This window comes from Lycorma delicatula, chromosome 1, assembly GCF_047948215.1.
Source record: "Lycorma delicatula isolate Av1 chromosome 1, ASM4794821v1, whole genome shotgun sequence".
NCBI classification, from domain to species: Eukaryota; Metazoa; Arthropoda; class Insecta; order Hemiptera; family Fulgoridae; genus Lycorma; species Lycorma delicatula.
In genome coordinates this window covers 250,471,698-250,760,055 of record NC_134455.1, presented here as the reverse complement: position 1 = coordinate 250,760,055, position 288,358 = coordinate 250,471,698, and the positions used below count along the sequence as shown (strand labels likewise).

Here is a 288,358-nt window from a genome sequence, read left to right as displayed (position 1 = left end):
ATACTTTAATGTTATGGAAAGATTAATTTCTGAATTTGCAGTTTTTACAGGTATGTTATGAGTGGTAGCGTCTCGGCCTTTGTCTGAAGGTTCCGGGTTCGAATCCCGGTCAGGTATGGCATTTTTACAACTTGCCATTTCATTTCATCCTCTGAAGCAAGCAAAAAAGTAAAAAAAACAAAAAAGAGATTATAATTCAAAATGTTTTTTTTTAAATTTCATTTAAAATAACTATTAATTAGTTGGGACGCTGTAATATATAGAAAAAAATTAATATGTGTACGTTTAACATTTTTATTATTGATTATTTTCTGAAGTTATATTCTTTATTTTTTAGTGTAAGTATATTTTAATTGAAATTATTTCCACCTGTGTTTCAAAAAAATGTTGTTTCTTGTATTATTGAGGATGTAAAGGTTGTAAATGGTCCAGTACACGTGACGTCATAAAATAAACATAAAATTCTGAAAATAAGTAATTGTGTTTTTTTTTTTGTTAAAGTTACTTAAAATAAACGCACAAATAGAAAGGGATTTATTTCTGAATTTTTCTTGGTATTTCTTCAATGTAAATTTGTTTCAGTCGATTAGTTACATAAACGATGTGATGAAATTATTTCTTTTGAGAAAACTGTGTGTAAGTGTAAGAAAGAAGTGACCGTTATGTTTTGTGTATGTAGATGTTTTGGAATGCCATTATGGTGACATTGCACTTTTTTACAATTCATCACGCGTGAATTTCATAGGATAATAATCTTGAGAGAATTTCTGATCGTCTGCTTTAATGATAAAGTGAAGATTCAGTTTTCTGTGATTCTTTAAAATTACTATTGGTAGTATCTCTATACGAATATATCCAATTAAGTAATTTTATAGAGATAAGTTAAATACCGACTGAATTGTTTGTGATATTATTCCTGTTTACTATTGTCAGTTTACTGTGCGAAGGGAATTAAAAGTTAGATGCGTTCAAGAAAAATTTAAACCAAGTATTTTCATATTAATATTTTTTTTGTAATTGTTTTACTGTTTCTCTAATTTTAGAGTAGTTAATGGCTACAATTTTTTCGAAAACTATCACAAAATGTCCAAATTTTCAACTTTTTAAATTAAAAATCGCAATTTAAAAAGTGCATAGAGTATTAACTTTTTAAGAATTTTATGAGTGTAAAGTCCCATTTTTTAAAAAGTAAGAATTCATTAATTGTGGAAAATTTGAAGGGAAAGTAGGAGTAAAATATATATATATTTTTTTTTGTTGAAAAAATCCAAAAAGGCCCTTTTTTATTTTACGAAAAATGTTTAGAAACCTTTTAAATTTACCTTTGCGATAAAATTTTCAAAGATTTATTTTTGTGAAATAATTTTTTAAGAAAACTTGTATTCACAAATTTTTAAAAAAAAAACCTCTTTTTAAAACTAAGGTTTTTAAGAAAAAAATAAATCGTATAACATTGAAAGCTTATTCCGTGTTTATGTATTGTGTTAGTCTAATGATAAAATTCTGGATTTACAGCTCAGAATTTCAATAAAAGTACCAGCAGTTTAAAAAATTAATACTGTTACTTGATTCATTAAAAATACATGCTCTTGATGAATCTCTTTTGCATTTTTTTGGCAGAGAAATTAAATCCGATACATACTTATAAATAATAGTTTTGAACCCTAAAAACAGTTTTTTCACTGAATTTTTTTTTATACATCCTTTAGTAAATTTAACATACATAAAATTGTATGTTCTGCAAATATTTTTATTAAATTTTCTATAAATGATACGTACATATGGTATCAATTTATTGCAATTAAAATATAGCCTATATTAACTGCCTAAAGTACACAAAATATTAAATATATATATTTTGTATAAAGTTGCAATAAAACTGGAAAAGGGGTCCCATGGTGCTTTCAAGTAAAATAAGTTAAAATTTAATCGTAATATTAAGAATTTTTTATTATGCTTGCCAAACGTGTTACATTAGCGTTTAAAAATATTACGTTTCCAGAAATTTCGTTATGCTGATTTTCTATTTTTTTTTGTGATTTAATTGGAAATTACTCATTTTACAACAAAAATTAAAGCTGGTGAAATTTATTTTTTCCTTTACTGCGATTATTCAGTATGAAATGAGAGTTTTTAATGTCTAAAATTTTATATTTTTGAGCAAAAAACTTTACTGGCCCAAAAAATTAGGTAGAAATTTAAAAAAAATTGATCACGAGATGTGGAATTTCCTCAATCATGTAAATAATTTTATGGAAGAAAGTGAAAAATACGAACACATCGGTAAAGCGAAGAAAACAAAGCTTCAACTTTTACAACCATTGCGCCATCTCTCGTTTAAAACAACTCTTTACTAGATGTTTGTATAATTATTTGTTTTTTTTTTTTTTTTAATTTGCTAGGTTCTTTTTTAGTAGATGAGATAATAATTTTCCGCAGGTAATTTTCTTTCCTCTTCGTGTGGCTCCAAATTAAGGTGCGTCGGTACAATCTTTCATTTTGGCCTACCAATTCCCATGGTAATTCAGAAATTTAACTGCTAAAAAAATCTCTGAATAATTTGAATCTACATTTTTAACACGTCATCATTTTTCACAAGTTTTGAAATATTGTAATCTAGGCCATAACATTTGTAGACTGCTTATTTTTACAGAAGAAACTGATGCATTATAAAATTGTATTTTTTAGGGGTGTAGGGTTTCCCTCGTAGTTATTCTGAACTCTTCAGTACTCCTTCGTGTTAAAATGAAGTAACATGTAAATAAAAAACAGTCTTATTGTAACAAAACCGTTCCTCTAAACCAGTGGTTCTCAACCTTTTTTCTGCTGCGGCACATTTTAAACGATTTCGAAATTTGGCGGCACATAAAGAAAAAAATAAAAATTATTGTCTTATTACAACACACTGAATAAATATAGTTTATGACAAATTGTTAAATATGCAAATTAAACTAATACATACTACAAAATAACTAAACTTTATTACGTGATTAAATTAAAAGCTAATAATTAAAATATTTTTAATGCGAAATTTGAGCTTGATGTTTTTTGATAATTTCATTTATATTTGGTCGTAAAAATGACAATGCTACTCTCACATCGTCTTCTACATTTAACAATCTTTATCTTTTTTTAGTTTTAATGTTGGCTAATGCTGAAAATCCGAATTCACACAAATAAGATGTGGAAAATTGTAATAAAATGTATAAAGCTTTTTTGGCTATGATTGGATACTCGCATCTGATGTTAATCCAAAATGAATTAATTGATTCTTCTGAATGTTTTAAAATTAAATCTCGATTACTGGAAAGCAAAATAAGTTCTTCCTCTTCATTCAAAGTTAAGTCAAATACAGAAGTGTCCGTAATGAGAAATGGATTACGAACCCAATCAAATTTCTTAATATCTAATTTTGGGAAATAATGAACAATTCTCTCCTCTAACGCTGTCAAATGATCAAGAACAATTACTTTAATTGTTTTATAACTGTCTTTAGGGACTGACTCAAACTTTTCTAAATTGCCTTCGTGAGCTTTATTTTTCCATAAAGTTATTTGTTTTTTGAGTCCCACCAGCTTATCGGTTGAGTTTAAGATATTTTCATTAGGCCCTTGCATACTTGAATTGATGTTGTTAAATAACAAAAATGTCTGATAAGTAAGCCAGTTTAGTGCACCATATTTTATCTTCCAACAGTTTTACAAATTCATGATTTTTATTTTGTTCAAAAAAAATTTTCATTTCATCTTTTAATTTCAGAACACGAGATAAAACTTTTCCTCTGGACAACCATCTTACTTCTGTATGGAGTAATAAAGATTCGTACTTGGCTTCCATTGCTTGGCATAATTCTTTAAATAATCTACTTTTTAATGGTCTAGATTTGATATAATTAACTATTTTTACACATTGTTCCAGAACTATTTTTAAATCTGATGGCAAAAATTTTGTTACAAGTGTTTCTCGATGCAAAAAACAATGGGTAACTAATATATTTTCATTTAATTCTTTAACATGTGCAACAAATCCTTTTATATGTCCAGTCATAGCTGGAGCACCATCTATGCAAATTCCAATACATGTCTTCAAAGAAACTTTAATTTCTTCTAAATATGAATTGATTACATTAAAAATATGTTTACCAGTTGTAAAATCAGATAACTCTCGACAACATAAAAATTGATTAATAATATCATTTTCGTGAATAAACCTAACAAATGCAATTAATTGAGAATTTCCTGTAATATCGGTTGTTTCATCTATTTGTATAGCAAAATTCGAATTTGCAAGAGTTTTTGCAGTATTCTGCTCAATATTTTCAGACAAGTCTTTTATCCTGCGATGTATTGTATCATTTCAAAGGGGTATTTTGAAAATTTCAATATCAGCAGATCCACCAATCATTGTTTTAACAATTTTACGACACGCAGGTAATATAATTTCTTCTGCCAAATTATGAGGCTTTAATTTTACTGCAATCAATTCAGCGATTTCATAAGAAGCGACTTGAGCCTTTTCAGACACACATAATTGTTTTTAAAAATTTCTTCCTTGCTTAAGTTTTGATGATAAATAACTTTCAAAGTAGCTTTTCTCTTTTGTTGAAAGCGAAGGATGGTTAGTCACCAAGTGACGTTGAAGTTTGCTAGGAACCATAGCACTGTTTGATAATTTAAAACCACATATTACACACTCGGGAACAACTATGTCATTTTCCATTGACGAGGTAAATCCAAATTTTAAAAAATCATCATTATATTTCCGAGGGACAACGTACTTTTTTGAGAAAGGTGTATATTTACTTGTTTCGGGGGTTGGTTCATTAACTTGGTCGTGAACGTCATCATTATCTCTATTTTCATCATTACACTTTTTTCTTTTTATCCATTTGCCCATTTTTAGAAGGGTCTGAAAAAATAAAAAAAAATATTGTCGAAAAATGAAAAAAAAATGGTTCAAATATAACATTTGAATTTATAATTATCAAAATTATGCAATAACTTGTAATTTATGAATATGGAAAATTTAACCTTTCTGAAATTGTATAACTTTCACTCAAATACAATTTTCCGTAAATAAAAATTAAATTTTATGTGAATAAATGCGGACACTGTATGCGTGCAGCAATTCAGCACATAAGCTCGGGATTTTTTGAGAGATGTGTACACAGAGAACGTATTCAATCACAGTAGTATTTCGTAGAGTGCGATAAAAACAAAAAGGAAACGTTGTAAATCAATGGATATGTGTACTGCAAAGTTAATAAGTTTACAAATTTATAATTTGAAACTATATGCAAATTAATTAATAATAAACCGAATAATCACGTTTGCTAATTTTAACGAAATAAAAGGTGCAGTAACTACTATGCAACACCTTGTAAATTCCAACTATCACTAAAACAACACGTTTATACGCAGAAATGACAAGCGTGCGCCAACTGAAGACAATTCCTATTGCTATGCATGCCACTTCATCACAATTCGGCACTAAGAAAAAACGCCTTGCAAAGTAAATAATAAAATAATTTTTTTTTGTGGATTTAAATATATATTCATGTTAAATATATTTTTATTTTTTTTAAATAATTTTTTAATATTAACATTATTATATATTTACAAAATTTGGCGGCACACTTTTAAAATTTGGCGGCACACAAAAGTGCCGCGGCACAGGGGTTGAGAATCACTGGTCTAAACCACTAAACTACGCAACCCGACCTGAGTGAGCAAAAATACTAAATCAATAGGCTTGAAAAGATTCAAACCCGTAACTCCTTAGACCCAATCCCTCCACCCATAATTACTCTAGTACTAAATTTTAAATATTGTGATTCGTTCAACCTTTGGAAAAAAAAAATCATTCAACAGAAGAAAAAGTTCAAGCTCTCTTGCTCCCTCGGCTCTCTCTTCCTGACCTCCCACCAGCCTGTTAAATTAATAAAAATTAAATGAGATATCTGAATCTCTTTTCTTTTTCGAAATCTGCTAGGGAAAATTAAAAAAAAATCATGTAAAAGTGATTCACGTCTTTTGCTACTAGAACATCTCATCTCATTACTCCCCAAATTAAAAAATACCTTGACGTATAACTAATATTCTTGCTGAAAATTAATAAAATCACTAATAATATTAAATTGCTAATTATTCTTGCCGAGGTTTTCCCGAAAATTGTGCTATTAAAAGATTAAATTACACAATGATTTACAACACTTGTACAAACAGGTCTTATATTCCCAGCATCTCTAAATTAACAGAAAGTAAAGTATTGATATTCGAAGATTTTTGCAGAATCTTTCTTCCTTAGAAAAAAAAATACAGTAGATAATCAGGCCCAAAGATTTCATGTCATCCCCTCTCACTTAAAAGAAAATGAAATATTGCGATATCAGAATTATTATTTTTTTAAAAATATGTTCTTGCATTAGGGGGAAAACGGGATCTTAGAGGTTTTAACACTTACCTCATAAAAGATTTTAACAGACTTCTTCTTTATATTCCATCTTTTATAGAAGGACGACTACCACCAACCTGGCAATCACTACTTCATTAACTGCGGTTATTAAGTAATTGTGTGGTTGAACAATAAACTATGCACTTTGACGGCCTCCTAGCCTCTTTCAAGTAACAAAAATTAAAATATGGTATTTGGAATGTTTTTTTCCAGAAAAAAAATATACGTTAACAAGAAGATGAAGCTTTCATGCCCCTTATCGATTCTAGCCCCTAGCACCGTCAATTAATTCTTGAATTATTGTTATTCCTACAGTCTTTCATTTCAGAATATGTTTTATCGGAAAAGAAATTAAAATACTCCACGGTCTTCAACAGTTTCAGACTCACTTGCTCCCAACTAACAGCTCACCTGTAACCACCAGCTCCTTAATGTACAAAAATGATTATTGTGATATCCAAGCCGTTCTTTTCCAAAGTGTGTTCTTTCAAAAAATATTCTTAAACTGTATAGAAGAAGAGCTTTAGTTAGGTCTTTTAGTTTCTCAAAGGTCTCATGTTCCTAGCCCTTTCATATAATAATTGAAATTAGTGATATTCAAACTGGTTTCTTATCTTTTACATGTATCATACCTTTTTAGAGCACGTTAAAAAATAGATTGAAGAAAGGTAGTCCTTCCTGTTCTCTTAAGTGTTCATGCGTTAGCCCCCTTGAATAACAAATATTGCAATATTAGGATAACGTGTTCTTTCTTTTATAAAAATGTATTATTATGAACACATAAAAACAAAATATTTTCTTGTCCAAGAAATCCACCCCTCCTTACTTCCAAGGAATCTAGCTGCTTGTAATTCAGAATTGAAAACTTCGGACTATTCAATCGTTTATTTTTCGAAGTTCCATGTATCTAGGCGGATAGTAAAAGCTTTATGATATCGAAAGTCTAAACGGTGTTGACTGCTCATGTACTCGTTAAGTTCCTTCATTAACAAAAGAAGTAATTTTTTGCTATTCAAACATTACTTACAACATACGCCGTTTTTCAAGGACATAAACGCTCAGTGATATTGAAGCGGTCAGGAATCCTTCGCCAACCGGAGACTTCAGTTAATTAGGATGAGGATTAATTATTTTCCGCCTTCAAATTATGAAAAAAAAATTTTATTATTCTGTTTCTTCTTTTCCAAGATTTCTATTTTATAAAAAACCTAATCGTGTAAATCATGTGTAGGCCCTCCTTGCTCCCGTTTCCCACCCGATACTCTTCATTAATAAAGAATAATGGACCTTGAAATTAACATTTATTTAATAGTAATAAAAATCTACTCGTAAAGTAAATCTTTTATGTATGAATTCCCATCATGTAGGTGTATTATAAAAAACCTGATATAAAGAACCTATTAAGACTAGTATTGCACTATTTCTATTCGTTAATTTTTTCTTATCAAATGATACTGCAGATGTTTTAGGCACGGTAAGCTAATCGTAAGTCGTGATTGAAATATCGTTCTACATAAAATATTATTAGGAATGGCATTCGCCGTGTTAACTAATTTCACATGGTCCGTCCTGCACATAATAAAAAATTCAAAATTATATATTTTTTTGTCTTTTGGCTTTCTAAATATTTCTGGAAACAACAAATTCTGTTTCTATTTGCACTTTTGTACTAAGATCGTTAGTTACTTGCTTTTATGGTTCTAAGACAACACCCGGATGAATCCAAATTCTCCTACAAGGAATTACTTTAAGAAAATATCTGATGTGGACACCACATGACTTCCTTGTACACCTATTAAATTACATATACACACTTTTTGCTGCACTTCATTTAAACTTATTTGATTTGATAGTGAGATACGATCCTCAAGTTCTTTTATAAAGTGGACAGTTACAAAATTGCTAAAATATTAGTTATTAACTTCAAATGTTTATACAATTATTAATTCAACAATCTTATCTGAAATATTAGGATAGAGCAAAAGTTCCGGTTTATTACTGTTTAAATAAATGTAAGTCTGAAATAAATTGCCCTAAAAATTTCCTAAGCATTTTATATTAGTTTATATAATAATTTTGTGTTTCACGTCGCTGAAGTAGATGTGGTGTAAGTGAGAAAATGTCGGATCCGTAACTATGCACACACATCGGTTCGAATCAAACTTCATATAAATATATATTTTTAATTTTTTTTTTTAATTTAAGTACATTGATTTATTAATAATTATTAACCTGTGATTATAAAAATTTTTGAATTAAAATGAAAAGTATATAATATTTTATTTTACTAATAACTTTTTTTAAATATTATTTTCTGTATTGTTATTATTGAATTATTATTTATTGTTAATTTTTTTTTATAATCAGAGGTTAAAATTATTAATAAATCAATATATTTAAATAAAAAAAAAAAAAAAAAAAATATGTGTATGAAGTCGGATTTGAACCGATGTGCCTTTCCCTTGTAAGATCCAAATATTTCATTAATTAAACATTTATTTGGCTGTAACTCTGGAACCAATGAAAATAAGTACTACTTAGGATATATCGTTGAAAAGCTCTCAACGAGGGCTTATTATTGCAGTTAAGAAAAAGCCCAAAATCATTTTGAAAATGTTTCAAAATTTAAACCACGTTTTATTTAGAGGTCTGACTACACATTTTTGGCCCAGTCGATGGCAATCAGAAGGGGAAGTGCTGAACTAGATGTTACAACAGTCCTAAATCAAAAATTTCAACATTCTACCGCTAATCGTTTTTGAGTTATGCGAGATACATACGTATGTACGTACAGACGTCACGCCGAAATTGGTCAAAATGGATTTCAGAGATGGTCAAAATGGATATTTTCATTGAAATTTGGAAACCGAAAATTTAAAAAAAAAAAAAAAGAAACAGAGATAAGACAATGTGCAAACTAATAATTTTCTTGGTTAGGTTATTGTAATCTCCCCTCTGGCGAAAAATATTCATTCGCGTTTCTAATTACGAATAATAATTATTCCGCTATATTATAATCGTTTTCCATTATGTTTTCGTATTATCTTGTAAAAGTGATAACAAACATTTCAGTTTTTAAAAACAGTTATTCCTGATTGAAATAGTTGTTTCTAGAAAAAAATTTGCGATACCTGGAAAACCATCAGTCAAAAAAACGGCAAAATTTGTGGAGGATAATAAACGATTAGGTGCTGAACAAGGTAATGGGCATATTTTTAGAATTCTTTTGCTTGTTCCATACGTTTTAAACTCGTTAAGAAAATGTTAGATATTTTTTTTTTAAACTTAATTTCAGTAAAGAAGTGAAAGTCTCTAAGTTGATAAAAAGATGATTGGGGAGTAGAATAAGACCACCTTCCTCGACCTTTTACGATTATTTAGTTTTAGTTCATGTCGTTTTACTCAGTGTAATGGGTATACCCCACCAAGTAAAATTATGTTGACTCATGTGCAAAAGTACGTAAGTGATGCTGTTCTGTTCAATGAACAGCTCGGCAAACTGTTTGTAAGACATGTTGCAAGTCTCTATCCGGATTTGTCGGTCCAAGTTTGGTAGACATTCTCTGCATTAATATAGGAATTATATTGAATAATTACTCTCAGTACATGTTGAGAAAAATGAGCTCTCAAAAAAAAAGCTACAGGCTAACCGTCCAATTAGAAAAAAATAAATTGGTTTAGTTACTGTTTAAACCCCAAATTATCATTGAAAAAAATTACATTTTTATTAAATAATTTATAATAAATGTAAATATATAAATGATTAGTCCCAATTTTTTTCGTTGAAAAATATAATTTTTGTCGTTTTTGTTAGTATATTATGATTCTTTTCCAACAAAACCCTACAATGACTGGCGTTGCTGCAAGGTGGGCGATAAATATAATTAATTTATGATCTCAATTTCAGTCAAAAGTATATTCGTAAATTATCTTACAGCCCTAATTAATTTTTATAAATTTTAAATAATTATTAACTTTTTTTTAAAGGTATACCTGTACCGGTGTTATTATTAATTTAAAGGCTTCTCTAAATTTCCTTTAGCTAGCTGCCTGTTGTGCGAATTCGCATGTTGGAACGTTTGTCGACAGTGCACTTAGTCCATATTTGTCTATACCTAGTCGCCTTTAGATTTGACTTTCATTTTTTAAAGCTGCTTAGTTATTATTCATAACCTGAAGTAAATTACCTTGTTAGCCTAAGTATATTTGATCGTCTTCAGTTGTAATTTAGTAATAATTTATTTATTTAATCGTTCAGCAATTTAGTGTGTAGTTGACGTAGTCGCTGTTCAGTAACGGTTACATTACAAATAAACTAACAAAATACCTATATATTATGTGAGATAATCTCATAAAAAAAGAAGTATAACAGATCTAATGGTATTACACAGTGGGTAATAGCTACTCATTCAGCTATATTCATATTTGAATCTTGTTTTTTTTAAACTGTTTTTATCAGTGTTTGCTATTGCTGATGTACAATTGCGGGTTTGTAATTCGAGAGGCAAGAGTCGTATTATATTTAGTTAATGATATGTTTTGAAGGAAGTAGTATTCATTCGTATTTTAAAATGAAAACCAACGAAACAACAGTGAATTAATGAATTGTTCTAAATCATTTCATCATTTTAAGAAACCCTTTTTAAGTCTGGTTTTGATATGTGTTCATCGATTATTTATTGTTGAAAATTGTATAGGTTATATTTAAATTTGGGTAATTATGTTTTAAAAAAGTATCTTTTGAAGGAATTAGTATGACAAGTATCAGGAATTTACGAAGTAGGAGTTAGGTGATGTTTGGCGACGGTGAAACATTCCATTTAGTGATTGTATAATTTTTGTTCTTTCCTTAATAAATAAAGTATCTTTTAAATTGTTTTGAATTTTAAGCGTTTACTGAGTGGTTCCGAATTTTAAATGTGCATTGTCAGTTATATTGTAAGTGGTGTTCTGTAATTTAAAATTTTTTGCACATTTTGCCCGTATTGATTTTCAGTCGAAAGACTGGGATATCCCAATCTTTCATACAGTTCTGATTCGTGCAAAGCACTCGAGGTACAAGATAGACCGCAGATAGAGGTTACGTCAATTTTTTTTTTGTCTTCAGTCATTTGACTGGTTTGATGTAGCTCTCCAAGATTCCCTATCTAGTGCTAGTCGTTTCATTTCAGTATACCCTCTATATCCTACATCCCTAACAATTTGTTTTACATATTCCAAACGTGGCCTGCCTACACAATTTTTCCCTTCTACCTGTCCTTCCAATATTAAAGCGACTATTCCAGGATGCCTTAGTATGTGGCCTATAAGTCTGTTTCTTCTTTTAACTATATTTTTCCAAATGCTTCTTTCTTCATCTATTTGCCGCAATACCTCTTCATTTGTCACTTTATCCACCCATCTGATTTTTAACATTCTCCTATAGCACCACATTTCAAAAGCTTCTAATCTTTTCTTCTCAGATACAACGATTGTCCAAGTTTCACTTCCATATAAAGCGACACTCCAAACGTACACTTTCAAAAATCTTTTCCTGACATTTAAATTAATTTTTGATGTAAACAAATTATATTTCTTACTGAAGGCTCGTTTAGCTTGTGCTATTCGGCATTTTATATCGCTCCTGCTTCGTCCATCTTTAGTAATTCTACTTCCCAAATAACAAAATTCTTCTACCTCCATAATCTTTTCTCCTCTTATTTTCACATTCAGTGGTCCATCTTTGATATTTCTACTACATTTCATTACTTTTGTTTTGTTCTTGTTTATTTTCATACGATAGTTCTTGCGTAGGACTTCATCTATGCCGTTCATTGTTTCTTCTAAATCCTTTTTACTCTCGGCTAGAATTACTATATCATCAGCAAATCGTAGCATCTTTATCTTTTCACCTTGTACTGTTACTCCGAATCTAAATTGTTCTTTAATGTCATTAACTGCTAGTTCCATGTAAAGATTAAAAAGTAACGGAGATAGGGAACATCCTTGTCGGACTCCCTTTCTTATTACGGCTTCTTTCTTATGTTCTTCAATTGTTACTGTTGCTGTTTGGTTCCTGTACATGTTAGCAATTGTTCTTCTATCTCTGTATTTGAACCCTAATTTTGTTAAAATGCTGAACATTTTATTCCAGTCTACGTTATCGAATGCCTTTTCTAGGTCTATAAACACCAAGTATGTTGGTTTGTTTTACTTTAATCTTCCTTCTACTATTAATCTGAGGCCTAAAATTGCTTCCCTTGTCCCTATACTTTTCCTGAAACCAAATTGGTCTTCTCCTAACACTAACTCCACTCTCCTCTCAATTCTTCTGTATAGAATTCTTGTTAAGATTTTTGATGCATGACTAGTTAAACTAATTGTTCTGTATTCTTCACATTTATCTGCCCCTGCTTTCTTTGGTATCATTACTATAACACTTTTTTTGAAGTCTGACGGAAATTCCCCTTTTTCATAAATATTACACACCAGTTAGTATAATCTATCAATCGCATATGGCGATGATTAATATTATATAGGTATATGTTAGTAGTTATACTATGGTATAACTACTAACATATACCTACATATAAAAAAATAATTCAAACTGTGTATGCCTTACCTCTTGAAAAGATTACCAAAAGTGAAATTTCACAGTTTTTCATGTTCTTTCTCATAGAAAGAAGGGAGATAGGTAAATAAATCACAATATAAATGACGTGTGTAGTCAATTATATTTTCTATACTCTGTCCGTTGCCTTATCGTACTGATGTGCTACATCGCAGCACAGTAAAGACGCCAGGAAGATCGCTTCCCTCCTTACTTTCTTTATTAGCTTGACACGGGATGATTATTATTCTTGAAAATTAAAATATGCTATACATTATTCTTGGTAATGAGAGGGCAAATTCTGCTGCGAAAGATGCGTGGAATTCTCGTCGTGAGGAAGTGGTCCTCCGCCGGTTACGGTTGGGGCATACGAGGATCACACACGAATATCTAATGTCAGGAGACCCACCCCTGTGCACACGATGCAACTGCCGCATGACTGTGCACCACATTCTCGTGGACTGCGTATGTTATGCGGCGTTGCGTCGTCAGTTTAATATACCCAGCAGCATTCGTGATGTCTTGGGCAATGATGATGGCAGGGTTTCGGAGCGAATGTTTCTCTTTTTTCATGGTATTGGGTTACTGCAAAGGATTTAATATACTTATATATGTTTTTCTGTAAGGAGAATTTTTTAATAATTTTAACATTTATTTTCGATTTGATTTTTTAGTTCTATGTGTTTGATTTTACTATCCGGGGTGGGGATTTTTGCACAACCCATCAGAGTTAGGTAAGTTTTTATACTTTCTTTATTCTATTATTTTATCTTTATTATTTTATCAACTTTGCCTGTGATATTAGTTTTTGGCTTTATTTTGCCTTCTTGGCTTGTTTTAGTAAATTTTTATTATATGATTAATATTACGTTTACACCTTGTATAGCTTATTATTTTGAAGTTATATTACCCTTTTAATAATAACTACCGGGCGATGATAACACCCAAGCGCTTTTCGCCCACAAACAACCAAAAAAGAAAAAAAGATATATACATTGGAATGATATGTTTCGCTTGTCAGGTCGCCTACAGCCATTATTTGGTTGTGGCACCTGACAGACATCAATGAATGAAGAAAAATTTTAGATTGCCGATTAATATTTGCTACGTGGCAACATTATAATATCTCTGGTTTCGTTGTGTTTTGTTATAGGTACACATCTTACTTCCGTTCAAAAATCGCCAGTTGTTAAATCCTTTGACTTAAAAATAATAAACGATACGTGTTTAATGATTTAATCTTTGAATGCGGATGAGAATTTAATTTTCTAAATCGGAGAACCCCGGTTAATATCTCGCATTTTATTTTAAAAGCTTCTTCTGTCGAAGATTGATGGGGAAAGGTAACCGTCAAAGAATGCGGAGATTGATAATCTTGTTTAAAAGAGGCTACTTTCGATATTAATAGCTCTGAATTGCTATTCTATTAAAATTGTATTTACGGTTTATTTAGGTTGTTGTGGGCATAATTCCTCTAATGGTGCGGTAATTTGAATTAGTAGACTAATTTTACATCAGAATCTTCTTTTATTTTTTAGGTTTCTATAATTTTGATTTTATAGTTTTGTCTGGAACCTTTTGTAACGTTTTCATATTATTCTAAAACGTCGTGAAGTGTGGGTAAATAATCCTTTCCCTGAAAGTTTATGGGTATAACTTAGATTAATCCAGGTATTTTGAAACGCCTATCCTATTATTCAGAATCTCTGCTTCTAAGAGACCAAACATATTGATTTTGTCTTGTTACATACGTCATATAACTATTCACAAAAAGGTGTACATAAATTCCTTCTTTGTAAAAAACCATTCCTCTTATTATTTAACGGAACGTCTTAAAAGAGCCCCTACTGTGGTGACTTACGTTTTGGCTCTAAGTGTTGCAGACATTTGTAATAAAATGAGCCCCGTTTAAGAAATTATGAACTATTAAATTATGGCTTATTTGTTGACTTTTAAATTTAAATCAACAATGGCTTGTTTTGATGTTAGTATTTAATGATTTACTTATTTTGCCTAACAATGAACTATTTCGGATAATTTGATCGAGGCTAGAACCGAGTGGCTGTTCCCTTAGCAGTTTCTAGTATCGTGTGAAGTTTAGTAAACTTTCATTTCTTAAGCAAATAAATGTACGTATTGTGACAACTTAAGTACATTAATTCTGTCAGTTTTATATTACCCAGAATATGTGAAGAGCTCTGTATCTCGATTGGTGCCGCTTTAACGAGAACCAGTGGCGGCTCGCGTATAGGCACTGTGGAACTGCAGCACCCCTATTTACACTTGATATTATTGATAACATTTAATATAACGAATCCTTTTTTCTTTAATTCTTTCTTTATACTTGTACAATATATAATCCTTAAGCTTAATGTCAGCAGCCATCCCCAGTTTATGGAAAAGATACAAAAATTTTTGTTTGGAACTGTGCGCTCACAGTTTCAACGGCGTGATGTTTGGCTGTTGTGCGCATGCGCACATAGGAAGCTGCACGCGAGGCTGCGAGAAAGAGAGAGCACTGCCGTTCCCGCAGTGTCGACTCTGGCGTGCTGGTGGAAAATATTTTTTTTTACTCCGCGTGTGTATTGGACGTTCCTTGTTGGTTCCCTTTTTTATTTTAGTCGGTGGAAGGATTATAAAAGTGGTTAAGTGATTTTTTCCGTAGTGATCAGAAGATTGCGGAAAGCACGGGTTTTTTGATTGCCAGATCTGTCCAAAACCACGCTGGAAGGACGAAAGAGAAGGTAATTAGTAAAAACCAATTATGTATTTGTTTCTGTGTACATAGAAATTGAAATTAAACATCGTTGGACTACAGTGTTTTTGTGGACATTTTATTAAGTAATCTAATAACTTTAAAAAGTACTCTCTGTATTGACATTTTATTATTTATTCGGTTAAATCGAATACGGGTTTTAAGTACAATGTGCTTAAAAACCGTGTACCACATTCTTGAATGTGATAAAGTGTAGAATTAGATTATTATACTGCTTTCAGATATTCTATTTGATTCATTTTTTCAGTCCTTTTATTTTACAGAAAACTTTAACCGTGGCCTTGAAAAGGCCCAGAAAAAACTTTCTAGAGCAGTACCCTCACTAATATTAGCTACGAGTCGCCACTAACTAGAATTAATTGCTTTTGTATAATATTTCTTCGCTTTCATTTGAATAATACTTGCACCTTTGAATTAAGAAGAGCGTGGCTGAAGTTGCAACTGCATCACTTAGCTCGGGTATTGCATACAAAAAGAGCAATGAAAGCACTGACCTGCAGTAGAAGTATGCTTTATTTATTTATTATTTTTTTATTCCGGACGTGATATTTTTCCTATGTATCCGATTCATTGTGTCAATTCTATTTTCTAGAACGGCCGAGCGGCATAAGAAGTGTTCGTTGAAATAACGTATCCGTATTCTGAAACTAAGACGTGAAAGAGAATGTGGGAATGTGGAGGTAAATCGTGGCATTTAGCTAATAACCGACGCTTTATATACTTGATTTTTTTTTTACTGTTAATTACATGTAATTTGTGAATGTCAGTAGTTGCTACTTATTATTATTGTTATTATTATCATTATAAATGCTTACAAATTCAAATCTTATGAAACTAAGCGATATAATAAGATTTCTGAACATTTTCGTTATTAGTGGGATAACCGAATGATAATTTATTGTGGAATAGAATTGACTTGTCATAAAGTAAAACCTGCAGTTATATTTCATTTGAAGGTTGTAGACAATTTATATTTTCTGCTGTAAATAAAATTCTCTCCATCTTAATTGGCCTACATTTTTCAAGGTCGATTACGCTTTGACCGTGGCCGTGTTCATTTTACCCTTCGCTGATTTGTTCGCAATATTAATTACGAGTTATTATTTAATTTGCCATTAAAAAATATCGGAGTGTATGAGCTTTAAAACCGACACACACACACACACACAAATTAACCGCGCACGCACGCGGTTCATTTGTGTGTGTGTTACATTGTACATGTGATAATTGGTCTGTGTCTATTGCTTTAAAATTGCACCAGATTTTCAGTTTTTTCTATTAAAAATATAATTTTTATTTAAATTCGGTAAATTTAATGTCATTCTTTTGCAGTTAAGTTGCTATTATGAAGTGATCAGTTTATTTTGGTGTACCAAAATTGATCAAGAAGGGGCATCCTTAAATTCTACAATTTTTAATTTTAGTGACCGCATTGGATTAGATCTGGTCGATACGTGTTTAATTTCCTGTTGAATCTTACAAGTCAGATAATGTGGTTTTTGTTATACTGCTGGTTCTCCCACCTGCAATATTCAATTTCTGTAAAATAATTTTTATGAAAATTTCTGCTGAGGAGCCATGCGTCTACTATATCATGCCGTGCCATCTGTATTAGTGATTTATTATTTAAATAGCATTAAATAACTGGGGTGCTACGTCATTGCCATAACATGTTGTTTTATCTTGCACTTACCAGTACCGCCTTTGGAAGTTACAACTGGTCGCAGGAAGTCATCTGCACATCGCCTTGAACATTTATGCCCCACTGAAATACTAGAACTGAGGCCTTGTGTTAGTAAACAATCATTATTTATATCTTGCCCGTTGTGGTTGGTGTATGATGTTTTATTTACCTATGGATTTTTACATAGCATAGCGGTTGCATAGATATTGGTGGTTTTCAGTTTTTGCATTAGGCTATCTGTTTTTGTTTTAAAACTCTTTAATAATAAAATATATTCTTGTTTTTGCTTGATATCGTCACATAAGCTCGAAACTTTTGCATGGGATATGGGAATGGAATTGGAATTTTGTAGTGTATGAAAAATGCCTGACCGGGATTCAAATCCAGCACCTCTGAATAAAACCGAATTGTTACCAATCTGCCATGGAGATTGCAAACTAAGATCAGCAGTTCGACAGGAGACCGGCAGTTATAACTAATCAAAAATTTAGAACTAATATTATTGTGAAATAAAATGGCAAAAATCATCTTTGTATACTACAGTTTATCTTTTTAAAAAGCATAATGTGGATCTTTCTCTGCCACATAAATTTCATAACGTTTCTTTTTTGCAAGACTTCTTTTTACTTAACTTTTAAATTTTCATTGATTGTTGATTTTGTTATTACAATTTTACATTTAACCTTTTCATTACATTAAACAAGTTTTTACCAGGATCAGGTTCAAACCTTTCAAACAAAAGTACTTTCACTTTACTTAATTTTATCTAATAAATTGTTCGTCACTTCATACACTCTTAAATACCAGTGCCTTGGTGCTCAAAAAAGATTTATGGTATGTGAAGCCAAATAAATAACATTGAGATATTTAATGCAATTTGAATTGTCAGTACTTTTCAAACAGTTGAGATCAACTTAACACTGGATAGGATTAAAAACATTGTATCTCTTACCAGATATAAATACTTTTGGGTGTTCATAATCATTACCTCTCATAAATGGTGTGTTATGTTTACATTACATGTGTCTTCTGATTTAATAAAAACCATTTTTGGTTTCTCATCAGAAGATGCTAAATAAAAATATTCTGCATAACAGCTTTCATACCTGTTAAGCTTTGAGAATTACTTCTGTCTGTGTTCAATTTTTGTTAGATAATGGTATACCAATTGGCAACTTTTTTTTTTTTTTTAGTTCTTTAAAACCATCAACTCATTTTCTAACATGTATGCCTATAAAACCTCTTCACAGGTGAGTTGGACTTCACAGTAGTTCTTAGAGTGCATATTTATTTGCCAAAACTGTCAATGCATTATCTGATAGCTTTTTGCATTTGATACAATTCATCTTGAATTAGAAAAAAGAATTATAACTTTTCTAGCCGTCGGTTATAAAAATTACACATTTTTAAAGAAGAATGCAATTTTAAACAGAAAAATTTATTTTTTTCTATAAAGTAATGCTCTTAAGATAATGCAACATGAAAAAACTAGACAGTTCTAATTCTAGCCACAAAAGTAGTGTTCTTTTTATTTTTATAAGTATAGTTAAACTGTTTTTAGAATTAATTATACTGCAGAATATTTTCAAGATGACTTGAAAATTTTGGTGCTGATCAGTCACTAACCTTTTGGAAAAGTTAAGAGAATGAAAAACAAAATTGACTTTATAATTGGTGTTATTTACTGCCATCTGTGAAAGATTAATCCATTTTCTCCTTCAGCACAAGAACAGTTGACTCACTCACCTGACTTATTCACATCAGTTTACACCTCTTCACTTGGAGATTATATAACCTCACTTTAGACATTTTCTCACATGTGTTGAAACATGGTGTTGCAATAAATACAATAGTTGATTTTTGCAGAATTTTTATTTCCAATCTTATTTATGATGAATCTTTCCTTCCCAAAACTTTTAATAATCCTTTCTATCTTGCAGTTTAATCTTTCTTTTATCTTCTAAATTGTTTCTTTGCTGACCATTGTATTCCTCATTTATTGTGGTAATGTTTTCTTTATCTTTAAACTTTTATCTCATTTTACCAGTTTCCCCTTGTTTCTGTTACTTAATTTGGTCTCTTATCTGTTTTTGTAGTTCAATTTTAATGTGAAAGTAAAATTATTTGGTTCAATAAGAAATAAAATTTACAGAAATTTAGAAATTACAGAATGTTTTTTCTGTTGTTCATGATTTTTATAAGTAAAAAAAAATAATATAGTTAATTTAATCTTATAAAATTTTAAACAACTTTTGCGTAAAATATTTTCCTGATGGTTTAATGAATAGGATAAGTATTGATTTAAAACATTGGCTTCCATCTTATTTTCCTCAATATTTCTATTAAAAGAGTAAAAAAAATGTTTATTATGAAATAATAGAAATGTATCATATGATTTCGAATAGCAGAATTCTCTGAATTAGTCTAACTAAATTAAAAGTAGGCATAAACCTAATCTTCACCCGTCAACCATTTACTTATCTCATTACCTATAATGTGTTTATTGAATTGAATTTTTGATAATGTGTGTTATAATTATAAAAATCAGCTAATTCTCTGTTTTGAATTGACATTGTCTTTTGACCAGTTGGAGTAATAAATGCCATGTCTGTTAAATTTTACTGTGTTGGAGAAATTATTGGTTCAAGTGTCGTCGGGCAATATATTTTTCATGTGTTAAAAAAATTCATTATTATCTCTCATATTAACTTTTATAGGATATTATATCAGCCTTTTGTTACTGAATGATTAATGTGTAATTTACATAACATGTGAAAATGTATTTTAATTACCTCTATAACAGCCAGTAGGCTGATATAATGAATAGTAAAGTTCTACTAGTAAACTGTGAGGTGGTTATTACTTCGTGACTGTAAGTGATTCATTGATTACGGCGCTATTTACTTTCAATTAACTGGCTGTATTACATCATCAGGTTTCATAAACACAAAATAATATTTTTAAAAGTTTTCTTCAGATTGTATTTCATTTTTTGAATGTTTTCTTCAAATTGTGGTGGATCAAATTATTCTTCAAGCAGAATAATTTAATTTTTTATTTATGAAAATTTATAATGTTAATTTTTATAAAAATCAAAACAGTTTCTGTAAGAAACTGTTGTAATAGATAAAACATTGATTATTCATGTGATTTTTATCAGTTCTAATTTCTTATTTTCTTTGAAGAATTTGCATTGATTGAATTTGTGTGTGTAATATTTGTGTTTTATTAATTTATTGAGCAGTATATTTTTACTATTGTTAATAATGGTTAATTTGACCAAATGTTTGGAAGGATAGAAAGGACATACAAAGAGCAGCCAATATTTTTTTTTTTTGCCTTTGACATCAATCTAAAGAAATCTTTAAAATTCATTCATTTGATATTGTTTTATTAATAAGAATGATCCTGCTCTATGGATTATGAGTATACATGCAGGCAACAGGGTGTGTCCCAGGTTTAAGTGAACAACTGCCAGTATGAAGATGGTTAGTTTCATATAAGGGGCAGTAAGTAAGTAGTTACAGATAGGCAGTGTCAGTATCTCGGATACTGTCACCAGATCCCACAGAATCCCATGGGATCTGTCTGTGGTATACTGTCATAGGTGGGGAAACAGTTTAGTGGGTGGGATATCTGGAAAGAGACTTGACAAAAAAATAATTTCTAAAAGGTTTCGTGGCGCTTTCAGTAGCTGTTGAAGATGCCCACTAATTGATGTCTGATATGGCCTGAAAAATAAGCTCTTAGTTTGCCAAGCGTTTACTATTTGCACTATAGTAAGCAATGGACAATTGCATCTGTGTGTTGTGAGGACATGTATTTCGCCATTCCTTTGATTATTCAGTCTTTATAATTACTTCCTCTTGGTTAAAGTATTCCCTCATTTGAATTTTTAGGTATAATATTAGAAGTGGTCGACTAGATAATTTAAAATAAGAAATTGGTAGGTTTGGTAGGTTAAAGGTACATACAAGAAGAATTAGTGAAGTGAGATGAAAAAACAAGTATTTTGGTCAGTTATTAACACAGAATCAAAAAGAGGAGTACAAGAATCTTGAGAAGCCATGAGTAGCAGTATAATGCAAAGAATAAGTTACTACAAGCAGTGCAGTGAATGGATTTTTTGGACATGATAGATTTTTAAAGTTCAAGTGTACAAGAATGATACAGATTTGTTTGGCAACTTCTTCCATAGTTAATGAGGAGGTAAAAAAATGTAATTTAATCTAAAAAAAAAAATTTAGATTTAATCAGAATATGTAAGGGAAATGATAATTTGACTGGGATGCTGTAGCAGTAGAGTACAAAAAGGAAAAGTAATTTGAGAGTGGAAGTTTGGTGAAAAATATTAAAAGAGGACTAAACTTTCAAAATTTTGCTCTAAGTGTAAGTTTAGTGATTGTGAACACTTTTCAAAAATCATAGAAAAAGCACACATGAGGAGACCAGTAAATACAGGAAGATCATCTGATAAATTATATGATGATTGGGGACAGTTTTCCAAAACCAAATTACAAATTGCGAAATGCTTAGGTACAGTGATAAGTTTTGATTGCAGTTTTGATGAATTAACCAAAAGAAATTATAGAGTAAATCGTTTTAAGAGATATTCTAGAGTAGACAGTGGTGGTAGTTAATTTTGTAATAAAAATTTGTAATTTGTTTTGATTTTAAAATACGTAGAGGAAGACAAAAGATTAGAACATATTTAACAAATAAATTGAACCTACTGAGGTTTTGAAACTAGCACTTAATAGGAAGGAATGAATAGCATCAAGTCAGCATCTGACAACAAAATAGTTTTATTTTGACATGTTAGTTAAAAACTATATGAGTATTCAGAAAACATTTTATTAAAATAATATTTAATATTATTTAATTAATTGGCAAAATGATACCTTTTCTTCTACTTTTATTTTGTAATAAATGTTATCATTTTTCCCAATCTGTTGCATTAAGCTTTCAGCATCTTTTTTCAAATTGATCATAAATTTTTTAATAATGCATGGTGGTTAGAGGTATTTTGCCTTAAGTAACTGTTTGTTGTTTTGTTCAGTTTGAGTGTGTGATAGTTGTTAATATAAATATATTTTTTCAATTAATCTCAAACTCGGGGAAGAAAAGTTTGATCATATTGCATGAAAAAAGAATTTTTTTTAAAGAGAACTTTTCAGTATTTAGATATTGTTTGCAATCATTTTCATTTTCTTCTAGCAGTGGTTTTCATTGAATTATAATTGATGGTTACATCCAGTTATTTTTGTGTAAAAAATTGACTGTACTTTTCTCTTTATGAAATAGCTCACTGAACTCCTATTCTTTGATTGTGATGGTGGGATCTGATTGAAAATTTGATGGATTGCAGAACTCCATTATTTGTTTATATATCCATATAAAGTTGGTACAATGCTGTGTCTTAAAAAAAAAACAACAATATAATATTATACATAAAAACTGTTGTAAATTAAATATTGAAAACTGTGGGCAGTAGTTCTTTTTCCTTGTCATGTTCTCAGAGTTTATCCACAACTTGAATTTTAATGAGACTGAATGCAATGCAGACTGAATTTTAATTTTTTTTTTGGCTTTATGGATTCTATCATGGTGGCATTTTCAATTAGTTGTCAGTGCTTCAAAATTCATTTCTATAGTGAATGCTTTTAGGATGTGAAAACATTTTCCAAAGATTCATCGCTTAAAACTGTAGATTAGCTAGGCTGGTTTTGTTTATCATAATTTTTCAATATATTGAAAAATTGAATGTAATTTTTTTTAAATTTATCTGGATATGCATATTTTCCTATTTTCACTCTTCATGTAAGGTAAATATTCATCAACCAATCAAGCTATTTTAAATATATTCTTTATTTCCTCTACATTTTGTGCATAATTTCATGTACAAATCATTTTATTGAAAATTCAAGTGATTTATTATAATTTAAGGGTAAGAGTTCTGTCTGAGCAGGTAAACAAGTATACCATTTGTGTTATCTCAATTATAAATTTTGAATTAAAAGTTTAGGGAGAGCAAACCATTTTGTAAGTTTTACTTACAAAATGTTTCAGTGGACTAAAAAAATCTTAACATTAATAAACTACTTTATTTTATTCAATCAAATGTTTTGTGATTTATTCAAGTAAACTTTCTTTATTACATTTAAAAATGAATTTAAAATTAGAATTACATAACTTTAATCAAATGAAATCATGAATTAACTTTTGACTATTACAATTGACTACAATTAATCTACATAGAAACAAAATAAATCAGTGTTATTGTTTTCATAAACATTATGACTTCAATAATTTGATGACTATTACATAATATGATATGGAAATGAATGTTATGAAAATAAAGGTAATGTCAATAGAAAACAATAAGCTGATGAATGCCTATACAGAAGAAAGAAGACTTTAACAAGAATAAAAATTCAGGTACAGTCGCCACCAAGTAACGGTGAGCTTGGAACGGTGATGATTGCTACCCAACGAAAAAACATGTTCATTGCTTTTAGTAATCCCCTGTACTAGATAATTGTTTATTTTTAACTAATGAGTCCAAGTTAACATTGCGTTTGTAATAAAGCCCATTTCATCTCCCGTGTGAATTATAATTAAGCATTTACCTTTATTTATTGGTAAATGAAGTCCTGTATTGTTGTTGTCAGCCTGTGATTTTGCTGCTGAATGAGATGATAAAACATAGGATTCATCTAAGTATATGATCGCCCAGTTGTATTTTCTAAAATCACTGATTGTCTGCAAATATGAAATCCTTTTCTGCCTAATGTCATATTTTTCAACTAAAATTTTCCTTTTGTTTACTGTTTTGCGCCACGTAAAAGCTAATCCTTTGAGAATTTTTTTTAAATTAGTTTCATTATCATTAAAATTAATTTTAATTTTCAGTTCTTTACAGAGTTTGTGAACTGTTGGCAGCCCCTATCTTTGAGGTGAAATTCATTCACAGTTTGCCATACCACACCTTTATCAAAATCATCTAATACAGTAACTGGTTTAGAATGTATCATTTTCTTTTTTGGGGTGATGAATAAACATTCTGGCTCCTCAGATCAAATAAGTTTTATTTTTTTGTTTTCATAGGCTTTGAACCTGAGTCTTGGGAAAGTTACAGGCAGCTGCAGTTCTCTCATCACACTTTTGTATAGCAATTAAATGCTTGTCATTTTTTTAATTTTCTTACAGTGAAACATTCGTTCTTCATGAAATTATACACTTTTTATACCTTTCACAACAGACTTAAATTCAACCATAACTATTTGCACGTGAATGAACTACTTTAAAAAGTTTGAACTATAAACCATGATAAAAACCTCTTAGAATAATTTGTATCTTGCATTAACTGACTATGAAACAAAATACATGATACATGTCGAAAGGACCATACCAAAAGGCAGAACCACAGAACTGGACTTTATACACATGGAAATGCAAAAGAGAAATAAAAAATAAAATAAAATATTTTGTATTTGAAAGATGATGTCAGTTTCTTAATATTGTAAATATATAAAAATATGCTTTGTAAACAACAGTTGTGTCATGTTTATGCTACTAAACATAACATTAGTTAATCATCTATTAACATTAGTTAAGAGATGATTAATCATGGTGTGCCAATGTTTCAGAAAACAATAGTATAGCAGTGACATGTGGGTTGATCATTCAAGCTTGCTGTTACATAGCAGCTATTGTACTTAAATGGAGTGTTAACAGTAGATTATAAAAAGCAAAAACATGAATAGCAATGGGAAGTATTTAATTTAAAAAAAATTAATCTTTAGTAAGATTGAGTTCGACTTAAAGTAGTGTCAGGACTCATGGAATAACAAGTCCTGAAATCCAGAGAAATGTATTCATAAATATATTTATGTTGTATGAGTAAATGTAGTCAGGTCTTGTAGTCTTATAAGTCATAGTCTTATTAAAATTTTGCTATGCTAATTACTGAGTGTTATTTGTTAATTTTTCTTTCTTTGTTTGAAATACACCTTTGTTATATTTATTAAATGATAAAGAAAATAATAGCCAAGGAACATATTACAGCACAAGAAAGATAAAATCATTGTACAGTATACAATAGCGTCATGTTCTTTGTAATTATTTTCATTTAGTTTACTTTCATTAGTCAGTATTATTAATATTTTCTATGTGGAATATTATCCTATATTTTAGTCACCATTTTTTTTAAATTTTGCTTTAAAAACTGACATTACAGATTTAGCATTGGTTGAAAGAGCGGATGGAATTTGTAGTGAGCATCCTCCTTATTTGATAGATGCCATTGATTGTGTTTGAAGTGATAAAAGAATGTATTTTAAGAAACTAGCATCAAAAGTTGGAATAACAATAATAAGTTGCCACAGTATTCTCGATAGTGATCTAAAAATTCAGTGTGTTTGTCATCATGTTCAAAAAATCTTGTTAGCTCATAGATTCATGCTGTCAAGAAATGTAGCTGAAATAATATAGGCAGATAATTTTAATCATTTTGAAGTACTAGTAAATTCTGGATATAATTTTGGTATCAAATATGAAGCAAAATAATAAATATCAGGCCGAGTGAAATATCATGTCACTTATTCTAACAGTTGATATTTTTTATTTATTTATAATTCTTTAGCAATATTTTCAATATAAAATTTACACCAATTTATGAAATCTTCCAAAACTAGAGGGTTTAATTTTTGTTTATTAAAATCATCCACCAACCAATCTAAATTATTCTTGTATTTTGCAATTTTAAGGATTATTCATGATCTTCTGACTTGGTAACAGTTGATTTTTTATTTATTTTACAAATTAAAATTGAATCTAGAAAGGAATGCAGTTATCTGATGTCATTGCCAATGTATAGAAAAAGCTGAAATCAGTTTCTAATAGTGGATTGTAGTGGTGTTATATTGAACATTTGTAAAATGTTAACATTTTATCTAAAATTTATTCAAAAAATTTTTTGACGTTTTTTTTACTGTATGCCATGAGATGTACTATAAGCCATGAGATTAATTCTGTATTAACCTATGAAGTATGCTAATATCCCATGCCAACAATAACTTTTCAATGGATATGTCACAGTTTCCTTCATCTTGTATAATGTAATTTATGAATGTTTGTTTTTTATTTCACTTCACTATCAGTATAGTAAATTTTGAATGGGATAGTGCTATCTCCGTTTGTTAGGCATTAATAACAGTTACCAACAGTAAATAAATGCCAGCAACAGTATACACCCATATACTGTATTTGGTTTACCCAAACCAATTAATTTTACTGGAGTGATCTATGGGAATCAGTTTTTTAAGTGGTTTCATTTATTGGAATTTTATCATTACTTTAGAATTTTTAATTTCCAGAAAACTAATTACTTTGAAATGCAGTTTATTACTATTTCAGTTTGTTTATTTTATATTGAAAATGTAGTAATATTTTTATCAGTTCGATATATGGATGTTGAAGCCAAGTATATATATATATATATATATATATATATATATATATGTAAGTATATATATATATATATATGTAAGTATATATATATATATATATACTTACATATATATGTAAGTATTGAAGCAAAGCAAAGTAGGATTAATTTGTTGATTTTGTGAAATAATACTTTTTCATTGAAGATTCAGCTCTAGTATGGTTTGATTTATATGTAACTGATAATTCAATATATAAGAAATAGAATTCTCAGCTCTACGCTTCAAAATATACTAATATCACTTACCAGGCTCACGTAAAACTCAGCTGCTATTGTGGGTTATTAGGAAACAAGAATTTTAACTTACCCAGAAATCTTTACTTTAGTTAGGTAATGTAGAATTAGTGATTTTTTTACATTACCTGAATGTTTGTGGGTTTATGACGGTAAAATAATTATTGTTATTTTGCCTCAGATACACCACAAATGAGACTGGTATATCACACCACAGGCATTTGTTCCTGGAAAATTAGAGCTCCATAAAAAAATGAATCCTATTCTATTAAAGTTTCTTTTCCACAAAGGTTTTTATAGAAGTTTCACTTTCTCCGTAAAAGAATGTAATAGGTTTTTTTATATAGTATAAATTAGATTAGTTAGGCAAAGTTTTATGTTTAGGATGTAGAACTACAGTTGAAAAATCAGAATGTACAAGTGTTTAAAATTTCTTTTAGGTCATTTAATTCGTGATTAAATTGACTTACAAAATGCTTTTTTTCTCTTGAATCTATTTTTAAAATTTTACTTTTTATTTATATTGCTTGTGATTTTTTTTGATTTGAACGTTTTAATGTTTTTTATAAAGTGAAGAGACATTTTATAAATAATATATAAAAATTTTAATTTTTTATTAGTTTTCAAATCTTACTTTAAATTTTTTTCTCGGAGATCAAGTGATTTGATCACATGTATGCTAGAGATAAAAGTTAGTAATGCTGACTTAAGTGTGTTTGTTATGTCTTGATTTATACTACTTCTAAAAAAAGTAAATGAGTTAAAATAAGTTATTGCTCTTATATCTAATCAAATTAATTTTTTTTTTTACTCCTGTTAAGTATGTATTGTACAATCGCATTAGAAATTGTAGGTATTTAGGTTGTAATAAACTGTTCACCTAGTCGTAATAGTATTTATCAAGTAAATTTCCTTGAGTTAGAATGACATGTTTATTACCTAGGATTGTGCAATCACTATTAGCCAGGAAAAATTGTTTTTTTTTTAATTTTTATTATTTCATTTTGTAAATACAATATTAAAGATTTGTGTGATTTATCTTCAGTATCACAAGACTTTGTGTATGCGGTTTGTCACACATTGCAAATTTTGTTTCCTTAAATGAGACTTTTCCTTTGAAGCAGTATTCTTTTTAATTGTTAAAAGTTTTAATAAATCTTGCCTGGATTTATGTAAATTTCATAGGGAAGTGAAAGAAGAATAAGTGAAAAAGTCTTTGATTTGCAATTTTATCTTTTCAAATTTTTCTTTACTCATTTATTGTTGAAAATCACCTTTTTGCAGTTGATGTAGTTAGTATTTTCAGAAGCATGTATTTATTTAGATGAAAAAGTTTTGCTTCATTCCAAGTTTCATGAATTTCAAGGACTTTTGCATCTGGTTTCTAATTTTTTACTAGCTCAGATCAAAAATGTTCTGTTTGGAAAACAAATCAAAGCACATCTTGTTGGTAGTGTAATGAAAGATCATCACATATACATTTTCTCTAAATGTTTTAGAGTACAATTTGTCAATTGTATGGATTATATCCCTCACATGAAAAATTTGTTTTAATAAAGATTTTTCATCTCTATAATTTTCTATAAAAAAAGGTGATTACCTTTCAAGTGATGAGAGACATTTGAAGTGTACCAAAAAAACATAGGCTGGTTGCTTGACCAATTAAACAAAATTGAAAATTACCCACTTGTTTCCTACATGTTTCAAAACCTTAAAAACTATTTAAAAAAAAATTTTTTTTTAAGCAGTTTACCTGTGATGGCCATTTTTGTTACAGTGTGCACACCTATTTTTTATGGTAAGGGTTTATGGAAAAACTATTGGTCCTGGAAGGATGAAACAAAAAGCCAATTATTCATATTTTTCAAGGTAAAAGATTGGGGCAGTGATTTATTTACCTATCTCCCTTCTTTCTATGAGAAAGCACATGAAAAACTGTGAAATTTCACTTTTAGTAATCTTTTCAAGAGGTGAGGCATACACAGTTTGAATTATTTTTTTATATGTAGGTATATGTTAGTAGTTATACTACTAACATATACCTATATAATATTAATCATCACCATATGCGATTTATAGATTATACAAACTGGTGTGTAATATTTATGAAAAAGGGAAATTTCCGTCAGACTTCAAAAAAAGTGTTATAGTCATGATACCAAAGAAAGCAGGGGCAAATAAATGTGAAGAATACAGAACAATTAGTTCATGCATCAAAAATCTTAACTAGAACTCTATACAGAAGAATTGAGAGGAGAGTGGAAGAAGTGTTAGGAGAAGACCAATTTGGTTTCAGGAAAAGTTTAGGGACAAGGGAAGCAATTTTAGGCCTCAGATTAATAGTAGAAGGAAGATTAAAGAAAAACATACTTGGCGTTTATAGACCTAGAAAAGGCATTCGATAACGTAGACTGGAATAAAATGTTCAGCATTTTAACAAAATTAGGGTTCAAATACAGAGATAGAAGAACAATTGCTAACATGTACAGGAACCAAACAGCAACAGTAACAATTGAAGAACATAAGAAAGAAGCCGTAATAAGAAAGGGAGTCCGTCAAGGATGTTCCCTATCTCCGTTACTTTTTAATCTTTACATGGCACTAGCAGTTAATGATGTTAAAGAACAATTTAGATTCGGAGTAACAGTACAAGGTGAAAAGATAAAGATGCTACGATTTGCTGATGATATAGTAATTCTAGCCGAGAGTAAAAAGGATTTAGAAGAAACAATGAACAGCATAGATGAAGTCCTACGCAAGAACTATCGCATGAAAATAAACAAGAACAAAACAAAAGTAATGAAATGTAGTAGAAATAACAAAGATGGACCACTGAATGTGAAAATAGGAGGAGAAAAGATTATGGAGGTAGAAGAATTTTGTTATTTGGGAAGTAGAATTACTAAAGATGGACGAAGCAGGAGCGATATAAAATGCCGAATAGCACAAGCTAAACGAGCCTTCAGTAAGAAATATAATTTGTTTACATCAAAAATTAATTTAAATGTCAGGAAAAGATTTTTGAAAGTATATGTTTGGAGTGTCGCTTTATATGGAAGTGAAACTTGGACAATCGTTGTATCTGAGAAGAAAAGATTAGAAGCTTTTGAAATGTGGTGCTATAGGAGAATGTTAAAAATCAGATGGGTGGATAAAGTGACAAATGAAGAGGTATTACGGCAAATAGATGAAGAAAGAAGCATTTGAAAAAATATAGTTAAAAGAAGAGACAGACTTATACGCCACATACTAAGGCATCCTGGAATAGTCACTTTAATATTGGAAGGACAGGAAGAAGGAAAAAATTGTGTAGGCAGGCCATGTTTGGAATATGTAAAACAAATTGTTAGGGATGTAGGATGTAGAGGGTATACTGAAATGAAGTGACTAGCACTAGATAGGGAATCTTGGAGAGCTGCATCAAACCAGTCAAATGACTGAAGACAAAAAAAAAAAAAAACATAACCATATAATATTTATATATGGTGACATACCTCTAAATTTTTATGAATTTTTGAAAACTACTTTTTTTTTATAATTCACATTTGGTTTCAAATAACTCTGATGGAGCTGGTGATGAAATTCTCAAATTTGCACAACTTACAGTGTTTTTGTAGATGTTAAATAAAAAAGCTTCTTGTGTATTGTACTAATAAAAATGTTATAACCCCTCAAAAATCATGAAAACCGTGTTAAAAGCGATACCATTTTGCCTCACTAAATAAGTGCTCCAAGATGGTTTCCTCACTTCTTTGAACATTTTTTTATATTTAGCCCCTATGTTATTGAGTTTGATGTTTTCAATATTTTTAAATTATTAATAATAGGTCGTAATTTAACCAGTATCAGTAACCTAGTACGATTTTGATTCAAAAATGCTTGTAAAACTTACTCAAACTGAGATTTCAGCGAGTAGTTTACATCTTTTTTCTAGAAGTCATTTTTATTTTTATATTGGTATATTTTTGTAAACACTATCGAAGAAAAAGTAAATTGCAGCAAAATTTTAACTATTCTTCAATGAAATAGCCTGTTTTTGTAGCAATAAAAGTTTATTATTTATTGTGATCAACCAACAGCTGTGATATTTCTACTGATAATTCTCTTGAAATTGTGTGAGAATGACCCATCACTAGTTAGTTCAAGTGATGTCAACTTTCTCAGGACTTTTCAGATTGGTACCCACACTTTGTCTTATGAAATGAGAGTTTTGAAATGATGTACGTGGTCCAGCTGGGTGGAAAAAATGAACCTGTATAACATTTTAAAGGCTAATATCTACCACTTCTCTCTCCTACCCACCACTGATCGTTGATTGTTATACATGCAAGCAATAGAGTATTTTTCCTTAACTGAAAGTCATATAGTACTTGACACAGGATGGCCTTCATAGTCCTTGGAGTCTGAAGTAAAGTAACACCTTACAATGCCTTCTGACACAGGAACATACTTGTGGTACAAACTCTTTCAGAAGTCAAAACAGTTTTTAGAGTTTCTGAAATCTTAGCTATCTCATCTGATTTAACTAAAAAGTACTTGTTGTTTTTCAGCTTGTGATTACAAAATGAATACATCTCATCAAAATGTAGTATCTGACTGTTTAATGGCCTTTGCCACTTCTTGTTTTGTTGTTACTTCCACACTATTACAGGAGTTTTTCCCATGGGATGATCCAAAGAAGTGCCATTCATCTTCATGGTCGAAGTCTTTTTTGTGACTGCACAAATTAGCAAAATTCTTCTTATTTTTGTACTGACTTACTGACTTGAAGCACCATCAGTAAAATAGATGAGTTTTTTAATGCTAATGTACTTCTTTGATGTGGTCTGTTGAAAGCAATAAAATGTTTCTGTATTTTCCTTCAAGTGATCACTTAATTACAGACACTTTTGTGTTGCAATACATCATTTTCCTTGAAATAGAACACAAAAGGGTGAACTGTGGCTTGGCTGTTGACCCATTGGAAGCTTTGTATCTTATGTTGAACAAGAAATTAAAAGCTTTCTGCAAAGTCTGCCAACACCAAACATTCTTCTTCACCTAATTCTGACTTTTTCTTCTTGAAAACTGAGCTTGAAATTTTGACATGAAATTGTGAGTTTTCAGCTTTTCCAATTTTTCCACTAATGATTTGAAAAACTCCCCTTTGGTCTGAAGAACAGTGATAATTTCTGCTCTATCAGCTGTTACTCACTGTTTGTACATTATTGTATCTGGGAACACATCATACTCTTCAGAAAAGTTGAGCATGTCAAACATTGCCTGCTTACCTGGACATTTGGTGCACATATTCATCAAACAGCTGTAGTTATCCTTGTCACAAACAAAGATGTCTACTAAGACCTTATAATCATTAAGTTTGGGATTATCAATCATGAGTTTGATAATCTGGTGGTGACGGCAAACACAAACTGTTTGAGTCCCGGATGCACCAGCCAAGTTACACCATTTTGGACAGAGTTTGCAGAACTTTGATATTCCAATCTTTTTCTCAGGGTTTTCACTTTTAAAGGAGATATACAATTCATTTAAGTTTTATCAGAACAAGGCGCTTTTGCTTATGCACTTTAGACACCAACATGTGTGCTAACACAATCTCTTTTACCAGGACACAGCCTGCTATTATTGTCATCTTCATAAAATGACATGACTTTTTTAATTGTGTCATTACTAATCTCTGCTTTATGTGTTCTACCTAATTCCAGTAGAATGCCTTCCTCATTAACTAATTCTCTAGTATTTCTCACTAAATGCTCAGATACACTGAACTCTAATCTGGTCCAAGATTGGGGAAGTAAACTGATAATTTTAATCTTAACTTCTTAGAAGCAAGAACACATTTTTCTTTTAGTTTTAAAATAGATCATCATATTCATGTGAAGAAGATTGAGCTGGATTATCATTTTCAGAAAATTATGAGTCAAAACACAGTTCAAGATTCTTTTTTAATTTTTCAGATACCTTATTTATTTTAAATTTTATTGCTGATGGACTTTGATAAGTGCTTAATTTTTTCAATTTTGATGGAGGTGATACACCCAAAATGCTACAAGCAGCATCTAATTGTTCAATATTGTGATGTGGGACAATGTATTGCTCTTGATCTTTGCATTCATACTGTTCTTTGTTCTGCTAAGAAACAATACTTTTGAAACAGATAACGCAGAGATACTTTACAGGAACTAAATTTAAATTTTGAAAAATTTGTTCTTTAAGAGCTTGCTCTAATGTTATTTGTCTTAAGTTTTTCTTAACTGTTCTTTTATGAGTTCTCAAAGGGTCACAACAGAACTGTCCATACAGGTGACTGAATTTTGACAAAAACCTTTTTTTTATGATATTTACAAACATCTGAATTAACGCATCTGAATTAATGCATAAAAAGAAAGTTGTGGTTTCATCACTAAATTCACAAATTTTAGTGAGTTCTTTTGGCAATGTACCGTACTCTGTTTTATGACACTCTTCATTCATATAAATTCCCATGAAACATTGTTCTTCCATTGTTTTATGTAAAATTACTTGAAAATAATGTAACTGCTTTTTAAATTTGCAAATATAATATTATTAAGTAAAACTTATTTATTTAATAAACATTCCAAACACAGAATGAAATTTGAGACACTCAATAAAGATGTGAACAGGTCACTGACTAACGTCAGACTGACCAGTCTGTAACTGCAAAGCTAAATGATGCAACAAGTATAAATGAGCATGTTACAACATGAATTTTCCTGATGACTGGAAATGACTTCAAGCGCCTGTTATAACATGAAAATTACAGTTGAGTGGTTCAAACCAGTCTGTTTCAACTATAGTAATAAGTATAAAAATATTAAAGTGCCAAGAAGACAAGAAACTCCCTTGGAGCACTTATTTAGTGAGTCAAAATGGTATCGCTTTTAACAGGTTTTTCATGTTTGAGAGGTTATAACTTTTTTATTAGTACAATACACAAGAAGCTTTTTTATTTGTCACAAACATCTACAAAAACACTGTAAGTTGTGCAAATTTGAGATTTTCATCATCAGCCCCATCAGAGTTATTTGAAGCCAAAATTTGAATTTTAAAAAAAATTTAGTTTTCAAAAATTCTTAAAAATTTAGTACATCACCATTTTTATTATTTATGTACTAACATATACCTACATATAAAAAAATAATTTAAACTGTGTATGCCATCCCTGCCTCTTGAAAAAAGTTACAAAAATTGAATTTCACAGTTTTTCATGTTTAACATTATTGGTAATTTTCAATGTTATTGGTAAAGTTTAATTGACAGCTAGTGCAATACAGTAGTTAACTTTTGCAATATATATATATATATATATATGTGTATATATGTATGTCCTTGCATGGACTTTGTTAGTGCCCCCTCCCATATTATCGTGCCATTTTGTTTATGTCTACACGTTACCCATATCAATCCCCCCCTAACTTGTATACTCATATGATCACATCTGTAATCTCTTCATCATAAATGAGGACAAGACAAAGGAAAGCCTCTGTAATAATTGGTTTATAGTATCAAACAGTGTAATAGCAAACACAGTTTGCATTTGTGTGCATGAATATGTGCTCGCCCTTGTTTGTAAGTGTGCCTGCTTGTCCCAACACAATATGGACAGTCAAGTTTAGGCAAATGAGGGAGGGAAAATGTTCTATAGAGAATGAACTGAATCAGCTTGTTTTTTGAATAATACATTAAAAAATTTCACTCACTTTTATGTGCTTTGTCTAATGTCTGCAAGCAGTATATAAATTGAATAGTAAAATTTTCTAAAAATTTTTTTTAGAAATATCATGTCCAAGTGATACAGTCATTTAGAAAAAAAACAAAAAACAAATTAGGTTCTATTATGAAATGCATCTGAAATAATTTTTTGTATCTTTCTTTACCCATTTCAGTAGTGGCCTGACCCCTCGAACCCATCTCTGGCTTTGTAGCTGCTATATGTTATAGTAAATCAATCATTATCTGTTCACACTATAGATTACTACTGTCATCTGGTAACTGCTTTGCTAACAGAAAATGTTATTCCTACTCATCATAACCTTGACTGCATATTTCTTATTTTGTATATTCCTAAGTATTTATAGTTTTGTTGTATTTACATCTATTTTAGTATGTGAATCACTGCTTTTCTTTTGGTGAAAATCAGTTATAGTTAATTATAATTTTAAAAATCTTATTTTAAATCTTGGGAGAACTGATATATTTTTCATGGCATATGAAAATATTTATTTTTAATTGTGTTTTGCCTTTTGTTTGTTTCAGATTAATTTTGTTGCTACACAGGTGATCGCTTTACTATTAGCTCCATTGTTCAGAAATCTTCTTCACCCTTCCAAAACTAAGCCAGCTGTAAGACATGCATTTGGGCTTATCATTGGCTTACAGATTGGCTACTTTGCCTTTGGAAGGTAGGTTGTCTTATTTTATTAACATCATAATCCATAGATTATGGGAAATTAAGTAAAGATCTTTTATAAGTAGAGTAGAAATAATTTTAAATGAAATTCTTTCTTTTCCCTTATACTCACCTTGTAAGGAGTCAAGCAGCTTTCCAAAAAAGTTTTGACTGGGATCTTATAAATTTCAGTTTTTTGGGCAGATACTGATAGTTGTAGATTCCTTGTAATTTAATTTGGATGTATCTTTGATTTCCTTCTGGATCGGAAGATAACATGTTACAAGAAAGAATTTGTGTAAAATGGTTTGATAATTTTTTTCATCTAAACACCTTCCTGCATGTTTCTCTTGTTTTCAGACTAAAAATAGCACACATTTTTCTGTTTGGAAGTTAAATATTATTTTTAACAAAATTTAAAAAAGAAGGAGATTCTCAATTTGACTATATTTTTTTTAATGTATGTTTTGCAATATGTTAGTAAACCGATTTTGGTAAACTTTTTAAAATTAAAGAGTGTACTTTCAGAGTGGTCTCACAGATTTGAACCAAATCTGTTTATAATCTTAGGAAAAATAACAAAATATCAAGTAGCTCGACGCCATTAGCCAAGTGCAGTTCATTTGACGAATTTTTGTATATTAAACTGACATGATGTGCACTACTCTCTAAACTTTCATTCTGTAAGAATAGACTGTTCTACTCTTTCATTTATTAGAGTCTACATTCTCGTTGAGAAGTCTCTACGTTAATATTCATGGCATTTCTTTCTCTGTTTTTCCTTAAACGATCATTCCTTTTTTGGCAACTTTCCTTTAAATATCGTTGCCTCATTTGAGCAGCATGTTTAGTTGGTCTATCTATATTTTAATTATATAATAACATATATAGTATTTATATATATATATATAATAAATCTATATTGCATTTTATATTGCAATAGAAATATTGCATTTCTTTCTCTATTTACATTTCTTAAACAATCATTCCTTTTTCCTTGTCTACTTTCCTATAAACTACATATAAATATTAAACCTACATATAATATTTATATAAAATGATGAAAAAGTTATATATATATATATATATATATATATATATATATATATATATATATATATATATATATATATATATATATAGAGGAACTAGATTCGACTAAAAATTGTGAAATAAAATAATTACAGAAAATGAAAATAAAAACCAATTTCAAAAAATATTACTAAAAAGTTACAAATAATTATATATTCGTATTTATTAACTAAAGTATTTACAACAAATAACTATTTTTGAAGTTGGTGCTAGTCAAAAGTTAAACAAAAAAAAAAAACTTTTCATCTATATAATACAAATCTTACTTCAAACAATTCAAAATTTGTAATAGAGGTTTTATTGCAATAAAATGAGATCTACAAAAATAGAATACAAAAATAAAAAGTGACATAAAAATATTATTTATATGTCACATTATTTATATGTCATATTATTTATATGAAATATTATACTTTTTTTGTGAATCTTAATAATTTTTTCTTCTAGAAAGTATGAGTATATTAACCCTATTTCTTGATCTTCTCAGTATAGGTTTTTTAGATCAATTTTTGTAGTAAGCTCCAAATAAGGAGTTACTTCCAGATCTGACAAGTGACTCTGATTTATACTTTGTTGTTTTTATTATTGTTATTGTAAAAGGATTAAAAACAATGGAAGTAGATTGTTTGGCGATTAACAGTAAAAAAAGCTAACATAATTTCAACTCAACCTTATCTATGTAATGATTACTCTTCTTGTTGCTATAAAAGTATTTTATGATAACAGCTGTTGGTAAATTATCTTTAAACTTGGTATCACTTCTCTCTTAGAAAGAGGATAGAAATCTTCTTTCTCTACCTTCTGTGTTTCCAGGTGGTTAATAATTCATTTAAGTAGAACAACATTTAAGTAGTCGAATGCAGAATGGGCAGAATACCTCACATCTGAAACATGGCTCATCATCACTCAGCTTGATGATCCAATATTTTTTCTAATATCTAGTATTTTAAAAATGTTTAAAAACATTTTACAAATTTATAATAATCTGAAGTGATAATTTACTGAAAACAACATAAGAGTAGTGTGTAAATGCACCACAGTAAACTGACAATTACGATTACTCAGTAATTGTTGAATAATGATAATATTTGATAACTAGAATTTTAAATTTATTAAAAATCTTTTTGTGAGATGTTTTTATCGTGAAAAATTAAATGATTATCTCCTCCCTTAAATTCTGTTCATGAGCGAGGGTACTTCTACTTTGTTGCTTTAAAGATTCATTCTATTTATCTTGAGAAAAAATTTTATTTTATCCAATCCTGTTCTAGTTTTTGATTGAGCTAGTGGTGCAAAGTTTTAATTGTTTGTATTTTTTCAAGCTGATAATTTAGCTTTTGATTGGGATTGTCAGAAATGACAACAGGTGTTTGTACCTTTTACTTTTTATTCTATCAATGATGCTAGAAATACTCATTTTGTAATGTTTCACAAGTATAATTTTTGCAATTTTTATTTACTTATTTATATTGGATTTATTTACTTTTTCCTACTACCTAGTGTTTTCACCAGTACCTAGTGAAGACACTAGGTACTAGGGAAAAAGTATATTATAATCTTTTATTGTTTAACAATAGCTATCTAATTTTAGATTTTAAATAAAATGTTGAATATAAAATTTGAAATTGAAAATAAAATGTTTTATAAAAGTGATTTATAGTACTTTTTCCAATTTATAACATCAACGTTATACTTAATTGATAAATGCCATATCAGTTTTGCGTATTAAGAAGAGCTGAAAAGTGCATCATGTTTTCACTTCATTATTAATCATTAACTTCCATAAAATGTAGTTAATAAAGTAATTTATTGAAAAATAAAATTTTAGTAGAGGAAAAATTCTGGCAAGTATATGTAATTTCATTTTTTAATGCTGTTTGTTGTGTCCCATAACTGCTGTAACTATCCTAATATAAGTTTTAGGTCACTTCAGTATAAGACTAAAACAGCTATTATAGCTGTTTGCTAAAATAGCATTCTGTGATAGGCTTTCTAGAGAAAGTGAAGAACGAAGTTGTTTTGTGTTGCTCTTCCACTACTTGAATGTACCTGATAAATGTCACGGTTCTACTTTTCAAGAGGATTTGAAAAGTACAACATGTTCTTCCTTCATTGTAAATCATTGACTTCCATAAAATGTAGTTAACAACTACACATGTTCCAACTATTAGTTGGTGTTTTTACTATTTTGTAAAAAAAAAATTGAAGGTACAATTACAGGTCCTGTTATTTATGTCTTGTATGTTACTCTGCTGGTTGGATATTAAGTTTTTTGTTTTGTTTTTTAAGGCAAGCATTCCATCTTGGAGGGCTTCCAGCTCTTTGTTATATTGTTATGCGGACTCAGGATCCCCATTCTGTACAAAGGTAAATGATTTTTTATAAAATTATCTTTAAAAAACTTATGTATTATCTTTTTCTTTAGAATCCCTCCTTGTTAGTAATTATTTTTCTATAGTTTCACTGATACAATATAAAAAAATTCCTTTCGGCACACCAGATGGTGGAGGTAGATTTTACCGATGCTAAATAGGGGATAAGAAAGATTTCCTCCTTAAAGTTAAGAAAAACTTCAAATTTACTCAATACGACAATGGTTGCATGTGAAAAAAAGTTTCATATGTTTAGCATACCAGCCCCATCGTCTTACAATTCCAGCAACATTTTGGTCATCCCTTTCCATAAGGGTTGGTCATGTCAAAAACTGTTCAGTTTTAGGTAATGTTTAGAGGACTAATGACCACTTCAAACAGATTCGATACTGTGCCTATTAAGGGGAGGTATGCTTTTTTTTTGTCTTCGAACCCATTTTTCCACTCCCTGGACCAATGGTTGGTGATATCAAAAAACTTTACTTAGATAATGTTTTAGGCCCTTATCCAAAGAATAGTAGGAACGAATTCAATATTTTACTTAATAAGAAAGTTATTTGTTTTTTTAAAAAGCCTCCCATTTACAGCCTCATGGTCCAAATTTGTGCATTAACGAACTTGACAGAGATTGTGGGTCATTGTATTTTATGTATCAGTTTGAAAGTGATTGATTTAAAATTACGGCAGTTATTGTGTCCACAAGAAAGTGAAATATACACGTAAACTTTTGAACTGACTGGTTTTTGGGGTCTGGGGGATGTGAAGTGCAAAGATATGTTGAAATTTTCCAGAAGTCGAATCATGGTACCAATTCCAATAGATAGTTTTTTTTATGAAATCTACCTAAAATGCTTTAATTAAATTCATGTTATCTTATCTTTTCAGTTTCACAATTTATATTTTTGTTCTTTACTAAGAAAGATGTAATAAGGATAAAATCAAAACCTAAAACCGACAACGATTTTTAACGTCTATATGCCTACAAGCGCCCATGATGATGATGATAAGGTAGAGTGTGTATACGAAGAGATTGATGAAGCAATTAAACACGTAAAAGGAGATGAAAATTTAATAATAGTTGGAGATTGGAATGCGAACATTGGAAAAGGCAAGGAAGGAAATGTAGTGGGTGAATACGGGCTGGGCAAAAGGAATGAAAGAGGGGACCGACTTATAGAGTTTTGCACGAAGTATAATTTAGTAATTGCCAACACCCAATTTAAAAATCATAATAGAAGAATATACACTTGGAAAAAGCCAGGCGATACTGCAAGGTATCAGATAGATTATATCATGGTTAAGCAAAGATTTAGAAATCAACTCGTTGACTGCAAAACTTACCCTGGAGCAGACATTGATAGCGACCATAATTTGGTGATAATGAAATGTAGATTGGGATTTAAAAACCTGAAGAAAAGGTGTCAGATGAACTGGTGGAATTTAGAGAAGCTGGAGGAAGAGGAGGTAAAGAAGATTTTTGAGGAGGACATCGCAAGAGATCTGAGTAAAAAAGAAAAGGTAGAAAATGTAGAAGAAGAATGGGAGAATGTTAAAAAGGAAATTCTTAAATCAGCAAACTTAGGCGGAATAAAGAGAACTGGTAGAAAACCTTGGGTTTCAGACGATATACTGCAGCTGATGGATGAACGTAGAAAATATAAGAATGCTAGTGATGAAGAAAGTAAAAGGAACTATCGGCAATTAAGAAATGCTATAAACAGGAAGTGGAAACTGGCGAAAGAAGAGTGGATTAAAGAAAAGTGTTCAGAAGTTAAAAGAGAAATGAAAATTGGTAAAATAGACGGAGCATACAGGAAAGTTAAGGAAAATTTTGGGGTACATAAATTAAAATCTAATAATGTGTTAAACAAAGATGGTACACCAATATATAATACGAAAGGTAAAGTTGATAGATGGGTGGAATATATTGAAGAGTTATACGGAGTAAATGAATTAGAAAATGGAGGAAGAAGAGGAAGTTGAGGAGGATGAAATTGGGAGAAACTACTGAGATCTGAATTTAAGAGAGCATTAAAAGATTTAAATGGGAGAAAGGCTCCTGGAATAGACGGAATACCTGTAGAATTACTGTGCAGTGCAGGTGAGGAAGCAATTGATAGATTATACAAACTGGTGTGTAATATTTATGAAAAAGGGGAATTTCCGTCAGACTTAAAAAAAAGTGTTATAGTCATGATACCAAAGAAAGCAGAGGCAGATAAATGTGAAGAATATAGAACAATTAGTTTAACTAGTCATGCATCAAAAACCTTAACTAGAATTCTATACAGAAGAATTAGAAGAAGTGTTAGGAGAAGACCAATTTGGTTTCAGGAAAAGTTTAGGGACAAGGGAAGCAATTTTAGGACTCAAATTAATAGTAGAAGGAAGATTAAAGAAAAACAAACCAACATACTTGGCGTTTATAGACCTAGAAAAGGCATTCGATAACGTAGACTGGAATATTTAAAAACATTAGGGTTCAAATACAGAGATAGAAGAACAATTGCTAACATGTACAGGAACCAAACAGCAACAGTAACAATTGAAGAACATAAGAAAGAAGCCGTAATAAGAAAGGGAGTCCGACAAGGATGTTCCCTATCTTCGTTACTTTTTAATCTTTACATGGAACTAGCGGTTAATGATGTTAAAGAACAATTTAGATTCGGAGTAACAGTACAAGGTGAAAAGATAAAGATGTTACGATTTGCTGATGATGTAGTAATTCTGGCCGAGAGTAAAAATGATTTAGAAGAAACAATGAACGGCATGGATGAAGTCCTACGGAAGAACTATCGCATGAAAATAAACAAGAACAAAACAAAAGTAATGAAATGTAGTAGAAATAACAAAGATGGACCACTGAATGTGAAAATAGGAGGAGAAAAGATTATGGAGGTAGAAGAATTGTTATTTGGGAAGTAGAATTACTAAAGATGGACGAAGCAGGAGCGATATAAAATGCTGAATAGCACATGCTAAACGAGCCTTCAGTAAGAAATATAATTTGTTTACATCAAAAATTAATTTAAATGTCAGGAAAAGATTTTTGAAAGTGTATGTTTGGAGTGTCGCTTTATATGGAAGTGAAACTGGACAATCGGAATATCTGAGAAGAAAAGATTAGAAGCTTTTGAAATGTGGTGCTATAGGAGAATGTTAAAAATCAGATGGGTGGATAAAGTGACAAATGAATTGGTATTGCGGCAAATAGAAGAAGAAAGAAGCATTTGGAAAAATATAGTTAAAAGAAGAGACAGACTTATAGGCCACATACTAAGGCATCCTAGAATAGTCGCTTTAATATTGGAAGGACAGGTAGAAGGGAAAAATTGTGTAGGCAGGCCACGTTTGGAATATGTAAAACAAATTGTTAGGGATGTAGGATGTAGAGGGTATACTGAAATGAAACGACTAGCACTAGATAGGGAATCTTGGAGAGCTGCATCAAACCAGTCAAATGACTGAAGTAAGAAAAAAAAGTAAGAAAGATGTTAAAAGTTGATTCATGGATGAGTCATTTGCTATCAATACAATTTTAATCTTACAGCTCTCAATTTGAAATTCATTACACATTGTTTGCTTATATTTTTCATTCCATTTGGAGGAAGTTTACTATAAATGATGGAAGAATTTTATAAAATAGCATTGATCTATCTAGTTAGGCTGAAAATTATTAACATATCTGTAATATTTCATAAAAAATCTATGATTATGAAGAAACAAAAATGATGTAAATCTATATATATATATATAAATATATATATATAAAAATGTTAAGTTCGTTTGTGTACGCTTCAAAAACTCAAAATGTTCTGCCCCGATTGAGCTCAAATTTTAGCACGATATATAACCCTCATCAGAGATTGTTTTCATCTATTTTTTATATATCTATCTATCTATTTTTAAATTGGAAATGTAAACAAAGGAAAACCAATCAGATCAATGCAATAGGCCGCTGTCAAACACAACGACCAAATTTCTTTAACGTTTACGCCATTGCGTAAAGTTGCGTTATTTTCCAAGAATTCAAAGTTAGGGTTGGGTCATGTTGTTTGTTACAGGCATGGTAAATTTATTACTATGTTTCGTATTGGGCTCTTGTCATAGTTGTATCTGTTTGATTGTTTGTTTGAGACCTGGCGCCGGCCAGACTGTCTGCTTCTGTCATCTTAATAGTGACCGCGTGTTCATTTCTCGTATATTTATTGCTGCCTTCTCACACCCATTTTTATTTCATTCCCATACTAATGCATGCACACATCTCTTGTCTTTTACACACACACTCTCCTGTCCACTGCCTAGTTTGCTTCCCCCTACTTCTCATCACGCCACCATTTTGGCATTCTAGTTCTGACTTTCACGTTGTGCGGTTCCGCAACGCTGATCCTCCAGCCTTGGATGGATCAGCTTGCAATTGTCTCTCTCGTATAATGTTTAAATACTTTCGTCGTCTTCATACTCTCATAAACGTTGTGGTATTTCTCTGTCGAAATATTCTCAAGTTCTACTCGTCAGTGTTTCGTGATTTCACCGATCTCTATGTTTTGACTTGCCTCGTTTCTTTGTTAAGTTAATCTTCAAATTCTGTATATTACGTCAAGTCGTCTACGTTGAATGTGTTTCAATTACTACAAAACAGCCAATTCCATCGACTCCGAATCTTCTCCAGCTGCTTACTACAATTTCATCGATGCAGAATTTCTCCAAACTCATTGCTACAAATCTGAGACGCCACGTCCTGCTCAGCCTCTAAACCACTTTTCACCCCTGTATTCCTGATACACCATTGCACACAGACTACGCCTAGGGTTGCTACATGTATTCATATGTACTTGCTTTCACGAGTTCATCTCTTGCTAATATTTGTGTGTGATACAGGCAAGTGAAAATTATTCATTATTATTCATATTAAACGTTTATGTTATCCTTGTTCATGTGTAGCCCATTTTATGGGTTATTAAATGCAAACTATCGTTCTTATCAAATCTACTTTTAATTTAAACACTACTTCAGAATTATAAAACTTATGTGCGATATATTTCATATATTATTATTGATAACTATTAGTATATTTCGTGTTGTTCATCAAAAGTTCGTGTTCAAACGTCAGTTACTCAGAGCAAATTACCTTTACTTGAAATGTTTATTGCAATTAACTCTATCATTTAATCTAATTTAACTTGTTAATCGCCGAGATTAATTCTTATCTATTCATGCACTGAATTCATATTCTCTTAAATTAATCTAAACAAAATTACTCCTGATATGAAGTTATGTTTTTGGACTTCTTTGTAACTTAATATTTTCAAGAAAGCTTACTATTAGAATAAATTCTATTTATATTATTACTTATTTTAATGTGATTGATGATATTGTAATTAACTCTTTTTATACTGGAATTATTGTAATTTATTTCTCTAAGTTAATGACATTTGTTCATTGCTAATTTTTCAATATTACAGCATATGTCAGCAATGCAATAGTTTTCCAGTCCTACTATGTTTATTGATGTTTTGTTTTTCTAAGTATATAAAAATGTGTATTTGAAATATGTATATTCATGTATTTTCTCATTTAAGATTATAAATGACTGATATGCTGATTTCAGCTGATATTTCTTATATTGAATTAAGTTATGTTTATTTAATAATTCCATTTAATTTTAAGGTTATGGTTTAACTTAAGTTCATTTGTTTTCCTTCTAATTAAAGTCCAATTTCTTTTGGCAAATACGAGCTGTGTGTTCTTTTATTTTTTGTTAACTTTACCCAACACTTTGAATTATATTTAAAAGCTAAAACATCTGTATTTTATTTTTTTAAAAAACCATACAAATTTTAGCACGATATATAACCCGCATTAAAGATTGTTTTCATCTATTTTTAATAAATCTATCTATCTATTTTTAATTTGTACAGTTTTTTAATAAATAAGAGGCTAATAAATCAGATGGAAATGTAAACAAAGGAAAACCAATCAGATCAATGCAAGATGGCCGCTGTCAAACTCAACGACCAATCACAAAGAGCCCGTATGGCCGATGCCAATGTAAACAAAATCACAACTGATTAAGTAACAAATTTCTTTGAATTATATTCAACAGCTAAAACATTGTATTTTATTAAAAAAAAAAAAACACCAAAATAAAAAGAAAAGCAACCAAGAAGGACAACCGCAGTTGGTGATGATATGAATGATTTATAGCGTATGAAAATGCCATGCCTGACCGGGATTCCAACTCGGAACCACCGGATTAAAGTCCGAGACGTTACCACTCGCGCCACGGAGGCCGGCAAACATATTCGTTAGGAGCCGAATAAAAACACGACTTACCAATATGGCGTTGGGGTGTCAAACCAATTTTATACGGACTATAATTACTTTTAATACGCGAAACCCTTTGCAACGATTGAACATTAACTTAAACCTCTTCAAAAATTATTCCTTTTGAACTAAGCCACATTTTGATATCATTGTTTTTCTATAAAACTTGCTGGAATTCTTTTCGTTTAATGATAAGAAGCGATGTCGAAGACAATAACCGAATTCTCTTCCAAAGGACATAATACACCGCTAAACTATAAATAATTCAAATTCGTGTAATTTTTTTACGAATCGCGTTTTTATCAAAATCTCACCTTTTTCTCAATTGACCTGCGGGGTTTTGTTTTCTTTGGAGACCGTAATTCATTAGTAAATTCATACTCGAGAATCACGTTGTTCACTGAAGCAGCACAACTTCTACTTACGTTAGCAGTTTATTAACATCTGAAATCAACGCCGTTTGATTATTCTGTAAGCATTACTCTGCTTTTGTAAGCATTTAAAATGATGTCTTTTTTCGCACGACTTAAGGGCTTTTTTCCCAGCCCATAAATCTTTATATATAAAAATGTTAAGTTCGTTTGTGTACGCTTCAAAAACTCAAAATGTTCTGCACCGATTGAGCTCAAATTTTAGTACGATATATAACCCGCATGAAAGATTGTTTTTATCTATTTTTCGCATCAGTCACATACCCGCGACCGCGAGAAAACAGTTTTTTTAACGGTCAGTTGTGTACCAGTGACCGCGCCATCTGCCGGAAGCGAGGAGAACACTCGCCATACTAGCTAACTACAACCGCAGTCACATGTGAAACAATACCTGTTCCTAATTACATTGTTTATTAACAAAAAAAACAAAACGTATCCACTTGCATCTGATTCAGATTATTATACAATCTGAATTAAATATTCACTTTAATCGAGGTACTTTTGTGTGATCGTGTCGTGATTGAGCTGCGCCTTTTCACCAAGCTCTGAATTTATTAGAAAACGACCAACATTGGGATATATGCATTAAGGACACGTGCAACACTGCACATCCAAACCAAAATCGCGCATTATTCGCAATTATATTGACCGCTTAGCTTCCCTTCATCTCCCACAGAGTTATGGGAAAGATATCGATTGCATATGGCTGAGGATATTTTGCATAGAGTACGCCAAGAAAATACCAATATGACCATGGAATTTACAGAAGGCATTTATAACGAAGCATTGATAAATATTGAAGACAAGTGCTTAGGTATCGCAAATAAAGTTCTTAGTCAATTGGGAATGCCAGCACCCACCCGAGCTGCAATTGCTTCATTTGATGTGGATTTACGCCGTGAACAGAGTTACAACATTGGTGATCTTCAGTCATATGTCCAATCAAACATTCCCAAATTAACGCGTGAACAGAAAGGCATTTATGATCGCATAATGCAAATGATAAATGACGGAGTTGGGGGGACCTTCTTCTTGGATGCGCCAGGAGGAACTGGGAAAACATTCCTCATTAGATTGATTCTACCAACGGTTCGATCAAAAAATGACAATTATCCTGTTGCGGAATATTAATCAGCCAAAACTCTGCAACGGCATGCGACTTGCAGTTAAGAAATTGATGAATAATGTAGTGGAAGCAACGATTTTAACGGGGCCTTTCAAAGGTGAAGATGTCCTCATTCCTCGAATACCCATAATCCGGACCGATACACCATTTTAATTTAAAAGATAGCAATTCCCAATTCGATTGGCATATGCAATCACAATCAATAAAGGTCAATCTGACTTAAAAATCAATTGACTTAAGGTCAATCTTTAGAATTGTGTGGTTTAGATTTAGATGCGGATTGCTTCTCACATGGGCAACTGTGTGTTGCGTGTTCCCGAGTCGGCAAACTAGATAGCCTTTATATCTACGCAGACAGTGGAAAAACAAAAAACTATTGTATATCCACAAGTATTGCAAAATTAAACTTCTATGAAACGTATGCGTATGCTTTGTTTTGTTTCTCATTTCTCATCCATGCAACCACAATGTGCCAGCGAAGCGTGGCGGGTAGAGCTAGTAATTTATAAAGATTACTTCACTTCAACTTCAAACATAGAACAAGTAATAGCAGAAAACAGCTAACACTACTGGAACCTTCAATGGAAACTATAACCTTAATATTAACTAAAATGGAACAAAACAGTTTCACATAACTTAGAAAATATTGAATTTATTTGCATAAGCCCCTATGAATTTTTCATGATCTCCTATTTAAATTTTAGGGTACAGGTCTTATTCAAATCATTGTAATATGAATGATTATTATTACTGCATGAACACTGTATTATGTTTGATTATTATTTTTAAGCCAGTGTCATATAAGATTGTGACAATGAAAGTAATACAAAAACATGTATCACATGTACACCAAAGATGAATTTCATCAGAATACCTGCCACTAGAGGAACAGTTCAAACAATAATAGTTAATAGTGTTATATCTCTATTATTAATTCTTTATTCTGTAACAAAATACATAGAATGAATACATAGACATCTTCACCTTTGAAAGGCTCCGTTAAAATCGTTGCTTCCACTACGTTATTCATCAATTTCTTAACTGCAAGTCGCATGCCGTTGCAGAGTTTTGGCTGATTAATATTCCGCAACAGGATAATTGGCACACCTATTTTCAATTTTAATATGTGTGGTGGCATCCCTGGCAGATCAAGTGAGTTTACAAATTCCATTGGATAATTAACTACTTCATCTGCTTCCACAACGGTGTCTATCGACTTATATGTAATTTACTCACTTTGAATGCTGGATTGAATAACATTATTAAGTTGATAGATATCTTTATTCTTTGCGGCAAGGATACTCGTTCACTGAGCCAATCGTGATTTCTATGATTAATTTGAATATCAGGAAATACCTTTTCGATCAGTTCTACTTTCGATGTTACTAAATTACAAAAATTATCAGGAAATGATATTCGTCAAGACGTCTCATCGACTGACAGCTGTCCGTTTCCAATGTCCAGTAACTGTCGTGAGAATACCTCAGCTGATGGATCATTCTGCAACTGGACACGCATATTCGTAGACAACTGCAATGTATGTACGTGTCGCCATAATGTTGAATATTTCAGGCAAGCATTCATTTCGTCTGCTGGTGTCGATCAATAAATTACAGGCAATTTTCCTAAAATCTCCTGCGAGCAATATCAAAGCATTCCCGAATGGTTGAACGTTTCCACGCAAATCTCATAACAATCGATCAAGAGCTTTAAGCGATTTTTTATGTGCCATCGTGCATTCATCCCAAACAATGAGTTTACATTTTTGTAATACTTTCCCCATACAGAATGCTTTGGAAATATTGCACGTGGGAGTCTCGATGATTTGCATGTTTAATGGCAACTTCAGAGCTGAATGCGCAGTCCTTCCACCTGGTAACAATGTCACAGCTATTCCATACAAAACAAGAGCTAAGGCTATGTCATTTTTTGATCGAACCGTTGCTAGAATCAATCTAATGAGGAATGTTTTCCCAGTTCCTCCTGGTGCATCCAAGAAGAAGGTCCCCCCAACTCCGTCATTTATCATTTGCATTATGCGATCATTAATGCCTTTCTGTTCACGCGTTAATTTGGGAATGTTTGATTGGACATATGACTGAAGATCACCAATGTTGTAACTCTGTTCACGGCGTAAATCCACATCAAATGAAGCAATCGCAACTCGGGTGGGTGCTGGCATTCCCAATTGACTAAGAACTTTATTTGCAATAGCTAAGCACTTGTCTTCAATATTTATCAATGCTTCGTTGTAAATGCCTTCTGTAAATTCAGACAAAAGTGAATATTCAACCGTAACAAAGGATTTTTGGTCATTATGTAGGGATATTATTTTCTGTGTATTTGGTTATTTCGACTTTTTTTGTTTGCATAGTCTTAAGTCTATCTGGGCTGTAAGAAAGTTGGTTTTTTTAATTTATTTACTGTATGTAAGTCATCCTGCTTGGTGGCTTTTCTTTTTGTTTTGGTGTTTTTTTTTTTTTAATAAAATACAGATGTTTTAACTGTTAAATATAATTCAAAGAAATTTGTTACTTAATCAGTTGTGATTTTGTTTACATTGGCATCGGCCATACGGGCTCTTTGTGATTGGTCGTTGTGTTGACAGTGGCCATCATGCATTGATCTTATTGGTTTTCCTTTGTTTACATTTCCAAATTAAAAATAGTTAGATAGATTTATTAGAAATAGATGAAAACAATCTTTGATGCGGGTTATATATCGTGCTAAAATTTGAGCTCAATCGGTGCAGAACATTTTGAGTTTTTGAAGCCGTACACAAACGAACTTAACATTTTTATATATATAGATATGTTGTTATAGACTGTATGGATGTATGGAATTATGTACATGTAAATCCTTGATTCTGTCAGTAAGTTATTTTGGTACTTATTTATGAACTGGCAGGCTTCTTGAGTGTTTTTTTTAAACGTGTTATTTTTGTTATGTAGTTCTATTACTTAAATGTATATATATGTATATTTAAGGTACAGATAATGAGGGGCATTGCTAGCGCCCCCTTTAACAAGTATGATAACGTTACAGAGGTATAATGAGGTGATGCTACCTTTATAATTTTTATTGGAGCTCATTAAAATCCCACAGTAACTACTATAAAAATATTCAGACTTTAGAAATGGTCTGACTGAGATCAGCTGGATACTTATTGCTTAAGAATGACAACCAATTTACATAAAACTTCAACATGCATGTATAGATTTCAGTGTAACTGATATATATTAGTTTGGAGATTATTGAGCTTAAAATTTTATACATATGCGTATATATATATATATATAAACCAAAGGCAAAAGTAAAACTAAACTTTCCACCACCAGTACAAAATCTGTTTCTTACCTTATCTTTTGTTTCTCCAATTATTGTTTCGAGGGTTTCCCTCATTGTCATTTAATCCACTTCTTTTTAAAAAATTACACATTAAATTAAAACATTAAAAATCTTCATATATAATGTAAAATATTTGGTCAAAAATGAAACTAAAATAAAAATAATAGAAGTAAAAATATTTCCAGTTGCTAGCCGCACATACAGTACTGTACTAATATTATATTAATTTTATTTAATAATTTATACAAATGTGCTGCTATCTACGGCGGTTTTGATAAGAAAATTAAATTCGAAATAATTTTGCTGACATATATTCCTAATGATGATTATTATAATATTATCAATAAATTTTGGGTCCTCATTATTATTTTTCAGTTTACTTTTTAATATATAAATAATTTGATGTTGTATTTAGATGTTGCATAGATCGGATGTTATAATTTTATTACTTTTACTATTTCTATGCAGCATCTAAAAAATTTATTTTTCTGTATTTGTCCATTTCTAAGGTAAATTTTTAATTATTACGATAAGAATTAGGTTTTTTTTATTATTAAATGTTCATTAACAGGTTCATAGTCCTAAATATCACCTAAATATCATCAACGTACCGAACCCATAATTGAATTTTATGAATGTGGGTAATACCATAGACCATCCTATTTTCAAACTCCTGTAAATAAATTTTGGACATAACTATTGATAATTGAAATCCTATGGGCAAATCTTGCATGTAAAATTCATTGTTAAACTGGAAATAATTTTGTTGACATGTATTTCTATTGATGGTTATAACATTATTGATAAATTTCAGATCTTTATTATTAATTTTCAGTTTATTTCTTATTGTACATATATTTTGATCTATAGGGATATTAGGGTACATGTTGTTATGACATAACTTATAAAAAAGTTTAACTTGATTAATGTACAGAAAAAAATTGATAATGACTTTCTTATCGAAACTGCCATAGATAACAGCACATTCATATAATTTATTAAATAAACATTTTATATATTGTTAGTACAGGTACTGTATGTGTGGCTGGCCTCATGAAATAACTTATTTTAATTTTTTGACTACATATTTCTATAATATGCAACAATTTTTATGTGTAATTTTTAAAAGTTTTTATTAACTGATGATGAGGGAAACCCTCGAAAGCACTCTTGAAATGGAAAACAATTAGCATATGGTAACAAGCATTATTGAATTTTGTACTGTTGGAGGAAAACTGTGTTATAATTTCATCTTTGACATAATTGGTACAGGGGAATATGGACAAATACTATAACAAAAAAAGAATTGATTTTGCTAAGTTAATATATATATATATATATATATATATATATATATATATATATATACATATATGATTCTTTTTTTTAACAAAAGAAAAATAAATTTTTAAAAAAAAAAAAAAGATTATTTATGAGCAAGTATGACTTATCTACATGGAACTCTTTGGACAATTGAATTGGCTTATTTAAATTGGTGAATTTATTTGTATTTTTTTTTATTGTAAATTATTTATTTTATGGATTTCTTAATTCGTCGACAGACGATATTTTTTTTAAACGTAAAAATTAAATTAGTAGCAGCATGATTCACATTAATTATCAAATTCCTTCTTAAAATAAAATTTTAAGAAATATGACATCATGCGTGAAAAATGAGCAAACGTTTTCTATACAAAGACTGTTTCGTTACAGACTTGGACAATTCGGAGAAATAGTGGTGGGATAGACCTGTGACAACATCGGAAAGCGTCAGTTATATGCGGGACTTCGTCATGGTTAGATGAGTGTTGTATTAAAAAAAAACTGATCAGGAAAATCATAGACTGTGATTTGTTCACAATACAGGTATGAGAATTTAATATCAAAGGCCACTGGATAAAGACATTCATGGATTTATCAGAAGATTTCTTATCCGTCGATTTTTTTTATAACATTAAAAAATATTATTATTGAAATTATAACACGTTAAAATGACAAATTATGTTTAAAATTAATTTTGAATTGGCCAATTCATTACTATCATGAGTATTAAAAGGGTGTTTTGTTAAATTTTGATGTATACAAGTAGTTACGTAATAGCGGTTCTACGAACTTAAGTAGACTAGTTCTGGAACTTCTGAGTCAAATATGTTTATTGTTTTTTTTTTATAAGTAATGTGTATTATCAATCGCTGTTAGAAATATTTTTGATGTGTTCGAGTAATTGTCATTTTTTGTTTGTAAAACTCGAGAGAGAAGCATAATCAACATAGTCTAGTACATTGTTCTGCAAATCCCAACAATAGTAAGTTTATTTTATTTGTTTATTAAAAAGCCTTTTCTTTAAAAATTATAAAATTTTGTTTCCGTTGTATTTAAATTTGATTTTTTACATGATGCTTACATCTGTCAAGCCTAAACGTTCATTTGATCATTTTCCTACTACATGTTTCTTTTTTATTTCAACAGTGAACAGTTTTTAATATAAATATTAAATAAATTATGAAAAATACTTGATGGGATGTGTTTTGTTTTAAGTTTTTGCTTAGAGGTGATTATAGAATTGCCTATAGATTTCATGTAAAATTAATAATGTCTTATATTGAAATGAAAGGGAGACTTTATGTAGTAAGCAAATTATAAAGTAAAAGTAAAGTAAAGTTAAGGTAGTGGGGATCACATAAAGTCATACTTGCTCATAAGTAATGTTGTAATATGTGATTTACTCTGATGTTTACTTATGTCATAGGTTAATTTCTGGTGCTAAACAGTTTTTATGCCTTAAATTATCTTGTTGATTGGAATGCACATTCTCTTGCCACTGGAATTCAGCTAAGTATGACATATCTAGCTTTACCATGGTCTTAATTATTTTGCCATTTGGGGTTCCCCTGTAACCTCTTGATTGTATGTATAAGTGCACTATTTTATAGAACAGTGAAGTTGAACTTATGGTTTCACTTTGAAGTATGAATGCAGTCACATTTAGTGATGCAGTGTTATATGATTACCAGGAGTATGAGTATTTAGTTGACCCCTGTTTCTCATAGTGTCTTATCATATTGGTTATTGTTGGGAGGGACCTGTCAAGAACAAGTTTCAGAAATTACTTCTTTGTTTTGCAGTAAACTCCACCAACCACCACCATTGTTGTTGGTGGAACATGCTTCTGGGATAATTTTTACATCTGTTGACCATGCTTTCATCAACTTCCAGAATATATAATTCACCACCAATTGTAACAGACTTTTTTTGAGTAGTTCAACTTATACTTCTAGCTTGTTATTCTAATCATTTAATAGTTGGAATGGGGAGAGTTCAAATGCTGTGATCATGATTCGAACCATAAATGAATGCTGTGATTCGAACCATAAACGAAACAAACAGCCTTAACAAATTGTATGTGGGAATTTTCAAACCAATTACTAATTAGCATCTTTACATTCATATGGCAGCTATGTAAATTGTAACACTTACTGAAGTACAATTTCATTTCATGGTTATTGCATTATACTCTCTTGCCTGGCAAAACTCTGCATTCCTGGAGAAAGCTATTACCCAGTCTCCTTGGTTGTTAGCAAATGCCACAATTTTATATTGTTTTACAGTAGGCTATTTTAAAATTGTAAAGTAATAGCAAGTACAAGACTACATGATATTTCAATCTGCATTTTCAAATGTTTTTTTTTTCAATCATTTGACTGGTTTGATGCAGCTCTCAAATATTCCCTATTTAGTGCTAGTTGTTTCATTTCAAAATATCCCCTACATCCTACATCCCAACAGTTTGTTTAATGTATTCCAAATGTTGCCTGCTTGCACAATTTTTTCCTTCTAACTGTCCTGCCAATATTAAAGCGATTACTATTCCAGGATGCCTTAATATGTGGCCTAAAAGTCTGTCTTCTTTTAACTATATTTTTCCAAATGCTTCTTTCTTCATTGATTTGCTGCAACACCTCTTCATTTGTCACTTTATCTACCAATCTGATTTTTAACATTCTCCTGTAGCACCACACTTCTAATCTTTTCTTTTTAGGTACTCTAATCATTCAAGTTTCATTTCGATATAAAGCTACGCTCCAAACATATACGAGGTGTGATCAAAAAATACGGTGAATAATTTTTTATTAAAAAAAGGAATAAGGTTACATAGAATTCGATTTAATCTCCTTCAAAGTACTGTCTTTGGCTAGCAATGCACTTATCCCAACGTTGACTCCATGACTGGAGGCATTTCTGGAAGGCGTCTTTCGGAAGGGCTTTCAGGTGCTCGGTCGTGGCCCTCTCAATGTCAGCAATGGTGTCAAAACGTTTTCCTTTAAGCACAGTTTTAATTTTTGGGAAGAGCCAAAAGTCGAATGGTGCTAAATCCGGTGAGTATGGCGGCTGTGGATAGACAGGAACATTTTTTTCGGCCAAAAAATCGCGAATGAGAAGCTAGGTGTGATACTGCGCGTTGCCGTGGTGAAGAAGGAAGCCATTGGTCCATTTTTCTGGTCGTTTTCTTCGTACGTCGTTTCACAAACGTTGCAGTACACCCTTATAAAATTCAGAGTTTACAGTTGTTCCCCTTGGAAGAAACTCTGATCGCACTATGCCCTCACTATCGAAAAAAACAACGAGCGTTGGATTTTGACTGACGTGCCTTTTCAGGGCGAGGAGATGAACTGGTTTTCCATTGGGAACTCTGCATTTTGGTCTCAGGGTCATAGCCATAGACCCAACTTTCATCTCCATTACAATTTTGACCATGAAGTCCGGATCTGCATGAAGACGACCCTTCAACTCCGTGCAAATTGACACACGATTTTCCTTCTGTTCATCACTCAAAAGTCTGGGAACAAATTTTGCACTCGCTCCTCTCATTTGCAATTCATTAGTTAAATGCTTTGAACGGATCCGTACGAGATGTTAAGGTCTTCCGATAGCTCTCGAATAGTCATTCGCCTGTTTGAACGAACCATTGTTTCCACTTTTTGCACATTTTCATCTGTTTTTGAGGTTACTTTACTTCCGGCACGCTGCTCGTCTTCAACAGACTCATTTCCGTTTTTAAATCTGTCATACCACTTGTACACAGTCTTCAAAGTTACCACATTATCGCCGTACACCGATTCTAACATTTCGTGAGCTTCTTTGCACTCTTGCAACTTAAAACAAAAATTAATGTTAATGCGTAGTTCAAAATCCATGTTGCGCGACAGACGATAAACACAACCTAACTCTAGCGGTCCTGGCAGCTGACTGGCAAGCTCGAAAGTGTTACGACTTGCTCCTGCCTATCTCAGTTGATCACGCTATTGGACAAATTACAGCATATTGATGTAACGTCGGCAGTTGCCGCTATAAAAATTCATTCACCGTATTTTTTTATCACACCTCGTACATTCAAAAATGTTTTAATGATGTTTAAATTAATTTTTAATGTAAGCAAATTATATTTTTGACTGAAAGCTCATTTCACCTGAGCTATTCTGCTAATTATATCACTGAGGCTTCGTCCATCTTTAGTAATTCTACTTCCAAAGTAAAAAAATTCTTCTACCTCCATAATATTTTCTCTTACTATTTTTACATTTAGTGGTCCATCTTCGTTATTTCTACTACATTTCATTACTTTTGTTTTGTTCATTTTCATGTGGTAGTTCTTGCATAGGACTTCATCCATGCCGTTCATTGTTTCTTCTAAATCATTTTTACTCTCAGCCAGAATTACTATATCATCAGCACATCATAGCATCATTATCTTTTCACCTTATGCTGTTATTCCGGATCTAAATTGTTCTTTAACATCATTAACTGCTAGTTCTATGTAAAGATTAACAAATAACGGGGATAGGGAACATCCTTATCAGACTCCCTTTCTTATTACAGCTTCTTTCTTATGTTCTTCAATTATTACTGTTGCTATTTGGTTCCTATAAATGTTAGCAATCGTTCTCCTATCTACGTCTTTGAACCCTAATTTTTTTAAAATGCTGAAAATTTTATTCAACGTTATCGAATGCCTTTCCTAGGTCTATAAATGTCAATTATGTTGGTTTATTTGTCTTTAATCTTCCTTCTACTATTAATCTGAGGCCTAAAATTGCTTCCCTTGTCCCTATACTTTTCCTGAAACCAAATTGGTCTTCTCCTAACACTTCTTCCAGTCTCCTCTCAATTCATCTGTACAGAATTTTAGTTAAGATTTTTGATGCATGACTAGTTAAGCTAATTTTTCTGTATTCTTCACATTTATCAGCTCTCTTTTCTTTGGCATCATTATTGGTACTCTTTCATCAGTCTGATGGAACTTCCCCTTTTTCATAAATTTACACACCAGTTTGTATAATCTTTTTCTTATCTGAAAATGGTCCCTTTACACCCACCTCAAACTTTGTTAAATTCTATTCACTTTTGGCTTTATTTTAGATATTGTTTGTGATACTAGTTGTAAGTTTTATTCATCTTTTAGATTAGTTCTATTTTATTTTATTTTTTTATTAAAAAAAATTCCGAGCAATGATAGCGCACAGGCGTTTTTTGCCCCCCCCCCCAAAAAAAAACGTTTGTATACTCTATCAATTGCTTCCTCACCTCCATTGCACAGTAATTCTACAGGTATTCAGTCTATTCCAGGAGACTTTCTGCCATTCAAATCTTTTAATGCTCTCTTAAATTCAAATCTCAGTACTGTTTCTCCCCTTTCATCCTGTTCTACTTCCTCTATAACACCATTTTCTAATTCATTTCCTCTGTATAACTCTTCTATATATTACACCCACCTATCGACTTTGTCTTTCATATTATAAATCAGTGTACCATCTTTGTTTAACACATTACATTTTAATTTATGTACCCCAAAATATTCCTTAACTTTCTTGTATGCTCCATCTAATTTACCAATGTTCATTTCTCTTTCAACTTCTGAACACTTTTCTTTAATCCACTCTTCTTTCGCTAGTTTGCACTTCCTGTTTATAGCATTTCTTAATTGTCGGTAGTTCCTTTTACTTTCTTCATCACTAGTATTCTTATATTTTGTACGTTGATCCATCAGCTGCAATATATTGTCTGAAATCCAAGGTTTTCTATAATTTTTCTTTATACTGCCTAAGTTTGCTTCTGCTGATTTAAGAATTTCCTTTTTAACATTCTTCCATTCTTAGTCTTCTACATTTTCTACCTTATCTATTTTTACTCAGATCTCTTGCAATGTCCTCCTCAAAAATCTTTTTTACCTCCTCTTCCTCAAGCTTCTCTAAATTCCACCAGTTCATCTGACACCTTTTCTTCAGGTTTTTAAACCCTAGTCTATATTTCATTATCGCTAAATTATGGTCGCTATCAATGTCTGCTCCAGAGTAAGTTGGTCGCTATCAATGTCTGCTCCAGAGTAAGTTGGTCGCTATCAATGTCTGCTCCAGAGTAAGTTTTGCAGTTGATTAGTTGATTTCTAATTCTTTGCTTAACCATGATATAATCTGTCTGATACCTTGCAGTATCACCTAGCTTTTTCCATGTGTATATTCTTCTATTATGGATTTTAAACTGGGTGTTGGCAATTGCTAAACTATACTTCATGCAAAACTCTATAAGTCGGTCCCCTCTTTCATTCCTTTTGCCCAGCCCGTATTTACCCACTATATTTCCTTCCTTGCCTTTTCCAATGCTTGCATTCCAATCTCAACTACTATTAAATTTTCATCTCCTTTTATGTGTTTAATTGCTTTGTCAATTTCATTGTATACACACTACCTCATCATCATCATCATGGGCACTTGTAGGCATATAGACGTTAACAATTGTTGTCGGTTTTGGTTTCGATTTTATCTCTATTACAATGATTCTATCGCTATGCATTTTTCAATACTCTACTCTCTTCCTTATCTTCTTGTTCATTACAAAATCTACTCTTGCCTGCGCATTATATGAAGCTGAGTTAATTATTCTAAACTCACCTGACCAAAGGTCGTTTTCCATGTTTCTCCATGAGTCGATGCTTCGACTCATGGGATGTTATTTTTTAATTTTCTGGTGACCCCTTCCTTTGTAGTCCCCACCCAGAGATCCGAATGGGGAACTCCGGAATATTTAGTTTACCTCCGGAATATTTTACCAATAAAGGCGCCTCCATCATTGTTATATGAAAATTCAGAGAGCTACATTTTCTTGGAAAAAAAGCAGCTGTAGTTTTCCATTGCTTTCAGCTGCGCAGTACGCAGAGGATTGAGTGATGTTGATATGGCCGTTTAACTGACCTACACCCTTACCAACTACTGAAAGAGCTGCTGCCCTCTTTCAGGAGTAATTCCTTAGTCTGACTCTCAACAGATACCTCTCTGATATGGTTGCACTTTCGGTCCAGTTATTCTCTATCACTGAGCACTCAAGCCCCCTCACCAACAGCAAGGTCTCATAATTCATAGAGGGATTTTAAAATGGTAGTGATTGTCATAAAAACAAAATATAAAATAAGGTATGACTTCCATTGGTAATAGAAACGTAATATGACTTATAATTATCAATAAATAACAGATTAGATTATGAACAGGTAACGTGTACCAAGTAGTCCCTTTTTAATTAATAACTACTGATTGTTTTTTGTCTGTTTCATTCATTTTTAGTGCAAAAATAGTGTTAAAATAAAAAAGTGTTAATAAATGGTGTCACACACACAAACACAACCTGATAATTTTACCCACAATTGTCAAATAATTTGGGAATTGAAGAGTTGTTGTTTTCAGTTATTATTGTGAAATAGGTTATTTTGTTAGTTAATCTTAATTTATAATATTGGAAACCAAATGGACATACAAGATATTAACCATGATATGAAAGTATTTCAACACTGTAGAAAATGTCACTAACTCAATACAGCTAAAAAAAAAATAAGTTAGGCTTCATCAAAATTACTTAGGTTTCTTAGTTACATACTTAATAGTGAACAACATAATCAATAAGAAATAAAGAAATAAGTGTAGTGTTATGTAACACTACACAAATACTACTTTCTCAAAAACAACTGAAAAACAGTGACAGTTTGAGTTGATGAGTGTTGTTATAAATTTGCATGCACTTTTCAAATAAAAAAAACTTTAATTTTAGGAAAATATGAAAATCAGATGGAACCAAATCTAGACTGTATGGAAGTTGGTCCAACCTCCCATCAACAGCAGTTTTCCTTTCTGTAGTGATGATTGCTAGGTGCATTCAGATTTTTCTTCAGCATGGATGTTGAGTAATTGAAACCATCTTCGCACATTTTCTTGTTCATCACATTTCTATTCATTTCAGTCAGGTGAATATTTTTACATTAAAAAACTAATTGCAGGTCGCATCTTGCTATTTTCAAAATTGATGATGGGTTAATGAATTGCTTCTGAAAACATTATTACTATGCACTCTAAAGATTGGATATAACTGCAGTATTATACACAAGTTTAAGACATCTCCACAAGCAGGTTGTATTCCAAAGCATTAACATTTATTATAATATTTGCAAGTCATTGTTATTTTAAAAATGACTGTTGTACATTCAGAATATATGGTATTTGAAGTTCAGATTTATTCTCAGATTTTGTATTTGTAATATTTTGTATTGTTCAAGTTTTTCAAGATCTTGGTATCTGTGTATTATGTACAAAATTTTCATTTTGTTTTTTTGTGTGTGCCCTATTTCTATGAAGTAATTTGTGAAATTCGATTTTGCTGGTGTGAGTGTGCCTATATGTATTCTTTAAATTTTATTTATACTCTTTTATTCTCTAGAGTGTTACTTCCTTTTAGTACTCTGTATGATCTCATGTATTTTGTCAGCTATTTTTCACAGTACTACCACTTTTTATACTCTACCCAATTGTAACTGTATTCATTCTCAATAATCCTTTTTTTAAAACATCATTCTAAATATTTTATATTTGTTTTTATGTTGCAATAGATCAAACATGTTTCTGTGCTCTGAAGTACTGCATTCATACATCAAAAACCAAACTTCAACCCATGTCACAGGTCAATTACAGTCCTTAATGATTGATTTTTAACGACTTGACATACAAAAACAGGTCCCAACCTTTGTTCTTTAATTACATTACCAACAAAATTTATTATTTGAATTTTTTTTTGTGTACCATGTTTTAAAATCAAAAAATTTTCTATCATTAAACATGATTTTAATTTTAAAGTTTAATTGGGTCTCACTATCTTTTGCTCTTAAGTAAAGCTAATTTTAATTGAAGAATTTTTATTACTTTCATTTAAAAATTGAAATATACTGTAGACGATTTTACTGTTAATTCTCTCCTCTTTCTCCACCCACTCAACCGCGCGCGCGCGCGCACACACACACACACACACACACGCGTGCGCGCACACACACACGCACACACACACACACGCGCGCACACACACACGCGCGCGCGCGCACGCACACACACACACACACACACACACACATACACACACACACACACACACGAATACTTATTGAACAACCTGTGTAAGTAAATTTCATAGAAACATTTATAGAAAATATAATAGATTATGAGGTTTGCATAAATTGAACATTGAAAAATTTTCAATATATATTTTGGAGTGTATGTGTCAGTATTAAATCTATATTGCATAAATTAATTGATTCCCATGTGTTTTGTGTTTCAGAATGGTATTATTAGTAGCTGTTATCTACTTAAGTTGTATACATTTACATCGTCAGATGTATGATTATGGTTCACATACTCTTGATATAACAGGTAAATGCATAATAATTAGAATATATATGATCTTGTGCTTTTTTTTTTAACAACAGTTGTTTTAAAATAAATATAACTATCTTTTTTGTACATTATGTTAATGGTGGTCTGAAATCTAGTCCCAGTTAGTTAATAAAATAAACCATTTTTGCCCAAAACTATAAATGTAAACTTTTTAAAATTACATTATAAATTATAAAAAAATTTATCTGTAGACCTCTTAAGACATCATTAGTGGGCTGGCTGAAATGTGGAAAATTTAGTTTATGTAGAAGTTTTGTATTAAATTCCCTTTGAATTTTCTTTTGTACCCTATAATGTAGGAATTGATTTCTTTTTCACAAATTTTAACTCATTGAGGGTGTTGCTTTAATGAATGAATTAGTGTCAAAGATCTGAGAAATTTATTTTAAAAAGGTTGAGTTGGTGAAATATACTCTGATTATTATTCTAAAACTAAATTTTAGTAAAAAATAACATTCATTATTATTTTTTCTTTGTAAAGTAAATCCTAGAGACTTCACAGAAGCATAGTAGTAATCAAATAAAATTAAGACACAATCATGCTGATCTTACTTTATAGCTACTAGTGAAGTATTAAGTAATAGATGAAAATACATATCTTTATGAAAAGTAATATGAGGCTTTTCTTTTTTAAACTGATATGATTCAGTTTTTGTAGATATTACAATGTTTGAAAGGCCTTTTTTTGTTTTAAAAAATTTGTTTGTGTTATTTGGTATTATGAAGCAGTGAAGTATTATGTTTATTTATTTATTTTGAAATTAAAAAAAACAATTGTATTTCCATTTGGTCCTGGGTTCTAGTCCTGGTCAGCATGGTATTTTTCATACGCCATACAATTTCCAATTCATATTCCCATGCACAAGTTTCCAGCTTATATGGTGAATTAATCATCCAAAAAAAAATTTTAATTTATTCTAAATAAATTTCTATATTTATAATTAACTGATATTTTTGAACAGTTATTCAACTTAAAGAAGTTAACAAGAAATGCAAGATTATATATATATATAGCTCATTGTGTAATGTAGTATCATGACCAGTCGCAAGATAATTTGAAGTAATTGAAAAATTGTATATAGAGTAAGTTTTTGCATGTATATAGAGTAATAGATATGCAAATGTATTTCTTCTATGTTTCATACGAGTAAGCTTCTTCAGAGATAATTTTTTTCTTATGTAATTCCAGGTTACAGAGTAACAGCACTGTGACACGATGTCAACAGTACTTAGCAGAGATGCCAAAGCATCTGTATGCTATTTGGCATGTAAATGCCATTTTACCAGTAGATGTGTAGTCTTCAACAGACTCAGGCCACAATTTCGGTGTTCTTTGGTGGTTGGGTTTCAATTAATCACATATCTCAGGAATGGTTGACCTGAGGCTGTACAAGACTACAATTCATTTACATTCATGCATATCAACCTCTGAAGTAATACCTTATGTTGATTTCAGAGGCTAAATAGAAAAGAGAGGTGGGCCACAATTCCTGAGACATGTGGGTAATTGAACCCCATCTACCAAAGAAATCACTGGTATCCATGATCTAGCCACCTTTAGTAGGATTTGAACCATAGAACTCTGGTCTGAGAGCAGATTTACGATATCGAGTTTACTAACAATTAATACGAGGTCTGTTCAAGAAATACGTAGACTGTTTGAATTGCTTCAGTCGAGTTGGTTCCAGTGAAATCTGATTGGCGTCGCCATGTTTGTACAGATCAGCTGATTACAATGCAGTTTTTTGATTGCAAATATCATTATTGGTTGCTTAGCTACGCAGTTGTTTGTGAAGTGTGTTTTTTTAGTTTGGCAGATTTTAGAATGAGTGACTTGAACGAGCAAAGAGTTGCTGTGAAATTTTGTGTTAAACTCGGAAAATCTGCAAGTGAAACTTTTGATATGCTCAAGACTGCTTACTGCGGTGTTTTAAAGATGGTCGTCAGTCGATTGAAGACTATGAGCATCCTGGAGTCCTTCCACGTCAACTGATGACTCATACGTAGACAAAATCAACACCCTGGTTCAGGCAAATCGACGTCTGACCATCAGAGAACTTGCTGAAGAATGTGGGATATCAGTTGGATCATGTTAACAAGATTTTGATCGAAAAATTGAAGATGCACCATGTTGCTGCAAAATTTGTTACACGCCTGATGACGGACGACCAAAAAGCCCATCGCATCCAGGCTTGTCAAGAATTGCTTGAATGTTTAGAAGAAGATGAAAAGTTCTTGTCCAGGATCATAACAGGTGATGAATCTTGGATGTATGGTTATGACATCGAAACAAAGGTTCAACCGTCCCAGTGGGTGGGTGAAACATCTCCCAGACCAAAAAAAGCTTGCCAAGTTCATTCCAATGTGAAAGTGATGTTAACAGTTTTTTTTGATGCTCGGAGTGTAGTCCACCACGAGTACCTCCCCCAAGATTCCACAGTGAACCAGACTTACCACATTAAAGTTCTAAAACCTCTGCGGGACGCTGTCTGGTGGAAAAGGCCAGAAATGTGGAAGAGTGGTGACTGGTTTTTTCATCACGACAATGCTCCAGCCTATTCAGCCCTCAGAACTCGTGAGTTTTTGGCCAAACACTCTATCACTGTTCTTCCCCATCCACCCTACTCACCTGACCTCGCTCCTTGTGACTTCTTCTTGTTCCCCAAACTCAAAAGACCGTTGGATGGAAGAAGATTTGAGACAATTCGCAAGATTGAGGCAAATGTGATGAAGGAACTGAAGAACTTTACAAAAGAAGTGTTCCAGAACTGTTTCCAAAAGTGGAAACACTGTTAGGATAAGTATGTGCATCGGTGAGGAGAGCACTTTGAAGGGGACCCAGCCAGACAAGTAACTTCTAAATAAAGTACATTTTGTATTATGATGTTAGTCTAGTATTTTTTGGACAGACCTCATAAATATTTCCTAAACAATAAATAAAATATGCTTAAAAGCAGAATGTGGTTGTCATAATAACAAAATATAATAACTCTAAAAGTAGTAGTAGTGGACGTTGGGATAATTAGACATGTCAGCATTTAAGCATGTTGTTATACCTTGTTATCCTTCTAACCTCTAACTCTCTTTCTTTTCATGTAGTAAATTTACCTACTGTATCAAAATTTGTGACTTTTTAATTTATTTTTTAATTATTATTTTTTAGGACCTCTTATGGTAATGACACAAAAAGTTACAAGCTTGGCATTCAGTTTACATGATGGGTTAACAAGAAAAGAAGAAGAATTGACAACAAATCAAAAATATTATGCTATTAGGCAAGTATTGTTGGTTGCAACATGTTTTTTGTTACAGGCTGTTAACAGTTATTCTTTCTAACATGATGTACTTTGTTTACATCATACATTTCGTTTCAAGTTCTTAGTTCATTATTATTGGATTGTTGTTGTTTTTGATAGCATTATTTTTATTTACTACAGAAAATAAAATAAATGTTATGACAAAACTATGATATACAGAATTTATACAAATTTTCACTTGTTTTTAATTGTCCTTTATTAAAATGCTATTATCTACTTTCACTGGGCGATCTGATGTTATTGTTATCAGTACATACTAATAACAGCTGTTATATTCATTGATAAATTAAAAACATATCATTTCAGATTAAAATAATTATCAATTATTTTAATCTAGTTCAACAGATTCAAAGATGGTTGCAAATCAGTTGAATATTCCTACGGTCTTGAGTTCCACCAGTTCTGACCGGCCTTCCACTTCAAAAACCAACAAAAACATTGAGAAAGTTCATGATTTAGAGTGCTCTGATGGTAAATTTAGCATAAGGAAGATGCTGATGAACTGAATTTAAGTTTCTGTGCAGAGTTAATTTTAACTGAAGTTTTGAACATGCATCGAGTTTACATAAAATTCATTCTGAATTGTTATCAGACCAGCAGAAACATCACATAATTGCCATTTTCAAGTTGGCTTAATATCTATTAAAATTGATGAACGCTCACTGTGGCAGATTTTCTACCAGCAAATTTTGCAAACAATTGAGCAAGTTTGACAGATGGTAATGAATGATTATAGAATAACAACTCATAGAGAGCTTGAAGATGAAGTAGGAATTTTATTTGGCTCAGTGCCATCAATTTTAACTGAAGATCTTGAGATGTGGTGTGTAGCAGTAACTGTCAATAAAGAGTAACTGTCAATAAAGAGTAACTACATAACTGCTCTTAATTGATTAAGAGATGATTTATTAAAAAAAAAAAAAAACAGCTTTGGAAAAATGGCAATTGAAAAATTCAGCATGACAATACTCCAGCCCATAAATCACAATTTATCTAGAAATTCTTGGCAAAACAGGTGATTGAACAACTTCAGCAGGTTTATTATTTACCAGACATAGCTCCCTGTGATTATTGGTTCTTTTCTAAGCTTAAAATTCTATTTAAAGAAGAGAGCAAAAGATATGCGACAAGTGGACTTATGGTGATCACTAAAAATGAGTTCAAAAAAGGTTCCAATATTGGAAACATTGCTGGGAGAAGTGTGTTACATCAGAAGTATCAGTGTTTCATCAGAAGAGTTGTACTTTGAAGGGGGCAAGTCATTGAACTAAATAGGTTAAATATTTTGGTTTTTTTGAACCAAGGTCAGATATCTTGTATAGCATGTGTGAGGCCACAATAATAAAATTAGCCTTAGTTGCTGTTATAAAACAAAATAAAATGGCCATTACTTTTTTTTTTACAAAAATCACAATTCCAGTTGTGATACATTCTATAAACAACTGCTAAACAGATTTAAACAATAGTACATTAATAATTGCTTTGGTTGGATTCATTTCTTCATTGTTTTTACTTTAATTGTGTGCTAAGTGTCAAACTTTCAGTCCCATGCCTACACCATGAAAGTAAATATTAAGTTTCCAATTTACTATTCCGTTGTGTAGCTATTTTGTTCCTATTATGTCTCTATAAAAGTGCATTACGTTGTGATTGAGTAAGAACTGCTTAGTCCAAAAAACTATTAATTATTTAGCTCTTTCTAATATGCTGTTGAAAAGTATAGACATTAAACAGAATAACTAACAATTTTGATTTCCATTACTTGGGCTAATGACATTTCTAATAGCCTTTGAACAGTAACTGCAATTTTATCTGTTTCATATAAATTAAACCTATTTCAGTTATTTTTATCTATGAATGAGTTTTTAAATAAAGTGTTATTAGTTTGTAAAATCAGACTTTGTTTAAAAAAAAATTTGATGTGTTAATGACTTAAAAAAGCATAATCACTATTACAACAATGTGAATTCCATGAACTCTTTTTTAAGAAGCCAATAAAATAAATAAAATATTACTTATAAATGAACTTTTTTTTGTCTATAAGTATTTATAATAAAAAGTTATATTGTATCAAACTGAGATAACTAATGATGTTGGTGGCCACAAATATTACTGTTCAAGACGTGAGAACCTTTTTTGCTTAATGCATTTAGAAATTGTACTTGTAATTTTTGCAGTAATTTTGTTATAATTTCATTATAAACCATGTTCACACTTTTTTGTCATTTTATTTTGATTTCAAAATGCTGCAGCAAAGTTCAAGTTCTAGTATTTGCAATATATCAAGGTTAAGGCAAAAAATTTATTTATTTTATAAAAAATGGATTGGGTATCTGAATAATTATTTTTTTTTTTTTTTTTACTTTGGGAAGGTTAGATAAACTCTAGTTAAATTGCAATTTGTATTTAGAGAAAATCAAGAGTGTTTTTTAGTGGTTGCTATAGTGTGTTCACTTAAACTTAAAATGAAAAGAAGAAATTTGAAGAACTATTTGCGTTACCTTTTATGTTGTTCAAAAATAAATTAAAGAAATACAAACAATTTTTTTTTTGCAGATTATATTGATGGTTTTATAAGGAATATTTACAATATATATTTATTTAGTATATATTTACATTGTGTTACTATTCCAAACTTTGCTAAAAAGGTATACTGTGTGTATTGTAATGATATTTTTATTAATTATCATTTGTCATATCTAGTTGACTAACTGTAATATACTAGAACATTTACAACTTTTTTTTGCAGAAACTCATAATTCAGTTACTGTATGGAAGAATAGTTTAATTATGATAATATAGTTCTGTTCAGTTCAGCTGAAATTTTTTGTGGTTTACTTATTTTGCATTCTTAAATTTTGTTGTAGAAAATTACCATCAGCCTTGGAGTACTTCAGCTATGTGTTTCACTTTCACGCGTTAATGGCTGGTCCAGTTATCTTCTATAAAGATTATATTGAGTTTATTCATGGGCACAACTTTCGATGGCACACACCTCCTACAGATGTAAGTTATACCTGCTATAAAAATAACTTGCTACCAAATTGGGCATAGTTGTAATTTAAAAGATATGATTGCTAAAATTTGGTAATAAAAGCAGTTATTTAACAGTAAATAAAGTGCTTTTTAGGATCATTATTTGTCAAAATGAAAATCGTGAAAAATGTAATTCATGTTTTGTTCTGCTGAATCTATATACAACAATAATAACATTTTTATTAAGAAAACAAGTAGTGCAGGTGATGTAAACATTAATTAGACATTATTCATGATCAAAGACTATCTGATAGGTTGGCTACATTAAATAAAGAATACAGAAAGGAATGAAGGTAGACAAAAAATAAAAATAAATAAACTTAAAAAAATAATTATGTATGCATAAAATAAAATTAAAAAAGATGAATAATAAGATAACTTTAAAATTCTCTCTATCTAATTAAAAAAACAACCAGTCATATTCTTCCTTTTTGTAACAAATAAAATTAATAATTTACTCCTTAATCAATTTATTTATACATTATAGATAATAATAACAACAATACTTGCCTATTAGATTTTAAGCTTGCCCATTGAGACTTTTTTTTTTATAACTCCTGTAGGAATAACTTATCCTTACAAAAAATGATTTTTGAATTCCATAAATTGTACATTTTTATCCTTCAAATTACATAGCAAGCAACACTTAGATGCACTTGAATAAGAATAGCAGTTCAGGTTCATCGGTTTAGTTTTTGCCAACATCAGATAATTGAACAAAAATTTTCATTTACCATTGTTAAAGGTGCAATGAAAATTGATTCATGTTTCAAATTCAATTCAGCTTTGTTCTTAACTGTTTATAATTTCCTCCTTATTGAAAATATAAAGTTGTTTGGCAGACAATAAGAATAAGAGAGATTTTGTCACTTTATAAAAAAAAATCTGTCATTCTATAAATTGTGATTTTTAGATATCTAGAGGGTAGTGACTATAAGCATCTCTTAATGAATTTTAGATGGATTTTTAATGAATCGATAAAAACTAGATATAACTGTTTTTAAATATATGTTAGGTTTGGGAGCAGTACTCGGTTAAACTCAATCTTTTCATAATAAAGTTGTCTTATGTTATTATACAAGACGTGTTTATTAAGTAAAGTACTTTTTTATTTAAAAAAAAAAAAAAAAATATATATATATATATATACAAGAAATAGAACATAGAAAGATAAAGATGGTTTAATCTATCCAAAACAATCTACAAACTTTCATTAATTTATAAAGTTTCATTATTTTTTTTTTTAAATGTTTTTTGCTAACAGAAAACATGTTAAACTGTGAACCTCACAGTTGATGATTATCTGATGTAGCTTCATAATTAATTGAACCAAGACATTTATAATTATTAATTTAATGTTAATAAAGTTAAAAAATAATAAAGATACATGAGTTTTATTTATTTTTATCTCTTACATATAGTCATACTTTTACTTAAGGTAGGGTGCCATGGAAAAATTTTAATTGAAAAAGGGCGCCGCAACTCTGAAAAGTTTGGGAACCACTGAATTAAGGAATAAATAAAATATTGCACTTTAATTAAGTAAAAGTGATTTTATTGTTTTTTACTCATTACTATTTTCAGCTATATTTAAGATGTAACATCTATTTCCTTCTGTTATTTTTATCAGGTTGTAATTCCTTAAGTAAATTACATCTTAAAGCATCTAAGCATAGATTAATTTAGCATAGATTAGTAAGCATAAAGCATTTAAGCATAGATTAGTCAACAGCACTCTGTTGACTAATGTTCTCAACATACATATCTGTGTTTGCAAATAGTGTATGAATTATTAATAATTCTCTTACTATTGAACTACACATTTTTTTTTTTTAATAATTATAACTTTACCAAAATGATTGAGTCATATATAAAATAAGCATATGAATTCTTTCTTTATTTACTTTAACAGTGTAAATAATAAATTAATAGTTTTTATTATTTAATAATAAAACTAACTGCTGCAATATATTGTTCACATATTGCAGCAGTTTGTCAGAAAAGAATCAAATATAACAATACAAATACAAAGAAAAGTAGGCGTTTACCATTTATATTTTTTAGCTATTATAAATTGAATTTGTTTGTCTGAAAAAGTATAAACTCATTCTAATCTAAAATTTTATAAAGAAAACAAATTAAGAAATAAATAAGAAACAGAAATAAGTAAACAGTCAATAGAAGCAAATTAAAATAAAATAAAACTATACACAAATGTAAATAATAATAAAAAAAAAGTAGTTTCAATACACTGTAACAAAAAAAAATCAGTTATAAGTTAATAATTCCAAAACCATGACTATATCGCACTCAAAAAGGCACTGATTTTCAGAGTACAATGCCCTGCATATGAGGTGTGTTCAAAAAGTAACAAGAATTTTGAAATTTCATGGGTTGTATTAGTTTAATTCTCAGCATTTTTTGTTGTTGTATTGGTAAACATGTCTGAAAAGTATCTGTACATTTTTAGCTATATGGGATGTTTTGTCTGTTATCAGCTGTAAAAAGGATAGGTTTCGTGTTTTGGTGTGATTGGCGACTTTTTGTTTGTATAAATAATGGATCAGAGAACTTGTATTAAATTTTGCTATAAGAATGGAATAAAGTGTAGCAATGTTTTAAAAATGGTAAATATTGCTTTTGATGAGTCTGCTATGAGTAATGCAAGGGTTTACGAGTGGTATAAGTGTTTCCAAGAAGGTCGTGAAGACGTTGAAGATGACGAGCGCCCCAGATACACCAGCATATCAACAACCGTTGAAAAAACCTGGAAAAAGTGAAAGAAATGATTATGAATGATCGCCGAATCATAATTGGACAAGTTGCTGATGATGTTGGGAAGTCAGTTGGCTCATTCCATGAAAATTTTTCAGATGTTTTGGGTATGAAATGTGTGACAGCAATATTTGTTTCAAAATTGTTGAATTTCTAACAAAAACAGCGGTGAATGGAAGTTGCTCAGGAGTCGCTAAATGAAGTCAACAATGATGCAGAACTACTGAAATGTGTCATAACAGGTGATGAAACATGGGTTTATGGATGTGATATCGAAACTAAGGCTCAATCATCCCAGTGGAGGCATTCTCGATCACCAAGACCGAAAAAAGCTCGGCAAATACGGGTGAATCTGAAAGTTATGCTCACAATATTCTTCGATTTTAACGGCATAGTGCATCATGAGTTCTTGCCACAAGGTCAAATGATCAGTAAGGAGTGTTACCTATAAGTTCAACGCTGTTTAGGTAAAGCAATCTGAAAAAACGCCTGGATTTGTGACGAAACAATTCATGGCTTTTGCACCATGATAATGCGCCTGCTCATATTTCATTGCTTGTTCATCAATTTTTAGCCAAAAACAACACTGTAATGATACTCCAGTCGCCATATTCACCACACATGACCTCGTGTGATTTTTTTCTATTTCCAAAAATGAAGAGAACTTTAAAGGGCCGTCATTTTATAAGCATAGATGAGATTAAAAGCGATTAGCTGAAAGAGCTAAGCACTATTCCAAATATCGAATTTCAGAAGTGTTTCAGGGATTGGAAAAAGCACTGGCATAAGTGTATGTAATATCTAATGGAGACTATTTTGAAGGGGATAACATTAATGTAGATTACAAAATAAAATTCTTTCCAAAATCAAAAATTGTTTTTAGTTTTTGAACACATCTCATATGTTTGATTAACCACACATAAGCATCAAGTTTCAACTCATTCATCACTGTGACTCACTGCATAAGCGCATATGAAAAATACACCACTATATAACTCTTAGATAGGGTCAACATAACCCTTAGATATAAAAGACACCCAGTCATCATGATCCTCAAAGTAGGTAATACTACCTGAATAGTATTGCTAACAATAAATACCATCGATGAAAAAAACATCAACATTCCAACTTGCAGCATCATAACAAACCACGCTCCTCTCTTGTCCCACTCAAATTTTTTGACCTTAAATTGAGCATAATTGAAGAATGACTCAAATAGTCTTCATAAAATATTTACGTTCACAACTTGATATATACTACTGTAGCATATATAATGTTTAATGAAATTGGTGTAGTTATGGAGATTTTCAAGCCACAGAATATTATGCACAGGCCTATAAATAAATATCACATTAATAGCACATTAAGTTGGTATTTTCATATCCCTATTACCTCAAAATGTTAAGAAAATCATTTTTACCCAACCACTCCCACCATGCAGTCGAAAATAATATGAAATTTTCTTTTAAAAGTCTGTAAAACAGAAAATAAATGGATAATTGGATTCCACGTGAAAGAAGAAGTTGTGTAGAAACTCCATTTTTATTATCCCTTTTAGCTCTAGAGAATTTACAATTGTACATTGTGGAGGCTGTAGTTAAAGTGCTCAGAAAAACATGGAAGTGTGCAAACTATGAACGATAAAATATAGATGTATAGAGTAACATTCCTTTATTATATTGAACATGTGTTTCATAAAATATGCCTTAAGTAGAATTAAATGGTTAATATAAATTAATTTAGAACAGAAGTAGTATAAATAATACAGTTAGTTATATTAATCATTACTTATATTTGTTAACTTTAATTAAAGATTTTTTTTTTAATTATATGAAAATGTACTCTATTATCTTCAGCAAATTGTATTTTTCTTCTTCTTTTTTAGAGTCGACTAGATACTAATTATAACCAAAAGAGAGTAATAATAGAACCTTCCCCAGTCAAGGCAGTTGTGAAAAAAGTAATAACCAGTGTTCTATGTGCCGGACTGTTTGTCACATTTATTCCTTCATTTAATATTCAAAGAGTAAAAGGTATGCAGTATAGCTTAATACTTTATAGTTTATTAATAATATAATTTTTTAAGTTACTTTGCAAGTTTAAGTTTATTTGAGATCAATAATGATATCTCTAGGAATTTTTAAAAGGCAAATCATTATTGGAATAGAAAAATAAACTGTTCTATATTAAAGAATACAGTTTCTATCTCTACTTTTCTGTTACACCCAAACATTACATCTTTTGAAAGATTATTGGCAATCTTGAAGTTGAGTTACCAATTTTTAAGTATAAAATGTTAATCCTTTTTTTAAATATTGATTTTGTTTACTTTTTTACTTGATCTCTGTTAATTTTAATTATAGTGGTGTGTAAATTAATTTTGACAATTCAGAATTTTTTAAAATTTATTTTTTATTGAAATAATTTTGCCTAAATTTATGTTACTTAATTTTGGTAAGAAATATGTGCTCCTTTAGCTTTAATTACTTCACTTGAGCGGCTCATCTTGCCAAGACATCTCTTTAATATGCTCTAAAATACTTAGATTCTCTGTTAGATTTAAATCTGGGGAATTTCCAGGCCAATGGAGGATATTTACGTTGTTTTCGTGCATAAACATTCTGAATAATTTTGAATTATGATGTGGTGTATGATCATGTTGAAAAGTACTACATACAACCTTCAGCAAACATTTTCATGAAAAATACAATTTTCCTCTTGTACTTCAATTAATTCATAATTTATTGTTCCTGCCACTGGGACTCTGTTTAAAATAGTCTATTTATTGATATGCTTGATTAATTTTTGCTAAATTATTCAGTGATTGTCTTTCTCTGTTAAAATTGTTATTTCATAATATATTTTATTTTGTGTATATATATATATATATATATATATATATATATATATATATTTAAAAAAAAATTATATATGTATTTTTTTTTATTAGTATTATTTAGTGAAAGTTTTATTTATTTTCAGCATCTCAGGAAATTTTAATTATACTGTAAATTGCAATAAATAATATAAATACTCTAAAATTGGAGTACAGGCTTACCAGAATTTAACTTTCAGTAATCTTATTAATGTAAATAATTGGACAAATGTCTTTTATTATTTTATTCAATTAACTGTAAGTTTATTTCTTATTATATTCTGTAAACACAGTTTTACTTACTATAAAAATGTTACTTTATTTTCTACCCTGAAGCTTTTTCTTTATTGAATTAATACTATGCTAATGATTCAGTGCTATACATACTACTTTGAACAAATCCTTCAGCGTTTTTATTCCTTAAATTAGAACAATGCAGGTTTTAATTTCATGTCATCTTACGATTTATTGACTCGTTATAGTTGATCTTTCACTTCTATTACATGATTGCAGTAATGAAATCAGATTGATAGATTGCATAATAGTGAGAAGCTATTTTTTTAATAAAATAAGAGAGAAACACTGCAGTAAAAATACACTTGTGATTATTGTCCTTATATCCTATGCCTTAAATTTATTTTAAAATGTTTGGAAAACCAATTAAATGGCTAAATATAGTCATAAAGCTCTATATTTATATTTTGATCTTTTTATATATATATATATATATTTTTTTTTTTTTGGAACATAGTTAATCTCAAAATTTTTTATTAAACCATATTGTGTTATTTTGTTTGGTTGACTTGGAAAATTGTATAAGTATCTACCAAATACAAGTATATTATTAGATTTTATATACAGACTGAATTATGTGGTGTTTAAAATATCAGTTTTTTAAAATGAAAAATAACACTTTCAAGTAAATTTGTTTCACATTATTTGTTTGTTGAAATGTTTTTCTAAAACTCATCCTATGTATGTAAGGTGTGAAAGGTACCAGTGTGGAGAGGGTAATTTTTTCTCTGTTACTTTTTGTTGACAAACTGTGTCTGAATTAAATAAGTGCCAGTAATCTTTTTCTGTCTTGTTAGTTAGTATACTGGTTTCAAGATTGTAATAATACAGAATGTTTATATTTATTTTAGGTATATTGTACACCTACAATAATAATCTATATATATATATATATATATATATATATATATATATATATATATATACATATATATATTACTCTGTTGCAGATGATGACTTTGTGGATGGTAAAACAGCTGTTGAACAGTTGCTTTATTTAAGTGTTGCTACTGTACTAGTCAGATTCAAGTATTACCATGCTTGGGTACTTGCAGATGCTATATGTAATCTGTCAGGGCTTGGATTTAATGGATATTCTCCTGATGGAACAGCTCAATGGGATCTTGTCTCTAATGTGGACATTTTATCATTTGAGGTAAATCCTAATATATTTTTTCAAATGATATTGTCAACCTAGTTGCGAGTGTTCCCTTAATCGAGAGAAAGTTACATTTTATGTTGAGAATGGATTAAGATGATATTTAAAATAATGCTGTGAATTGGATATGAGATTAGGTGATTTTCAAGCCAAAATGCTGAATTGGCTAGCCAGTAGTACTGCTTGTTTAAAAAAAAGGAAACCCGTGAAGAAAAGCAAAATCAGGTCAGTTTTTCATTTTAAGGAAAAGGCACAATTGCTTATTAATGCTCTTATCTTATACAAGATATTTTTACTTTTCTTTTTATCCAGTAAAATTTTAATATAAATCCAATGTTAACTATGGAGATTTACCAAACATTTTGATCTCTGTTCTTGTAGGTTTATTTTATTAATTTACTAATTACAACAAATGAGAAAACAGTTTATTTCTATATATTAATCTAAACACTTCTTATTTTTCAGATGAAAAGAAATGTTTTTTAAGAATATTTTCTTGTTTCTAACTAAAAGTGTTTTAAAGAAAATAATTAGTATGTAAGCTAGAATTACTCGAAGATGCAATGCATTGTGAATACTATTACTGCAATCCTTGCAACTGAAATGGTAGTCATCTATTTTTCTTCATTACTCTCATCAAATATGAATTTCTGGTCATTAATTCCTCTTCATTGCATTATCTGTCATTGATTAGAATCTCATCCACAGCATAAAACTGTTGAACTAAGTTCTATCTGAATAAAATATATTTCTTATGACTTAATGAAACTTTCTGATTTTATCCATAGAATTTTATGTAAAAGGAGTAACTAACTTTATTCAGAACAATATAATTAACTAATATTATAACATTAGTTAATTCAAATATAGCAAATATTGTTTATAGTGACCTTCAAGGAACCGATAATTTTAGGTAATTATAACCGATAATCACAATAACTAATATTTAGGTAGCTTAGTGCAAATCAACTGATTTGGAAGTTGAGAGTTCCAGTGTTCAAGTCCTAGTAAAGTCAGTTATTTTTACGTGGATTTGAATACTAGATCGTGGTTACTGGTGGTTGGGTTTCAATTAATCAGACATCTCAGGAATGGTCGAACTGAGACTGTACAAGACTACACTTCATTTACACTCATACATATCATCCTCATTCATTCTCTGAAGTATTATCTGAACAGTAATTACTGGAGGCTAAACAGGAAAAAGAAAGGTAGCTTAGTGGTACTACTTTAACATGCCATCTACATGGGTATTATAATAAAGGAAAATAATTATGATTAAAAATAATAATAATTTATTTCTGTAATAAAATAATATAAAAAACAAAATTATGCAATAATAAATACAAATATGGTAGAGTAAAATAAGGTAGAGAAAATTTGTAAAAATTATTTTTTCTACAAAAAGTTGGTTATTATGCTTTGTTTCAAACTTTTCATGTTGTAATACAATTTCTGAAGGTCCTTTTCTAAATCAAAACAAACACTCTTTTCTTTCTTTCTTTAATAGCAGTTCCTTTAAAACTGAGAAACCAGCAAACTGTTTTCATTGCCACTAAAACTTCTGGAAGATTTAGCGGGTTGATGTCTTCATCGTTGTCACTATTGTTAGCTATGTTGTCATTCCTATGTCCCAGTCTATTTCTGCTAGTACTGAAGCCACTACATCATCATCTGTTACAGTTTCATGTGATTGGTTTTGCAGACTATTGCCCCATTCTGCTAAAGATTCATCTTCACATGTGACATCAGTAACTTCACCAGCCTATAGTAAAAATCCAGCATGTCAACAGCTATTTTTTACAGTTAGTGGAGAAACTTCATTCCATGATCTTTCTAGCATAATTATAGCAGCCAGAATAGTTATTTGAATTTTTTTTATTTTTATCCAAATCCTGTATCATTTGTAAAATTTGGTGTTTTTTGTAGTGGAATTTTACAGACTTGAATCACGCCTTGATCTAAGGGCTGTACAACTGCTGTTGTTTTTGGCGGTAAGAACACCAACTTTATACACAAAAAATTTTCAACATGTGGATGAGTCGGACAATTGTCAATGAGCAGCAGTATTTTGTCATTTTCAGTATTTTATTCATGGTCCTATTTTCATAACCAAGATGTAAAGATATCACTTATCATCCAAGCTTTTTTCTTACTTTCGTACATGACAGGAAGTGATTTCAAAATTTTAAAACATTTTCCCTATAACCAGAAGTTTTTCTTTGTCAGTTCCAGTCACATTTGTAGCAATTAATACTGTTAATCTTTCTTTTGATAATTCCCCCCCCCAAACATGTTTTGCCTTTAAACTGAATGGTTTTTCCTGGTGTCAGTTTAAAAAAAAAGACTGAATTCATCACCATTATAAAATTTTTCATCCAAATAGCCTCTTTTAATTTTGGCCAAATGGTTTCTAGCCATTTTTCTGACGCACTGGTTGGAGCTGCTATGGCCTCGCTGGTTCTCCCCGACACAATATCTTGATGCTGATGGAACCGTGTTGTATTCAAGCTGAAGTTATTTCACATGGTTTACCGAATTAAAAAAAAAAAATTGTTCGCCTTAGTTTGTAATATATTAGTCAATAGGTTTATCATCGCCCTCTGGTATTTAAACTATTTTAACAGCGCTTGGTCTACATCATTATGTTGACTAGGCTGTAACTTTTTTGATTTCATAGAATTTGTTTCAAAATCTTTCTTTATTTTTTCATGGTTTTTCCATTTCACTGATATTTTTAAATGACCTATGCTTAATTCTTGGGCAATGTTCTTATTAGTTTCACCATTCTCTAACCACCAGGTAATGTGCGCCTGTTCCTCTATCATGATGTTTTTTGTAAAGTCATAATTAAATCACTATTAAATGAATTACACAGGATTCGTAAAATAAAATACTGTACCCACATGATATGACACGCTCACAGCAAAAGATTAATATCAACTGAATGTGGTTATGCTTCAGTTTACAATAATCTGGTACAGGAAGAAGATAAGAAAAACAAGCACTATAGCACATTTGCAGGTAGAATAGAAAATGTGACTCATTTTAGCCATCAAAATATTTTTGTAGCTACAATGAAGATATACTATGTTATTGACGAGTTGCTTCTGTCTGTCATTATAAGTGATAAATTGCTGCATTGCAGTAGAAAAAATAAGTCATAATAGTCGATATGTCACTTCAACTGATATAATTATAAACAATAATACATGCTGTATTTATGTATTAACAGCATACCAAACCAACCAAGAGACAAGTTTTTGGTTACTATGTCTGATATCACTATAAATGATACTTACTGTATTAAGATTAAATTGTATTTTTTATAATCAAAAACCAATTTGAATAACCCAGGTACAGAATTACAAAGTAAATGAAATAACACTTACCTTATTTTTTCCTTTCTTTGTTCCAGTAGCACTTTTTCGGGATCCTGCATTATCATTTGTATATAAATTATATAAAATTACATATCAAATATGAGTAATGTAACATTGGCTGGCCAGGTTACATGGTATAAATCTTCTAATTATTTTATTTTTAAAGTTAATTTTAATTTCTAATTCTTAATTGATGTCATATTTAAATATATGGAATTATTTTATTTAATTGACTTAATGTTTTCAATATATGATAGTAATTTTTATTTTAATCTTTTAATTTATTTTTTTCTAAAAAAAAAAAGTACTTGTTATGTTTTGATATGTAATTTTATATAATTTATATGCAACTGATGATGTAGGATCCTGTGAAAGTGCTATTGGAATAAAGAAAAGAAAATAAGGAACGTGTCATTTCATTTACTTTGTAATTCTGTACTTTGGTTGTTCAAGTTGGTTTTTGATTAAAAAAATAACATTATATTTGTATGGAGGAATATGGGTCTTATAAGTATTGACTTCAGAAAAATGATTAAGATTAAATTATGCACTATATTAACAGCAAACAAAAATAATATGATTATAAGTCAACTAAGTCTTATCTTATTAATTTAAATTAGTAGACTGTCAACAATGTTACCTTTGGGTTAGATATATTTTGTTAATGTGTTTTGTTAGATTTGTGTTTGGTGTTAGATGAAAAACAAAAGATTTTTCGTTTTTATTTGTATTTTATAAGTGTTTATTAGTAATTTTTTCTTCTTCCTTTGGCCAAGGTTATGTTTGATCTTACAGTTTTGTTTTTGGATTGGTACTTTATTCTCTACCTAAATCTAGAAAATCTTATATTTTGCTATGTCTGAAAGTCCTTGCTAAATTCAAGTTGATTATTTTCTTTTAAAGCTGATAGCTACTTTTTTTAGTAGAACTGCTTTTCTTTTAATTACAAAAAAAAGTATTTAAAAAAATTATTTAGCAGAGAAGGTAATATGGGTGCATAATTTTAAAGTTTTCCTCTTTTAATAATACCCATGTTTTTTAAGTAAGGGCCATTTATATATAAAAATCGAAATAAGTGAAATAGAAAAAACTTTTTATATCAAAATAAATTTACATATATATACTATTTTTCAACATATTTGCCATTCACTGCAATACATTTTTGATACTGGTTTACCAGCTTCTTTATTCCGTTACTGAAGAATTCTCCCGCCTGTGATTTAAACCAATCAATTACTCTGTTTTGCAATTCCCCAACATCTTCAAACTTCTGTGATGCGAGCCATTGTTTTAAATGGAAAAAAAAGATAATAATTACTCTGTGCAAGCTCTGGACTGTAAGGCAGATGTTCAAAGATTTCCCAAAAAAATTATTGCAGTTGTTCAGTAGTTTTGTTTGCTGTGTGAGGTTGTGCGTTATTGTGAAGAAACTATATCCCATCGGTTAGCTTCCCACGTCTTTTGTTTTCAATTGAACATCTAAGTTTTGTAAGCGTTGCACAGTATATATTAGCATTAACAGTTCTTCCATATTCAAGAAATTCAATCAGCAATATCCCTTCGGCATCCGACAAAATGGTAGCCATAAGCTTTTTCATTGAACTTTCTTGCTTAAACATTTTAGCTTCAGGGATGATGAATGCCGCCATTTCATCAATTGCTGCTTTGCCTCAGTATTTAAATAAGATATCCATATTTCATCACTGGTCATAATGTGTTTCTATAAATCATCACTTTCATTTTCGTAGCATTTCAAAAATGTTTGAGCTGCAGCAAGATGTTTTTCTTGTGTGTTTGTCAACATTTTTGGTACACATCTGGAACACAACTTTCTGTAACCCACTTTTTCAGTTAAAATGTCATAAATTACTGATCATGAAACAAAAGGAAATTCAATCAATAATCGAGTAATAGTTAGCCTTCTGTTTTCAGGGATTTTTTCTTTCACATTTTCAATCAGTTCATCTCTTGTGAACATTTATTCTTCTTCCCCAAAATAAACAACACCATTGGCAAACTTTACCATCGCACATAACACTGGGTCCTTAAACGTTGACAATTTCTCTATAAATATCAGCAGCAGATTTATCTTTTGCCAGTAGGTAATGAATTAGTGATTGGACTTCACAACTTGCAGGGTTATTTATTGTAGCACTCATTTCAGCCAGAGTATACACAGCAACTAACATGAATAATGTTAACTTATTGTTGCAAACAGATTATTGTTTGCATCTAATGGTGGCAAATTAAAAACAGCCCTTACTTAAAAAACACGTCTCATATTACATTGTTTTATTTCACGAATAAAAAAAAAAATTGTAGTGTTATTTCATTACTACAATGAGATGCATTGTAAAATGTTAAAGATTAAATATATAGTAAGCAATTTTATGAACGAAAGATTAGTAATAATAAGTAGAAATTGTACTCAGGAGCTGGTTATTTGCAAAGGAAAGCTTTCTGAAGAAAGTCTGGCCTTATTTTGCATGATTTTCCTCAGCATCCACTTTTATAATTATAAAAAAATATGTGCATTGAAAAAGTGTACCTGTTATAAAATCATGAAGTGAAAGAAGTGAACATTTTCTCTAGGATTACGGTTATGGAGATTTCATATCTTCAAAAAATAATAAAGAATTAAAATATGTAAAAGCTTATTTAGATTTAATATTATCTCATATTTCTAGGCATTTGAGATTCTGTAAACATATTTTTAAAATTGTATGTTCAACATAATTTAAAAAGATTAAATTGATTTGTTAAAGGAATTTGTAGATAATCATCCAAAGTCAGAGACTGAGATATAAATTTAATGAACTTAATATGAATGCAGTTGTCAATGTATATTTATTTTTTTTAAACATCAATGATGTTATTTTCAATATTATTTTGTGAATCAAATCTTTGAAATTTCAGAAAAAATTATTTTTTTATTATAAAGATTTTATTTATAGTTTATAATGTAATAATAATTTCTATTAATAATATTAACCTAGTTCTACCAAGTAAGGTGTTTATTAATGAAGAAACTATTCACCAACTTATTTCTTTGTTGTCTATTCTGTGAATCGAAAACTAAACAAAAATTAAGTTTTAAATTTTAAATGGAACTAAATGAATAATTTTATTTCATTTTTTTTTTTGTTCAAATAAATTATTCTTTTCATTATGTTAACAAATCATTGAATCATTAAATTTATATGGTAAAACCATTAATATTTAATTTGTTATAGTCCATTTTCATAATTCCTCATCGGATCTTCACTCTGGCATCTTACTGTTCTAATTAATTTGATCAGTAACTTGCTGACCAATACTGTCAAATGCAGCTCTTAGTGAGGCCTTACCTCTCATTCCATATCATTCATCCCTTGTTCCTTCAGTAGGGGCTATGGGAATTATGTAATCTAGTGATCTGGTTTCATCTTTGATGCATGGTGATTGTTTCTGTTAGATGGAATGCAGCTACTTATTTTATTGGGGTAGTAACTCTGTCTGACTAGTATTTTCTTTCTTATTTGGGATAATTGCCCATAAAAATCATAATGTATTGACTTAGTATGTTAATATCATGTAAGTAATTTAGAATAACCCATAGGTATTCATACCAAAGGAAACTACATTCAATATTTAACTGATTAATTTATAGGAACAGGTTTATTGTGTGGGCTTTAGCAACAGGAATGTAAATGTAAATGTAAATGTAAATGTAAACTATGTATTTCTTCCTTGTAGTCTATCCTTGTGTATGTTAAAGATTATGTCATCAAAATGTATTAATTAAAAAAATATACATATTTTGGTATAATTTATTTTCTATGTATTTTATGTTAAAAACATATTTTTAAAATTAGTGTTATTTAAACCTAAGTTAGCATTATTATTTAAACCTGTTGTTTTCATATATCTCTTGCGTGTAGGATTGATACCTACGTCACTGAAATCAATAAATACATGATTTATAAATTCAGCTTATTATTTTTTTATATCATAAATAAATGAACAAGATGTTGCTTTAATGTTATTTTTGCAGATGGGTATAACTTTGAAAGATTCAATAGATCACTGGAACAAAGGAACTAATGTGTGGCTTAGAATGGTTGTTTTTGAAAGGGTACCCCGACGTTATGGTACTATATTAACTTATTCGCTGTCTGCATTTTGGCATGGTTTCTATCCAGGTTACTATTTGACATTTGCAAGTGGAGCTTTGTTTACATATGCTTCTCGAGCGGTAAGATCCCATTCCATTAATAATAGTAATTATGAATGATATGAAATAAGCATTGATAGAGGGTCTATTAAGGATTTTTATTACATTATCCATGTGATTTATTACATTTTACTTTCAATCAGAAACTTTGAATTTGTTACTTAATAATAGAAATGAGTTGTTAGGATTTTAGTTTAAGAGTCCATTTGGTTTCTAGTCATATTGTACAGTTCATTAGATACATTAGTTGATTCAGTCCATCTAAACAAGTTTACAGTTAAATCAGTAGAGTTATTTAGATAGATATTCAGTAAATTATTTCTGAATGACTTCTATATTCTGGATTTACTCCTGCAGTTAATTGACCTTAGATCAATCTAATTTTTAGATGGCTATTGAATGTAATTTTATGAAGAATAATTAAACCCATTTACTAAATGAGAATATTATACAACCAGATAATATTTTCAAAATGATATTGATTAGTAAATAATTTATAATATATAGTAGGTATAATAGCATTTAATTAAAATTTACTGCTAAGTTAAGCTGTTGCTGTTGCATTTGCTGGTAGGAAGCGATTATACTAAAACAACCATAGTCATTTTTAAATTTCTTCAGAGGAAAAAGAGGATTAGATCAGCCCAACCCTTTTTTCTTCTGAAATCATTAATCTAATCAGTCATTACTTTTTTTTTTTTTTAATTTGGACACATTGAAATATCTCTGCTGATGAATCCTTTCCTTAATTTTATAAAAAAATAACAGGTATTAATAAACATAATATATTTTCAGTACTACAAGGCCAAAATACTAATTAGGCAGTGCCTTCCTGTAGAACTTCTTAGAAAGGAATATGAAAAATTTTTCATATTCATCATATTAATTCATGAATTTTAACATCTCCCCATATTTTATTGAGTTTTCATACTATATGATCTATCCTGTTTTATGGACATGGAGAGTTGTTGGGTAACCTTTAATTGCTAAACTTTAAAAATACAAGAGATACTAGTTTCAACTTTCAAATACTAATAAAAATTTATTGTAAATTTAGATTCTTTAAATTTACCAAAGGAAGCTTAATAAAGTGGTGTACTATGCAAAGTTCCTAAAGGTTTCAAATCTGTATCCTGCTTTTGATAGAAATAAACAATAATGTATCCTTACTTAATAAAGTAGCCTGGTAAATTTATTAGAAAATGTTTTAGAATTATATCTTTTCAACAAAAATCTCACTTATATATAAAACATCTGCAAAAAACAAAACTGATATGTAAATTTCAACGTCTACAAAATTAACAGAATGAAAGGTACAGTAACATTTTTATTTGCATATTTCTTTAAAAAAAGGAAAAAAGGGAATTTTAGAAATACATTTAATGTTCGCATTTTAATGTTGTCATGGTTTGATCATATGCCTCCTCCATTAATTTTCAGCTGTTAATTTTACTTGATGTTATAGACATGTTTAAAATATCTACAGATGCCAGTGTTAGGTATGTGGCAACAAATGATATTGATGGCATGCCATCACTGCAAATACTGTGGAATGTATGTGGGCTGTGAATCCTACAGCTCAGAGTAAATAATGTAGTGCTGCTGGAGCCATACACTAAACTGTGAAAAGTCTTTTTAAGAGATTAAGTGCTTTAACTCTAAGGATATCTATAATATATAATATTTATTTTGAAGAGACAGATTTTTGAATTTTAAACCATATTCTAAGTGTTTTTGGAATATGATTAAAAATGTTTGCTGCTACTCTGAAATTTAGTAGTCTCTTGCAATATGCTACAAGAGTCACCATTCAATCATACAGTAATTTTGCAGTAGCCCAGTAGGCTACTGTAAAATTACATTTTTGTGACCTTTATATATTTATATTATTTTTTGTGACCTAGAAAAAGGTGACTATACTGATAGACCCTTAGTAGTCCGTCACTGATTGGTTTAGAAAATTAATTTCATATGTATAGTCTTACAAATTGCACTATCAAAGAATGCAAAATATAAGTAAATCATCAATAAAACAGGTATCTCATGGAATGTATAAGTAAAAATTTAAGTACTTGTGTGTCGCAAGTTACTGGTGACTGATGATCTAATTCCTTAAAAAACTGGGATATTAAGGCAGTTTTTGTTATAATAAAATAAAAAAGAGAGCACAAGTCAACAGTAAAATTATCATGTAGAACAAAGGATGATGTTTGAGTGTACACCTTTAAAAATACATACAAGTCATTGTGACTTGGACACTGTAAACACATATGTCATGAATAACTTAACATTTTGTCAATGTGTTACTGCTATAAATTTATTACTTAATTCAATTAGGATTGTTGGTGTGGTTTAATTTATGATCTGTTTTTAAGAGTTTTAAGAGTCATAAAGTCTAAAAGGAAAAAGTTGGAAAATCAAACTTCACTTTTAAATAATAATCTATATCCCACTAATATGTAACATTTTTATATTGTTTGTTCATAGCTGTGTAGATTAAAGCAATATAAATAATATTTTTGTTACATAATTTATTAATTTCTATAATAAACATTCACTTTTTTTTTAGACAATTATTTCCCTGATATATTATTTTACATTTTTGAATATCCTGTTTTACATATTTTGTTTTGATCTGATAATTATTTTTATTTATTACCTGTTGCTAATTTTTAGTTTCACTTGTTTAATTATGTACTATACAACATTTTACTATAATTAATGTAATTAGCTTTTTCCCCTCTTATTGTGCGTATTTTTGTTGCACTTATGAGCTTAACTTTTTGAATGAAACATACATCCTTTGTTTTGGAGCACCTACTCAGTAGCAGCCATTTGAGAGTTCTCACACCATGGATCTCACCCCCAGATGTCGTGTTTACTTGGTGAGAACCAAGTAAAAGCTTACTGATGAGCAGAATAAGTGTGTTACATCCTCTGCTATACAAAGTGTATATGAGCATATATCATGTACTGTATTTAATTAAATGCATTTTATTTTGTTCTAAAATACTAGAACTGTTCAAAGTATATATGAGCATGTGTTTGGTTGTCGCACACGTCCAAGACACTGTAATGTAATGTACACTGGTGTGTACACATGAATGTAAAACATTCATTTTTCCCCAGTCAAACACCAAAGTTAAATAAAACATATTTCTTACTTAAATAGTGGTAGGTGTTTTGTGATTCATTTAGCAGTAAGCCTGTTGTCTAATGAACTTTTTAACTCCACCCTGTTACTGAATTGCTTGATGAAAAATATACAGTTGAATATTATCCACTGTAATATAAAATGGGAAGAACTGAATAACATTTCATTGAATGATTATAGAAACACAATACAGGAGTTACCTTGTTACTATATTATTATGTTATATTTTATACTATTGAGTTATCATTGTTATAATATAAAAATATTTTCAAACAGTGTGAAATGAAGTATGTTACAGGCCTTCAGATTCCATGTTAGTTTGTCTTCATAATAAAAATTCAGCACTTGCATAAGTTCACTAAAAAAGAAAAAAAAATCTCCTAATGAATTGAAGCATTGTATGTTATGAATTGTTTTTAATTAAAAAAGACCATTAATTTAATGATTCACACTATCTTAAATCAATCTTACGTCTGTGACAATTGAGAAATAAGTGGCACTAGTTAAGGAATGCTTTCCGAGAATACTATTCTGGTTACACTTCATCTTTGAAAATGAGTCTAACCTTAATAACATGCATCATAATAATGGTAAAAATTCTGAGGTGATCGTATTTCATTCTCAGTTATATTTATGTTAGGTTACAGAATTTTATTTGTTACTGATACTTATCATCGTCAAAACTGAATTAAAACTCCAGATCTCTTTAAATTTTTTAAAAGTTTACTTGATTTTTCACCCATGTAAAATTGTGATAAAATTTGTAAAGATTAGCTTTTCTTAATACCCTTGCTAATCTTTGATGATTGTTTTCTGTGATATTGGTCATTTTCCATTTCCAATTTATTCAGGAGTAGTTATCTTCAAAATTGAGTAAACTAGTTTAAATTCAGTTACTAGCTGAAAAAGGAAATGTGTATAGTAATTAAATCTATATCTGAGGGCAGTATTCAAGTAAAAGTTATATATTTTTGTTGAGACCTGCACACTAAATATCTTAGCATATCTAATGCACAGTATGTATTTTGACTTTTAAAGGCCAATTCATCTACCACTGATTTCTGCGCATGCTTCTTTTCTTTATAAGTATATGAATTATATAAAAATTACTTTTACCACAATAATTTTCTCCTGTTGAAATGAATATACTACATGCATTCATCTCAGGAGATGAAAAACACTATGTTATCTAAAGATTTGAAGGAATAATCTAAGAGCTTATTTTGATTTCACAAACAGTGAGAATAAACATGCATTCTACAAATCTTATAAGTAGCATGCGGGTATGCAGGATCAGGGCTTATGTCGATAAATGGGTCAGTCTGTTTCAAATGATCCAGCTAAAATTAAAATGATCCACCGGGTTGGTCTAGTGGTGATCATCGCGTCTTCCCAAATCAGCTGATTTGGAAATCGAGAGTTCCAGCGTCCAAGTCCTAGTAAAGCCAGTTATTTTTACACGGATTTGAATACTAGATCGTGGATACCGTTGTTCTTTGGTGATTGGGTTTCAATTACCACAATTATCTCAGGAATGGTCGAACTGATAATATACAAGTCTACACTTCATTTACACTCCTACATATCATCCTCATTTATCCTCTGAACGGTAGTTACCGGAGGCTAAACAGAAAACAGGTAAATAGTAATATTTTACAACCTGTTTGCAACAGTAAATAAATTTTGTAATTTTTAGTAATAACCGTGACTGTAAAATGCATAGAAGAAGTTTCTTAGAAACTTATAATTTACCTTAATCAAAGATTTCAAGAAATGTAAAACAATTCAGCAATTTCTCAGGATTATATTACACAGATTTGAAAAACACTTCATTTAGAACCAAAAAGATTGATGTAAATGAAGAAGAATTAGTTAGTCTCCTTTTGTCTTTTGAATTTACAAACTTGAATTTATTGAAAAGTGTATTTACTGATTTTATCCCTGATTAAGAATCAAATTTTTTAAGTAAAAATGTGAATTATTTTATATTAAAAATACAGATAACTTTTTGAAATAAATAGGTTTACAATAATTTTTTTATAATTTGGTCTTGCAACCAACTATTCACTTATGTAAGTAAAGATTGAGAATATTTAAGGTCAAATTCAAAATGAGTAAAATTTAAATAATTAAGATAAAATATATTTTTTAACAAATAACCAAAATTAGTTAGCATTAAAGAGTTAATTTCCTTGAAATGTATACCATTAATGTAGATGTTAAATTGTTATGTATAAAATGTTTTTAGCTTGTATAAACATTTTAATGAAGAACTTAATTTTATTTACAGGTCCGTAGATGTTTTCGACATTATTTTCAGGAACCGCCAGCACTGAAAGCATTTTATGATTTTGTTACAATGATTGTAACACGTGTTGTAATGACATACATCACATTCAGCTTTGTGTTGCTTGAATTTTGGCCTAGTATGAGGCTGTATACGTAAGTTAATTTCAGAATTTACATTAAAGTTCTTATTAGGCATAAACTCTGTGAATAATTTAATTCTGAATTTTTATGTATAGAAATGTTTCTTGAGTAATATGAAGATGATAAATAGTACATTAATTTTTAACCCAGTTAAATGTATTTTAATTTATCTTTTTTGTCTTAAATTATATCTCAAATTATTATTTTTTTTTTGAAACCCAGAACATCAAAGACCATATAAGATCAATTTTTTATCAGCAGCTATTCCTAGAGCTAAAATCATGTCAAGAGTTTATAAATTAGAAATTTTATCTGGAGTCTGTTGTTCAATTAAAATCCTGGGAAATACCTCTGTTTTATATTATTAATGAGAATACAGCTTACCCCCATTTCAAGTACATTTGTGGTCTATGATTCCTGTTTACATGGCTAGATTACACCTGTTGAATTTCTAAATCCTTTTACAAGTTTCATGCATAAACCATTTTCTTTTCAAAAATTTGATGAACAGAATACTAAAATAATTTTTTATTTATAAAAACCTACATAGCGTACCCAGATTAGTTTTTAGGGTTTTTTTTTTGTTCGTGGATGCGGTTGTAGTTATTGCATAACCATTGATACAGAGATGGAATATGATTTCATGAATTATGAAATAATTCTTATAGTTTATGTGTCTAAATGAACAGATTAGTTGGACAGTTTTTTCATCCTACTAAACTAAGGTTTTTTACTTCCAACTAAGGTTGGAAGTTAGCTCAAGTAAGTTTGTAATATTCTACACAAATGATTTTTACTTTCTGTTAATATACTAGGTAAAATTATTTGTGTGATAGTTGACAAATTTTGAGTTGATCACGTTTCCCCCTTTGCTGCTTTAAATTCTAATTATTTTCTCTGTTAATAATGATTTTTATATAATCCAAAATACTTAATTAGCACAGTAAATGCCGCTTAATAGAATCACTGGGTAATTGAATCAGCCGAATTATTGAATCATTTTTCTAAAACTTACAATAAAGAAATATTTAGACCAACATACATACTTAATAACCACATAATGAAATATTTAAAAAACAAAAAATAATATAATAAACAATTTGTATGGAATTTAAAAATTAAAAGTAATGATTGTGATGCTTTTTATATAGGAAAAACAAACAGATCCTTTAAAACTAGATTTTTTGAACATTATAGAAATAACAAATATAATAAATTAGTTTTATCTAATATGACAAACCACGTAATAAACAATAAACATTTTATTTCTGATATTTATACAGATTTGTAAATTAGTAAAGATGACATAAAATTAAATATATTAGAAAAATATTAGATGCATAAATACAAACAAAATTTCAATTTGATTAGCCATCAGACAGTGTTTGAGGGAGACTTTCTTATTAAAATATTGCAACAGGTAGTAGCACTTGTATAAATTAATACGTAATTATCATTATCAGCGAATTTACCTTGACCAGGCCAGGATCATTGCTATAGACCGTAAATCATGAAAAAGCATTATGAGCAAAATTCGGAATCCTACAGCACCCACAGCAGCGTGTATTGGTTGCACAGCCAGCCACTCCTTCCAGTTGCCAACAAGGATTCAAAGAAGAAAATCATTATATTAGTATTTTTTCATTTTTATATTTTATTATGCAATAATGGAATTATTTCAATCATGGCTGAAGAAGAGTGATCCCATGAAAGTACTTTCACAAAAAATTAAGGTCCGATAAGTCTTATCTCAGTATTCTCTACTAGATTGGTTTATTTAATATAATTTTAAAATACAGAGGAATAATATGATTCTTAAAAATATTAATTTCAGTAAAGTAAATTATTTGTGTTCATTATGGTAATTGAAGTTATTTTCAATGTTGTTGAAATTTTATCCATTCACATTATCATAACAAATAGTTTTCATATACTGTTTATTCATATTTGCACATTAACATACTTTTATATAGTACAGTCTTTATTGATAATTTTAATCTCCTTATTGAAACATGATCAACTTGTTAGATAGTATCAGTGAAAAGCTCAGTAATAGTTACATTGTTCAGTCTACCGATGTTTGCTGTAATGTTAGTTTTCATTTAAAACATTTAATTATGTTTTTGTTAGATTGAACAGTTATTGAGATCCAGTCATCATCATTTATTATTCACTATGATAAAATAATCCCTTTCATAATTATCATATCACAAAACTTTGAGTTTTTGGCAGATGTTTCCTTTTCAATTTAGATTTCTTGAAGTTTGTCACAAGATATAGGTATAAGTCTGTAAAGTTTGAGCAAACGGATTCTTTATATTAATATAATCTTCCCTCAGTCAAAATTTTGTAGTTTTTTTTTTAGTTGAAATATGAAAATTGTTAATGAAAATATGTTTTATTTTGTAGAATGACAACTTAATCTGGCTAATCTTTTTCAACAAAACCACGCTTTTTTTATTCTTCTTAAATTTTGAAACCGTCAAGTTTCTTTATAAAAGATCTTTCAAAATTTTTGTACAGTAGGATTTTTTATGACTAATTATTAAAAAAAAAAATTTCCATAATTATTAACATTATCATTGTCGTAATGGCTACCAAAATATCATTTTTTAACAGAAATTTTCTTTATTAATGTGTTAACCACAACTCTGAAACTATGAACCACTTACACAATTATAACTTACTTCTGACTGTAATTGTATATTTTAAACTTCATACATTCAGTTTCAGAATATATTTCTACCTTCACTGTTTTAAAATATGTGAATACAATAGTACCGGCTAGAGGTCATGAAAGTCTTTATATGCCCATCTTAGTGAAAAGGACCACATTTTTCTGCTATTGAGGGACAGTACTCAGACAGTGGTTGAGTTAACAACATTCTTGTCATCTTTCATCCATTTATGCTGCAGTCACCTGTCATTATCCTACTTGTGAGAACCCTTCATTGATCTCATAGAAATATGAAACAGTATTTCCAGATGATACTCTTGCATTCCGTATGGTGACTTTAATACTGTGCAGTGGTTCATGTTCCATTTCATTTGGATAATTTATTTCTCATTCACGCATTTACTTATGTGGAAATGCATCATTCATTACCTGATTGTGAATTACATCTTCGTTAATATTTGTAAGATTTAAATATTGGCAGCATAGTCATGTGATTAATTTGGTCATGTCATTTAATGCCTGCGCTATTTGAATTTTACATGGACACATATGTATGTCTTTTTAAAGAATCCTTGAAACACTGGTGTTATATAATCCATGTGAAGCTGAATGACAATGAGTAAATTGTTTGGGCTTCATGCTATTGCAGTTCTTATATTTCTTTGTTTATTGGGGATGTATGGCTTCTTGTTCAATGCTGAATCAATATCTTCAAAAAATTCTGCTTTCTTAATTTATGGCATGGGCTAACAGTAACATATAATTTTGATTGATATTCAGGTAGTGTTAAAAGAATTCTTGTTTAATTGTAAAAATATTGATTTTATAGATTGCTTAAATTTAATATATTTTGTGTGTATGTTTGTGCATGTGTATATATATTATATGTATGTATGCATGTGCTGAGACACACAGTCACAGTTCAATGCTTTATCTTTACTAAATGTTATAAAAAAAAATCTATTGTTACCAAGTGTTACTGAATATTTCAGAATTATGAGAAAAGAATACAGTTTATAATTGTCTGTTGGTATAGCTGTTACATACCAACATCTTATGGAGATATTACTATTAATTTAATTGAACTTAGAACTTGCTAAAAATCTGTAATCACTAAGTGTATTACTACTTATTTCACCATTAATTGTAAATCATCACCTACCCTCCAGTTTATTTATAAAAGTTTATATCTTTATGTAGATTGGCAATGACTTCTGCAATTGAAAGAACATGAGAAATAATATAACAGATTTTTTTCAGTTCAATATTTACTAACCTTACTGTGACTGTGATTTATCATTATAAGTATAATCATTACAAGTATTATCATTATAAGTATTTTTCCCATATGTATATTTTTGTGATGTCTTAAACATATGGTAGTTTTGGAATTTCTATTATTTGTATTAAAATGTTATTGGGAAGTTGTAGGAATCATTTATAATATGTGAAAAATATTGTTAAATACAGAAATAACTTGCTTAACAATTTGTTCACAGGAATATGTACTTCTCATTACATCTTGCTGCTGTGTTTGCCATTATAGTCCTGCCTCATTTGACATCACACTCACCATCACACTCCAACTCAACACCTCTTAAGAATCCATTTTCTCGGTTATCACCAAATGGTGTCACTAGTGGTGTTAATGGTTGAAAGAATATTAATCTTCATTTATAGATTCATATTTCAGAACTGCAACTTCTTCCATTTAGTATTGTTTATTTTTTATACAGGTTTTTAGTATTACCTTTGTTTTTTTATAAATTATGAAAAATAGTGTATATTAATTTTTACAGAAATTTGTTGTACTTTTTATAAATATATATATATATATATATATTTTTTTTTTTAATTATTTCTTGTAACAAGAGCTCCATGAAGTAAAAGAAGTGATTTATTATCATTTAGGTTAATGTGTTGTATTTGTTAATTTTTTATTCGAAATATTAAACCATTTAAAAACTGTTTTACAAGAACATCTATTTTTGATAATATAAAAAAAGATTTAAGTTGAAAGCCTTATGTGTATGAGACTTGAATGAATCCTACATAGATATTCTTTAAAATGAAGTCTTACATCAGCCTGCACATATTTAAGTATTATATGTAAATATGGTATTATTTTATCTGTTAATTTTTATACTTTAATTTTAATACGATGTTCTATTTTATGACAAGATGTGGTTCTCATGTTATTTGATGAAGTATTATTTCAGTTCAAAACTATTAAAAAATGTTTTAAAATCGTAGTTTCGGTACTATAAAACAGTTAAATGTTTTTCTCTGTACATGAACTTTAAGTTAAAGTAAGCCTTAATGTATTATGTTTTTAATTTTTAATTATATTCGAATTGTGTCTTCCTAGCTATCTCTTGAGATATGACTTGTTATTAGCATTTAGACGCACATTTTGTTATGTTCTATGTTATGTATTTTGTAAATGATTCTTTATATACAGACATTAGTTTATTGTTTGATAGGTTTCATTTATTTTTATTGTTCTGCATTTGTTTTACATGTTGAATGATAATGAAAAAATTTTAAATGTGGTGTGAAACTTTGTTGTTAATTTTATAATGGTACAGTGTTTGATAGTATTTTAAATATTTTCTTTATATTTCATATTTTTATAATTTCAGTATTTTTTAATGATCTCGTATGTAATTTCCTGATATCCCAGATTTTTTTTTGTCTTATATTGTTTTAGTTTGTTAAAATTTATAGTAATTTTTTATAGGGAAGTGTAATTTTTTTCTTTTGTACAGATATTTATTGTTGGTCTCAAAAAATAGTTTGATCATATTAATTTGTTTATAAAACTTTTTTGTTTTTCTTTGATAGAATTTAAAAATGAGTAAAATTTAATCTTTGCTTCAGTAGCTATTTTTAAAATCAATTTTTCCTGATCAAGTTACATTGGTCGATACAGTATCAGTGATTACACTAGTAGTTCTTGCCAACATCTAAAAAAGTGAATTTATTGAGTGCTGATATGAGTAAAAAATAAACTGAAGACAGTTAAATGCTATTCTGTTTATAAATGCTTGTTTGTCTACATTTTTTTGCTAGTTAAAGATATGTCTTGCATGTGCAAGATGTATTTTTTCCCTATTTTTATGTACACTTACTACACGAATAAGTATTATATTTTTGAATTATTTATTCTCAATAAAAGCTGAATTACATGAAATTAACTGAAATTTCTGTCTAAATTTTTAAACCAAATGAAATTATTAAAATTTGTTAACATTATGCATTTCATATGTTACAAATTAAATTGTTTTTCATTGCTAGATATTGTAGGCTACTGATGTTTTTATTTAGGTATTTAATTATTTTTAGTGATTTGCTACTTACTGAATTCCAATATTTTCTAACTGTGGTGTGTATTTTTTGTTTCATTCTACAGTTTTTTGATGATATTGAGGAATAAGTGCAGAAATCTGAACAACATTATGTTTAAATATTCATCTGCATAAATTTCATGTTTTCTGAAAAGGAATTTCTTAATACAGATCTACTTGTCTCTTGTGTAATTTGATTGTTACTTAACTGTTCTACTTAACATATTTTCTTCACAATCGATCAAACACAATTTGTCTATTCATAGCTATTTGTCTGTAACTTTATGACTACATTATTTTTCTTGATTATTGGAAAGATATGATTATGAACAGTTCAGTGGTGGTTTGTGGATGTGAATTTAGGAACTACATCCTCTTTTAGCTGAGACAAAATTTAAATAAATTACTTTAATGGGCTAAAATTAAAACATCTAGTAAAAGTAAATTAATGTTTATTTAAAATTAAAATTGTTAAAATAAAAACTTAGCTGTTAAATAACCGCAGGATCTCAAAAAATCTTACTTTTTATAATAGTAGTGTTATTTTTATTACAAATGCTATTTGCATTGATGCTCTGTGATGAATATAGAAAAAAAGATTGATCTGTCTGTAACCTTTTATTGTAGTTACTTACACATAGTGCAGTTAACACTTTTCTTTTTCTGAACTGCTCTTTTTTCTTTATAGTTTTCACTACTTTTGTTATAGGTTAAAATTATGTTATAGTATAAAATTCTCTTCTTAATCTTTTATTCAGTTTTCTTCTTTTTTGGAGTACCCCTGACATGCGTTTCCTTGATCTCTATGTACCTCACTTTGTTTATAGCTTAACTTTCAATTACTTCATTACATACCTGTACCGTTGTAGTTTTCTTCATACGCTCAGATTCTTAACCTTTTTGGTCAGTTTCCTTAATAATATTTTTCTTAATGGCTCAGTATACAGCTTAGGATTCTAATCTTTTCCATACGTTTTCTTTCATTTGTTTTTCTTTATTGACCTCACTTCCAAGTAGTTGGTTTTTTGTATACTTTTTTCAAATTGGAGTAATTTACTGCATAGAACAACTAAAAGGTTTTTCCACTTGCACTTCCCTATAATCTCTTCATTAGAACTTTTCAATTTTTCTGTGTTCTATTAATTAGAAATCAGTATATATATATATATATATATATATATATATATATTAGTGTAGGATCAAAATAAACAATCTCCACTTTCTTTAATTTTTTGTTATAATGCAAAAAATTCCCATCTTCCTATTTTAACAACTAGAACTCATTTTATTTGCCTTAAACATAGTAAAAAATTTACTTTTCACCGTTGAAATATTTTTTTTTAAATCAAATTTGAAAGAGAGTTTTATAATTTGAAGTTTTTCCATGGAGATTGTTGGTTTTGATCCTGAAACTTGGAGATTGTGTGATTTGATCCTCAAACAAATGGATATTGTCAATCTTGATCCAAAAAACAAAATACAGTTCATGTTTTCTTTAAATAAAATAGATTATTTTAATTCCAAACATTAAAATTTTTACGCTTAATGAACAAAAAATTTAATAATAGTGAAGAATTATATTACAAACAAAAAATTATAACTTAAATTAAAATTTAAAATTACAATTATTAAGATAATTTAATAAGAAAATAAGATAACTCCTTATTTTTTTAAACTTGTAAATCTGCTGACTCTTCTATGTGTTGAGTAGAGTACTCACTGTTAGTTGCTACTACGTTTTCTTCAGTAACAATGTTTGGAAGTTCAGAAGGAATCATCACTTTTATCATAATAAGAAAGAAAATTAATGGTGCTTTACTCACTACCAAAGTGTTTTGCTAAAAGTTTTCGTACATCTATAAGTTTTAAATTACGTAAAATAACATTTTCATAGGAACTGATTTATCTGGATTTATGATTTCAAGTTTCCTTCATTTTTTTGAAACACTTTTTTGATGGCAAAACTTCACTTCTGTAATACTGCTGTCCTCTTATACCCAGTTCACTTTACCATTTTTCTAGTCTCTTGCAGCTGGAAAATTGGGAGTGCCAATTACTGGTTACTTTAAGATGGGTTTGTGCCTCCTTTCACCAATCATAGATAGAACAGTCACATCCAAATTTGAATACTGTAGCCGTTTATGAAAATATTTTAATACAGTCATTCGAATCAACAGTGGTGTCTTTCATTTTTACCTTCCTTACCATAATGTTAAAGACCCAGTCAGTTGGTAAATAAGAATGACTGACCAAAGGAAAAATCAATTGTACTTTTTTTATATGATTTGGTGCAACTGATAATCAACGCATGCTCATTGCATTAAGGATGTTATTTTTGTTTTGGCCAGCACAGCCATCAGTCATTAGCGTAATGATTGAGTTGAATCGGAATTTGTTTAGCAGCAGTATACAGCAGATTCTAAGATATTCGAATCTTTTGGGAATTCATCCTCTGTCCAGTAATAAGTAAAAATATTGTTTTGATTTAACTCAGTTTTAGGATGCCCCCTTACAACTGTGAAGACGTGCATATACAGCTGTTTACATAATATGCCAACCGATCAGGTACCTTAGGCAGTACCTGATTTTTTTGACAATCAAAACTAAATAATTAAACGGTCACTGTTTTCTTTTAACAAGTCGTAAAATGCCTTTGTTCTGAATTTGTGAACTATTTTATTTAATAAGAACCACTCTTTCTTCAGGGCTCTTAGAATGTTTTCTTTTATCTCTAAACACTTGGAACAAACATCAGTTCTTGGAGAACCCAAGTCCTTAATTAAATCTTTATGTAATATTAATTTCTGAAGGCGAATACTGCCAAACACTTGTACTCCTGTAATAATGAGATTCTACCCATTTTAATGAAGATAAAAATTGAACAATACTTTCTTTGTTTTGATGGTTTTTTTAAACTTTTTTTTTATCTCCACCTCTGTTCTCTTTAGGAGTTCTTTCCATTCTTAAAAAATTATTTACAATAATTTTGAGTCTGCTGCCAGTAATTCCTTGCACTTTTAAAAATGTTTTTTGACATACCGGTATCATTTGCTTTTTAGCTGTCTGAATGAAAGCTTTACTTGTAAACTGCTTACCTTGGGACTGTGAATTCTTAGGTCTTCGCCTTTTAACAGAAGAACACTTGAACAGAATTTTAAGAATGAAAGTGTCTTGGGATACCTTAGATTTAGAAGAATAGAATTCATCAAGAAATTTCTGAACATGATTTCCAAAGAGTCGTGCATTGAAAGGCATCTGTGCTATGATTACATGAAGGAAATTTTAGCAGTGTTCTTGCATTGAGTCTGTAACAGAAGAAATAAAACAGTCTTTAATATGATAAATAACATTCTAAAGTATAACTAACAAAAGTATTTCAACGTAACTTAAAAAATTACAAAAGTACATTTTTTTCCTAATCTTTTCTTTGACAAATTATTGTTATTAATATTTTTTTTGCAAAAAGAAGGCGATCCACAAAATTTAACCTGTATGATTAGTTGAATTTTTAATTCATACAAATAATTTTCAGATTAAAATTTTCAACTGGAGACCAAATAACTTGTATCTTTATAAGGAAGGGTATGTAAGGAAGGAAGGTGTATATCATAAAATAATTTGGTTTCATAACCATTAACCTTAATTTTCTGGCCTATTTTCAATTAACATAATGTTTATACATTAATAAAATTAGTGTAATTGGTACTTACTTCTTCTGCTTCATCAGATTTCTTTTCCATTTTTGTGGATGCTGGTTTCTTTTTCTTGCTGTAGTAGGTGTTATTACTTTTGGAGAAACTTCCATTGTTATTAAAAAATAAATCTTTGATATTTACTATTAAATTACCATAATCTATTACTATTAATTACCTCTTAAGGCAAACATAATCTGCAATACTAAACTAATAGAGATTATTTGTTTTGATTCACCCAATCTGAATGAGATTGTTGCTTTTGTCAATAGGATATTGTCAATTTTTATTAAAAAAGACTATTTCACTCAAAAGAGCTTGAAAAATACATTTAAACAGATATGGTAACTAAATTTCATTGAAAAGTGGAGATTGTTTTTCCTACATCTCTCATGTATATATAATTACTTACCATGTTAGTGGAATATTTCCTATTCTTTACCAGTTCTGAACATTTTTCCTATTAAGTTTACCCCCTGTAACAAAAGTTATAAGTTTACTTTTGTACTTAATATTTATTTATGCTTGTATTATATTTGCTTTAAGCTTATATACATTGAATTGGTAATATAACTAAAAGTGTGTTCTATCTAAAAGGATTAGTAAGTATATAAACCTAATAAAGCAAATAACCAAAATGTATATTAATATTAGTGTATACTAGATATATAATTTTAATAATACATATTAGAATACATTTTATATTTAGTATTTTGAAAGCTCAAAGCACATTTCTAGAAATTAAAAACTACAGATTTCTTTTATAATTCTGTAGTTTTACCCACCTGCTACCACTGATCATTTGGTGAGCATTTACAATATAGTTTGTTATGAATAGCTTGTTTGTTACAAAACTATTCTTACAATTTTATTATAAATTTTTTATCTTGTCGATTTAATTACTAGTTTATGAGTAATGATTTAAATAATGATGTTATTGGTATTAAGAAATTATTATTTTTAAGATTACAAATTAAGGTACCTGAATTTTTTTTGGTCTGGAAATAAATTTTATCAATTTTTAAAATGTTGCTACGATTCCTGTCTTAACTCACTGGTGGTTAAGCTGAAAATTAAATATTGTATGTTTGGTACAGTATGGAAAAGATGCTTACTGGCATATATGTTTTGTTTAGTATTTTCTAAGTTATGAGTTAAGTCATGATAGTTCAGTAATAATAATTGTTTGTGTTTTTGTGGGTAAACAGCTTTACTAGCTTTTATATTCATGCATTTTCTTGTTTATATATAGTGTGGTTTTAATTAATGTTAACAATAAATGTAGTTTATTTTTACATTATGAACAGTGCAGTAATGATTCAGTTTTAAAAATACATGAATTTTTCTGAAAATTAAAAGTAAATTAAAATTTGAGAAACATGCAAATTGATTAATAATTTAACAGTGTACATAAATTTTTGTTGTTTAATAGCATTATTCATTCTGTGAATGATTGAAATCAACAAAATTTAGATAATAGTGAGATTTGGTGAAACTTGAATCGAATCAGACTACAGTTCTTTTAAAAAATTACAATTAATTGGTTTTTTTTATTGAAAGTTTTATTATGATTTTATTATTTTGCGTTTTACTAACAAAATAGTTTTGATTTGTCTGTAGCAGAGTGGCTTTCTTTCTGGGGGTTGCATTTGATTGACCATACACAAAGAAAATCTTTGATGGATCATTTTTGGGTTACCGATTTTTTAAGATGTTAATAATTTTGATTTAATTCAGTTAGTTATAAACTGAAAATTTTATTACATTTTATTGTAAAAATATTATTAGAAGTTCAACTATTTGCGTTCCAGAAGCATATTATTTCTATTTAAGTGAAGTTAAATCTAGTACAACATGCAGAATAACTTGTCCATAGTAATATTAGCAGTTATTTCTACAAATAGTAATTAATCTATTTAATATTAATTAAATGATAGTGAGTGTGTGTAATTATATTGATTTTGTTTTATAATTGAGAAATTGACTTTTTTTTAATTTGTATTTTCTTAAATTCTTGATTTTTTCCAATTTCATCTCTGTTAACAATTTTTGTTATGAAAATTTTGATTAATATTTCTGAGAGAATAAGTTTTTCTTGTAGTGATTTCAAGTCAGAAAAACATTTGCCTAATTTGTATGATGTACTTTTTTATTACCAACACTTTATATTCAGCATGACTTTGTTAGTACACTGAACAAAAAAGGTTTTTCAAGATGAACCTTCCACAGCTTTTGTAATTTTTTTGAACTAATCTTTTTTTCTAATGGTTCAGTTATATATGTGTTTTATTTTAGAGCCTCATTAATAATAGCACACTTTTTTTTAGTAAATATTCATATGGAAGATAATGTTCTACCTGTGTTCTGTTCTGTTTTGGAAATCTGTTGTAATCGTATTTTGATATAAAGCATTTAAAAACATTTTTGAACTGATAATCATAAATTTAACATAACTCTAAATGATTAAACAATACTTTACATTATCTTTTTTAAAAGCATGTCATGAACTCTTTAACATTAAAAAAACTACTTTGATGCTTACAGAATGAGTTTTAAGAGTTAGATAAGTTTAAACATTAATTAGAAATGAGCTTTTATTGATGTCTGAAAGCCACATATGTAATAGAATTAAATGGTTTTATACCAGTATGGATACCACTTTTGAGCAAAAATATTAAGTGCTTGCATCTAGATTCCACTTGTGGAGAAAGATGCACATACTACTCAGGAGAAGATTAAGAATGTTATTTTTAATTTGTGTTTATTAGTCATGGCATTATATCAGATAAATTAATATGTAGTAATAACTTGTGAACATTTTATACAAGTTAATGTTTTTAAAAATTTAAGGATTACGTTGAGCATAATAGAAATGTAATCAGACTACTATAAATTAATGGGTTAGAAAATTGAAATATTCATATTTTAAATAATTTTACTTATTTTATTATTATTCATTTTTGCCTTTAAGGACAGTGTTTCAACGTGTTTCAACTTGTTAAATGATTATGCGATCCTAAGTTATTTTTTCCTTCTGTTTCTCTTCCAAAAATCTCTTTATTCTTTGACTGTTTCTCAACTTTGTTTTGTGTACTTTGTTTCTAACTTTTCCTCTTTCTCCTATCCTTTCCTTGTTTATCCCTACTTGTCTTAGGTCCTCTTCTACTTCGTGGTGTCAATTGGTTTTTTCCTGATTGAGCCGTTCACATCATCAAAGATCTTCTTGGTGAAACTGTTGTGTTCATTCGCTGTATATGCCCATAGAATGTAAGTCCGCATTTTCTGATCATGCCTGTGAATGTGTCCATTTGTTCATACAATTTTTTGTTTGGTCTCTTCATCCATACGTCATCTCTATGTACTGCTCCAAAACATTTTTGAAGTATTTTCTGTTCTATTTCTTCTGTTTCTGTGATGCTTGATACTCAAATTATGGTAGTTTTTGATGCTTACAGTGTCTCTGGTAGCACAACTGTCTTCTAGTGTCTGAGTTTCACCTAACTTGATATACTTTGCTTGTAGTGCAACCATGTAAGTCTGTATGCTTTCTGAAATTTGATTATGCCAGTGTAGTGTTTGTATAGAGACTTTGAGAAGCTCCAATTCTTCTCTTCATGGTGTCCCTGGTTCTCCAAAATCCGATGACCATCCTGACTCCATATCAGGGATCCTGACCCCCATCTAAACTAAGTCTTAAACAAGACTGAATAACAAAAATAAAGAAATGAAATCCACTACTTATCCGAAAGGTAAAGAGTTGTTCAACATGCAGTAACAAAGAATGTGAGAACAACAAACAAATGTAAAAAAAAAACCATGAATACAAAACAACAACAAAAATAGAAACAGAAAGCGGGAAACCCCAAATGGCACCACAGACTTCCTCTGTAATTCTTTCTTTTGCCAAGTAATTTAAGTTTTCTACTATGATTCATTCGGCCTGGTTTCACCAATTAATACAGAAATCTAATACCGACACGATTATATTGAGCCAAAAAATAGTCTCTGTGCACATCAACTCATTCTTGGAGCATTCATATAAAACATGATGAATGTCATTCAACTGTCCGCATTGTGGACCCATTACTGAGTCCATCAGGTCAAACCTCTACAGCCTGTTTCTAAAAGCACCATGCCTAGAAAGATATTGCATCACCTACTTGTTTGGGTTTACGCAAGTGGTGCCCTACAAACTAACAACATCTGGAAAGATACCATGTGTATAACATCTGCCCTCTGGCTCATCCCATTGGCCTGCCAAAAAGCATTGCCATGTTCAGTTTCCAAAAATTTTCAGAAAATAACTCGCCTCCTTCTTGGCAACATAACACCGTTGCTTCTCTGATGCAAGCAAATCTATTGGTTTCATGCCCACAATCACCAAGACGGCCTCTCATGAAATCATGCAGTAGCCACCTGCTACTGTTTACAATATTAGGCATTGAGCCCTCAACAATATATCCCGATAGCTTTTGAATTTTAGCCTATCCACCCAGACTGGCACCGCATATAGCAACTATAACTGCTTTATAATTGCTTTGCAGACACCCTTATACAGGATACTCATGGTCTTAAAGTTAAGACCTCAATCAGGATCGACCACACATTGAACACCAAAGTAAGCCTTTTCTGTGACATATTGAAGGTGCTTCTTAAACTACATTTGAGAAGTCTCATCTAGAAACACCCCAAGATACTTTTGAACCTGAACATACTTTATACACTGGCCTGCCATCGTAATAGGAACTCACCGACTCACTGCCAAACGGCCTTTGAGGAGTATCATCGTGGTCTTCTCCAGGCTGAACGTTATCTTATGTTGATAGGTTGACCATGTTAGAAATTGGGCCCTTTTCATTTTGTTGATTCTGTATGTTGCTTTCTTGCTTAAGTTGTAAGTGATGAATTCTCCAAGATATTTAAATTGAGGAATTAAGTTAATTTTGTGATCATTAATGGGGGATCCTATTTATCATTAATCCCTATCATTATACATAGGGATCATTAATCCCTATTTATACATAGGGGTTTCATAGCATAATTACAGTTTTCTTGAGGGGTACTTGTAATCCTACTTGTAGGGCGGTTTTTTTGGAGGCTATGAACCTGGGCAAGAACTTCTGTTTCCATGGCTGAGAGAGCCAAATAATCTGTAAACCCCAGGCAGTTTGTTCTAATTGGGGATTTTGCTCCCATTTTGATTTTAGGTGTTTACTTGATAAATTTCCAGTGGGTCATCATAGTTTAAATGTTTGTTGAAGGCTTGTGCCAGGATTTCTGTATTTTCTTGGTTATTATGGGTTACTTAACTGAATATATCTTAGAATTAATGGGAGAGTTCATATTTTTTTATGATATCTGTCGAAAGTTTTGAAGTAATCTTGTAATTGCTTTTTATTGCAATTTTTTTGACACTCAAGGATGTTTTTAAGATGTTTATGTTTTGTTCGTCTGATGTTTTTCTAATGGGTAACTTTGTTTTATTAGCTGTAAATTGGGCTCTTCTCACATTCGGGTTTCATGGTTTATCCAACTTTTCTGTTATCAATATTAATTTGTGATCAATTATTTTAGAGTTTCAGTGTTGATGAATCCTTTTCCTGTGTCCCCTGTAGTAACACTTTTAATTAGTGTGGTTGAGTCAAATTTTCTTCTGTTTTTATTTGGAAGTTCATTCTTTTTTGCTGAGGTTAATTTTACTTTAATTTTTATAATGTAATAGTCTGATCCTGAGTCAACTCTCTGAGTACTTGGACGTTGTGGATTTCATGATGAAATTTATCCATGCAGACGTGATTCAGCTGGCATTTGTCTCTTCTGAAGTCTGTATGTTTTCAGGTTTTTAATCTGTAAAGTTAATTTTTCCGGGGAGAATTTTGTTTTGTTAATGTTTGATCCAAGAGATCCCAGAATGTTTGGATTTTTTCTCTGTCCTTTAGGATGTTATTTTTCTGGTTGGTGGGAGCATGTGCGTTATAGATTGTAGGTTTTATTTACTAATTTGAAAGTTAGGGTAGTGAGTCTGGGGATTGAGATTCAAATTGATACCAGTAATGGTGTCAATAATTCTGAAATTTATTAGGAAACCCTTTCCAGATTGTGGGCAGTTTTTCATGGCTCACTTTCCTGGGTATCCTTTATAAAATTGGTATCAAGATTCTTTGGTCAAGAAGGGTTGTGGTCATTGTTCCTTATCTCTTGAAAGGCCATGGCTAAAATTTTGTGTTTGTCCATGTTGTCTAATGATTTATAATTATGCAGATTGACCAAGAAAGTTTATGTTGTATGTGGAGATGAATGAGATTTGTTTGGGTTTAATTTTTCTAAATTTTTACATGTGTAAAGGCAGTTTGGTTTCCAGACACTCCAATCCATCATAATCTTCTGAATGACAATCAACCAAATATGAATGCTGTCTTTTCTACAATCTTTGGTGGGATTTGTTGCAAATGGTGGAATTTTTCTTCTAAAGACTTTTCATGATTGACTGTATAAGTTATCACCTTAAGGTGATAACTTAAGGTGAAGATAAATCCTCAAACTAAAATTCTGAATGTTATTCAGAATTGATAATGGACACTTCTCGAACACCTAAATTTATATATTTTATTTCTTTCCCATTGGCTATCTAAATACATGTCCTGTAGTACATACTGTGAATTACTTTTACTATGTAAAAAGAAATATTGAAGGTTGATTTCGATTTAGTTCAAGTAAGAATTATCAAATTATTAAAGAATATCCAACCAGACAATTTGGAAGCTCAAATCCGAATTTTACTGAAAGATGTCAAAGATTTCTACCTTATTATACTTAATTAAAATATTTGTTTGTTTGTAATAAAACCTTTTTTTCCATTCATAAAGTGCATTATTTATAAGAAAGAGAAGAAGATACAGTGTAATAATTTCATCTATTTTATATTTTGAATCTTCTTTCTAAAGAAGTTTTATCAGTATAAAAATTTTTATACTGAAAAATTTTTATACTGAATTTTAACTTTCATAACTTTCAAGTTATGAAAGTTTTGTTTTTTGTTTTTATAAGTTTATGAAATTGTTGTTTTAATCTCAAACACCATATATCATCATTTCATCACAGGTTGGTGAGTGACCTGTTTCAGCTTTTTTCTAACATTTTGTAGCTCTGCCTTTATCATGCCTGCCAATAGATGGGATTTATCATGTTAACAATGAAATACGCTATTATAAAAGTAAGTGGAAGCAGCATTGGAGCAAGTGCATGATAAAAAAATTTCTAAGTATTTTTTTTTATATGCAAAACTCTACGAATGTTCTCATTAATTCATCATACTATCCATGCTTGTTACATCATTCAAACTCCTCAAAAAGGATATTTTCATAGCCTGTATCCTACTCTCATCCTTACTTTTATGGATCCATACTTCACTGCAATACAGAAGTGTTGGAACTACCATGACTTTATACAGTTTTAATTGGCTTTGGACACTCATCCTATTCCTGAGGTTCTTCCTAATAGAGCCACAAATCGGTCTAAACCTGTTGATCTTCATTTTAATGACATTGCTATTGTAGGATATAGGATAGCCGAAATAGTCAAAGAAATGCACTTACTCAATTATTTTATTGTTGACTACAATTATTGATCTTACAGGAGGCTCCCTTCCATATAAACCAAAAACCTTGGTTTTAGAAGCTGAGAGTTGGCAATTATACTGTTCTGCAACTTTACAAAATTGTAAAATATTGTACTGTAACTCATCCTTGCTTTCAGCTAAGGTAGCCATATCATCTGCAAATAATAAACAATAAACATATATGTCGCTAATTAAAATCCCTTTGAAGCTTGTTCCTTCCACAAGTGGATCATGTCATTAAGATAAAGATTTAACAAAACAGGTGATAATGAACACGCTGTCGGACACCTAAATCTATACATCTTACTTCTTTCCAATTGGCTATCTGAATACATGTCCTGTAATACATACTGTCAATTACTTTTACCATGTAAAAAGAAAGCCCATTACAAGTCCACATTTCCCGCAACATTTCTCTATTAACTCAACCAAAAGCTGTAAACAGATCAACAAATACAATATACGTTTCAAACTTACATTCTCTTCCTTTTTCAATAATTTGTTGGAGGGAAAAACATTATCCGTGCAAGACCTACCTCTGCAGAAACCACTCTATTCTTGCATCAATTTTACCTCGACTATTGCAGTCACTCTTGAACCTTTTATTTTAGAGTATCTTATAACTTGCACAGAGCAATGAAATCACATGATAGTTGTCTCACCCTTCTTAAAGGTATGTTGGATTATTAATTTTTTTAATATGTGATGAACACATGCGAGCATATACACACGTGCACAAGCATAAATAAATACATATGTACATATTTGTATATAAATATGAGTGTGTATTTGGATATTATTTTGAAGCTCGTTCATTCCACGAGCGGATCATGTCATTTAGATAAAGATTAACAAAACGTGATAATGGACACCTAAATTTATACATCTTTTTTAATATTAAATATTTTTGTGAAAATTAAGTTTATATGGTCTTGGCCATGATTTAATCTTTCATTATATTTGATTTCATATTTAAGACCTGTGCGTTCCATCACCATTTGTCATATTCTCACTTGAATGTTATTTATTAATCTTCATAACATGTGCTGAACGATTTTTGTGTTTTTTATAAATGTTATACATTTTTTAAATATATTTGACATTTTCTTCTGTAACAACAAGTTTACAGTTTTTTTGATGCTGTCAGTTATAGTTGAACAGCAGGAGATATGAAACTTTTAACTTCCAATTAGTGTATAAAATCTATGTAGGATGTACAGTTAACATTGTAATTTAATGGTTCAGATATTTTCTGGATAATATAAAAATCTCATTCACTTTAAATGATTGAGCTGACTTAAAATTCACATTTGTATTAGTTCAATGTTTTCTGCGTAACTCCATCCAGTTATTTAAATACACTTAAAAGAAGATAAAAAATAATTCTTGAGAAAAGGAATTAGGAAACCATGTATGATTTGATTGTAGAATACTCTAAAATCAAAGGGCAGCCATTCAGATTCAGGCTACTGTTTGTTACTAATCGTGTCCAAATTATTAACACTGATAGTGATTTTTTGTTAGTATGGCATTATCTAGTGGCTTCACAAATACTAATTTTGAAAGCTATTTTTTAAGAAAAATTGCTAGACAACTTTATTTATGAATATTCAATATAATTAACAAATTTGTATAAAATCAATATTTTTTGGCAATTCTCTCCAACCATAAATTATTATTACAACTTTTTAATCATTATTAAACCGATTTTGTATATAATTAGAGTAATAATAATAATAACCAAAGTAGAATAATAAAGAAAGCTCTTTTTGCATACCTCATTTAAAATAGGCATCATCAGCTGTGTTACTTAAAATGTATATAAAAATATATTATTCATTGGTATGAATGAACTGTACTGTCCGATTATTAAGAACTGTTTTGAGTCGCATTAATTAGAAATGTCTAAATCTATTTTCAAATGTATAATTACATTTACAGTGTTCACAAGATCATAAATTCTGGCTCTTTAGTCATCAATTTGGTTTTAAATTGATTACTGTAACTTTTTTTAATGTATTACTTTGTTATTGTTATAAATTTCCATTGTATTTAAATTATCTTCATAGATTGTAGTAGTGTTTATTTTTCAATAAATGTTCTGTCATATTGGAAGATCTTTGCTACATTTTTTACAAGTTTTGAATTGAAATGTTTATTATATATGACATATCTGTTTTAAGAAAATCTTAATATTTATTGCATGTATATAAATATATTGATAAATGAATTTTTATTTAGTTTTCATTTTGATGAATTTATTAGTTACGAATTTTTTTTAGTTATAAATCAAAATTTATGTGTTTCTATTATTAAGCTTCTTGTTTTCTGCAATTCTGTTAGTATATTTGCAAAGGAAGTATTTCTTTTTTTTAGACTTCATTTATATATAATAGGTAATTTTTTTTTATATTTTTCTTACTGCATACAAATATTAATATTTATATTATGTTAAATTATATGGATATAAAATTTTAGAAATGTAGGTGACAAAGGAGAATTCTTTAGTAATACAATTTATTATTAAATCCACTAATTTTGGTTAATATTTTTTAATTCAAATGGCAAATCTTTTTTTTATAAAAAGTCCTTAGTATTTCTTAAGTATTTTTTCAATAATTCTAATCATGTATTATGTAGTATTCTTTCATTATTGTTAATTGCAGCTATATTTTATTATGTATTGCTATTGTCAAAATTAACCTTTTTTTACATTACATTTTTATCGAGTGTGCCTTTTATTCTGTGTTTGGTCAGTAAAATTTGATGATATGATTTTAAAATTAATCAGATTCACGATTAACTAGATCTTTCTTTGGCAGAAGAATTTATTTTCATTTCCCTTTTTTGTGTTTTTAAATTATGAAGTTTTTTCTTTTTTTCATTATTATCTGTAGCTTGTGCACATAATTTCTTCAGAAAAAAAATGTTACATTACAGTTGCTCTTACTGTGTGCCTTCCTTCACTCCATGCATAAGGCTCATATGTTACCAAAGAAGGATCAAGATAGAATTATAGAATCAATAAAAAATAGACAAAGAAGGGTTGTGTGTGAGACATTTTTTTAATATATAGAAATATAGTGAATGATTTTATATATATTATATAGAGAGTTCAAAGTAAACCTAGTTTGAGTACATCAGATATTATTTTGAGAGATTAGGAATAAAGTACTTAAACTGAAATTAATAACAGGTAACAGATTTTCATTTGATTCTTAAGAACCTGTGTAGAATAATGTCTAATTTAATTATGTTCTTGGTTGAATTGCAATTTTCATAATTGTCTTGTATAATGTATATAGTTTTCATAATATTAGATCTGGTTTTTGTCTTCTGTTAGACACTTAAAAAATTCATAACCATCTAAGAACTTAGTAAATTTCTTAATGACAGCATAAAGAACATTTAAAGTGAACTTAATTAATTTTGTGATTTTTGAAGTAATTATTTATTAAAGTTTTAATTATACTTTTGTTAAATTATAATTAAAAATTAATAAGAAGTAATAAAATCATTTAAACAGTTAAGTTTAGTAATAGTTAATAAAAAAGAAACAGTCATTCTTAATTATAACAGAAAAATCACAAAAAAATGTTTTAATGCATTTTACACTAAACTTAGAGGAAAGCCCACAGATTGTTGTTAAAAACATTTAAAAAAAATTCATAGTTTTCTTTAACTTCATTATCACAACAGACAGCTGAATTTTTGTTTCAAAACTTATAATAATGTTTAATAGATAATGGAAGTAATTGAAGGAGAGGCTGTAGAACAACATATACCAATGACTAATGGACTTTCAGCAACTCTGTCTTTTTTAAGTTCTCTTTGAAATATAATAAGTTATTTTGTTATGTAAGAATAGTTATTTAGTTATATAAGTTATAGTAATAGTAAGAATTCATTTTTAAAGATATCCCTTTTCAAGTTACACCCAGCATATCTACCAGTCAACCAATTAACTTTGTCATTGCTAACTGTTTTTTACATATCCATACAGATTACTTGAAATATTGGTTTTGTTTCTTTGTTGATTGTATTATATTTACCTAGTGTTGTAAAATAAATGTTGCTTTCGTTTCTGCTCTTCCTCTCAATCATACCAGTCTGGGAAGTTGAATAAAAAAGAATGGCTTGGTACATAATTATTACTTTAGTTGCTAGATCAACTTCTTAGATTAGTTTCAAAAAAGTAAAGGCCATAATTTATGTTTATATTCTGATCTGAACATGAATGAGAATAAATAATAGTATTTTTGTAAGTCTTTGCATATTCCCACCAATGATTCTGCTTACAAGCATTACATTCTTGGGACTCTACTTTCTTCTGTCTCATATCTCAAATATGCGTATACTCTGTTGAATTATCAAAGGTACGTATTCCAAAAATTATATTTAAAATTCCTTTTTGAAACAGGCAACAGTTATTGTTAACTTTGGAAACAGTAATGCCTTCTGTAAATCAAAATGTACAGTCATAAGCATTTTCAGATATGGATTTAACATCATCATTCAAGGACTGCCCCTTTCTTTAACACGAAGATGAAGCTCTTTTTTCTTTTTTAACTGAGCATTTGTGCTTTTGTCTTTGTTTAATTGAATCTTCATATTAATTACATCATATTTTGTACATGTTTCGTTTAATTATCATAACTTTAAAATTAAGGTGAATTCAAACCTAGAATTTTAAATCCTAAAATACCAGATTAAATGAAGTTAAAAATACAGTAAAATACATTGTAATAATTCTTCTCTTTCGCTAGCTTTATTCTTAGCTCTCTGTATTTGTCACTGTGAAATATGTAAGATTTTTAATATTTGAGTTTGGAAATATATATATATTTATATATATATATATATATATATATATTACTTTTTCATCTATGTAGTGTAAAGCAGCAATAGCAAAGCTATAGCTATATAGAAGGGAAAGTATGGTGTAGTCAAATTTGAGCATATTTGATTTTCACCAAATCTTGACGAATTGACCCCTAAGAACCCCAGAAAACCGAAAAAATGGCATCAAAATTTCCATGACAAAATATGTGTACGTGTGTATGTTTGTTGGCTTGTAAATCAACTTATATCTTCCAGAACTACTGACTAATTTTCACCAAACTTGACTATAATATTTTTATAGCCAAGAGGCATTGATGTTGTTAAATTTTCAATTCAAAAGGTCAGGGGATAGGGAATATAGGGAAAATGAAATCACCTCCAGATTTTGCATAATGAAGGTTATATATTTTTTTTAATTTTGTGAATATTAATAAACAACTTCTGTAAAAAAAAAATTTTGTTAAATTTCACCTCCACCCCTAAAAGTGGTTTTAATTTTGAAGGGTTATAGAAGGCAGTACAAGAGCTGATATTCATTGCATTTTTTAAAAAAAATATTTTTGTGAACATCTATGTAAAGGTTTTTTGCTAAATTGCACCCCCACTTTAAAAAAAATAGTAATAATTTTGAAACGCTGTAGAAGGCAACACAGTGAGTCTTTTTCATTACAGTTTTTTCTATTACCATACCCTTTGGATCCACAAATTTGTTCCCCATCAAAATGAGGTCTTAACCCAGCCACCCTCTCCCCTTTCACACCCCATATTCCACTTAGTGGCCAGACCATTGCTGTAGTCATCTGCTTTGTTGTAATGTCATAGGTGAGTGCTGAAATTAAATAAATGAATAATATTTAAAGTGGCTGCTAGTACCGCCACACCCGCGTGAATGAAATACGGTATGCACGCGCACTTTAGTTAAAATCATTGATTTAAATTAACAAAAAATTTTGTATTTAAATAAAATTATAAATAAACAAAGTTGTAAATGTAAGCTGTGTGACAGGAAAGTCCTACCACTGTGTTGCCAGCTTTTTTTATTTATATTAATTTTTGTGTATAACTGTAACAAGGAAAAGATTTTGTCGGTAACATAAAATGTCTTTTTCATAAGAAAATTGAGGTTTTTCTCTATTATCAGTGACTATAAAGACTTCTAGTTTATTAATACACCTATTAAACTTAGGCTAATTAAAAATTTTTTTTTACCCCTGTGCTTTCACTACCATTACTAATATAATGATGAAACATAATACATTACAAACCCCCTTCCTCCTGAGGGTATATAATCTTTCCAGTTTTTGATGTTTTAACTGAACGTTGCAAAAATTTTTTTGTTTAGAAAAGTCTCCTTGTGCAAAATGAGTAACAGAAATTTTGTAACGTTGTTTATAAGGAAAACTTTTAAGTGTTTTTGTTAGATCATTTATTATCAAACTGAAACACATGTATTTAAAAATATAAAATCTTTGTTTTTAATAAAGATTTATTTTTTGAAAAAATTCTTTTGCATATGTTTTCAACTATTTTTCTTCATTTTGAAGTTGTGTGCTAACTGTCACTTTCTACTTCATCATTTTACAGGATTTCTGAAACAGTATAAATGAATCCTGCAAAGTACATTTGGATGGAAAATACAATTTAATTACATAATATAATGGGAAATTAGGTGAAATACTATTCCTACATATGTTTGGAAGAGTTCGAGGTTGTAAAAATTGGAGAACAATTAGTTGTTAAATTGCTTAGAGTGGTGTTGTTGCATTACTTAACTGTTATGTATTAGCCACCTCTTTTATCCATGTTTTTCCCAGAATTTTTTTATGGATTTGGTGAGTTTTGAATCAATAACCATCTACGCAAGCTGAGCATATACTTTATGTATGCAATGAATAACTGGCATCAGTAACTGATGCCAGTTTTTTCTATACAGTAAATACTCATATAGTTACTGATCGTGCTAGTTCGTCTGCATCTCACTGTTATAGCATACCATTGTGGTAATGGTTTAAATTGACTAAAAACAACTTACTTTACATAGAATTAAAATTTTAATATAAAAATAAAAGTAAATCTTTTCTAATAGTGTTAATGCATTTCATTATACTTATACTATCCTAGTGGCCAGTACTTTCTTACATTGTTGAAAATAGTTTTAAAAAAGGTAGCTTCTTTATTTCTTTATTAACACATAAATTTACAGAGGTACGAGTCAACTAAAGAAGCACATAACATTGTTTTCAATTTTGCATTTTGACATTTCTCCCAATGTTCTTAACAATTTGTGTTAGCATGTCCAATTCTAGAACAAAAAAAATGAGAGAATGGTTAACAGTAAGGTGATTAAAGCTTCTGCACCATGCTTATTATAAAATTGAATTGTCTCTGGCTGGTAAATTGTACATTGTTTAAAACTTTGATCAGATCTTTTACAGTAAACCCAACTCTTATGTCCTGAAAAGTACAAAGTCACTTTGTGTTGTGAATTGCAGAGATGATTATGAAAATGCAGTAACTAGGGAAAGCCAAATCATGAACTTAATTTAAAAGGCTAATGAAATTGGTGTTACTGAAACAGCACTGTAAAACAAATAAAACTTGATCTGCTCCAGTAAAATACAAAAAATAAACTCATAATTACTTAAAAATAGTAATTAAAAGTAATTAATATTTTATCAGTTTTCATTATCATAACACAACCAATCATTAAATCTGTAAAACTGGTAACACATAAAAGGAAAGTATCATATTCTTATCTCTTCTGGAAAAAAGAATTAAGTTTCTAAATAAAGTTACATTTTAAATTAAAATGAAATATTTTTGGTGTTGAAATGGTCTTTTTATATAATTTGTGTATTCAACAATTGTGCACTATTTTAAACTTATCATAACAAACTTGGAATGGAAATAAAAGGATAAAAACTTGGTTGGAAATAAAAAGTAGTTCTTCATAAAAATGCGTATTCAGTAGTTCTTGTTTTATAATTCATTAAAATAATAATAATGTAGGATGTAGAGGGTATACTGAAATGAAACGACTAGCACTAGATAGGGAATCTTGGAGAGCTGCATCAAACCAGTCAAATGACTGAAGACAAAAAAAAAAAATAATAATAATAGATTGAATAATTTTACTTGGTGAAAAACAGTTTAATCAGGAAGTAAAAATTGAATTCATATAATACTTATTTATTGAACTTAACTGAATTAAATAATTATTCTTTGTAAGAAGCACTCTTTTTTTCAACAAAATATAAAATTTTTACAATATTAATTCTTCACTAACTCAGTGTATACATACATATATGTATGTATATATATATATATATATATATATATATATATATATAAATTTTATGTACATCTTTGTGCCATTTTTAAATCACTCATACCATTCTCTCACAATGCTGTTTCTCATTATTTCTTTACTATTTCATACATACTTTATAATATTGCTTTCATCTCTTTATGATATTGCTTCCTTTCATTTGGGAATAAAAATCAAACCATTTATTTGTTGGCAAGAAACATTAATAGGTTCCATATTTACCAGTTTTTCAAACCTATGTACAATAAGGTTCAAAAATTGCTTACATTAAAAAAATTTTAGAGTCCATTTTCTTCAAGGTGTTTCTTTTAGCAGTTGCACACGTTTGAAAATTTCTATAAAATCATGGAAACATTCCTAGCACTCATTTTGAGAGGCCATTCTTAGCAGCTTTATCACATTTACCAACATGTTAACTTTCTTTTATCTTTTCACTTTCATTGCATTTTTTAAGCAAGGAAATAAGTGAAAATCAGCTGGTGTCAAGTTGGGAGAGTGTGGTGGGTACTCCAGAGTTTGTTATGTTGGACTGAGCCAGATTCTTTTTGATAAGCTTGGTTCAATGTGCAGTGGATCATCATACAAAAGAATCCAAATTTTTCTTTTTGATTTTTCTGTATGCTTCCTTCTTATTACATCCCATAAATGACAAAGGATATCAACATAATTTCTTTGTTAACTGTACATCCATTGAGTGAATTCATAGTGAAAATTACCCTGTGAACTCAAAAAAAGCTTTCTACATAACTTTTTGTTTACTTTTATCCAAATTAAATTTTTATGATCGTAGAGATTTTGTTGATTATCACTCTAATGACTGACTTTTGTCTTTGTTAATATAAAAACACCATGTCTCATCTCCTCTTATGATCTTGAATCAGTCATAATGACAAGGCCTACCAGTGCCATGTAAGTTTCTTTCTGCAGACAAAATTTTTGGACAGTGCGCTGAGAAATGCAATAAATGTTTAATTCATTTGGAGAATATAATGGCAGCTTTCAACTGATATCCCAACTCTATGCTATTTCCTTGACAGTTTTTCTTCTGTCATTTAAACAAATTTTCCAACTCACTAGATTCTCATCATTTGTTGAGTTAGATGGATGTCCACTATTACTGCTTTCAATTTTAACACAAGCATCACTAAAATACTTATGTCAATCATAAATCACTGCTTTCTTATGCTTGTCCAAGCAGTGTTCATGTCGCAGTGATTTTTTAAACAAAGTGAAAAATGTAATATTTCTGTGTTGTTAATTTACTAACATTTTTCACAGTATAATACAATGCAACATACACAATACTAGAGAAATAACTTTAGTGTTGTATGCAAAACAGGAAAAATGTGATGTAGCTATATAATGTCATGAGTGTTGCCAACATAAAAATAAAAAAATTCCTTATTTCAGTTTCTATTTTAAATTATGTAAGGGAATTCCAGGAATTTTTTGAACTTGTAGAATGATCACAGGTAATGTAATTAAGTAAGATTATAGATTACTGGTGGGTATTGCTAATGCACCAAATTGATATGATGGTGTTCTGACAGTCAGAAGACAGTTTTGGAAAGGACTTCTGTTCTTTTCTGTTTAGTCCAGTTTTGTTAAACTCTTTTACAAATGTAAAATTACTTCTGCAATCAATTTGCTCATTATACTTATGTAGTGATGTAACCACATGGTCTGTTAACGATTTGCAATAAATTTGGGTGCTGAATTTCACTAAATTGTTGACCGACATAAAAAGATTATTTCTTTGGCTCAGTCACTGAAATGGCTAAACTGATCATTCTGGACAAGATTTAAGTCTGATCTTGATTATTATGAGATCAAACTGCTTTTTTGAGTTTTTCCAATCAGTGATAAACTTATAAAGTCATTGGAACAATAGTTTAAAAACTAATTTTGTCAAGTGAAGTGGAAAAGTCATGATTTGTAACAGATGGAATATTGAAATTTTCACTTTTATATGTAATATAGCTTGAATTTTATTACATTCATTAGGATTCTCATACAAAATTATTTTTGTAAAACATATTGTGTACGCTTGCAGGATTTTTTGTATTCAGAATTTTATTAGTCTTCAAAAAAGAAAAAACAATGTTTTTAATTTTTGTTTTTGCTTGTATTTATCTCAGCCAATGGATTTTTTTTATGATGTTGATCTTTGTTATTATTATTATTTTTTTAAAGATAAAAGAAACAGGTTGTAGTTTTCTTGAACTTACGTATTTTGTTTGAAGGATTTCCTTGTGGAAGTGTTTTGTTCTAAGAAAATGTATTTTTACTACCCAAATTTGTATAACTATGTACTACATAGAAGTTGAAAATGTCAAAAGTTATTTTATAAATTTTATAAAATTATTGTATAATTGCTTTTTTAATTTACAGAACTGCTAACCTTATTGCTTTGCTGTTCTGTTTATTGATAACTGTAACTTTACATAATTGTAATTAAAGTCTGTTTTTATGATTTTCAATTTTGTATTGTTTAGTATTTATTAATGTGATATCTTTTATGTTTATTCATCTTCCATAGTTCTTAAAATAGTTTTAACACAGTATTTTGAGATTTGCTGCCTATTGCCTTTGTACAGTTAGATATTTTAATTATCATGTTAACCAAAATGAAAGATTATCTAATTAAGAAACCTGTAAATATTTTAGAACAGTCAAAGAAAGAAAAGAGGAATTTTTAAAAGTAATGAAAGCACACTTTAATTATAAGAAGGGCAAGTTCTTTAGAAAAAATAAAAACAGAACTTTATTGTTTGGGTTTTAAAACAACAGTTAGGTCCTGTTAATTCAATCAGGTATTAGTTCTATTAGTTGTCTAATGAATCTACTTGTAGAAAAAATTAAACTTTCTTAGTTTCAAAAATCTAATGTGAAATAGAACTACTAAATTACTAACCTGAACAAAGTCAAAAAAATTATTGTATTTTTTTTACTATCATAATTTAAATATTTCTGGCTTGCCATTTCATCTTCTATTTTATATTTATTCTGTACATTATTTAACAAAGGAAAATCTAATTAATCACTTCATACGAAAAACTTTGATGTTCAAAGTTTTGTTAACAGTCACATTTCTTTTGTATCATAGTTAAATTTTATTATTAATGCTTTCAATTCTCAATCATTAGATTTCTTATTTTATGAATTTATAATTTGAGTTATTTGTACTGTTGTTTATTATTTGTGTGCAAGTATGTGGAAAAAATGTTTGTTGACAATATAGACTTGTTTTTTTCTGTTGTAGACTGCTTCACTGCAATTATATAAAGGAAAAATGGTTTTTCTATTTTTTCTGCAAGTTAGACCTTATTTTCTTGAAAGCATCTTAGTAGGAAGCAGACACAATCATGGATAAATTATTGATGGAAAAGTTGACACGACTCAATAGTAATGATTATGTTGCATGCAATTTATCAGCTTTCTAGTCATATGCATGACTTAGTGGTGTTGCGTTTAGGAACACAAGTATCAGATTTATTAGCAATATATCAGTTAAAAAAAAAAAACACACACAGTGTAATCATTTAAACATATAAGAGTCACATATTTGAAATGTTGCCTTTATGAATAAGGAAATCAACTTTAGTGATGTGAAATGAAATCTTGAAACAGTAAACTTACAGTATTTATTGGCCTATAACATACCGCTTTAGCAGAAATTAAATTCCACCCAATTTAAAATACCAAAAATAGAAACCTATTATTTAAATATTATTGTTAATATTTTTTTGCTGGAAAGTCCATGTTTGCTGAGATTAAAAAAATGTTTGTTAAAAAAAGTGAAACTTTAATTGAGTTCTTATTTAATTGAAGTGTGTTATTATGTATTCAGTGTTAAGGTATACCTTGATTTTCCGGTAGCAAATATATTGCCTTTTTATTAATACAAGTGTAATTGTTTTGAATATATTCTTATATTAGAGTTCAAAATCAAATCAAATCTGTTATGACTAAATTTTCACCTTTTTGCTCAGTAGTTAGTGACTATCACTGCCAGGACATGTTTACTTCTGTTCATTGTGTGTTGGTTGTAACTTAGGCTATTTTTTATTATAATAATTAGTTGTGATTTCAGTTCATAATCATAGAAGTGACTCATTTATAGTTAGTTTTTTATAAAGTTTTCTGTAGGATCTAGTTCTCCATAATTATACCAGTGTGTATATATTTGGGATGGCTCTATTACTAAGAGGTAAAGTCATCTATTACCAAATTGTGTTTTTTTTTTGTTGTCACAGGATTTCTTTTGATCTAAAGTCAGTCAGTCAGTATGTTCCTTTCAAACTGACATTTGACCAAGATTGAAATTATGATACCATTCCTTAATATATTTGTTTCCTTCCAGTCATCAGCAAAACACTTCTTTATTATCTTTGGGATATCTACTTGTGTATATGCAGCCAAATTCTGGGAAAATATTTTGACATATTTTAAACTTAAAATAAATTTAATTTCTTTAATTTTTTTATTTTCTTGCTGTAAACATTTGTGTATTGCTTATGAAGTTGAATATTTTTCAAAACTAGAAAATTATAAATTATATCTTTATTCAAACTGCAGCTACAAATGTCTTCGTACATATTAATATGTATACAGCTTATTACATTGAAAATTAAATCTGACAAAAATATAAATTTATTATGCAACTGACAAAAATTATGCCATTACTTAAACTTGCTCATCAGACTAATTGCATTTGTTGAAAATCTATATGAATATGCTTTTTCCTATATTGGAGATTACCATCAGATGGTGAATAAAAAAATTAAATATGTTTAAATATATATACATTTATATATGTATTTCAAACTAAAACAAAATTATCTGATATGTATATATAAATCAAGACCTGTTCTAAAAATCACCTATGGATTAAGTCTACTGGGGTAATACATCTGTAAATCCAAACTTGAATAATTAATAATAGCAGAAAACCTGATTTATTTCTATCATTTAGACAGTGTATAAATATATATATTTAATTAAAACTTGATATTTTTTTGCTTGAAAAAAAGGCTTGGTTAATTTAATATTGTTGGAAGAAAGCTCTGGAACAAATTTGAAATGAACCTCTTCCAACCAGCATAATAACCCATAGCTAATGTGGGGGTTGTAAAAGTCTACAACACAAAATTTTTTGAACAGGACTTACAGATTTCTCAAAAGACAAAATTTCAAATGCAATCACCTGATAGTTTACCATCTCTGTCAGTCTAAGGAAATTACAGTTACAGTTCCTTTCCTCTAGGAAATCTAAAATATGATATTATGTCATTTCCATTCAGTATATGTTATCTTTATTTCAAATTCTAAGAAATCTGTTTTTACTGCATTTTATGAAGTTGAAATATATAACCACTACTTAACCTGCTATCAATCATTTTCCATTACAGAGTGCAGCTATTGATGTGATATATTTCCTTATGGCGCCATGCGTTGTAAGTCTGCTAACAGTCTCCTGTATTTAAGACCAGTCCACAAAAGAGATTGGCTGACTTTAAACCTACCATCATACAAGTCATTATGTTGTTTTTCTTATTAAAACCATTAATGGACCCAAAACAGAACTTGCAGAGCTCTGTAAGTGTAATTGTGTTAGAACACACTTACACAATCTTCACTATACTTAAAACTCAATACATTGTAATTAAAACTATACAATTTTTAAGATAAATTCTAAATTAATTTCTCTTACATTTAACAGATTAAATTTGATAAGCAAACTTGCTATATTGAATCACATTAAAATCTTTCTGCAGATATAAAAGAGGACTGTTATTTTTTTGTAATTATGTTGATAGTTTTATTCAACCATCTATGAAAGTTGTGAAAGGGTTAAACAACTTTTTTTGCAGTTTTTATGAATTACTTTAAAACTATTTTTTTTTTTTTTTTTGCTTCGGAGAAAAGATTAACAAAGGTTATTGAGTTTTGATAATCAATAGTTAAGAAATTTTACTATCTGTATAACTGAAGAACTTAGAAATCATCTCTTCTACACCTGTAATGCTGTGGAATATTTTTTTAAGATACAACTTTGTAAATAATATCAGGTAGACTGAAATAATACAATACAAATTGTTCTATTATTAAAATAGAAAAATAACCAAATTTGAGTCAGCTTTTCTATTATAATTGGTTGCTTTTGGCGCAGGTCCATTTAATCTTGGAATCAGATAGTCTGATTTAGAAGTTTTTAAAAATTTGGTGTAAAACCTTTATTTAAATATAAACTAAGATGTTCAATCATCATGTTTTAAATAAATCCAAATTTGGTTAAATGTATGTAATAATAGTAGTATTAATGCAAGTTTTTATTTATGTTAATTTCATTCTGATTTTGACTCAAATGTAAAATTACAGAGCCTAGCATGTAACATTTAAGTCAGGAGGACTTTCCCTAAAGTTAGCAATATTGCAGACATTGAGATGAAGGTGGTGTTATATATGTAATTGGTAAGTTTACAGTTAATTTGTGCCAGGTTAAATTTAAAAAGTCATTTAATGGAGGAAAATAATAAGGAAAAGGAAGGTATCATTAGGAATCCTTGACTGAATTATTTTCTTACATCAGTTGTACCATAAACCTTATGCTATAAACCTTAACCTACAATATATTACAAGGATTTAGAATATTATATAAGGATTTTATATTTTAAGCAAACTTTAAGAGTAAACATATCAAACATCTGATGTTATTTAATAATCAATGTCTTGTTTCGTAAAAATAAATATTTATATTTCTTGCAGAAGTGTGATATGTAGATCTAAGATGCTAAATAATATCCATGGTGATTTATGAACGTTACTATTATTGTTTTAATTATATATATTATTTATGAATTTTATTTAAGAAGTTTTTTTAATAATATTACTATTATGACAACTGTTGTATTTAGAGAAATTTCTTTTTATGTAGTTGTTTCTTTGTTTTTCATCTATAATTATAATTAATGTAGTTATAAAAACCGCCCCTTATTACTTCAGAATTAAATGTGATTTTTATCTTTAAAAACAATTAAGTTAAGTGTACCATTGGTATAGTAAGAAAGCATTGCTGGGAAAAACTAGAGTAGGAATTCTAGAAAATTGAAAATCGCTACAGTAATTTACCTAATAAGCTTATATTGTGGAGTTTTGAAAGTACAAGGTGTTAAGTTCCTTTTATAACATTAGCTATTTTATCTGTAGTCAAAGTTTTATAATTTATAATATTGATGAAGTAAATTTATTACATGAATTAAAATCATGTTTGATGCAGCTTTGGTGAATTATTTATAGATTCATCTAGTATGAGCATAAAAATATAAAGAGCCAAGAGAAAATATCTGGGAAAACGTTACATCACTCATGATTGAAGGGTGAAAATATTAAAACCTCACTGATCATTTATGATTTTCTATGCTTGGGATCAGACTGACTGACTGAGCAGGGAACTCCCTGCTGACTGATGCAAAAATTTACTTAAAATTACAAAAAAACAGAAGCCTATCTCTCCCCTTTTTTCTTCCATTTGTTTCAGAATAAATATCTCTTATATTGTTGTTTTCTTCATCATTAAACTTGCTTCTCTTTCTCTCAAGATTTCCTCATCTCCATCAGATTCTCTTCTAACATGTATGAGTGAGATAGAATAGTTAATTTTGGTTTGTTTACTTCCCTCCTTGGCTCCTGAATTGGCTGTTGGTCATCACTTTCTTTGCTACTTCACCCTCCCCACATTTTCTTGAAATTTCTTCACTAATCCATTGTGGCCTCTATAGTTCATCTCCTCCAATAGCTTGTGCACTTGGAGTAAAATGTTTCATCCCTTCACCTGCAGTCCTCTCGGTCTTCTCACTGCTGGCAACTCAACTTTTCTCAAAAGCTCTCTACTTGTGCTTTATTATTTTTTTTTTTGAAAACTGGATTCTTAACTTTTCTTTTATTCACTTCTTTTTGTGAGCAATATTAGTTGTTAAATTTTACTCTTATATTAGGTGCCAATACGTTTTAATCTGTTTCCAAGTCAGAACATTTATTAATGCTTATTTGCATGATTTTCTTTACAAAGTTGACAATTTGTGCACTTTGTATTGTCTTGGTACACTTTGCATTGTATTGTGTTGTTTTAATGAGTCCTTGTCACCATTTTTTCGGCGATAAAATTATTTATTTATTATTAATAGGTGATGTTATTGGCAAAATTCTACTAATTATCGTACTTCACTTCATCTCCTTTGTTTGTTACCTTTTGTTTGAATTTTTAAACAGTCCATGTATATCTCAGTTACTTGCTATTTACATATACAGGTGAATACATTCACACATGCTGTACAAATATTTATGATAGATAAATGGTAATCTTGAATCTTCTTGGTTTTATTTATTTTATAGTTGAATTTTTACATCCATCTTGGTTTTAATTCATTTTTCTGTTTGTATAATCCCTTTTTAACCTGATATTATTGTCTTTTCTAAATTTAACATTTAATTTGAGCTGTTTCTGAAAAAAAAAAAAATTTTTTAAGCTTTTCTGTAGATTTACATATAAACTACATGTAGTATTTTATTTATATTACAGTATTATGTTGGTCTTCACTTTTAAAGATTGATAATTCATCAAATTATCTCTCAAAAAAAAATCTTTCAAGGTTTTCATAGAATTCTTCTTAAATTTCAGTGCAAGAGAATTATATGAATACAAGGTCATCATGCTGAACTTTTCTAGTATTGTCACTGTTGTAAGTTGGGGATTATTTACAGTATAGTAAAATGAGTGAATTACTGTATTTTAAATAATTCCCGACTTCCTTTCTTGGTGAATCTCTTCTGGAGTAGATGTAGTAACATCCATTTAAATCCACGAGCATTTCTGCCATCCAGAATATACTTCATGCAACATTTAAAGAATCACACTGTTCTTTCATTTTTTTCTCTGTGAAGTATCTATTTTCATTTCTAAAAATTAGATTTTTTGCTACCATATGTTGATATTATTCCATTATTTGATAATCTCTAATTTGTACAATAGTAAAAAACATGTAGTTTCATACATGTTTAAAAAACATGTAATGTATACCTGTAGGGTAACTGGGAATGTTAAGGCTAATTTTGTGTGCCTTTTTTGCTCATCAATTTAAGGGAAATAGGTTGATTGAATGCTATTTGAAATCATTTATAATTTATATTGCATTTTGCTTAAACCCCAAATTATCATCTGAGGGACATGTTTAATTGGTTATATTGACAGTTTAAATGATTAGCTCTAGTTTTTATGACCAGAGAACAGATGGTTTATAAGACTATTACTGTTCTGTTTTTATATTTTTATATGTTGTTAAAAAATAAAATCTGATGTAGTGAACGTTATGCATTTTATGTTGATTGTCATGCAATTTTAGTCATTTATGTTTGCTTTCCAGCAAAATAATTTCTGTTCAGTTATGTTAGTTGTCACTATGAATATTGATTTTACAAACAGTATTACCATTCATTATATAAAAATCTGTGAATTATGTGGAATTGTCAACTGAATTTGTACAATTCTGTATTAATGTGTCTCCACCATTTACTTGTGGTGATCAGGGTTTTAAGATGGAATAATAATAAAATATTCTTTAAGGTTAAATTATTAGATTTTATCGACTTGACAAAATTACTTGTAAAATATCTTGTATTTTCTATGTGGTTTCTCCAGAATTTAAGTTATAATGAAAAAAAAATCAGCTGTGAGAATTATTTAAGTAATCTAATTTTAGTAAAATCAATTGTTAATAATAAAATATATATATTTTTTTTACAAATCTTAAGTTGCAGTTCTGAAAAAAGCATTAAATATTTAATTTATAGCACAAAGTAATCTTTTGTACAATTATTCAATTCAATATTAAATCTATTTATATGTTCCTCCATTTTGTGAATCTAGAAATATTATTTCTGTTTTTTATTAAAAATTCTTAGTTTTGTATAAAAAAAAAGTGATTGTATTTTTACTCTTAAGTGACTTTATAAATTTGAGGACTTATTTACACAATTATAATTAGGTAAAGGTTGTGCTTTGAGTAACACACACTGGCTGTATGCAAATTGAACATTGAATCAAAAATTTACATTTCTTCTAAAATGAGTTTTTTTTTAACCTTTAATCCCAAATTTCTTCCCTTTGTACCCAATTAACTAAGTTGCAAAAATGCAACTTAGTTAATTGGGTAACCTGGTATTACAGCAGGTTAAGAATAACCTGCTGTAATAGGAGTTTCTCAATTTAATCACATTTTTATTATGTATCTTTTATTTTTGTACATTCAACCTTTACACTATACCAATTGCACAAATTTTGATTATTCATTTTTATTTATAGAATAACTTCCTCTATTGAGTAAGTTATTCTAGATAACAACAGTTTAACAGAATTATAAATTGTACATGGACTTTGAAGATAATTTTTTTTTTTTGTTTGTTATATTCTGTTATTTGTTGCTGAATTGTTTTAACAAGCATGGTGCCTTAATGAAAAGATGGTGACTTGCTGGATTAAAGCAACAGATTTTACAGTTATTATATATCCTCAGTACAATCAGTTATTGGGGGTTGTCTGATTTTTGAGGCTGGCTCAACTGGAAATATGATGCTAAATTTGTTTTCTTCTTTGGTCTTTTGACGTTTCTTCAATTATTGCCGATTATCACTCTAGTGGTACGGTTTATAACAAAGAGAGTATGTTTTACTTAAAATTAAATTTGTTAAGTTTTAAGCCTAATACCACATTTGCTGCTTAAAATTTAAATATTTTAGCTTAACATTCTTAAATATCTTGCAAGGTACTAGCTTTGAAAACTTTGACTTTTTAAAAAATTTCAGTTTTTTCTACAAAAATTGTTGAATATTACTCCAATGGTAGTAATTTCAGCAAAATGTAAAGTAATACTTTCTATTTATATTTGAAATAGCTACAGTTTAAGTCCAAAACTGCTTTTGTAACTACGTTATTTTTTGAGATACAGGCTTTTTAAATTATAACTTACAGTTACTATATGAACCTGTAATTTTTGCCCCAAATATGTTTAAAACAATTTCCCAAGAAACATTCAAAGATCAAATTAAAAATTTAGTCAAAACTATCTTATCAAAGTTTATTCATTTGAGGAATGTGACAAATTAATCAACATTTTCAATTACAACTGCGTCAGAAAGGAAACAGAGTGAAATGCGCACAGTGCGGAATACTGTAATAAACCAATATTCATCTTAAGTGAGGGATGTTCTAATATAGCATAGTTCTAATAAACAGACTGCTTAAAAAAAAAAAAAACATGTATTACTCTTTCAGTGACCTGAACATAGTGCATGGAAAAAGTATGTCTGATCTCAAGGATGATATGAATAGTGACTATGTAGTATTCACAGAACTCTATAGCATTTCAAGTACATCAAGGTGATCTTTCTGAGTTCTTTTTGCATGAAAACCATCCGTGACCTCTATTTTAAAGTAAACATGGGGATCTATGGTTAACTAGTGATGTCAGATTTCTTGTCTTGCCTGTCTTCAACTAAAAATCATGACAACAAATTTTGATGCCACAATATTTAATGGACCTACCATTGCATATATACACAAGTCAAAGAGAAGTGTATCTCTGAGATTATAGTGATATAGTGTTCTTACCATGAAAGAACCAACTTAAGGACTGTTAAAGAAGAGATGTTATATGGGACATTTACAAAAAAGACAGTATGAAGGAATTATGGAAATTAAGTGTGGTAGGGAAATAGAAAAAAGATAATGAGAGAAGCCTTACTTAATAAAAACTTTGTTAGATTTCTTCAGAAATCAGGAAACAAAACAGAACTTTTTACCCTATTGTCACAGCCCACAATGTACAAGAAGACGAAGAATGGCAAATGTACTATTTCTAAAAGCAGCAACACACCCATGACAGAAACTGATCATGAAGAGACTAATAAGAGAATATGCCTTCATATACTGAATGCATTTCAAAAGAGTGCAAGTTACATCCTTATAAACACTGTTGATGCAGATGTTATTGTGATACTGGTAAGCATATCTTTCAAACTACAAACTTACAGTCCTAATTTTTAATATGGGTTGCATTTGGTAAGGGACACTTTCGATATTGTCATATCATTGCTGTTTATCAAGAGCTTGAAGAAAACAAGTTGTAAGCATTACTTACCCTTTTACTGTGCATTTATCGGTTAAGACACCATCACAATTTTCTGTTGAAGGCAAAAATATGGAAAGTATACCCATCACCTACTGAAGTGTTTCATTTTTCTACAAAATATCTGTTTCAACCAATCAAATCTAAAACAAAGGAATTCAAAATAGAGTGGTTCACCTGCATATGTCCGATGGTTCCACAGAACTTGGAAGATCCTCTCTGAGCTCCAAGCTCAGAGAGGATCTCTTTACAAAAGGACAAGTAAAGATGATGCATAGTCTATCACCCACATAGGATGCCCTCCCCCAATTCACAGATTGATGCATTTATTAATCAAGTATCTGGCTAAATAGTTCCAAGTTGAACCTACTTCAGTGAAATTCAGATGTAAACAAAACAGAGAAACTTTGCAACCGATCTGGATGTCCGTACCAGAAACAAGTAAAAGCTGCAGGGAGTTAATCAAGTGTGGCTGTAAGGCTGAACCCCTCTACTTAAAAATTGTTGTAAAAAGATTACACTTGCCTACACATCTCTTTGTCACTGCAAAGGCCACTGTGGATAAAGAAATTGTCTGTGAACTGTGAACAGTTATCTGTTATTATAAAAACAGAATTTTTGTTCTAATTATTTTGTGTGTATCAATATAATTCAAAACTTTCTCATATGGTCAAATTATCATAATGAAGATATTTTTCTTTAAGTATTAACTGTACTGGGTGTATTCAAGAAAACCCGTCTAAAAATTACAGGTTCATATAGTCATAATTTAAAAAGCTTTTATCTCACATAAAATTAAAGTTGGAAAAGTGGTTTTGAGCTCAAATTGAAGCAAATTTAATTTTGGATAAAAAGTATTACTTGTGCTTTAATTGCCACCATTGGGGAGATATTCAAAGATTTTTATAGAAAAGTAGGGAAATTTTTTATAAAATCAAAATTTAAAAGCTTGTATCTCAAAATATTAAAGCTGTAAATGTGGTGTTGGGCTGAAATTGCAGTATATTCACTTTTAAGTAAAATATATTCCTACCATTTTTATTGTAAACCCTAACATTAGTGTGTGATATTTGGTGATTTTTGAAGAAATTTTGAAAATCCAAAGGAGAAAACAAAGATGGTATTGTTTTTTCAAAATGGTGGATCTGAAAATCTGTGTCAATTAATAAAAAGCTGGTCCACATGTTAATTTTGGAACTAGTAGAGCTAGTGAATTTCAAAGCTAATGATCAGTGGCTTTGGTCTTTCTTTTCGGATTCAGTTTTAAGAAGATCCTGCATTGCCTTGGTCCGTGCCTAATGGTATTTTACCTTATTTTCTATTGCTTTGGCATCATCATCTTTACCTTCACAGTACAGTGCTTGTATTTTAATGGTACATTCATCACTTAATCATATTTTACAGGTATCATACTTTAGCATTGAGAACCCTATATTAAATTACATGCGGAAAATTCTTCTGTATGCATCCTGGGTAACCAGATGATCAGTATTATTTTCTGTGCACCACGGTAAATAATATTCTCTTCATACAAAGCAATATTGACAAATCATAACCAAAATAATGCTTTCCATCATTTACTGATCAACTATAATGACTGGTATGTAGGTATTCTGTTTATACGGTTCCTAATGAACTGTAGCCGGCTGTCACTTATTTTATTAGGCCTATTGTTGTGCTTGCCTCTGTTGTCTTATTTAGAAGTGGTTGCTCCCTTTGCTGTGTCAGAAATAATGGCATGTAATCTGCCTCTTGAATTTTGAAGGCCATGTATACTGAGAAATTCAGTTTTGCAAATTTTAATTTCTTCACCATTTATTTTAACTACATATAATGCAGAAAAATTCCTTTAAGAAAAAAAAAATCTTTTTTTAGGCTGTATTTTAATGCAGCCAAATAAGTATACATTTTGCAAATTGAAAGAACCAAGATTCCAGAACCCATTGAAAATTGCTTCTTCTTTGTCACCAATTTTAGATATGCATTTTTTTCCTGCAGGTTCATGCAGGACCAAGAATGTGCCCATTCTCCTTTTTCTGTGAAGAAGCACTAAAACACTCCTTTCCTTCATTACTTTCTAGTATTATTCAAATGCGAAGAAGGGCACCTTTTTCTCCATCGCTGCTGAGGCTTCTTTACAGGAATTATTTCTGGAATCTTGATGTGCAGTTGATTTCTCGATTATTTTCTGTCTTCCTGAAAGCAAGAACATTCCCAAATAAAAATGATGTAGTCCATAATCTAAATTACCAAAACTTAGTTGATGCAATAATAAGACAATGAGTAGGAAAAACAAACTTTATTCTCTTTGTGGCATTTTGAACTCGAAAGTTCATCACCGCATCGACAAATGAAAATAAACTTTATTATTATTAATATTCAATTTTCAAAATTAATTGCCTTATTAAGTTGTAACTAGCATTTACCCATAAAATATGAGTACAATAAAGTGGCATGAGTATGACATATCACACTTAATGCATATGAGGTTATAAAATGTTCAGTTACATTTCATTAAATGAAATTTTAAATTTTACTACTGAATAAACTCTCAGAAATGAGAAAATTGAGTCCAAGTTACTCAAATGACAGTGTTTTGTTGAAATAAATTAATTTAATGTTAATAGTTTTGCTGCTAATAATTGCTAAAACTTTAGTATAATAGTATGACTAGCCACAAATTATTCTTTATTCCACTCACCTGTTCTGTAGATGATGAATCATGGTTTGGAAGTTGATAACTTTATCTTCATTAGTATTATCAATATCTGAAGAGGAATCATCACAATTATTGTTAGACAAAGTATTTAAAGAAAATAATTTTCTCCAAGTACACAACTTGTTCTTCCTGCTCTCCACCATATTTGGAAGCAGCTTATGTTGATAAAAAACAGCTGAAATGTCTGGAGCAATAATATGATTTGAAGCATTGTGGTGCTATCTGTTAGAAGATGTACATAAAGTAACAATAAATAGCTATATAGAGAAACAAAGTAGACTTTTGCACAAAATACTCATTATCTTCAAAATTTTGGCTTATCATATTCTTGCCCTGCGCTCTTCAATTGTTTTACTGATGGTATATAATAACAGTGTAAAAAAAAGTTGCTCTAATCCAGCAGGTCACAATTCTGACTAATATTCAAAGCCACCACACTGAATGTAATGATATTGACATGAGGTCATTCTGATATTCAAAGTATTTCATATGAATTTACACAAAGTTGGAAAGAAAACTTTTAAAAGTATATATAAGAAAAAAAAAGATTCTTGATTCTCGACTCCCTTAGGCCACATATTTGGAAATATACTGTAAATTTTGTGGAATGCTTTTTCCCATACAGAGAGTATATATTTATAACTTATCTACTATTTTATCCAAAAATTAAGCCAAAATTATCATGTGCTTTTAAAATAAAATTTACTTAAAGATGTACATTAAGAAATAAATACTTTTTCAGTCGTTTGATTTTCAATTATTTGAAATTCAAATTCAGACATTTGAAGATGCTGCATAACTAATGTTGGTTAATAAATGTTTAATTTTGATTTTCTATGATATTTGGAAAAATAATATGTTTTTTAAAATTTTTTTTTCCTGGTAAAGTTTTATAATTTATCCTGAATTTATAAATAAATATATATGTCATTGAATACACTCATCCTTACTTTTTTACAAATATACTATTTAGATGATAATTTTTTTGTTGAGAAAGTGAGTGGTGGTCGTGCACTAAGTATTTTCTGTACAAATGTACGTGAAAACAAAAATAAACAAAATTTTTGTCATGAAAATTTAGATGATAACATGATTATAGAAAACTTGAAGATTTTGTTTGTTTTTTTGTCAACATGTATAAAGACCTTTGTTTTATATTATATTATGTACATAAACAAACATCGCTTATTTAAAAAAATATCTTCACTGAAAAAACTGCTTTTGATTAGAGCCATTAATATATGAATCGCACACAAATATTTTTATACATTGTTTTATTCTATAATTTGTTCAGCTGTCAGTCAATGAAAAAATTATGCCATATTTTATAATTTTACACTTGTATGATTACAAATCTTATGAATTGTATACTTTATAATCTCTCCTGTATTAAACTGAAGCAATGCAAACATTGCTCACAGTCTCATTTTGTAGATGCTTATGAATCGATGAGATGCTTGTAAATATTGCATGCTGTTTTGGTATTTCCTGCATTTACATTATAAATTACAGGCAGTTGTGTTTGATGGACAAATATGTTAAGTTTTTTTTTTTTTGTTGTCCAGTCCAGTCTAGCTAATACAGAACATGAATTTACATATTTTTGCATTCTGAAGGAACTTACCTCACCCTTTGAAGTTTTTTGTCCTGTCTCTTAATTCCTTTGGTTATTTTTATCAGGATGCAGGATTCTTATTTATAATATTTTTTTGGAAATAACTGTTTTCTATAGAAGCAGAATTTTTAGAGGCTTACCCCTATTTGAAATAAAAATAAAACTGAAAATTTAAACAAAATAATTTTTTTTAAAATATAATAAATTTATTAAAAATACTTTAAAAAGTAATAATACTCTTCAACTTTTACATTTTATTTTTGAAAGTTGGCACCAAGTTAGAAACAAGTTGAAAGTTAACTATTTCTTAAGCAATACAGATTTTGACAGCCTCCGTGGCACGAGGATCATGTCTTGGCCTTTCATTTAGTTCAGATCCCAGAAGGCATGGCATTTTCATACCTGAAAAATTGTCATTTCATCTCATACTCTGAAGCAATAGCTAACAATGGTCCGGGAGACTAAAAAAATTAAGACATTTAAAATTAAAAGAATTATTTTCTATTTATTAGCGCTTACGTTCTGGAAGTAAGTTTTAAAAAAAAGGATTTTATTTCAATCTATAAAAAATTGTTCACTTAAAAATAAAAAAAGGGAAATCAATTTTAGGAAGAGATGAAACAGCTGGCAAAAATGTATACATAGAGTATAAAGAAATGAAAAATGATTTGATTATAATTTTTTAAGACAATAATGGTAATATTGGAAGACTGTTTCTAGATCAGAGTTTGATTAAAAAGGATTATCTGAAATTAACAGATGATATTAGGGAATTAGGCAGTGATAATAAGGCCTAACCATGGCAAATTGCCTTGTTTACAAGAAATAGATTGGTTTGTAGAATATATGAGTTTGGAGAAGTACCCAGAGATTTCATAAAAAAAAAAAAAATAATAATAATTTTAACATCACCAAAGAAGTTAGATAACTGTGAGAACTGTTGCATTATCATTGTAACATCTCAAGTGTAAACAATTCTCTATAATAATAATAATAGATGAGTAGAATTCAGTTGAATGTGTATTAGAGAAAGGCAAGTTCAATTTAATTAAGAATATGGATAGAAGGGATATTCTGGTCTACTGGCTAACTTTAGAAGCTGTGGCTTGACCTTTGTCGGTCTGGTTGGTGATTGAGGATGACACCACTCACTAGACTACCGTTTTCTCTCTGGCGTGTAATACGAAATTCATGTTTCATCGCCGGTAACAATTGAATTAAGAAACTTTTTCGGTGTAGCGCATCAAAAATTCCAAAGCAGATCTCAGTCGGATTTTTTGTGACGTTCCGTTAAGACGTGCGGCACCCAACGCGCAAAAACCTTCATGAAGCCTAAATGGTCACGAACAATGCGAGCGATAATAACTCTTGAAACATCAGGAAAAAGAAGAGCTTGATCGGAAATCGTTGAGCGATGATCTTTTCTGATTTCATCATGGACGCGTTTCAAGAAGTCCTCGGTGATTAACGAGGGCCTCCCCGATTCTTCATTATGCACGTTAATTCTGTAATTTCTAAACCTTTCAGACCATTTTCGGACGTTTCTTTCATTCATTACATTATCATCGTACACAACAACCAACTGCCTATGAATTTCAGTCGGCTTAACGTTTTGATAGTTTAAAAAACGTATGAATCCACATATTTCACAGTCGGTGGTAATATCGATTTTTCTATCCATTTTATAACGTAATAACTCGCACGTAATCAAAGATACTACAACGCGATAACTTACAGACAACAGTGCACTGTGTATATTACTAGCGTGGGTATGAATGACACAGGTTCGCTAACGTTAAGGAGAAATATATCCCCAGCGGTCTTTACTTCAGCGTAAGTTTTAGATTTATTTAAAATATTAGATTACAAACTTTGATCGGGACAGAATGTTATTAAAAAAAAATGTTCTACTCTAGCATAAGATAATTTTTTCTTTTATATTACAATTAAATTTTTTGTATTAATACAGTTTTTTCAGTAAAGTGAGGTGAACTGGCGCTTACGTATATCTGTTTTTCAACCATCATTTATAAATATTATCCGTTTATAGTTTTTTGCATGTATCTTATAAACTATCGGTTATACAGTTTTTTAACCTTAACAATCTTTTTTTATTATTTTTATCCTATTCATAAAATGGCTCAAAAAATTTGATAAAAATAACTGTTTGCAAAAGATTTCGTGACAGAAATTATATTCCCATTGTAAAAATTAAGATAATATACATGTTATTTTACTTATTGTTCACAACAATTTCACACAGTTTATTTTTCCGTGTATTTAGTGATACTTTTTTTAGCTTTTTTTGTTTATAATGCAAATCCATCATAACGTTCATCACAACATAATATTTAATACATAATATCGCAGTTAAATTCATAAAAGAAATCAGTCTCCTGTAACAGCGCATTTGTTTTTAATACAAAGGCAAATTTTCCCAACTACAATAATATTCATGCTTGTATACAAAACTTAATAATCTAAAGTATTTAATGCATTGGTAATAATTTAGCAATTTTTGTCGATTTAAAGAAAAAATGAGTACTATAACCAAAACTTCGTGTGGCTATTTTAGAAAATTATGTTCTTTGTTTTTTGTACAAGAAGTGTTTCAAAGATAATTGCGGGAAACTGTTTTCGTGTCAGTTCCTCTGTGTATTGCTGCTAAAGAGGTAATTTTTGAATCTATATTTACTATTTATTGTTTTTTGCTGTTTCTTTACTTTTACTGATATTTATTTACTTTTACTGTTTGACTGTATATATGCTTGTCTATTCCGTTTGACTGTTCCTCGTTGGATTAGGAGGAACTGTCTTTCCTTTCTGTTTTAATCGATATCGGATTGTCCTTCGTTTGAATTCGGTTATTCATACTTGCTCTCTTACGCATTGTTTGATTGTATTTGGGATTTAGGATTAACGATCGCATAGTACGAGAATAAATAATGGAGAAGCCAAGCGTAAAACAAACAACGGTATAACTTCTTACAAGTTGTATATTTAATCACAGGTATTATTTTATTTTAATCCTTTCGGTAAAAAAAAAAGCATATGATAAAACTAATTTTGCCCCTGTTATAATGAATAAGGATGCATTTCTAATTATATTACTTGATACCTTAAGAGTGGCAACATCTAAAAAATTATGCTAAGTTTATAGCGTTCACAACTAAATGAAATTATTCATAACTTTTTCTTCAATCGCTTAAAATTTTCAGAATAAAAACTATTTTTATCGGACTACAAGAGGATAACTAGTTATATGGGTGGTATGTTTTATCTGTGTTCTCGTAATTCAAAAAGAGCTGAACCTGTTGTCACCAGATGGTATTAAATGATTCGTCTCAATCGCGTGAGTTACATGGTTGTATAAAATTTAAAAGGAGACAAAATGGAAGAAGATAGACACAATTTTGCACAAGATTGTCTAAAAATCAATAGTGGGTTATCAGTTTCAAATGCTCGAAAATTCACGTTTAATTTTGTATATACATGTGTATAAAAAGTTTAGCCTACCGTTTTATATGAACTGTGCATGCATAAGTAGTTTTTAAACATAAATGTGTATTCGTACATACGTATGTATATATATATATATATATATACCAGCTTTTCCGCCGTGGTGAAATTTTTTTTTAATTTTATGTTTTTTTAATCAAATAACTGGAGAGAGGTACAGCCAGCAGCCAGTCGGGTCGCACATACAGGACAATACTGTGTTAGTTGAGCCGCCGCGCCGTATACCGTCGAAGTTCAAAAAACCAGAAAATAGGTTTCAGATATTTATCTTAAGAGTATTTGCAAGCCCAAATTTAGTGAATATCTCTTTTGGTATAATTGCAAATGCGGAAAATTTGCAATTATTGTTCAAAATTCTTTTACATTTCTTACCCTTTCAAGGTGAATTTAAAAAAAAATCTAGAAATTGGTTGGTTTTTAGATATTCGCATGAAGATTACACAAATCAAAAATCAAGTTGATATCTTCATTTATTACCGAGAAATTAAAAAAATAGTCGGGTCAAAAAAATTTCAAAAACCAATTTTAACCATTTAAACTCAGAATTTCAAAAATCTAGTAATCGGTTTTTAGATATTTTGACAAGATCAGTATAACGGACCTGAGTAATGGATTCCTGCGGATTAAAAGAAAGTAGTAGAAAATATAATAATGAGAGGAATCCTGGATTACTAAAACAAACCCTTTTAGTAAAGGTAACAGATCCGTTTTTAAAAATGGTCCTTTGCAATACTGCCCACTGATACACAATAAACAAATGCTTGTACCGTGAGAAGAGTTACCGGACAAGGTTTGGAATTTCATAGGAAAATGTGAGGGCTTGGTCGATCATTCTCACCCTTTAACTAGGATCTGGTCCGGCAGGTAAAGAAGATAGGAATATAAGTACAGCGGGGAAGACCAGTTGAAATAAGTTCCACGAGGAGAGTGCGAGGTAAGAATCTGCGAGATGTGAGTCCGCGAGAAGTCAGTCAGGAGAGTATTCTGCGAGGAGGTCAGTGAAGAAGCGAATTTTTAGTTTAGGTTCGACCCGATTACGGTGACATTACAAGTAATTCCAGTACATGAAAACAAGAAATGGTTCGATAATGTACTAAATTTATTTCATGAACTGTTGGTGTAGTTTTATTTGTGAACAGCAAAGGTATTTGCAGTGAAGAACTTTATACTTGTCTTATCTATTGTACTATTGTTTTTAATACAAGACTAGTGGTTAAAAGTGTTAGGACTAGCGGTCATGTTAATGTCTTTTGTCAATGAGACTGAATTCTGATTTTCCGTTCTATTTACCTACCTGTGAATAAATTCTAACGATTACTTTAAATTTTGTTTGGTATCTATTCTTTATTTATTATTACTGAGATTTATTATTATTATTATTATTATTATCATCGTGGTTGTGATTACTATGATTATTTGTTTGTTATTGACATTTAATATTATTATTGTTACTGTTGCTATTACTGTCATTATTCTAATTATTACTGTGAGTTTTTTGTTTGTTATTATTATTACTATTATTCTGATTATTATTTGTTTGTGATTACTATACTTTTTTATTATTTGTTTTATTATTGTCGTTTACTATCTCCATTGTCATTATTATTGTTAATGATTTGTCTTGTTTTACTTATGTCTTTAAACCAATAAATTGTAATTATATAAACATTTTCATTTGTCAATGTCTTAATATCCTGGTCCAAGCCGCGAACACGCGACAATATTCACATGAATGTTACCCAAACCAAAAATCAAATTAATACTTTCATTTGTTATCGATAAATAAAAATAAAAAATTATTTCCATTTTTACTCCACTTTAACACTTTAACCCTATAAATTCGGATTTAAAAAAATTCTTTCTTAGTGTGCGCTTACCCCGTAAGATTCATGTACTTAAATTTTCATTAATTTATCATCAGTAGTTTTTGCTGAGCGTTGATTATGAATCAGTCACTTTATATATATATATATATATATATATATATATATATATACGAGGGTTATTTTTTTTTTCAAGGTCCATCAAAGTTATTTTTTTCAAGTAAACATCAAAGCGTGTTCAGTTTATAAAAATTATCAGTGTACTGTAGTATCTTCGTAGTAATACTTTAGTTAGTACAACCTTACTTTAGAGTGATCTAAAAATGTGAATTTCAAAGCAGTTTACTCCCATCTGAAAAAGATTAGTTATAACTTGTTACCCGCACTTCGTATGGGTAAAAATGTACTTTGCCCAGTTTTTTAGCGTTCCCCGACAAATACCACTACGAGGTGACCGTACTTTGTTTCTCATTATTTAATAAATTTTTTAATTACTTTTTTTATGCTTTTTGGTCAATTAACCGGAGGTCGGTGCAGCCAATCGGGTCATAGGTACAGTAACAATGCTTTGTTGGTTGAGCCGCCACACCGTACATCGTCGTACTCCTTAAAAAATCGAAATTTAAAAAAACAGAAAATAATTTTTAGATATTTTTATCCGAACAGTATTTGCAAGCTTCAATATAGTAAATATCCTGTTTAGAATAATCGGAAATGAGAAAATTTGCAATCATTGTTCAAACCTTTTTTATCTTTCTTCATCCCTTTCAAGGTCGAATTTCGAAAAATCTAGAAATTATGTTTTAGATATTTACATGAAAATGACTCACCAAAAATGAAGCTGATATCTTCATATGTTACCGAGAAATTAAAAAAAAATAGCAACTTTCATCTTATTTCTTTTTGATCCTTTAAACTCGGAATTTCAAAAAATACTGTGCACTTACACCATAAGAATGAGTATACAAATTTCATCAATCTTTCTTCAGTAGATTTTTCTGGGTGCTGATGAATCAGCCAGTCAGGACATGTTGCTTTATATATATATATATATATAGGAAAAAAACTTGGGAACTATTTACAAAATAATTTAAAATATTTTAATAAGATCAGTAATTACACAAATTAATAAGAATAGTTACTTAACAATATATTTAAACAGTAAAAATTCTGTAAATTCTTTACAGAATTCTTTTTTTTGAAGGTCATACGGCTAACCATCAGAGATAGTGTTATGCGATAGTGTAGTCATTTTATGTTCTTTCCCGTAGTTTGCGAGATAAATGGTCTGGAATATAAATATCTCAGGAATATTGTATGACCTTCAAAAAGGTGTAAATTGTATAATACAATCTTCGTATAACACTATCTCTGATGGGGTTAGCTGTATGACCTACAAAAAAAGATTCAAGGTCATATGTGTGACTACATAGTTCAATGTAAAATTTTCTGATCTTTTCATTGGTGGGGTTAAAAATAGATCATTCCATTGGAAAAAATCGTTTTGACTTTGAAATAACGGTAAATAACTTTTGTTTGGGTAATTTTTTTTTATTGTGTGTTTGTTAAATCTCCTGGGGCGATTAAAATAAAACACTCTATATATAATTTTATAAAAATATAATGAAAATAAATTAGAAAATTATTTAATAAATGTGAGCCTTAAAGTAAAGACATAATTAAAATAGATTTAAATTTTGTCAAGAAACATTTAAAAAAATTAAGAAAATTGTACCTAGGGATAAAAAAGAAAAAAGGCCAAAATTCTTGAACGTTTTTAAATTGACAATAAGTTTCTGATCCGATTAAAAATAAAATTATAAATCATTGCTAATACATCTTGATCGGCATTCAGTTAAAAAATTCCTCGAAGTTAGTTGGATATTCTAATTTAATTTTTTTTCCCGAACTAGTCTCTCGGGTAGCGGTCAGATGCTATTAATTTGATGTTACAAATCATAATCAGTAATGTTTATTTCTATTTTTGTACCTATTCTTTCAGTTAGTTTAGGTCATACTTCAGTATGACTTTCACCTACTATTGAGAACTTCTATACGGTATGTGACGATAAATAAACAAAAGGATATACGAAATACTATTCTTTTATACCGGAAGTCGAAACATTTGACTTCCTTAAGTTTCGTAGCAATTTACGAATATGTTTGATAACGAAGCTGCTGATCCGGTTGAAAGTAAATTTTAATTTTTTCCTAATGTTCAAGATTTTCTGTTCTTAGAGCAGACCCTGTTGTTAATAGTATTAGTTTAATTAGTTACCCGTGCTGTTCAAAGGATAAACTAATTATACGCATTGAAGTGGTACCGTTTCGCATAAAACTCGACTGAATGCATAGACAGATCGGATTTATTTTCGACGAATACGCATACTATCTCCCCAATCCACATTTTTTCCACGAAAGTTTAAACCGGTTCGCTGTTGTGAATGAATATAATCAAGAAATCTGAGAAGATGTGTGCTGCTTTAGGTATTCCAACAAGAAAATAATATATTTTCAGTCCAGTGTCGGGTAATGTCTACATTAAGTAAAAGTCTGGTTCGTTTAAAAACTTTCTTAAATATTTTATATTTTTGGGAATAACTATTCTATTTTAAGAATTATAATACTACTATAATATTATTGTCTCGATAAAACGACGCAATTTATGTTATATTTTAATGTAATTTTTCCTAATTATTAAGATTTTGAAATAACTTTTATACTTAAAACGTATTACTTTAACAGAAATATCTGTTTTGGCGTCATAGATATTTTTAAGATCCCGTAAATCAATCGCATTAAGCCCTGCTTTATAAACGAGTTTGATGTTAATGTGATTTTCTACCTAAACTGATAGTTAAAGACCGGTAATTTATTTAAGAGTAAACATAAGGCAAAGAAATTAAAAATCTTTGATAATAAATTTTTTTCTGAATTCTGTTTAACAGTTTGATTTTCTTTCCTAAAAAATGAAGATTTCGGTTTACAATTTGGACCATGTTTCAGACTTTTTTACGGTTCTTATTCAACTCAAGTTATCCGATAAAAAGTATTTAAATGTTTGATGGCGTTGTGTCTAAAGGCCAAAGGTCAATTTTATTCATTGCGGGTAGTAAAGAAAGGTGCAAACGTTGGCAATACTGTTTAGCTTGACGTTCGATACGAAACACGCAGCAGCCCGAGTGCCGCAGGCCCTGCACCGTCCAACAAGCTCATGAGGTAAGATGACAGAACAATCATTTGTCGTGCACTTAAACAATAGTGTCTTTGAATAACTAACAAACTTTAAAGTGAAAATTTTGTTTTATGTGAAACAAAAAAATGTATTTTCTATTAAGAGATAAACCGAAATAAAAGTTACACTGCTTAATAGTTACTATTGTTGTCATTAAAGTTATAGAACTTAATTTATACTTTACGTACCAAATTAAAATCGGGTTTCAATTAAAAAATAAGTTAATTACATTTTAGAAATATTTTGTGATTTTAATAATTTCTATATGGTCAAAAAAGTTATGAAAATTCTTTTTTAATTCGGTATTGTTTATTATTAATAAAGTAACTCGCGAAATATACAATTTTAATTTTTTTTGCCATTGCTGTAAAACATACTTCGCTTTTGTAAAAAAACCATTAGTAACAATAATAAAAACCGTTTAATAACGTTCTCTTGTATTACAGTTAAATTACAAATTATTTTATCCCTTAATTTATCACATTTCTTACTTCTAACTTGTGATAATTTAATCGATTTAAAATGTTTGATTTGAAAAGAAAGTATTTTGTTATTTGCTCAAGAATTTTTCAGTCGTATGCTCAAGAATTTGCTTGAAATTACATATAGTAATAGTTTAACAAAATTTATAACTGTCAAGTCTGATTTAGGGTGCAATAGAAAATTCTTGCACACGGGGTCCTATAATTTAAATTTTTTTGTTTATAACTGTTACTTCTTAAACAATTAACTGGTTTTAGTTAAAAAGCCTAAAACTTATTGTTTCTATATTTTAAATTTGCACTTAACACAACATAATGGTAACATTTTTCGGTACAGGGAATCGAAACAATTATTGAAGATGTTATATAGGAAATATGTTTAGTCAAAATTCTCTAATTTCTTTTTTTTATTAAACTTTAGCTTCTCTTGAACAAGTATAGCAAAAAAGTCTTCATTATAAAAAAAATTATAATTTTGCACTCATTAGTTTTCTAGTGAAATCAGGGATGTAGTGACTTGATTAAGAACAATTTTACCGCTGTAACGATTTTGTTTCCCGAGATAGACACTGATCCTTTCATAATTCTAAGCTAGAAAGCTTTGAAGGGAGGGAATTATTTTGTCGGGTGGATCTTAGTCATAGTCCAGTGAAGTTGTATGATACTTCACTTTGATCATGAAGGTCTTGTCGCTTTCGGCTGAATATTATTAGAGTTGAAAAAAAAAAAAATCTGTTCGCTGTAACAGTAGTATACAACTGGTATTAGCAAAATATTTAACTGATACGCCCGTTAAGTGTACTGTATTAATTTGGCGTTTTTTCCGTTATATAGATTTTAAATATTGTATTTCATAACTGAATCTAACCATAGTAAGACGCAAAGCATGACTGAGGCCATGCTCATTTATTTAATTCGTTTATTTATTTATTTTATTTTTCGATTTAAAAGTAATTTGTGGTATTTTTAAATTAATAATTACAGCTAATGCCTTTTGGCCCGATAAAGTACTGATAATATTTTGGAGTAAACACCGAAAAACAAATGCTGCTTCAAATAACGCTACTGATAACTATGATATCAATAGGCAATTCATAAACTTTATGCCGGGTTAATTTTTTCTTATTAAATTACTTCTGAGCGTTTATTTTTATATTATATATTATTTTTGTTATTATTATATTTGCACTGTATACTTATGAATTCTAGTCAAATATTTGCCTTATTAAATATACAATAGCTAGGACGTTTTAACGTGAAAATAAAACAATATTCGGCTAAAAGCAATTATTAAATCTTTGTCTACCTGTTTCTTATTTTTTATTTATCTACGATGCTGAAGAACACTAACTAGAATTTTATTTGATGGAATCTAATTTTCGCTTAAAATATATGCTTTTTTAAAAGTTTTTTTATTAACATGTTTTTTTTTTATACATTACACATAAATTTATACTAAACTGAAGTAGTGGTCCTTCAGTCTTAGAAAATACCGTAGTTTGCAAAATAGAGGAAAATTTAAGTTCTGTATACGTTTTAAATTGTCAGTAAGTCTTGCGGTACGGTTTAAAAAACTGTTTAAATACTCATAATATATCATTATTAGAGATCATATTTATAAATTAGCATTTATAAAATAGAGAGATTTACTAGGAAATTTTTACTAGACGATTAATTGTTATAACATCAAATGAATTATTTAGATGCAATTCTAATTTTGCTAATTATCTGAATTTGATTACCGTTGAGGCTCGGTGTTTGTCATACGTTAACTCATTTCTCATAAAAAACGAAGTTTGGGGCAGTTGTAAATTACCGTAGGTCTATTAGTTAAGAAAAAAAGATAAGTAATAAATTTTTTAAATGAAACCAGAAAATCATTTCTAAGAATTTTATATTACTATTCATTGTACGTCTAGGGAAGTGATATTCAGTAACGGGTTTTTGAAATGGTACTGTCATTTACCTACGGTACGAAAGAAATATTTATACTTCGGATGTAAATCCAAAGAAATTCAAAAGATTGGATGATTTGTAATTTAAAAACAACGTTTATTGTGAAAAACACGGAAACAGTTATTGTCGTCAAATTCCAAAAATTAAGCGAGAGCAAACGATTCCGACTAACAATACTCTAACAGTAAACGAATATCAAACAAAAAAAGTAGATTACTTATGTAAATATTGACATTAATTGTGAAGTTCATGAACTAAAAATGACGCTTCGTATACTGTGGTAAGACTAGCTGCTCGCTTAACTTTATTTACACCTAGAAATGTATGCAATTATTCTATTAAAATCGATATAAAAGTCAATATTATAAACTGAATCAACTTAAGGCACTAGTAGCTACTCTTTCAGCCCCGTTCAGGAGGGGTGGGATACTCCGGCGTCCCACCTTCAGTGATTGAACGGGGACTTCTGGGGTCCTTAGATGGCGAAAAGAAAGACCGAGACCCGGTCTGGGGTCCCGGTAGGGGACTCCGGATTGCAGGCGCTTGTTAAAAGACCGAGACCCAGCCACTGGGGGGTGCTGTCAGGAACGGCGTAGTCGGGTCTGGCATGGTCTCCCAGGGGAATAGAGGCAACTGGCACCCTCAAGGCCGTGTTATACGGGATCGAGGAACAGGCCTTGAGGGGAAGGGAGAAAAAAAACGTAGTAGTTACCATTCCTGAGTTAAAATCAAACCTTATATAGCTAAAAAATAAAACAATGAGGATTTTAGTAACATCGAATTAAAAATTAACGTCCTTTTGTGACAGGATTTTCGGCGCTCAATAAAAATTATTTTAGATATTAATTTTTGATATTATTACGGTTTTAAAAAAATATCTTTTTGTTATAAATACAAAAATATAAATATCTGTCAAATAAATTATTTACGGATATCAGATTTAAGTATTCAGATTGATTTATGATATATGAGATATAGTACATTCGGGTAAAACATTTACAAGAAATTTTTTCTTTTGTTCTTTTTTACGCATGATTAAAAACCATATTATGTTTTGACTTCAATTTAACAGAATGGTTAACAGGATAAGTAGGTTTTGAAGATGTATAGATTTAATTTGTACGCCGGTAATCGAATTCGTTTGCAGTTAACCTGTTTAATAATATCAAGTAAAGGTTTTTTCTTCAGTTCTTCTGATATATACTAATTTTCCTCGATATTTCCGCATTAATAATTTTACTGCTAATTAAAATTTTTGTTTAAAAACCTTTTATTATGGATTTCGGGGTGACACACAATCTCACAATATTCGCCAGCTATTATCGTTAAGGATAAACAAAATAAACATTTTCAACGATAGCCACCTGAAATAAATCAATTTTTTTTTAGGAAGATGTTTGGTAGGTTTATAGCAACGGTTATTGTTCTTGTCTCTTGATCATTATAGTCTTATTCGAGTTGTACACCGCTTGTTTCCTACATAGAGACCGAATTTCATGAGTGAGAATGGTTGACTGTACGTTTATATCATGTTGCGCTGGCATTCAAGTAAATTGGAATAAGAAAATACATCTACTTATCAAAATGTGCCTAGTTCCTCCCAGATCCATGCTTAGGAAAAATAAATGAATCATAAAGTTTCGTTTATTTATATCATAAATTATATCTATTACCATTTATTTCTATCTACTTTCATCGAAAGTGTTTTATCGGAAATATGAAAACCGTCTTGCTGAGTTAAAACTATGTGAAAATGATATGCTTTATGAAAACTAAAGACCAGTTTAGCTCTATCACTTATTACACCTTTAGTACAAAGAAATTATTAAATTTTAATAAAAATTATCACGTAAAAAGTTTAGAACAACCAACTGATTGTAAAGCGCTTCGATGAAAAACAAAGATGTTTATTGAATCCATAAAAAAAATTAAATTATTATTATTTTTATTTTTAAAATTTATTTTAAATTAATCAGTATTAATACAAATTAAAAATGAACACTTAAATCACAGAAAATTAGAAATCGTCATATTTGAACTAATACATCAGACAAAGTTTTATTTTAATTATCGAGTATAGCTAAGATGGTCATGAATATATTATGGAAATACTAAATCGTTTTGAATTTAAGGTTAAATTTATTTCTGAAAGAGGATTTTTACCTTTTAGTATTCATTACTTATGCATATCATAAAAAATTGTAAATAATTTTATAGATGATGAAATTACCCCGTCATATTTTCTTTCTGCAGATTTACTCTTGCAATAATCTATTTTTATACATCCCAGAAACTGTATAAAAGATAAAATATTTTTTTATCAAAATATTATTTTTTTTAAACTCTTGCTCCGGCTTGATTTTCTTCTGGCAGTTTTCCAATGACAATATATCGCTCAACAGTGGTTTTAACTCTGTATTTTCTTACATGTTTAAAATTTAAAAAAACGTTGACTAACATACTTGAAGAACAAATTTTTTAACGCCGTACATTGTAACAAAATATATATAGAGCATTCTTTGAGCCTTCCAATGCTATGTTAACGTTTTGTAAAGAATGCTAAAATAAATTCGATGTTTATGAGTATTTTAAAAAGCGAAAACTTTTCATTCTCAGAAAAAAAATTTAAAAGTTTTCATATAGTGTTGCATTTTGAATATTCTGGTAACACACATGAAATAAAAAAAGGTTTCAAGGGTCTAGCATGAAACAATAAATTCATCAGTCTCAGAACAACGTAAGAAAAAGTAATTAATTAAATAAAAATAAATAAATAAAACAGATTAAAAGAGACTGAAACTGGTAAATGAAACCAAGAATATTGGTAATTAAAAATGCACGGAAATTGAGGTTATTTTCTTACAGTAGCCGTTAAGTTTTTATTTTTTTCCTATTTTTTTTTGGATTAGAATATTTCTTCTTTCCTTCTCCTGAAATTGATGGTTTAATACATTGAGCAGGATTGATTACTGTTAAAAAATTACTTAATTTCTTGAAATATTACATTTATAAACATTTTCTAACTTTATGATTACATTCAGGGATCGAATCACAAATAAGCTCCCTAGTTTCCACAACATGCTTGAAACAATGTTAGGTTGAATAGTATACTGTTTGATCACGAGACTTCAAACTTAGGTTCTGACTGTTATACTGCATGATGAGCTGCACTAATGCACTTTTGAACAGACGGAGATAATATGTTTTGGAATAATACCCGATTTTTCAATGTCATTTTTTTTGTACACAGAAAGTAATATGTTTTGATAAACATACGATTTACAGATAGAAGTGACTATATTTAAGTAATGATACATCTATTTACTTAAATTAAAAAAAATATATATATACCTGTACTTTTGAAATACTCAACTTTTGTTGACAGTGGAAGAATAATCTTGGTGCTGTTCATCCAATTGCGATGTATGAAACGATAAGGGCTGCTGTTAAGTGCAGTATAAATGATTTTAAGAATTTGTTAAATATAATTTCTAGTCTAATATAATTTATAGTCGTTTATGTTACGATATTGCGAGTAAATAAAAAATAAAAATATTATAATGTAAAAATTATATAAAAGCGTAACTTTTTTGTAAATTGTATCAAAGATGATAAATCTTTTTTACTAATATAGAAGGGTGCAATATTTAATACTAATAGGCTATTATAAATACAGTTATTATAAGAAAGCCTTATTTATATATATGTATGTGCCTGTATAATAACATAACTTTAAACTCCCTTCCGTACTTGCTGTGAAAAATTGTAAATGTATAAAAAGGTTTGAAATTTTTAAATTTCGGTATTTACGTTCTCTGATTCGTCAACAAGAAAAACAAGTTATTTTGTCTATTTGAAAAAAAAATTAACCCCTGAATCTTGGAATCGGGCTGACCAGTATTCATGAAAAAAAAAACTGAGTAATGTTTCTTTTAATGACTAATTGTTCGGTTTCTGTCGAACAGTATATATCTACTTATCAAAATGTGCCTAGTTCCTCCCAGATCCATGCTTGGGAAAAATAAATTTAAAATAAATGAATCATACAGTTTCGTTTATTTATATCATAAATTACCATTTATTTGTATCTACTTTCATCAAAAGTGTTTTACTTTCATTTAAGTGTTTTATAAGGAAAAAGGCGAATGGATTATTTCAGCTGTGAATGACTGCTTGTACTTAAATTATGTACAAAACTACTCGACAAAGAACACTAGAGAGGCTTATTACATTGAGATTTACAATACTGCATTATTATTAATTCATTGTAGACATTGTTTAGTTTTTGTGAACTTACTGGAAAAAACAAACAAAAAATGCACAATTGAAAAAGTCTTTTTTCGTACGGTTTGGTTATCAAAAAAAGTGAATCAATATATCTGTGTTTTTACGTTGTTATTATAGTTTTAAGTAGTAAATTCCCGTTGTTTTTTAGCGATGCCAATAAAAGGGATGTCATAAAAGATGTACATTTATTCTGTATGAGTAGTTATTTTCTGTAACAAATGCAAATATGACAGATGGCCTTATAAAACTCTAGATACTTCGATCCCGGTTATATCCAGTGTTTTTCAAATTTTCATCTGTGAACCTATAGTTTCTTATAATTCTTTATCTGATTGTTAACGGATGTATGTTTCTTTATTTCTTTAGTCTTGAACGATTCACCGAACTGGTAATATGTCTCGTCTTTATCAGGATATTAAAAAGTTAACCTATCTAAAATTTTAAACAATATATCAAATCTTTACTAGTAAGAATTTATGTGGTGCACGAACTCTAAAATATTAAAATAAAAAGTTTCTCAATTCAAATAAATTGCAATCTAACCTATAAATATTTTATCTAATTTGATTATTTATACAACCGGCATTTCACGTGCAATTCATTAGCTGAGCAGTTAAAATGTACGGCATTAATTGAACAAATATGTTCTGAATATGATTGCTGATGACAGGTTCTACTAAAGCTATATAATTGAATAAAGATTTGGAACTTTTTTTTGTTTAAGATTGATAATGCTCACAAAGAGAAAGGGTGCATAATTCACCAAGATTATTTTTACTTCTTCTTTATACATCTTTCGCTGATTTAATCATCTTTCGTGATCAGTAATTTTCTAGGTACGGACTTAGAAAAGTAAAAAGTGCATACTCAATTTCTCAATAGGTGCTAGTAAAGAAAATTAAAAAAAAAAAATTGCTAGTAAAGTAATTTTAACCCACCGAGTTGGTCTAGTGGTTAACGCGTCTTCCCAAATCAGCTGATTTGGAAGTCGAGTCACAACGTTCAAGTCCTAGTAAAGCCAGTTATTTTACATGAATTTGAATACTAGATCGTGGATACCGGTGTTCTTTGGTGGTTGGGTTTCAATTAACCGCACATCTCAGGATGGTCGAACTGAGAATGTACAAGACTACACTTCATTTGCACTCATACATATCATCCTCTGAAGAATTATCTAAACGGTAGTTACCGGATGCTAAACAGGAAAAAGAAAGAAGTAAAGTAATTTTACTGCTAGTAAAGAAAAATAAATTAGGTACTGCAAGCTGAATTCAGGTATGGTCTGCAATATTTAAGTGTCATAACAAGAAACAAAAAAGTGTGTTTAGCTGAATAACTAAATTATAAAAAATGTAATTTATTACGATAAATTCTGTCATCAATCACTTGACTAGTCAATGTACTATTTCGATCTTTTTCTGTTTAGCGGTAATGCTTTAAAGTCTAAATTTTTTATATCCACTTCTCGTATTATTTGCTATACGTTTCCAAAAACTACATCAGTCCTCTCAGGTTTCATGCTCCGAATTTCCCTCTGTTTAGAAAATAACAACTGTGGATACTGAAAGTGTGAATTTAGAATACAATCTAGTTAATTTGTCTTCTACAAAACTGCCCCTTCTAATTTTTTTAAACTTTTCTAATTTTCAAAATTCTGCCCAAAATACCTTATTATATATATAATTATAATTAGTTAAGCTACAAGTAAAAATTTTTTACTCAACTACAACAAAATCTTCCCGTATATAACACCTTATATTGTCTACTTAAATAAATAAATTTCTTATTCAGATAGTAACATAAAAGTATTTACATTATGTAATTCATATCAGGAATGGTAGATTTGCTTTGTCAGGAATAGAAAAAAGAAATTGCTCCATCATTTTCCTGGAAGGACCAAGAGAAACCAGTATTAAAAAATATGAATAAAATAGAGAAGTGGTCATATTTCATACTAACGCATAAAAATAATTTTATGAAATAATAATTGTGCGACTAAGCGAAAAAATGAAAGGTTTTAAATTGCTAAATATTTGAGTTTCTATATAAGCATGAAAAAAAATCAGGTTTACATAATTACTATTACTTAAAAACTCAACAACAAAGTAATGCTGTTTTTCTTTTGAAAATACTAAATTTCAATAAAAAAAAATTACTCGGAAACTCTTTTAGATCTTTATTTAACTTATTTAAAATAGAAAATTAATTACACTGTTTCAGTCCTATTTTAAATAGAAATAGAAATATTAGCCTCCTTTGTCTTAGATCGAGGTATTTTGTTGTGACACGAGAAATTAATTTTGTAGCAGGATTCTGATACAAGTAAAAGTTGTAATTTTTATATGAATAAATGTTTCCTTTTTATCATACATGCACTTTTGTAAATGTAAACGCTTGGAAATGTCAGAATTTACGTAAGATTGGTATATACTATAAATTAATCTATAAGAAAAATATTTCCCGGCATCAAATAAAGTTCTGATGGCCTAGTTTTGTATCCTGAAAACCCTTTCTGTCTTTTTTAAATAATCTCAATATGTAATATATTTTAGACGAAATTGCATGTGGGGATAATAAATATTTAACATTGATACCGAGCTAAGCGATTAGTTACGAGGCTTCGAAGCGAAACGGCGGAGTTTGATTTTATTGTAAACAAATGATCCTACGAAAATTTATAGCTAACAAAACGCGCTAAACTTTTCAAAACCTAGCACATAATATTGTCGTAGATGGGAATATTATCGACGCGATTCTTCTACCTGAGAAAAGCAGTGAAAAGGTTTTATCCACATTTTAAATTACATAGTTATAATCCACGGAACGAATGATTTTCTAACCCCACTCAATATCATCTTCTGATGTAGATATAGTTGAATAATCTGAAAAGAGATTAAAATTAAATGGTGTAGTATTTTGAGGAATATCATTTGTAAGTTAAAAAAGAGCAAGGGACTGAGGACAATTTTCTAGAAGAGCTCATGTTTTGAAATGAAAACTATATTTTTTTTGGGTTCTAACATAGATATAATTTTAACCGTATTTCTGAAAGAAAAATAAAACTAATTTTGATATATAGTAGAAGGCCTTATATATTTCACCCCTGGTTCCACATATTCGCTTTGATTTTCTAGTTACTAGCAGAGTAAAATAAAATCATATCATCCGCCGTAACTGTTGACATCGCTTAGCGTCTGGCACTGAAGAAAAATTTGATTTAAGTACGAGTACTATCGTATTTCCGAAAAAATTTCAAAACTTTTCCAAAAAACTTTCCAAAATTTTCTTTAGGGATTTTTACTCTGCGTACAAAGTTATCCGATTGTTTAATGTCTTATTAGTTATGGTTGAAATTCAAACGTCTCAGGTTTACGTTCTGGTGTTCCAGTTTAGATTAATTTTAAATACTGCTAAGGAATAAGTTTGCAATTTTTTTTACACAGTAACGAATTTTTTTATTTGCATTTTGTTTACGTAGTAACGTCATTCAAACGTTATAGCTTTACATTAAAGAATTAAGATGAAGTGAAATTATTTACTTTTATTTAAAATCATTATTTTTTATTTAAGAAAGAATACATTTCATTTATATAAATAAATGTTAAGTAAAAAAAAAAAAGTGAAATTTTACTGTTACGATTCTGTTAGCGTGAAAACTACCTTAGGAACAGGAAAATATTTCAACATGAGCATTGATGTGCTATTTATACGTTTATAGCCTGTTCTGGATTTTCATTAATGGGCTTTATCTGTAGATTTGAATCATTTAGTTAACAACTAAATTGTTTTGTAACTGTTGTCCGGAACAGAAAATCTGTTGATTCCCACTTAGTTAAATTTCTTTTTCACCATTTTTAATCCATTATAATTCTTTTTTTTATTGTATGTGATTATAAACATTTAAGCTGGAAAATAATTTGAATACTAATTCCTTTGTTTCAAGCTTCATTTCATAAAATCATATTGTTTAGAGGTTTTTCATAATTTTAAATTATAATTTTTGATGTAGGTTATGTGTTACGAATACAAACGTTTTTCTGTCAATGAAAACAACTAATAAAACTTAATTTATGAATTGCTAAAATAGTTTCATTTAGGAAAAAAATAAACTGAGAAATATAGCCTAAAAATAAATATTTGAAAAATACGTTCGATGCAGAGAGAAACTTACTGTCAAATTCTTTTTTAAAAGTTTTAATCTATGTTTCTCGTATTATTTAAAGAAATGTAATATATAATTCTTGATTTTTTTATTTTTATTATTTACATTCAGAGGTACAATACATTTAGTTACCTCTATATTAGTAACCCACTTGCTTCAGATTTCTTACATATTTTGTAAAAATATCTCTGATAAAATATTACCTAAGGAGATCATATTGGTAAACCTTCTTCCTGTAATAAAATTCATTATTAAATGTACAATAATTATGGTTTAGATGAGTTCCAGTAATGATATTATTTGATTTATTATAGAAATGTTTACTTAATTTTTATGTAATATTTTTTTTTGTATTTAAAGCTTCTTTTACAGAAATGTTTACATACATATTGTTTGTATCATATGAAACACATATTGTTGTTATCTAATTTCATTTCTTTTCATTTTTTTTATAACTTCAAAACTAATTTTTATGTTGTTTTTTAAGAAATTTGACAGAAATGTGGAAATTTAATAAAAAGGTATATTAATGTAACTGATAAGTAGTCTAATGAGAAAATTTCTCTATAGATTTTTACAAGACCTGAAAATTTAGTACTAAAATTCATATACATTAATGTTTTAAATTTGAAAATACATGTTATGATTATACTCTTATATCGATCTTAAATGAAAACTGACTGGAATCACATCTTATTGCTCAACCTCACTTGACAAGCCATAACAAAATGTAATTTAGGAAAACCTGACGAGAAATATACATAATCCACTGAAAAAGGAATAAAAATTTATAACTTTGGAACCTATTGTTATGCAAACAAAATAAACAGAGATCAGATATTTTTGTGAATTCTAATTTCATTTCAGGACTTTTGGCTGTCTTACTCTCTAATGTAGTTTGGCAGTTAGCTAGATACTTTCATTCACCATACAGTTCTGGGAATAAGCTGGAATGTTATTAAGGAAGCCTAAGCATTTTCTCAGGAAACTGTTTCCTTTTTGGAGGACAAATAATTTGTGTTGCAGTACATATTTAAATGGGTTGGTACAAATCAGCTATATACTGCATTCATCCTGAGTAGAAATGGCAAGTTCTTCTGAAGGGTTGCATATAGGATGGATGTATGCTGCCTGAAGGGGGAGATCTTGAATTTCCTCTAGGCTGGAAATTTTAGTTTCATGCTGTGGTAACATGTGAGTAAATTGCTCTTTCTCACTACCCAATACATTTTATCCTTGATCCTTCTCATCCATTTTGAGATTTGTGATTGTTAGAGAGTTAGTTACACCACTAGTTCCCTGTTTGTGAACTGAAAAATAAGACCGATGGATTACTGTGAAGAATATTATGGTAGTTGTTAAATTACTGCATTTACACTTCATTGATTAAAGTACTTGTCAGGTAAACGTGGTTCTCATAACCCTTAAAATAAAAGTTTAGATTTTAAAATTAAAACTAATTAATGTAATCCAAAATTGATGTCAAAATAATTTTTGATTTTCCCTTTTTTATATTCTTGAAGACAAGATGAAATAATAATGAATTTAAAAAATATTTCATGATAAGAATTTAAAAAAGCTAATCGTAATTTTTTTTTAATAAATATAAAATAAATTTACATGTAAGTGTTTTCTTCTTTATTTTGCAGGATGTTGTCTTTTTTTAAATATTGTCTTGAAATATGAAATAAAATCTATATACTATATATATATATATATATATATATATATATTTATGTGTGGATTTAACAGCTTGTGTCACTTATTATAGAATATTTTACATCTAATGGGTACTGTACACATGTAAAAGAGTAAAGAAGCATGTGTTTTTGATAGAAATAATAACTATTGTTTATGACCTCTTGTTGTACAAATAAGAATCTTCCTTTTTTCATAACAAACAGCGTTAGAACTAAATCAAAATTAAACATTTAAATTACATTAATGAAATAAAATTTAAAACCAGAAAAATAAACTGCTGAAGTACCTTATATTCATTAATTATAATATAATAATAATTTATTTCTAATGACTTTCTTGAACTATGACCAAGCCAAGAATAAAAGACCTGCTTCAAAGGTAGTTAAGTTTCAGATCCGTGTCTCTAAAAAGTCAAATCATTTACTTTCAGTAAATCATCAGAATGTTATTGTTACAGAATTAAATCAAATTATGGAATTACTATTTTCCATCATGTCACATTTCTTAAAAAAATCCCCCAAAAAATATTGACTAAACATTAGAAGTGGTGAGTATATGGTAGTTAAGAAAAATAATAAATCTATAAAATGTAGTTGTAAGAATTTTCCAAACACTCTTTCTTTGTAGATTTGAGCCTGGTAGTAAACTGAAAAGTAAATAAATTTTAGACTAACTAAATTACTACAAATTTCCTAGCTGTGATGATATAACTATCTCTATTTATTGTTTAATTCTACTTTCTGTATATATATATATATATATTTCCCAATTAATTTTGCCTTAAAAAATAATCATGATCTAAAATTTCCTGATGTTCTAAAATAGAATAATGACATTCCTGTTCTTAAAAAGTTTGTTCCTTATTTTCTCTATATTCCTTGATGGAACTCTGTTCTTGAATGTAGTTTTTGAGAGTTTCCTTAGTTTCCCTAGTACTTCTGTTAGTTTCAACTGCTTTAGTTATGTCATCAACAGACATCATTATACTACTGAGCTCAAACTTTTGTATTCATAGATCTTTGTTTAAAAGCAAATAGATTTAAAACTTATCTCATTTTTTTAATTAAAAATGTTATTTGTACAACTGTGTCATAAAACACATATTTTGTTAAAAAAAATTGCCTCTGGTAGAATTTTGAAAAAAAATTGGTGGTTGCATATTATGGCATCAAGAGTTAGTCAATTTAATGGTTAAAGGAACTGTAGAAAAATGGAGAGCAGAAGTTAGATTTCAGAAAATATATAATACGTATGATATATAATACGTAAGATAATACAGAACAGATAAGATGTATGAACAGATAATACAGATAACATGTATGGTGTTGCAGATAAGCTGAGTTTACAGTTTATGGTAAAGTGAAGCCCAAATCTCTTCATTTACAAGTATCAAGCTACCACATGTATTTTTTTATAATCTCCAATTAATGACTATTATTCCTAATTACCATCATTATTAATATTTTTATGTTTATTAATTTCAAAGTACATTGAAACAGCCGATGAAATTATAAATTCTAACAATCAAAATACTGCATGTTTTTCAAAACTATTTGTATCGATGGGAGATAAATAATATTTATATTACTAATCATTACATGGAAAAACTAAAAAAAATTAATCATCATTATTCGATAATGTGAGATATAGTTATCGATAAATCTATACTTTTTCCTTCTTGAGTGGAGGCAATTTATATAATTTTTCATTTTTTCTTGACAGAAAGGAGTTTGTTAATTTATAATGTTTATTGTGGTTTTTCTTCATGCAGTGTTGAATGTAAATCACCTAAGGTATAACATGCACAAGACATAACTACTTTCTCTAAGAGTAATGTTGTACACTACACAAATGTCTACTTTGTAGAAAATAATAATGACATATTTTGATGAGGTTGGCATACTGGTATGAATGAATACATAAATATATTCTATTCAGTAAAATAGCCAACTGGAAAAAACTTTACTTTCCCTAGTAAGCCTTGCATAGAATGCATTTTATTCTTGATAATAGCTAGGCATTTTCAGAAATTCTTGTCCTTGATGCTAGTTTTTTTTTGTGTTTGTTCTCCTGCTCCTCTGGGCCGGCTCAACAATCAAGTATTACTCAGTTCAGGGGAATGTCCTTCCGACTCTAATGAGCCTCCCCACCTACCTTGTTGCTAGTTGCCTCCAATTATCTGGTGGCACCTAACTAAAAATATGTGTTTATTGAAAAAAGTACCCAGTTATCTTCTTTTAAGTGCTTAAATTCTTTTAAAGGGTAGGAGAATTCTTAAGTATAGCTTGTCTTTTATATTTATTGTACTTAATATATTTTAGATGTAGCAAAGTATTTTTAATTCTGGTGAATAAACACTAATTTTGTGTTCAAATTAGTGAATAATATTAATTTTATGAATTTACTATTAGTTTAATTTTTAATGTCATGAATAAGTATTTCTTACCAAAACTAATAATTTTGAAGAATTCAATGAAAATTTAAACCGATTTGAATTTAAGCCAGAGACAATTTTATTTGGTGCAATTGTTATTTTTGATGCTGTGTTATTGTATGATAATATTAAAATATTTGTTTGTTTTAAATTTTCAAATATTTTTCATTATCCTTTTATATATTATGTCTTGTACATATTTTGTTCATATCAGTTACAAATAATAGTATAATTACATTTCAGGTAGAAGGAGATGAAAAAAGGGAGCTCGGGACCCGGAGTGAACGGAGGTTCTTTCCTTCAATACTACTGGGTAAGTAACATTTTAGAATGTTAAATACTGTTAAGTTACTTTTATTAACTTAAGGCACTGTAACTAGTACATTTATAATATAAATTAAAAATAACTTTAAATAGTTCAGTAATTGTGGGCAACAGTCTTGAATTTTTTTGAATCTGAATAATTTTTAACATTATAAAAAATGTTTAATAGTGTGGAGAATTTTTAATAATCTAATGATGAGAAAATCTCATTTTCTTAGAATATAATAATTAGAGGTAGTATTGTATTAGTACATTTAATCACAATTAATATCTCTCACTTCATTTATTTTCATAAACAATAACACTATCAGATTCATTAATAATAAAATCATATCAGTGATTAACACTGTCATTCTCTGCTCAATGGTAACATTTCACTTCATCTTCTATGCCTAAATCATATGCCTAATCATTACTTACTTCTTTGTCTTTTAATTTATTTCTTAATTTAGAAATATTATCAAACAGTTTTTTCACTGGCTTCTGAGAAATTATAATCAAAGATCATTGGATACATTTGCTTATTTACTCTGTAAAAGTTATGAAATTTTCTTTCTTAGACAAGTACTATTTTTTCGAGAGGCCATCTTTTAGTTACAAATATTTAACCATTTTTAAAATATTCATTTACTTAATTGTCTGGTTATACTAAAGATGAAAAATATTCTGGCTGTATATAAGATACATAACTTATACTGAATCTTTACTTTCTGTTATAGTATGTTTAAGAAAAATCATGAAGAAAAATTATATATTGATATTGATGACAGAGAAAGTTTCAGTTACACCTTTCACACTCACTGATTATGATTTCTCTCAATAGAATGTATATTCTGTCTCACGAAGTCGACAGAACTGTATTATTCTAGAAAGTACAGAATTGAAAGATAGAGTGAAGAAAATTGGACTGAGGAAAAAGAATGAATGAGTAAGGTAGTAAGTGAAGAGCATTCGCTACTGTAGTTTATTCAGATAATTATTTGGATTAACAATGAATATATACTGAAAAATCTATGAATCTAATTAGATGCAACAAAGCAATTCTGGTAAGTGGTTGGATGTAATTTGGTACTTGCACCATCTGAGCAATACTGTAGTCTATAAATCTGTTTAGTCTCTCGGTTATATGAATAGAAAAATTAGTGTTATTAAAAATTTATTAAAGAAAAAAGAATACAAAAATTATTCATGAGTTTGGTGGATTGTAGGTACAGTCAATTTTTATTTTATTCTGCAATATTGTTAATGTATGCGATTAAGTTATTGTAAGTTTTGAGCTACTTGAAAAATATAGGTTATAGAATATAATTATAATTAATTGTAATAATCTGTTAAATGTAAAGAGTAGACCAGTTTGATTGTCAAATAGTCACTGCAATAAGTTTTTATTAAATGTATTCAAGTTATTTTGTTAAAATCTGAGGATATCATAATAGATTTTAATTATTTCAGTAATAAGATTGATGAATTTACGGATAAATAGAGTTTTTCCTCAAATTCTCAACAAGCTGATACATCACAGTTAATTTTATTTGATCAAATACATTTCAATATAACTTATTAAATCTGAATAAATACTTTATAGTGAATTTATATTAATATTAGGAAGTTTCTAATTTGAATTTGAATTTATAATATAAAATTTCATTAATTCCTCCAGAAATCATAAGACCTTGCATTTGAAAAAAAAGTTTGTAAGTCACTGAGGAGCAGTCACACTGCTGATGCTAAGGAATAGATATGGAGAGACCAGACTGAAGGAATAGTTCCTGAAAGGAGTCAATAACCTTTCAACAATAGCTTTTGTGAATGCTATCTGGTTAGCGATAGATACAACTTGAAAAACAGAAACTTGTGGCTTTGAATGGTTTGGATTTGCTTTGTATGACGTTGAAAGCAATGGAGAACTATAGCCGCAATTTCTAAGGAAATGTTTATTCATTATTTTTCCTATTAGTTAAACATGATAGCGTTGTTTCGAGTAGAGTACTCCATTGATAAAATAATTCCCCAAATGGATCTCTTTCCCAAATTATGAACAGTTTAGGAGAAACTTACCTGAAAGTATAAGAACCATGACATTAAGTTGGAGCATGGAATGTTAGAAAAGTAAATAACAGTGTTAGGTTAGACAGATTTAAAAAGGTTTAGTTTGTATATAAGATGAATAACTGAACTATAATACAGAATAAGTTATTGCTGAAAAGGAAGGTTTGAGTAGAAGAAGGCAGATATAATAAACCTTGGTTAACAAAAAATAAGTTGTTATTAATGGATGGACTGTGAATGAATAAAGTGCGAAAGATGAGAGTGGCAGGAGAACGTATCAGTTTTAAGTTGTCTATTTTTTTATTAATAAATAAATAGATGTACAAAGCAACAAAATAATTAATAAATTTCTAGCATCAAAAGAAAAATGTTTAAAGGAGAACCATTCTGTTGTAGAAAGCAAAGTAGTTTTGGAGAACATAGGTGTAGACTAAATAAAAAATATGAGAGCATTCCAGAAAAATGTAACTGAAAGTTATTAAAATCAGAAGGTTTTTAATCCAATTAAAATATACAAAGTTGGAAAATAATGAAAGAGCAACTAGGTTAAAACAATATATAAAATGTTTATGCAGAGCTGAAAAACCAGCTGATGGTTAGTTAGCTGCAAGCAGAAATTGATGATGCGTTAAGAAAAGACTATATATATATATTTAAAAAAGTTTAATTCTAAATGAATTATAAAATAGGAAGATATTTTCATGATACATCATCCAAAAAAATGCTGTTTAGATAAAGTAGGATTAAATAGGCTGTATAAGTTAGTTTGAAATTAAAGGAGTGCCTTTACATTTTAATAAAAGTTGAATAATTGCAATCTCAACAAAAAAAAGGTCAATTAGGTGCAAGAAATTCTACATAATCAGTTTGAAGTCTCTACAATTCTAATTAAGGTATTCTAGAGGCAAGTAGGATATGAGATGCACGGGATACTAGACAAAGATCAATTTTTGCTTAGAAAGGGTACAATAGATAGGGATCAATAGATAAGGGATAAGGGATAGATAAGGGATCAATAGAAAGGGTACAATAGAGAAAATTTTAACAAATAATTCTAGATAATCAAGCTGAAGAAAAATAAAGATACCAATTTCTATATTGTTTGGCTACATATAATTTTTAGATTTTGAGAAATAGAATCAGCTGCAGTAGAATAAAATGTTTAAAATTTAAGGAACGTAGAGTTGAAATTTACATGAAGAGGAGTTATTTTTACCTGTACAAGAATCAGGTTGTCATTAGAATAGATTAATAAGAAAGAAAAACTGGGAAGGAAAGTGATCTAGTGTATCTCCATTGTTTTTAATCTTACTTAATAGAAGAGGCAATGAAAGATTTGAAAGAAAAATTTCAACCCACAGATTAAACAAGATTAGCAACTCACAGAAAAAAGATTTTCAATTTTCTAATATTATTATTATTATTATTATTACTAAAGTGAGTTAGAAGAACTAATGAATGATAGACAGGGATCATTAAAAGAAGTGAACTTCTTAAAAAAATTAAGGAAGGAAATAAATTAGGAATTTAGAAAAATTAAGAAAAAGAAAAATAAGATTAATAAAGTGTGGCAAAAGGTAAATAATAATAATTTTTTATTTTTATTGCGGAGGGAGGTGAAAATGCATCTACGCATGGAGTGTCGGGCTTCCGCTGATGGTATTATCCAATCACTTTCGCAGCAGACTACCGACTAAAACCACCCTCCTTTCTACCAGGACTCAACCCGGAACCGTTTAACACATTACTTACGGTCGAGTCCTCCTATACTAGACTGATTAGGTGTTACCTAATTTTCAGGACTATCCAGGTCAACCTTTTTGGCCCTGAGAATGTTGCCGACGAATCGGGCTACACTTTCCCAGCTGCTCAGATTACGGAACATCATCGCAACCACATTGTGGGGGTTCAGTGCTCCTAAACAGATATTGCATCAAATTCACATGGTTGGTGAGCACTTGGGCACCCGACGCCCTTAAAAATAAATTCGAGGCATACCATCCCCCCAGATCCTGTATAAATCTATACAGGGATCTTCCCTTATTCGTGGTGTGCCATTCATGCTGCCATGCATCCATCGCGAGGCTCCATAGCCTCTTCCGCAGGCGGGAAATGGGCAACTGAACGAAATTTGGACCCGGTGCATTGTGATAGTCGTTCCGCTCCGGTTCTAGCCCGGCTCGAAACCGCATCCCAAATACCTCGGTTTCCCGACCTCTTCGCAACTTCCACATGGCTGCTCGAACTTTCACCACTAAATCGATTGGGAGAGCCTTTTCCAATACGGTGGTAGCCTCGTAGGAGGTTGTTTTAAAAACACCAGTGCATACGATTAAGGCTCTGCGCTGGGCACTCCTTAAATTTTGAAGCAGTGCTCTATTTCTATCCAACCTATGCGCCCAGACTGGCGCCGCGTATGCGATCATACTCTCGAAGACACCTCGGTACACCAAGTACATTTGGCGACCCGACAGCCCGTAGTCTTTCCGAGCAATCCTTCTAAGTTTGCGCATCACAGAGACAGCGTCCGCCGCAACTTGCTTAATGTGGTTGCTAAAAAGCAACTTATCATCAAACAAAACACCTAGGTACTTATGAACCCTTACTCGGCTGATTACACAGCCTTTATATTTAATGTGGGGGTTTCGACTGGTTGATAATTTGTCTGCACCCTTCAGAAGCATAAACTTCGTCTTGGGCACAGAAATCTTTAAATTTTGCATGTCCATCCAGCCCTCGGCGGTTGACAAAGCCGCCTGCGCTCTACTTTCTAGCTGCGGTCGTGAATTACCACGAACTAAAAGGAGACAGTCATCGGCGAAAGCCTGAGCCGTGACCCCTTCTGGGAATGTCAACCCCAGAAATCCATCAAACACCAGGTTCCACAGCAGGGGACCGAGAACGGAACCCTGCGGGCTTCCCCTGGTGACGGATTTTTCCACAACTAGGTGCGCATCTTTAAACAGTGCCGTACGGTTAGACAAGTAGTCTCTTACCACGGCCTGCAGGGCTCTGGTAACATTGCGGCGTTCCAAAGCATAGAGGACAGAACTCCAACACAAGGAAGGAAATGCTGCCTCTATATCAATAAAAATAGCCAAAACATATTTGCAGTCGGCGCTTTCCACCTCGGTAAGAGCATTTAAGATGCAATCCTCGGTCCCAACCCCTTTCATGAAGCCATATTGGCCTCGATTTAGAATACAGCTCATATCAATGCTTTCCTCGAGCCGTTCCACAACCAGCCTTTCAAGCAACTTGCCGAGAACCGGCAAGAGGCTGATGGGCCGATAACTGCCGACCTCACCAGGATCCTTTCCAGGTTTCAGGAGTACCCTTACCAAGGCCACCTTCCAGCAAGCCGGAAAGCAGCCCCAGCTTAGGCATCCCGTGAACAGTCTGCCAAGCGGCTCTCTTATGACAGGCAATAGATGGTAAAAAATATCCGGGTCAAGTTGGTCAATCCCCGGTGCCTTCTTCAGTGCCATTCGAGAAACCACTCGGTCTATATCATTGGGTTCCATGGTCCGAACGCCAGGGAATGGTGTTTCACCCGCCCTAACGCCGATTTCCGCTTCACCCTCCGGAGCATCTGGAAACAGAGTATCCAGGAACGCCCGGTAAGTCGCCACAGATGTTAAAGTGTGGTCACGACCACCTAACCCGCACCGGACGCTGGACAACACGTGCAATGGCCTTGGCTTGTAACAAGTCTTTGCGAGCTGCCAGGGATCGCGTTGCAACTCGCGCATGGAGTCTTTCCAAAACTTGAGTTTGGCTTCCTTGATGGCGTGAACATATGTATTACGGGCACGCCGGTAGATCCGAAGACTCTCAGCGCGCACGTGGTTAACGATATTCCCCGTTAGGGGGCAGCGCTGGTACCTTATCCGCGCGGACCTCACTCTTGCGCGCAGCACGCTAAGGTCAGAGGACCACCATTTCTTGCCGGGCCTCCGTGTGCCTTCCACAGACGACCCCCCGGAAAATGGGGTCATGACGGCTCCAGGCACGCTCAGATCAGCGGACTGGCTGCTTATGACGGGTCCGTCCATTGGCCTAGGCCGCCGTAGGACCTCGTCACAGCCAGTCTTGATGGCCCGGCCGATTAGCTCAGCCATCAATTCCACCTCCTCCCTACACTCCATGCGCCACTGCAATCCCTCCAGGGCAGCATCGCACACACGCCTCAGCCTGCGTTGATCCAGGCCCCTTAGGTTGTAGCGACCTGGATTTGGTGCCTTAGGACCGCCTCCGTAAGCAATATCATAGGTTATAAGCCTATGATCGCTCACACTGGCCTCGGGCCCGACAGTCCATCTACCTGTATCCCGAAGCAAGTCATCCGTCACCAAAGTGACGTCTATATAACTCTCTCCCAGTTCGCTGGAGAAAGTTGGCGGCTGCTCCGCATCATTAATCAGGTAGAGGTTCCTGGCCTCTGCGAACTGTTCGAGACCAGCGCCTCTGGGGTTTGTGAGTGGTGAACCCCAGGCGGTAGACTTGGCGTTTGCGTCCAGCGCAACCAACACTCTGGTGCCCGGGAGACCGTCCAGAATCCTCCCCAACTTCGCCAGCAAGTCATCGATACTCCATCCAAGCTGGAAGTATTCCGACACAAGTACGACATCGAGCGTACCCGTTAAAAATTTTAAGCATTAAAAGTTAGGTAAAGAAATTATTGTTAAACTATATTTAAAAGTTTATGAATAGAATAATAAGCGTACAAAAAAAAAATTATGTTAATGTTTTGCTGAAACAACGAATATAACAGCAGTTAATATACATACTTAGTGAAACTTAATAACATAGACTTATTTTCCGCCCGGTATCAGTGCTTTGGAATAATTTAGCAGTGTATAATTACATTTATTATTACGTTAAATGAATCCGCAATACTTATTATTTATAAACTGGACTGATGACAAAATTTTTTTTTCCTATTTCTGATTTTTTGTTGTAAATTTCTTTGCCTTGTACATTATTATGTGAATCCCTTTTTATAAAATCTTTACCCTAAATATCACGTTGTTTCTGGAACAGTATCAATAAAGTTTTTAGCAATATTTATTAGCTTGTTCCACCTTTACTCTAAACCCGCACTTTTCTTCATCAACGATGTTAACATGAAATCGAAATCTATATTCGTAGTTAAAGTAGATTAATGGTATGGTTACGTAAGTTTCGTGTTGTGAATTTTAGGTCACGGTCAGTAAATTATTGACTTTTTAATACAAGAAGATGTGTGGTTGGTGTTTCAGGTGGCTAGCTTGGTCCTGGTGTCCGGTTTGGGGTTGCTCGCCGTACTCGCGTGTTGGCTGAGGCGTAACTGCAGGTAAACGCTTCCGCAATTTTTTTTTTTAATAAAAACAAACAATCATTAAAATTTAACTTCAGTGTTTTAATAGAAGACTGTAATAGCTTTGCTTTATTATCTAGAGTTCTTCCTCTTTTATAATGATTTCTATTCTTAACATTTATGTAGAATAATGAATAATTAAATTGTATTTTCTGTGATTTTAATTCAGAAAAGTAATTACAGTATATATAATAAATAATAATTATCCAATATTTTATTGAATACTCAGAGATATAGACCTAATGTTAAATGCAATCTGTTCTTGTGGTTTGTGTATACTTTTATTATATGCAAAAGTCAAGTACCTTCACACAGATTTTGAGGTTTGACTGACTATTAAAAATTGTTTAAAAGAAAGAAATAACAAAAACAGATTTTTCTAATTGTCAAGGAAGTTATTCTTGAAACAAAAATCAAAATAAGATACCACTTCAGACTTTTTTTCATCTTACATTTATTTTAGTAATTTTATTTTAAGTAATGCAGAAATATTAGTGTTTTTATTCACAGTGAATAATTCATTCTATGGTTATTATTCGTAGTGTTGTCGATTTATATTTTAATAATACTAAGCGAAAAGGATATGACTATACTCTGTTATAATCTATTATATGAATATATAAGTGTAAAAATGTTAATTATGCTGTAAACTGACTTTTTTTAACATTAATAAACAAGAGATAAATATTAAAAATTAAAAAAACAACTGTCGAAAAAAACATTGATGTTTAATATAGGATAATTAAAGAGCGTGCGGGTGGACAATTTTGTATATAGTATAATTTTGTTTTCAAATTTTTTAAATTTATTTAAATATATATATGTATATATCCTATGATACTCCCAGTAACTTAAGAATTCAAACGGGGAATCATATTTCTAAATCGGTTCAGCTACTGTGGAACAAACATACATATAAACACATTTCACTTCTTTTTGGGCAGTCGTGTAATAAATTATTAGAGTATAAACTGCAGTGAGTATTTTTAAAAGTAAATTAAAAATATTTAAATTTTTGAAAGATCTAAATTTATTGTACTATTAAAGCTGTTTTTAATTTTTACAAATTCATAAGTTTTTTTGTTAAATTTGTTACAATAAAAGTTGATTTTTTTTTGTTTTTTTTTGACTTCATTAAATCAATTTTTTTCAGAATAAAATTTTCTAGACGTTTTTATAATAAAATTTATGCATTTATTAGTATTTTAACGAGGTTATTATACTTCAAACCTAAAAAAATGTTTTTCATCACCGAATTTTTTTTTATGTGTATATCATGAAAAATACGAGAAATACAGTTCTGAAACCTCTTTTATTCAATTTTTCATGTCAAAAAAAAAACATAAGAAATCACCAAAAGAAGTCACCCATAAGAAATCATTTACCCCTAATTTACTGAAATTTCACCGGGAAAACTGAAATCCGCGCGAAATATTTCGCTAGCCGTAACTCGATAACAAAGCGTTTTTGGACATATTTTTGAATGAACGTTTTTCTTATCTTAAACTCTAGAATCAGTTTCCAGATTATTTCCCTTTCCTTTTGAATCATCTACGTACATATTGTCGCCAAATGGCTTCGACGGTACTTGACATTTAATAACCTTGCAGTAGCCCTGAGAAGGGCTGTTATCGTCGATTGGCTTCGACTGCTCGTTTTGACTAATAACCTTGTGGTAGCCCTGAAAAGGGTCGTTTTTTTCGTTGATCGGCTTCAACGGCTCGTTTTAATTTATAATCTTATGGTAGCCCTGAGAAGGGCCGTTTTTTGCGTTAGCTTTGAGAAGAAATGTTGGATCCGGAAGCTGGTCTCCGGGGAAATCGGGGAGTTGCGGCTCCTCCATTTAAATCAGACCGGACTTCTCCTCAGCGGCAGTTGCGTCCCCACTACAGCGTGACAATGGTGGCCCCCAGAGCCCCGCAGTATCGGGTCGGCGTCAGTCGTCTTTCGCCGGCGCGGCCGAGGCGGTTCTCCCCGAGCGATACCACGCTGGGCCGGCTCTTGCTGCTGAGTCCGCCGGCGATTGAAGCCCGGAGAGCTGGAGTGGGAAAGTAGCGTCCGCGTCCAGCGGCTCCCTCAGCGGGCCGACCAGGCCTGTTGCCCCGGCTGGAATGTTGGCATTCGCCGGGAGGTCCCACGTTGAGGCGGCCAAGGAACTTCTTCTTCCTGGTCTTCTCCAGGGGGTTGTCGACGATGAATTAAAAATTCACTCTCGTGCACGCTTTATTATTGGAACCTGAGAGTGTGGGGCTGCAGCGCCGCTATGGTGGGAGAACTGCGCGGCGGGAGTGACGCTTGTACCAGCGCGTACGTATACTGTGCTTCAGCTGACATCTGAGCTGCTACCGTTGTCGTCCGCCAATATTAAATTAGGCATATATATGGTAACAATATATATATATATATATATATATATATATATATATATATATATATATATACGATAGCCTATGACAATCCCGGTAACGTAAGGATTCCAACACGTGGTCATTCATCTAAATCGGTTAAGCTGTTGAGCTGCTACGGTGGAACAAACAAACATACATACAACTTAAATGCATTACACTCCTTTTTGGGCAGTCGTGAAAATATAATTAATTGTTTTTAAAAACAAATAATGTACTTTAAAAAACAGTCAAATCCAATTTCTAGAGCAATTTTCCAGCTTTATCAGAAGAAAGTTACACTGATATTAATAATTTTTCCAATGGTCTATTTAAAATTGTTCTCTATTTAACTTCTAATACTTTTACATTTTAGTCTTACTCCACTTGTTTTAATGTGTCGATTTTTTAAAATAATTTAAAAAAATATACTGTTTTCTAAGTTAAAAATTTTAACCTTTATTTGTTAATGTTTTGCCGTTTTATATTCCATATCACGATAATAACATTTTTAGAACAAAGAAAAAACATAGTTTTATCCTTCAACGTTTAAGTTATTTATTATATTTTTTGTGTAAAAATAATTTATAGTTTTTATTATAACATTATTTATTTTAAAAAAATATGATGGTAAACGTTTTTAATCTGTTGATCTGTTTTAATGCATTTATATTTTCTGTTTTCTATTGTTTACTTTAATATTAATATTTGTTTAATATTTACTTCTTAGATGAGTGAAGTAGTACTTTCTTTATTAAACCAAAAATATAATAGTGAATTTTCTGTTTAAATGTACGCGACAGTGAGAGGAACTTCTGGTTGTACCTTTTTTAATAACATTTTTAGTATTAGTTAATCCATAGATACTTCGATCAAGAAAACAGCGGGTGAATTTCATTTCCACTATTATTTTCAAAAATAATTTTAGGAAGTGATCATAGAAGGCTTGTTTATAATCATATATGTTGTTTCAAAACTACTTTAGATGTTATTTTGAAAAAAGACTTCTCTCAAAAGGCGGTTCTTTAGAACAATACAAGAAATAAAAAATATGTATTGTTCATTCAACTGTTTATTGAAATTATGGTAATTTTGTGAAAATTAATAAAGTAAAACGCGTTTTCTTTTAGAATTAATTGTGAGTAAAATTTAACAACTGCTATCTCTACTTTATTCACCGTTAGTACTTTTAATAACATATTGAAACAAAAATAGAAAATAATAATATTCAGAAATTCTCTTTTTATTATTAATACTCATACTTTCCGTCTTCTCATCAGTCAATAGTTAATGCCTGTGATTCTAGTCTGGAAAGGTCTTGATTCGATCCCAATCAGATTAGGCATCTTCCATACATAAAAACTTATCTTTCATCTTAAAATCCTTTTATGATGTGACTGTAATCGGACATCAGCATGCTGTTGCCCATGATCAAATAAACTTCATTAAAAATTTTTCTTCTGTTTTCTTTATATTTAGTTATTTGGTAGGTAAAGTGTTTAAAATAAAATAGTGACTGATAATGATAAATAAATCTATTGTTGACCGCAAATGCTAGATTTTTAACATGCAGCTTAAAAAATTAAGTTATCGTGTATTATTTATTATGCTCTTGTTAAATCATCGGAATAGAATTCGCAAAAAGCTTTTTACCTTAAAATCGTTCGAGATCGAACAATTTCTGAATCTTTGGAAGTAACATAACACTGAGACTATTATTCAGCGGATTATTTTTATGTTTGGTGAGTTTTTAATATTCAACGTAGGCCTTAATCTGTGTTATATGAACACCTCTTGCGTTCGAAAGTTATAAGCAAATCTAAATCTTTATAGCGAATCTTTTAATTAGTTAAAATTTTTATTTTCATAAAAATCTGGTAAGATGCACGGTTTGAAAACTTTCATATCGATTAAATTATCGTGCCTTAACTCACTCGTAAATATCTCCACAGCGGCGTCACCTAACGGGTATAGTTTTTGAAAAAAAATTTCTTTTCACATAACTAATATATATTCTGAAATGAGCCAAATCGGACCATAAATGCAATTTTTCCAAATATCTCGACCCCAGCGCCATCTAGCGGGTCCATTTTTTGCAGAGGTATTTCTTTCCATGTAAGTAACACATATTCTAAAAATGAGCCAAATCGGACCGTAAATACAATTTTTCCAAATATCTTTACCCTAGAGCCACCTAACGGGTCCAAACTAATTCAGAAACCTGGGCGTGCGCACGCGAAGGTTTCTGAATTTATTTCATCGCAATCAGATCAACGGAACAGGAACGCATACGGGACAGATAAACAAACATTCATTTTTGTATATAAACTAGCAGATCCGCCAACGCTTCGCTATTGCTACATTTGAATATATATAGATTAAATGAACACAATTAAAAGTTTGATAAACCATTAACAAAATGAACATTACGAAACTTCACAAAATTTAACCTTTCCTTTTTCCCTTTTACCCTTTATCCCGTTTCCCCTTTTACCTTTCCTCCTGTCACCATTTTACTTTTCCCATTTTAATGTTTACCATACTCCCTAACTTCCCCCATTTCCCCATTTACATTTCCCTATCCACCCTTTCCCCTTTTCCTATCCCCATTTCACTTTCTTTTATTGCCTTCCCCTTTTCTTTTTTCCTTTTCCCCTTTACATATCCTTTCCCCATTTTTCTTTTCCCCGTTTTCCTCTTTTCCGTTTTCCCCTTCTTCTCTTTTACCTTTTTCGATTTTCCCTTTTCCGATTTTTCCCTTTCTCCCTTTTCCTCCCCCGTGCGTAAATCGGTCCAGTAGCTTTTAAGTTTACAGCGGACACACATATCGGAAACATTGAAATGGAATCGTAAAATATTTACTACAGCGTGTGTTACTTTTACGTCCAACAGATAGCGCTGTTTAAAAAAAAACTTGTCTTTATCTGTTATATGTTATCATGTTATGTGACATTTATATAATAGTAGGTATATAAATAGTGGATACCGGTGTTCTTTGGTGGTTGGGTTTCAATTAACCACAAATCTCAGGAATGGTCGAACTGAGAATGTACAAGACTACACTTCATTTACACTCATACATATCATCCTCATTCATCCTCTGAAGAATTATCTAAACGGTAGTTACCGGAGGCTAAACAGGAAAAAAGAAAGAAGGTATATAAATAGTATGCATATAAAAACACGCGCACATTCGAATGCAACGTTGTGTCAAAATTTCAAAGCAATCGACGAAGAACTTTCTAAGATTTAAGATTTTGAATAAACGAACATTTAGATTTTTATTTATATAGATATATGATAAGGTGTATAAAATAAGATAAAGTGTATATGAAGATTAAATGAACATGGACATGGTTGTGAGATTAAATGAACAGAAAGGAATGAAAAATATATTTAATCAAATCATTTACATGATCGATGAATCAAAAAATGTAATTATTTTTCTATTTAAGTTTAAATTTATCTAAAATACATATTAAATTCTTAAATTTGTCTGAAGCTTAAACGATTAGTCTGTAAAAATCTATAATGTATGTTAATATCTTTCAAATTATTCCGGTTAATTTACTTTTTCATTAATTAAAATTATATTCAGAAACAATAAAATACAATTATTTTGAAATTACTCTTAGTCTTTTATAACAGAAAAATAAGATGTTAACTACTTGCTTATAAGTCATTATTTTGCTGTGAGTGAACAATCGCTTGTTTTGGTTTACTAGAATGAGTCGAGTTAGATTTAGATGAACACAGGAATTAAGTATTTTTCGGTATATAGTTGTTAAAATGAAACGGTTTTTAATAGTATTTTTATAAGGAAGTGGAGAAAATAGAATATACAAAAAAAATATAATGCAGGGCAAATCTGCTGCTTGAAACTGGCTAGCTGGAATACTAACTATTCTATATCTAGAATACTATGCCAATCCTTTATTTTATGTAACCCAGCGTCTCATCTTACGTAACCATTGATGCAGTTTGCCGGGATGTAATGATAATCGTCCGTTAGGTAGAGAAGACTCACACGGCAGGTTTGGTTTTTAACCTAAAGTTGTATTGCAGTCTTTTGCGAAGTCCTTTATTTAGGAAACAAACAGTATGTAAACTACTTTTTAATTAAGAAATTGAAACGATTTATATATTGTTTTTTTGTATGTGATTTTTCTTATACTTATCGGTTGTTTCGATCGATGTCAGTAAAAATATGACCTTTTCCCTGCTGTTTTGTAACACTAAACGTTTAATATCAAGCTGATTAAACATTTAAAAGGAACAATTTTTATAACACCCACACACACACACCCACACACACACATACACTTTAATTATTTTAACTTATTTGATAAAGGACAAGATTAAATTATAATAGTCCTTGATTTCTTAATTTCTTACCGATTGCTTTTCATATTAAACTGGATTTTATTTATTTGTAAAAATTCTTAGGGTAAGCACTTAAGATAAGTTAACTACGTAGAATTTATTATAAACAGATAATGTACACATTTTATTTTATATCTTTGTGCTTAGTAATATATAGTTCATACTTTTCAAAATTTATTTTTAGTATTCTGGTTACAATATTCCTATTCTAATTTTTAAAAATGTGGTTCATAGTTCATAAAAAAGGCCATAGGACACGAGCTTACCGTAGTGAGCATCGGACTAAGATGTATTAATATGTAGATGTATAGATCTGTAACCCACGGCAAAATAAATTAATTTTATTATTTTACCATTTTTGATCATGAAAGTAATTTGAAAAAAATTCTCCCAGTATCTTCACACCAATAATTTAGTTTTTACCATCCTCAGTAAAATTTCTGTCTTCATTTTTTTTGTTTTTGTTTTATTTGTTGATTTATTCACCACATAATCTCGAGCTTGTGAAAGTGAATGGAATAATATAGAATGGAAATTTTGAAGCGTATGAAGAAAAATACTCTGATAAATGATCTGAATGTTTAATTGTATCTTGCTATTTCCACCCAAACTGAAGCTGATTTTTAATCTGGTTAATTATCCTCTTCAATCTTCTCCTATTTGCCATCCAGATTACTTCTGCTCTCCTTAAACGGATCCATCTTCACCTGGTCACCGTATCTCAATTTTATTCGTCCTATATTTTATTAATTTTTTTTAATACGTAATAACGTGCCCGTATAACATTCCTACATTTTTATATTTCTGTAATAATTATAATCCCCTTCATTGTTATATGAGATTGACTAACACATGCCCACTCCTTAGTTTTGTGAATATCTTACAATGAAGGTAAAATATAGATCTGTGAACTAAAGAGAGATTTTTAAAAGGAATATTTGTGTGGAGTGTAGGATGTAGAGACAAACAAGAGAAATGGCAGAAAGGGAAAGAACAAAGGTTTTGAGATACGCTGTTTTAGTAAAATATTGGATTGAAAAAATCCTAACTGAAAAGGTTTACAGACAAATCGAAGAAAAAAGCCGACAGCAAAAAATTCTTAAAAACTATTTAAGAAAAATTAGATTGACGGGCTTACATTAAGGAAGATGGGGTAAATTAATTCAATAGTGAAAGTAAGTGTAAACGGAATTAAAAGGCAGAATACACAAAAGAAATTACTACAAATGGAGTTTGTAAAAAATATGTAGTAATAAAAGATTATCACAGAACAGAAAGGAATAGAGAGTTGTATCATGCCAGTCAAGTAACAAAAAAATGTATGATTTAAAAAATTTCAATGGTGACAGTAGTGTTGAATTATATTACATTGTAACGTTGACAGTATGTTGAACGGTATAGACCTCGAATATTTTAGGCAAAAATATTGGATGTTTATAAATATATTGTGTATCAGACAGCATTTATATTTCATAGTAAAGATAAATTGTTTCGGTATTGCTATGTGGTTAGCAGTTTTTACTACAACGTACTTCATTCGGCCGTTTTTGTCGAGGAAGCAAAACTACGTTGCAAACTGCATACATTTTCTCGTGAAGGCGCCTTACTATATATTAAATCAATGTTCCTTCGCTTTTGTATATATTAAAAAAAACAGTTTTAATGTATTAATTTTATTTCACGAAATGGCAACAGTTTCCGTTTCTTCAAATAGATTATCGGTCTTATTTAATACAAAATGTCCTAATGAAATTATAAACCTTTTTATAAAAGAATCTGGAGAAGGCTATCTACATAGTTTTACGAACGTAAAAGTTGTATTAGAATAAAGATATATTTCAAAGAGTAAAAACGATTCCAGAAAAGATTTTCTTACTTTTAAATTTTTATGAGAAACGGGTAAAATACTACACTTTTGAAGCAGTTTGAAAAAATGTAAGAAGACAATTATTAAGATCGTAAGCAGTGTCGAGTTTCAACTAATGAGGAACAATGTCGCTTGGTGGGGGACTCTAGTGGAGGGGAGAATAAACAATGCATAAAAATGTTGCGTGAGCTTCACGGTAATGGGATATGAGGTGAAGCCATTAACTTACAGCCATGTGAAGGGTGACAGTAGTACAGAACGACGTTGTAACATGCTGAACCTCTACAAGACTATGTCCCGCCAGCAGCAGGCCGGCGGGGATCAACAATATACAGGACACGATCGTTACAGTAGCGGCCAAGGAGAACACCGTACTCGGCGGCGCCGTAGGCCACCTACAAGGAGGGCACAATCCGCTCTCGAGTTGAATCCACGCGCTATTGTTATCGCTCAAGCCTCCCTTCAGCGGTCTGCCAGCACAGAGACCGATCCGAACGATTCTTCAGAAGAACGCACTCCTTTGCTCGGAAGACTTTTCTCTTGTGTAAACGTTACTTCTACGGTGCCAGCAAATATCAACAGTACCGCCGGCAGCAATGTTGCTAACAGGTCAGACACGACGATTTAATTTGTCAATTTATTGATTATGTATCTCTAATTCGATTGAGGCTGATCAATTTATAAAATATATGCTCGTTGATAAAATTACTTTTTTTCCCTTAGCGAATTAATAATTAATCAATTAGGCCTATTGTGACGATTACGGTAAAAGATTTTCATTGGAGATTTTTTTTTTAATGTTTAAAATAGTGATAAAATCCTTTATTGTTAATCGTAATAAGTGCCTATTACACACGGAAAAATGGTTGTTAAATAAATTCCGTCTTTTATTCAATCTTCAATTAGCTGAGTTTCTATGAATTTTTAAGTTAAATTACATACGATATATAATATTTATATTATAATAGTTTGATGAAACTAGCGTAATTTTAAATGGCTAACTTTTCCTCATTTAAAAGAATATACAATAAAGATTTAGTCAATTTTTAAATAGAACTCGTCATTTTATAATATATAGATTCATTCATAATTTTCTAATTTCTGATTAATTATCGATAAAATAAAACGACATTAGAGCTACGTAAAAGGAAGACATATAGTTTCTTTTATACAAACATTCACACGCACACATACAACAAATACTATGTTATATCAATATCTACTTAGTGTAATTAGAGTGTAATTAGATTTTTAATAGGATGAAAGAAGAGGAATTCTTTAAATAATAAAATCTTTACAGGTGGCGTACAAGATTTTCTACTTCAAAAATGGGTATAGGTTCAAAAATATAAAATAAAATTTTTAGTTTAAAAAAGATTTTGAAATAAGTATCTACCTATTTTTATCTACAGGACGTAAGACGAAGAAATTGATGTATTTTTATAAAATATAATTATTGCGAAGTCAATATTCAAACCCTTTTTTATGGATTTAAATTATAACATGCGGTGTTTTTTTTTTTTTAATTTCTGAATGTCAAATTCGATCTGCATCTCTAAACAGTTTCTAATGATTTATTTTAAACTACTTTTTCGAACTAAATTTTTAGTATTTATCATTTATTAATGACTTAAAAAGCTATTTTATTTGGTTTTTTTATTTAATAATTATTTTTAATAAAATCTGGCGTCTGCCTTTCGCCAGTTTGTTACGTAAATGTGTATGAAGTATCAGTGATAGGATTCTGTTGAATAGTTTGACAATTACTCTAGTTTATAAAAAATGATCCTGGAGTTTTCAATTACAGAGCGACGAGTCGCTTTACACACAAACATTGTTCTCCTCTTGGTTCAGGTGTAAAAAAATTAATTAAGAATATATAACTGAAATTTTGCCTTCAATAAGTATTAATAAAATAACAAAAAAAGGAAGTATATTATAAAACTTTGTCGCAGTAAGTACACGAAAAGAAAGGATTTGCGGCTTTAATTAAGAAAGAAAAGATGTTTAACTGCTGTAATGATTTTTGAAAATAATATTGCCTTCGGTGATTTTTAGTATTTCATATTATGTTGATATGTGTTCAAAACTATTAAAACTTAAAACTGATTTTTTTGACACCAATTTCTTTCCTTCGTACCAGATCTTTTGGGTTATTGCGAAACTAACTTTTTTTTATGTAATTTTATTTTTGAAATTCGGGAATCGGTGATCCGATCTAAAGGATATTTTTACCAGTGTGTTTAAGATATATATATATATCTAAGGTCTGGTTTGTGGTAAGAAAACACCATACCATAATTGATTGGGTGTACTTTAAAGGGGATTGAGTACTTTAAAAAAATATATATAGTACAAATATTAATGTATGCATCGACAGAACACACAGTACAGCAGAAATTATATTTATAATTGTGATTTATATCAACGTCTATGTATATTTACTCGTATTATATAACATTATATCAAAGTTTATTTATACTACGTCTATAAAAATTGTTTCTGACTAAAAATAATGGAGTCCGATAATTTTCTTAATGTTGTACATAAAAAAATAATTTATAGAATATTTACCAGCCGACGGTTATAACTTCAATCCATTAACGTTATTAGAACATATGATCTGAATTAGTCAGTTTTCCTGTCATAGACAATTCTTGAATTCTAAGGATTAATAAAACCACAACCTTTTTAAACTGCATTTTAGTTTGGTAACTGTTTATGAATCATTTTCATATAAACCAATTTTTTACTTGAGGTTTCTTATATAAATATTGACGGTGAGCTTAAATTTTGCTTTATTTTGAAAATGTTTTTGATAAAAATGAAATGTACTGTATCAAATCATTACATGATGTTAGATAAATTAATAGAAAGTAATTTATGAATTTCTTAATAAAATACTTTTTTTTTGTGACTTCAATTCGTGTTTTTATTACATCGTGTTTATATATATATATATATATTTGGTCTGTATTCGTATTAGAAAGAATGAATCGAAGTTTATATGGAAACCATTAAATACTATCTATATTACGATTTTATATCACTTCAAAAAATTTAATATTATTGCAGTCTCCTTGACTGTCCATTGTATACATTTAAATTTAGATACATTAGGTACCCTCATAAATATGCTTACATCTTTGTGTGAACCTCTCTCTCTTTTTTCTGTTTAGCCTCTAGAACCATCGTAAGGTATTACTTAGAGAATGAATGAGGATGATATGTATGAATGTAAACGAAGCGTAGTCTTGTTCAGTCTCAGGTCTACCGGTTCCTGAGATTTGTGGTTAACTGGAACCCAACCACCAACGAACACCTACACAGCTACATGTGTAGACCTACATAGCTACATGTTAATGCGAGTACATTTAAATGATGGTAGGAATAAAATAAGAGAAAAAGGCCCCAGTATGAAAGGATTACCTAATGAAAAATAAAAGAAATAGATGATATCAGAGGATACTCCATACTGGCTGAGTTTGACACAGATCCGAAAAATATATATTCTTTAATAAGGCTGTAGTTATTGATGATTTATCTTAATTGGAACGCTGTTTCAGCCAAGTGGGTCTTATTTGGTTATACATATTAGTTTAAAGATTTAATGAAATTAATGAAGGCGCCTAAGCTGTCAATAAAAGTGTAGATTTTACCATACTAAAGGAAAACAGGGACAAACAATTCTTAGAGCAACTAACGTTCCTAAATTGCTCGCTAGAATGATTTATTTACTAAACGATAGAATAGGAGGTAGAATTTGCGCTATATGAGCAGAATTTAGTAGCGATGCCGTGATTTGTGTCTCCGTATGTGATAGCACTGCAAGCGAATAACGAATGATACTGAGCGTAGAGCTAAACGGCAGTATAGAGTCAGGGGCCATCACCTTAACCCGTCACCGCAATCTTCTACCTACTGTTGAGTGCGATCTCTTTTAAACCTACCTTGCGGTGGGGTTTCTCCAACGCCTACAGATTTTTTCTGAAGCAGATCTGCTCCGGCACACCGTATGCCTTAGGCAAGGCCACTCTTACTTTTGTGAGGTTATTCTGTTGCAGCCGATTAACCCGTGATGCAGAGCCAGCCCTACAAATAACAATCAACAATAGGAACCTCACCGAATTTGGGACTTCTCCTCGTGCAGCATGGAGGCCAGTTCTGGTCTGGAGAGGGAATCGATTGAAAAAGAAACGTCTCGGGCAGAGAAAAGCTTGTGAGCTTTTCTCCGGATTTGAAAGTGTTACCAGCCTACCGTTAATTGTTAAGGACAACCATTACTCGTTCGCTTGACACCATTCAACGGGTTTGGACAGTAAATGTTTTTATATTATTTAAATTAGAAGCTAACTCACTTCGCTTAGCTTAAAGTCGGCATGTTGACGTTCTTTAATGTAAATTTTATGTTGACTAGTAAATTTAAAACTTTTACGAATAATTAAAAAAGTAAAATATTTAGCACAGATTTTTAAAATAAATTTATCTTGGTAATATAAATTTATTTATACCTTTTACGAAATATAACGATGTGTTTTAATTTATTCACAATCTTCGAACATCTTTATTTAATTATCATTTTCTTCAAGAAAATTATAGTGATGCTATTTTTGGAGAATAAATATATAGGTGTAATGTGTACTGCTTGACGAAATGATTGTGTAAGATTCACTTTGAATTCAACAGTAGAGACCGAAAAGGTATATTTGTTACCTGAGTGTTTCCTCTTGATCAAGCATTTACTTGTAATCATTAAAACATAAGCTATTAAATTTTAAACCAAAGAAATAAATAACCAGAAGCTCGTATGGCGGGGATTAACATTTTTTGTCAAGTAATTATTACATTTTTTATAACATGTTTGGCAATCATGTTTATAACAATAACCAAACAAAAAGACAAAATATATTCCAGTCTATTGAGTTTATTAGCCTTTCTTTTTCCTGTTTAGCCTCTGGTAACTACCGTTTAGATAATTCTTCAGAGGATGAATGAGGATGATATGTGTGAGTGTAAATGAAGTATAGTCTTGTACATTCTCAGTTCGACCATTCCTAAGATGTATGGTTAATATTGAAACCCAACCACCAAAGAACACCGGTATCCACGATCTAGTATTCAAATCCATGTAAAAATATTTGGCTTTACTAGGACTTGAACGCTGTAACTCTCGACTTCCAAATCAGCTGATTTGGGAAGACGCGTTAACCACTAGACCAACCCGGTGGGTGAGTTTATTAGCCTAATAAATATTAATTTGTTAATATAGCCTAATGAAATATGAGGATGAAATGAATATAACTTTAAGAATTTCTGATTCGTTTAAAAATCGGGACTAACTTTTTACCTTCTAAATAAATTTTAGCATTTACAACAGAAAAAAAAAAGATCCAATGTGTTTCTATAAACTGTCATTTTCTTCTGCAAAACATATTTGAGCTAATATGTGAGAGGTAGATTTGCACGTACGCTCGTTTATACATAAAGGTTATACATATTAATTTAAACATTTTATGAAATTAGTGAAGGCCCGTAAACTGTCAATAAAAGTGTAGATTTTACCATACCAAAGAATACAGGGACAAACAATTCTTAGAACAACTAACATTCCCAAATTGCTCGCTAGAATGATTTACTAAACAATAGAATAGGAGATAGAATTTGCACTAGATGAACAGAATTCGTTTATGACGCTTATATGCAGATATGTTCCCGTTTTTTATTTAAAAAGATAGTAAATATGGAAAAATGCTGGTTTTAGAGTTACCTTCGTTTTAAATGATAATAAATTATTCCGAAAATTTTAGGGAAAAATGTTTTTGCTAATTTTTACTTAAATATACCGGAACTGTAAAGTATAACTTTATGCATATCTCAGCAAAATTTTCAACTACGGATCTAAATGGTTATAAAATTAGGCGTAATTAGTCTTATAAGGTATTACATCTAATGAAAATAAGAAAAATTCATACATAAAGACATATTAATATTACATTCGTGCGCATACATCCAAAGACAAATTAAAAAACATATAGAGTAACTTGATTTAAAAGTACGAGGTAACATTTAAGATGTGACTGCAGCGTTATATTTTACACACACACGCGCACACACACACACACAAATGTGTATATGTATTTTGTTTTCCTCCATTGGTTAGCAGTAGCTTGTTGCAGCTTTTTTACTTTGGTGTAGCGTTTAGATTGTCTTATAGCGTGTGGGCCAAGATCACGCATTATGACAAGCTAATACCGAAGGGGGGAGGGGTGGAAGAGAAAACCGTTGCATGTCACGTAAAACCTACCACCTGCTAGTTGAATGAAGTAGTCGATATCTGTAAATAATTCAAAACCGCAATTCATTTGTAAAAACATAACATTATTGTTTTTTTGTGTCTGAAGTACAGTACTTGTGCGTTAGGATATTTTATTTGTAACAATTAACATAGTTTAACATATTATTAAATAGTATATTAATATTTATAATTTACATACACACTCACATATATATAGTTTCCCCCCCTATTGGTTAACAGTAGCTTGTTGCAGCTTTAATAGTATATTTTCCATAATTGCTATTACAAACAACAAAGTAAAATTTAAAAGATTTCAACGAAGGTAAATGAAACCATGAAAAGAAAATTGCTTTTGTTCTGATTGGTTAATTCATTTTAAAAATTAAAACTGCGTGGGAATATTACGAAAAATATGTGTATATTTATTGTGTAAAAAATTCCTGTTTGGCTGGTATACGAACTCGGAATTTTCCGATTGAAAAGCCGAGACTGTTTAGATTCAAATATGCAACGTTAAATTATTACAAAACTGTAATGATTTCTCAAAAAATGATGAAATTAATAATTTAATAAAAATTTACATATTTTAAATTGTAAAAATCGATGTTAATACTATGATAAATTACAAATTAAACGTAGTATGAGTTATATAATCTAAAAAACTCTTAAATATTAATCTTCATCTACTAGGAAAAAATCAGAAAAAAATATTTTTGGTAAGATTTCGACTTTATATCACATCAGATCAAAAAAGATCACGTAAAGCTTGACAGGTCAATCTATCATCCGTTTTAAAATATAAAGAGAGAATTCTATCAGGTATCACGGCAGTTCATATCTTCTACACCTCACACCATTCGAAGGTGTAGAATTACGATAAAAAACTTAAGTTAGTAGTAAAACTAACAATGATTTACAAAGAAAATATTAAATACGGTAATTAATTATGATTAATGAGGTATTAATATTTTCATTTTAATCTAAATCACTCTTAACCCGTTATACCAAAATATTCTTTTCTGCATTGATATGCCGATCCCATCGAAAAGAAAATGCTATTTCTCCGTGTAAGTGATATACTTGCTCTGTTCACAACAGGATGTTATACAGTGAACATATTTTTCTCAAGTAAACCAGAGAAGCCTTTGAAAACTCTATATTTAAGTGTTGCAGATGAGTCGGAGCAATTTTTAAGTAAAATCAGAAAGTATAACTCTTGCTTCCACATGACATCCTTTGGAGTAGATAAAGTGATAAGAATGCCCGGATTTTCACCAACTTTTACTGTACAAGGACAGATATATCATCAAATTGGATCACTTTTTCCAGCAGATAATGAACAGCATAAATTTTTTCAGGTGTATTTTATGGATGATGAAGAAAATGAAGTAAACCGTCGTTGTCTGTATATTGGAGGAGTCGAAAGAGATACAGTATTGAAATTTCAACGAATGTTACACAGCCACAATTTGTTGGTAAATACCTTTAAAAGTGCAATAGAAAACTGGCTTCCGAATGATTACATAGTGGTCATTCATGCTGATCGGACTCCACGTGACGAACATGAGAGGCGTTATAATGCGCCGATGATCAATGAAGTTGCTGTTTTGGTTACTGGTGACCCATGCTCTCCACGAGACATAGTGTTACGGGCACGTGATAATACGCTGAAACGCGTAGCCGATACTCATAAATTTTATGATGCTTTGCAGTACCCGTTAATTTTCAGTAAAAGTGAGCCAGGATATCATTCCAATATTCCAGTCATTAATCCAACAACAAGACAGCCAGTTCCCAATAAAAGAAATTTCCTGCATGGATTTTTATGCGTATCACATGATGCTTCGAGAGCACGACTTCAATCTCCTTTCGCGGTCAAGGCAACTCTTTCATCAATTCTTGGTAGATATGTATATTAAAGTAGAGAGCGAACGCTTTCGTTATATTTCTATAAACCAGAGGAAATTACGAGCTGAAAATTACATTCATCTACAAGATGCGATTAGCGCAGATGGTAATATTAGACCTAACGACATAGGCAAGATGGTTATTCTGCCTTCTACGTTTGTGAACAGTGCCCGTTATCTGCATGAATACACTCAAGACGCTTTCTCTTATGTACGAACTTACGGCAGGCCTGAACTCTTTTTAACTTTTACCTGTAATCCTTCGTGGCAGGATGTAACTAAAGAGCTAATGCCCGGGCAAAAAGCCACTGATCGACATGACATAGTTGCTCGCGTATTTCGTTTAAAGGTTCACCGCGAGTGAAGCCGCGGGTAAAAGCTAGTTAAATTATATATAAAAATATACAGAATTATATTTTGTATATTTATCCTTTACGTTTACTACTTAAGGGTAATATACCTGCCAAATTTCAAGATTCTAGTTCTGCCGATCTCTGTACACATTCACAAGCCTGATTTAATTTAATCGCTTAGGGGTTGTTAATCAAAATAATTTTTGTTGATTTATTTTACGAAAATCTGTAGCTGGAATAATTATGGCAACTTTCAAGCGTATATAATTGGAATAAAATAAGTGTGTTGCATGCACGGACCCACGCAAATAAATCGATAAATAAATATTTAAAAATATTTATAGATTACGTTAACACACGATAAATTATAAATATATATTTGTTATCTTATTAGATAAAAAATAGATGTGTTTTAAGTTCATATTAATTATATAAATGCAGACATATGAAATAATGTTCCGGTATATTCGTTAAATATTAAAAAATTACAACAAAACAATTTACAATTTAGATGCCGCTATCGAAAATTATTTTAGTACATATTTACGTTCACGTTGAAAGGAATGCAGATAAATCGTTTTCTTTTTGTTTTTAATCAGTGTTATTTAAAAATTCATCAATAGAATACTTTGTTTCCGTAAAATAAAATTTTTTAATTTTATTTTAAATAAATTGGTGGGAAGATTTTTTATATGTTCTCACCATGTTATAGGCAATTTATTATTAATAGCTACGGTAGGATGATAAGACTCTTTCTCGTAAGCCGATGTTGAGTAATAAAAATCAGTTCCGTTGTCTGGTTGGGTAAAGGTGGATATTATTATTTTTTAAGAATAAGTGTGATCATATTTTTTAGCAAAGATTGCTCATTCAAAAATAAAGTACAAGGATAAGTTAACATATTTAATTTTCTAGATATAGGTCTTCACGATTCATACTTACGTTCGCCAGATAATGATCTGATACCTCATTTTAGTATCTTAAAAACTCATTTTGACTTCTTAAGAAAGCCCCAAGAGATGACATAATTTATTCGAGAATACATGCAGAAGTAATAGGTTTTAATAAATATTTAATGATGACAAGCTCAGACATCATTAAGGTGCTTCAGAATAAAAGAGCACGGTTTGATTTTGTTACAAACGACATAAAATTTTACAAACGGCAACATCCCCTAAAAACTTGTCATCTAATAAAACACGTAGACATATTTTTGCGTATATATATATATATATATATAGAGAGAGAGAGCAAAATTTTAACCTTTCCAATGTATCAATACATTGTCATCATCAATATATATATATATATATATATATATATATACACTGGGAAAGATTATATATGTATTATAAATAGAAAATATATAAATACATATGCTGCTATTAAGTAAATCATGAAAATAATAAAAATAATATTATAGGTTGAATTTTGTGAGACGTATTCTTTTTTAAGCAATCTTCTCCTTAAGGAACTTGTAATAGCTAACATTTTTGTAAGAGAGTATGTTTTTTGTAAATATTTACTGATCTGCCAAGTCAGTTTAATTCAAATGATAAATGATGTATATAAAAATATTTATCTGCAGACCTCCCGCAATTCTTTTAGCACTAATCGCGCTTGTTATAAATTTTATCCGTTAACAAATTTAAACGATTTTTAAAGAAGCGATAAACATTATTAAAGTAAATTATCATTTGTGATCAATTTTTTATTGCTCTAAGACACCCACTCGCATTTACATGTTCCCAGCTTTAAATATTTCAAAAGTTTTAGTGGAAAGATTTTATGTTTTAGATTATCTATACTTTTTTCTTAATAGTAAAATGACGTATATTTTTCTAACACAAATTAATGAATAAAATTTTCGTCGATGTTAATTAATTTTTTAAATCAGAATTTTCTATTGTTAATTATTTTTAACAAATAATTTTATTTATACTTACACTGTTTCAAAATAATCAGTAAATGTAGAGAAAAAATTTAGATGAAGAGAACTATGACTATTCTTCTAACAAGTGGATCCCAACAGATTATTTTAAAACTTCTAACAAATAAAATTATTTTACATATTTATAAAGTTAAAAGAATAAACAACTAAATAATAAATAATAATAATAATAAATCGATTAACAGTATAATATATAAGTAAAGGTACAAAAAATTAATCGAGCATGAAAAAGTATTTGAGATAGTAATTTAAATAGAATGAAGAGAAAATTATTTTTCATCATATTTTTGTTCTACAATAAAACATCCGTCTTAAACCTATTAAGCATACATATTTTATTTATATATATTTTTTTTAGATTATCACCATTATTGTAAATTAGTTTTTACTTTAATTTTTCATATTACATTATTAATGATGAATATTAACATTAACAAATTTTCTTTTTAATGACATACGGTTTGATATTTTAATTGTCTAGCTATGACTTTAGAATACTGTTCTTTCATTTAATTTTCGAAATTGAAAACAGAGATAAAACCGTCAGTTATTTATCTAGATTTGAACCATGACTTACAATCGATTTGCTTTTATGAGCATACCTTTATTAAATTATTTTTGTAATTTAAAAAAAAAAATCATAGATTTTAGGTATAGCCATAACTCATTGACTATAAACAACATCGTTTAACAACAAAAATGACGATGTGAAAAATGTTTGTTTGATTTCACTGCCGTAGTTTAAATAAAAATTATTTTAGGAACTTGGAGCCAATTTTAACCTTTCAGAACGTAGCAAGGATTTCAGTTTGGGAAGTGTATTTTAAAAAAGAAAAATTCCCAGTTTGAAAAACCGGAATATTTAAAAAATTAAATTTAGTATAGAGTATTATTTTATATTCTGATTTTCCTTGACACGTGACTGTCATATAACGCGAGTATTTTCATCTCCTACCTTTTGTTTATGTAAAACTAGATTCTAAAGCAATGTTTGTTCTGAAAAATAGTCTAGAATCATAATCTTTAATTTCGTCACGGTAAAAGAAGATAAAGTATGTAAGAGTTTATTAAAATGTTATTTTACTAAAAGGGTATCTTTTATTAAAGAAGATTGAAAAATGTTTGAAAATTAAAGATTATTTGACGAGATTTATTTGAGAATAAATTTTTAATTCGCTCCTCAACATAAAGTTATAAGAATTATAGTTTTTTATCTGAAGTGGCTTTACACCAAGAAATTTTTATTTAGTGATTTTTGATTTTTCCTTTTTTTAATTTTCTTAATCTTGAATTCTTATTTTATTATTGAACTCATATTTTATTGACGACTCCTTGCAAGTTTCGTTATCGCCTCGTGCTTTCTTATTTTTTAAAAATTATTATTTTTTGATTTTTTTTAACTTGTTCATGACTTTAATTACTATAATTGTGACTTTTATTTATTTTTTTATAAGTGAAAAAAAAAGATTAAAGGGACTCTTTTTTTAAAGTACGAATTAATTTTTAAACTTTTATTATAAAAATTTGTTTAAGCTTGATTATCTGAAAAATTGTTAGCAATAACATTTGTGTGATGAAGAAGTTATACGCAATCGAGGCGCAAATTGTTTCGGAGTTTAAACACAAAAATTCAAATAAGGAAAGAAAACAAATCTAATCATCGGTCCTGAGGAAACTCTTTCCACGCCTGGAAAGAGAACAATCCCGTATTAAAACTGTTCCTTCAAATACTTCCAGCTAAACTAAAAAATCTTTAGACATCAAAGAAGTTGGATTTTGTACCTACTGGGCTAGTGTTAGTAAAAAACCTAATCCGTATTTTGTTTTAACTACCAAATAAGTTAGTAAAATCAGCCTAAAGAAATAATGTATTTTTTTAAATATACTCTTTATGTGATGTTTGTCGGTTTATTTTGTTCATGTAATTTATAAACGGCTTAGAAATTTAGACGAAAAAATACATATATTTTTTCTGCTTAATGATTACACCAAATAAGCTTGAAGCTTGTTCGTGGGATATGGAAATGAAGTTTTGTAGCGAATTAAAAATGCCATGCCTGACCGAGATTCGAGCCTTTGCATGAAAAGACTTTTAATCGAGAAAAAAAAAAATTTAAACAATTTTTTTGTTTTTTTTTAAATTTATGACCTACCCATGAATCGCCAAGACGCTACCATTCTTTCACGGAGATCGGCATTTTATCTAAGAAATCTCATGGATAATTTCTTGACATGATCATCAGAACTAATTCAAAATTGCATAACAATGTTTTAAATAAATTTTTAGCTAACAGTAAATTCATCTTCTCTTTTCATCTCGTTAGCAGCAAGAAGACTTTATGTTATATTCAACAATCCGATAATTTTTTATTAATTCAGTAATCAATTTTCTTCTTTTTAATGATTAGGCAATATTGCATGTTTCAACACAACTTTTTTTCACTCTTCTTATTTTCTTTTTCTTCTTCACCTCGATTACATATTTTGGTAGGCCAATCTGCTTTCAGTATTCGACTAATATTACATCCAATTAGCTCGCAATTCTAAAATTTTATCATTATGAAAGAATATATTTAGTTCAGTTCTTACGTAAGATCCGTCTCGTCCGCTGCAACCTTTCGTTGACCTTAAAAACTCTATTTCACTGTATGTACAATCCTCTCATCCTTCTTCTTTACTAAGGTTTCGCTGCCGTGCAACAAAGTTGGAACTACACGAGTATTATACAATTTTAACTAGTCTCTATCCGTGTTTGATTCTTCAATATACAACAGATTATTTTTCTTTTAATAATATTTTGACATTTATATTTCGTTAGGTATGTTATTCTCAGCCGGCCTACGTGACACGAGTGGTTGCGTCTCGGCCTTTCATCCTGAGGTTCCGGTTTTGAATCCCGGTCAGATATGGCATTTTCACACGCTACAAAATTGCCATTTCATCTCATCCTCTGAAGCAATACCTAACGATGGTCTCGGAGGCTAAAAAAACTATGCTATTTTCAAGAATTGCTATTTTTTTATTAACATTCATTGTGTCTTAGTTTGTTTAGTTATTAGTTACTCTGTACAGAAATGTTTTGCCGTGGAGTTTTTTTTATTTATTTAAAAGAAGTATAGCTTACTTTGTGTAGAACCTTTTGTAACGTATAATTTTTTTGATTTCTGCTAGTTTTGATTTAGATCTTTGTTCGAGTTTGGAAGGCGCTAGTAAATTATTATAGGTTTTGTTCATATTTAGTTATTTTTTCCGTATTAGACAAAGGCAGTATGTAGATACCATGCAATATTGCACGACAGAAAGGGATCCACTGATTTTTTTATTTTTACTGTCTGTCCTAGTTCTCTTATAGGGCTGAGTTGGGCGGTAAATACCTGAAGTAGAAAAAAGCACTTCCATGCTTTTAGTCTATCTTAAAAACGATAGTCACTTCAAAATGAACAAAATCGGATGAACTGGATGAATGATGCAGATTCTACGGCGAGCAGCATATTTATAATGCTACTCGCCGAAACTTACTTACAATGCTGAAGATAGTGATGTATATATCAGTTCTGTGAAAAATAAAACTGGAAACTACTTTCCTCCTTAGTTTACCCGACATGTCTGCATAAAATATTTGTTACTCTTGAGGGCGGCCGACCTATTTTCATGAGTGACTTACTTTTCATATTAGGTAGTCTGTAAAGAGAAATCTGTAATGAGGTCGTTAAGGTAATGACATTTTACGGATAGACAGTTATTTCCTTAACGTAAAGAATTTCTATGAAACATATTAATTAACGGTAACATAAAAACATTGCACTATAAATAATAATTTTTACCTCTGGATTTGGTCTACGTATTAATTTTTTACTTACAAAAGTCACAGAAAATGTTCTATACTAAGTTCAGATTTTTCAGAATTAAAACCTAAATTTTATTTTATTCAATTAGATTTTAATGGTAATACAGAAAATACGAGCCATTGTTGCTGTTTTATAAACAATAAGTAACTTATTTTAAATCAGAACTACTGAGTATTGATCCCATACATTTAATGTATTATTAATGATATCGTGATGAGATCACCCCCAACAAAATTATTCTTTCATGAAATATATGAATAGCCCTTAAATTCTCGTTAAGTGTAGAATGATTATACTACTGCATGTGTTTGAAACATTTCGATCATTTTTACAAAATCATTTCGAACTCGTGAATTCATTAATTCATCTTAAGGTAGTTACAGCTTGAAATTTGAAAAAAAAATTTCTAAATATTCTGTATTTGTTTAGGTACTTCAGTTTTCCCACAATTTTTATTATTTTCTAACAGAATTAAATGAATCTTAAATTCTTATATTTATTGGTTTAGAAAAAATAATGAGAAGATTGAACATAGAATTTTTTTAAATTTGTTTATGAGTAAAGTTAATTCTTTATGACATACAAATTATTGTTTTTATTTAAAACAAAATGTTTAATGGACAGTGAAGCAAATAAATATTCCACGTTTTCAGGAAGATTATATTGTAATATTACTACGATTTTGTATTGTTGAAAACATCAAGAAGGAACAATGGCAGAGATCTTGTTAGAGATAATCTAGAGCTTGATTAAAGTTCAAACTTTATTCAGTTTGTCGGTACAAGTTTTATTAGAAACGTAGAATATTAGGAAATACATTATCTACATATGTTATGGTGAACGCCCAAATACCTTAAATATTTACAAACTAATATTATTTTTTTAAAAACTAAACAATTTAATTTATTTTTAATTTGGAATGACGCTAATAATATGGAACAAAAACCTGCAGCCCTATTGATGCACAGACTTACTGATTCCTTACAAAAAATTAAAAATTGCAACAAAAACATAGTTTATCTTAAAAATTAACCTTAATAAAAACAACCAAAAAGAAAGAAAAAAAGAAAAAGAATTTGTTTCATAACTTTTGTTGTTAATATTTGTTTTAAAAGAAAGACGATAAAAGTGTCACGTTATCTTACAAACTACAGATTATCGTATCTAGGAGTTGTCCAATGATGATAAACTGAATAGAAATTCAAATATAATTAGCAAAATTTGTTCTAATCAAATTTTATTTATCTAAGATTAAAAATATAAAAATAAGAAAACATAAAAATAGATTACTACTTGATATAATAGTTTCTTTTCCGATAGCTAATAGATATTCAGGCTATGAAAAAGCCATATTGCGAAAAACTTCTCCGGCATAAGTAATCTCTACATACGCGTACATGTTCTGAATGAAATCTAACTGTAGGTTTGAATTTATATGTTGTGATAATCTGTTCAGTTAAAATCTGGAAATTTGGGTACAGGTGAAGAGGTTGCAAACTTCGGGATCAAAAATTTCATACTAATAAAGTGCCGTATTTTCTGAAAATATTTTTTTTCTGTATTGTACATACAGTTGCCTTGCGGTTACGTGTACTAAATTTTAAAATCTATTCATTTATTACTCTCATTTCGTCTCTTAGGTAATGAATAACATCAGAAAAGTGTCTTGAGTCACCTTAGTCAGTCTTTGGTGCTTAGGAAAAAATATTTGATCCTTTAAATATTTTTGCCTATTGCTAAATTTGGCATTTTTCTGTTTTAAAAAGAGACGTTATTTTGTCTTAATTCTAAGTTTTATGTCTTAATTCTAGGTTCACCTGTAGTTTCCTCTAAAAATAAATAAACAAGTAACCAAAAAAAAAAAACTGCTGAACTATTGTCTGATAATATCACTGTTTGAATATTATTTGTTGATCCTTTCGAGGATTTGAGTTTTAAAGGATTTTTATTGTTATATGACTCCATCGATATTACAGTAAGAAGACATAAGTTAACACATACTTGTAAAAAAGCTTTCTAACTCCCTCCAACTTATTAAAACCGATAGTTGTCCTATAATGCTTTCTAACAGAAAAAGAGAAGTAAAAAAAAAAAATACGATAAAAAATATTAACAAGTCTGAGATATGTATTAAAAATAGGAGAAAAACTTTAATCTAATTTGATATTAGTACGAACTCGGAAAGGTTAAAAGCAATAATTATGAGAGATTATTTATAAACCTGTAACTGAAATATTTCTTTAACGAAAAATTAAAACTATAATATAATATTATTTCACGGGTAAGAAAGTGCAAAATACTTGGTTAGTGTCAATGAATAATCATTGTATAGAAAACAACCCGGTTAATGTTACGTAATATAATTAAGTCAATTTTACAAATAAATGACGATTAAGCATTCTTCCTTTAATCATTACCACCCGTTTCAAAGACTCACTCGTAGAATCATCATTTAATTTCTAGGACATCGTTTCGATTCGCAACAAGGGTCTGGATATTTACGACGAGATAGGTAGATTTTTGGGGTTCCTTATCCATAAAATACTGATATATTTTCTTTCAAATAAGATGCATTTTCATAAATGAATGCAACTTATTCTGTAAGATGCTTCATCTATCTTCTTGTCGTACATCTGATATGAAACAAAGTCGTTCTTGAAATTGGTATATATACAGGAATGACAAGTATCCTGTGTCAGACTTTAAGGTAAAAGGGACAAGTGAAATAGTTTCCCGTTGGCTTCCTCACTGAACCGACTTTACTGTACACCTCAGTTTGTTAAGCCTACCGCAATACAGATGATACTCAGGCAAACAATCTAAGATATTTCCTTTGTTCACCACAGGATGTTGTACACTGTATGCAGCATAGCAAACAGTAGATTGATTTCTTAAGCCGCATTTACCTTCAAAAGTAAAACATCTGAAGTGTTACAGGCCTCGGACAGAGCTGCTTTCTGCAGTCCCAAGCTTTCTTATGGCTTTTCACAACCGTACGAAAGTCTGGGACAGATAGTGTAAAGCAGTTAGATAATACATTTTTTTTATCGTGAAACAATGTAGGATATAAGATTGTTTTAAAGGTTTCCGGAAACGGCGCATTCTGTTTGAAATAATTTACTTGCGACAACACTTGGCTGTGTATCCAATGCGGAGGAATCTGATGGTCAGTGCGCCTAAACTTAAAATAATGTTATCGAAGAAAGAAGAATTTTCACTACAAAGGATGGAAACACAAACATAAATATCTGCTGAAAGATATTTACGGGGACGGTTTCGCTCTTGAGAGACAAAAATCTTGAACTCTTCGTTTTGACAAACATTGGAATTAGTTCTTGTTTAAAATATTTTTTTAATCGCACCGAATTTTCAGCAGGTTTTTATACGGAAACGATCCTTTATTTTTTATTAATTTTTTTAAATTATTATATTTTTCATTGAATTTTTCCAACAAAAATGATCTTTCAAACCGATAAAAAACTATGTTCATGATTACGGAATGTATAACTACTTTCCACGAGCTAACTACGTATCTTTTTAAATCTTTGAGCGAAAAAAAATTTATTTCTATTTCCAATTTTATTAGCTTTTTATTTAAAAAAAGGTTAAAAACTTACTCAAGAATACCAGATGTTTTTCATACCATTCGCTATCAAAATTTTACTAGTTTAATTAATATACTACCTTAATTAAAGGGTTAATAGTTTGTTTAAAAAATTAAAAATTTGATTAAATATTCTATTTAATTAAGTTAGGGTTACTGATTTGGAAATATAATTCGGCTTACGGATTCAAGATCTAACACCGTTATTCAACTTTATAATTATTGATGTTTATCAGATTTTGGTCAAAAGGACAGTAATTTTTAATTTCCACTATCAGAGTATAATACTTTTCAGAGGTTGTTTTATATATCGTGTTAGTAATAAGACTGTACCCGCTTCAAAATAATTGGTAAGGGTTGAAACGAATCGATAAATCGTTGTTAAAATTAATCAGTCTCCTAGTGAAATATTTTTCTGTTTCTACACCGCATAAAAGATACATTCTTCATTTACTAAACACAACTCTCCTATTGATGCAAGTTCTTTCATTTCAATGCTTTTTAATAAATTTTTATCGATTTGAAAGTCAATATTGAGACCTGGTTCTACCTTCTACTGCATCGCATTTATTTATTCGTTTAAAAGTAGTGGATTATTAATCTGCACTAACCGATAAAAATAAGATGAAAATATGTTTCTTATTAATGAAACATAATATCGCATATGATGTATGACTCGCATCCCAAACAAATAAAATAATGAAATATAAATAAATAACATTTACCGGATAAAAATTATTCAAATTTTTAGGTTTTGCTATAAAGTAGACAGCTTTTTTTTATATTATTGAATAAAGGCGATTTAAAACAGTTTAATGTGTTTAAATTTACAGGGATTTTTCCTAATAAATAATCTTTTATGTACAATTTGTAAGTTTCTAATATTTGTGCTAAACAAGACTAATTGAACTGAATTTATAAAAACTATTTATAATTCTATCAGTGTATTAATAAATAGTGTATCGGTGAATTCCAACGAAACTGTATATGGAATAATTTATAATGTTGTGGTTCTGTTTTATAAAAAATTGTTCATCGATTTATTTTCAGAGTATTTCCATCCGTTTCACTTAAAATTGCTCTACAACAACATCATTAATTTTAATTCAATTATAGCATATATAATTTCAGAATAGAAAGAAATAAAGAATAAAATAACCTATTTTTATAGTTGTATAACAGCTGAAAAAAAAAAATCGTAAACAAATCTTTTACAACACCATTTTAAATCACGAAACTACGAGCTGCTTGATAAAAGTATCAGAAGCAGGAATGTAATCGCATATTTTATGAGAGTTTGGCGTGGGTACTCTCTAAGGAAGCCAACTTGTTTTTTTATTGGTTTTTTACATACTGGTTTTTTTATTCCTTTATCTTGCCGATATTATCACTTTACAGTTTTATATACGTATTTAGAAAGGGGTATGATGTGATTGCAAAACATCATTTTCTCCTGTGAAACTTTTAAGCCCTTTCTAAGATTAATTTTTATTCATGGTTTCGATAAATAATCTGTTTTTTTTTTGAAAAATTTAATATTGTCTAGTCCCCTTATTTGTCACAAGGTTTTTTCTTTTTTTTACCTCCGGGTCCACCGTTGGGTATTGCTTCAGAGGATGAGATGAAATATTTGTAGCGTGCGTGAAAATGCCATGCCTGACCGGTATTCGAACCCGAAATATACAGTGAAAAAGTACTCTTTGCTTCGGGTTTATCCTTAAATATTATTTAACGAACATAACTGAATCTTTTCAACAGTCATTTGAATATTCTGGTACATTTAATGTAACCGTTTTCGAAATTTGAAATTTTTATTTCATCTGATAATTTTTTCTTCTTGTGGCTTAATTTATTGGGCGTAATTTAACTGGGCGCTTTCTTTTCTTCCTAACATTGCTCTTCCAGCAGAAATTATACATCGAGGTCTTTTACTGGGATATTTTGAATATTTAAAAAGTGCTGGTAAGGTGGTAATCATTAAATTTTAATTATAGAATTCAACGTCACCTTCAACAGGAGTTTCCTTACTAACGGTATTTTAACTACTCTCGTTTTATTTCCTACCGTAAGTTTCCTTCGATCCGTTACCTTTTAGGAATAGTAGATAGGTAGCATCTTTTCTTCTATTCGGATGGGCAGAGGTTCGAAATCTGGTCAGGTTTTGTATTTTTTCACATGCTATAAAATTCATATCTTATCATTATAAGAAAGAGTAGGGTTGTTGTAATTGGTCTTGGGACAAATAATTACACATTTTTCTACAGTATCCCCTTTTTTAGTAATATTATGAGCCCGACTTTATATTATGTAGGTATAACTATAAAATTCCTAATTTTTCTTTTACTTTGCCTGTCTGTACCTATTTATTCATTTCAAGTCTTTCTTAAACTTCAAGTCATCTAAGTCATTAAGTTACTAATCATTCTGAAAATGAAAACGTGTTCCAGTTTATAATTTAGTTTTTAAATGTATCTTTTAATACCTTTCTCTACTTCTTGGCCTTATCCCGACGTGTTACATCTATTCTTTTGTGATTATTAAATAGACCCTTCACAATAATGAATCATTTGCATTTTTTTTTTTAGAAAAAATTCTAAAAATCAAGTTCCTCTATTTTCTTTTGCTTCCTTTTTTTCATGTTCTTTATCTTTAATTTTAGATTTTCCCAATACCATATTTCCCTCTCCCTTTATTGCACAGTTTCTGCATTCTATTATTTTATTTCAGTTACATTTTGATTATCACTAAATTGGAATAGATGTATGATTTATTCACACATATTAATGTATACTTTCTCTAATCTAAACTATCTCTTTGTCTTCTGCCGAGGAATCTGTGTGTAAGTATTACAGTTGGCAGGTTCTTTCAACCTATCAGTGGCAGCTCGTAGCTAAAATTAGTGGAGATGCTGCTCCAGAAAATTTTTAGCCTTTGTTTTAAAATTATGTAAAAGGAAACAAACATGTATAAAAGATTAAAGTTTCCCATAAAATAAAAGAACCAAAAAAATGAATCAATAGAATAGCTGGAAGCAGGATAACAATCTAATTCTACACTATATCACATTCAAGAATATGGTTCGCAGTTTTTAAGCACAACAAACGCGGAGTAAAAAACTCAACTACCTTCCACCAGTACACCATGGGTCTGCACTGCGGGAGCGACAGTGCTTTCTCTCTCTTGCAGCCTCGCATGCAGCTTCCTATGTGCACATGCGTACAATAGCCAAACACCACGCCACTGGAACTGTGAAGCGCACAGTTTCATACAAAGATTTTTGTGTTTGGAGGATGGCTACTGACATTAAGGTTAAGGATTATATATTGTACAAGTATAAAGAATGAATTAAATAAAAAATGATTCATTATATTAAATATTGATAATATCACGTGAAAATAGGGTGTGCTGTAGTTCCATAGTGCCTAAACGCGAGCAGACACTGTAACCTATCTTAGCTGTGTTCTTTGTATTAGTCTTCTGAACTTCTTAGTCATTATTATTTCTACACCTGATTTTCATTCTGATTTGATTTTAATTAATGCAGGATTAACATATGCCAATAACCAATATCATAATCATAAATAGGACAAACATATGAATTCTTTTGAATCTAAGATTCGTTTGGTTCCTTGCTTCTTATCTTGTTAATTTCTATCGAGTTCAATTCTCAACAATATTTTGATATTAAAAATGTAATAAAAACTTCTACAAAAGAAACTGAATATGATTTGCTGTAAAATAATTTACTGTGGTAAGCGTGTACATTATTTCAGTAATTGTATTGTGAATCAGATGTAATACGAAGAGATATTAACAAAAGCATTTAACCTGCATAAGTTTATTATTTTTTTGTTTGGTAAATATTAAATAATACTCATATGATGTAAATTTTCTTAAAATTTATGACTTAATTATTTTTTAAAGTGATATTAACTTCAAAGCAAACCATTATTCTATGTAATAGTGCTGTATCACAAAACAATAAATAAACAGATGTTTATTTATTTAAAATTCACTTGAACAGATATATAGATGCAATAAATCATTGTTAAAATTGCACATCAAGCCTCTTCTCAAAAGTAAATAATTGAGAGTAAATAATTGAGAGCAAGAGTAATGATACAGAGTAATCAACAAAAAATCTTATCAAAATAATAATTTACATTTAAAACAATATTACTTAAATTTCAGTCAACATAGAGAGGAAATATTTTATAGGAAACAAAATATACTATAAATCAAATATAAACGCAACATAAATTATCATATAAAACACATATACCACATACTCGTAATAAACTATACAATAAAATAACTCTTATAAAACATCATTTAGAAGAATAAATAAAAAATACCCAAATTAAAATAATTAATATGCTGTTAAAATCATAATCATCATTTACAGAAAAATTCTTCAATTATAAGGAGTGAATAGAAACAAAGTTACCCAAATTAATATCAACCACTAACAATAATCAACCAGCTGCAATGACAATAATAAACCTCTCCTAAAGAGAACTTTATTAGCAAGAGGTATACAGATATTACTAACAGTGTCTACTTATATAGGAATGATGATAAAGAATTGAAATAAATGTTGATTTTTATAAACAAGCAATAATACATTTTTAATATATAAAATTTTAAGATTATCAATGTCAAACACAAATTTTTACTAAGGAGTTAATAGTAATCAATGTAGCTGGAGTACATAGTCAAAATATATTCCCTCAAACCAAAATGCCACATGAGAGTAATGCCTAAAAAATGCACAGTAAACCATTCTAAGCTGGGTATGAGACAAACTATGCCTAAGCTCCTAAACTTATAAAACAGCCTCCTAACTTTCTTAAGTAAATTATTTAAGTGGGTATTAAACTTCAGATTACAATCAAAATCTACCCCAAGATACTTAACACAATCAACAAAAGTTAGCACAGTACAATTATAAGTATTCATACGAAGCTGACAGCAAACAAATTTATGTAAAATTATTTTATTATTATTAATAATTTTTCTCCTGTTAGGAAAATAAACTACTACAGTTGTAATTGCATTATTACACAAAAAAAATTGATACATCTAATCATTAACTAATTTCAGACTCAGATCAGCCTTTATTACAACATTATCAAAAGAACCACCACCAAAATCAATGGCCATGTCATCAGCATAAACAAAAAAAATATTCAAAATATTCAAGATGAAAATATTATTCAGATATACCAGGAATAAAATTGTACCCTAAACAGGTACCCTGTGGAACTCCATAAATCACAGGAAGATATCTAAATACACTATTCAGTTTAACACATTGTGTTCTGTTACTTAAATATGACTTAAATTCAAAACAATATCCCTAATGCCAATATTATGCAATTTATTCAAAAGAAGATTTTTGTTTATCCAAAAAAATTCCAATGACATGGTCACCATCATCCAACCTTTTCACAATAAGATTTATAACAAAATGCAACCAATCTAAATTTAATACCCTTTTCCAGAATTTTATACAAAGATAAGGTCAGAGATATGGGTCTATAATTTTTTTGGCCCCTTTTATCATATTTTTGTATAATGGAATTACTATTGCCTGTTTAAAGAATTTAGGGAAAATGCCTGTTACAAATAAAACAATTAAGAACCTTTAGGGTTTCATTAGATAACCCATGAGTAAAAGTATTATTATCCTTTAATTCATTAATTAATTTAAAAATTTCATTAGGTGTAACCACCTGAAAAATATATAACAATAAGACCCATTAACTCTACCCATTGAAGGACCTACTTTCATTACAATTTAAAAAAAAAATTACTGGTAATAGATATTCCAACATTAACAAAAAAAGAATTGAAAATATTTGCCATATAAAAAGAATCACTCACTACATCCTCTACATCCACCATTTACAATTCAAACATACTGTTTATTTTAGAGGAGAAATAGTAGTTTCATTTATAAGATTCCAAATAAACTTAAAATATTTCTGTAAATTTTATATTTTTTAACTATGGCAATAGTAAAAGGTTGTCTTTTAACTGTAGTATATATTCTTTTTCTGTTTTTAATAGAAATTAAAATACCTTTAGGCATCCATAGCGTTTATCTAATAAAATTACGACTCGGCATAGGTTTAATGAAAGAGGCATTTTTAATATATTTCTTCAAAACATTAAGAAAATTATCCAATGCCTCTTCCACATCGCAGCATTCAATAATAGAAGTCCAACATTCGTTTTCAGTATCAACCTTCAGTTTCATCTCAATACGTGTACAAAAATTTCTACCATATTTAAATTAAAACTATCACCATTATTACATCCAGCAACACTATCCTCTTTAATAGTCTCCAATGATCCTACTATAGAAAAACGATCATTGATAGTTGATTCTATGACATATCCATTGGGCTTAAAAATAAAAATGATGATTTCTTATAAATTATGATCAATACAAGAACTCATATATTCTAGTAATCCTAGAAGGTCTATTAATTTTTTTTTTATATATGTATAAGTAAAACCAGCCATAATATTTAAATAATCAACAGATTTTGAATCATTCCCCAAAAAATTAATGTTAATATCACCACATAAAATGTGTACTTTTAAATAATTAATAGATTTCAAATGGGAATACAGATGAGATAAAATTTTTTCTAGTTCAAGGATAAGAGATCAATAAATAACTGTCAAGCCTATGGTATTACCACAAAAATTAAACTTAATAAAAACAGAATTAAAACCCTAAATAATGTGTGTATCAAAAGATAAACGATGTGAATCGTTTCTAATGTAAGCACTGATACCATCACATTTATTCAGAAGAAAATACGTTCGCAATAAACCTGAATCGGACAATGTAATGATTCATTCCATATCTCTACAAAAATTGTAATGTCAACATTAATATTATTATTATCTAACAAAACAAAAACTCATCTAAATGAAAATTTATGCTTCTAATATTATAACATAAATTTCAGATCATCCAATACAAAGAAAGAGAGATTATCCTTAATCTGGATAGTCTCAGTATTATAATTACTAACATCTAACATATCATGGATCATTAAAGTATAAAAGTAAACTGATGAAATAATAAAAATTTAATTAACAAATTTATTTTTCAGTTCAGACAGTCCAAAACTATCAAATATTTTGTAAGCTCTGTCATTTTCATCTCTTCTGATGTTAATTCTTCCAGTATTAACCCAACAACACTTGAAATTATTATTTTTTGTGAAAATCTTTCATTCAAACAGAAACTTTTTGTAGTAAGGAGACAAATGATGATTAAAAACAACTGTTGTTTTTAAGATTTCTTAATATATGTTATCAAAAAGTTACCATTTTTCTTTCTACACTCTTTAAAACTATCCAACCACTCCTCTTTAGGAAATCTGGAAAGAAAACTATGATAGGAGGTCTATCTTTATTTTTAGCAGTGTTAATGCTACTGGAAATATTTAAGCAATTAGCAGTATCCATCATTATATTTGAGATATCTTCGTTTTTAGATAAAGGAATTCTATGGATTACTAGATTATTTGAATGGCTATACTGTTGAAGCTCCAGAACCTGTGTTTCAGGCTCAGCAATTTTCAATTTTAAATTCAAGTTTTCCTTTTTTATCTCACAATTCTCATTTTGAAATTTATTTATTTTTATAGAAAATTCATCAGCTTTACAAGAAAAAAGCTTAACAGTCCTATGAAGCTCACTAATACTAAAGTTGATCTGCATAACCCTCATTTTTAATAAATTGTAATTCAGCGGTAAAAATTTCTCCTATTCCTTCAATAACTGCTGCCTAAACTCATTGGTTTCATCATTTTTGAGGAAGAATTGAATTCTTTTCAGTGCAAACATTTCCATTTTTGCGATTTTTTACTTAATCTCAAAAAAGAATTTCAATTTATCGATCGAATAAATTATTGCATTATTGAAGTTGAATGAAATTCTACAGTGTCAAAATATTGGACATTTTCTGTTCATAATATTAGTAATATTTTTAGCTTTAATTGTGGCCGAAACTGGAATATCTTCATGGTATTAGAATCCACTGATATAATTCGAATTATTTCTCTTGCGAAGAACGCTAAATGTAAATGTCGTGCGTGTTGATATAAGCATGTTAGCTCAGGATACTAAATACTTTATTGTTTGATTTTGTTTGTCCTTACTAAAATGTTCAGATTAAGTGAATTTTAACATAAAATTTTGTTATTTAATACTTCAGGAACTAACATTGATTTTGTGACATGGAGGAATTTAAATCGACTTGATAAATGGTTCATCAACGTGACTGCAATAGTAAATAATGAAAGAAATTATGTAATATCAAGTCACACTTTACTTTTTATCTTTGTTTTTTTTTTTTTTTTTTTTTTTTTTTTTTTTTATGAGGTGAAATTTGTATTTGTGGTTATTTATTTTAGTGGTGGGAAAATTATTCTGCATTTATCAATTACAATTTTTCTTTATGACTTCAATTTTAGATATTGCATTGTTGTTTAAAAGTTTCTTCGTTTATATAGGCAAATCGGAATAATACCCAATTACAGTTACCGTTGGCGATGAGATAAATTTTGTAGGGAGTGAAAAATGCCTAAGCTGATGGGAATTTGATTGCAGAAGCTTTTGAAAAAAGAGAGACCTCACGCCACCACGGACGCCAGCGGATTAGATAATTCTTTATTTGCATTTTATATAGCAATTTTCTATTAAATTTAGCTAAATTGTAAAATCAGCTAATTTCTCGATAAATAATCTAGTTAAGAATGGTAACTTATGTTAAGAAATCGTTCGTTTTTTTGTTAGTAATTCGAATCAAATAACGATCAAATTAGTATTATTCGAGTGTTAAAAATAATAAAGGGAGATTTATCATTAGATTACAACTGGCCATTTGATAGGGATTCAATTCTTATTGTTATACCTGTGACGAGTCACTGCATTCATTTTCTCACTATTGATCGTTGTTATACAGCTAAGTATTTACAGATGCTAAAAGAAGCGGAAATGTAGACTAGGTGGGTGGTTGGGTGGTTGAGTCGTCAACGACTCTTTTTAAAGAGTCGTTGACGGTTGCACTACAAAAAGTTTCCGTTCAGCAAGTTTACCACTCAAACTGATGCATCTGTTTTGATATAGCGTGACGCATCAAGGACAAATTTTTTCAGTCAAAAGGATTGTTGTTTTATTATTCAAATATATGTTTGGATATTAATATGTAAAATATTTAGCCGATTTAAATATCTAAATTACAGTCGCTTTGTATTCACGAAGTCGGTTTAAATTAATACTTTTGACGGAAAACGGGCTTGTAATGAACGAATTTTTTAATGGACTTTATATCCCTTTTTTTAATGAGATGGGCGAACATCAATTGCTACGATCATTTAGCTCGAATGAAAATTTGAAGCGTATGAAAAATGCCATGCTTGACCGGGATTCAAACCCAGAACCTCCGGGTGAAAGGCGGAGACGCTACCACTCGCGCCACTGAGGTCGGCTTAGGATTATTCTTATTAGTGAAAGTAAGAGAGAGAAAGCGGGAGGGAGAAGACAGACAGAAAGAAAGAGTGATTTTTATTAAAAAAACTGTAATAACTTATGTTTAGATTTAGTTCAAAAATCTCTTCAGAATTCCGCAACGAATTAATTTATTTTATTTTATTTCAAAACTTAATTAGGTACATTGTGCCTGATGAAGTTTTCATATTAAAAGTATTTTTTAATATGAGGTAGCTATATTTTTTGATATGCCATTATCATTCTGTGCAGATAGATCGCTAAGATTAATTACACTAATTAAAGTCTCGCTATTTAAGTTTCTTAACTGAATTAAATAATAATTAAATGCAAATTATAAATTAATAATTAAGAAAGACTGAAGAAGGCAGGAAAATATTTTTATAAACCTTTATAATATACTTGATTTTATAAAGTGTAGATTTTATGAAGTTTAGTTGTAGCTCTAATTTTATATATTTTTTAAATTCCGAAACCAATGTAATATATTACAGTTCAAAATTAAATAAGTTTAAAAGTAACAGTATCGTTAATTACAATATTTTACTGTTAAGATATATAAAAATAGTGTTTATTGAAATTCACTTTATTCTGAATTATCCAGTTATTATAAAGCATTGTTGATTTCATAACATAAAACTAGTTTTTATAAAATATTTTAACTGCATACAATGACGTTTTTCCAATTTAGATAAGATAAACTGATTTTACAATGATCGATCATCGAATTTACGTCAGTAATGGCTAATAAGTTAAACGCAACACTATTATCTAAAGATAAAACGAGTGGAAGTTGGGCGAAAAGACTTCTGTGTAACAAATTGCCTCAATCGAGTCCTGTGCCAACACTACTTATTGAAGACGACCCGTCCTGCCGGCCACATCGATTCATTAAGTAAACTTTAGTAACATTCTTCTTTTTTTTTTATAAAAAGGATATTTATTATCTTTATACTTTATAAAAAAGGATATTCAAATTTATCTTTCATAAAAACAGTGCGGTTAATCAAAACAGTTAAAACCAAAATCGCAAACTTAACTTAACTACTATTTTGATAAAAAAGCAATTTGCGATTTTAATTTCGGTTTTTGTTTTTTTCACTAGGATGTAAACGAACAACGTCGATAAAACTTATAGAGTTGTTTAAACTTTTACTATATACTTACCTAAAAAAAGATAGGTGATAAAATCAGATTATTCCAATGCGAAAGACAGTTTATATTTACCGTAAAGAGGTATTTCGGTTACAGATATTTGCAACATATAATTTGTTTTAGTATGTGTCGTTAAATTACTGCATTTTCATTTCTTTACCTTAATTTAGGGACCAACTTAAGAATATTATTCGTATTTAACTCATTAAAATTGTACAAGCTTACTATTAAAATATATGAATTATCTTCTTATGCACTCAAAGTTCTTCAAAGCGATTTGAACCATTCTTATTTTTGAAACTGTTTACTGGATAAAATACTTCAAAATATTGAAATATTAAAATTTAATTAAAACAGTACTAATCAAATCTCACCAACATATTACCAAATTAAAATTTTATCGTAACAAAAATTCATGATACGAATAAAACCTTCAGTAACAGAAATATATATTAATAATAATCAATATATAATAATAAATAATATATATCATATGGTAATATGACTGTAAATAATATTATTTGAAACATATAAATTTTCAATAAATAACTCAAAAATTTAAAATTTACTTATCACCATTAATATTTGTACCGTTTGTACAAATTGCTATTCATCTTTTTAATAAATGCAGTATTAAAGCTTGAATACGAGTTCACGATTTTCATTTTGTATTTCACTTGGGGATAAATAAAGAATTTATAAATAAGAATTTTAGTGTATTTATTAAGGGATTATAAAAGTGGGCTAAATGGTGAACGAAATTCTGAATTAAAAATTAAATAAATATGTTCTGAATATTAATAAGCAAATTTCTTACCGTTTATTCATTTCGTTCGAGTCACTGCAAACAAATGAGAGATGAAAAAGTTGATAGGAACAAAATAAAAAGAATTCCTACAAAAAATTTCTGAGACTATATATTTCTTTCTAGAATTTAAGGTGAAAATGACTGAACTTTTGATCTTTTTCCATCCGCACATTCAATCTTTGCGTGCACCTACATTGACAAATATCTGCTATTGGGATATTTTTTAAAAGGTTTTATGATTTTTCTTTCTGTTAATTTTTCATATATTTTACCGAGATGAATGAATATTGCAAAAACAATAAATGAACTAATTAATAATGATGTACAGGTGACATTTATAACTGCAGACATTTATTCTGCGACATTCTCATAGGCCAAAATTACGCTTCGATATTGATCTTACAGTACGGTCCAAGAATTCCATCAAACATATGCTCAGATGTAAATGAGATCAATCCTCTTATTTTATTTTTAATTTTTAATGATAACATACAAATTTATCCACATGTAAAATGACGAATTATCCACAAATAACAATTTTTTATTTATTATCAATACATAATATCAGGAGAAATTATGATTCAAATTAATTTCATTGCAAAAACAAATTTAATCTTAATGTTTTTAAATTTGTAATGAAAAAACTCTTTAATAAAAAGATCTGACAATGTATTAATACCAGAAATATTAAAAAATGTTCTACAATAATGAAAGAAGTAATTATTCGAATGATATTCTAATAAAAGCAAATAATATTGATCAGTTGAATTATTGTATTTTATAGTTAATATCTTTACTAGAATAAATTTTATTTGATTAGGCCTGTATTAAACAGGCTAAATACATTGTTTATTGTTATTTATACAATAATAATCAAATTTATTCATAATGTATGTACTGAAGTAAACGTTCAAAATATTTAAATTTATTTCACAAGTGTTTGTGTGTGTTTATCTATATAAAACATTTCTTGAGTGATTCATAATTAACGTTTAGCACAAATTATTGAAGATAAATTAGTGAAAATTTGTGTAAACATTCTTCTTACGGTAAGTGCACATTAAGAAAGAATTTTCTGAAATTCCGAGTTAGGGATTAAAATGGAGTTATCAATTTGATTTTTGGTGTGTATAATGTTCATGCGAATATGTAAAAAAAATTTCTAGACTTTTTAAAATTCAATCTTGAAAGGCGTGAAGAAAGATAAAACAACCCGATTAATAATTGAAAATTTTCTCTTTTCCGACTTTATTAAACGATATATTCATTTGATTTGGGCTTGCAAATAAATATTAAAAAACCATTTTCAGGTTTTTTAATTTTAATATTTTAAGGAGTAAAAACTTAAATTGTTTTTCATGAAAAACAATACGTTTTAGCGGTAACATAAAACATACTGTTTTTAACTGCTATTGAATTAGTCTTTATAAAATTTGGTTGCATTGAAATGGTAATTTATGTTACTATTTCTGATTATGTATTTCGCGAGGAAAGCGGCGACGGGAAATCTAAAAACCAATTAGTGGGTCCTGTACTGACCAAATTATCGCTCTGAAGAAATTACAATAAATTCATACTTTTTGTAAATTGAACAGGGTTTAATTTTTATTTATCATTATTATTCTCATAAGCATGAGTTTAATGATCACAGGAGGATCGAGAGAGCAGAGCTCCATGGCTAGACGGGAAGCCCCAGATATATCTGTCCGCGACGGGAAATGCAAGTAACCATACAGAGCAAGCGAAGCCAAGACGGGGTTGCTAGTATATAAGTATTACTTCACGTAAAAACAGGAAAATTTCGCTGCATTCATTAGTAATGTTTGAAGAAATATGTTTGTTCTTCATAGAAAACTAGATTATATTTTTTATAATAAAAACCCAGTTGCGGTTTGCTGGCTGTGATTTAATTTGTCTGTACTGGTAATATAAAATTGTTATCATCACGATTAAGTATATCAATACTATCAATCTTTCATAAATCTTAAAAAAAAATTCTATTGTAAAAATAGACTGTAATTGGGTATGAATCTCTCTGGCAGGCTTGTCCCTTTTTATGTGATAAATATTTCTACTTGTAATTTTAACTAAAAATAATAAAAATTTTACAATATCCAAATAAGAAAATAATTAAAATAAATAAGTAATAAAGCAGTATATGTTGGAAATTATTGTTTTAAACCCACCGGGTTGGTCTAGTGGTTAACGCGTCTTCCCAAATCAGCTGATTTGGAAGTCGAGAGTTACAGCGTTCAAGTCCTAGTAAAGCCAGTTATTTTTACACGGATTTGAATACTACATCGTGGATACCGGTGTTCTTTGGTGGTTGGGTTTCAATTAACCACACATCTCAGGAATAGTCGAACTGAGAATGTACAAGACTACACTTAATTTACATTCATACATATCATCCTCATTCATCCTCTGAAGAATTATCTAAACGGTAGTTACCGGAGGCTAAACAGGAAAAAGAAGGGAGGAAATTATTGTTTAATTAATGAGAAAATCACACGGTAACAAATGTTATTAACAATATCTCACTTTCAAACAAACCTTCACAGTTGGAACATTTTCCATACTACTATTAACTTACACACATTGTTACTTACACATATTGAACGATAAATCAGGAGTTTACAGGGTCTCATGAAGTTCTTAAAACATTCAATGTCAGCTTTCCTTTGGTAGCAGTTTCTGAAATAATTTCTTCGTGTATTTTATTTAAACAGTAATTCTTTTATTTTCATTTTGGCAATCCTTTCATCAACTATCGTTTCTTTCTTTTTTTTAACTTGACCAAGTAATACCAGATAAAAGACTTGTTAACTGCCTTCTTTTCCTTTGGTTCCTCTTTTAGCTTTATTCAGGAATCGCTTGTTATATTTAGATATTCCATCTATGAAAATATTTGATCTCAACGTCCTGAATTTTGAAAGAAGCCCTCTTGAAGTGATTTAGAAAAGATAAAAAGTTTGTCTTAATTTTATTATTTCTAGAAGTAAAACGGTTACCATTGTAAAATAACAATATCTACACATTCCGCTCAGTTTTATTTTGCAAGAACAAAATCCTTATCTACATGAACCTGGGCGTTGAAAGCTTCAATCTCACTAACCTTAAAACTTTTACTCTTTACAATGGCTTACATCTTGTTGCTACTGCTTACGGTATTCCCTCTTTTTTACTGTTAAACTGATGAAGAAATAACTTATTTCATGACACTGTTTCTTATTATTGTATTAAACCGAATCAAAACAGTAAAATAATTTAAAAAAATAGATGTAAGAAGGAAAAAAATGTTCATTATATTTATTGCATTAAACCGAACTTCTTTTAAAATGATGAGAAAAAAAGCCATGGCCAGTAGAAAAAAAACGATTAGCCTATTTTTTAAATAAAAGTGGAATTTATTATTAAAATTCGAGGCAAGATGGAACTCGTTTTCTTGACTCTGTCGATCTGTCCCGCAAACTGTGATTTATGAAATTACCTTATTTTAAGTACAAATAATAAAATGAATTATAAAACATCGCGTGTAGTTTAATCTGAATTAATTTAAGTATTATTTTCAGATAAAATATTGAACAGTTTCTTTAAGCTTCCTTCTAACTCAAGAGGGCTTATTGTTTCCGAGTGCCATGTTACTATTCAGCAGTTAAACTGAAACGCTTCAAGTAACTTATCTTAAGAAAAGATGAACCCTTCAGTATTATTGTGTGTTACTATAGCTATAGTATAATTAATAACACAAAAATCCTTACTTAAGCCAATACACACACACACATATAAGTACCTACATGTCACAAGATAAAGCTATCACGACTCTAAAAACAAAATATTTGTTAAAATATTAGTAGGCTGAAAGTTTATGTGGTAAGGAGTGTACTTGATTCCCTCTCACAAGAAAATATCACATACATAAACAAACACACACACACACACACACACACACACACACACACACACACACACACACACACACACACACACACACACACACACATAGCGAGAGAGAGAGATAGATAGAGAGAGAGAGAGAAAGAGAGAACATAGAATATATATATATTTTATTGCTAGTTACATAATTATTACAATTTAATATTTCAGTAAGTGTCTTTCGCTCTCTAGACTTCAGCCACAATTTAGTCATTTTGACTAAGCCCCAAAAAAGCTTTTTCGCATTTACAAAGTGACTTTCACAAATAATATTATTTTTTACTTGAGGTATAAATTTTTTAATTTTTTTTAAAGATTTTATTTATTCTCGTTGAATAATAAAATGGGGCTTTAGAATTACTAGAATTAATATTGGTTCAGAAATATTTAATATTGGAAAAATAAAAAATCAACTATTAATGGTCTGTACTGCGTGGACCGGTCACGAAGTTGTATTAAATAATATCCAACTTGTTTGTTAACAAAATGTTTCTGGTTTTGCGAGCCTAAGAATAATATTTACAAAGATTTAGCGAGAGATAAAAAGTAAATAGAAAGAAGCTCTATTTAGTCAGCATGTTATGTTCACATGAAGGTTTCTGTTGTGGTTAACAGAATTAACTTTCCTAGTAGTGAGTTTTTTATACACAATATTCAAAGAATTCTATAGGGTTTCTCCTGTTGCCTGACCACCTATAAATATTATTTTAAAAAATCAGAATTTATTTATTTTGTTTTAATCTATAAAAATAGAAGCAGAGTTATTATTTTATCGATCTTTTTTGAAGGCATAAATTATACTTTTCAAAACAAATTGCATCGATAACATATAATAACTTGATAGCACATATCACATTTGATATTCGTATGTTACTCCATAACGTACAAGATATATATCATTATATATTTGCCGTGATGTGTTACTCAATAATATAAATTCAATCCGTTCGAATTTAACAATGAATTAACTCGAATAGCATATTTTAAAAGTAAAACGAAGGCGGAATATGTTCCGTTCAAAAGTTTGGGATAAAAAAAATAATTTAAAATCGAAATATAGTAGTGAAAAAAGAAATTTAATGTGGTATTTCATAAAAAATAACTTTAATATATTATTAGAAATCGGTATGGATCGCAAAAACCTGTGGTTAATGATCTAAATTACCCGTTGTACACTTATTAACAGTTTTAAAAACCGACTTTGCTCTAACTGGGTCAATTAATTTATTCTCTTAACCCCGTTAACAGACGTATTAGAACAATTTTTTTGCACATCTACCGTGAGAATGAGACGTAAAACTAGGTTTGAAATACAGTTAATGTCATCCATTATATTAATGGATTTTTTTAATATGAATAGTAGTTAAATCAATAAATAATGGTTAAACAGTAGAAAAGGAGCTTAGAGGCGTATACAGATTTGGGGGGGGGGGGGTAGTTATGACAAAAACAACAAAACATAAAACAGTAAACTTAACATTTAACCTACCTTTTTTAAACGAATTAATCCCTTTGATACGTTGTATTGGGCTATCTGAAGGTTGAAATATAATATAATGATTTTTAAAACAAATTTTGTTTTTAGGATGGACATTTTTTGAGGATATAAAGTTTTTTTGGCAGCAATAAACAAAGATTATAAAAGTATACTTATTCATTCCTGAAATAACAAGATGACTTCCTATAAACCATGTTAATGATAAATAAATTTTGCAGTGTATGGAAATTGCCAAATTTGACCAGGATTCAAACCAAGTACTTTCAAAATGACATGCAAAGACAATGAAAGGCAAATATATATAATTTGTGATTTGTTAAAATAATATTTGAAATTTTACTATTTACTAATTGCGAATAGAACAGGTTTTATTTTTTACGTACCAAGATTTTTTTAAAAATTTTGAATCATTTTTTAATAGATTAATTAACGATGATGTAACAATTCGAAAAATGTTAAAACAATTATTTGTTAAGTAAACAATTTATATATTCTGATTTGATGGTTTCATTATTCCTAATATTTCTATAAACTATTACTGTCATTTCCAATGACAGTTACGAATATTTAATCCAGAAAATTTCTTTGATATCGGTTTAACCCTTACGGGGGATTCCGGAAAAGCAGACAAATACACGTAATCATAGAAAAAAGGTCTAAAAAATAAATACTGACTGTGATGAGATTTGCTTCAGTTTCGTGTAATATGTAAATATATAATGAAAAATAACTATCTTTAGTCGTGCACAGAAGATAATTCTATTATAGAAAAGGCTTGTGACAAAAAAATGTAGTAACTCATCTACTTAAGAAGTATTTGAAACGTAATGCACTTTATTATAATTTTATCTGTTATATTCAGAACAATTTTGATAAAAAATCAAACAAGTTTAACTGGTCTTATAAATTTTGAAGAAGGAAACCTTTCCATATAATGTATTCTGACTGATTTAATAACTCAAAATATCACTACCCGAAAACGCGCTCTCGTCTCACTGCTTATCCAGTTATGAAATTATGAAAGAAAATTTATACATAATTTCTAAAAATTAAATAAATACAGTATCTTTAAAATAATCATTCATATCAGACCAATGGTTCTTGCGATTAGGCAAACATAGATAGAAACACAAAAATCATGTATGTGGAGAGATATTCTGTTTTTGTGTGTACCTACGCACATGGAATAAATAAAACAGATATACACAGAAGTAGGCTATAAATTCACCTTAGGTCTGTTATAGATTAATTATAGCAAATTTTTGTTGTCATTTTATTATATTCAGTTACATATAGTTTATTTACGCTTAAAAATATTTATAAGCTAATTAAATTTAGTTCCCGTATACTAGTTCGATAAATGTTTTATTTTAGAAGTTTCATGCGACAGGCGTCTCTGCCTAATTACATTATGACATTTAATCGATAAAGTTAATTCAATATTGGGTACCGTTAATACCGTGGATCTAATAATTGAATGCATGAAAGAAATGTGAAATGTAGAAGAGGAGTGCGATCAGTCACTGACTTTTTATTACCAGCTAATAACCGAATCGAGAACATTCGGTCACATTTAACTTATTTATTATTTATTTTTAATTATGCCAATAATCGACAGTCATTATAATTCTTTTTAGTAAGAATATTACGTTACTGAAATGTGTTCGATTATTTTTATTTTACTTGCACGTGTGTGTATGTGCGCGCGCGCGTAGGCACGCATTTATTCTTGATTCTTTTCCATCGTTCCGTCCTACTTTCACTCCACTAATTTTCAGATACTGGTCCCATACCTTGTACAGTTCACAGACTTATGTCTTTCTACCGCCAAAATTAATTACCCGACATTCGTTTAATTTCAAAATGATTCCACACCCGAGCGAAACGTCTTTCCGAAAAATTAATAATCCCTGCATTTTCGTTTATTTGTGAGTCTATGTTAATAAAAACTTACGTGTTTGTCAATGTACAACTTTCAGATTTCTGAATGGATCTGGAAGAAATTTTGCTAGGTTTTTCTTTATCTGAAAATAAGTAATATCCTTGATGAAGGAAACTGTTTCGGTATTTAGCTTCGATTTAATATCAATTTCTTCTTTGAAATTGATACCTTCTTTATATTTATTTCCTTTTTTCTTTCTTTTTAAGCTCCGGGACCAAGGTTAGGTATTGTTTCAGAGGATGAGATGAATGATTTGTGGCGTATGAAAATGCCATCCATGATCGGGATCGAACACGGGATCTTCGGATGAAAGTCCGAGACGGTACCACTCGCGCCACGGAGGCCGGCTTATATTTATTTACTAGAAACCTTCTTTTTACCATTAGAAAATAAAAAAAAAATCAACAAATTGTTTCTTTGCGGTATTTGTGTATAATAATAACTGGTGAAGAAAACTCAAAAGCAATTCGCCTTCAGTAACTTGTATAAATCCGCTGTTGGATTTATAGAACGTTAATCAACATTAAATATTTAAATTATTTGATTATTAAATTAAACAAAAAAATTAAATTATCTTGGAATCTCTGATCAAAAAGATAACAGTACGTGTTGGCTAAACAAGAAATATCAGTAGTCTAGGTAGAGATGAAAAATGTACTCTGAATATGTTATAGGGAATAGTATTAAGCATAGGTCTATTATAAAGAAAAGTTGCATAATGATGCAAATAAAACTTGAATTCTCATTCCTGTAAAATATTATTGCAAAACTGATATCTGGAAATTCTGTTTAGATGTCGACGAAATTTTAATCTTTAATATTCTTTCAGACATGGGGGACGTTATGAATACACAGCATTAGAGGCAGAAAGCAGCGTTCATGAAAGACTGGAATTAGAACGTCAGGCGAGGGCTCAAGCGCAGACAGCATGTCTCCATTACCTACGATGTTGTCCTCGATACTCATTATTACATCACCTCAATGATATCGGTATGGTAATTGTGTAAATTAATATTATTTTATCTTACAGCTGACCGCATTTTGCAAAACAAATTCTCTTACCAGTATATACAGTTAATACGAATTAAAAATAATTGTTTTTTACTTGTTATGAAATCTGTTGCACAGCATAAATAAAAAAAAATTATCCGTTATGAGTGTTTTTTCCACCCTTTTTACTTTTACGTTTCGCCCAACTATGAACCACGTTTAATGCTTTTCTTTGCATCCCTTCCTTCATTTCCAACCAGTACTTTTTAAATTTCTCTCTGACCTTTTCCCACAGCTCTTATGTCAGTACTTTTTTTTTTGTTTCGGAACTTCTTTATAGAAGACCCTCCTTCCTGAGTTCTAAAAAATGTTTACTAATTAATTTTCGATTAGTAAGTCCGGAATTTCAACACCTGCTATGTTTAAGTCTTCCTTTTTTTGGTACAATCTTTTTCGTTTTTGAATTTCCTGACTAGATTGCAACCAAATAAAATTAATGTGGTTGAGAATTGTGCTGGTTTTTATTTTAAATTTTAATTTCATAAAAAATGCAAGCACTTATGCAGGTATGATTATGTATGAGAAAAATAATTAATATCTGCATTTCTGTCAAGGACAATCATTTAAGATATTTCTGGCATCTATTCATAACGAGAACAGTAAAGTATAACAGATATATTAGTGATATCTCTTATTACAACAATAATCTAATGACAGAAACTATTAATAGTAAAATAAAAAAAAATAAATTTATTAGACTGTATTATTAGATAAGTTAAAAAATAATTTCATACATTTCAGAGTTCGTTTTTGCTGATTTATCATAAAAACTTCTATAAAATATTTGAATGGATTGCCTATATTATTACACTAGTTACTTCTTGTATACCTTTTGTACTCCCTTCTTGTATATCCGTATTTAACTTCTTTAAAACCATAAATTCATGAGAAGAAATGAGAAGTAAGAAAAGGTTCAAAATTCCACCATGCATAACTGGCAACTTAATTTGATTTTGGTAGCATTAAGTATTTAAAAATTTAATGTTTTTCTTATATTCAATATTTGTAAATTGTTATATGTATATTTATATTATTTATATCAATATTAATTGATGTAAATTGTATATTAATTAATTTTAAACAACTTTTTATTATCTAAAAAAAAAGAACTTTGCTAAACATTTATTATTGTAACGTATCCAACAAAAAACCTCAAAAATGGTTTAGGAACTATTTTGTTTATTTCTGAAAACAAAAACAACAAAGTTCTTAAACTTTGTTGTTTTTGAGTATTGCAAGAGTATTGCTCTTGTAACTTAACTTTGTATTGAGGATGCACATTATTTCCTCATAATAGATGAAAATAAGAAAAAAACAAAATTTCATCTTTACGTATACGTACAATTTTTTTATACGTATACGTGTTATTTGTATAAATTTATTTTTTGAGATATTACTTACAACAGTGTTGACAATGATATTTTCTTACAGGTTCTCGAGTAGATAAACAATGGTTTGTGGTGAGAGATATTTCGGTAAAAACAGAGCGATTGTTGACTTTGGTTCCTCGTAGTCATAATTGTCCCATACAATGCGATGCTGAAAATCGAAGTATCATTCTTGATCTGTTTCTTGCTTTACAGCACCCTTATATATATCCCGTCCTTGACCTTGAATTTCAAGAAGCACCGAGCGGCAGTGAAATTTACATAATTCTTGTTTTACCGTTTAATAATAAAGGTAGCCTTAAGGATCTTATATATCAAGTAAGTAGATGCCATAATTTTTTTTAATAAAATTTTAAAATTATTATTAGATATGTACTGATAGTAGTAATCAGTACTGATATTTCAATGAAATTAACAAATTAAAAAGTTTAAGATATTTAAATATATACTAGAAATTATTCTTTGTGAAAAATGCCAAACACAACTTGGATTAAAACTCAATCAGATCCAAAAAGAGTTAGAGATGCTATCAATCCACATGGATGTTGGAAGTATGTTTATTTAAACACATTATTTTAATATCCTTGTTTTTTGTATTTAAACATTCGTTTTGGTATACATTTACTATCACATTTTTCCTATTAATTATTTCATTTTAATAAAATGTGAAATTCTAATAAACATTTAAAATTTTTTTAAATGTAAAATTATTATGGTTATTCTGTGTACTGGTAGCGTAGGTGACCATGGTAAAATGAAAAAAAAAAACTGTTAATCACGTATCTGATAAAACAATAATTTTATTGATATAAATAAGACACTTTAAGTAAGTATTTATTTTAAAAAGTGTTTTTTTTTCGTAGGGGGACGAAAAAGCTCTGCCAGCTGCCGTCAGGCCCGTACTGCTGGCAGTGCGGGGCTCTTACCCGCTAAAAAAACCTTCCCCTCTTATCATGCAGGGCCCGAATCTAAACCATATATGTACACAGCCTCTGCATGATCACCCAGGCACTCTACTATCCAAATCTAAACGACCGGAAGACGTCCCCCGGGGGCGATTCGGAGGCTCCTCGGGCGACGACTCCGAGGAGCCCCCAACGGCAACCTCCAGAAGCTGTCCCCCTTGATCACCCGTCATCGAACTCCATGTCTCCATGTCCAAGTAATACCTGAACGGTAACTCCCGGAGGCTAAACAGGAAAAGAAAGAAGAAAAAAGTTCACATCATGTTCCTACAGCACTACTCTTAAGTCGCGCCATTTAGGGCAAAAGAACATCACATGCTTTGTTGTATTTAGCCCGCCGTAATCATGACAGCGACTTGTATTGTTCCTACCCATCCTGTACAGATATTCCCGGAAAGATCCATGTCCAGACAGGAACTGGGTGAATTCATGACTATGTTACCATGCTTTCGCTTCACCCAGTTCCTGACAGCGCTTATGAGCCCGTAGGTCCACCTTCCTTTGTCCGAATCTTGCCATCTGTCACGCCAAGTCATGTAGAGACCGTCAGTTGCTTCCTTTCTGTCCCGTCCTGCCACTATTGAAGCTCTCATATTTGCTTGTAAGTCTATCGTCGGCACCCCAGCTATAACCTATGCCGCCTCGGCGCTGATCGTACGATACCCCACGATGATACGTATATTTAGCCTACGTTGTTGCATAACCAAACGCCTCACGTTCCTGGTCTTCGACAACGCTCCCAGCCACACAGGAACTCCTTATAACACTACCGAAGAGTGCACACTGGCCAACAGTTTTCTCTTCTCGGCTGAGGACCGCCCTTATTCCTCATGATTCTGCTGAGCGTCTTCACCACACTTTCGCCCTTTCTCGCCACCTCCTCAACATGCATAACAAAGGATAGGTGCTTGTCCAGCCACACACCTAAGTACTTCGCGGCAGGGCTAGGGTGGACAATCGTGTTTCTCACTCTAAAATGCACTTTTTCTCTTCTTTCTTTTCCTGTTTAGCCTCCGGGAATTACTGTTCAGGTATTACTTCAAAGGATGAATGAGGATGATATGTATGAGTGTAAATGAAGTGTAATCTTGTACAGTCTCAGTTCGACCATTCCTGAGATGTGTGGTTAATTGAAACCCAACCACCAAAGAACACCGGTATCCACGATCTATTATTCAAATCCGTATAAAAGTAACTGCCTATACAAGGATCTTGAACACTGGAACTCTCGACTTCCAAATCAGCTGATTTGGGAAGACGCGTTCACCACTAGACCATCCTGGTGAATTAACTCTAAAATGCACTGGATTTAGTCTGCATCTTTCAGCCGCTTCTTCACCGGCTCACATCATTTCCGCTTCTGTTTTTCGCACAATCACAAGCGCTAAATCGTCAGCGAACGCCACTGGGGTGACGCCCGCCTGGTAGTGGTGTCTTAGGATATTGTCCAAAGCAGTGCTTTACAGGGCCGGATCCAGCACTGAACCCTGGGGGACACCTCTCTCCACCAGAAATTTCGTTTCACCACCTTCTGACCTGTCCACCACGTATCTGTCCTTAAAATATTCGTGCGATACTCTTCGCAGGCATGCCGGGATTCGTCTGGCTTTTAGTTCACGAAATATAACTTCCCATGGCAGCTCATTAAACGCTTTGCGTATATCTAAAATTATGACTGCTCCTATCTCTCTCGTCCTCCATGTTCCCTGCGCAGCTGATCGAATAATGTTAATCAAGCGCCCGATAGCAGCATCCGCCGAGCGCCCGGGCCGAAAACCAAACTGGTCCTTATGAAGTCCCCTTGTCATCTCTACACCATAGTTTAATCTCCGAACAACCAGTCTTTCAAATATCTTCGCGAAGCAATTTAATAAATAAAGTGGTCTAAACGATATCTGTGCTCCTGTAGGACCAGCATTCTTCCTCAGCATCATTAACCTCGCACCCCTCCACAGTTAAAGTATCCATTCCACCTAATGTCATATTCATTGCACGCACTACCACACCAGGCACCGTCTCGGCCACAATTTTTACGACCTCTGGGGGTATTCCGTTCGCCCACAGACTCCTGCCGCCTTTAATCGATTTAGCCGCCTCACTCAGGTCATGCAGCGAGAAAGGAACTATTAATTCCACCACAACATCCTCCCTTTGAAACTCCATTCCTTTCGGAAATAGTTTGTCAACGCTTTTCTTCAGCTCATCTTCGGTCAGGAGGGACAGTCTTCTTCCAAATCTTTCTGTGACGATATGATAGATATCATCGATAGATATCAACTTCCACAGCATCACACAATTGCTGCCACTTACGTTTTTTGGATGCAGCAACTGATCCTAGAAAGTTCCGTCTTGCAAATCGTAATCTTCTGAGCTCTTCTTCCATGTTCTCGCCTCGCCAATGCATTCTCTTGAGGCAGTGCCTACTCGTTACGCATCTTTTTCTCAGCGAGTGCGGGGGACCTCCGGGACGGAGACCCTCACTCCTCTCTCGAAGGGTCATTTCGCCTCTTCGATTGACGCACTGAAGGTCCACTGAAGCCATAGCGTCTTCAAGAACTGTACCTCTTCGATCATCGATGTTTGACCCCCAGTTCCTTTCCTTAATGTGGAAATGTCCGCCCACCACGACGATTTTCGACCTCCATCTGGCAATTTCCTCTACCAAATCATCAACCATTCTCGCATAAACTAAAAAGTCGATGTTAGGCAACAGATATACACTAAACATCACTACCCTAGCCAGCTCCACTCATTAATAGCCGGGCCCTGCGCCCTTATTATTTACTGCTGCTGTACCACAGATGACTATTAACGCCACACCAGAATCAGCCGACATCACCCATCTATCATCTATGATTGTTCTCCGATCCGGCTCACTCAGTAATATAATTTCAGTACCTAGTCGGATAGTTATTTCCCAGCAGGAATCCATAGCTCTGCTGCTTCTGTTCGCATTAAATTGAAAAACTCGCATTAACAGGCGGATTTTCCATCACTGCAGCCCTCACCAGCCCCTCCGACATGTGGTTTCTCTTTTTTCCGTATTACCTGGCCGCTGTTGACATCCACACTCTTATAGCCCTCTACATTACATCTAAAACATAGTCTAGACCGGTCTGGCCCTCCGCACTTCGTAGCTATATGGCCATTTCCCGTACCTGTAACACCTTAATGTTTCCTCCCTCCGCATACTCTGAAATTAATCTAGCCTATTTGTATCCGCTTAACCTCGGATAACTTACACACAAACCCAGATACCATTATTGTGGCATTTTCTGACCCTCCGTAAGCCGGCCGCAAGGATGTAACTCTAAAATTCGCCTCCAGCATATGTTACCGCATAAAAAGGCAGCACGTAGCTGTGCAGGCGGCATTTGTCGACCGATAAAAAGTGTTAACTTTTTCTTTTTTTTTAATAGAGTGGAGGAATACCATTTACGTACAAAGTTTCGGACTCGTGACAGGTTCCGCAAGATGTTATTGAGTACGTATGTGTGTCTGCATCCTACTGACTAAACCTCCACCTCTGACAGTCCTTCGCCTTTCTGGAAACTGCTGTGTAGCATTACTTCGAAAGGGGGAGTAGTTACCTTCCTGCACCGAGCATCGGAGTGACCGCAGGTGTCCACCGCATCCAGGCGACATCCCACATGGTCGGGAGACCGAACCCCATAGGGGAAGACATCTGCCTTGTGACCCTTCCGGTCGCCACCCCCCCCCCCGTTCCTAGCCATGATGGGCTTTAACGGGTGTCGTCTTTCGCCCTGTAACTTTTTACATCTCATAGTAATAATCCAGTCCTCGTTGGGATGCTACTGATGTAAATGCCTCGGTATACATTTACATCAGTGTTTTATAAACTCAGCTTTTGCCTTCGCTGCAGGCCTCATCCGGACATCTTGAATGTCCTACATCATTGCCCTCTGGACTAGCTAACCGAGTTCGCGGAAGCACGAACCGCGCGCCTAGTTCTATATTTTATAGAGCAATTCGTGTGTAAATGTCTCATAAAATTCGAGGCAAATGAATAATAACATACCACCAAAATTGAGTTAGGAGGCTCCCTAGACATTTTCCCGCGGTCCTGTCCGCACCAGAGCTCTCGGGCATCTGTTTGCTTTCCTTATTTCTTCCGCCATCCGAAGACTCTCCAAGACTGCTCTGGAATACCTGGCCGCAGCAAGCCAGTGCTCTTCTTTTGCTAAAATGAAGTCCATAAGCCCCTCAGGCGGGAATAAAACCGTCATACCCAGGAGTTCAATCATTTCGCCTCTCTGCATAGCGAAGCAGGGATACTCAAAGAAAATATGCTGCGCCGATTCTTCCGTTCCGCAATCAGGACAGATTTCCGCGCAGTCTAGTCCAAGACTATATAAATACCCCCATGGCCCGTCAGCATCTGAGTGAGATAAAAATCGAACGATCCATGGGATCTTGCAATCCACCTGCTATTATCACGAATTATCCTGTGGGTCCACCTGCCCTTCGTCCCCTGCTTCCTAACTAAATAACTAATTAATAACTAAGTAATTAACTAACTAACTTTACTAGAAGTTCCACTTTTAATAAAAGTTCTTTTTCAGGAAATGGCACACAGTCATGTTAAAAATTTTGGAAACAGTTATTTTCTTAAACTGAGATTTATAAAATCAGTCAAAATCCTTCTTACATAATACTGTAAACTGTGTGTTGAAATTGGTTAAGCAGACTATGATCTATCTCTACTTGTGTAATTTTAAATTTGGTTAATACCAGTCTTTTAATCCATTGGTACCTTAATCTATAAATATGCACCTCTTACAGATAGAAATTCTATAAAATTTCTTGGAGATATTCAACACCTTATCATTTCTGGTTAACATACATAGGTATATCTAAATAAAAGTATCTTCTACTTAATATTTTGTGATAATAGTTATTTCTCTTTTTTAAATTTGGAATTAGGGTTGTATTCATAAAGTTGGGTTAGATAATAAATATAATTTATAAAATGACAATAAGCACTTTTTATAGCAGTAAAAATATAATAATTGCAAAGTTACATGATTGATGCTATTAATGTGAGTGACTTCTTAAACTCAAATATTCTGGTAATTTAATTAGTCTCAAAATATTCTTAAAACTATATTACTGAAATTTACTAACATAATTTTTTTAAATTTAGTAATAAAGTGAATATTTTAATTTATTTTTGTTTGCAATATGTTAGGCTAAATTAATAGATTATTAATATGGATTGTATTAAATACCATAAACATAAAAAAAAAAAACAAAATAGAAATTTATTATAATGACTATCAAGTTAGTTGATTTTTTTCATTGAAATGATTTTCAAAAAAATGTTACATTAATGTAACTATGGTGCCATGATAAGCAATTGCTATAAACTCACAAAAAAACTCCCTATATATGTATTACATTCTCCCTTCTCCGATTTGTAGAGTAACTTCAATACCACCTTTTCTTGTACTTCATTAATCAGCATAGTTTCTTCTTACTTTTCCTCTAACCAGTCCTTCATAATAATGTTTATTGTTCTTTGATGTATTTGATTCATTTTCTTTTCCTTTTTTACCTTAAAATTTTTCAATCAGAATATTTTGCTGTTTTTAATCATCCATCATGGTATATTTTCTATTTTAATCATTTTATTTTAACTCTGCATCTTGTGAATTTGATTTCATTCTATCAATTATATTTAGAATTTACAACATAAAAATATTTCTGATGGGAAAATATCTGTAGACTTATAAGTTGAATTTCAGTAAGCATAAAGGAAAGATTGTACACATTCATTACCCCCTACTACATATTACCACTTGTTTCCTTTTCACATATCAAATTTTTCTTTTCTCTGCCCTTATATATTTTCTCTATTGACTATTTAGGAGTTATTTAAATATGTTTTTATCTATTTCATGCACAAACTGTTACAAATTCTCAGAAACAAATTGAAGCCCATTATCTGATACAGTATTTTTTTGGAAGACTGTAATTATAAAACTGACTGTGAAATCATTAAATTATTTCTCTTGATGTAGTAAATCTTAACTGCTAAACTTCAGGCCATTTTGATAATGAAATGGTATCAATCAACCAAAAACAACAGTCAAATAATCCTGCCAAACATATACGGATCCTTTTTCAAATACCAGGGAAATTCCGAGGGTATAATTGTACTTTCCTTCATTATCTCTTTCTTCTTGGTAAGGTGTGAACGCATAACCTTTTATCATAATCTACTTCAACTGTCACCATACCAATCCACCAAACATATCTTGCAAGTTACTAACTACATAACTTCAATTCCTATTTTTCTACCATGATATCTCTAATAGTATTTATTAAACACCTATTGTTTACACAAATATTCTAAAAAAAACTCTTTTAAATATTTCATGAGTTTTCTAGCATAAGAGAACATTTAGCAGTAGCAGCAGTGTATTTTTTATAAATGTAATCAATTTTTCTGTTAAGACAACTATGAAATCTTTTTTAAAAATAGTATTATAGTTAGTTAAGAATACTGATTCTTTTATCTTTATTGACTTTAAAAACTTGTTTATGTGTACATGACTTTGTTCTTTGTATACTTCTTTAAATCATTTTAAAGATTATCACACCATGAGTCAGAAATGGAAACCATGATACAGAAATGTTTTTTCTATTCACTAAACTTGGTAATCAATGCTTTTTTTAATAATATGTGTGGTATAATCTATCCTCAGAGTTCATGGCAAGATGACTGGTGTGAAAAGTACAGTCAACGAACTGAAGGTCTTCCAGCAACACAAGTTCAACGATTAGGAAGACAAATATTGGAAGCACTGTTATTTCTGAAAGAACGAGGTTTTCCTTCTTGTACCCACCTTCATTCTGGAAATGTCATCTTGCAGAATGGAGTGGCAAGGTATGAAAATTCATTACTTAAGGCTATTTTATTAGGCTTTCACTATTTTTAAATGGAAGGAATCAATTACTCCAGTAAATAACTGGCTAAGTAGCAAAACAATTATAAATGGGAAATTAATGTATTGGTGTATTGCTTATTTGATTATGAATTGTAACGTGAACTGAAATAAATAAATAGTTTAGGAATTATGAGAGAGGCCAACCTATTAGCTTCCATTTATACAATTTTTTATTATGTAAAGAGGGATTATCAACCTTAGTTGACCCCCAACCTTAGTGTAACTAGATAAATGAATTTTAGTGACTTGGGTATAATGATTTATCATTTAGTACTTAATTTATTGACTTCACGTAAGTTTTGTTATTCTGTGTTTTATTTTTATGCTTACATTTTTTAAATTAAATAAATACATTTTCTGTTTAATTTTTGTTTTATTTTCTGTTATTAATTTAGAAAATTCAGTACTGCAGTTTTATAGAAACTTAATGTAAAATGTATAGAATTGTTTAAATGTGTGTGTGTGTGTTCATATATATGAGGTCTGTTCAAAAAATACATAGACTAAAATCATAAAACAAAATGTGCTTTATTTAGAAGTTACTTGTCTGGGTCCCCTTCAAAGTACTCTCCTTCCCGACACACACACACTTTTGGAAAGTGTTGGACACACCAACGGTGTTTCCACTTTTGGAAACAGTCCTGGAACGCTTCTTTTGTGATGTTCTTCAGTTCCTTGTCGCATTTGCCTCAATCTCGGGAATCGTCTCAAATATTCTTCCTTTCAAAGGTCTTTTGAGTTTGGGGAACAAGAAGAAATCACAAGGAGCGAGGTCAGGTGAGTAGGGTGGGTGGGGAAGAACAGTGATTGAGTGTTTGACCAAAAACTCACGAGTTGTGAGAGCTGAATGGACTGGAGCGTTGTGATGAAAAACCAGTGGTGCATCTTCAATTTTTCGGTAAAAATCTCGTAACATGATCCAACAGATATCCCACATTCGTCAGCAAGCTCTCTGATGGTCAGACGTCGATTTGCCCGAACCAGGGTGTTGATTTTGCTACATGTGAGTCATCAATTAATGTGGAAGGACATCCAGGACGCTCATTGTCTTCAATTGACTGACGACCATCTTTAAAACGTCCATTTTACTTAAAACATGCTACACGCTTCATAGCGCTGTAAGCCATCTTGAGCATATCAAAAGTTTCACTCGCAAATTTTCCGAGTTTAACACAAAATTTTCACAGCAACTCTTTGCTCGTTCATGTCACTCATTCTAAAATCCGCCAAACAAAATAAAACACACTTCACAAACAACTGGGTAGCTAAGCAACCAATAATGATATTTGCAATCAAAAAACTGCGTTGTAATCAGCTGATCTGTACAACATGACGACGCCAAGCGGATTTAACTGTAACCAACATCCCGAGCAATTCAAACAGTCTACGTACTTCTTGAACAGACCATATATACAAGGTGCGACAATAAAGTAATTGAGACTGATGTGAAAAAAAATGTTGCTTACCGTTTTAGTCATGTTTAGTGTTGTCTCCTTCAAAGTAGTTCCCCTCTGATTGCACACACTTATTCCAGCACTTCTGCCATTGATGGTAACATTTCTGGAACTCTTCTGTAATATCCTCCAAGACCCTCGTCACAGCTTTTTGCACATCTTGTGTTGTTTGTAAATGGTGTCCCTTGACCGCCATTTTGACTCTTGGAAATAGAAAAAAGTCGCACGGAGCGATATCTGGTGAATAAGGTGGCTGTGGTAGTACTGAAATTTGTTTTGAGGTTAAAAATTGCTGTACTGACAGAGCAGTATGGGATGGCGCATTATCGTGATGTAGAATCCAATTATCAGCAATGTTGGCACGGACACGAACTCGTTTACGAGGTCTTTCTAAAATTTCTTTGTAGAAATATTGGTTAACTGTTTGTCCAGGAGGCACCCACTCTTTATGAACCATTCCCTTGGAATCGAAGAAGCACACAAGCATGCATTTCACTTTTGACTTTGACATGCGAGCTTTTTTTGATCTGGGTGATCCCTTTGAGCACCATTGCGAACTTTGCGTTTTGTCTCTGGATCGTGTTGAAAAAACCAACCTTCATCACCAGTGATAACACGGCTCAACAAATCTGGATATATTTCCGTTTGCTCTAACAGATCGGCTGCCACATTTTTCCGTGTTTCTCGCTGTTGTGTGAGATTTTTGGAGACCATTTTTGCACAAATCTTTCACATACCAACAGTTAATATTAGACGAACCGTTTCTCGATTGATGCTGAGTTCTTCTGCAATCATTTCCACGGATAATCTTCGATCAGATCGTACGATTTCACGCACGGTACCATACGTTGTCGTCGCGTTTTCACCCAATTTAACGCAAAAAGAAATGGCATACCGTTACGCAATATTTTGCGGTTTTATTTCTGTGACGAGAGACACAAACACATGTTCACTTATTACAGCACAACTCACGACTGAACAGTTGCATCAATGTGCCGGTTGGACTAGAAGTAGCTTATAGACCAAGGTCAAAGATGGTGTGCCTACGCAAGCTGCAGGGTTGCCACATCTTGCAAAGAAAAATCAGTCTCATTACTTGTCGTACCTCGTATATGTATATATCATAAATGCTGTTTTAAAAATGTTAAAATAAAAAAAAATACGTAAAAGTTGTTTTAATCAAAATAATCAAATTTAATTGTATTTAAGCATGATAAATTGAATTGTATATAATCATGATATATTTATTTTACTATCATAAATTTTATAAATTGCATTAAATAAATTTCCACTAATTAAATGAAAAATATATATTGTAGTTAGTTCTACTAAGATAGGCAGAGTGGAATGTTAGTGTGGAAGGTGAAGGGTTACGGTGAGTTATCTTCCTTCACCTGCTGATTCTTTTCAAATAATAATAGAGCATTCATTTAATTTTATTTTAAGTAATGAAAAGATGAATTTATTAAAGTTGATTTTATTTTAATGTTTTAAACTTAGAAAAAAAGTTGAAATAAAAGGAGATGAAGTCTGATTCGAACCGATGTGCCTTCCACTAAGATCCAAATATTTCATTAATTAAAATGTTATTTGGCTATAATCTTGGAACTAATGAAAATAAGTTCCACATATGACATATTGTTAAAAATCTCTCAATGAGGGCTCATTACTGCAGTCAAGAAAAAGTCCAAGATCCAATTTTTTTTTGTTTTTGGTCTTTTTTGAATACTTTTGGTCCAGATGATTACAATCAAAAGGGAAGGTGCCTAACTAGACGTTACAACAGTCCTAAATTCAAAATTTCAACATCCTACAGTTAATAGTTTTTGAGTTATATGAGATACATATACGTCATAAAGAAACTTGTCAAAATGGATTCAGAGATGGTCAAAATGTTTATTTTCGTTGAAATCATGAAACTGAAATTTTTCACGATCACAATATTTCTTTTACTTCGTACAAGGAAGTAATAATATATAAGTTTACCAAGTTGGCATGGTAAAACATTATACCATGCCTACGTGTAACTGGAAGAGCAGAATCCATAAAAATTACAAATTTAGTGAGCTGGGTATGTTAATTTATTATGCTTATATAAAAAAAAAAAACAAATTAAAGCAATACGAATTATTAGGTATTCTGGAGACTTTTTTTTTTTAAAGAGACCTCATTTATGGAGGCACCTAAGCAGTGTTGGGCTCGCTAACAGGTTCCAAGAATTATAACGTAGAATGTATGTATACCTGTGTACTACCGACTAAACCTCCATCCCTAGCTTCCCCCATTCCTGGTACTGCTTATAAACCATTTCTTCAGGAAGGGGGAATTTCTCACACACACAGTCATAACAAACCAACAGGATGTCACACCCACACAAACAACACCACTAGAATCAATTCATACAACACATCAAATACACACACCAACAACAGCATTGCACAAGAACTATGCAGAAAACAGTATAAAGCTTTTTATATCCACAACACCCACATGATACACACCCACACAGCAGTCAAGACACAAATCTCAAATAGTCACACCATTTACCAATGGCCACCATCAGAAGACGCATGAGCAGAGTGTCCTAGGCCTCATCGAACTCAGGCAACCCCAAACACAGGTACTCTGAAGACCTGTTGAATATCATAAAAATCACTCATTTAAATTAAACCTAAGTTTAACATTCTCGTATTTAAAATATTATGAATACCTTAAGTTTCAAGGCAATAAGTTGATCAAAGAACAAAAATTATAATTATTATTTATTGGAACGATTTCTGCTCTTCCAGTAAGTAAATGAAAGGCTAAGCAATAATGGAGAAGAAACTAATAAAAAAATTATCTCTGGGTTTTTATATTAAGACACAAAGTCTTAATAAACTGGCATTCTTTACAACCTGATGGTTCCTCAATACTTAGTATGTTGCAAAAATAGAATCCTGGAAAGTGAATTTATGTGTTGGTAATTAAGATATATTAATGTTAGGTTAGCTGAGACAATACTTCATGCTATCAAACTAACTATATCTTTTCAGATTAAGTGGACTTGAAAATACTCTTTTTGGTTTTACCTCTCGCATACATCCTGTCATCTGGAGTCTTGCAAGAGCAGACCCTGCAGCTATTGATATTATTTGTTTTGGTAAGTATATTTGTTTGGTGACATATGTTCTTGTTTTCTATCTTTATGTACTAAAAATGTAATGCTAAGAAATCAAATGTATTACCTGATATAATGATTAATTGTATTGCTTACATTCACCTATAGAATTTTGCAAGTCATCTTTTCAGCTTTAAAAATTATAAGATAAAACTGTTTAATTCAGAGAAAATAAAGAAAAAAGTAGGGTGTGAAAACTGTAAAAAATAAATTTGTTTGCAAGAAACCATATGTTTTATCTTTTATCTCTATTAAACTAAGTCAATGATATATATATATATATATATATATATATATATATATACTATTAAAACACAAATTTAATAGCACATCTATTTTGGAAGAAAAAGCAGAATGATTTCTGATGAAATTTTCCATACTGAGAATGTGTGAATGTAGGACTGTAGGACCTTCACATATACTAAATTTAGTAATATTTAAAACAATTTTTAAACAACTTTTTTTTAAGCTGGCAAGTATTCAATATCACTCATACAATACAGGTAAATAATTCAGTATGCTATAGTATATTGATTATTATTAATTTATAACATGCAGTAATTTTTCCTTTGAATTTTTAGTAACAATTTTTATGTAGTTGTTTTCTAAGAGTTTTCATTAAAGAAACATTAATTTATTTGAAATTATCTTTTTTTTTATTTATAGATGTATTAAATAATGTTCATATTTATTTTTGTTTCGTAATTGTCTTCTAACTGAAAATAATATAAACATAATTTACATATATTCACAAAAGAAAAAATTTGAAAACCCCCTACTTAAATTCTAAATTAGTAGCCAATTTTTTGGGGAAAAGTAAATTGTAAAACTTTCAAAAATCTTTATTTTCTCTTAAAGGAAAATCTACCAATTAGTGAAAAAATGAATTGCTGAATGAAAGTGATTTACAATATTACCGAGAAAAGTATTAGCAATTCTTATGGGTTAAGGAAATTATTACCATTATTTTTCAAAACGATTTACATAAGCTACATGTGTTTCAAGGAAAATTGTGGTATAATTCTAATTTTAATAATGTTTAAATTTCAACTGGCGTCCTTCGGACGAAAATCACCAGGGATCATTATGAAATGGCAATATAATTCTAATGTTTTTCAGTTCTTTTACGTTTGAGTTGAAGAATCTAGAAAGATGTGAATTAGAATGTGTACAATTGAGATCCTACACTAAATCCCGGGCTGATTGGTCACTAGCTTTGTACAATTCTACTTAGGTATCTAAATAATTAAGATATACAGTTTTACTAGTTAATCTGGCAATCGCAATTTCGTTTAAAGTAATTTATTTTTCTATTCTTCAACACTGCTGTATAATTTTCAAAAATGTGTCTTTAATTTTCATTTATCCAATAGGACAAAAAAAATGGTAAATGAAAAAAAGGTTCATGTATTATTCTGATTTTCTGAAATTCCTGTTTTCAAATAGTATGAATATAGCAGAATACTTGAATTTAGTGAAGGTGATAATTCATCGTCAGTTTAAAAAAAAATTAATGTTATTAATTATTGATTTTAACCTTTAAAAATTATGTTTGTTAAATAGTAACGGTTTTTGTTTTTCATTGTTCACATATTCAATAATAATCTGATGACAGTCATTTACGTTTTTTCCTCTCGCCAATCTCCCTGATAAATTTTAATTAGTAATTAGGAAGGAAAAACAAGACCTGTCTTTTAAAAATTGAACACAAAATTAAATGTAACTACTTCTTATTTTAAAGTATGTAATTTGTATAATACGTATGGAAAGATAATCAACAACAAAATGCTTCTTTAAAAAATGTTTTTCGCTTCACGACACTTAATCTGAAAAATTAAAAAAGAAACGTTAGAAAACATGCCTAAACTATAATTACATGTTATACAATAGCTTGAATAAATTTCCAAAGTTTACGTGATTTCAATGTTATATCTTTTTACATTTAAAAAAATAGAACACAACGATAAATAAATCAAAAGATAGAAGTTTTGATAATTTTACTACTAGAGAGACGGATCAGTAAGAGAGTATTAAAATCCTGTCAATAAGAAATGATACAAAAAGCAATAACTGGATTTTTAATCCCGACTTTATCATAGTTGTATCAAGTGTGATATGGAATACATTCTTTGTTTTCCAGCTACTTTTTAATATTTGTTACTTTATTTAGTTTTTGTAGTTTCTGTTAAATGGTCATCATTTTTATTTTAGCATTAATGAATACGTTAAACCAACTGATAGAAAAAAAAAATGTTTGACATATATTATTGGAAATGGCTATTATAAAACCATCATTCTATTTTTAAAAGTAACGTAAATAAAAATTTTCAGAGGATAAATAATATAACATTCAGAATGAATATTAATATATTACACGTTACGGAAGAATAATCGAACAGATTTTAATGAAACTGCGATGAATCATATACATTCTTTTAAAAAATATTAAAAACGACTTTTATAGGAAATTTATTTAGGAACTCTACTTGATGGTTTTTCCAGAGTAATAGATACAAATAAAGAAACACAGGATAATTCAGATAATTTATAAAACAAAGAAGAAAATAACAATTTTTATTTATTCGTATATTCCGGAAGTTTTTAGATCTAGATATTTACAGTAAATTTCTTCATTCGGGGCCTTCAGGCCCCGAATGAGGTTTCTTGTTCGTATAACTGAAGTATCTGTAGTTCGTTATATCCATGGATCGCCAAGCTAGGATATGTTGTTAATTAGAACTCGACTACAAAATGGCTAAAGACAGTGTTGAGCAATCCGATAGCTGCTAGTGTTATTAAATGATTGGCTTGGTCGGCCCTCGAACAATTGTTCTTAGACGGTATGATTAAAACTAACTCCTCACCATCTGCGCGACTCTGACGCACTTTAAACTTATGTATGTTTCAGTTATTATCCATATCATAATAACCCATGTTCGAAATGCACCCGTAATAGCAAATACGGTATTTAAAATAATGTGGAAAACATATGTTTGCGAAGCCTTTCGTAACAAGTTCTTCACTGCTTGATTTAATCAAGCAAGTCGTTCAAGAAAGACGTTCACTTCTTCAGTCACCTCTTTAATATCATACTTTTTTACACATATCAAGATTAACGCGTGTATTGTGGTTAATTTCAGCTTTTATATCATTTATTAATTTACCAAGAGAAGTTTTAAAAACGTTAAGAAGGGTTCTCCTTACCTTTTTACTAAATGTTAAGTACTAAAGGTGCTTTTCTAAGGTTTAAGTTTTACCAATTATTTTTCATTTTTTTAAGTATAAATGAGTAACAATATCAGTTTCTATAAATTAACAGCAATGTGATCGAGAATAAAAGAATACCATTTTCGTACATTTAGCATGAGTGTGTCAATATAAACGCTCTTTGTTTAAAAAAACTATTTGGATATTATTTTAACATTAATTTTTTTTTTTTGATCGACTTTTCTTATATTTCTTTCATCGTGAATTTAAGTCTTATTGTAACAATTCAAACCTTACGCTTATTGTGCAGTGGATAGACATATTTTCTACCTCCCCCAAAAAAAACTGAGTTACTAAACAGCCAACAAAAAATAAATTACGTACTAAAGTCAGTGATATTAAACTCTTTCTCCCTCTCCCCTTTCTATATATACTTGTACCTATATAAATGGAAACTAACGTTATAAAATTGGTGATGCTAACCCTTACACACAGTACACTCCGATCTACCAGGGTGCCAGAGGACTAGCAGGGTACTCTCCAACCTCCAGTTCCTCATCAATTGCTTTGGAAGACAGAACTGGTTGTTCATCGCAGGTGCTACATGTGGATACCATGTTCACTTTATGTATCAGGAATCTAAAATATGCTATGGAGAATCTGAGGGCAAACTGACTTAACCACAGCAAGATTGAAGCTGCTATTTCATTCACCTCAATCTTTGATACGGTGCTCCTTATTAAGCTGACTGGATCTGGCAGTCATACTCAGCTATTAGCCATTCTAGATGTGCAGGGTCACTAAGGGAATAGTGTCCTGTCTGATTTGGATCACTTGGATGAAGTCACATGTTATTTCATAAATTATTAGCTGATGATCATTAATATATATTCTAATCATATCAGGCATTCCAATTACTGATATGAATAGTATGTTACTGTTACCAGAAACATTAATATAACATTCTTCCACTTTTGTAGAGAAAGTTGGCAGTTGGTCAGCATCATCAATGCAAAAAGATTTCTTGGATTCTAGGAACTATGATGAGTCTATGATTGAAGACCTTCAGAGAATTCAGTATGAGTTCTCATTAAATGTACTGGAAGAAAGTTAGAGAAGAGATTCCTTGTAAATCATGGAGGACAAGAACCAATTTACATAATCATGAAATTCTAGTATTTAAATAAATTCTTATGTACTTTGAAACCTTAAAACCAATGTCTGAATCAGCATCCAATTATCACTGTAAATAAAAATTTAATATTTTTGAAAATAGAAAATCAATTTGAATTTAGGTACCATTACTGATTACCATTTCAGTAACCATTACTGATTGGTTACTGCTAATGGAATTTTATGATTTTAAGAGAACATTTTGTTATATTCAATTCATAAACCACAATTTGTGTAGTGTAATGAAACATTATGTATAGTGATACATTGCAAGTTGTAATTATTTTATAATTGTTTATTTAATGTTACTTTTAACATCTATAGTTGGTAATTGTTGTAACTATTTAAGTACTAAAAGGATATAAATAAAAAGTAAAAAATACAAGTTTTTAAAGTTAAAAAATACCATGCATCCATTTTACATAATCTCCCAAAATTATTTTTAAAGATTGTTAGTTGTACCAACAACTAAGGTTGAATTAGGAATTTCATAGGGGCTGACTTGTTACAAATTTTTTAGATCCTAGCTGGCAAATAAACTTGGAATTTTGAGTGTAACAAGCATGCAGGTTACTGCCTGAACTTGCCTGAATCTGCCCTCGAAGGACAGATTAGTGTTAATTATTATTTGTTCAGTTCACCTTAAAAATAATTTTACTTAAATAATCTGCTATCAAATTGTAGTAATTTTTTAATCAACTTCAAATTAAGGAGGTTCTCATTTAAAGTTTATGAAGATTTTCTAATCTTCAAAAAAGGTAACTTATTCTTTATTAAGTGACCTTCATTAATGTCCACATTAATTCAGGTAGTCAGCTCTATAAGTGACATTATATTCTCCACAATGATTTGCTGTTTAGTGAATGACATTATTTCTAGAAAAAGCAACTCTGACTAGTGGCATAGAGTAGTGTCAGAGTTCTTTCAAGAACTTCTCTAAAAAAACAGACATAAAATTGACAGAAAAAGTGTAAAGCAATAAATCAATAGTCCTCTCGTTTGTTAAAACAATACATTGTGTGTGATGTCTGTGTTCATTAAGGAATTCATCTTTAGTTGTTTATTTTATTGTGCTTTTTTCATTTTTAGTAAGTTTATTTCGATTTCCAAGTCCCAAGTCACTTACAAGTTATGAATTCTTATTTCAAGAATATATTTACACTTAATCTGAAGGTCCATAAAGTATATAATATTTGTAAATTAGTTATACAAAAGTAACCTTTAATAATGAAAAAAGTAAATAACTTACTGAAATGTTTGATATGACACCGAATACAGTATATCTTCAATTTTCATTTACCAGTGTTCAATATAGCTACCTTTTATAACATGGCAGATGTCCCGTCTGTAATCAGTTTCCTGGCAAATCCTATGAAGCATGTCTTGATCTATGGTGGCAACTGTTTGTGTTTTCTGGTGCCATAACTCTTCACCATTTCTTGGATGAAAGCCTCTGTCTTTAATGTGTAACCCTAATCAGAAACATTTATTTGAGTTAAATCAGGCAATCAGGGTGGCCAGGAAATTGATCCACTACAACAATCCAAGTCAACATTTTGCTATTGACATATGTCACAAGTGCACAATGATAATGTGATGGTACACCATCTTTGTGGAAAATGGTTTCTGTGCCCATATCCTGTTGTAATTGTGGCATTAAATAATGCTCAAGCGTATTCATGTATGATATGTCAGTTATAATTAACTTGCCAAAAAAGAAAGGACCGTAAATTTTGTGACAGTATACAGCACAAAAAATATTTACCTTAGGCAAGTCCCATATGTGTTTGATTGTGTGATGTGGATTCTGCTCATCACTCCATACATGAAAATTATGTCGATTCACTTTACTTCTGGTATAGAAGATCATCTCATCAGTGAAAATGATTTTATTAAGGTAATTTATCTTCAGTCTAAACTTTGTTTAACATGTTTGCACAAAACTCAGTTCATTTTTCTTTATCACCTTCACTCAAAGGTTGTATCAGTTGTAATTTGTAGGGTTTAAATATCAGTCAACTACTCAATACTCTCCATACTGTAACCCTAGGATTATTCAGTTCTAAGCTGGTTTGTCCCATTGGTTTATCTGAACTACAAAGGAATGTCTGCCGCACTTGTTTGATTGTCGCTTCAGAAACTGAAGGTCTACCCTAACCTGGTGTGTATGTGATACACAATGAAATGATTGTACCATGCAATATCAGATTGTCTTGGAGGTGGTTGCTTGCAATATTTAATCATGAATTGTCTCTGAATAGTAGTATTCGATTTGGATTCATGAAACTATAAACAACACTGAGCATGTTCTGCACTAGTGTACATTACATAATGACTGATGTGATTACTTGTTTGCGCGTGCTATCTAATGTGTATGTCAGGAACTAATGGAATTAGGCAGGAATGAAACTTGAAGATATACTGAATTCAGAAATATATCAAACAATTCTGTAAGTTATTTACTTTTTTTCATTTTTAAATGTTACTTTTGTGTAACTAATTTGGAAATACTCTGTACTTTATTTAACATCATTTGAAAATATTTTCACATAATAAAAATTAATTTAGTTATAGCTAGATGATACTTATTAGTACTGAATTCATACAATCATGTAATGGAGAGTTATTCAGCCCTCTGAATCTTCTTGGTCAAAACCAAGGACATATACTTATATGTATTTAAATTGCAGTCAATGTCACCCAGTCTTTTAGTCTTCATTCTATTGCCTGGTTGATGAGTGGTTGCTTTTGATCTCATGCCTTGTCATTTGCACAGTACTGAGCATGCTCTCTAAAAATCAAATGTACTTGAATTTTATGCAGCGTTTCACATCTCACAAGTTAGACAAAATGTGTAACTAAGCACAGTGCTTTTCATGGACTAATAGGTCTGTCTGAAATGACACCAAAAATGGATTTCATGGCTATATTTGAACACTAACATAGATCTAAAATTTATTTGAATTAAAATCCTATCTGAAACTCAAGTCAAAATAACTCAAAATTAAATTTAACCATTTTTAATGTCAAAAATACATCAAGGTGCATCACATAAGAGTAAGTGTGCCACTTTTAGATTATATATATATATATATATATATATATATATATATATATATATATATTTATTTAATTAATTATTTTTTTTTTTAACAGTGATACATATTTCTGAGTAGTTTGTTATAAAATTTTATGTTGACATTGGTATGCATGTGTATAGTGACACAAATCAAAGAGAGGTTTTTGGTCAGAGCAGGCTGGTGGTGAATCAGTTCATCGGGAATTCTTAAAATTCAGAAACTGTTAAAAATCAGTTTAACAGAAGACTCAGAGTATTCAGCAAGGTTAAAGAAAGCAGTTGTTGAATTTCTTCTTGGCACATATAAATTCAATTAGTATGAATATTATTTGCATTTATTCATGGCACATCAATGTATATGTATACTATGTATTATTTATAAAACTAATAAATTTTCTTATAAATTGGTTTTAAAGTTTGTGCTTTTATTTGATATAGATTGGTTGATACCAATTATTCATAAGTTAACCTTGATCTTGCTTCAAAATATTATACACAAGCATCCATTTGCACTTTTAGACAAATGCATACACACATTCATAGAGTTATTATAATAGAATTTTATAACAAATTACTCAGAAATGTGTATCATTGTTTAAAAAATAATAATTAAATAAAAAAATGTATATATAATCTAAAAGTGGCACACCTACTCTTTAAATATGATGCGCCTCAACGTATTTTTGGCATTAAAAATGTAGTTAAATTTAATTTTGAGATATTTTGACTTGAGTTTCAGATAGAATTTTAATTCAAATGGATTTTAGATTTATGTTAGTATTCAAATACAGCCATGAAAGCCAATTTTTGATGTCATTTTAGACAGACCTATAAGTCTTCAAAAACACTGTGTAAGATCAGTGTATCCCTGTTGGTTAACAGGCGAAACTTGCTCATTTTTAGATTTGTTCATTATTAGTATATTTTCAAAAATTAAAATCATATTTAACTACAAAAGAAGTCTGAACAAAAGATGTATGAATTTTGATCATAGCATTACAATGAGTCTCATAAAAGAATTTATGTTTATAACTGTGCCCAAATTAGTTCACACACACATACTCACACACATATTTTTTTAAGCATTTTTGTTTAATATCTCATTTGTTAAGTTACACTATATAATTTAATTCATCAGTTTTTGAAAAAAAAAAAAAAACATATTCATCATTACTGTTTTTTATTATTTTATTTTATTTTTTATTTCAGTTATTTGGACAGTTGAAAAACCACTACTCAAACACAACAGCCAGGCTCGTGGGTCAATTGGTAAAAGATATCCAATTCTGACAACTTTGTAAACAACTCTGTATACACATCAGTTTAAAGAATATTCCGTGCAATGTTCCAAAAAGCTTTCTTTTCTGAAAATTAAATTTTATCAATGTAAAAAGTCATCAAACATTTAATTAAGTATCAAAAGTATTAATTTATAATGAGGATGCAAACTGTTGTTAGCTTATCAGTTTTCTAAAGAGTTCAACTTATTACTTTTCATTTAAAAAATAAAAAGCATTAAATTTATATTATTGGCTACAATGTGCTGTATTAGGCTGATGAAAAAATTATCATGTTTAAATGTTTTCTTTTTGAATTTTTCAGGACATATTTTGTTTGAAATGTGTGCTGGTTATGAACTGAAAACACCACAACCCAATCCTGCCAATTATTTAGATATTGATAATTATCCTCAAGTAAGTAAATTTTGTTCTAATTATTTTTTATAAAACAAATGCTTTATTAAAACAAAAACATAAAACAAATTCATTTCGTTTATCAAACCTTAAACTGTTTTCTAATTAATAACATAATGTACTGCATAACATTATTAAGATTTTTTATTAAAGAGTGTTTATGGTCTTAATTTTGATGAGCTTTAATTTTAAATAATGTATGAATGAAATTAATCAATGATATTATAATTTAAATATAAGCAGAAAAATGCTTCATTAAAATAATTTATTTTATGATGGTTTTATTAATCTCGAGCACTTTTCTCCCTGGTTTTATTCTAAATACCAAGAGATCAATAAAATTGCAGCTTTGACGGCTCAGTGACATTTGGAAAACTTAGTTGGTCAGAGAAAATTTATTTTTTATTGTATTCATGCTAAGAGTCTTTCTGTTGTTCAATTTGTTATTCTTTGTTTGAAAACTATTCTAGAGTCCAGAAAACTTTAGAAATTGTAACACACCATTGTGGCCCCTGCCTCAGAAGTGTCTTTTGGAGTGATGAATGGCAGTACAATATAATATTCACTAAATATGTTATTTTATTAATGTTATTTAATTTAATTTTGATAACAGTTTATTTAAAAGTTATTTTTTAAATTTGTTACATTATTCTTAATGATAATATTTTCTTTGAATTGTTAAAGTTGGACCAGTATAATCAAACACAGTAGAAGTTTTATTAAAGATGCTAAGAACTTTCTACAGATTACTTTTCTTACAGATAACTTACAGATTACTAGTTTTATTGATAGTGGACGAAAAAAAAAAGTAATTTCTATCAATATAACTCACAAATATAAATAAATGTTCCAGGTATTAAGAAAGCAATCTGGAAGAAATTTTCATTTATATTTTCTCATAATTTTATTGTTCCTTAAAGACATATGACTCCTGAAAAAGTGTCAGGGTGATCAGTCAGTCTCTCAGAGGAGGTAATGTATATTAATTAAAGATGTTATGTAATTAATGTATTGTGGTGGTTTATAATAAGCATCTTATAATAACACCTTGAGGACAGAAATTTTTGTCTTCAAGAATAATGCTAAATGAATAATATGCAATTTATATTCCATTACTCAAAATTGGGAGAGGTATACAGAAATCATCAACAGAACTGAAACTTTCATAAAACGTTTTACCCATTTATAAAAGAATAGATTTTTATAGTAAATAAACAAAAATTAAGGGTAAAATCTTTTTACCCTTAATTTTAGTTCTTACATTTATTTAAAATGAAAAACTTGTTTTCAAAAATAATTATTCATTTATTGATAACACATTATTAATCATCAATATTTTTATTTTTTTAGGTTGTAGAAGTTCTTGAATTTATCTTTCAGAACCCCAAGCGTCGATTTCCGTCCATTGAAGAGCTTTTAGTACATGAATTTTTTCGCAATATTGATTTACGTGAAATGAGAGCATCTTCATTATCGGTAAGTAACATTTAATACAATATGCTCCAAGTAATCTGGATTAATGAGAGCAAAACTTAGAACTAGATTTTGTTTGCTAGTTGTATCCTATCATCTGCTGAAATTGAAGTTGGTTACTAACAAATATTTGAGTTTTTGATTATCTCACTAATATTTTTAAAAATTCAAAAAACATCTCAACTAAATATGATTACCCTTTTTCTTACGAATGTTAAATATTAGTCACTTTCTAACTATGATGGAATTGTGCTTCTAGAAGACAATCTTAGCCTTTCTATTCACCTTCTTCATCAGTAGGTAGCATTTTTGATACCTGCGTGATGAAATTAGAAATTCATCTTATATTGCCAAATTGCATATCTGATCTGTATTGTTTTATATGAATTTTTTGTCACACTATTCTAAATGTGAATTTATAAAAAATAAATTTTGTATTGCTTCAATGTGTCAAATTTATGTATAAAGTATAAAATTTGCACATGGTGGTTAATATTTTCATGCGCATGTATGTGATATTTATGATGTACATATGTATAATAGGTCATCTTAAGTGAAGTAAAAATTTTGATTCTGTTTTTTGCGAAATGACTGGGATATGTTATCTGCACCTGTGGTTGAATTTATGTCTGGTATTATCATAATTTTGTTGTAGTTACTACAGTTTAATTTATGTATTCCTGGGTTGTAGTGTTTATCAATGTATGTTTTGCTATTTACTATAAGCTTGTGAAGATTTTCTTGAAATGTTGAATTCAACATAGATAATATTCACATTATAACTAAAAATTTTATTTCAATAAAAATAGAAAAACTTACAATATCAACATTTTTCAACATGATGAAGTACCCTTGCTTTTCAGTGCACTTCTATCATTGCACATGATTCTTTATGCCTTTAGAAAAAAAAAGGTTTTTGGATGAGCAATAAATTACACGTGCACTTCCTTCAGTTCTCTGCTGGAGGGGAATTGATAGCTTCTTAATGTTTCTTTGAATGGACCAAAAAAATGAAAATCTGAAGGAGCAAGATCAGGAGTACACAGAGGATGAGCTAATACCTTAAACTTGATTTTCTGAAGTTTAAGCTGTGTAAGCAGCTCTACACAGACCAGCATCAAGCAGCAAAACAATTCCATTTGAAAGTTTTCCTCTGCATTTACTTTGAATAATAAACTCAGATTCTGAGTAAACATTCTACTTTAACAAGCACTGATTTTTTGTTGGGCCCCTATCTTGATAGTGTTACAGTACAGGGCCTAATAAGTCCCAAAAAACTGATAACCTAAGTTTTCCTGATGAGAACTTAATAATAATTAACTTGTTAATTTTTTTCCGATAGGCAATTGTGGGTATTTCCATTTCACACTGCCGTTTACTCTCTGACTCAAAATTGTTGATCCATGTTTTGTCCCCAGTGATGAGTTTGTCCAAAAAAGTATCACCTTTATTGCCATAGCAGACCAAATTTTCTCGACCGATGGTCAAGTGCATTTGTTGATGCAGCATTGTGATTTGTTTGATTCACATTGCATAAAATCAGTGAAAGTTAAATCTATTCTGGATCATTTTTTTTGAAAAACCATAACTAATTTGAAGACCATTTTCCATTTAATCAGTTGTCACTCATCTGTCTTTTAGAACCACAATACAAATACACTCAGTGTAATCATCAGTTATAAATGTAGATGAGTATCCAGTTTCTTCATGAGTAAAACTTGTGCAACCATTTTTTAATTTTTCAATCCATCTACAGACACACAGCTTTGATGAAACATTGTTTCTATATCGAGTTAAATTTTTTGATAGATTTTGGTTCCTAATCCTCCTTCAAAAAACAACAATAGATTACTAAATGCTGTTTTCTTTGATGCAAGCAAAAAGCAGAGTGAGCGTGGTAAACATTATGTTTGCAACAATAGAATTGACTTATCAACTTCAAATCTACTCAGAAGTGTTAAGTTGGAATTGATGCATACCATCTGCATATGAAAATGTTAATTACTTACCTACTGTTCTATCATTAAGTTGTAATATACGAGGTCTATTAAGAAAATAACCGAACATTTTTAATTGCGCGTTTACGATGATGTTTAGTGAAGTGCGTTTGGCAGCATTATGTTTAGCAAAGTAGGTCCTCTGTAACCACATTCTGTTCCACATAACCTCTTCTGTAACCACATACGTAGCGATTTTTGTAATGTGCGATTTTTGGGAGCAATAATGCAACGTAAACTTTTGCATGAAACTGGGGAAAACTTTCTTTGAAACAAGCTTACAGAGATGATGCTCTTTGTTGTACCCAATGTTAAGAATGGTTTTCATGATTTAAAAGTGGTTGTAAATCAATTGAAGGTGATCCTTGACCAGAAAGACCTTCGACTTCAACTGATGACACCCGCGTACAGAAAATTAACTATCTGCTGCGTGCAATTCGCCGATTGTCTGACAAAGAACTTGCAGAACTTGACAATTGGAATATGCCTTGACTTTTTGACTGAAAAATTGAACATGCATTGATTTGCAGCAAAGCTGTTCCTCGTTTGATGATCGAACAACAGAAAGAACGAGTGGACGTTTGTCAGCAACTTCTTGAACAAGCCAATGATGATGAAACATTCATGCGAAATATCAAAGCAGGAGGCGAAAGCTGGGTTTACGACTACGACATTGAGAAAAAAATTCAATCATCAAAAAATCGCTACTAACACTTAAACATGTTGCATTCAAATAACAATAACACGAAAACTAAACAAGATAGCAACAAACCAAGAACATGTAGTTACATAGGATGCTATGAGGAACACAATACTGCCAAAGGCACGTCACTAAATATCTCCGTTGGCGCGATATTATAATGTTCGGCTATTTTTTGAACAGACCTCATACCATTCTGAGTACTGAGACTACAAGCAAATAAATTTGTCCTTAAATCGTTAATGTAAATATATAAATTCTTGTTGAACAATCTTTCACAGATGTCTTCTGAAAAAAGACCACCAGAAAATGCTCCTTTTAATATTAAAAGAATCATCAAAATCAGTGTAGCAAGTGGATTTAAAAACTAGACCAAGATCAAATTGAGACCTTCTTGTTTTAAGTCAATTAAAATGCACAAATTCAGTCTACATAAAATCAAAGTACACTTGCACAATACTATAACCTAGGGTTATACAAATTAAATTAAACTGCATTAACTGAAGCAAATATTACATACTTCAAACCAGATGCAAGTATTCAGGATACATCCAGAAGTACATGCAAAAAAACAAGAACCAACAATTTGTAGATCATCATATTTACATACGAGGACATTCAATATTTAGAGACAAATTGATGTAGAAATGAAACACTTTGTAGGAGGAGTTTTGTACTTTCATGACTTTAGGTTGGGATCATTGGGATGAGCTGAGAACAGCTGACAGATAAAAAATTGTTTTGATTATAACTTCAATATTGCTATGATGGTGTGTCCACTTGAAGTTTCCACATTAGTTGAACAACTTTCAGTGATCCGTTTTTTTGCTTTCTGAAGGTGAAAAACCGGCAAAATCTTTTCATGAATGATTTTACAGTTTGGTGAAAGTTGTATGAACCGCGGAAATTTTTATATAAGTGGGTAGAACAGTTCAAAAATGGTTGAACCTCAGTAACTGACGAGCAACATTCTGGCTGGCCAGTTGAAGTGTCAATTCCTTTGCTTGAAACCCGCCTTGATGACATTATTTGTGAAGACCGACATATTACAGTTGAACATATAGAAAAAACAGCTGCACTAAGACTTGGCACAGTTCATAACATTATTAGTAATAAGGTCAAGTACAGCAAAACAAGTGCAAGGTGGGACCCAAAAGAGTTAGTGCAACAACACAAGGAAACAAGACTCAAAGTGTGTACAAACTTGAAACACTGGTATGAAATGGAAGGTGACCCTTTTTCTAAATAAGATTTTAACGTGTGATGAAATTTGGATTCAACATTTTGAACCAGAGTCCAAAAGAAAAGCATGGAATTGGAAGCACACCAGCTCACCTGTCCAAAAGAAATTCAGAATGCAAGCATCAGCATGAAAACAAAGTTGACCATCTTTTGGGATGCCCAAGGTGTTGTCTTTTGTGATTATTTGGAAAATCAGCATACAATAAACAGTGTCTACTGCTCAGACATGCTGATGAAAAAAGTAAAGCTAGCAGTGAGAGAAAAACGTTGCAAATCTCAAAGAAAAGGTGTGATATTGCTACATGACAATGCTCGCCCTCACACTGCCCAACTGACACAAGAAACCATTGTAAAATTGGGTTGGGAGATGCTACTGTATCCTCCTTACGTCCAGATTTGGCTCGCTAGGATTTTCATTTGTTTGGTCCACTCAAGGATGCTTTAGGTGGAAAAAAATTCTGCAACTATGAAGAGGTCAAAGAATTTTTGGGAAAGTTCTTTATCAGAGATAAAAGAGTTCTTTATCAGGTATAAAAAAACTGGTTCATCGTTGGAACAAGTGTCCCAGTATTAATATTCGTGGGGTTTGTTTTGAGAAGTAGTAAAAGTCTCATTTTGTAAAAATACACAGTTTTTTCTACATCAATTTGTCTCTTTAATTATTGAATATCCCTCATATATTGGATATAAACACACTAAATTTAATATTATTGAAAAATTAAATTAAAAAATAATTCTGTAGAGTGTATTTTACCACGTACTAAAAAAAACCTGTTTTATTTTATATTTTTACTATGCTAAATTGGGCACCATTAGCAATCCAGTTTATCATTATCACTCATGAAGGAGATGAAAAAAGTCTAAAAAAATCATTTGGAATATCATTACTACATATTTAGAAAATTAATAATTTTTTATATTTATTTTATGAAAGTAAGATAATTTTAGTTATTCTTGGAAGTTTTAAGAGTAAAATCAATATATATTTCAAAATTATTCTTTCAATTTATAAGAAAACTAGCTGGTTTAGGGTTCGCCTGATTTTCTGGCCAGGGGGTTCAGTCCCCTGGATCACTGATTCATTTGTTATCCTCATGGTTGTGAGGATATTAAATAATTGATAGATATTCATCAAAGAAAAAAAGAGAAGTACTCATTTTATCTCATTATATTTTTGTTGCCATGATACCAGAAAATAATGAAATAAAAGGATTAATCTTTTTCTTTAATCAATATCTTTGATTTTAATAACTTACCCTCCCCCAGGGGAGATAGGGTCTTGATCTATGCTTAAAACCTTCCATGGGATAACATGAATGTATCCTGAAAATTTGAAAGCAATCTGTCTGCTGGTTCTGGCATGGTGCTGTTGCAAACCGACAATAAACAAAACCCATCACAGACTTCTGTAATTATATATAAAATAAAATAATTGAATTAGAATTGAAATTGGTATTTAAATGTTTAGTATAAAAAAATTAAAAAAGCCGTAGTGTCTTAATGCTATTTGAATTCCTCTCAAATAATTTTAGGTAGGCCTAAAAATTGAGATTAAAAAAAATCAATTAAATTTTTACTGTATAATTGTTAATATTATTCACAATAATATGAATATTTGCAAAATACTTTTGTGAATATTTACTATATTCACAATATAGTATTTTCTTTATATTTACTTCAATTCATAATTATTATGTTTATCATGTTAAAATATAATAGACTGTATTTTTAATCACATTATTAAGAAATTTAAAACTTTATTCTTTTGTCACTGACAAAAATTTACTTGACAGTGATTTTGGAAAATAGTATTACTTAGGGATAGGACAACTTGCTCCCCTGCTATATTGCACCAATCACTAAAACATAACTTATAATCACCTATCATAGTGGAACTGATTACAACTATTCCTAATATTTTCTAGCACATAATATAAAAAACAAAATATATAAAAAATTCTATATAATTATATAAAAAATACAATAAAACTGTATTAAATGAATAGATGTAATTGAAATCCAGTAAAAATACTCACCACAATTTATTTTTGACTGGAATTATCAAGAGAAAGGAATAAACCTAAGATGTTGAATATAAGAAAAATTAGTAATAAAGAATTACCAGTTGGAAAGGATGGTACTCTGAAAACCTATAAGAAAAAAAATGGGCTGTTGAAAGCAGGAAACAGTCACAACACTGTTAACCATATTTTTAGGAAGTGAAAGCTACTATAATAATTTATAATTAACTGAATTATATTTATAATAATGAATGGTATATTTAATATTGTACTCTGTGATGTTTTGGCTGCGATGTAACTGATTTCATGCTAATATTGCTAGTTATGTTAAGCCCTAAAGCGTAATATTTTTTTTTTGGATAATCTTAAACTACTGATACATATCTGGAGAGGTTACGTATGTGATGGGTTCATAGACCTTTTTTTCTAAAAGAAATTTTACTTTAGCTTCATTTATAAAATGACATTGACTTTTATTAATTTCTAAAATGAAAATAAATATAAAATTTATTGAGTTTAAGCTAACAAAATAGACTAAAGGGAAATGAATAAAACTACACAACAAATAAGTACACTTTACGTACTTTCTAAACAAAAAAATAATTTATTCTATATTTCTTTTAAATTTTCAACTGCATGAGAAATAAGTTACTTTCTGAACTTTATAAAATTTAATGAATTGAAAATAATAATAAATAATATCATATTACACATACACATTTAATCTTATTAATCTCAAAAATATTTATCAATATGAAAAATTGAACATTTTTTTTAAAAGTGCAATATGTCATGGATATTAAAACTCATATGAAGAGTTTACATGCTCTCCCTTGACATTTTTTTACCAATCCACACTTTGTTTATAATGCACATGAACTTGACCTACTGTAAAAGATAATTAACAAAATTTATTTTGCAGCAGGTTTATCATGCCCACCTTACAGCACCAGCTATAAGTCTCCTAAATGCAGTTAAACAATTCCAGGTCAGAAAGAGGTAAGTAGGCAAGATACCCATTTTTTTAGAATATGTAATAAATATTTAATATCATTAAAATGTAAACTTCCATAAAATCACTCAATTCTAATATTCACATCTACACCAGTAATACAAAATCAAGAAAATAAATTAAGATATTAAAATAACTTGTAACAATAAATTTGTTTTTGTTGAAATAAGGTTAGTTTTGCACTGGGATTGAAAATTTTCACTGTTCTACTACCTACAGCAGATCATTATTTTACTCTCTTGTTAATAGTATAGTATTCTATTTTATATGAACCACAACCTTAAAAATACTCCATTAGAATGAAACAAGTCTCTTTCATCAAATAAAAATTTGCAGTTATGGTTTTAATAACCTGAAATTTTGCCTAAAATAATCATTATTTATTTTCTTGTTTTATTGTATATTAATATATACTGCTTATGACTGAACAGCCTAGAGAATTAACTGGTTATTATCATTGTTGTTATGACAATTATAAACCAATTTAATATTATATTTAATGACAAATTATATTTAAGATTTACGGATTGCACTGAATTGAATGGATGAATCTGGGACAAGTTCATTGACTTTCTTGGTATGGTAGTATATAGTTATAAATTCAGAACAATGTCAATTTAAAATTAAGAAATAAGAATATATACATGTGCACACATGCATGCATGAGTACAAGATATAACAAAAAAATCTGAAACTAGATCTATAAAAAAGTAGTAGATTTAAATTTAGCTATTCCTTTCTGATGTGAGCCCTTTTGTAGTGAAACAAAGCTCCCAGAGGTTTTTCTTCTGTGCTAGAATACTCTAGGAATTATTGTTAAGCAAAAAAAGCTTTTTTTGTGACTTATCTCTTGAACAGTGTGTCCAAGTATTTCAGCTTCACCTTCATCATGGGTATGATTAGGAAGTCACAAGGAGCCAAATCTTCAGTTTGAGAGGCACAAGAGATAAGAGTGACGATCATATTATTGCAGCCATAAAAATCATATTTTTTGTAAGTTATGAGGGTAAGAATGTTGTAGTGTTGTAGCACCCAATTTTCATTGGACCACGATTCAGGTTGTACTAAACAGTTCTATCAGATATTTTCGAATGTAAAGCTCAACAATAATGATCTATCCTTGGGGATGAATGCATGTACTGAATGTTTCTGGAGGGTCTCTTTACCTTTCTTCATCATCCAGTAATTTCTGCCGTTTTTGAAGTTTGGGTGCCTCTCAAAGCACTTTATTTGACTTGAAAAGTAATACTTCAAAAATGTTATCACACAAAAGGTTTCATTAGGAATAAAATAAAACTTTCTTCTGCTAAAAACTGTGTTTATTAATTTTATTTTAAATGTCTTTTTGCTATTCAATTACGGTAGTATAGTTAAATGAGGCTTAGTTATTACTAAATGCGTTTCAAGACTTGTAATTTAAAAATTAAAGACATTCATGTTCTTTTGATCTGATTTATTTATTTTTGTCAGTTCTTTCTGAACTGTTACAGAATTCGAAGGGATCCATCAATGGCTGTTGCTAATCCTCCTTCACCCCCACCCCCTCGTGGTGACAAAGATGCAAGGTTAGTACCCACATTAAATATATTTTTATGCACAGTATTAATATGTTTGTATATTTTTAGTTCTACATGTGGTTTATTTTGTAATTTTGTACATTTGCACCTGTAAGATTGACTGCCTAAGCACAATTTTGATTTGTAAAAACATTTAAACCAGTATTATAAAGTACACAGTCTTCATGTTGAAAAACTGCCATCTATTTTTAGAGTACTTGGAGTAAATTATTAAAATAATTTTTATACTTCCACAATTTATTTTGCAAACACAATCAATAGCTTTTTAATAAACTGCTAAATTGATTTTCTTAAATTAAAAATTCAAATAAATTAAAAAAACAGTAAAAACACACTTTGACATTCATTTTCTCTGCTTCCAGATTAAAAGAAGCAGAGAGGTTGGATGATCAAATCAGGCAAACTTTCTTATACAGATGTCGAATTCTTGAATCAAATGAATATACCCTTGAGTGCACTGATCCGGATATATTAGACTTGGAAACTCAAGTATAAATACTGAGTGTTTATTTGTTGATTCTTGCTCAGATCAACTGTTTACAGTGAAAAAAACCTGATGTTTAGGTCAGAGCACACTCAGGAGGTTGTTATAGATTTTTTTTTATTGTTATTGTTGTTTACTGATACTGTTATTGTTATGGTCATTATATAGTTTTGTAGTTTATTAAAAACATTTTAGTATAACATTTCATACCAAGTACATTTTATTACACAAACAAATAAGAAATATGCAATATTTTTTTATATAAAAAATTTTCAATTACTCTAGAAGATGCTAGTTAATCATGTGGCCTAGACATTATACTTTGTTATATAGAAATCATACAAGATTAAATGGTTCCTTTAATATGCTTTCAACTTTAAAATAAATATATAAGTTTTTTGTAATTTGAATTTATATTTTGTATCTTATTTCAAACATTTTTTTGTGTTTCCATATTCCCCAGTATATTGTATATATTAGTGAGTTGTATCATTAATTTGAAAATTGAATATCTGAAATTAAACTAGGGTAATACAAAAGTTCAGCAGCATATTTATGTATAATTCTTAATTTCTGTTTGTTTTTTAAATTTTCTTATTTAATATAATTTGTTTATTTTAAGAAAATTAGTATTGTTAAATGCTATGTAGTGATGATAGAAATATTATTTATAAAAACCAAATTTTTAAAAAGCTTCTGAATTTATTTTTATTGCAATAACATTATTTTATAAATATTATAAAAAATAATAAATTTAAAAAAATCAAGTTTGATAATAAAATCTCTCACTTTTGTCACTTTTAGGGATGAGTTACAAAATCTTTAAAAGATTATGGTAATAAAATGAGGTTTATGAAATGTCACTGAATTAAAAGAAAAGTTAAATTCTTTGTCTTACTTTAATATCTTTTTTTTAATTTTCTAAATCTTTTCTTATTTTTATTTTACTAAATAGATAAATTCTATTATTTCAGGAGGGAAGGGAAGGTTCAATTTTTTTAGGATTGATATCACTACATAACATAATAAGAGATGCTTAACTGTTCAAAATAAAAAAAAAGAAATATTAATATTAAAATAAAATTTATAATCATACTAGCTATAAATTTAATTTTCATTGTTCATTTGTATCATTATTGATTATTCTAATTATTGCATTTACAAATTTTAGAACATAACTTGTATTTTTGCTACTGTTGGTAGTAATTCAGGAATGTAAATGTTAAAAGAATTCCAAATAATTTGTAACAATAAAGAAACATTTATTTCTGTATCAAATAATTGGTAAGTCCTATTCATAAAAGTCTTCTGAAAAATTTGTTAAACACATGTTTAATTGTACAATCATGTAACTAAAAATTGAAAAATATTTTTTGATAGCAACCAATGAAACATACACAAATCTCTTCTTCAGTTAGTTCATTTTTTGTTATAATTTGTAAATTGCGCATAATTTAAAACAAATTATTTTTTTTCCTGGATGCACAGTGAAGTGTTGTCATCAGCACTCAGACACAATAATCATATAGTAAAAAAATAAATATAAAACATATTATAGGCATCAATCTTGACCAACGAATCTACACAGTTTTAATTATAAGAACTTATATTATTTTTCTCTTTTTTCTTTTTATTGAAGCATGTGTATTAAAAATTAGTTAATTCAGGAGAATTTTGTGTAGGAAATATTAAATTCTTTGATTATAATACACCTAAATTGTAAATTTAACATATTATTTCACAAATTTCTTTAGCATTTTATAAATTTAATTTGAAAGTTCAGTATTTTTTACACAAAGGTTCCAAAAATATTATTGAAAAGTGTTCTTAAAATAAAAATATACAACAAATTTTGTCTAAAAGAAAAGTGTATCTGATATAATAAAGATATCATTCTATTAAATTTTAATTTTTTTAATAGATAACATTATTAGATATTTCATACCATAAATATTGATTTACACTGATGGACTGTTATTGGCCATTAACTTTGTTTTTCTTCGATAGTCTATGTTGAATATTATACAAAATTATTAATCTTAAATGAGAAACTGAGTTTAAATTAATAGTATTTTTTTTTTTTTACTGACCTCAAAATCGTTTGCTGATACTGCAGCCATTCTCAGTGATGCTAGCTTGACAGTTCTTCATTATGATTCTAAGTTATTGTTGAGAGTTTTTTTTAGTCAGGAAGACATGTAACAAACTGTCAAGATTGTTCAGTAGTTGCCATGTTTATAACTTTTTTCTATGATGTGCTTGGGAAGTGTCAACTCTATGTTACTATGAGAGCCAATTAACTTTTTGTTGTTTTTAAGCTGGCAATATCAGTACAATTTTAAATTTACTGCAGTTTTGCAAATTAATTCAAAAGTCTCTGAGATATTGAATTTATTTGGTCACTAAGTTCTGAGTGATTTTTTTTGTTTAAATTTTTGTCCTGATCTACAATCAGTTGAACTTATTAAATTTGGTTATCTCTGCTTTTCTTTTATTTATTTTCTGCAATACAAATTCAATGAATATATTATTATATTCATTTATAAGTTTCATATTTTATAGTATTGAATTATTCTACATGGTACTTATGTCACATGAAGATCATGTAAACAATGCGAATGAATTTTTAACTACATCCAGTATCTATGAGTCTTCTTCAATCAGAAAATTCCAACTGTAACTTCAACTAGAACTGCAGCATGAAAAAACAATATTTTATGTACAAATGTGCATTTAACTTATGCAGTCAACTGACAAGTTATTCAGTCTAGTTTATATGATGATGTCAATAACCATCACTGAATATTTGAGTCAACAAATGTTTTGTTATGTCCATATTCTAGATACACTATTTTTTTCCTTGTTCCTTCATGAATATTTTCAGAATATATTGGGTACTAGTTGTACAGTTCGTAACAAGGTAGCCACAATTTTTGTTGTGATTTTGTGGTGGTAAATTTAAAATTAACTGTAATCTGGCAAACATTTTAGTATTTTGTGGACTTATTTTTTTTAAATATATGCACATACACTTTATAATCTAGTTTTCATAATAGATGACTCACAACCTACTTCAAAAGACTTCCTGGCATTAATTTTTACTTAAAAATTAGAGTTATTTTCTTTAAAATAAGATTTTTCTATGATATCTCACATTATTACACTGGCAGAATGTTGTATTTTATGATAAACATAATTCTTCATTTTAAATAATTACTTTAGATATTAATTATTTAGTTTTTGTAGTTAATTATATTTTTAAATGATATTAGACAAATTTTATAGTGAGTATGCTTCATTATAATGATATCGGTAAATGTGCAAGTCCTCATGCTGTCAATTTATATCATTCATATTTAATATATTAAATAATTGTAAATTAGATGTGGGATTAAAAAAATGTTACCATACTTCAATTTATGCCAAATTTCTAGCTGGTTCAGATTTTATGTGCAATTTCTGACATTAATTATTGATAGATAAAAGAAGTTTTCTCCACAGAGCACAATAAATATATTTATATTATTTTGAGTCTGCTAAAAGAGCTATATAACAGCTGAATGGAAACATTACAGACATTTTGTACTTAAGACATCAGAACTCTGACATATTGTGCTATATTTCTCACTATTATTAGCATACTGGGTAATTCTTACATTGAAAAAAGAACAGTACTGAAATAACCATAATAGAAGTAGAATTTCTGATTTGGCAAAATGGTTAAGTTTAAGTTGGGTTTGGTTTATGATTAAAAATTAATAATTTGGAATAATGATGTGCATTGATGATTATTTAGATGTAGTAAATATGGTTAGGCATTTTATTAAAGTCAATATGACGTTAATAAATTAAACACTAGTATTATGATCATATTGATTAAATAAGGAATAGCTTAATGTTTTAGCCAAAAGATTTATTCAAAAAATAAAGACTGTGCTATTCTTATTAATTATTTTTTATTGGTAAATTGTTTTTTATAGTGGTAAGATGCAAGTAATACCCAACATATGTAGCAGAAATATCTGATGCATTTATAAATTAAGTAGAGACATAAATTTTTACTAATGAAATCTTACTAGTATTCTATAAAGCAGAATTATCATGGATCGAAAATAGGTTACTATTTCTTAAAAATTATATTACCATATAAGATCCATATATGGGTTTACATATGTTACCAGAACCAAACTCAATATTATTTTATGCATTTCCTGAAGAATGCTTATAATCTCATGTGTGTGTGTGTGTATGTGTTTTTTCAAAGTAATTTGTGTTGTTTTATGTGTAACAATTTTTAATACAAAGAATGTGCAGCTGAAATGTGAGAAGTGGATGGTATAATCTTCAAATCCTGAAATATTGTATTGTTTAAAAATTAAACAGCTCTGCTCATACAAGCTGTATGTGCTGTAATCCTGTTTTGATGAAACCATAAACATTCTCAATTACATATATCTTGGTTTTCAAGGCATAAAAGCAGTTTAATTTGTCTGTGCAGTAATAAACATTCACCGTTACTCTTTTCTATCAGGATTTTCAAGAAGGCCTAGTATTCAGTACGTTTATAAAGTACATTGAATAGAGTTAATTTCAGACAAGATAAAGAAAAATGAAAGAATTTTTTAATAAATAATTATTGGGAATTCTGTTGGTTATCTGAACCATTAAGATAAAAGTGTTTAGCAAATATTTTTGATAGATTCAAAGGTGAAGCATATTTCACAGTGGAGCTCCTTAGGCTTGAGTAGATGCATTTACCGCTTAAGTAATAGATCTTTCTATATGATCAAATCTAGAATGATCTTGGGGCTTTTTGTCTGTCAGAGTATCTTCTCAAAATGTTTATACATATATAAGAATAGTGTTGTAAAGTGATGGAGAAATCTATTATTGAACTCCCTATAAAAAATTCTTGCTGAGGTTCCACAACAGAATTTTTTACAATAAATAGTGGGACAGTTGCATTGCAATTGCACATAGGACAAATTTCCAAGTGAACTAAACTCCCAGGGTAGTGGGGCAGTTGATATTACATCATGAAGGGAAGGACATGTAGTGTGGTATCATATATTGCAAACTTGAAAATAATTTTTTTTTTAATGAAGCAAATTGAAGAACTAATATATTTTTAGAATTCTAGCTGTTAATGAATAGTAATTTCTACTATTTCATTCAGCTGTCTCATGAAGTTTCTATACTCCACTACTCTACAGTGAACTGTAATTTTATTCTTGTAAATCATTTATTTTCACTGAATAATATGAATAAAATTTGCATCAATTAATTTATAAAATCAAATTCTATTGAAAATTTATTGAAGTTAAAAGCTATTGAGCAGATACTGTATTAAATATTTGTTAGAAAAATTAATATAACTACATACCAGTACATTAATATCTTTGTATTGAGAATGTGCAAAACTACACTAATTTTAACACAAATAAAGGAAAATAATCCTATTATCATTTTTTTTTAAAATTATTTTTTAGTATCAAGACAAATTTTTATCACAAAGTTAAATGCTGCATTAGAGGATGTAATCTGATCAATATATAATGTGTACATGGGTGTTTGAAAAAGATCATTGTAATACACATTTTTTTTCTCTGAAAAATCATTTTTCTATCTTTAACTCCTGGATAAGAAATCTATAATAAATACTGTTAATTGTACATTATGACAAAGTTTACTTTGTAAACATGTAGATGTTTAGTGGTTCAACGGGGTTGTATCTGGATTGCCGGTATTACTAGTACAGTAGAGAGGATAGAACTCTGTTGCAGGCCATCACAGCAGGCAAGGTTACATTAAAATTTCAGACATACAAACTAAAAGTTGTATAATCCTCATATTGACTGTGTTAATAATGCAGATGAAACTTCATCTAAAGACTATGATGATACAGACCACTTTCAGTGGGAATGCACCTCTTAATTTAGTCACAGATTAGAAAGAAATTCTTTTCCTTTCTGTCATAATAACGTTTTACATTATAAGAGTATAAATAAATAAAAAACCAGCATATAAAAACAATTAAAACCATAAGAACTAAAAAAATCCAAAAATAAAATTAAAAACAAAAGTGATAGATACATGAGTATTGCATAGATTGTATGTTTAACTTGCTCACATGTGAGCATTTGCATTGGTGTAAAGGGTAGCATACAGAGTGAACATAGATTATTCAGTGCATTTTTGGATTAATAGAAAATGAACAAAACAATGTATGTTATTTTTTTTCAAATAGTAATATAGGTACTAGAGTTACTGATGACCTTGAAGTAACACGCCAGTGTGATGTAACAATAGGGGAGATAGTTAATCCCAATTAACTATCTTTATTGGCTATTGTGCAGGAGGAAGCAATGTGCATTCTATGGTTTCATGAAAGCAGATCTGTTATTACTGTTCATAATAACAGACATTATTTTCATTTAGAGTGGTAATCCTCCTAATAAACAATGTTTTAACATTGGTATCAGCAGTTTAAGGTATGGAAGTGTAGTACACAAAATAAAATGCTGGCAGACCTTCCTTTTCTGAAGAAGTTGTGGATTGAGTAAGGGAAAATTTTCAGAGAAGCCTGGATGAATTGATTCATCATGTGAGTTTAGAACTGGGAATACTGCAGTCAACAATTGTGAAGGTTCTACACAAGCACCTAAAACTACATGCATACAAAATTCAGTCGGTGCAGTCGGACTGAACTCTGGTGCAGTCGGTGCAATAAACCACATCATTGCAATCTTGTTGTGTTCATTCTTGTTAAAGTGAACAAAGATAATGGTCTTTTAGAAAAAGTAATCCTCTGACAAAGCTACCTTCCATGTTTCTGGTCATGTTAATCGTCATAATTGTCAGATTTGGGAGTAATAGCCATCATACCATTTGACAAACACAACAGGATAGCCTGAAAATTAACATTCGGTATGCCTTGACTGCTCAGATCATTTTTCTTCACCGAGCCAATGTTTACTAGTGTTTGTTATCTAGACATGTTACAGGAGTATGCAGTACCACAAACTGAATCCAATGTTTACTTCCAACAAGTTTGCAAAACAGCACATTAGGTACTACTTACATGAACAATTTTCTCAAAGTTGGATTGGCTGTGATGGACCGATTCCCAGCCACCTCAGAACCCTAATATTACATCACTTGATTTATTTCTTTCTTTGGGTGTTTGTCAGAAACAGGGTGTGCACAGCAAAGATTGTCAATATCAATGATCTAAAAAGAATTGAAGGTGTAATTAATGGAATAACTCCAGATTTTCTTTGTAATATGTGGCATGAATTGAATATCATCTAGACATTTCATGCACCACAAAAGGTGCTCATGGATAAACTGTGTGAAGTTAATAAGTGTTGCAAACAGAATTGTTTGAAATACCCAGTTAATAACATTGCTTTGTTATTTTTTATTAACACCTAAAGTGTAATAAATAATTTATCACTGTGTATAACCCCAACACCAACATTTTGCTGAAACAATCCCCTGTCAGTCTAGCACCTAGTTACATTTTGTTTGTCAACTGTAATAAGTTAACTTTAATATACTTAACTAAAAATGACAACTAGAATGACACAATAACAATTCTAAAATAACATAATAATTTTAGTAAAGCAATGATAAAATGTAATGAAATGCGAGGTACGATCAGAAAATAAGTTATACCCCCTCTATGAAGCAAACATGCACTTATAAGACAATTTTTTTCTATTGAACAAAAAACTACATATTTTTATCTATTTTTCGATATTATCACGAAGTTTTTCTAAACACTTTAAATTCCTTGACAAGTTTTTCAATTCCACTCTTATAAAAATTTTGCCTAATTTCCTTCAACCATTTAAGAGTTGCTTCCTTCAGTTTATCACCATTAGTGAAACACTTCCCTCCCAGGTCTCGCTTGAAAGGACGAAAGAAATGTTAGTCGCAGAGTGCTAGATCAGGGCTGTAAGGCGGATGGGATCACACTCCCCACTTGAATTTTTGTAGTAATTTCTTTGTCACATGAGCTGAATGAGGAATAGCGTTGTCGCGAAGAAAAACAACCCCATCGCTCAATCTTACCGGTCTTCGATCTTTAATGGTTTACGCAATTTTTTTAAAGTCACACAATAAGAGTCGGCATTGGTTGTTGTTCCTTGGGGGAATCGAAAAAGACTGTCATCATAACCTTTCGAACATGTGGGGAAGTTTTCACTTTTTTTGGCTGCGGCGAATTTTTGTGCCTACATTCATGTGATGCTCGTTTAGTCTCAGAAATGTAATGAAGCACCTAGCTCTCATTCCCTGTGATGATTTGTTTCAAAAACTGTGAACCAGTCCTGGAATAAGTTGAAGACAAGAAACAGCAGATGCAAAACGTTGATGTTGTGGTTGTTGGTCAACAAACGTGGCACCCATCGTGCACATACCTTACGGTAACCAAGCTGATCGTGAATAATTGCAAGCACACTACCATTACTGACGTTCTGTTCATTTGCAGTCTTTTTAATTTTAATGCGCCGATTACTCAAGATCATTTCATTCACACGTTCCGTGTCCACACATTTACCCGTCGTTTGTGCAGTTGAAGGACGCCCAGCACGCAGTTCATCACTCAGATTTGTTCTTCCGTTTCTTAATATTGGCATCATTTTGTGATCATGGGGCATGACATTGCATTCTCACCGTATACATCAACAATTTGGCGATGAATTTCACAATTGTAATTTTTTGCAGAAAAAAATCGGACTACTGAACGCACTTCTATGTTGGACGAAACCTCTAGAGGACACACCATATTGATAACGAGACTACACACACATACTGCTGAATGTCGTACAGAATTGTTGCTGGGGAAGCGTGAAGACAACAAACCAGTACTGCCACAACTAGACATTAATATATCCCTTTAAGTTCAAGAACACGGCAAGGGTGTAACTTAGTTTTTGATCCACCTCTCATAGATACATGTGGAAGACTACAACTAACTGAAACAGTTCTTTTATTTCAGCATTTTATAAAATCACATTAAAAGTTTATTATTATTTTATTTTGCCTTTAAAAAAAATTTACGTAATTATGTAATGATGATAGTTGATTTAAGTAATTATTTCACAGATTTATCAACAACATTTTTTGATGATATTAATATAAAAAAATTTTTTCTCTTTATAAAGTAGCTGATTAAAAGTTGATTGTTTTTAAAAATCAAAAAAGTCACTCAAGTTTGCCCTAAGCTGAGATGGTTGTTTAGGGTTAGTTGCATTATTTTCAGAAAAATACATTCAATTAAATATCTGATAAATAATAAATACATCAGTTATCAAATATATTGTCAATTGTTCAAAAGCTTATCCATGTGAATCTGCTGCTATTTAACATTCTGCTATATAGATAGTATTTCTTTTTATTTAGAAGGCAGCACTTTATTACATGTTGTAGATACCTAACTGAATATAATGTATGTTTTTTTTTGTCTAATCCAAGAGTAAAATAATCAGCTTTATATATGTTCAATGCCATTACTATAATGATTGTAGGTGATCTGTCATTAGTAACAAGTTTCATTAGTAACTTGAAAAAAAAAAAAATAGTGGTTTTCAACAATAATAGACACTGATTGTCAAGTTTAGTGGGGAAATTTAGGAGCTAATCCTCCTTCATTCTATTGCCTTCAGTCTGGCATGTGTATGGTTATATACCAACATTCTAAGTCCAGCAAAATACAGTTACATCTAGCTTTAGTAGTGAGAAATCTTCCCTTTGTTCACCACAGGTACTGGCTATGTATTAAACATCATTACTTTCAGAGATAGTAACTCTGGTTGGTGCCTCTTAAACCTCAGATGCTTCATGTGATTTACAGCCATAAGAAACATTGGTTCAGATAATGTAAAGTAACAAATTAATATATCTCTTTTGCTGTGAAACAATGCTTTTAATATCCAGATATTACGTTAAAGAATACTAATTGGTAAAAGAAATTATTTGTGAAAATATATATATATATATATATATATATACTCACCTATGAATGGTATACATATAAAAAAAATGACCTATTGGTAATAACAGTGATGAACTAATGAAAAGTTTCACTATCTCAGCTTTTGATGTGTCCATTTTATGAACTGTAAGCCCTCCATTCAGGTTTTTCCATTTGATACTTATATAGGCAAATTATAATTCTTATAATATCCTGAACTTTGTATTTTAATTTCTTAATTTTTTCAGCTTTCTACTTTGTTCAAGACTGATTTTCTTTAGAATATAATTGGTATAACTTGTGTATATCAAAGATGGCACTTTTACTTTTAAACTCCCATAAGTTGTAATTTTGTTCCTTTATTTTGTTGCAGATAACAAATAGTTTAATTTAATGAATAATTACTCTGATGAACTAGATTGTTAAGTATTCTAATGATCGTATTTAAGTTGACTAATCCATCTTTTTAATAGAATTGTTCAAAATAAAGCTTTTAAATTTTTATTTTTCACATTGAAACATAAAAAATATGTTATTAAAACATAAAAAATTTGATAAGAAAGAAAATTCTCTATAAGTTTCAATATGGACTGATAGTATGAATATGTTATATACCATGTTGTGCCTCAATCTAATGGTTCAACAAATGTAGTAGCTGTCAAAACTTTAGAACATTAGATATTAGTCTAATCCTGTTATAATAAATAAATAATTTTTGTTAAAGTTTTATCAAAATATGAAGAAGCAGTTTTTATTTATCTTGATTCATTAATTATGTATTTAATACAATATACTAAATTATACAAAATATGTTTATTTTTAATAGAATAACTATATACTAATATAGCAAAATGTAGTTAATATTTGTCTTCAGGCCAACTTCATTTTGTATAATGAAAACATTTATAAAACTATAAACTATTAGCAGCCTACAGTTGTTTTATAGTAAAAAAAAGCTTTGTATTATAACATTTTATTAATGTTCTATATTGCCTTTTGTAGTTTTAGAAAGTTAATGTTGTTTTATATATATATTTTTTTATATAAAATAAAATTACTTACAAAAAAGCAACTGCAATAATTATATTGTTTATACGGATTATGCTTAGAATTTGATGTCTATAAAGTGTGGGTTTATTCCTTATTTCTTTAATTGTATGTATAAAATGAAATTGTATATTAATTTTATGCTTGTTAACAGAATTATACAATAAAATATAACTATTTATTTTATATTATTTTTTGTATGAATTGTTTGTATTTTTAACCAACCAGCAAAAGGTTTTGTTTAATTCCCAGAAAAGTATTTTAGTATGTTAATTTATTGTTTCCATTAAAGTAAATTTAAATAGTTATTGATGATTATATACATATATGTATATGTATATTAACAATACAATTGGCTCAGTAAACGAAACATACTAAGTCATATGTCTGTAATATAAAGTTCGGTGCTAACATCTTTTCCATAAAGTTATAAGAGTAATTTACAGGTATAATATTAAAATTTGTTCATGTAACATTTTCAGTCACAAAACACTTAAAAGAATACTAAATGAAACAAAAAATCTGACTAATTTATGAATCAAAGATCTCTTACTCTATTGGAAGATTTATAAACAAATTCAGTATGTTTTGTTACATTTCTTTACAAACATCGATCTAAACCGTCTAATAAGTGAACTTCACGATCATGAAATACTTCTCCAGATAGTGATGGTTATTTATTTATTATTATTATTTTCTTTTTTAGCACTAAGATCTTGAACATGCTGCATACATTAACATTGGAATCTCTGAATAAAAATCAGCTAGTTTTCTCTTGTAGGCAGCTAGTTTTTCATCTAGATTAAATAGTCTAATTGCTAATTAAACATCTAATTGCAAGATAGAATTGAACATGATAGAAACATGTATACCTAAAAACAAACTATTTTATTTGCATCAATCAACAAGATTAGTATTTTTGTACTTTGTCAAGTTTTATCCTGTGTCAGGTTAGTTTTAGTTTTAGAGATATTAAATTACATTTAACTTACAATTAATTATTAGAATTAAAGAAAACCATTTTACAATGTTTTAAGAGTAAATTTTAGGAATGCTTTAGGAAAAGCATAAAAAAGAGTCAAAAACTTAAATCTAGAATGAAATACTATCAAAATATTACATAGTAAAATTATACATATTATTGTATAGAAACTGTCACCAACACCACCATCACACCACACACAATAATATCTTAATAATTTACTTAAAGAGTAACGCAAGAGGAAAGTAATTCATTGATTCATCAATGCATTCAATTGCATGCATTATCTGCTTAAAATGTCACTAATAGTCTTTTAAAAATATTTCATTTCTACATTCTTTTGTTCTGTTTGAAAGTTTGTAGCTCCCTATAGAATGGGTTCTTTGCTATAAAATATGTTGTTCTAGGTGAGTATTGCTCATATTTCTAATAGTGTAATAACATATATTTTCATTATTTTTAATGGTTTAAAATTTAATAAACATAAAGGTTTTATAAAAACACAAATTTTGAATCATCTAAGTCTGATGTTTTAAAAAATGGCTAATATTAGTCTATAAATTTCATATTTAACAAAGCTCTAAAAACAATTTTCTGAATTTAAAAAGTTCATTGTAAATTCCAACATGATGAGACAAGCCATTCCACTAAACTGAATACCTTTAACAAATACTAAAATTAATTTATTATTTTCCAGTATAAAGATTTCTTTTATAGTATATATCTGTATAGGTGCTATTTTACCTCATCAGTAATCAACTTAGCTACTTTAATTATTTAAATAAAATGGAGTGAGAAATTTACCTTTAACTTAATTTTCCAGTGGATGTTGTATTCTGTTATATCTACCTTTATCATTTTGTATAATGTATTGGCATGTAATAAATCAATCACTTTAAAATTAGATTCTTTCCTTTGAGGGCCTTATAAATTAAGCAGGCATGACTTGAGATAAGCTAGGGCTAATGTGACCAAGAAACATCATCTTTTCATCATCATATGAATAAATCCTAAAACACATTTGACTAAGGCATAAAACTGATGAACCCTGAATTTGGACATAAGTCTCATTAAGAAGTGTTTTTAGACTGATGATTTTACATAAAAATGAATAATTAATATTTTGTGAGCTAATCATTGTAAGATATGATATGTCATATTAAATCATGATATGATTTACTTGGTGGAAATGACTATTTATCTTTCAGAAAGTATTTTTATTATATAAAAGATGTTCATACTAGAATTTACAGTTAATTATCAAGAGGAATACTACTCTGAGAAGAAAAGCAACTGTTCATTTTCATGTTAATTAACATTCAGAAATACATGGATATCTATATCCATGTGATATAGATATGAAAAACAATATATGAAATTATCAACATTCTACCAATAATTTCTTTACACCTTACAAAGAGTTTTACTTAGATGAGTATTTTTGTTTCAAAGAATTATTAATAAAATTTTTCAGAAAGCGAAAATCATCTCAGGACAATATTAATTAATCTTAGGCAATTTTATTATTAAAAAAATAAGAAATGGTAAGTATACTTTACCTAGAGCTGAACTGCTTTTAACTAGAATTTATGTGACGTATTTCATATTTTATGGTGTTTTCTTTCCTTGCCTACATTCTGCATACAATAATTCTATATCATTAGTTCAGTCTTTTGGTAAATACTTAAGGCAATACTTTTAGTTTAAAATTGGAGTTAATCCCAAATGTTTATGGTAGAAAGTTTTATTACTGAAATAATTTAAAAAAATTTTTAATTTTAGTGTGTTCACCATGAAGAGAGTTGATTGTGATTATTTTTTGTTCACGTATTAGCTGTCATTGATAAATTAAAAATTTGAAAAAATGACTTTACAGTGCTTGTGTGGTATTTTTAAATAAATCAATAAAAATAAATATTAATATTAATCATTTTACTATTTAAAATAACTGCTGTTGTAGATCTTACATTTCATAAATAAAAATAATATATGAAAATATTTGTTGCACATTTGGTCTGAACAGTTATAATTACTTTCCTACTCTTTATAGTAACGGTGAATTAACATCTTATTTTAAGTGTAACATATATATGAAACCTGAAAAGATTTACTATCTAAAATTACTTTTAATAAAAATAAACTACTTATATGGCTAAATACTTCTTTTAGGTGTCAACAGTGGATGGTAGTAAGCAATTTGAAATGAGGTAATAGCCAAATATCACAACCATTCTTAATAGTAGCAAGCACCTCATGCCAAACTTACTATAGAAAGTGAGGAATAAAGAGTGCTCTACTGCTTTCTTCTGCACAAATATTCTGCTGCACATCAGCACTATACTGTGAGTAAATAGTGGGCAATGCCCTCTAAAATTCAGGATATTCAGCCTTGTACGTAATGCTTTAACTGTTCACCATTTAGACTAGCTGTTTAAATAAAATCATAACTCTCAGATATTGTACAATCATCACAGCCAAAAGAAAGACTGGAGTAGATAATATAAAGCAACAAATTTTTGTAGAACATTTTTTACAGGAAACAATGCGTTATTATTCACTGCTTCCACTCAGTGGAAAAATGTTTCTTAACAATAATTAAACAAAAAATTAAGTTTTACTTGGTCACACTTAAAAAAAATTGTTTAAAGAAATGTTCATGAAGTGATGTTATTTTAGTTAATTTTAATTCAGATAATTTATTTACATATACATATTTTTATTAAGATTATATGAAATAGATTTAGCAATATATAAAAAATTCACCTTCTCTTTAATAAATTCATATAATTATTTTCATAAGAATACAACTAAAACATTTTAACAATATTTCTTATTACTGAAAGTAGTTTTGAGAATGGAGGTACTCTAAAATGCATCAACTACAAATGTTAGAGTGGCAATGCTAGGGTGGGCAGAAAAAACACTCAAATAAAGAATATACCATCAAATGTGACATTACTTTACTTACACACTGTCAACTTTGTATGTTTTGCTTCTTGATGATATTATTGCTGCTATTGGAAGTGGAGACCAATCTTAAGGGCATTTCTTTCATAATGATTATTGTTTACTACTAAATCATCTAATTTTGCTTAATTCTTTGTGTAATTTGTAGCAGAAAATCTAATAATTCCCAGTCAGATAAGAAATGTTAAAACCTGCACAAAGCTTGAATCCAAAAATATGGAAGTCACCTTTTTTCACTCATAATGAAGGGCCTATCATTTTATGATGATGGGTTGCTGCATATATTGCAGGAATTGGTGGTTAAATTTTTAGACAATACTTCTGTTCTCTGTCATGAGGAGCCAACCTTATAAGGTAATCTTTTATATAACAATGTTACTAGGGTATCTCTTGAATTATGCATGTTTATTAATGAGAAGTAAGACTTTTCTCAAATATCCTACTCCGAATTTGCAACAGATAGGGCATCTTTATGTTTTTGAGTATTTTTTTCAGGTCTTGTGTAGAATATTTACATCAAATCTTAGTGTATTTCCTATAGGTCCCCTTAAAAGCTATTGTTCTGGGCATAACTGAGTTAAGACCATAAACAGGCTTTGTGTCTGTAAAGCTGATCCTCTTTTAGTAAGCATATTGCTCTTTCTCTACTATCTATGGTTTACTATTTCAACACTCAAGGTGATCCCATTCTATTGAAGGATGAGAGAGTAAGCAAATGTTGTAGTGCTCCAACACATACTATTAGCCACTCAAAAATGAATGTAGCATTTAAGATCTATCAAATTATAGTGTAAGTAAAGATAAAATTACTTTGATGGTCCTCTCACTACCCTGATTATTACAACTTAAAATTGGATAGATTTCAGATGGAAAACTATGGCATATTTACCCAGGTTTAATCACAAGCAAAAAATCATTCTATTGCACTCTCTCTTTATCTTTCTCTCACACCAGTTTGGATTTTTAACTGTTAAAATCATTATCAGGCGATTTCTTAATATTTCTTATCTCATAAATGTAACCTTTAAGCACAACAGCAGTTATAATACTATAATTACTCCTTTAGATATTCTCATGTACAAATGTTTCCAAATTCAATCCTAAGTATTTCTAATCCAGATGTTTCCTCAAACTTTTCCTTTACTCTGTTGCTGTTCCATGTTATCCAAACTGCTTATTTTTCCCAGACAGCTTTTTTCTAAATAATTGACATCATCTGAAATTTACATTCTAGTGTTATTTAGGTGATGATTTTCATCCACGAATTTCATTCTAAGAAAATCTGCCCTAGCTATCTCTATTCTTTGTTTCACGTCTTTATCAAGATCCAGCTGGATGGTGATGTAGCAGTCAAAATACTTGAAGGACTCTTCTATTTGATGACCACTGACATATAGACTAGCATCAGGATGTTTTTCATGGCTGAATACCATGAATTTAGTATCTAATTGTATTGGATACATTGTATTGGATTTTGGCATATCTAATTGTATTGTTAACCTCTCCATTCCCTCTTACCACAGTATACTGTCCATGTAAAGCTTCCTTAAAGACTTTGTCGAAGTACAGATTGAATAGTAGAGGGAAGAGAATATAATCCTGTCTTACACTACACTGAATATCACATTCGGTACTTGTTTTGTCTCCAAATCTTACTTTCGCCTTCTGCTGCCAATACAAATTCTTAACAATTTGGATGTCTTGCTGTCAATATTTATCTTCTGAACAGTGAAGACATTGTTCACAGTTTCGTACACTTTCTCCTAATCCTGCCACAGATCACACAAAGGAAGACCTTCAATGTGTGATTCATAAGACTGATCAGAAGATAATCCCTGCAGTAATTAGCTCTTTGCTTTTTGAGTACAATAATGAAAATAGACTCAAGCCAATTTTCTGGGTTGACTCCTGCTGAGTACATTAAGTTGAAGAAATTTACCAGAAATTCTATACAGTCATTTTCAAACACTTTGAGAAGTTCCATGGGTATGCTGTCTGGCCCTGTAGCCTTCCTTGTTTTATGTAATTTAATAGCATGTAATATCTTAGATCTCAGAATGTCAACACCTTCTACCACCTGTAAATCTTCCTCCGATATGTCAGCTCTGTCATACTGAAATTTTTCAGCCAAATAAGATGTCCAGAACTGGCTAATCTCCAGTTTTTAAAAAATAATTCTGTCTGACCAGTAAAAAATGACCAGTGAAAATAGTTCTCTCTGACCAGTGTTCTGTCTGCCCATAAAAAAAAAAATGAATTGAACATAACATTGATCAAACATGACAATTGACCACAAAATAAGTTCCCTAACCATTTCAAAGCAGCCATTTACAGTGCCATGGACAAGGTCACCAAATAAATTCTGTAAAAAGTTTTGTAAGCAAAACCATATACAGTATTAAAAGAGTAAGAATATTATTATTATACTGGTCTTTTTTCAATATTTGATAATAGTTTCTCATGTTGATGAATTTTATTTGAATGTATTCTAATAACATGCCTATAAATAATTTAAATATAAATTAAACACAACTTAAGTAAATTATAAATGTTAATACTTGTTTATAAAACAGAAATGTTTACAGAACATTTCCAGCTACAAAACCTCTTTATCAGTTAATCACAAAGTTTCATTTTTTTACTAAAAGAAATTTCTGATGTCTGTTATTGTATTAATTCACTGATTAAAATAGTAATGCCTATAATTAAAATAAGCCTATGATTATTAATTATTATGGTTTGTAGTATTTAATAAAATAGTAATATATTTCTGGAAAAAATACTTTGAAAATGTATGTGACCCAACTATATAAGTAGAAGTAATACAAATATTTTTTTTGAAGTCAGATAACTTAATGAAGATATAAGTAAGTATGGGGCAAAATGCTTAGAAAAAGATATTTTCAAAGATATTAATTTTGCATAATTAATAGTTTGTCAAGTAAAATAATGTTTGCTTTAACTAGTTTTTACTTACTATTACTGAATAGTAATATTGGAATTACAATTTTCTTCATTTGCCTTCAAATTTACATCATCTCTTGGTGTATATATATAGAAGCTGTATTACATACATACATATAAATATATATATATTTATAAAATCAATACTTATAAGATCCATATTCCTCTGTACCAATATATTCTATCTTTTATAATCAAAAACCAACTTGAATAACCCAAGTACAGAATTACAAAGTAAATGAAATGACTCTTACCTTATTTATCTTTTCTTTATTCCAATAGCACTTTTGTGGGATCCCGCCTCATCAGTTTTATATAAATTACATAAAATTACATATCAAATCATAACAATTTTTTTTTTTTTAGAAAAAAATTAAAAGATTAATATATTAAAGCTGAAATTACTATCATGTATAGAAAACATGAAGTCAATTAAATAAAATAATTACATAAATATAAATTTGGTATCAATTAAGAATTAAAAATTAAAATTAACTTTTTAATAAACTTTAATTTATTAAAATTTAATAAACTTTTTAATTAACATTGTATATATAATACTTGTAAAACAGGAATAACTTAATTTCACATATATTTTCACATTTAAACCTCTTCTCTCTTACTACCACAGTAGAGTTGTCACAATGTTTAACCAACATTGAATTAATGAAAAATAGCACACTGCGGTTTCAATGAAATTGCAAAATACTAATTTCATTTACTAGTAACTGACTAAATGAAGACTGAAGTCATGAAAATGGATGACTTAATTTATTTCATACACATGCTTTTCAGAATCAACCACTCTACTCATAATTATCATTTAAAGAAGATTAAGAATTATTGATTTAATTAATTTTTATATACTGCATATTATCCATGGTATAATATTTTAAAAACTGAACAACAAGCATTGGTGAGGACGATAGAAACAAAAGTGAAGAAATGAATACTATGAAGATAAGACTTGTACAATAGAAGTTTGAGTTGTATATATAACAAAAATACCCCAATCAATATAATAATATTTTCATTTATAGCATTTTTATAGAAGCAAATTTTAAATATTTGTTGCTTCTTTCATAAGCCAGTGAATTTCTTTTTTCAGTCACCAGAAATGATGCACATTAAGTAAATGAGTTGATCGATGAGATGAAAATTCCATTCATTCGTCTGATAAATGAAAATTTTCTTCCATTAGGAAAATGAATATTTCAATGAGCTATTGTAAGCTTTAATAGAGGATTTTAGCCATTATTTAACTGATCCTAATAGTCATCGGAATAAAAAAAATTAAATGCTAATTGAAGTGAAAGAATAGAACAGCTCATGGAAATGTGCTGTGTATGTTGGTTAGAAGCCACACAAACATTGACTGACCAGCTTATCATCACTTTTAAAGGAAAATTAACACATGATCGATAGAACAGCTCATGGAAATATGCTGTGTATGTTGGTTAGAAGCCACACAAACATTGACTGACCAGTTTATCATCACTTTTAAAGAAAATTAACACATGATCTATAAAACAAAAAGTATCTACTAGTTTACAGGGAAAGAATGAGCAAATAAATTAAATAGATAAGGTAAAACATTTTGAAGAGATAACTGTTCAGTTAATAAGTGACTTAAATGTCATGTGCGTTTGCATCACCTAATATCGAAGAAGAGATTCTTATTTTTCTTTTTTTATGTATTACAACAAAATTCACTATTTTCAAGGGCTGTTATGAGTATGGATTAAAAGTTGATTAGAAGCTTATTTTAATTTTTACTGAATGAGATCAATGACAACTGAACAAAATTCCTGCATTCTTTCATACAGTGCATTAATTCACTGTTGCTGCACTGATATTTAGTCTAACAAAACTTTGTAAAATCTGATTCAGAATTTGTAAACTAGGTGCAAAAATTTGCACGAAGAAGGTAACAATATTGGGTAAATAATTATATTTACCCAATATTTTTTTTATAATGAATATAAGTAATATTGGGTAAATTAGAGTGAGCACTCACTCTATACCCAATATCAATTGAATAACGTTAAATTATTTGTTATAGTTTTTAAAAAAAAAATTAATCACTCATCTTTAAGGTATGAGAGAAATAAATTAATTTCAATTCCTTTTATTCAAAATCAGTCAATCTTGAAACACTTAGGTCAAGTGAGGGAAGTTTTATTGAGTATGAATTTTTATATATTTTATATTTCACATCAAAACCATCAAAATTAAAAGAAGTCAGAATACCTACTAACGCTAAGTGCAATGCTTATGAAGAGCTCATATACGCTCATGAACACATTAATGAATTATTATATAATGAACTACGCAACTGAAATAACATTAATTTTTATATGTTATGAACTTATTTATATATTCTACCCACTACAGCAGCTGAGTCTTAATGTCAAATAACTGTAACACTAAAGTTCTAAAAGTAACGTATATTTATCCACTATGCTAGAGCAAGAAATAGAAAATTTTGGTTGTTGGATATTTATACTTAATCAGTATTTAGGAACATATCTATAATACGTGTTCCAAGGAATGAAAAATACTCTTCCCGGTTATATATGAGTTTGTAAAGTTTTTTTCTCCAAGGTAAAACAAGTTTTTTTTTTATTTTGAAAAAAGAACGACTACATTTATCACTAAATGCTAAGTTTGACAGTTACTAAGCACACAGTTGGTTTATTTGTTTGTTGTTATTTCTATTTATGATACTATATTTAAATTTTTGCAATTTTTCATGATGAATAATGGAATACATTTTCAAAAAAAAATTACTTTTTGCTAATTGTATTATGCAGAATTATGTAATGAAATGTAAGTTATATTGCATGCATTATTTTATATTTATAATTTTTTAAATAATTCAAATATAGACTTTATTTAATTATTGATATCAATATTAATAAATGAAATCACCTTATAAGTCAGTAATAAAATAGAACTTAACAATTGAGAGATATCTTTCAATTTTTAGGTCATTTTTAATTTACTATAGTTTTATTAATATTATTACAGAGTAATGTATCACTTGTAGAGATGATATACGGCTCACATCATCTGAATTTCAATGGGCTTGGAGTGCTGTTAGGCAATTTTATATTTTATTGGTGAAGGCCTTCACTTCGCTTCTCACTTCTCTTAGTAAACTTGGCATAGAAAGTTGATTTTCTTGAAAGTGGCTATAAAATTTTAGGAGTGATCTGTGACTTGTGGTCACTTACAATCATTACTGTAATGGAACTTAACATATATTAATAATTAAATGTTAAAATGATCTAAGAATTGGAAAAGGTTGCCTCTCTCTTGTTACATATAGGTGGCTCAATTTATATATCTATATTATTTTACTGAAATTAGTCTTTTTAAGATTCATATCATTCCTCTGTACTGTTAATTTATTTAATAGAATCTAAATATATATACATAGATTTGTTTGCCATACGTTAAGAATTATGTAAAAGTATCAAGGAGATTTTTTTTATTTCATAGTTATTAATGTTGTAGCTAAATTGTACAGTGTACATTTCTTAAAGAAATCGATAGACAGTATTTCTGTGATAGAAATTTATCTTCTTCTTCTTCTTTTTAGATTATTAGAAGTTCATCTAGTGAATAGAAGTTAGATTAGTTATTAAAGGGCATTTTAGTGTGTAATACTACTGTTTATTTTTTTTTTTTTTTTATAAAAAATCACATTTTGAGTTGAAATGTGACCTCATATGTTAATTTTTATGTTTTTGTGTAAAAAAATATATGGATTTGTTAATTTTAGGAGCAAAATAAATAGTATGTCCAGTTGTAAAAAGAAAAAAGTAATATTTAAATTATTTATTTCAAATATTAAAATTTTAATGATACTTTTAAATTCATGGAAATTGTTTTCAAAAAGATCTTTACGAAGTTGATTATGAGGTACTATCAATAACCCTACTGATGAGTGATGTGATTAGTCCAAAAAGATCTTAAGAACAAAATTTCCATGTCATTTTAAATGAGTCTGATCATTCTTAATACTAAAGAAAAATGTTATCCTGTTTGTCATGCTGATCAATAAAATTATAATATTTACAGTCTTATTATAGATAAATACTTGTAATATTTTGCTACTAAATTATTAGAAACTCCATTGACTTCAGTATTTCATAGTTATGATCATTCTGTATTGTTTAAATAATATAAATATATATATATATATATATATATATATATTCATAAAATGTATATTAATGCTAGCTCAATTCTCATGTTAGTGATCAGTATTATTTTAAAATGATAGGCAATTTAGTTACAGTAGATAGTTCTGCATTATCATTACCTAAGTTAATCTACAATAAATAGAATTTAGTTATTTTTTTTTTTAGCTTATTAGTTTCAAATAATAAATAGGTGCAATATTTTTCCTTTAATTGTATACAATATGTAATTACTGTAATATGTAATTACTGTAATATGTAATATGCAATTAAACGCGCGCGCGCGCACACACACACACTAGAGAATATGTTTAAAAAGTTTGAAATATCAGGAATCTTTTATATTAGATTATTTAAGAAATAATTGAACAAGGGGAGAATTAAATTAATGAAAAGTTACATACTATTTTCATATATAGGATCATAAATTTTTATGTCAATGTGTGTGTGTGTGTGTTACATCATATATATATATATAAAATATTTGATCTTGAAATCTTGAAATATGAGGTGTGTTTCAATCAAAATAAATTTTAATGTATACAGAGTGATTTCAAATTTCACGGCAATCTCTCGGGAGATGATGCAAAAATAAAGAAAAAGGTTAATATAAATATTGGTCAGAACGCGATTAGTTAGCGAGTTTAGGCTCACGAAACATTTAGCCCTTCTTTCAAATACAGTACAAATTGAGGAGTAAATTTGGTGCTTACTTATGGTTTTTGATCTAAGAAAGTGAATAAATGTGGTCCTAGACTTCTGTCTGACTTAGGTTTTAAGAAAAACGGGGTAAAAAACGAAAACGTTTTGTCGGAAAATACACTTTCTTAGGTTAAAATAACTTTGTAAATTTACCAATAAACAAGTAAAGATTTCTAGATTACTTTGTAGAGAATTTGATTCTGAGAAAGTTGATGTAAATAACCCAGTTAGCAGGGATTCGTCGAGATGACCTATACATTAAACAGAATGGCAGCTACACTGAGGAACTGCTTTGAAAAAATGTTTGCAGCTTTATCAAGTAACCCTATTTTGATATTTAATAATTAAATTTAAAAAACAAAACAAAAGTATGTGAGTTTTATTTAGATCTATTTTTTATTCAATTTTTTCTGTTATTGATAAATGTTCTATTTGTATTCATTTACATTTTGTTGTTCAAACATCAAATATTGATTAAAATTGGTCTTTCAAATCGTATCACTTTTCCGACCCAGTTTGTGTGCTCTGTTTCTAATTAAAGTTGAATTTCTCAAACCTTTGTTTAATTTTAATAAATATTTTTGCATCAATTTTCTCAGAATCAAATTCTCTACAAAGTTATCTAGAAATTTTTATTCTAGTCTAATTCAATATAATAGACTAATAGTCTATTATAATAGTCTAATTCAATTTTTTAGATCAAAATCCATAAGGAAGCACCAAATTTACTCCTCGATTTGTGCCCCAAGAAATTTAGTAACCTACGGTTTAATTTCATTGAGGGAACAGAACGAAGGGCTAAATGTTTCGCGAGCCGAAACTCGCTAGCGAACCGCGTTCTGACCAATATTTATAAGATTTTTGTTTCTTATTTTTGACTACAGGAACATCTCCCGACAGAGTGCCGTGCAATTTTGAATCACTCGGTGTACATATTAAAATTTCTTCTTTTACACCCTTATTCCCTCACTATCTGAAATTGGATCTACTAAATTAATTCAATCCGTTAAATTAATAGAAATCCGTCCGTGGATATAAGAATATAAATTTTAATTTACATTCATTTCTAAACAGCTACATTTTTATATTCAGAGATTTGACAGGATAGCCGATATAAAAAAAACATTATCTTAATTAGATTCACATCAAAACCATATTATATATTATACATAAATAGTTTAAGAAAACTAATATTTCTTATAGAAAAATTTAGAAGTTGTATTTTGTTTATAAACCACGCTTGCAAAAAATGTAAAAAAAATTGTATTGATTTCACTGCATGAAAATATCTTTGTTGGTTTTAATGTTTGTTATTTAAATCATGCACTAGACACTAGCCTACTATTTAATTTAAATCACTTTGAATTTTCTTGGAATTTGCAGTAGATTTTGCATTTTTCTCACTAGTTTTTTTTTGGTATGCATTTACATTTTTTACTGTGTACATATTTAATTCTATATTGCGTTTATTCTGCGTAGAATGGATTATTAGAATGAAATTTAAGCTTTATCTGTGCATGGATTTAAGTGTACAAAAATATTTTAAATAGATAACGTTTATAATTTAGTTATTAAATGTAGTCTTTTGTTGTGATGCCACATAACTGTATGAGTGTAGAAAATATTTTTTTTATAATTTCGTAAGTTAATTAAAATTTCTCTTTTTCATTTACTTTTTAATACTTCAGTTGCTTGTTGAAGTATAACATACCTGATATACATACTTTATTAGAATTATTTTGAAGTAAACGTAATATTGTTTTATTTCAGTGTCATTGCCATAATGTTGTGAATTACGATAATTGCATAATATGTTTAACTACAGCAGGTGGCAAACAATTAAGTGATCATTCACGGATTTGATTTCTGCCCAGGGTCTGGCATTGAGTTTTCATCACTACTGTCTTTAAATCAATCACCTTGAGCATCTAACTGTTGCTACAGAAAAATTTAATTACTAATTGGTTAAAAATATGTTATAGTGAATTTAATAAAAGCTTCTACTGAATCATCTATTTTTGTAAAATTAGTTTTAATGTAACTTTTTTGTTTTCTTTGGCCTTTGAGTGATTAATAACAATTAGTTTGCACTGGAAGTATGATAACTTTACCGTTTAAATAGTTTTTTTGTATAATGCATCAATCACTAATCAGTAATTTGCTTTTGACAAGATACCTCTAACTTTGAAACCTTATACTTCTAATGATTTGCATTCACAATTTTTACACTTGTTCGTAATTTCACAATTTGTTTAATTACAATGTTATGCCTTTCAAATTCTGTCAGGCATTTATTTACCTTTCACACTTGTTAAGTGGTCTAAATTTACTAAGCATTCTAAGAATAATCATACTTAAAGAATAAGTAAGTAAAAAAACATACGAGTTGACACAGTGGTTAATATTTATTCATTATAAAAAGCATAGGACGTCTTCAGTGATCTGCTGAGCACAGTTTTTCTGGCTTTGAAATAGCTGACCTTTTGAATCGTCTTTACCTCCTGCATTGCTACTTCCTCCTTATAAATTTGACAGTTTCGCGATCTAGCAAAATGATGTCCATGGCAGTTAACACAAACCGGCGTATTCCTGCAGGGATCATCTGATTGTAATGGATCACCACAGAGACAGATCTGTTTCCTTGTGCATCTCACTACATTACGTCTGAATTTCTGACATCCAAAACACCACAATCATCATTGTGTAGTATTGATGAGTACAGTTCTGGTTTTAAAATACCATAGTTACATGGGATAGATTTTTCTGTTGCCACTTAATCATTTTGTTTTATCTTGAATGTTGAGTCAGTTCTTTAATTTTTTCCATTTATGATGGAGTGTATTTCAATCAATACAGAATTGGGGAGGAGTTAAGATTTGACTTTGTATGAACCCATTTCTTGAAGTTATTGTGGTTTATTTGATTTTGGTAGTTACTGTAAATAATGCCCACTTTATAAATCAACAATGCATTGGAAACAGATCCATAGTGACCTCCTGCATAATTGATTGATCTTCATCCTTTTTGATTTTTCTTTAAACCCCTCAGGACTGACCATCCTTTTCAAATTATTTGAGAAGAAAGATTCATGTAAATACATTTTGGACATTTCTAACTCACTACAATGAATAATGATTTTTAAATAATAAACATTTAATTCCTCATTTGTAAACGTTCAATTAATATTTTCCTATTATTAGCTACTGACTTCCATTTGAACCATTTTGAATTTATCATTTTCTTTAGCTAATTAGTTTTAAATAACATGTGCAATATTTTTCATTTAATTGTTTACTGCATAGTTAGTTACTGTAAAACATTAAAGAAAACAAAACACAATATACACGTGTGTGTGCACATGTGCACACATACACACATATTATTATGAACACATTGGGATAAAATTAGATTTAAAGGAAATGATTAAGATAGTGAAACTATTTGGGAAACAACTTTGTCTGTTTTTCTAAGAAAAACAGACAAAGAAAAAATTGAAGGAAAAAATGAATAAGGTACATGACTTTTCAGATGAACTAATAATACACAGGACTAATAATATATAGACTTTTTAAGTATAAGGTTTTATTAAGAATACTGTAATAGCCAAGATACTAAAAGCAGTAATTTTTATTAAGAAATTATTGTTTGATCAGTAACTACAGGACTTTTCTTTATTTGAGATACTATGTTCCGTATTTACTGCATCTGAACCAAAATAAGGCAGTTTCATCAGACACACTGTACTCAGGTTATTCTCTATTGTTATTTCTCCTGCAATAATTTAGTAATTTTAATACTTTTTTTAAATTTGAACAAAATTATATTCTGGTATTTTTTCAAGATTTCTTATTTATAGTTTTTTTTTCATCAGAGGAGGGGGAAGCTCTCACACCCGTGCACACATCCACACATGCAGAGGAGAGTATTGAGCTCCCACCAACTAAAATCCCTCCCCACACCCTCAAGATGCCAGACCCACCAAGCTGGTACTACACAGCATCGTAAGTGTATTATGAGACCCTCTTCCATTGAATTGTCGAGACCTGCAGCAGGAGTCCTGAGGTCATCATCATGGGTGGCTATCACCACAAGCAGGGGCCTGCTTGTGGTGATAGCCACAACTAGTACCTCAGGTTGTCCTACTTCAGCACCTCATCTTCTGACTTTGTCTTCAGCATCAAGGTCACCATTTTCATTGCCATTGACCAGTTCTCCAAGCTAAAGACCATCTCTGAAACAATGTTTTCAATGGTAACCTCACCTAGAATTTTTCTACATCTCCCTCTTGGTAGGATCCAACAGCTGCAGCTGAATATCACATGTTCAGGAGTGTCACACTCACCACAATATACACACAAATCAGATGTATGTCTACCCCTGGCGAATAGGTAGGAGTCGAACAAACCATGGCCCATTAAGAACTGGACCATTTCAAAATTCAACTCTAGCCACTCTCTGCTGATCCATGGGGAGGTAATTATATATTTCATTATCATAGAATACTTTCTGATAATGAAAAGTCATTCAACATCTCTTCCAAATAACCTATTCCAAGTTTCTGAAAAGTGTATTATTATTATTATTATTTTTAACTTTTTATATATTTTTTTATTTATTTACTTTTCTTTAAGTTTTAGGGGCATTGACTGCTGTGGTCATTAGCCCCTTCCACAAAAAAAAGTAAACTATTTCTTTCCCACCCTGTTAATCACCAGCAACATAATCAGAAGACTAGCCTTGCCATAACAGACCATCTAATAAATAGACTTGTCAAAGGTTTTAGAAACCCCAAGAAACACTAGATGACAATGGTGTAAAGGGCCCTTGCCACTTAAAAACACTTAAAACCAACACATTAAAAAAACATTCAAAAACCATTAAAAATACTTAAAACACTTACCTATTTCTATCAAATTATTGTCAAAAACTATCAAAATCAATTCACATAATATATATCAAGCACAAATTAATTTATAAAAACACATATAAAACAGCTTTCCCTTAAATTTTGCCACCTAGGTTTATCCTTAGGCATCCTTTCTTTGTTCAATCTTTCTGAAGGCCTCGTTTTCGAACTTCAAGGTGTCTGAGGCCTCGGCGATGGATTCTCCTGATCCTTCGTAATAATCATGGAGGATTTCCTGCTACCATCATCAAACGATACTGGCTCTGATGGTGCGGTCAGCGATGCATCATTGTCGAGACTCGATGTACTCCCCACGAGAGGGCAGCCGAAATGCTCGCCCTCTCGTTAAAAGGCCTCCGTGCTTCGGAAGCTCCATTATTGGTTTTTCGAAATCACTTTTTGCCAAAATCTGTACTTTTGGTCTCACAGGTCCCAGAGAGAGGATGTATTTGATTTGTACTTTAGTTTCAGTCTTCGGTTGTGTAGAAATTTCGTAGAACATTCGGTGTAGAGACATTCGCTTCTTTCTTCATCGGCTTTGGATTAGTTTTTCTAATTGGTCGACTCTTCAATTTGAGATCGAAGTTAAGCATAGGCTTATGTTTGTCAATGCCGGTGTCAGTTCAAAAATTACGTTCTTGGGTTTAAAATAAGCTGCAGGAGCCTCAGCAATCTGGGCATAGAACGACTTCAGTGGTCTGCTGAGCACACTTTTTCTGGCTTTGAAGTAGCTGAGCTTTTGAATGTCTTCACCTCCTGCATTGCTACTTCCTCTTTATAAATTTGACAGTTTCGCGATCTAGCAGAATGATGTTCATAACTCAAACCGGCGGATTCCTACAGGCGTCATCCAAATGTAATGGATTACCACAGAGACAGATCTGTTTTCTACTGCATCTCGACACTTAGTGAACTCACTGATAAGAACTCGATTAAGCCCCTTAAGCTCCATCCTTGTCCACCTCAGAACCCTGAAATGGTAGGCAACCAGTGGCACGGCATAGGTGTTGATCCTCTTCACTTTATTGTTCCCATTTAACTGTGACTTCATGATAGCATGCACATGAGCCTTGAGACCAGATGTAAGGGCCCCTTTTGAGTGGCAGTGCCCCTAATACCCACATCTTGAAGGAAGTCAAGATATTGGTAGGTTTCCCCATGCTGCATAGCTCTCTGACTACTTGGGGGATCCATTAGGGGGATACACTAGTCATCTATCTGTGACCAAACCCTTTCCTCATGGCATTAATCCTGCATTTATCTAAGCCAAATCTCATACGTACGTTGACACAATTTCTTGACCTGCTTAACAAGCCTTCGCATACTCTCTTCGATATCAGAAAGAAGTTTTATATTATCAGTATACATGAGGTGGCTATAACAGTATTGGTCAACAGCGAACCCCTTTTTGGCCGAGTTTAGGATGCTAGGCAGAGGGTTCAGTGCCATACAAAACCAGAGTGTACTCAGAGCATTACCTTGAAATATGCCCTAGCGAATCACTACCTCACTGACAGTTCACTTTCCCAAGTTGTCAACATAACACAGAGACAGTCAACATAAGACAAATGCACCATTTATCCATTGCGTGTAGCAGGAACTCCACGACTGTGGGATCAACCTTGTACAAAATAAACACCTCTATGAGCCAGGAATGCGCACAGAGTTGAAGGCTTTTCTATACTCGATGTAAGCTGTATATAGATTGCTCTGACATTTTAGCTGAGACAGAGAGAACACTGTCCACCACCAACTGTTACTTGCAACCCCTGCTGCTCTTTCGCAATAATCTGATGTTGTCCTAGATGGTCAGAAATTTTGATGCAGAGGATAGATGTAAAAGTTATATAGATTGTTGGAAGGCAAGTAATGGGTCGGTATTTTGCACGGTCGGCAGCAGTTGAAACAGTTTTGGAGATCAGGTAGGTCATTCCCTGGGTGAAAAACTTTGTCATAAGACTAGCATCCTATAATATCACTTAGTAAAACTCAGTAAGTCACCTATGTTCAGCTGAGAAGTGGTTGAACTAAAGGTTCTGCACTCTGTCGATCCAGGTGCTTTCCAGTTGTGGGTTCATGCAACAGACCAAATTACATCAACAAGAGTTACGATATGGTCAACCATAGATCGTATCCGGTTCACTCTTCTCTTCTCTTCTAATCACAGACCCACTCTGCCCCTACCATGAAGCCGTAACATGCCTGACCAGATTGGAGTCTAGTATCCAAGACGTCTGGGTTGGAAGTAGCTGCCAAAGCCTGGAATCAGCTGGTATTTATAGCCTTTTATAGAATCGCGTTGATTGGGTCTGAACAAATTATTTTTTTCACGTTGCACATAAGTTATTTTGTAACTGCGCATCCTACAGGATAGTACCACAACGCGTTGTTTCAATAAATCCAGGATTTCAGCAATTGAGTTGTTTTCCGGGCTTCTATGGACGTTGATTATGATCTCAGCAGCAGCTCGCACTTTCTGGCTGGGGTTCTGAGCTGTTTTCTAGTCAAATGAAACTTCCAAGCCGGCATCCTAGACCTTTCTCGCTTCACAGTCCAATAACTTGCTGGTTACCATGAAAAAACATGAGAGCACCGATGTAAACTGAATTGTTAAGGCCTTCAATTGTTGTCACATGTTTAACTTTATTGACTAAAGTATGATTGACATAAACGATCATGATTTTTGTACCACTTTTTGCCAATGACTTATTGATCCTGGGTCCTAATCTCGGATACATTTCACCATAGCGCAGCGAATTTTCCGCAAACAGGTCAGCCATAGGACTGGGGAGAACTGGTGCTTCTTTCACTGCGCTATCATCAGAAGATGGGCTGGAGCTCCCTTGAAACCTCCAACTTGACAACATCTACAGCTACTGTATGCAATGTATAAAGGGACCTGCGCTGGTTGAGGCTGTTTTGGATTGTTTTACCCTGCAACTCAGGGAAGTGCTCAACCATGATGCAGTGCAGTTCAACACTGTATGATCTCATATCTATTTCCAGTTTTGTTAGTTAAAGGTAGGAGTGGTAAAGGACCCACCGGGTTGGTCTAATGGTTAACGCGTCTTCCCAAATCAGCTGATTTGGAAGTCGAGAGTTACAGCGTTCAAGTCCTAGTAAAGCCAGCTATTTTTACACGGATTTGAATACTAGATCGTGGATACCGGTGTTCTTTGGTGGTTGGGTTTCAATTAACCACACATCTCAGGAATGGTCGAACTGAGAATGTACAAGACTACACTTCATTTACACTCATACATATCATCCTCATTCATCCTCTGAAGAATTATCTAAACGGTAGTTGCCGGAGGCTAAACAGGAAAAAGAAAAAGGAGTTGTAAAGGAAGGTATTTATTTCTGTTGTCCATTAAACCAGTTCCTGCCACGGGATATAAGGATGGGCCCCTGAAGATTAGATTCAACATTGCCTGCAACTTTGGATGGTCTACATTGCTGCTCCCTAAGTGACTGAGGAGAAAGACAGTTGTTCTCTTCCCCAGAAGGAGTCGATTGTCTTAGTGGGCTGGATGCAGACTCATTAACTGGCACACCTGAGACTTTGCTTCTAGTGGTTGGAGCAAGCTATACACAGCAGGTGAGCTGCTAACTGCTGCCAGTTACCTGTTTTGGTCCATAGGTGGTATTTTATTTCCCACCTACCCGGCACATCTGCTGAGCATTCCCTGATCTACCATCTGGGGATGAGCCGATGGGGACAGGTAACCCCATATGGAATATTATTATTATTTCCATGAGGAGAATTAGTGGAACATTAAAATATGTAAGTATAAAGTAAAGAACTATGTAAAAATACTGAGTAAAAGTTTGAGATATGGGACCATGGTGACCATATCTTCCCGCTCCTTGAGTAATTGCAACCAAAGTTAAATGAAATCAATGACCTGTGTTCAGAAGTCATCCTACAAAATTTAATAAAAATTGGTTAATCCAGTCTGATGATATCAAGGAAAATAAATTAAAATTAGGCTTATTATTTACCACCCAAGAATGAAATTCTGCAAATACATAACCCAAAATGATATACTAATATAATGGAATCAAATAATTAATATAAGAATATGATTTTTTGTCCAAAAACAATGAAAAAGAAAAAATTCAACCCATCTCTTCATGGGGGTTTGAATAAAACCAAACATTATCAAAAAATAATTTAATGGAAATTAAATTATATCAAAATATTTACCTACTCCTTGAATAAAATTTTATTATATGGAATCCATAAATCTTTATCTTATTGAATCTTATGCTCTCCTTGTTTAATTGAAACCAAAATTAAATATTAATACTAATTCTCCATTTACAAAAATCAAAGTGCCAATTTTCATCCAGATCGATCCACCAAGTCTGGAGATATCAAGCAGAAATCAGGCCATCATTCATGCATATATATATATTCTTCTGGAATTTTTCAGTGTTAAAATTGAATTTTTTTTGGTAGAGGGAGTCATGTAACTTCAAGGTATGCAAAAATTCTTACAAGAAAAATTTTACCTGATAAGCAAATAAGCATACTTTCCCTTATTATAGTGTGCTGTATTACTGTAGTCTGTAGTAAACAGTACAGGCCTACAGACATGAAAGTAAAAATACTTAAAAACTTTTAAAATAAGAACAGTTCAATTTAATTCTAGATGAAATTTACAAAAAGCTCATTTGAATATGAGTAACTTCTGCTTTAAATTTTATCTTCAGACAATAAACACTGATGGATAGAGTAGCAATGTTTAAATTACATTTGAAAGATCTTTGTACTTTTGATGTCCTCAAAGATTGTATTAAATTTAAATCGAGTTTGTTCATTAAGAATGTTATTTTTTACTTTAAACAAAACATAGTTTAATAATGTTATGATCACAGCTATCTACAAGAGTAATTAAATATAAGACTGTGGTGATAATATATATTGAAGTTTTGCAAAGTAATGAATACTTTAGCAAATGAAGATGGAGAAGAAGATAAAGTGATATAGAATATCTATTTTACTCTGTTCCCATTCAGCTGCTGTGTCTGATAATGTTTTGGGACCATATCAGAAGTGTCTGACAGAAGCATTTTTCTGACTGATTACCACAGCATGGTAATCAGTGAGTTGAATGAAATGTCATAGTCATTTATTTGACTTATCAACACATTTCATGTTAAAAATTACTGTTAAAAAATAGTATGAATTTCAATAATATATGTATTAATTAAAAGTTAACATACACATCTGATGTCTCTCTTTTTGATTAGTGTATCTGCAGTCCATCTGCAACTCATATTTTCAATTTATGGATTAATACAAAAGCATTATTTACAGAGTTTCTTTCAAAATAATCTCTTTTAGTAACATAGACCAATCATGGTGGTACGGAGGTAAACAAGATATCTATTTATGATGCTATAGTAATGGCAAATATTTTAAGGTGACTATTGTATTTAAATAGACAGAGCACAATGCTTACATCTCATTAGTCTAATTAAAAATGTAGTTTAAAAATAGTGTCAGAGTTTGTTTCAAATAAATGGTATTTTGTAACAAATAGTAGTTGGTTCTGATGACCAAAAAATTGTAAAATGTAACTCTAACAAACTGATGATTTATGACTTGTAAAGGCCATCTTACCTCAGAAATCTTTTAAATAAACCTTTAACATGTTTGATGATGACTTTTAACTGTGGCAAGAGAATTTCATGGTTTAACTTGATGTTATTATTACTTATTGTATTTTCTTTCATATAAAAAATTGACAAGTACCCTTGAGTATCAGGCAGACATTTTTGTAATCTATCTTCTGTCTGTACCTTGTACATTCATTATATCATTATAAAAATTTATTAATATTTAAGGATAGTAAGGGTAAGTATGGATATTTACATTTTACGGTTAGATGTAATTAATAATTATGAGTACACTACATAATCTTTTTAAATTTTATCTTAATTGATTGTCATATGTATTCATCTGTAAAATTTCTACAAGATAAATATTGCTTTTTATTGTTACAAAGTTGTATAACTTATGATGCATGAATGCCATTTATGTTAATTTTTTTTGTTGCACTGCTTTTTATCACTATTGTTATATTGCTGTCTGCATGAAAAACTTCTTCACTTCGACAGTGGGAACAGAAAGAAGAACGAAAAATTTGGCGTTTGGCTAGCATAACAGGTATTTAATATGTAAATATTATCACAATAATAAGAAACAATACTAAGATTTTTATAATTAAGAATGACTAATATAATTATTTTGTATGAAACTGGAAAGTCTTCTTTCACTTATGATTTTCTGAAAGAAGTTAAAAATGCTTCCTTAAATAATAAACTTGTAAAAGAAAGTTTTCAAACATAATTTTACATTTATTTTTTATAGATAATGTAACAAGTTTTTTCTAATATCACATCATATTAAATGGAATGTGCTTTAAAAAATTTGAGATGAGTTTATTAATGTACATTATTAATATTATTTTTATTTTAAGTATAAATAAATACAAACACTGCAGTCTGTTATATATGATTTCCAACACAGAATGGACCATGATATCATGGCCTTGAAGGACTACTCGTAACATTACTTGCTTAACTACTCACTTCCCAGTGATCCTGGGAGTATTTATATCCCCTTGCCTGCAGAATCAGTACCCACTCATTCCTTAACTGTTGAAGTGTAATAATTTCCATCATCCGCCCTTACATTTTCCATAAATTCTTATTTCGGTCCAATAACCCTTCTTGTCGAACAATAGCTGTTGGAGGTGCCATTGTCTACACTGAAAAGAACAAATTGTTAAATGAACCTGTTAGCCTGAGAAAAGGATCCCTTTTAGTTCTTTCTGAATTCCTTTCATTATTATTTTGTCATACTTTCTTCTTAATTGAAAGTATTTCTGTTACCTTGGTCCTGTTACAATATGTACAGATTCTACTATGAAGTTCTCCCAGAACTTTCATAACCTATTCTACTCATGAAAATAATGGAAAAAGTTCATATAAACTTGTATCCTAAAAGTTATTGTACATGAAATATAAAACAGGATTTTTTGCCCTAATTTATTGGTTTTCATTCCAGATTTCTCAAAAAATAATTGCAGATACAGTTCTTTATTCGATTTTTCAAATCAAAAACTATAAGAAATCATTAATTCTGCCCTATAAGTAACGTCCTTAAAATTTCATTACGATCTCATATCACCATGATAACTGAAATCTGAGTGAAATCTTTCACTAGCAGTAACAAACAAGGATTTTAGGACATGTTTATATGAACTTCTGTTATTTTCACGAGTAGAATCGGTTGTTGAAAGTCCCGGCAGAACTTTGTGATACAATCTGTATATATATCCTTAATTTGTGGTGTATGTTTGTTTTATGAAATCCAGTTTTATTTATAATTAACAATTTCCTTTAAACATGTTTATTTATTTTAAATTATGCTTGTGTTCAAACTGACATTTTATTTACATTCATTAAGTATAAAGTTATTTTACAACAAAATTTTAAATAATTAATCACTGAATATTGTTTTAAAAATTAGTTATTAAAAACTTAACATAATATGTTCTTTAACTAAAATGTTGAAATATTAAATAAAGTAGGTAAGAAAAAAATGGACTCATTATTCGTTTTTAGATAAAAGATTAATAATCAGTAATTCATTTTTTCATTGTTATTAATAATCTAAACTAAAATACTCATAATTATTTTTTCCTCTCTTTTCTTGAAAGTCAACCTTTTTCCTGTAACAAAATAATTTAATTCTTTCTCTCTTTTGATTAGGTCTCTAGGAACTACGCACACATATAGTCAATAGAATTATTCTCTTTGTTCTTCCAGTATTTTCTCATTCTGTCACTTTGTTCTTGTTTTCTTTCTTCAGTCCATTTTATGCCTGGTCTTTTGACTTTCTCTAGGAGTCTACCAGTTTTTTATAAGTTTTCTAAATTGATCTCGGTCTTGTACTGTGTTTTCGTTTACGTTAAAATTTTTAATGTCTTTATTGACTTCCGAGAACCATGTGAGTTTAGTTTTTGCTGCATTAAATCTATCAAAAATTTGTTTGGTGAGTTTCTGTGGATCCACTCTGTGCAAGTGGCCATAAAATTGTAACCTTCTTTTTCTTATTGTGTTGTAGATTTTATCTATGTTTCTGTAAATTTCGTTTTCGCTTCAGAGTTTGTGGATCCCGTTATTAAAGTTTGTGCCATAAATGTTTCTTAGGATTCTTTTTTCCACTTTGAAAATTTCTTTATCTGAAAATGTTTGGAGGCATTATTCGTCTGCGTGTAGGGCTTCAGGTAAAATGACTATGTTGTAGCGTTGTAGTTTAGTTTATAAGATAGTGATTTTTTTATTGTAGAAGTTTCTTGTTAACTTAAATGCAAGATTTATTTTCTTGACTCTTTATCTCATTGCTTCTTTTTCTAAAACGTTAGGAGTTATGATTTCGCTGAGGTATTTAAATTTTTGAATTCTTTTGAGCTCTTGATTTTCGACTGCTTTGATTTTGATTTCTTTAGTTTCTCTATCGTTTGTGAACCACTGTGTTTTTTCGAAGGAGATCTGTAATCCTATTTTATTTGCGCATTCGTTTAATTTTTGTAATTTAGTTTGTACTTCTTGATTGATTTTAGTGAATATAACAAGTCATCTGAAAATGCTAGCAGTATGAGTTTATTTTAGATACTTTGTTTATAAAAAGTAGTTTATAAAAAACCCAGATAAATTACCCATTACAATAATCATTATAATAAAATTATAAAATAATATATTTTACAAACAAAAGAGACTTTAAATATGAATAAATAACCTATTCATATATATCAATATTTGACTGCAGTTGAGGGCAACTTTTGATTATTATTTCACTTTCAGTCTTGATATTTTTATGCTAATTTATGATATTATTAATTTGTAATAATAATTTTTTTTGTAAAAAAGCAAAACATTGTTTTTTCCAATTCTGAAGATAGACTGAAAATGTACATTTTTTTATTCTAGATTAGAGCTAATATTCTTGATAGTCAGTACAATTCAGACTTTTCCCTAATATTGTACTAAGTTCAGTTGTCCAGTTTATAAACTGTTTAATACTTACATATTTTAAATTAAACTTTTTAATATAATATTTTCTGCCCTCTTTTACAAAAAAAAAAAAAAAATCCAATACTGCTTAAATGGCATTAAAAATGAGTATATATGTAAATAATATACGAGAGTTATTTTTTTTTCAAGGTCCGATCAGTCACAAAATTAAAACCAGTGAAAATAAAAAAAATTTTATTTGTAACAACTACTTACATAGTTACGCTATTTCTCTACATAGTCGCCACTCCGATTTAGACATTTGTCGTAGCGTGGTACCAACTTTCCAATACCCTCGTCATAGAACGACGGAGCCGCCTGTGTTTTTAGACCAGGGAAAACACTGGTCTGCAGCTCGATGTCTGTGCCAAAACGTTGTCCTTCTAGCCAGCGTTTCATGTGAGCATAGAGGTGAAAATCGGATGGAGCCAAGTCCGGGCTGTATGGTGGGTGATCAAACACTTCCCAACGAAAACGCTGCAGGAGCTTCTTTGTTACAGCTGCAGTGTGCGGCCGAGCATTGTCATGGAGAAACAATGCCTGATGACAACATTCCTCTCCGCTTATTCTGAATTGCACTTCGTAGACGTTGAAGAGTCACGCAGTATGAGGCTGCAGTGATGGTCGTGCCACTTTCCGTGAATTCCACCAAGAGAACTCCATTCCGGTCCCAGAACACAGTAGCCTTCTCCAACAGAAAGTTGGAGAAGGCTACTGTTGGAGAAGGTTCGCTTGAACTTCTTTAGTTTACTGGGAGAATGAGAATGCATCCACTGTTTAGATTGTTTCAAAATGGATCCATGTCTCGTCCCCTGTGACAATTTTGTTCAAAAAATCTTCCCCTTCATTGTGGTAGCGCTGGAGAAACGTTAGGAAGGCGTCCATTCTCAGTTTTGTGATGGTCGGACAGCATCTTGGGAACCCATCTCGCACTCACACTGTCTCTCACTCACAATGGTGTAGAGAGCTAACCTTGAAATTTCAGGAAACGAATCACTCAATACAGAAATTGTGAACCGACGATTTTCTCGAATTGCCTCATCAACTCGCTCAACGAGTTTATCACTCGCTCCTTCCCTGACCGCCTGCATCATGAACATCTGTTTTCCTGCTTAAAAGTTCCTGCACCATTGTCCCACTTTGCTGTCACTCACTGAAGTTTCACCGTACACATTATTTATTCGTCGATGAATTTCAGCTGCATTACACTCCTCAGCCTGAAGAAATCGAATTACCGCACGCACTTCACACTTGGCTGGAGATGCTATTGTTGTAGACATGTTTACGTGCTAGCTGCGTGTTCAGAACTAAACGAAGTGACGCGGCGTGATTGAAGGCCATACTAGAGACGCTGTGCAACACATATGCGCAAAGGTTCATCCGATTTTTGCGTGGGTTTTTATTTCGCGACCGATCGGGCCTTGAAAAAAAAATAACCCTCGTATACTAACTGGCTAATTGCTATAGTGAGTCTTTGGGTTCAGTTCCTGTCAAAGGTCTGTTTTTTTTTTTTAATCTGTCATTATAATATAATAAATGAGATGAATGAGTATCTCATTATCCTTGATGAGATATATACAGAATAAGATTATTAAAAAAAATTGTAAAAACTGAAAATAATTTTGTAGTTCTTAAAAGACACCTTTTAGTTGATTACATGCAATTGATGTATTTGATGATTCATTAATAAACATTAATTATTATTCAATTAAATAAATTTTTTGTTAGTTCCGTATTATGAAATTTTAAATATGATATTCATAAAAATTTCACTAGTTCTTTTTTAACTACATCATTCTAATCTTTCTACAGTGTTCAAATTTTACTGCTAAACAAATTTATTGTAAATGGTAGAATAATGTGTTACTATTATTTGTAGTATATATCACACAATCCATTTGTTTTCATTTATGGTTTTAAGTTTATTTCAAAAAATATATTCTTTATTTGTCTTTTAAATAGGAATATTAAAGACAAATCTTAACAAGAAAAAAAACACTATACAATATTTAAAAAAGATTGTTTTATAATATTAGATATTTTACATACTTGTTGCAGTGATGTCTCTGAAGAGTATCAAGAAGACAATGAAGTAGAAAAAGAGGTAACTGGAGACAAACAAACAGTAAATGGAATTTCAGATAATGAAAATGAACATGAAGAAGAAGATGATAAGGAAGAAGAAAAAGATCCTTACGATTCAGTTCAAGTATGCAAATATTTATTTCTTCATAAAGTGCTAATACTTTTTGAGTACTAATTATTCATTTCTTGAGATTTTCCACCTTTTACAGAGGACTGACTGTGTATTCATTTCTCCTAATATGAAAGAAGTCATTTCTATATTTTATCTGAGTACAAATCTCTGAATGGAATTTTTTTTCATTATAACATTAAATTAATTTTATTTTACTTTTTGAAATAAATTAATAGTTTAAAAAAAACAATCAAAGAAATGTTATATGTGAATCTTAATCTGATAATTTCTAAAATTAGACATTTAATATCTAAATATTTTTACTCTAGAGTAAACAGACATCCACTGATGATAATTTCTTAAGTTTTCTTCAGTGAGAGGCTAATAAGTTGTCAGGTTGTCAGTTCCTTTTATTTTTTACTTTAATTGGAGTGATAAGCTTTTCAAATATGTTCAGTGTATTATTGCTTGTTAGGTGCTATAAACAAATACTAGTTTAGATGACCTTATATGTCACAAGTCACTACTAAAATGCACGCATAGCACTCATGCTACGTGATTTGCTGCCTAAGAAAATGAGTGATAAAGTGGTAGATTACAGTAATCAACAATGATTTTGTTACATGGTCAATACTTGTTGAATCTTAAGTATTTTTGGGCACTGATTCTGAAGTCAGAATTTTTGTAATTGTGCTTCGTGCTCTCTAGCAAGTATGTGCATGAACAATGCAAGTATAATACATTATGTATGTTGCTATTATGTATGTTATGTTGCTAAATAAATTATTATTTATTTAAGTTGATAAGTAGTCATGAAAAATAAGAATTATTATTATTTACACAGTAATTAAAACAATTACAAATGATACTAATATAATTTATGTTATAATTTTTCTAAATGTAATCATGTTACCCATTAGTCAAACATTGCACAGCATATATGAATATTGTTTTAGTGATTCATTGCTGGATGTAATATTGTCAACAATAAAAAATACTGGTTAAGGAAAATCTCAACTCTATTGGTCAAGTGCAAGCTCTTATGTGTGTAACATTTAGTGGTGCAGTTACTTTTCTTACCAATTTGTGATTCTATTTTTCCCTGTAAAGTAAGTATATGTACTACATTAGTGTGTGTGTAAAGTGTTTAAACTTTTGTAATAGTTGTTTGTAAGTGTATTCCAGTGAACCTTTAATAAAATTGCCACGCAGTTGCATTAACCATCCAGACAGTTTCTGCAACATTTGTAGTGAGGTAACAGGAGGTGAGGAACTGAAGGATCACTTAATGGACTACTATTTTTGTATGACAAAAATATCACAGATAACAGCTATGACTAGCCACACTGTTAAATATCCTCATAATCTGTCTGCTATAAGACCAGTGCCTCATAATCCACAGTTTCCAATTTCAGAACCACCATGGGATTAGATGAAGATGAAGCAGCTGATGTTGAAAGTTGTACAGATTTGTCAGATGATGAACAAAGGAGCCACCCAAACTTTTTAGAAAATACAAATACTGAACCAGACTTAATTAATCAATCAGAATTAAGTGATCTTGTTCATGATCTTAATTTATCCAAGAATCTTGAAGAAATTCTTGCAAAATGACTGAAAGGATGAAATCTACACAACACAGTATTAAAATAAGTGCTTCCTATAGAAGCACTTATTTTAATACTGTGACAGGCAGTATGAATTTGAATATCTCTTCTTCCTGAACAAGAACTTTGTTTATTTTAATGATGTGAAATCTTTACCAGAAGGTCTGGGACAAAAGCACCATCCCAATGAATGCTGTCTTTGTATAAGACTCCTCAAAACATAGTTTGAAAGCAGTCCTTCTTCATTTTGGATATAATATCCCATCAATCCCTTTAAATCATGCAGCTTTCATGAAAGAGTCATATCAAAGTATGAAACCTTGGATATGATTCAATATAAGAAACATTCGTGGAGACCTGAAAATGATAGTACAACAGTAGTATCATTATGTGAACTAAGTAACAAGTTTGGTATACTGAATTCTGTACTTCTTGTATAAGTGCAGTAGCAGATGTAGGAAGAATCATTATGTTAATAAAGAGTGGCCAAAAAGAGAAACACATTGAGTGTAGGAGAGAAAAATGTGAGTTCAGCATTAGTAAAACCTGAAAAAGTTACTTTCTGCTACTGCACATTTAGCTAGGTTTAATGAAGAATTTGTTGAAGCAATGGATCATCATAAGACATGATTTTACTTTTTTTCATTGAAGGGCATATTTTGCTGATCTTCCTACATGTTTTCAGATGTCTACAAAAGTCTGATATTCTCTTGCTGCTTTGTAATTCTTCACCCAGTTTCACCCAATTCTTCTCACCCAGTGCGTGGTAGACTTCTTTTATTGTGGGAGGATTGATGTTTTCTGGTGGTGTTGTTATTGGGGTGTTGGTGTTGAAGTTAAGGAGTTCTGTCAGTTCTTCGCAATTTAGGAGTTTGTTGAAATATTTAGCTGAGATTTCTGTGTTGTCTTTATTGTTAGGGGCTGGTTTACCATTTTCTTTCTTTATTAGAAGGATTGGGGATTCGTATTTTTGGAGCTGATTTTTGAAGGTTTTGTAGTTGTTTCTCGACTGTGCTTTATTGAATTCTTCTTCAATTGACTTCAGTGTATCTTTATGGTGTTGTCTTTTTATTCACCTTAGAGTTCAGGTGGTTTCTTTTCTTTGTTTTACTACATTTTGGAAGGATCTTTGATTTTTGGGATTGGTGAAATAGCCATTGATGTCTTTTCTCCACTGTATTATCACATTCACTGTTCCACCATTGATGTTTTTTTACAGGATTTTATTGGGCTAATTCTTCTGCAGTTTGTTTAAGGTTGTTGATTAGATCTTCGAGTTTATACGTGATTGCTATTTTTTCGGTTGCTTTTTCTTCATTCTTGATTAGTTGGGTTGGATCCATTTTTCTTTTAGTTTTAGAGGTTGCTTTTGTTGCTTTCTTTGGGGAATAAATTTAATTTTAATTTTGACTACATAATGATCTGAGCCTGTGTCTACTCCTCAGAGGATTTTACATTATAGATCTCCGTGTGATGGTTTTTGACCAAGAAGACATGGTTTAGTTGCCATTCTCTTTAGTGCAGTCAGGGTGTTTTCAGGTTCTGAGTTTCTTCTTGAAATATGTGGATTTTGAAATTAGGTTGTGGTTCTACAAAGATCAAGTCTCTGACCATTCTTGCTTGTTTTCTTTTGTTTTGGGTGGGCCATTTTCTGATGATGTCCCAGTATCTTCTTTCTCTGCCTAGTTGAGAATTTAAGTCCCTGGTTAATTGTTTAACATGGTTTTGGAGGATGTTATTTACAGGCAGGTCGAGTAAATCCCAGAACCTTTCTGTTTCTTTACGGTCTTTCGGAGAGTTATTTTTATTATTAGTGGGTGTATGGGCGTTTATTATAGTCTAAATTTTATTAAATACTTTTAGGATGAGTGTTGAGATTCTTGGGGATTATGACTTGAATTCTTGTATGGAGTTTATTATTTTGAGGCTAACTAAAAAGCCTGTTCCAAACTGTGAGACATTTTTCATGATTCTCTTCCCAGGTATACCTTTGTAGAGCCTATATCCTTGAGATTTCATGGCTTCCTGGTCTGTGTTTTTTATTTCCTGCAGACCCATGATGAGAATTTTGTGTTGATCCATTAGGCCAGTTATTATTTTTACTTTACCAGTCTGCATGAATAGTTTACATTGTGTGTGAAAATGTTGGTGATTTGCTTCGATTTGATTTTAGACTTTGTATTTTTCTTGTTTGTGTGTGTAGTGTTGGGGCATTCCAGTGCTTCCAATCGCATGTTATCTTCTAAGTGACAGTCCACCACATCTGAATGCTGCCTTCTCTAACTCTGGGGTTGCTTGGTTCAGTCGGTGGAGTTTTCCTTAAAAGACTTTATCATGGTTGACTGTCAAGGGGTCACCAATGGTGGGATTAGGTCCTGAGTTACAACTCTAGATATGATCTATTGAGGTGATAGTGAGGTGTGATTTGATGATAAATGAAGCTGTGAAGTTTGTTTAGATTCAGTTCGCCAAACAAATTTCTCCTATTTGTTTCAGATATATCCAGGCACATTTCATGGAGGCTCAATCCGACTTTTGTTAAAGTTGTTATTTTGGGGTAAAGTTACAAACTCTGATCCTGAACATTACGCTCTTGGTTTTATAACACTAAGAAAGATACTTATCTAGAACAGATACATATTATATAATATAATACATGTAATTATATTGTCTGAGAACTAAGCAGTTTATTCCTCCAAAGCAAAATAAAAATAAAAAACAAGTTTTTTGTTTATCTTAAACTGTATTTCTGTTTTAAACTCTGTTGTTTTGAAAAAATATTTTGATATTTTTTTATAAAAGATAATTTGTGTGTGTGTGCTTTTGTATAAATAAATATATATATATATATGCATGTTTGTGTGTGTTGTATGAGACAGCATGCACACAAATACATTTAGTCATCGTTATGTAAATGCACTATTTAATTAATGTATTACATTTCTGTTACTCTTTTTTTTGTTTTCCATATTCTAGGAGCACAGGAACTTGACTCTGCATATCCAGCCTATTGCCAATCCCATAACCCTAGAAAGTTCTAGTCTACTCAGATAACGCCCAGTTCACTCTCATCACTCTATCAGCAGCACACTTGACTCAGAGCATACCTGTAAAAAGTGTAACTTAATATTCTATAACTGAGTGATTGAGTTCATTATATACATGCACCATATTTCAAAAAGACATTTTCAAGTAATTTATTAAAATCTTAATCATTAATATTTATTAAACCTACATATGACAACTGTCATTATTTCTATAGAAAATTTGAAAAACTGAGTTTTTGAAATATCAATTGTAATATATCTCAAAAATGTATTTACATTTTAAATTAAAATTAATCAATTTATATCAGTTGTTATATATAGAGTGACATTTTTGGGATTTCAAGAAAATAATAGAAATGTTTATATGTTAATTTTTTAGAAGATATAATTTTATAGAAAGTAATTTATTTTTTATCATCATTTCAATCATAATTACATACTTTGGAATACTATGATAAAAGATAATGTAACTTTAAACGAAGTATTTATTAATTTATTATATGGATTTAATTTATTATAGCAGTTAGTGTTATTACAATCATTTTTTTAGAATTTCAATACCTTTTTTTTATATTTCCAATTTTTTATGTTTTTTGAAGTGTTAAAATGTTTATCCTCTGTATTATAATGGTAGAAATATTACAATGCAGTTTCAGAGATTTTTAATATTAGTTATACAAAGAAATTAGTTACTTAAAATTACATCTTATATTCACATGAAAGAAACTATTTTCTAATATCTTAGAACAATGTAATGTAAAAACAATTTAGCAATATTTTTCTCTATGTAACATTTATTATTATTTTGACTAAATATTAGAGCATGAATTATAAAAGTAGTTTTTCTTTATATCTGCAGTACGTGAAAATTCATTATAGAAGTAAAAAATGTTAGATATATTATCTAAATTTTAAGAAGTACAAAAACTATGTAATAAATTTTGTATCTATTAATTTTATTTGTATTCTCAGCAGTAATAATAGTTATAATAAAATCTAGTTCTATAAAATTCTGAGATAAGTTATTCAGGAGAATTGATAGCTGAAACTAAAAAGTTGAACTTCTAAATTTAGTAATGTGTTGAAGACAGTTAATAGAATGGAAGGATGTAATAAAAAATTAAGATAGTTACAATGATGTATATTTGAAAAATGTTGCTGAGGGCTTAATTTACTCATGTAGAACTCTTTAAACATATGCATATCTTAGACTAAAAAAATTAATAAATGAAATATAGAAAGTGATCATTATTAATCTAATAGATTTCAAAAGAGTGTCAAAGGTCATGATTTGATAACAATTGCTTTTTAAAGGAAAGTAACAAATATGTTAATTAGCATGAATATTTATTAATGTTTTTCTCATACCATTATTAACGCTGTATTTTTCTGTCTACAATCTACTTCAATCCATTATTTTTTGTAACATAAAGTGTGGTTCTTAAGGAATAAATAATAATTACTCCTAAAATACTTTGTTTTAACATTAAACTCTTCTATAATAATTTCCTTTAAACTCACTTACAAATGGCTGTAACCTGATTACTATATAAATGTATATTTTTAATTTGATACTTTTTTATTTTTTATTTTATGGTCTGGTAAAGATTATTTTTACTAGAATATTTCTACGTTTTAATATCCACCATTTAATATTTCTAGAATAGTATTCTATATACTCATTTGTTAAATTATGTATTTTTTATTTTATACTTTTCCATCATAGCTTCTATGCAGCATGTTTCATGTTTTCATATTTTTTTTTTTTGAGTTATGTATTTTAACTAAACATATATGTCAGTTTTTAATACTCTATAATAATTTTTTCAAAAAAAGGTAATTTAACTATTATCGTGTTCTTTCCAAACTTCTTTTTTCTAACATAAAAAAAAGTTTGTAGTAGTATGTTGTCTTGTAGAATATATCTTTTTCAGGTTTATATTTTTTCTTGAATAGTTTTATAATAATTTTAATTAAATTTAGTTACTGAAGTGCAGGGTGAAATAATCTCTATGTCCTCACATTGATAATGAGCTTTTATTATCAATTTCATAACTTTATGATATAGAAATTATGTTATCTGTTATTTTTCCAGGAAAGGTATCAAATGTAACAGCCAATAAATCTTTATTATATTCTGCCTAACAGTCATTACATTGATTTATCTTAGACCACAATTCTTTAATGGTTATTATTTTTTTAATCTGCATGTTTTTGTTCTGAATGGAGAGCTAGTATGAATTGACCAAGTTTTTGTCTTCTAATAACACAAATATTTCAAGAATATTTAAAGCATGCACAGTAAGTTTAGATCACAGGAAACTTAATTTGATTTCATATTCAGCAAAGATTCTTTTGAACATTCTAAATGAAAAAAAAATGGAACAAATGGTTATAGAAAAACTAAATGGATTCAATAATGGAAGAAGCAAAAATGATGCATTGAGTTAACCAGAATTAATGGTTTGAGTTATAAAAGATGAAATTAAGAAATAAGGGTATATGTTATAGATATGGAGAAAATATTTGATTGTGTTGAATGGGATAAGCTAATGGAGTTGTTGAAAAACCAAAGATTACCTTGGTAAAATAGAGGAATTGTACATGAAAAGTTGAAGGAATTTGAAATGTCAACATAGAAGAGAGTGGAGAAACTTAGTGGTTGGGCAGGATGAAAAATGATTAATTAATGAGGAGAATGAATGAGAATAAAAACTTAACCAGAAAAATCAGTATACAAAAGCCAATTGGTTGAGAAATATCATGAGAGAATAGCTGATTAAACTAACACTAGAAGGCGAAGGGCAGAAAGTATGGAAAATGGAAGAAATCATAGATGATTTAAAAGAAAATCAGAGCTAACACATCCAAAATTTTAACTGAAAATAGAAGAGAAAAAAAGATATAAAGTATCTTCAATCTGTCTTCTTCTCTTTAATTTAAGAAGAAGAAGAATGGAGATAGGAAACTAGCATGGGACCTGCCTCAGGGCAAGTAATCCTATGATAATGTAATATTAACATTTAACACCTTATGAGATACAAAGATATTGGAGATTTGATTTTGACCCTTGAAGGAAAAAATAAAGAATATCCAATTAGTTTATCAAAAAATTTTTGTAATGATATCAAAATTATTAAATAAAACACAAAATAAGATTCTGTTAATAGTATTTATGTTTTAACTACACAGTACTGTGTTCTTAATACAATACTATATTAACAGCATGGAATTAAGTTTTGCAGCATGGAATTAAGTTTTGCCGACATGTTCTTTCTGTAGTTTGTAGACTTTCCATTAATAATCTCAATTCATTCAATTATATAAAAAAGCTAATGTTATCATTTTCAATTAACTTTTAAAGCAATATTAGTTTATTACACAGTACCTAAAATGTAACAAAGTTGTTCTTAATTCTGTTTATGAAAGATGAAACTTATACTTCTT

General features: G+C 30.0%; 2 protein-coding genes across 4 annotated transcripts in view; both read left to right on the top strand.

Moving 5' to 3' along the window:
- Positions 1-92,827, top strand: part of oys (lysophospholipid acyltransferase 6) — a 103,955-nt gene extending 11,128 nt beyond the window's left edge. The window contains exons 2-12 of one of the 2 annotated variants that reach the window (XM_075375562.1): positions 13,717-13,776; positions 35,522-35,667; positions 39,036-39,113; positions 60,998-61,089; positions 64,277-64,388; positions 67,298-67,436; positions 72,127-72,274; positions 74,361-74,566; positions 81,986-82,186; positions 87,610-87,761; positions 91,926-92,827. In XM_075375562.1, coding sequence (XP_075231677.1) covers positions 39,082-39,113; positions 60,998-61,089; positions 64,277-64,388; positions 67,298-67,436; positions 72,127-72,274; positions 74,361-74,566; positions 81,986-82,186; positions 87,610-87,761; positions 91,926-92,082 — 1,239 coding nt within the window. In that variant the 5' untranslated portion in view covers positions 13,717-13,776; positions 35,522-35,667; positions 39,036-39,081 and the 3' untranslated portion in view covers positions 92,083-92,827. The remainder of the gene's footprint in view (positions 1-13,716; positions 13,777-35,521; positions 35,668-39,035; positions 39,114-60,997; positions 61,090-64,276; positions 64,389-67,297; positions 67,437-72,126; positions 72,275-74,360; positions 74,567-81,985; positions 82,187-87,609; positions 87,762-91,925) is intronic. The other variant, XM_075375557.1, reaches the window with a different exon arrangement.
- A 77,127-nt stretch (positions 92,828-169,954) lies between these two features.
- Positions 169,955-285,078, top strand: Slob (Slowpoke binding protein). 2 transcript variants are annotated; one of them, XM_075354847.1, is made up of 11 exons: positions 169,955-170,343; positions 207,398-207,558; positions 209,050-209,324; positions 216,700-216,881; positions 221,432-221,538; positions 230,618-230,709; positions 232,060-232,185; positions 239,065-239,141; positions 240,645-240,719; positions 280,119-280,269; positions 284,841-285,078. In XM_075354847.1, the coding sequence occupies exons 1-11, from the start codon at positions 170,006-170,008 to the stop codon at positions 284,916-284,918; spliced, it is 1,662 nt and encodes a 553-aa protein (XP_075210962.1). In that variant the 5' UTR covers positions 169,955-170,005; the 3' UTR covers positions 284,919-285,078. The 2 variants fall into 2 exon arrangements, with proteins under 2 accessions (XP_075210962.1, XP_075210964.1); XM_075354849.1 differs by lacking the exons at positions 280,119-280,269; positions 284,841-285,078 and adding an exon at positions 249,946-250,247.
- Positions 285,079-288,358: the final 3,280 nt, after the last annotated feature.

Excerpts from the sequence above, each read along its gene's own strand:
- Slob (XM_075354847.1), top strand. The coding sequence starts at position 170,006 with ATGCTGAACCTCTACAAGACTATGTCCCGCCAGCAGCAGGCCGGCGGG. Across the intron at positions 170,344-207,397 it reads GGCAGCAATGTTGCTAACAG|ACATGGGGGACGTTATGAAT; the intron begins GTCAGACACGAC and ends ATATTCTTTCAG. Across the intron at positions 280,270-284,840 it reads ATCCTTACGATTCAGTTCAA|GAGCACAGGAACTTGACTCT; the intron begins GTATGCAAATAT and ends TCCATATTCTAG.